The sequence below is a fragment of the Chroicocephalus ridibundus genome, chromosome 8, assembly GCF_963924245.1.
Source record: "Chroicocephalus ridibundus chromosome 8, bChrRid1.1, whole genome shotgun sequence".
NCBI classification, from domain to species: domain Eukaryota; kingdom Metazoa; phylum Chordata; class Aves; order Charadriiformes; family Laridae; genus Chroicocephalus; species Chroicocephalus ridibundus.
Window position 1 is genome coordinate 51,931,834 of NC_086291.1, and position 243,793 is coordinate 52,175,626.

Here is a 243,793-nt window from a genome sequence, read left to right on the forward strand (position 1 = left end):
TTTACCGTGTAAGTTAAGACCGGCCCCGGCTGCCAAGGATGAGGCTGGATTTCCCCAGCCGTCCCGATCGGCTGTCACTACGTGCCTGGTGGGCTTGGATTTGCTCCGGTGTTGGGATGGATCGGTCCCGGTGTCTGCTGTGGCTCTGCCCAGTGTTGGGGGGTCCAACCCAGCATCACTTGCAGTGAACTTGGTGCCACCTCCAACATGCGCCCGTGGGTGCAACAAGGCTCCTCTCCCGCTGCTCCGGGCAGCATTCCCCATCCTGAGGAATGACCGACACAACGTGCAAAATTACTTATGCCAAAGGCTTGAAAGCAAAGGGGGGGAAAAAAAAAAAAAAGAACTTCGTGTTCAATCCATGGCAATCTGGGTTCATTATAGCTCCCTGCCAGCTCTGGTCTCCTTCTACCAGCCGCTTGTTTTATTAATTTGTCCATCTGCTTTGAGGGAAAGTGAGCGAAGTGGTACGGGGGGTTTTCTCTTCCCTTTTTCAGTCCAGGAAACAGAAGGAAAAAAAAATCAGCTGGGAAATCTAGGCCATCCCATTGTGGCTCGATCTGGGTCTTGAAACCATCAAGCTGAGCTTATTCGAAAGTGGTCATTTCTTTCTCGGTCTCACTCTTTTGATTTTATTTTTATTTTATTTTATTCAGTCATCTGGAACAAGCAGGCACAGAGGGGAGGTGAAAGCAGGGAACGCTGATAATAGCTCTTCAGCAGCAAGTTGGGCACAAAATAGCTTTATCTGTGGGTTTTGTCCTTTTTTTGCTCCCATTTGCAGCAGATGAAAGGCTTTCGCAGAGGGGCCAGGGCAGGCGGGCGCGGGCGCCGTAGGAAGGCTGGTTATCCCCGGGCTTTGTAAAGAGGATGTGCTGGCAGGAGCTGTGCCGTGTGAGCCAAGTGACCCACCCCGATAGTTGATGTGTTGCTGGAAATCTCTGTCCTTTCTGCACATGGAGCATCGTGGGGAGGTCACTGGCGATTGCTCCCGTGTGCCTTCCTCCGACCTCGGCTGCGGGGCAGCGGTGCCGGCGTCCACCCCGCTCCTGTGCCCACCGCAGCCCCAGTAGCATGCCTAGTCTTAGCATAAACACATCAGTAAGTTGAAGGCTTGCGTGTTCAGACTGTGGGGTTTTTTTGGCCCACATATCCCAGCTGACAGCCACCCTGCCTTGGCTTTTTACCCCCAGAGGGTTTCCGTTGGGTTTTGCTGCCTGCAAGCCCAGAACTTGCTGCTTTGATGCAAACTCGTTCCCTGCAGTCTCTGAATCCGGCACTCGCAACCTCTGGCTCGTTCATTTTAATCCTGTCATTAACCCAAAACTTCGCAGTTCCCTGCTGTCGCGGCGCGCGGGATGCTCAGAGGTGGGCACCGCAGTCGGCGCGGGACGCCTGCTCATGGTTTCCCACGGGAGAGAGAGACGCGCATCCCCTGTGCTCCGCGTATTGCCTTATGCCCTCTCCTGCCTTAATTCACCTTCTTCTGTCTGAACCTTTCTTTAAACCCGTCGTGTGGATTTTTCCTCCTTCCCCCAGCCTGTCTGTTATCCCTGCAAGGTCTCACAAGGTGGCGGTGTTATTGCTAGTCCGCCAGCCGGTTGCTTGCTGTTTGTTCAGCGCAGTAAATATACGCGTTTAAAGTCAGCTTTGATATCGGTTGCGATGCTGCGGAATGTGTTTTATAATATCGGAGGAAACATTGGGCGCAGGTGGCCGAGAGCAGCCCGGCCCCGTGCCCACCACAGAGGGTTTGTCCCGCAGCATCCGCTGGAGAACATGGGACACGGGACATCGCCAGTGCCTCCGGGGACCGGGAGCCACTTGAAAGAGCAGACATTAAAGCAGCCAGAAATATTTTCATCAACTAGGAAGCAAAAACTCGTCTGCGCCGCCATAGCAAGGTCCCCGACCATTAACGCAGGCAATCTTTGGTGCTGTTGTCTGGTTTCTATGTTCTTTTGTTTCCCTGGTTTTCCGAAGGGGCTGGTGAGCAGCAACCGCAGCAACAGAAGTGCACTTCGGTGAGCGCAGGCGACGTGTTTGCTCAGAGCGCGTTGCCTGGGGCTGCTGCTGGCTCCCCCGCGGGGAGAAACGGGTTTGGGGAAGCAAAATGGAGACGGGTATGGGATGTGCGAGGCCGGGACGGTGCCGCTCTTTGCGTTAGCACCGCAGGTCAGCGCTTGGCAGAGGTGGAGGTCAGCCCGGAGAGGGGGGTGCAGGCAGAGCTGCCCCAGGGTCTGCCCCGCGGCTTCCCGCGCCCACCACAGTAACTCGGTACCAACGTGGAAATCCATTATTAACAGGCGGAACCGGAGACAAATATCAGCTCGGGCTCTGGGAGCTAAGAGAAAGCCCAAACTCTGCCCATGTTTTCCATAAACTGCCCCTGTCCCTCTGCTGCTCCCCGGTGCTTTGAAGCAAAGCCCTGGGCTAGAGGACGGGCACAAGAGCATTTTCCTGGGCAGTATCTCCTGCATTTATCTGCTTTGCCTCCCACATTGCTGTCTCGTCAATGCTTGGATTTCCTACTGCGTGGGCGCAAGGGGCTCTCAGAGCCAAAGCCCCAGGAATACCAGGGGGGTTCGGTGGCAGACGTGGGACATCAGAGTGGGAGGGAGCCGAGATGCGTCGAACGCGGAGGCTGCGTTGCTGCTGGACGCACAAACGCCATCCCAGCGCTGCCACGTGTCTGGGCAAGTCCTTCCGCTCCTCCTGCGCCATTGGAGACCCCTGTAAAATCCCAAGGGGGAGAGCAGTAAATCCCAGCTGGTGCGGAGCTGCGTGCGTCACTGGATGGGGTGTCCTCTCTGCCACCCCAAATCTGGGCGAGAGGGCGCATCACGCAACGGCGAGCTTTGCTCCGGTGTTGCTGCTGGTGAAATCAGAGCCAAAGGTGCTCTGGTGGGTCCCCCTTTTGCTGGTCACCCCAAACCACACATCAGGCAGCACTCGGCGGTGGGGAGCTGGGCCGTGCACCCTCAGCTGCCTGCACGCTGCCGCTCCCCGGCGATAACGAGCTTTATGGCTCGCAAATGTGACTTCCCATCTCGGCGGCTCCGTCTGCATCGCTTATTGATGGAGCAGAGATGAGGTAGCCGGGCACCACCGTTATTTACTTTATTGAAAAGCTTCTGTGTGTCTCTGTTGCGATGGCAGGATTACGGTTTCAGAAAGCGCTTAGCTTATCGTGTGCCCGGCCAGGCAGATTTTAGCCTAAAATGCTTAACGTTGCGCACATGCTTAAGTGCTTGGCTGAACGGGAACCCATAGGATTGTGTAAGCGCTGAAATGTTTTAGGTAGAAATCGTCACAAACGCTGAGCTGATCTCCAAATCCTCACTCTTGCTGAATACCGATGGAAGTAAGTGTCATCTTGAATGGCTGAGCCTGCGCCGCGGTGTGGTTGGGGGTCCATCGGAAGGGCTGGAGAGGGGTTTATTAATTGTACAAGCTCCATCAGGCAGCAGAGGCAGAAGAGATGGGGGCTGTGGGACTCCCCTGCGAACCCGCGTTAAAACAAGCAGGGTCAGAGCTCAGTGGTGGCAGCGATGCTCTGCTCGGCGGCCGCAGGCACGCACACATCTGCCGGCCAGAGCTCTTGGCTCTTCGCTGAGTTTCTCGTCTCTTTGGTGTGAAAGCAGCTTGTGAAACCCAGGGGACTCCTCGCGAGCGAAGGGGTGACCGGGATCTCTGAACAACAAACGCTTTTCTGAAGAGCGAGCTCTAGGCTTTGTAGTTTGCACCCTATCCCCCCCGCTCTTCCCATGGGTGAGGGGGGATGGATTTAGAGCACCGCCCCCCAACATTCCCGCCGGAGCAATGGCCACGCGAGGCGTAGGCAGATGAAGGGCTCGACCCAAAGCATTAGAGTCCCTGTGAGGAGCAGGGAATTGGACTTCTTGATAGGACAAGGGGTAATGGTTTTAAACTAAAAGAGAGTAGATTCAGACTAGATATAAGGAAGACATTTTTTGCAATGAGGGTGGAGAAACACTGGCCCACGTTGCCCAGAGAGGTGGGAGATGCCCCATTCCTGGAAACATTCAAGGTTAGGTTGGTTGGGGCTCTGAACAACTTGAACTAGTTGAAGATGTCCCTGCTCATTGCAGGGGGGTTGGACTAGATGGCCTTTAAAGGTCCCTTCCACCCCAAACCATTCTATGATCCTTTTTGGGCCCCTTCCAACTTGACATATTCTATGATATACAAGAAGGAATTTAATACCTTCTCCTTTTATACTGAAGAATTAAAAAATCCTCTCTCTGCGGGTTCCCATCATTTAGCAGCATCCAGAGGAGCAGGTCTTGTCTTCGGCATTGTGCTGCGATGCTGCGGTCATTGGGGCAAGCCTTCGGGGAAGAGCCCGGTGCCGCTGCCCGGCTGCAGCGAGGACCGGAGCACTTCACTCCTGCCCGTCATGTAAACAACTGGGGACCCCGAGAGCAGGATTAAATTGCGATGGAGTTGGGCATTCTCCAAGCCTCAGCTTTAGGCTTATATCCCAGCCGTATGGCCAAGGACGCCACTAACTTCCCTCCAGCCTCCCTGCAGGAGGCATCCTGCGATGCCTCGCGTGCCTCGCCGTAGGGCTTTCAGCGTCGTTACGCTCGTTGCTGATAAGAGTAATATATAATATTGATGTAGATCATCTGGCAGTCTTAAAGTGCTTTTAAATTGATGATCTGAGCATCAGAACAAGTGTTGGTTGTAAAATGAAACCGCTGCCGTGCTGCGGTATTGCAGGCACAGGCTGAGCCAAGATCTTGAAGTAAAAGGCAATTTTGGGGACTGCAGGACCAGTGAGAGTTTTTTCATCAACCTCTTTTGAATAAAATTGGTTTGTTTGCCCTCAATTAATATATATGCTTTTCCAAAATACGTCAATTAAAAAAAATCGTGAAGGGGACGTAAACACTTTTGCTTCTCTGAATTTGGGGTATTTCAAAGCTTTCCATTAAGAATTTGAAGGTTTTTGTTGGGAATTTTCTGCAGAGGGTTTTTTGCCCGCATTTCTTCGTGCTGTTTCGTAGCATGTTAGAAGTGGCAGAGCACAGAGTCCGACTGTTTTGTTATTGCCCAAAGATAAGGTGTTGCTCCAAACCGTTTCAGTCTGTCCCCTATGGCATCTACCCATAATGATTTTTAAAAAGTAAATAAAAAAAATAATGCTTCAGTTCGTGCATCAGTAGCACATGTCAGTAGTGACTAATTCCATATTGCTATTAGCACTGCACCAACTACGGAAACCTCGTCAAAATAACCTACAAAACTACAAGGGAAAAAAAAGAAATAATTGACATTTCTGGCTTCCTGGCTTTCTTTCACTCTGCTGTGTTTTTTCAGAAATGCTTTTGGCATTGGCCAAAATGCATTGGCCACAGCCCCTCGCTGGGGACCGCAAGGGCTGTGTGATTCGAGGTGTCCTGGGAGCGGGGCGCAGGCTCGAGGAGAAGGTGGTGGTAATTTGGGATGCTGGTGGTATTTCTGTTGGGGCGGGAAGGGCGATTCATCCTGGGCAAATGCTGAGTACGGTGTTTGCCCGAATGCCCCTTTGGAGCAGGGCACAGGAAAGGAGGCCGGCAAGTGAAAATCCAAGCTTGACCAAAATTTTCAATTTTGGCGGAGGAGACAAGAGTTCAGGTTTGCAAACTCAGCCCATAGCAAGAAAATAGGACATTCCTAATTACCGATCTGGAAATGTATCCCTAAAAGATGCGACACCATGTGCCCAGCTTTGTGGCAAGGAAAATCTGTGATTTAAATTCTAATTCCAAAGGCGCTGGATAAAAAACAGGAAATCTGGAAACGGAGGAGGGCACAGGGAGGCCTGAGGAACACGGGGCACAAAGTGTCTTCAGGAAGATTAAACCCAATATTGCTGCTTTAGCTTTCGGAGGATTGCGCAAGAGAATTGTTATCAAAATATGGAGCTAATAATTCTATTATCCTCTAATATTAAATGCAAACAAAAGCCTGTTATGGTTTTGTATCTGACAGAACTTTGGGATCTGGGCTGTAAAGTCCGGCGCACGTGGGTTCCTGCTGCAAATTCATCATCTCTCGAGGTGCCTTTGTCAGGGCTGGAGGAATTTTTCTCCGTCTGGTCTTGCTCACCCAGGGAAGGGACGGGACCAGTGACATGAGGACAGGCTGGGTGTCACCTGTAGTGACCTGGGAACGTCGGGTGCCTGGCTTGACCCAGCGATGCTCCGTGTCTTTGGTGTCGTTACTGGTTGTGGCTGGGGCATCGCAGGCTGCTCCCAGCCCCGCTCATGCAGGAGGGTTTTTTGTAGGGCATTAATTGTCCCCTTGTCCTCGTCAGCCCGGGCCCGGGGGAGATGTCACACGACCTGTACATCTTTGTGCAGACACGGGGAAAATTTTGGCTTGGCACAGGTCTGGCTTTCCAGGGGGTATTTCTGCAACGTAGAGCTCAATGAGTAGGAATATAAGCTCAGGGGCATCAAGCACGAGCAGAGGGAGCCAGCAAATCTGGCTTTGTCCTTTGCTCTGCCTTGAAACAGTGAGAAAACCTCCCCGTGGTTCATCTTTGGCTCCGTCTTGGCATCTCCCTGTAGCATGGACATCCCCTGTCTCATTAACCTGGCCAGGAGCTCAGCAGGGACAGCTTTCCAAAGCTGTAGGAGGTGGATAATGCTTCACCCTGAAGCTTTCTCTGCACATGTGGTCATGTCAGGAAACCTCCCTCCAGTGCCCGAGAGCCCATCAGGGTGGCAGGTCCCAAAGAAAGTTTCCAGAGCAACTCTCGGAGCTTCACAGCGTGGCATGGAGACACCCGGGCCACCCGCCTGTAGCAGAAGAGCCAGCTCCCGGCGCCGTGCACAAAACCATATGGACGAAGCAGCATTTCTCTCCCACGCTTCTCCCCAAGAGGCCCTTCTGAGAGATGACATTTTTTCTTTAATCCCCTGATTTTTTTCCGGGGTCTGAAATTAACGTGTGAAGCCCGCAAATGAGGATGCTTTTTTATTCTCCCTTCCTTTTTATTTTTTTCTTTCACTAAAGGCTCCGGCGTGGGGATGTGATTTAAGGAATGGGCTGCTCGGCGTATTTTAGTCATTTGGGTATCCAGAAAAAGGCAACCTAATGGCTTCTCTGCGCGGGGCGGGCTCACTCAACGCCCCATTAAGTGGATCTCTAGGAAAAGACCAGAGATGAGGGGAAATAATGTCAGCACTGCATCCCAGCCTTGCAGGGGTGGGACCTCCATCCTGTCACCTCCAGCCAAGGCTTGGCATCCTAAATCCCCCAACAGTTTGAAAACGTCACCCTTCGTCTTCATCCTGTCCGTCAAGTTTCCTTTTACCAGGGAATGGCCCCAAAAAGTGACGAAGGGTGCTGGATTACGAGACTTCCCAGGGTGTAGCGTTGTATGGAGGACGAACGTCCCTGGAAGTATATAAACTTCTGCTGCTTCATCCCTTGCCTGCTAAGTCCCAAAGCTTGTTAAATCCAAAGGTTTTTAGCAATGTTTAATGTCTTAAGCGTTGACCCAAATTACCTGCTATCTGTCCTATAAGTGATTAGAAACGCTGCAGCGTAGGGAAAGATCGTCTCTTCCACAAGCCTTCCCATGGCCCGACAGTTCCGCGTTTGCAAGTTTTATTGGTTTAGAGTGCATTTGATAGCAACAATTTGACTTTTACTTATTGTAATGCTTTTTTTGTAAGCAGATTGGTTTGGTTTTTGAGTTTGTTTTTAAAAGCCTTATTCATCCCTAATCCAGAATAATACTATCTCCGTGGCTTTTAACATGATTAAATAAGGACAGCCTATGACGACACTGGGCAATTCGGTTTCCCAAAGTATATTGGATTTAGCACCGAGTGAGGCTGCTGGGCCATAAAAGGAAGAATTTTGGTGGGCTGGTTTGTGCAGTCCTTAGTTCAACCCCCCATGTTCTCCCTGAAGGTCACTGTAGTGCAAGTGCTCCGTAATTAAAGGGTGGAAAAGGAGAGCCTTTTTCAATCGGTTTTAGCCCCATCTCTGGGTCTGTTACGCTAAGCTGCGCCGCGTTCCTCGCCCGTGATGCGGGAGCTCTTAACGTCACAGGATTTCCTTGCTTAAAAGCTCGTTGGTGAGCACTGGTGGGAGAAGGAGTGAGGTGACCTCTGCATTGCCATGGCCGTGGACTTGTCCACCATTCAGTAACGGCTCTGCAAAGCTCTTGGGATCATCGCATCTCCTGTCCTCCCTCCATCACCCTCATGCACGTGCCCTGCTTGGGAAGGGAGATGCTGAAGCATCCAGGCAGGACCCGGGAGCGATTAGTTCCCTGTGTGATCTTGTGCCAGTCACTCAACCTCATTATGTCCCGCTTCCTTTGTGCTTAACCAGCGGATAATCTCTGGCTAAGTAGCTTTCCATAAGGTGCTATAGGATAAACCCGTTGGCGGCTCCGGGGTCCTCGGCGGTGCTGCGCTGCAGGGATGTGCCAGCGGCTGAGCCCACGGCATGGATGGGCAATGAATCTGCTGAGCATGCCAGAAACCTGTAAATACGGCAGAGAAAAGAAGTTACTAGGGAAAATAAAGTGCCTGCTTCTTATTATTGGCACTCCTCGTGATAGCAGAGTGCTGTAAAAGTAAGTTGCGATTCACAGGCAAGGGGAAGCCACAGGCCAAAATCCTCTACTGGTGGAAAGTAATCTAGGGATTGGGCTTCTTATGTCTGCTTGCGTAAACTCACACGTCTCTCTTGATATAATCTTAAAGCTCTTCAAATCCAAATGCCTCAGATATCTGTAAAAATGTGCAATTTTTCAGGTCTTTTTTTTACCCCAGTCCTGCCAATCCCTAAAAAAGATGGTGCTTGCCTTCAGCTGCAAGGCATCAGGTGAGGGTGCGTGTGTCTTCCAGGCTTGGGACCAGGACTCTCAACCTGCGTCCCCAAAGCTCGCCGTTAGTTTGGAACCAGAGACACGACTCCCATCAAACCATGTCTCATTGCCGTGTCTGCCACCAGCTCACAAAACCAAAGGGAAATATTGTGGCACGTCTTCAGCTTCCTATTTTCCTGGCTCCCTGGAAGATGGTTCGTAATTATGGGGCGGTTTCTCCATGCCTGCGGTGTCATTAGTAGCTGTCAGAGATAATGGAAGGTGATGGTGGTGGGATGAAAGCAAAGCCACTTCTTCTTCTCTGAGTGGAGTTGCCCTTTAGGTAAATGATAGTCCCTTCCACAGCAATTAGTGCTTTCTGAAGTGTGTTTGATTAAATTAGATATCCCTCTTCCAAAAGTAGGAATAATTAATCTATCAGTGACTTGAGTGCTGGCAACTTTGTCGCTTTGCTGTCAACTTTCAAAGACATCTCCGAGTAGTTGGGGAAGTGAGAAATTATTTTCAAGTCCTTATTTCTATAAATTCTGATTCTGCCCATTGGGGCCTTTTCTCTTGAACATATGTTTGATTTTTGAAGCCTTGGCTTAGCGTGCGGTCAGGTGGATGGCACATCATTGAGCGCTGAAATGAGGCATATGTCTTGTGTTTTGTTGAACCGAGACCACATCTCGTGGTTGGTAGGTCTGGACACTAGATTCCCTTTTTTAGCAGAAATAGAGGGGTTGCGGGGAAGCATGAAAAGAAAGTCTTCCCGGCGAGCAAAGTGCAGGACGGGTCCCTGCGCCCATTCATCTCCCAGCGTTTCTGAGCCGGGAAACGCCAGCGGCTGCCAACGGTGGGAGGATGCTGGCCCCAGTCCAGCAGCTCGTTTCAGAGCTTTGTCACCGCCGTGGCCGCAGAAGCCGCTCCTGGCACCGAAACGGCGCCATGGGCCGCCAGGACCCTACCGGCAGGGCAGCCTCGGTGGCCTTGGCCAAGGCTACATGGCGGTGACCACCATGCATGCCAACCTCCGCGTGCCCCAGGGATGTGCCAGTTTGCCTCGGCGCTGCTTTGTGTGCCAGGCTCCATCAGCAGCCGGGGCTTTGCTCTCTGCCCTCCCTACAGGGGCGCTGCCGGCGAGGTCCGCTCATGGCACACCGGTCTGCTGACAACGAGGGAAGTAGGCATGAAGTACAATTAAATTGAAAGCATATTTAAACTGTTTTCTGAGCACTACTTATGAAGGAGCATGGATATTCAGAGCATATTAAACTGTCAAATTTAATAAATCTTAAGCAGCATGGCCGTAGGCCAACACCAATGCATATTTTTTTGCAGCACCATTTAATTAAGAGTGAGTATTGTTCTTTAAGCTTATTCATTGTTCATCTGTAGCAGAGTGCACAGTAAGAGCCGTGGAAATGAGTTGGTTCAATAAATTAGACCTGGCTGCCGTTTTTTTTTTTTTTCCGTTCGGTAGCGTTGAATCTTAACCCAGAAAAAGGAAACACCAGGGAAAAGATAAGGGCATTACAGGGAGAACATAGCCGCGGTGACGCGACGGAGGACTGGGCGCTGCTCGCTCCATCCAAACACAGTCTGATCACCAGGGCCGCGTTTAACACATTCGTCGAGATGAGTTAAAACGGCAACAGGTCCGGGCTGGAGCAGGTCTTAAAATCGGTCATTGCTTTTATTCCCGTGACACAGCCAGCTGGTGACATGCTCTGCCGTGAGCCAGGAGGAGTGTGCTGAGCTGGAGCGTAGCTGTTAGAACTTCTCGTGGCCTCCTTTGGACCCGCTCCAACAGGTCCGTGTCCTTGAGAAATGCGTACAGCTAACGATGCCCCGTAGTGCCAGTTGGCTAACAGCGCCGCAGTCCACCCGTCCTCGGCCAAAACGACAATCAGGCAGGTCGCTTGGTCGCTTTGGGTCTTGCCTGGAAGCCACAGGACCTCGGGTCAGCGCCCACTGGGGCAAGACACGGGGCGAAAGTCCCTGGGCAGCCGCAGCCTTGGCCAGGGGCTGGGAATACGGGGTGTGCTGCGGGAGAGCTCTGGCCCTCCTGCCAGTCCAACATGGAAATTTACTCCGGTTTTGCTGGAACTGCTCAAAGATCTTAATGAATTTTGAAGCCCTGCAGTTTGAGGAACCTGGCGCAGCAAATCCATCCGTGTAATTAAACGGCACAATCCGGCCAGGCGCGGGGGCTGATAAGTGCCTGAGGCCAAGGACCGCAGTTGCAGCCCTATTTCCTATGGCTAATGCCAAATCTTGCCCTCTGGCCCCTTGCGGAGCGGACATCCCTGCGTGGTTCGAGAGCTGGGCAGGGAGGAGGCAGCTGCTGCATCAGGGCAGAGTTCCTTAATTTTCCTAAGGCACTTCGAGCTCTGGTGAAGTCCTGCTGAAGCCCAAAACTCCTGTAAATGGCATTTGAACTGTGCTCTACAAGGCTGCTGATAGCAGGTTTGGGGACACAAGGGTGGCTTTTGCTATTTAGGTCTGCCAGCGAGGCTGTTTTTCACCCATTCCCATCCTTCTGAGGTCTCTACAAATTAGAGTGATTGCTGTAACACTCCAGATGTTGCTCTTTGGGGGGGAAAAAAAAAAAAGAGTGAAGTCAGAATAATTTACTAAGGAACTTCAAATGCAAACAAGGGAAGCTTTCCCAAGATCAGGCAAAATAAAACATTAAAATTCACACCCGCCGCTTCTGTCACACTTTCTTAGGCTCTGAGAACGAGGAGGCCAACATTTGGCAATGTCAGCCATTTGGAGCTGTCAGCCTGTAACCTTCAATTTAGATGAAACACCAGAGACATGGAAGTCCCCTTCTCCGTGTCGCCTCCTCCCAACCCTAACAAAACCCAGGGGCTCCTGCCCTTTTGTCCTTCCCAAATTTTAGGACCGATGAGAGCAGGGAGGCTGCAGTGTTGCCATTTCCCCTCCCGTGTGCTGCATTTGAGACCCTCGTCCCACAATTTCGAAGAAACTCCAGACAGTGAGTGCCAGGCTCTAATAATCTCTGCCAATTCCGAGATGAGATGTCCTTCTGTGGCGTTGGGGCACAGCGTGTCCCCTCCTGCCCGTGGGGCTTCAGCTCCCCCGCGCTTCAGGTTGTCATTTGCAAATCTGTTTTCAAAAGCTCGTTGAGCCCTTGTAATTTGCAACTGGATGGGGGGGGGGGACACGGGGGGACAGGGCGCGCGGCAGGAGAGATGCTAAACATGGTGCGAAGCTACAAACCGTGTTTGAAAGGCTTTCTCGGTGGTGAAACGTTCCATTTTCATGAAAATCAGCTGCTTTTAGTGAGGTACAGGGAACAGCAAGAACACAGACAGGGTCGGGCTTTGGGTGCTCACCGCAGCCACGCTCAGCATCTCAGGGTGCAAAGCCCCTTTGCTGCATCCGACTCCGTCTCTATCTACGCGGGCGTTAATTTTTGCGGCTGAGCTTTAATTGAGTTGGTGATGCGCCGTGGAGGGGGAACAAAAAAAAAAACAAAAAACAAAAAAAACCCAAACAAACCAAAAAGGGAAGAAAAAACTGTCACTTAAAGATGACAAGTGATTAGGCAGTGACGGGTAGATTGTCAGAAGCGATTAAGCAGAAGATGGGCAGTGCCAGCGCACGGGGACGTGGGGGCCGCGCGGTGGGACACAGGGCACGGTGCAGGCAGGGGAAGGCGCCGCGTTGATAAAACCAAATGAGGTGACGGGGGAAATCCTCCTCTTGCGGTTAGTCACTTTTAATTGCTAAGACGTTTCCAGAATTACATGTTCTGTTGCCAATAACCTCCCCAGAAGTTTGCAAAAATGCTATTTTAAAGCGTGTTCTCCACCCCCAACCTCCCAGCCCGGCTTTTGGAGAAGACCTTGAAATGGAGCGTAGCATATGCTTCCCTCCTTACGCTGCGGACGGGGTGTATTTCTGGCACCATTCAATGTCAAAACACTCCCAGTATTTTTAGTAAAATTTGCTCAGTAGGCACGAGCTTCTTGCAAACCAAGGAAAAACAGAGCTCCCTTGCAAATATTCTTGGGATTCCTTGAAAGGGTACCAGCCTCTTGCTTTCCTCACGCCGCGATGGAGCAATCCCGCTTTAATTAAGGAAATAACGGGGGTAGAAACGCAGAGAGAGCAGCAGACGGGATTGCTTCAGCCAGGCCCGCGGGTTTGCAGGGTTTATACACGGTTTAATTTACGCCCTATTCATGAGCATCGTAGACAAGTGGCTTTGAGAGGTTTCTTTGGGTTTTCTGCGACCGATCAGATCTTAAACGCAAAGATTTTCCATGTCTGAGGAGGAAGAGGTCTGGAGGCCTTTGCAGTGACTCTGACCTGGAATGCAAATATTTTTCGGTTCAACCTCTGTCTCCAGCTGGAGAGACAGAGCAAACAAACAAGCAAACAGATTAAAGCAATGCGAAGGGCAGATAAGAGCTGCGGAGAGGGAGAGACCAAAGTCATTCCCTTCTGATGCTGCTGCTGATAAAACATCTCAAGTAGGACAACGTGAGGACTCGGTGGGTTCAGCTTCAGCCGCTGTGTGTATTGTTGGTTTTGGAGACGGCTTTTCCCTGTGGTTGGGCCAGTTCCGCTGTCTTTTCGGCGCAGAAGGGATTATCTTGCTGGTTGTTTTTTAAATGCATGGCGTACGCTGGTTTTTTGAACCAGTAGCGTGGTGCCCAAGGAGGTCTGAGCACGTAGCCCGTGTTTTCTGGAGACTAGAAAGAGGGAGACGGACTTTGAAATGCTGATCCGGCCCAGGCACAGCAGACGCCTGACCCACACCGACTGTCTTGCAGTGATTTAGTCCAAGTCTGTTCTTACTGTTTCGAGCTATTTCTTCAAATCAGAGGGAAACAACAAAAAACCCCATTCTTCCCTGACCACCCCCGTGCCCCAAAACAACCACAGCTCCTTTGGCACTTACTTTCTGCGGCTTCAAAATGTTCTTCTCCACCGTGGCCTTCATCTCAGCTATAATATGCTGCGTTCAGTTGGTAGGGAAAAAACTTCAGATTTTTCCCTTACTTTTAATCCTTCAAGGGACTGTTGAGTCACGATTCAAAGTAGACTTGTATTTCTGTGGTTTGTGAAAGATGCAACTTTGTCATTGCAAAACAACTGTGTGGAGAATGTGAAAACAGAATAAATCATGAGGTGGATAAAGGAAGGGGTGGGATGCTTTTATCTATTTACTTAGATGTTGTCCCGAAGTATTAACATTTTATGTCACTCACATTCACTTTCAAATCTGCAAGACAAGGAAGTTGCACTGAAGGGGATGAGAAGAGATAATGCAGTGGAACACAGTTAATTATTAATATTCATATTTCAAAAGATTTTATGGTGGCTGTGGAGGGCTCTGGGCCACGTGTTTATCTCGGCAACGTTTTCTGCTTCGTGCCTGCAAACTGTGGGGTGCAAAAGTCAGGTTTTGCAGAGCAGGGCCCTGCATTTGGTCTTGTGCTAAATCCACGTTGGCAAATTGAACTTGAGGCTTTTAATGAGAGCGACGGAGAGCTTGAGTTGGTCACTGAGGTATCAGGCACGTGTACGCAGGGCAACGGATCCCTGGGCAAAAGCTCCTGAGCCAGGACTCCTCTTCCATGGTGCAGCCACATCTTCTTGGCAGTCCCTCACCAGGGTTTCTGGGTTGATGGAAACCGTCACCATCCTGGTGACGATAAGGGGGGCAACGTGACCTTCAGGGCCAGCTCTTGTGAGATCCAGGATTTGAGCAGTTTGTCCTTCTTCTATCCTCTTCTCTTTGTGGTCTCCAGGGTTTCAAGAAGCATAGGCAGATATTTATGTTTCATTGCCAGTGGGTATCTCCTAAGCTCCCCTCCATGAGCCATCACTGTGTCCTTATAAAAGACGGGAAAGCGAGATAAATTGTTACCGCTTAGCTCCCGGAGCCTTCAGCAAATTTATCTCCGACTGCTCTAGCGAGGCATGGGAGATGAGAAGAGGATACATATGCACATGCCCTTGCTGTCACTGCTACGCCGCAAATGCAATTTCATCAAATCCTAATTTCATTCATATTCTGACACTTTGATTGAGCTGTTCGCCGGTGCTGTCCAGGGCTGCCACATTAGCGGGGGTTAATATAGATTTGGAGGCAGTTCTGCGTTTGCTGCTCCGCAGGATTGATGGGCTCTGCCGTGAAGCGAGGTGAAAGGGATGCTCCTCCATCAGCCTTCCCCAGGCATCGTTTTCCAGCCTCCCTCCATGGGTTGTTTCAGCAAGCCAGGGGATCTGATTCACGCGTACGCCAGCTCGCTGGCATCGCGGCGGGGGGCGGGGGGCAAACACACGGGGTCAGGTTCTGCGCCGGGCTGGAAACCCCCAAACATGACGTTTGTCAAAACCATCCATCCGTGAGTCGACAAAGCTGGGCTGGAAACACGGGGGCCGGGAGGTCCCACTCTGCCAGCGTTTGCTCTTCACTGGGTTTGTGACTTAACCTCAACCAGATAATATAAATACAGAAAATTCAGTGCACAGAGGATTTCTGGGTCTACGTTTTTGTTCGATTTTAATATGAGGGTCTTTCATGCCGCCGGGCATCCCCAGCCCTCAGACTTGACACCACCTTTTAGCAAAGTGCCTGCGGTGCGAGTTGGATGTCATGTGCAAAAGCAGCTTCTTTTGTCCGGTAAATTGGGACTGTTCCTCGCAGCCGCCCCTCAGCCCCGGGCAAGAAACACGGGGACATTTCCAGCACGTGCTGGAAGTCGGGAGGCTCCCACCCGAGGAACCTCAGCACAATTCCTGACTGCGGAAAAGCTCCGGCAAGAAATTTCTTCTACTGTATTCCTCCCGTTTCGGGCCGTACAAATATCACATCAGCCTGCTGGTGCTCCGTACTTCCCTAACCAATTACCAGGGCGCTAATTAGTGAAGGCAGTGCTGCTGCTGAAACTGAAAGCTGTCTGACGCTGGTTGTTACCGGCGGTGCCTCCTGCGCAGATCGGTGCCAGACCAGTGCGCCCTTGGCTGAATCGTGCTCCTTGCTACCGTGTCGTTTGCTGGGACAACTGTCTCCGGGAGACCTGTTTGTGAGGGAATAACACATGACTTTTAGTTCCCAGATGAAGCAGGGCAAGTTTGGTGCTGTAATACCCGATAGAGCGTTTTTTAAGTCCCAGAGAGACCATATGTGACGCTTCGGTGCCGTGCAGGTCCTGTGCTGGGCTATGACTGATTGCTGGTTAATGATTTCACAATTAACATCTGGCTTTTTTATGACCCTTCCTTGTCTGTAAGTCCCGCTCGGCCGCGCTGGGAAACCTCTCGCCGGTGCCGGTGTCTCCATGCACACGGAGAACCGGCTTACTTATTTCTAAACAGCAAATGACAGCCCGGGTCAGGAGCTGCTCTTCTCAGCTGTGAAAGCCGTTTGCATCATTTTAATGCCTTTTCTTTCCCTGGTTTGATTGCCCCGTGTAGAAACCCTTCCTGCAAGGAAAAGCAAACGGCAACAGAAATGGCCGGGGGTCCCCAGAAGCGGCGGGGCTGCCTTCTCCGTCAGGTGGGCTCGGCCGTCAGGGCCAAATTACGGGTGCCGCTTCGGTCCTCTTCGCTCGGGAACGAAACAGCATCAAAATGCCATTTGGCATCCGGGCTCAGACGCGGCCCACCCCTCCCTCCAAAGGCAAAATGCCCTCCTCAGAGAAATGGTGGAGGGAAAGAAGTTTTGCAACGCGGAAGCGGCTCTGATGAGTCTCCTGCCCGGTGTCTCCCTTCGCTTCCCTGAACCCTCTCTCCGTCTCTCCGCGAAAATGGCTTGGAGCCAATTGCTACCGTCTGCAGGTATTTCCCGTTTCTCTTTCGCGCGGAAGGCAGCCGTCAGCGTTTCAGCCAGCTCCCCTGCTCTTACAAATTGTTTGTTTGTTTTCAGAGGAGTTTGCGATAAAGACTCATAAAAACTCGGGTTACAAAATAGCTGGAAATTTGGCTTGCTCCTCTCTCGCCCCGGCCAAAGGAAAACGCTGCAATTCTCCGGATAATTGAATTGAAAATGACCCGAGTGCTGGGACTTTCCTGGGTGATCCTGGCAGGGAGGCGATGCCCGTGCTCCGCCTCACCCTCCCTTCGCTCCGGCCCCGTCCTCTCCAAGGAGCTGCAAAAATTGGTGTTGTCCTCTTGGAACACCCAGCCAACAGTTACGGGGGCGGCCTGGGGATCGGAGAGACCTTGGAGATAAACGCCAGGAGCTTTTTTTGTTTTTAAAAGCTCTTAACTGTTGTCAGTATAATCTTACGGTTCTCCAAAATCTAAAAGGTCAGAAGTTGGCTCCCGAGCGGTGGTTGGGATAAATAGCAACCGGCCCAGCACAGGATGTCGGTGGCCACGGGGTTTGTCCCTTCTGTGCAAGTGGACTTCGTAGACAAATTTTCCAGAGAAGGAAAAAGCGCCACAAATCAGCAGAATGAAACCGGGATTAAACGGTTGGGATCTGACGGAAAATTCCCACCGAAGTATCTCACGATTCCCAGTCACCGACTGATGGGAATCTTTTTACTTTCGTCCTGCTCTTTTTGCAGCCCAGATTTTGTTATTGTTACCGAAACGACCGTCTTCGGTGGAAACTTGTTTTGCCAAATGAGAAACGGGGGAAAGGAGAAAAGTTTGAGCAGGGAAATGTCAGTGGACTCTGCTGCTTGTTCTCGCTGTGTCTGCAGGTCCCTCTTAGCAAACAGGGGCGGAGGGACGCACCAGCCATTAATTTCAAGAACTCAAACCCAGTTTTGATTTCCCAGAAGGAGATGAGAACCTCGAGGTAGGACCAGGTCCAGCGGCACGGGCAGCGCCTGCAGCTGAGCTGCGACGCAGCGGCAGCGTTTGGGATGTCCCTGAGAGAAAGGCACAGCAGGTCTTTGAAGTGAAGTGAAGTGATTTGTTTCCTCAGGCTTGCTAAAAATAATAAATGATAAAAACGATCTAGTAGAATGATGAATTGTCATCAGTAAAGCGAGGAGGAGCTGTGTCTGGCGACTGCCCGGGTGGCTCCTGGGAGCTCGGCTCGGGGGACTCCGCACAGCGGCGAGCAGAGCCCCTGTTTGCACCCTGGTCTTTATAGGCGTATCCCAAATTTGCCTTTGGAAAGGAAGTAAAATCGGTTGCTTGTGCAGGATTCATTCGCGGGCCAGGGGCCTTTTTGGGAGTAAAAAGCTTGAGAGGAGCAGGGCTGTCTGCAACCAGTCCCTGCAGTGGGAATTTTTGGTTTCCAGGTGAGGTGGGAGCCTGTTCTCCCCTGCTTCATCCAGGCCGGGCTGCAGCTCCGTCGGGATGCGGGGTGGTTCCTGATGGATTCCCTCGGCTCCAAACACAACCGTCATTGCCCGCTGCCCGCGCTGCAGGGCTCGGACGTGCCAGGCTCCTCACGCAGAAAAAAAAAAACCCAAAACTTTGGAGTTTCACCTGGTGAAAACCTATCGGGAAGTAACTTTCTTGCGCAACTGGTGGCTCAGCCTTCCCTGCGCAGCCCCTCCTTTCCCAGCTCTTGGGATGCCGCAGGTTTCCCTTCCTGACCGTGTTTTATCGTCCGTGGGGTTTTCCTGCTCCTGCTCGAGCTGGGGTCCCGTGGGGCTGAGCCCCCCTTGCTGCCAGCTCCCCGGGGGGTGCAGCCTTGCCTAAGTGTTTGCAGGCTGAAGGTGTCGAACGGGCTGAAATTAATTCCTTAAAGCTGCACGTGGTTATGCTCAGCAGCGTTACAAGCTCTGATATGTGTTTTTATTGCAGCTTATTAAAGCATCAGTGGCTGAGAGTTTATTTTTGATGTATTTTATTGCATGATGATTTACAATAAGCTCTTAAAGAATGCACAGTCATTGCTTCTAATAATCATTTAATACATATTCATAAAGCGTTTCTAAATGGTACCTTCATTCAGAATGTTTTATTGGAAGCGACACACAGGCTGGAGTCTCCCGAGCTGCGCGAGACCCACACAAGGTGTGATAAAGCGAAATAGTTTTTTTGCTCCTCTCACGGTGCAGTGCTGTAACCCTCCAGGTAACCTTTCACTTCTTCGGAGATGCAGTTCTCCAGGCCGAAAAAAAAAAAGAAAAAAAGGAAAAAATGGGAAGAAAAAGGCTGTGTTTGAGGTGTCTCAGGGGTCAGGCAGCTTCAGCCACGGCTTTGCATTGAGACCTGGGGCAGCTGGTTTGGGGGGGGGGCGAAACCCATTGGCTGGATGCCCTAGAGAGCTAGAATAACTTCAGGCAGAGTTAAAATAACTTGGGTTTGGTTTGGTTATTTAAGTGCTTGCTTGACGGTTGAGTGCGCGAGCGTTAGTGCTGGCAATAGGATCCCCAAGCCTGGCACGGTCGTTTGTCTGGCTGGAAACGGAGTCTCTAATCACAGCGAGAATCCCTGAGACTCTGTAACAGGAGAAACCCCTGGAGAAAGCCCTTACAATACAGACAGGTTGCCTTGCTACCCGGACGTCAGGAGACGGGATCACACTTTGTCTGAAACCCTGGTGTACCCCCAAAATGGGGTTTCTCATTGTGGCAGCAATGGATCACCACTTGGTCCTGGTGGTGATCGTGGTTCGTCGTAATGTTGACTTTATCATATGTTTGGACAAATCCAGGGAGAAGAGTTGGGCTAAATGACTTTGATGGTCTGGTACAAGACTGGTAAAGGTGGGGACAAGGGGGAAGGTCAGAACTTTTAGGGGTAAATTGCTGAAGTTTAAGCAATTATGGTATCTAGGCTTTACTTACTTTTTCTTACCAGTCGAGCTCAAAGCACTTTGAAAAAAGAGGTCGTTTACTTCCTCCTGGTTCTAGAGATGGGGAAACGGAGGCGCAAAATGGCAAAGTGTTTTTCCCAAACCTGTCTCTAAGGCAGAGCCCCGTCGGCTGCGTCCTGAGCTGGTCCTGTGCCCGTCGACTCCAATTCTCCGTACAGAGAAAAGCAGCAGCGCCGGGCAGAGGAAAACGCACTTCGGACAGGGTTACACGGGCAGGTGCTCCGTCTGGGAAAAATTAAGTTGGTTAGACGCGAGGTTTCTTTATGAAATGAATGAATGAGAAGCGGAGGAGAAATTCGCAGCGAAATAATGGTTGTTCGATGCTTTGCTCACCCCGAACGGAGCTCCTGCGTTTTCCTCTTTGAATCTGGGCACGGTGCCGTGCCGGGGTGCTGGATTAACGTGTGCTGGGCGAGTACTTTCGGTAGCTTTGTGGAACGTCGGCGTGTGATCTGAATGTCTGCGGCCACCGCCAGTCTCCAGATAGAGGGGACTTTCTTTGCTTTAGCTATCCTGCTCTGCCCGGTGTGCTAATAGGGAATAATGAAACCTTTAATTGGATGCTGGGGAAAGATTTGTCCTTGGAGCTCTTACCTCTCTTGGTAGAGAGGGTTTTTATCCTTTTTGCCAGTGTTCCTTTGCAGGGGAATGGTGGATTGCTGTCAGTTTGGGTGTTTTGGTCCAGGTGGGAAGGATCTCCCAGGGCTGCTGCGGGACTCAGCATCCGCCCCCAGCCCCGGTTCCTGGTGCCAGCTCAGACCTGGATCCCGGGAGGCTGCCGTTTGCATTTTGTGCCAGCTTTGTCACCCCGCACTGAAACCCTGGGGGCCTGAGCAGCCGAGCTTCTTGCCTTTATCTGCACAGAGCCGTGGGCTCCTTTCCTCGAGCGGGGAGCCCCAAGCGCAGCAATTTGCTCCTTCCCGCAACGCACCGACACCTCCGCTGGCGAGAGCGACGTGCATTCGCACGTACAGAAGCAAGGCTTGTGTGCAAATACCGCTGGCAGTTGTGTAGCGTGGAGCCATTAACATTTAGGAAGCTGTGATTATATAAGAAAACAAGAAAATAAATCAGCAGATACTTTGTCTTCCTGCTTAAATGTCCATCATGGGATCCAGCGGAATGGTTTTGCTTAAAAGGCGCATCGAGTGCTGGTTTGAGCAGGGGCTGCTCTTGGGTGGTTAATCACAAAGGCAGTAATTGACTGTCATACCGCTTTCTTTCGCATTTTTATTCTCATTATTCATCGCCCAAGAGGGGAGGGAAGAGACAACAGCCAGAGAGAATAGAGCCGAGCGCTGCTGTAGGGCTCCCCGGGAGCCGGCGTGGGTGTCACCTCCTCCGCGTGGCTTAGTGCCACCCAGGGGGACGCAGCCACACGGGGAGCCGCGCAGCGGCAGGGCGGCTGCGTGCGGGTGGACGGTGCCGGTGTGCCTCTCCGCGATGGGCAGGGGAGATTTCCTCCATCAATTCTTTGGTTAAATATTTGCCGACAGTTTGTTGGGTGAGGAAGCGCAATTCCCAAATTTAAGTCTGTTGCAATTAATGAATTCTAATCCGCAAGCAAATGCTTTTTTTTCTTCTTGGTTTTTTTTGTTGTTGTTGTTGGTTTTTTTAAGTTAAATACATTTCTCCACGTACCTTAGGGCTAGAGCATCTTCTGAATTTTCAGCCTTGCCCTTTCCAAAGTGGGTTGTAAAGCTCTGCACCCCACGTCTGCTCCGGTCCCGATCACCCACACTATGGCCCAGAGCTTTCCCTTCCTCTGCAAGCTCTTTCTCTCCCATTTTTCCCCAAAATCCTTCTTCCCTCCCGCTGCAGACCCCACTGGATGGGCTGCCCCGTTGTCCCTGTCCTGGCTGCCCTCCCACAGGGACCAGCCCCGGCACGGTGCCCTGCGGTACCAGGGGACTGGCAGGGACTGAGCCGCTTTCTCAGAGATAATTTGAGGGAAGAAAGGCACAATTAGATGCACATTTCAGCCCTTCGTGACGGTCAACTAATTGAGAGGGGAATTGAGAGTTATTTTTACTCAGTGCAGAATCTGGAGACGGCAAAATATTTTTCTTTCTGGAAAAGTTGTTTGGCTGTTCAGAACAGCCCAGCGAATTTCGCTGTCGCCGCAGCCCCGCGACGGCCACCACGAGGCACCCATTATCCAACGCAGTCAGGAGGGGAACAATACTAAAAATTACAGCTCTCAGCACCGAACCGTCCTGACCCGAGGAGAGGGATCGTTTCCAGCAGCCGGGAACCATCAGGTCACGGCGGGGACTGAGGGCTACCGCGAGGCTGTCGTTCCGAGTCTGGTGTTACAGACAGTGCAACATCTTGGGTGGCGGAAAGTGGATTGCAGGATCTAACTCATGGATAGAAGGGGTGGCAAGTTCCCTTGCAAGGCTGAGAAGTTTCTGCTGCTTATAGCCGGATACGAGCAATTTTTTAAAAGAATTCTGGTTTTCTCGCTGGGGATGGCACTATTATTGTATGGTTTGGTTTTTGCTTGCAAACAGACTGAGAGCTTCCTAATGGTTTCATGGTGAAAAGTGGGTTTAACAAGAGCATCTGCTTATTGGCAATGGTGTCCTATGCGCAGTATGAAGCTGTAGGAGAACTGGACACAACTGGGCTGTGGAGTGAAGCCATTGAGAGGCAGAGGTGCACAGGAGATGTTGAGCTCCTGGTCCCCAAACTGGTATTTACAACGAGAAACATGGAACCCTCCGGTCCTGAGGTTAAAATCAAAAGAATATCGCCGTTGTCCCCTTGTTCAGTGTGTGGAGAAGGGGACAGAAGTCTTCTAGGGGACAGGTTTGCTTCAATAGCAGCGGTTGAACTCAAGGAAACACTGTAGGAGGTCAGTGGAGCGAGTCTCCCAGATGATTTTGAGAATCTGTGTCGCACTCAAGATTCTACAGATGCGGGTAACTTCGTAACTGGGGAACTCTGTCTTTGCTGTCAACAGAAATAGCGGATTCTTCCTGGTGCAGGTGCTGAGCCGCTGGCACGATGGGAGGTAGGAGGATGTAGAAATGCATCACCCCTGGGCAGGGTGAGGGATGCAATGCACTGCACCCATCTCATTTACCACCCATGAGGAGGACTGCCATGGACCAGCGGGAGAGCGAGGAGATTGCCTTGTAGCATCACACCCAACTGCAGAGAAGTCTCTTGGGTACAACACGGGGCGAGTCTGGGACATCCTATCCAGAGTCTCTCAATGAGAACAGGTAGAGAAAGCAATCACGTCGAAACCACAGGGGTGCAAGATCTAGGCTCATTAGGGCTGCAATTAACTACACTAAATGAGTTGTGGTACCACCAGTTCTTAAGGGTTTTCATCGGGTTAAGAGCGCTGCAGCTCGGTCTCTTAAGCAGGTTGGATGTGTGCTGATGGCTGGAGCTTCCAGGAAATCCCCAGACGAGGAGACACACAAGGAAAACTTAAGAAGAACCTGAAGTGCCAGTGTTTGCACCTTCAAATGTCCTCTTTTTCGGGAGAAGTGAGGCCAATAAAAGTTCTCTGGGCAGCTCAGAAAGCAGCACGGCCGACTCGGGGCTGGAGGTCAGACGTTGCATTAGCTCCTTAAGGGACAACTCAGGCACCGTCTCTCTCTGCCGGCACTCTCTAAACCTTTGACCCGTTCAGTCACACCAAATGTTAAAAAGGCCCAGAATTAACCTAGAGAAATGGATTTAGGTATTTCCCTGGATTTATTATGCACGTTTAATGACTTGAACATCAAGTACATTGGTATTAAACCCATGAGACAAGTTCTCCCGGAGGCGCATTGCAAAGTCTTTTCATAAGAATTGCCCACGCTGCTTCATGCGAGTGTCTTCTCTCATTTTTCCCAGCCTGTCTGTGCTTGGAAATGAATTGCTACCTGTCTTACGTTTGGTTTTATATCCACGTCACGATGGACAATTCTCTCATGCAAGAAAAGGAGGTTGGCACATACAGCCCAGAACACCTCCAGAAGAGTTCAGCCCAAGGTGGGAATCACTGCATTGGCCTTCTATTAATTGCTTTCCAGCTTCTGTGCTGAGCCTGGAAACATTTCTGCAGCTGTGTGCTTCCTATGATGCCTTTAGCTTTTATTTGAACACCATGTTTTATCTTTGTTCTGTTACTGAATGGGAGAAACACCAGATGTGGGCTGTTCTTCGCTCAGCCCTGCCGTCCTGCCTGCACAAGATGCCAACTTCTCGTTGCCACAGAATTGCCCAATTAAAGCTGAAAGCCCTGGGTTCATTCGCTATTGGAAAATAAACCCAAGGTAGTACTTTTTAGAAGGCGAAAATTGAGACGAAGAAAACTGCACGGGCAGAACTTGAGAAATTCGGGTTAATCATCTGCGTGCCGCCAACTACCGTCATTATATGCTTCCTTGGTCCTGACTTTGCCTCTGAAATATGTGTAAATAATACCACGGGTGATCTCCTGGGAGTTCCCCTCCTGCCCCATCGCTCGCTGCCAGCCCCATCCCTCTCCCTGCCCTCAGGCGCCATCGCATCCTCCCCATCCTCCCCTCCTGGTGCGTCAGGCTCGCCCTCCATTTACTGCCCTGCCCGCTCTTCCAGCCCGGGCGCAATCCGCAGGAGAAAGGCACGTTTAAGTGCTTTGCTGGACTGGGGCCAGAGCTGGTGGAGTTTACAGCCGTGCTTGACCCAAGTACTGCACCCTGAACGCCGTCGATCACTGCTGCAGCTTAACGTCAAAATGTCCGTCACCGCTCTGAGCAAAAAGCCTCTTCCCTGCAGCACCCTCAGGAGGAAAACACAGAAAGGAAACGGTTCGAATCCAGATGATTTCCACCAGAATTTAAAGCCCGGTTCGCAGATGCTCTCGGCAGCCTTCACTCGCTCTGGCTGGCAGCTGTCGCTCTCCATTGCAAACATCCCCTGAATTTTATAACCATTTAGCCCGAGTAAAAAGCAGCTCGCAGCCAAAAAACCCTCTGCAAGCTCATCTCAGCATCCAGGTCAATATTTGTTCTCCTTTGGCTCGCTGCGATCCTGCCCGGGTCGGGAGGGGTCTCTCCACAGACAGCAGCGGGCTGGGGGTCAGACCCCAAACACCCCGGGCAGTCGGTGTTCCCCCGGGGAGCCCCCGCCGGGACCCCGACACCCCCGCGCTGCTTCTGCTTTGAGCCCCGGTCTGACATCCGCGAGCCTCTCCCGGCCCTGCTTTCCCAGCCGGCTCCTCTCCGCTGGCCGTAAGGCTTGGAAAGGGCCCGGCTTGGGCACGTGTGCTCCCAGAAAAACGCGCTTGGGATTTCCCACACGGGGAAGCGGATGGAGTAAGTCGGAGCATCCTCGGTGCTGTGCCCAGCCCGGAGCCTCTCTGCCCACTGCAGGCATCGCGGGTCTTCTTCATGTCTGTGCGCACTGAAAAAAATCCGAGAGGTTGAGTTTTCTGCGTTTTCCCCAAAGCTTTGCTAGCATCCTTTAGCATCCCAGGGCTGTGAGCGTTTTTTCCCGGTGATTTGCCGACGTGCTCTTTTGAAAGCTGTAAGTGGTGCTGGGGAGGGGCCTCGTTAATTCTGAAGTGTGTTTCTTAGACGGGGGAACCAGATGAGTAATTGTCTCTCAAGGAAAGACCACAGTTTGCTGCAATCTTTCCAAAGAGCTTTAACTGATCTTTTTTCTTCTATTAGCAAGACATTGCTGAATAATTGTCCTCTTGGAGACCTGGTGCTTCGGGAGATAAGCTGGTGGGCTGCAGCTCTGTTTCCCCAGCCCAAACTCCGCCGTTCCCTGCGGGCACATCCCTCCCTGGGGGCTTGCGCGGGTCGGCGCTGGGGACACGGCCACTGCCCTACTCGGGTCAGGCCCACGGCTGATGAGCCATTGGATATAATCGCATCCTCTGGTCCTGTAAGTCTTCTTCATGCCAGTGAAATCCAGCGCAGAGAGCGGCATTGTGCCCTTCCCCGTTGCATCGTGGCTACCAGCAGCACCTGAACTTGCCCATGGGCAGCCCTCAGAAACCTCCTGCGTTTGCCAGTGTCGCCAGTTTTCTCCAGATAACTAGAGAGGGAGGTAATGAATTTCAGCTGTTTACCTCTTTAAAAAACTCATTTCTGTTTAGACATAATTATCGAGCCACTTGTGAGAAAGGCACCATTGATTGCGGAGCTGAATTAGCATTTCGTTGCGTTGGCTCTGACAACCGCCTGCACCGATACGAGAGCACTTCATGAACATTAACTCATTTAAAGCGTAAATTGCAATTCCTTTTTCATTTTCCAGCATGGGACCCGGCTGGGCAAAGCTTTCCTTGTGGCTTCTCCGAGCGTCTCCCTTGCCGGTACAACACGGGAGAGCTGGGGCTGCCGGCAGGTGGAAGGGGGGCAGCGAGGCCTCCTTGGTTTTGGGAGGAATTTCGGGTGCTCCCAGCTCCAGGCAGCGATGCTGCGGGGTGAGGATTGCGAGGACAGGTTAGAAACGTGGCTGTGGTGGCGGTGACACCACCTCGGGGCAGTAAAGACCCTGCAAATCAGGGATTTTTCAGGTTTGCTGTTACGGACCTGCCCTGCTGCAGGCAGCCCGGGCAGGGTGGGATCGCTGCCCTCGGCATCAGTGGGTACCAAATTTGGCGAAACGGCTGGTGGAGCATCACTGCCCGGTGCGGGAGCCGGCAGTGGGATGGCGGGGGCAGGTCCCTTCACCCCTCCCTCATTGTGCCCTCACCCAAGCCACTGCACCCGCGTTGTTTTCCACTAGTTACAAAATACGACTGCTAATCTTTCCCTCCTTTGCAAAACTTATTAAAGCCCAAGGATGTAAAGGTTTATACAGCAGCAGAGTAATATTATTAGTTTAATCTCCAATTTTATGAAAAACAAGCCTGGTTTTAATAAAACCCCATCCCTTCCCAGCTGGCCCCCGGTGCCAGCATCAACCCAAGGTAAGCAATTGAGAGACCTTGGGCTGGCCAAGGTTAACGCCGGCCGCGGTTATCTCCTCAAGAGCTGCGCTTCCCAAGATGGGGTGGGCACTGCCGGTCCAGATGTGGGGCACGGCTGGACTGATGTGCTTCCACCCCTGACGCTGCATTGGGATCCGCTGCACCATCAAGGCACAATCCCACAGCTCTTAAATTGCTCCTGGAGCAAAGTCGGTCTTTTTCGAGCGGGTTTAATCCCAAAGGATATATCGTCCGTCTGTCGTTGCAGCCATCGGTGCCCCGGTTTGCAACGGCGGAGAGGGCGCAGAGGGCTCCCCGTGCTCGAGCGCCCTGAGAAATCCATCACCGCTTTACCCCTTCCTTTATTAACAGCGGGGTTGCGGGTAGCTGCAAGCAGGCTCCGGCGTGCACAAAGCAGAGCCCAAGTGAGGCGCTTTATAGAAAGCCTCACGATAAATACTGTGCTCTTTTTTTTTCTAACTCTTTGCAGAAGCTCCTGCCCAGCGCCTTGCCTGCTGTGGCAGATTTTCCCTTTAACCTTGCAGGGACGGGGCGGGGGGGTCGGTGCCTTGGGAAGGACTTTGCAGTGGAAAGCAGCGTTGGCACGCGTTCGTCACGGGGCATCTCTGCTGTTCATTTTAGCGCAGTTCAGGAAAATTAAGAAAAGACAGTAATAATTTGGCCGCCCCGGCACACTTGGCTTGAAGTTTTCCCATTCCCATTCGGAGCGGTTGGGAAGCGAGGCGCTGCGATGCGGAGATCCTCTCAAAACAGAGGGTCCAGGCGCCCCACCTTGCAGCAGACTGGGTTAACTTCCCTGTATTTTTTTCAGGTTTTTTCCCTTCTTTTGTCCCTCAGCGGGTTGTGCGGCTCAGGAACGAGCTGCTCTTACTTTGTCCCTCGCTCAGGCTTGAAACGTGTCGTGGCTTGGGCCGGGCTGGCCACGAACCAGGACAAAACGTGTCAGTTTTACCGGGATGGAGAGCGGAGCGGTGCCTGCGCTGGGCGCTGCTGGCCCCTGGGGCAGTTTTGCTGCGAAACGCTGACTTTCCAGGTGAAATTCAATAGGGGTTCGGTTGGTTTGGGTTTTTTTTTGCAATACCAAGCTGGACTTTTTAGGGCTTGCACCCAAGCAGATATTCAGGTGTTTGCCCATTGCCAAAGCACCCGGGGCTCATGCATGGGTCAGGATTTGGGAATGGCTTTGCTGGTCCATCCTAGGGCAGCCCCAGGCTTCCATCGCCTCCCGGCCCGGAGGAGCCACTGTGCGGAGATGCCACATCCCCATCATCAGCGCCATTTTCCTCTCACCCCCGTCCTCTCCATCCCACATTCCCAAGAGCCGTATCCCGAGTAATGCCGGCCCTAACCCCTCCCAACCCTCCGCTGCGGGAGCGGAGCTGCTCTGCGCAGCCCCTGACAGCGTGAGCCCTGGGCGATCCCAGCGTTTGTGAGGGTTTTGCCCCAATTTGGGCCAACGAGCCCAGCCTGCCAGCATCCCCCCGAGCACCGCCCTGAGGAAAGACCTACCCAGCCCCTCAGCTGGTCCTCTCTGCCAGCTGCAGCCATCAGTACCCCTCACAAAGGGTCAGGGGGCTTAACGGAGCGTGAGGCAGCTGGCTGCTCTCCAACCTGGCCTGCTCAGGAGGGAGAGGGAGAAGCTGCACCGATGTTTCTCATGGTTGCAAGCTCAAATTTCTTTGCTCGTCCCTGCCCTGGGCTCCGCTTCTCCGCTTTGCAGCCAGCGCCGGGACCCCTGCGAGGGACAGGGGGGGTCTCCGCACCCAGACGGGAGCATCCTCCCGGGGAGCCCTGCCGATGCCAGGGGGTCTCCAGACCATGAGAGCACTCGGGTCTGCCGAGCTGAGGTAGGAGAGCTTGGGGACGAGGGTGAAAAGTGGGGGGACAAGGGAGTTACAGCTTTTCATCACCTCTCCCAGAGCTGCCTTCCGAGTGCCTTCTCTGCAGCTCCCACTCCTCCCGGGGCTCGTTTCTCATCTCTCAGAATAAAGCTGTTTTGTTTGGGTGGCAAACGCTGCAGGGGGAATTTTTAAAAAGCTTTTTTTTTTTTTTTTTTTTATTGCTGTGTGAAAAAATAAAAAAAAAAAGGCAGCCCAATAACTTTTCTATTAATATCAAGCTTTGTAAGTCTTTTGTTTGGTTGGTTTGTTTACAAAATCTCTCATTTTGGATCTAAACTACTTGACAGTGTCCCTTTGAATATGTGTTAAAATAGATCTGGGTTTCATTCCGCGCATTTTGGAGGAGGATATGAAGCAATTTCACTTGTCAGCCATGAGCGGGAGATGGATGGGGCCATTCCCCGACGGGTCGCCGTCCGGGGAGGGGGAGCGGGAGGCTCGGGAGGAGCCGTGTCGCCGCTCGGTGGGGGAGGGTCTGACTGGGTGATAGGTTTTAAATGGAAAAATAATGTAGAAAGAAGAGCCTGGTTGGGGACCCAGGTGAGTTACGCACTGACCGCACTCCTTGCCTGCCACGCTGCCTGCGTCTGTCTGAAGGGCTCTCCAGCCTGCACAGATATTCGGGGATTGCGGCCTGGGGCTGGATAAAGCTGGAGTGGAAAGTCCATCTCCAGCAGCATCCTTACCTCGAGGCCGGCTGGAGCGTGCCAAGGGGAGGGAAGGATCAGGCCCTTGGTGGGACGCGTGCCCGCAGGGGAGAAATGTGAGCATCGTTTTTTTGCTCACTGCTGTCAGCCAGGCTTTTGCGGAGCGGCTTCCCAGACACAGACCTGACCCCCCCCCAATACCATGGGCCCCCCGTGATGCCGCCGCAGCCCCCATGCTCAGCGCTTCCTCCCCACCTGTAGCTCTGGGATAGGTGGGAGATGGACTTGGCTCGTCCAGCATCTGCTGTCACCCGACCGGCTGTCCTAGCTGGCCGTGCCAGCTTTTGCAAGCCAGAAAAAGATAACTCTGAGATAACGCAGCAATGCGTCTCCCTTCCTTCAGGATGCCGCTGGAGCCCCAGGCCGACCCGATTCTCCGGATTCCCCTCACCCCATCCTGCACCATACCCTCAGGGTCCGCGTCTCCTTCCCGCTCCCTTTGCCTCTGTCCCTCTTGACCCTGTTGCTCCCTTAGTAGTGTGGGTGTTAATCAGCGTTACGGTAATGAGGAGCCTCAGCAGTGCATCCCAGTGTCGGGATGCAAAGGATTCGCGGTCCCCATTCCGGGCACACCACGGTCCCGCCTGCGGCGCTGAGTGGCACGGAGCAGCATTAGCAGATGCAATATGGGGCTCTGCTCATCAACGCAGGGGTTAAAAGGAAGAAAAAGAGAAGAAAAGAAAAAAAAAAAAAGAAGCCCCAAAAAACTAATCCACAAAACCGAAACTATTTTGCAACAAAACTTTAAAAAAAAAAAAAAAAAGTAGTAATAATTTGAGGCAGCAGAAAAATCTAGCTCTCCGTCAAACTCGGCCGGGCAAAGGGGTGGTGGTGGAGGTCTGGGCTAGAGACTGCACGTCTGAACCTTTGTGTGGCCTGAAAAATCTGCTGAGAATTGGCTCGTGTTCCCTCAGTTTGACAGGGATGGCCAGCGCTCCTTCTTTTTTTCTGTCAGCTGCATCTTAAGATCCACTGTTTGTTTATTTTGATAATATTCCAGTTGGAGGCAGAAGCAAGAGAGAGCAGAGGCGAGCAGGGAGAAAAATTAAGGCTGTTAGGGGCTTTTCCTGGCTTGCGAGAGCCCGGCTGTGCTGGCGTGGCCGGCTGGGACAGCTGTTAGGGTCACGGCTGGTTGCAGACGGCTACAAAAGTCACTTCCAGGGACCTTTGCCCCTTCCCGTTGCAGCATCCTCATCCCAGAGCCACCGGGCGTCCCCTTGCCGTGGCCCTCTGGTCCCCACTGTGGGATTTCAGCCCCTGGCCGGGCGGGAGCAAGCATCCGGAGGACTGTGCACGTGGAGATTGGTTGAAGCTCCCAGGATTTGGCTTGTTGGCCTTTGCACTTGAGCAGAATTACCAGTTTTTTAGCATTTTTCTAGCATGGTCCAGTTGTCAGGCATGGAGCGGTAAGTCCCGCTCTCACCAGGATGCTGGCACAGCTCCCAGCCTTGATCCCTAGCAAAGGTGGGGTTCGGACGCTGCGTTGCTTTTATTGTGTTGGAGACTGGCTTGTCTTCAGGGCAGATAAAGACATTTGCAGACGTGCCTGGAAATCAGCTTCTAACCTAGAGATTCCCTCCCATGGCCGGATACTTTCTGCAAGGAAAAAAAGAGTCGAGATTTCCAACCCAACCACTGCGGCTGGGTAAAACGTGTTTCCTGGCTCCCCGGTTTTTCCATCAGTCGGAGCAATAGGACGGTCCAAGCCAGAGGCAGCACGACCTGGGGCAAGGCAACGCTTGTTTCTGCATCGTCCGGCGTTTTTAGGCACCGCTTATGGGAGCATCGAATAAGTCTGACCCCAGTGAGAGCCAGCGGTGGGTCCCACGTAGAGGGACCTGGGCACCGTTGTGAGGACAATAACCAGGCACTTGCCTGTTGGTTTTGTCATGGGTGATGCAATGCATACATCACCATGGACCGGAATAACTGGACTTCTTCCTGTCCCCCTCTTCCATGCCCTTCGTGGTAGCTGGTCGGGAGAGAGAGGCAGTGGGTATTTCCCATTGAGCCTGGAGATGACCAGCGAGCTTTGCCAAAATGCTGGCAGTGAGACGTTTTCATCAGAGCAGGCTGTAGAGCAGAGAAATGGAGGAATCGATAGACTTTTCATGTTGACATAGTTACTAAATGCATGCGTGATCGATGAGCGCGGCGTAGCTGGAGGTACTGGGACTGGAGGATCCAGACCTGGAGGTGGATGCTTTATATCCCATAACCTCAAGACGTTTGTTATAAAATCATCCCAGTCCTCAGTTTTACTATATTAACACGCCATTCATCCCTTCAAAACCTGCCGAAGCTCCGGGTTCAGCTCCAACAAGCTGTGCTGAAATACAGGGACCTGCGATGGCTAAAGGAGCCGGGACCTGCTGGTCCCAGTGCCATTGCTGCCTGCAATTGTCCCCCTGATTTCTGTAGCCGGTCCCTGTGGGGCAGCCCGCAGGCTCCTGGGAGGACAGGGGGGGCCATTTCCTCGTTTTTTTTTGGGTTAGGCGCATCTGGGACCCGTTGTCGTCTCAGAAGTGCTGCATCCGAAATGTGCCTCGTTTCCTTTGCCATTAAGGGCTGCGTTTGTCATCCCAGCACAGGCTACGGCTCAGCTAAAAGGGAATAAAACTGGAGAGTTGTGCCAAGGAAGAAAAGCACATAGAGAGCATGAAAGAGCATTTTGGGTGAGACGCATGTAAATGCATTACTCACGCAAAGAAGCCATTAAAGATCGTAAGGCTCTCGGATACCACAACAGCGAGGCTGGTAAGTCCCTGGATAGAAAACCCACAAAGAACGTCTTTGTGAAAGGAGGGGGAATGTATTTATATTTGCCTTATAACTGTTAAACCGCAGGGAGAGCAGATGATATGTCACAGCTCTCGGATGAATTCAGCCATCCAGAAATGCGTGTCCCCCTGTGTCAGCCCCAGGGAAGGGCTAAGGACCGATGCAGCCCTGGGAGGCGACAGGAAATGTTTGTCCAGGCATCCAAGCCTGCATCAGGGACAAATGTGGCTTGTTCACCAGGAACAAGCCCTCAAGAGGGATTTCCAGTTGGTTTCGCTCCAGGCTGGCAGCTCCCTAGTAAAGTCCTTTTCTCGGCGGCGCTGCGGGTGTTGCTGGCCGAGGGTGTGCAGGGCACCGCGCAAGGGACCGCGTGACATCCCCGGGACGCAGCGGTTCAGGTTCAGCTCCCATCTGGGGCAAAGGTTCAGGTTTCAACTGCTCTCTTATCACTTCCCTGGGGTTTCTTCAAGCTTGGTCAGGTGCCGGTGGGATGTATCCAGACCCCACCGTTCTCCAGCCAGCCCAGGACAGGAAAGCAGGGAGGAAGCACGGAAGCCTCCAGCCAAACGCAAGTTTGTCAGAGGAAACCTAAACACCCGACGTCAATGCTACTATAGCGATACGAGGGTTTGGGGGACGGTGAGAGGGTTCAGAGAGGAAGGGGAACTCCAAAGTCCCTCAAACCGCACTGTGCCGCTTCCATGACCAGCAGCATCCTGCACTGGGATGCTGCGATGTGTCTCCTCTGGCACCGTAATGTCCCCGGCTGCTCGGGGCCCCCGCGCTGCTGCCTGGCGTCCCCATCACCTGCCTGAACCCAGAGCGCTTCCCGTGACAAAGCAGGTCACTTCAGTCATTAAGGTCCTTTGCCTCCTGAGACTATTGTAATTTGGGGGGTTATTACGTTGCGAACGTGGGACACGGAGTTATTTAAAGCAGTAAGTAGAAAATTACTAGCTGATAACACAGCGCAGTTTAAATTCGAGCTCATTTAAATGTCAGTCTAAACTGGCCCTTGAATCAAAGCTGCTTAAATTATTCTGAAAAATAATTGCCTCTATTCATCAGAAGAATGTGCCACGGATCCAAGTACAACATGAAGGGTTTGATTGGAGATTTGATTTTATTTTATCCCCCCCCCCCCTTTTTTTATTCAGTATTGCGTTAAAAAAAAACAAAACAACCCTCTTTGCTCTCCCAGTAATACTCTGTTTTAACGGTGCGGGTCCATCCATCAAATTGTGGTACTGAGATAGGTAAGTTTTATCTGTCCGTGATGGATGTTGCTGCTTATGCAAATCTATCACGAGACCCTGGCTGCGGCAGCGCTCGGCTCTTTGGGAACAGGACTTCAGTTTCCTGCAGATTAATTAAAATATGCAGCTGTCCTGACTGAGAAGAGGACATGGAGGTTTCCGTGGGGCTGACCTTGGGCTTCCAGTGTCGGCACGGTCATTCCTAAAACTTGGTGGTGTAGCAGATACATCTCTTGGGTACGGAGGATGAGCAGGCAGGGAATGCAGAGTGATGGAAGGTACCAAAATCCCATCGACTTACAATGGTTGCAATTATTATTGTCCTTTATTTTTGCTTCTTGTTGCCTCAGTTAGCTCCGTGCGTGCCTGGGTCCGCGGAGAGCCCGGATCGGGATCCGCGGGGAGCTCAGCAAGCCTCGAGGGACAGGGACAGGGACCCATCTGGCAGAGATGCTGCTGCATCAGGGCTGGTCACACCCCAGGGACAGGGGAGACCCAGGTAGACCTTGGGCTTGGCTGAACCACTGCAAACGCCCGTCCGTGCTCTTTCACTCACTCAAAATTGGACGGAACCTCTTTCATTTTGGATGCGCTGAGGCGTTTGGCAGAGGCTGAAAGCCTTCCCGAGGCCAGTTATGTCTGTCCAGAGCCGGCGCAGAGACCCATCGAGGCGAGATAACTTCGCTGGCGCAGCTCAAGCAGGAGTTGAGAGTTACAGTGAAAACATCTGAGCATCATCAGTTAGGTTAAAAGGGCGTTTCTTGCGCGCACCAGCCACGCTTCTTGGACCTATTTTTCTTCTCCAGCGCAGCACATGGCGGGAGCAGATGTTACAGGCAATAAGTCAGAAACATTTTGCCGTTTTGAAACCACCCTGCAAGCCCTGAGCTGGCGATGCTGCCGTCTGCCAGCTCCTCCGGCGGGTTACCCTTTCCTCAGCCCCCGCGCGCTCGATGCCGAGCCAGACAGTGGCTGCCTTTCCTTCGCACTCAATTGCACTTGCAAAGTGTTTTCTCCCCTCTCCTTCCCGAGTAACTCCGGGAAGGATCATTAGAAATGTAATGGTGTAAATCCATCCAGGAGCCGGCCCTGGAACGGCCCCGCTGGGCTGGCCAGGACGGTGGTGGGTGCCCGTGTCCTGCGCCTTTCCCTTCCCTGAGAGCAGCTGGGGATTGTCCGTGGGGATCGCGGGGGCGGCAGGCGCTGGTCGGGATGGATTTTGTGCCCAGGTGAAGTGCAAACACAGGGAGAGAACACGGGCAGCCCCTGCCCACAGCCACAGGATGGAATCCAGAAGCTCTCAGAGCTCTGGACTGGGGTAAAATGAGTTTCCTCCTCTACACAAACTTCACGCCCCGTGTGCATCCCTGATTTTTACCTTTGTATTGTCATTTCCCAATTACTCAACGCTTTCTGGCTGGACGGCATTTGGAATTACTGTTTATTGACCCTGGGGACCACAGTGTTGACATTATTGCTACCAAGTGACATTTACACGGACACCAACGTCATATTGATATCAATAATGGCAGCCAAGTCCGGGACGCAGCATTAATGATGTAAAGCAAGAAGGGCAGCTTCTGTTATTGATGCTGATACTGTTAAAAAAAAAAAAAAAAAAAAAAAAAAAGGCAAACCAGCCAGTTTTAACTTCGATTGACCAAATTTCTGGCAAATCCATTGCTGGGCTGTGAGAGCTGGTCTTGCTGAGCGGCCGGGGCTCGGGGACCTGCCGGGTGGCGATCCCGGCTGCAAACCCAGGGGAGCCAGCCCAGCCGCGCTCGCTGCCTCCCTTCCTATCGGGTTCTCCTGCCCCGATGTTGACAGAATTGATTTTCGCCCTGTGTGAGCGGAGGAGCAGGTTTGTTCTGGTGTGCCGGAGCCGTTCGCTGCTCGTTCCTGGTGTTTGCTCGGTGATTCATCCCGTTCCGCCCCAGGACTCCGCTGGGGTGTGAGCCCTGGGCTGGGTCATTGTTCCTCGACCACGCTTGGCCTTTGCTCATCCTATCCCGCAGACCATTTGCTTTGCCGTTATTATGGCCGTTACGATTGTTATTATTTCTCTCTCTGTGCAAAGAGTGGTCTGGCTTTATCCAAAAGCCTGTGAGGTTCAGCCGGAAGCAGCTCAGCTGGACCCCACCGGAGGATGCGGATGCAGCCGTGCACCGAAAATGCTGGGTCATCAGGCAGCCGGCATCAGGGCAGGTTTTGAGGGTGTCACTGGTTAAATCACCCACAGGGTGAGAGCCGGGCGAGGACGGGCAGGGCAGGAGTCAGAGCAGCGTCGTTAAAGCACGATGTCCCTCCTCAGCCGTTAAATGCTTCATACCCGGCTGTGGGGAGAGCCCCAGCGCTTGTGTAATTCATGCTCCGAGTTTGTGCCTTGTCATCGGAGCAATCATTACTGTTAACGGCGGCTGGTTCTCTTGCCCGACATGGACACCGGCCACGCGGGGAACCGCCACGAGCGTGGCTGGAAACGGGCAGAGATGGGGCAAATTCAAGCTAAGAAGTCCCCCGCTGGCTCCTCGGGGCTGATCTCGTTTGACTGCAAATATTTAGAAATCCCGGATAAAGGCTATGGGGGCACGCTGAATTTAAAAAGGCAACAAAACTTTAATGCGAGTGACCCAATTTTAACATGAAACACTCGAGTGGAGCGAGATAAGATCAGGCTGATGGAAACGTCCCTCTCTCTGGGTGCAGTTTGGTTCATTACGACAGGGATCCATGCTGATAGAAAATGAAATATTTAAGACTTTTGAAAACACCTCGGGCTACTCTTGACACTGTGATGAGATCGATCCTGGCTGTGGGCTGCCGCGGGGAGGCCACCCCCTCCGCTGCGTGTCACCGCGTCTCGGCCGGGACCCCGATGGCACAACCGGCTGGGGCTGGTTTATGGAGGGGAAATGTCACTGAAATGCAGCAAATCAGTTTTTTTTAAAAAAAAAAAAAAAAAAAAAAAACAAACTTGACCTTTTTTTAAAATGCAGCTGAATTGTCGTAGAAACAAGAAAAAAAACCTCCACGGCTGCTCTCTAAGGCCTTGCGAGCACCAGCCCTGAATGCCATGATGGGATAGTAACCGTGTGTAAAACACCTGAAGCATCTAAGGCAGGGAAGAAAAACACATTTTTTCCTCTTTCCTGAGAATCGGGTTAAAAATTCATCCCGAAATTATTGCAGCGTGGGGCATTTCAGCACAAAGTGTGTATCTAGGAGCCTGTGCCAGGGAAACACACGCCCTTTCCCAGGGTGGGCACGGTGGTGTTGGGCTCGCTGGTCCCTCGAGAGGTTTTTCTGGTCCTTTTATCATCTGAAGACGAGTTCACACTATCCCCAGGGTTCCTGGGGCACGTTGCAGCTGTAATCCCACGCAGCTCTTCAGCTGAAGCGAAGGACAAAGGCGAGAAAAAGTACAGCTCTTTCTCTTCCAGCGTCTTTTATCTTTCGGCCTTTTGTTTGCCCTTGGAAACCTGGAGGAGCGTTTGGGTTTGGATGAGGTTGGGTCGAGGCATCCACCCCCCGCGTGGTGTCTGCCCATGCAGCTGCACGGGGGTTTGCGACCCCCGTTTTGAAGGGTAGGAGAGACCTGTACCCGCTGCGAGGGCGTCACTCGGATCGGTTGATCCAATAATCCCTAGAGTGAGATCCACATCCCCACAAGTGGTATTTCCAAGGGAAATACTAGCTGTCATCCTGCTAACGCAAACACAGCCCGAGGTCCTGCTGTCCCTGCCCGGGTGATGCCGGTTATTCTGGCCTGGGAGGTGGCTCGGGGGGCTCAGGATGGGGTGCAGTTTCTCCCTGACGCCCACCCCAATTTGGGCGACTCGCACGGGGCTGCGTTTCGTCTCCTTTGGCTTGTGCCGCACTGCGTGGGTGCAAATTGGACTTGCGAGCCGGAGCGCTGGCCCTCGCAAAGCATCCCCCCCAACCTCCTTCCCTGCTGATATTTCCCATCTGTAAAAGGGGATTTTTCTTACCCACCGCACGGCGCTTCTGCAAAGTTTAATTTATTTGCTTGTTTTTTCTTGGAGAGCCCTTTTTCCCTGGCTGGATAGATGAGGCAGAGAAGACGAAGTCATCCTCTTCTCTTTATTTGGAGGATTCCAGCTGAGTTGGGCTTCCCAAGGGTTGCGCTGTTGCGGCGGCGAGCTGGTGGAGCAATTTAGCCGAGCGCAGGCTGGGAACGGCGTGCATTTTGCTAGAGGCACGTGTAGGGAAAAGGCAAACGGGATGCAAAGGTGATGTGTTTCCAGGGGAATTGCAGCCCTGGAGCAGCTTCATCTTTGCACTGACCTTCCTCAGAAGGGGCTGCTGCGATGTTTGTCACCTGCGTGGTCCCCTGCGGGTGACAGCTCTTACACCGAGGGCACAGGGGAATGCTGCGTCCCCTCCTCAGCCCAGCTAATTCATCAGGATACTGGTGTAAATGAGAGAAACCGTGCTTGGTCCAGACCTGCCGACGCACCAGCTGCGTGAGGCCAGCAGTATTTGCTCTAAACCCGCCTGCGTGTGTCCCGGTGGGAAAAGCACGTGTGCGTTTACCCACAGACAGAAAACAAAGACCAGAAAAGCGGAATAAACCCCCAAAAGCGCTGCCCCCTCGCTTCATACGCTGCGTGAGCCGAACTCAGCGAGGGCAGGACCGGTGGCAGGCGGATTGTGACCCACGTCTCTTCTCCCCGCAGCCCCCTCCCGCGCTGCCCACCACGGAGCAAAGCTGGCACGGGAGATACTTAGGGCTCAACCTCCCGCCCGGGCTTCACCGCCCCAGCAGCATCGTTTCGGGAAGCCAAGCTGCAGCCCCGAGTTGCCATGACACTGAGCCGCCCCCGAGGATGCGGCTGCGGCTCTCTGCCCTCCCTGACCTGTTTCCCCGAGTATTTGGCGTCTCACCCACGCGCCCGTCTCTCTCAAGCAATTACCTGCTCTGATTGCCCACCCTCGCATGTCACCGCTTCGATAGGTGCTTATATGTATTTTAATCAAGTGAGTCACGCAGGCGGAGGGGACTAGGCAAAACACTGTTTCTGTCCTTGTCTCCTTGCTGGGTAAACGATGGCTGGGAATTTAGTGAGCATGAAGCGCTCTCATTTGGGTGGATTTAGGGGATTTGGTGGCTGAATGGGTTGTGATGTGTTTAGACACCACTTGAGTTTATTTTGGGTGAAGTGGTAGGGACTGGATCTCTGGCCATGGCCCTGAGATCTCCATGCCCCATCGCCAATCAGGAACAGCACCTTTGAATTAAAAATGCTTTGAGTTACTGAGGGTTTTTGTCACGGTGCGTGGAAATGGCAGGAAGAGCGGCTTTCCTGGATGGTCTGAACCCCCCACTCAAGGGCTTCAGAGCAGTTTTCACAGGCAGGAAAACCGTGATAACCCCGACTCCTCTGGCACTGTCCGGCTGCGGGGTTCCAGCTGCAGAACTTAAACCACGTAAGATGGTGTTTTCCATCATATAATAGAAATGAAAATTCAGAGGGCAGCCGCCGAGCCGGCCCGGCGCAGCACGGCTCTGCCAAAGTCCATTTATGTCACTTTAATCAATACAACCTTGTTTCCTCCCGGGGCATCTTGGAGCAGTTAAGGATGCCTTAACGACACGCTAAATCCATTTGCTATCATCACTCCGGGCACTAACAGGCGCTAATTTCACACGGGCAGGGGAGGCGATATTTCCAGGGTGATGCATGCTGGCGGGCTGACGTGGGGAGGTTTTCCCCGTGGGTTTGGGCGTAGCAATGGTTTGCGTTGCCTTGATTTCCCTGCTGAGCTTGTTCGGGAGGGACCAGATCTGCCGGGACGGGTTTGTGCTGGGGGAGGCACGTGGCAGGGAACAGCAACGGTAGCGCTCGGGTTTTACGGATCCTGGTTTTATGCTCGAAAAGCCCCAAGAACAGGGGGGATTAGTGTTGCATCGACTGCGCCGCATCGGGAAGCAGCGCGAGCATGTGCACCCCTCGAGGTGCTTTTGTGCCTGTATCATCCTTTTAGTTTGAAGTTTAATCCCCAATAGCTGCGACTTGCTGCATCCCCCGTCTCGTCACAGCCTCACAAAGCTGTGACAACAGGCAGGGAAAATGAAGCTGTCTGACAAATGACACATGACAAGGAGTTGGAGTTAACTGCTTTTAAATTCATTGTGGCTCCAAAAGATTGAGCAAGGTGAATGATTTAAGGTGCATAATGAGATGGATTTAGCCTCTTTTTTACTGCCGTTGAATGAGCTGTGAACAAGCTTTGATCTCTGCGTTACAGTCCTTACCGGGATTTGTCAGTAAGGGGGCGTTATTTGAGGACCGCTGGCCATTTGCAATGGCTCGGTTGCACACTAGCGACTTTTCCCTGGCACAACAAATGCCACCTTCTCCATGATTTCAGAGCAAATACCTTTGGTGCTGCCCAGAGTGCCAAAACCAAAGAGGAGGTGTTCAAAGGGCACGTGGGCAACCTGGGCACGGAAGGCATCCGTTAGAATCATAGAATCATAGAATGTGTTGGGATGGAAGGGACCTTCAAAGGCCACCTAGTCCAACCCCCCTGCAGTCAGCAGGGACATCTTCAACTAGACCAGGTTGCTCAGAGCCTCATCCAGCCCGGTCTTGAGTGTCTCCAGGGATGGGGCCTCCACCACCTCTCTGGGCAACCTGGGCCAGTGTCTCACCACCCTCATTGCAAAGAACTTCTTCCCAATGTCTGATCTAGACCCACCCTGCTCTAGTTTAAACCATTGCCCCTCGTCCTGTCGCTACATGCCCTTGCCAACAATCCCCAGCTTTCTTGTAGGCCTCTTCAGGTACTGGAAGGGGCTCTAAGGTCTCCCCAGAGCCTTCTCTTCTCCCGGCTGAACAACAATCCATTGTGCAGCAGGTCTCAGGTTTGCGGAGTTCTGGGCTCGTGCAAGGGTCTCGGGAGCCGGGGGAAGGTTTCTGCGTTGCGTGATGATGAACATCACAACAGGGAAGTCTTCCAGGGTTGGGATGCCCCAGCCGTAGCACTTACGGCACATCCGGGAGGCCCAGGGCTGCAACCTGCTGTGCTTCAGCCAAAGATGATCTAGAGGGGCCAGATCCAGGAGCTCTGCCCCAAGATCAGCTCCTCGATCTCTGGCTGTGCGAGGCAAAGGGAAGTATTCACATTTTGGGGGAGAAAGGCACATCCTGCAGCAGCCCGGCAGAGCGGCCTGTTGCTCAAGGTCCATTTAGGGCTGGTACCGGGTTGGAGTCCCGTTATGGTTATTTTATAGCAAACTAGTGGGTTGCAAATATTCCAGTAACTCAGGCTAATCCTTTCTTAAACAAGAATTCTCTGCAGTCAGCCCCATCTCCAAAGACATGTGCCAACTTGGTGTCTTTCGGGCTGAAATATTACTTCTGGTCTGCGTGTTTGTGGTGCTGTTGGGGAGATAGATATTTCTGAAGTGCAGCTGCCTCATTTTGTTTTACAATTCATAAGCAAACGAACCTGAATGATCCAGTGCAGTATGGGCACTAAAAATAGCTTTAATCAATCAACTTTTTAAAAATAAGAATGTTCCTTAAAATTATGCCAGCACCAGCCAGCGCTGCCTCTTGGGAATTTTATTCTGACTCATTTTTCTTCCAGTTCTGTTCTTTCTTTTTCTTTCTTTTTCTTTTTTTTTTTTTTTTCTTCCCCCCCCCTGCTCTTATTTACCAAATATCGTTGAGTTTGGACTGTTTTCTGTTACTTAGAATACAGGATGAGGTGAATATTGCAGACTTTTAAAGCTATTTTTGGCACTGGTGGCATGAGGGGATGGGAAGCGTTGTTGCTGTAATTTGCCGGTATTTGGGCAGCACCTCTAAATACTGGTAAAACAGTCACCTAGGTACTTTTAATTCAGTATTTCTACGCCGGAGCAGCTTCCCAACCATGCCCAAACCTTGCCGGGTGGCCCATATATCAGTCAGAGATGGACACAGAGATGCGGTGGCAGTGGGACAAGGCAGCAGCCGTGGCCACCCCGTCCCCTGCTCTTCCCCCGTCCCCATCACCTTCTCCTGCAAGTGCTTCGATGCTCCGCAGCTTTGCAGGAGCCCTGCTGCCGTCTCGTCCTGGAGGATGACCAAGCTGGTGGGCATCCTGGTGGCCTCGGGGGCCTGCTGGACCACTCGGGCGGAGGATAGAGCCCCTCTCCCGCCTCCACAAGCCTCTCCTCCTGCAGCCGCTTGCACTCTTGCCGCTGCCGGAGGACAGGTGCCGCGTTGGATGGTTTACAAGCCTGTCCTCAGGTTTCCAACCGGCTTCGTTTCTAAAGGCGAATAAGGCAGTGCTTTTGCAAAGGGGCAATTACACGCCCGAGTCCTGCTGCCCTCCGATGAGCGGTACGTACCCAGCTCACCAAGAATGCTCTGAAAATCCCAGTCTCTCGGATGTGTGTGTGTGTGTGTATATGTGTGTGTGTGTATATTTAGTGCATTAGTCACATCTTAGACTATAAAAACTGAAACTTCAGTTGGCTGCTTCTTCTGTAAACATATGTTCTCCTTGTAACTATAACTTGGCTTTTCTTGCTTTGCGTTATTCCTCCGCGTTGTGGGCAGTACGTACAGATCTGATAACGGTAACAATCACAATACCGCCAAATCCAAGCGTTTATAATAATGGGTTAAGTCTCCAAAATCCCCTGACTGGCTTATAAATAATAAGATTATGTGAAAATAGTAAGTGCCATGGTCTTGTCTTGCTGCTTTTCGGTTGCTGGGCGGTTGGGCTTTTGGCTCCTGCCTCTCTCCAACGCGAGCACGGAGAGATGAGGGCTGGGGAGGGGAACTTTTAAATGAAGCTGAGACTGATCCCCCTGAAGGACCCGGGAATTTGAAGCAGCGTGTCCTTCATCACGAGGCACGGGATGAAAGCAAAGGAGTTTGTGATACAGCGGTAATACAGTCCCGGCATTTTTTTGCTGTGTTTATTGCAGAAATATTTTTAGAATTAGAGTGACGGATGGTAGGGATTATCTCCTTGAAAATGGGGAGGCACGGACTGGCCGAATCACCTGACGGAGGAGAGCGGTTGCGTTACGGTACGTCTGAGCCTGACCTGGACCCACGTCACTGGAGGTTTCTGTGCGTTACTGGGAGTGGGGAAATGACCGACGCAAAGTGAACGAGACACGGCACAGGGCTGCAGACAGGGCAGCCTACTCTGTACCTGTGCAATTTTAAATTAGATAATGAAAACCTAGCTTTCTAACAAGACCAGCACTGTCTTTTTTTAGGTCTTTTCATTTTTATATTCAAGAAGACCTTCGGATTTTTAAAGAAAATATTACGGTTTGACCTGCAGGCCAAGAAATCCCCGTACAGCATTGCGCAAATGTATGAGGACCTGAAAGTCTTCTAGAAACAGGAACTATCCACGTTGTTTTGCTGGCCAAAATACATGAAACAGAGATCCATGTTGCATCATTGTAGTTAATTTTACATTTCTTTTTGGGCCAAGAATCGGAGGTTTACGGCGGGAAGGAGCTGGGGGACGCTGGGTTTGGGTTTGGCATTTTTCAGTTCAGCAGAGTCATTCTTTTCTTCTGCCTGCAACCATCCATGTCATGGTGTGCAGACCATCTCCGGAGGAGACGGAGCCGTCAGGCCTGGCTGGGGCTGGTCTTCCAGTTTCATTAGATCCGTGCCTAAACCAGTTGAGCTAAACAAGTCGCAGTGACGACGCAGCTGATTCCTGCTTTTTGCTTAAGTTTGTTCTGTTGCCATAAACTTAAAAGAATTAAGTCTCTTTTTAAGTTAAATGTGAGGGTCTGAAGGACAGAGTGCTAAAGTTCTCCCTCTGGATTTCGTCCGTGTGACCCGTGGGCAGGTCCTCTGCATGCCACCAGATGGAGATGAGGTGGTGACACCGGGGTCGCCCCGTTCCTCTGCTCCTCGGTTTGGGGCCCGAGGTCAGCAATGCAAAATGTCACGGGTGAACTGCTTTAAAAAGGGAGAGAGGAAAAGAAAAAGTTAAATCAGAGGCCAATTGCAAACTTGTCTTCAGGAAGCACTTGCTGCAGTAAGAAAACTTGTTGATGCTACGAAATGCCGCAGCACTGCAGGCATCCTCGGTGAGCTCGGCTCTGCATCCTGAGGTGCAAGGCGACTCTGATGGCCCACTCCGCTCTGGACCCACCAGAGAGCAATTTTAAAGATTTTTTATTTTTTTTTCCCTGTGTGTGCTAGCTGGATTCCTTAATTCATCAGTAATGTCCTTAGTTGATGAGAGTCTTGCTGTGTCACTGCCTCGGTGACAGAGGAGCCCTGCCGAACCGCACTGCCGGTGGCAGAGGACAGGGGCTGCTGACAGAGGCAGGAGGTGCCGGGAGCTCTCCCTCTGGGCAGGACACACGCACAGCTCCTACAGCTCCTATTTTTGGTTGCCTGCTCCTCAGACACATCGCCTGGCCCTGATACCAGTGGCTATAGGTGATGTGGAGCCCATGAGTGGCCACCCAACCTCAGCTCCTGCCATTTGGTTTTACTGCTGGAAACACTCGAGCTTCTCTTGAGCAACAGCTTCAACACGCCCTTGAATTCCCATCTCTCTTTTTAAATCGAGTCAAGGCCTTGCCAGCTAAACCGGCACGGCAGAGGTCGGCGGGAAAAGCAAGTCTTGCCCATGCTGAGGCATCTTCTGGTGACCAGAGCTCTTCATCCTCAAGCCACTGGTCCTTCCCTGGAGGCGATTTCAGTAAAACAGTGTGAAAAGCTGCCCAAGAGCATCAGCACCAGGAGAGCATCAGCACTAACAGCAGGTGGGGACAACAACACTTTGGGGCAGAGCCTGGTTTTTGTGTTGCTATTTCTAAACTCGGGGCTAGATTTTAGTGGAAGAGGCTGTTTTGATCCCGCAGCGCGGGGCTGTGCGGCCGGGAGCAGCCCCCCCGGGCAGGCAGGGCTCTGCCGCTCCCCAGCTCCCACCCGAAGGGCACCGGGGGATTTGAGCTCGGCCCAGATACGCTGGAGATGTCATTACCCGGGAATTTGTGGCAGAGGAAGAAACATTAAGCAAATCTTTTGCAATTATCTGTGCCTCCAGCGGTTAGTCTAGATCTCCCCTTTGCATCTTTTTCTTTTTAAATCTCCTGGTCGCAAAGTTGGCTGCTTTTAAATTGGGTGGTGCTTCGGTGGCCTCCAGAGCAGCAGTTTCCATGGTAACTCAGAAGTACCCGTTTTTGCACAGTCACGGTTTTAGCGGGTCGCAGCCTCCGCTGCTGCCGGAGGACCCCGCGCCAGTCCTGTCCCGAGCCAGTGCCACTGGGGGTGCGAGCAGGAGCCCCGTATGGCGGAGTTTGGTGTTACCATCCCTCACCTTCCTTGACCTCCTGGTTACAAAAAAGCCAGGCAGGGTGCGCGGCAATGCTGCAGGGGCACCCACGAGGCCATTCTGTGCTGTGGGACTTCTGTCTCCAGCCACATCTTTGCTGGCACAAGCCCGGTGTTGGGCTGCTCTTGGACTTTTCTCACCTTTTCCTCTCTCTTTTTCTCTTCTGGGTGTTTTCCCGTCATTATCAGAATGGGGCTTTTCTTTCTTGATGGGCACTTCAGACTGGTCCAGGCTCCGTGGGAAGGATGCTGCGATAAGATGCCCTCTATAACCCCACCCTGCAAAGCAGCATCACCTCCCGCTGCCCAGGGGTTTGGTTTGGGGCATCTCCACGTGGCTGCTGAAGGTCGTATGGCTTTGGGGGGGCTCTGGGAAAGCAGCCGGAGAGGGGTTAAAGCACAGCTTTTGGGGTTTCTCCAGAGCCAGGAGCAAGGAAAGGGGGAGTGAACTGAAATTCGCTTGAATATCTGTGCAGCGGAGGGAGGGAGGATTAGTCCCGTTAGGGCAGAGCACTCGGGGTAATCCCGCTTTCGAATTAGGGATTTCACTGTCATTAATCTGATGTGAAAATAAATAGGGCAGGAGCTTAATGCCTTTGAGGGAGCCGTAGGCACGGGAGGAGAAGGTGGGCTGGAGGGGCTGAGCAGGGACAGGACCGTTCAGCTCAGACCCCTCCAGCCGCATCCCCTCGGGAAGGGTTTGGGGATGAGGGAGGACAGGAGCATCCCTGGGAAAGGCCTGAGCCCTGAGCAGGGGCTTCCTCCCCCCTCCTCCGGTCCGTTCTCTGGCCAAAGCAAAACTGTTCCCTACAGTGGATCTTTCTTCCACTTTTTCCAGCCTTTTTTTTCAAAGATAACACGAGTTTTCCTTTGTCTCTTTTCTTTCTACATGCGGTATCGTTGCCATTTTCCATCTCGCAGCTGTGGCTGACCCTTGCTGACTGAGCTGACAGCCTCTAAATGTCTGTGGCCACAAAGCTAAGGGAGAGCCTTTCTTTTTTCTGTTAGAAAATTAAAACAACTCTTCTGGCGTCCTGAAAGACACTGAATTTGTCTTTGGCATTAAATGGACCGCGGTGGCGCTGCCTGTCTTTAAGGAATCGGGGCATTCATTTTAACTCCTCTGACAATTCTTCTCATGCAGGTGGTTATTTAACCAGAAAAACCACAATTAGATCATTTAGAAGAAAGAAAGAACAAAGTTTTTTTTAGAGATGTGGTGAGCAGAGCGCCTGAACAAAGGTCCAGGGTAACTCAGCAGAATGGGGGCTTTACCCCACGAACATCTTCAGCCTTAGGCCTCGGTCACTCCACTGAAATCATGAATCAGGGGCAGATGCCGGATCCAGAGGGCAGGCAGGTTTTCTGCTTGGAAAATTTTCTTTTTGAAATGTTTGTCATTTTGTATCATGATGAGCAGCAAACAGGCACCAGCCCAGAAGCCAGAAAAGCACAGGGGGTGGGAGGCCCTGGCATCCATCGGGGTTTCCCCATGCTCCCGAGGACTCCCTTCGGCAACGGGCTGTGCCTCTGCCTTTCTGGGGACAGACTCTTCCATGTTTTACGCAAAAAAGTCTGTCTTAATTGAATGTTGCCATCAAAACTGGTCCACGCCAACGCTTCACTTTTGACCAGTCAGTGTTTTCTAATGGAAAGCAAAATCTAATTCTTGATCGGTTCTGCTAGAAACAGATCTCAGGGGTAGAAACAAGGGCTCAGGCAGTGGGGAGCAGGATGGAGAACAGTAACGCAACCAGCAACCCTTGGTGGATGGCGGATTCAAAAGCTTTATCGCTCCTGTGGCAGGGAAAAGCCTAGGTTGTACGATTCCCCGTTGCTGGAGCAGCAGGGGATGAAGCCGGCAGTGGGGCAGGATGGAGGAGCAAGGCTGGAGCAACCAGGTACAGGACCAGTGTGCTCCCCTCCTCCAGGGGGAAGCAGGAGACCTAATTCATCGGCACAGTTATATTTTTATTTCTTTTTAACATTTCCAAATCCACGTGGTTTTATTTTTTTTACTTTAAAGGCAAAAAAAAAAAATAAATCTCCAAATATAATAAGTGAAATGAATGCAACTGCAGGCACCCTGGGAATGGCGCGGGAGCCGTGTTTACAGGGAGTTCCACATGAATCCCATCAAGCAATGCAAATATCGTAAGTAGGATGTGGCCACGGGTTGGGCTTTGTTTGGGTCTGATGCGGGCTGTTTTCTCTGCGGAGCAGGATTACCACTCTGCTTCTAATTAGGCAAAAGGGAAGGGGACCCAGAGAGCCCCTAAAGATGTCAAAAATCAGAAAGAAGGCATTGAAGGGAGGGAGAAATTAAAAAAGAAAAAAATAATGTTGGTATTTCAGCGATGCCCAAGTCCTCTGGGGCTGTAGCCAGGAGCTTTGCCTGCTCCAGCTCCTTCTGCATCGCTGACAGGGTGACCTGGGTTTTTATTTCATTTGTTTATTTGATATCATGCATTTCCATTTCAGACAGGTGGGTTTCCAAGTCTGACGTGTTTGGTCTCCAGCTCCGAGGTGCTCCTAGCTCTGAATTAAAGCCCTCTCTAAAACGAGAAGTGGTTTGGGTTCAGCTTTTAGGGAAGCTGCAGGACCTTACCCACTGATTTCTCTTTTTTGCTTTTAACCTGGATAAATGAGAGCGTGTGTGCAAAAGTAGTTTGAGATTGCAGCCCTGCACTTACCTGATCTTATGCTGAACTGCTAAAATGCCAGATAAAATACTTATAAAAGCAGCAGGGATAAATATGTTAGGTAGTTTTGTTCAGGTTTCCAGAGCAGGGGAATTGTTGTTATCAGAAAATAAGACAATGTCTATGTGCTTCTTTCTCGGTGATCCCTTGCTCACGTACGCTTGTGTGTTTGAAAGCATAAAGGTTTCTTCATGCACAGATGTTTCCAATTATTTTCCTAAGAACAGTTCTCTCATTCATGCTTAATTTGTGAAACTCCTGTTTACTTCCCCCAGATCTTTTTTTAATTATTTTTAATAGTCATACCAGCCGCGGTAATTGTAAGCTCCGAGCCTATTTTGCACCGATGCAAATCACCAATTACTACTTTGAAACTGGTTAATGTTAGTGCAGTTGAGCACTGGTCGGTCCTGGAAGAGAATACGGTCTTTTTTTTTGGTGACCAGAGACATCCAACCTTGAGCTCTTTCCATTCCTTTCGAAGCCTGTGCTGTGCGTCCTGGTTTACATCCCATATCACAACGTGCCACCGTCCTTGTCCCTACCAGCTTGTGCCATCAACTTGGCTTTGCTTTGCCTTCGTCCTTGGAGTGATCTAGAACTATAGCTCCTTGAGACTTAGAAACCAGTAGGAAGGAGATAGCCTGCATTCAGCACCCATTCCCGTGGGTCGAGACGGAAACAAGGAGAGCAGCCTCACTGGTTGGAGCAAGGAACCAGGTACAAGGGGGGTTTCTGGTGGTGTCTGAATTAATTTGTCTTTCTTTGTCTCGTTTTCTCAAGCTTGTTAGTGAAAGAGTTAATGCTAGCGGACGTGTGGGATGATTCACTGGTAAAACCCTTTGAGATCTGGAGATGAAAGTTGCTGTGGGAGGAGGACAGAGGCGGCTGTGCTCTCGGCTGCCCCTGGGCATGCATGAAGTAGAGAAGAGGATGGCAATGTGGAGGACTTGAGATGGAAAGCAAAGCGTAGCCATCAGCCTGGTTGTGCCTCTCTGACTTTGCTGTGTGTAGGAAATGAAAGGCATCCTTTGTCCCTTCATCTCAACAGGAGTACCCTTTCTAAGGCCCTCTCCTCAGTTGCCAAAAACTTTAAACCTTAGTAAATCGGTGATGTTTTTCAGTGTTTTCTTCTGTGCTTTTGGGAGGAGTGGAGGCTTTTTGATGTGTAAATGGTGCGGTGCTTCAGCTTCCCCCCTCCCGATGGATGGCCGCTGAAGCTGTGCTTTCCTTAACGCTCTCCTCTCACCTGGTTCGAGCACGTCAGCATGCTGGTCATCCTCCTGAACTGCGTCACCCTGGGCATGTTCCAGCCCTGTGAGGACGTGGAATGCCAGTCGGAGCGGTGCACCATCCTGGAGGTAAGGATCCCATGCTGCCTGCTTGCCTGGGACATGTTGGGTGCGGTGGGGTGGGGTAGCCATCCTGGGAGCTGGGACCCCCATCTTGTCCCTTTTCCTCAGGATCCAGCCGTGAGAGCCCTTCCCATAGGGATGTTTTTTCCAATGCAAAGTCTGTCCTCCGAGGAGACCTGCTGCCATGGCCCTAGGTGACACCCGAAGGCTGGCTGGACTTACTCCAGCAAGATCCTTTCTCTGCACAACCAGTAAGGGTAGGGGGGCCCCAAACTGGACATCCAGCTCCCACTGGAGGCGTTGAACACTTTTTAATTACAGGATGGCCAATGCCACGGGGAACCTCTTGCTCGCAGTCAGTCGGTTCCACCTGAGCCAGGTCACTGCCAGCATCTCTTGGATTGCTGCAGTCTGGCCTGTGCAGTATGGCACCAGCGACTGCCATTCCCTTCTTCATGAACAAAAAAGCACGGGACGGGCCCGTGCCTGCTCTGCTCCGTAGCAGAGCCTACCAGCTGAAGTGCAGCATTGCCAAGTGCCGGGATAACTGACCTTTGGGAAATGCATACTCGTAACAAAGCTTGCAGACCCTTGTTGGCCACCCCAAGCTTAGTGGGGCATCACGCATGTCACTTCTTCCTTCGCTGTGTCCTGGCAATCCCCTTGCTGCCATATGCCCGCAGGATTCGTTTTGGAAGCACATCCCGGCAGCATCTGGTGTGTGGGCTGCACCTTGGCGCTGGGCTTCCTGCAGCAACTCAGTTCTCGGGCTCGGAATCAGCTTTCCTTGTTTCTAATGCATTACATCAACCTAGGCAGGGACTACTGACATGTGGTAGCGTAACGGGCTTGGTTCGTTCGAGTCCTGCACGGATCTGCTGCTTTACTTCCCTTTGAGCGTTTCAGCCGTATGGGAAGGCCAGTGGGATCCTTCCAACAAGCCTCTCCTGCCTCTTTCAGAGCTTGATCCAGAACTGCCTGCAAATGCCAGGAATCGCAGAGTTTATCATCAAACCCTCTTTCAACCTTAAAAGAGGATCTGTTAAATGCAGAGCCAAGTAAACCAGATGAATCGAGAAGCCGCTAGAGGTTTGTTGTGGAATGAGATCAATTTTGGAGAAACTGTTGCCACCAGAGGCATCCAGCACAGGGATCATCTCAGAGGGTCAGGCTCAGGGTTGGTGTGAAGCGGCATCCAGAGGTGGCTCGTCCATCTCCTTCACCAGAAGATGTCACGCCGCAGGCAGCTGTGGGCTAAGCTGCCCCCAGAGAGTCCATCAGAAAGTGTCCGATCTCTCCTGAAAGGTTACGCTGCCGTTTTTCTGCCTGTATTTGCCCACACGGGCCTTTGTTTGAACGATGTCCATCCCTGCCAAAATGTCCAGGCAGACAAAGGGAATCCTGCCTGGACGAGGAGGTGACATTATTGGATGCTCGTTATTTGCTTCCTTTTATTCATAATTTAATCAGGTTGCAATCGCGTGGTTTGCGTGGTCTGTTCTCCCCAGAACAGACACACATACAGCCTGCGAGGAGCCCAGGCACTGAATTTGGTTTCTAATACCAGCTGAATGATCACAACATATTGAGTATATTTGCAAAAACCAAAAGTATTATCCTGAAGGGTTTGCAGGCAGAAAAGGGCTGCAAATAAAGCCATCGTTATCCCTCACCCTGTCACAGCTTGCAGGAGGGAATGGAAGCCAGAACATGAGGTAGAAAAGCCTGAACTTCTTTGTGGAGGCGTTTGGATGCCAGTTATTAAATGAACTGAAATAATGGAGCAAAACTTCTGTGTAGTTTATCAAGGGAAAGGTTGGTTGATAAAGCCAACAGCCAGAGAAGATGGTGCTCACGCACCGCCGCGCAGGGGTACATGGATGCGCAGTGGGAACTTGGCTTCCATGTGGATGCTTTGTTAATTTTACCGTTAATCCACCCAGGCCTCAATGTGGAAGTGCCAGAGACACAATACCAAACAGTACGGTCATGAAGAGAGTGGTTTGGACAGCAGCAGTCATGTCTGTAGATCGAGAAGTTCCTGTGCTTTATCAATTCTGTCATTCAAAACAACAAAGTCTCTGCGCGTGGTTTAAAAGCAATCTGTATCTCCTGATGTTCTGAGTTTACAGGCGTTTACAACAGAGCCCATTTCATGGTATCTTCACGTACACCCACATTTCATGCGTGTACTTGTAGTCTCCAGGAAGGCTGGAGAAATCACAGCTGTCCAAGTCCCCGCTACTCTACAGAAGTCACTCTTTAAGTAAAGGCCAAGGCATGTTCTATAGGGCAGCAATGGTTTAATTTGTGTACCTTTATTTTCTCTTCTTGTTTTCACAGTAATCTAAACCCCAAAATTTTGACCTTCATCTAGAGGCTCCTGCGCTGGGCACACGGACTTGCCAGCAGGATGCCCTGAGCCTCTGCACCACGAGGAACCGCTCTGGTCATTCCTCACGTGCAGCAGAACTGCCCTTAGAGTTACTGGTTCAGCCTCTGCTTGATGTGCACATTGACGCCCAGCTGTGTCTGGGTCTGTGGGTAGGAACCTGGTCCTTTTGGGAGTCCATGAAGGCATCAGAGGTGAAGCACATCCCCCTGTGTTAGATGGGACAAATTCTTTCTAAGAGGTATGAGCCGCCCAGTCTGGAAACTCGACTTCCACTGCAAGTTGCTGAGACCTCACAAACCTAATCACAAGTTGCTGTTGAATGTATAGGCTTTAAATGCCAAGAAAAATATTATCCAGCCTCTACAACAGTGATGTCTTTGTACCTGTGTCAGTAGATTAATAGACGCTGCTAATGCTTCCCAGGCAGTGGGCTGACCCAGGAGCTGTGCTGAGGGGTTACCATCGCTCCTCAGGTATTGCAGGTTTTATTTCAGAGTTTGGTAGGTGGCACTTTGGTACCAGTGCTTTGCCTTGCGGCGTCTGCCGGGGTCTACAGAGTCCCGCTGCGGTGGGAGCGCTCGTGTCTCTGCCTTCCTTTTCCCTGATAAGAAAGCACGGCAGAACTGACTGTAATAATCTTTTACTGGTCTCCAGGCATTTGACGACTTCATTTTCGCTTTCTTTGCGGTGGAGATGGTCATCAAGATGGTGGCTCTGGGGATCTTTGGGCAGAAGTGTTACCTTGGAGATACGTGGAATCGCCTGGACTTCTTCATCGTGATGGCGGGGTCAGTAACAAAACCTCATAAATTTGCTCTTTGCGGTGAAAGCAAGAAAACCCCAGAGCCGAGTCTGTAGGTTGTCCTGGCTGGTCTTCATTACGTCTTGTGAAAGCTGCCAGGCTCAAGCTAAGGTAGAGTCTCCTAAGTCTCATTGGGTTTCACCTCCGGCAACCACGCTGGATTGTGGGGTGGGGTATGAATGCCAGGGCAAACGCCATTGGGTTTTCAGTAGTAATCCTTGCGCTATGTCATCTCTGTCAAATCAAGTGCACGCTGATCTACTTCTTGGGATGGCCGGTACGTCCCAGTGCTTGTGGTTAAGGTCGCCGTCTCTGGAACGGGTGGAAAAAGCAGACAGCAGCTCAGCCCCACCTCTGCTATGTGGCACCAGGAGAGTGAAGCGGAGAGGCAGAAATTGGCCAAACAGGGAGAATCTAGCCCAAAAATCTGGTTCAGAAGGTTGAAATCGCAGTGGAAGAAGCTGGCCAGAAGTTGACCCAAATTGTGCACCAAGTGTGTGCAAATGCTTCCTGAAAATCCCTCTTGGTTTACATTTTGATACTGTCTCCCACAGCTGCTTATTTATGCGGGTTGTGTTAATAAACAGATATAAGGAAGATCTGGGTGCTTTTGACACCAGTTCCCTCACCCCCATAGAGAAAAACCGAGTCGACTAAAAGCTTGGCAACTCTAAAACTTTTTTCTATAAATAAATGGATTTTAGAACCTCCAGGCTCTCTTACCTGCTTAGTATAGCCTAGAAAGGGATAGACTGTTTAATTACAGAGCTCTGCCTTATTTCTGAATCCCTGGGTTTATAATGCCCAGCCTGGGGTTAATTAGAACATTCCTGTAATATGTTGGGGCATTTTTACCCTTACATTAGCAACGCACAATCTTCACTGCGCTAATGGAGTTTTGTTTTGCTCCGTGTTATTTGTCTGGAATACAATTAGGAAAGGCCTTACTGGTTTGAATAAAACATGAGCTCTCCTGAGCGGAGCTTCCTTTGAACCTGTGTGCAGTTTCAGCCCAGGAAAGAACAGCAGGGACGACAAAAGAAGCAGTTAATTATTTTTTCTTTCCAAAGCTGCTGGAGCGTTTGAGAAGTAGTAGGGGAAGAGCAAGGCTGTGGTTGCAGGGGGAAGTCGGGATCAGAAATCTGCCATCCATAACCAACGTGCCGACAGTGTTTCCCCACGCTGAACCTGCAGGATGAGCTTTCCTGATGGGTGAGCAGAAGTCGCCCGTATCATCAAACAGATCATCCCAGCGAAGCGGCAGAATAAAACAGCACATGCAGGCAGAAAGGCTGAACCCTCCGCTCGTACCTCAGAGTCAGGTTTGGCACCAGGATCTTTGTTCACGTAGCACCTGGGACGAGGGGGAAGGTGGCTGGTGAGTCAACATGGTAATTTTCCAGGGCATTTCCCCACCCTCCGTGGCTGGCATATGTTTGAGAGGAACGAAAACAGCAAAAGCACCGGGATACCCCGACGGGAAGCCCTGCTGCCGGTCTGGCGATACTCAGCCTGAAGATGAGAAGAGCAACAGCCCCTTCTCTGGCTGATCCTGGGCCACCTCCAGATGATTTTGGTGTATTCGAGCCGTACCTGTGACATTATTTTCCGTCTCTCAGAAGAGAGGCTGGTGTGGGAGCTGGTCTGGCCAGTAATGCTGGTAGAGGGCAAGGAGAAGCTGTGTGATGGCTGGGGTTCTTCACCTCTCCCACCTTTTGATCCTAAAACCGGAGGTGTTTTTAGCAGGGAGCACACTAGTGGAATAACAAGAGTCGCTTTTTCCAGCAAGCGGATGGATGCGGTGAAGGTATTAGGAGGCTTTTTCTGATAAGAAGGGAAACAAGTGACAGGCAGCGCTGCCTGTTTTGTTTGTCCCATTCGGTCTCCTCAAATAAGCTGATTCTGCTTCCCAGCAAGCGTACCAAAGAGAGTGGAGGGTGAGCAGGGAAACTACAAAATAAACATATCTTCTGCCTCTAGCAACAGATTGTGTCTGAAGTTTGTTCCAGCACCGAAAGCCCTTTCATGTTTTGCTCGCCTGAGAAATGTACCCTGGAAAATTTCAGACTGAATGGAGCTTACAACCTTTCAATCTGTCCAGAAGCCAAGTTGAAAGCATTTCCCGAGCATCAAAAATGTTGCCCACAAGAGCTGAAACCAGAGAGGTGTCTTGTGCACCCGGTCCCTGGAGACGTTGCAGGCTCTTAGACATCTTTAACTTGACAGCTGAAGGACTGGAAACCGTTCGTGGTAGAAAACATCGCAAAGCCTTGTGCCTCCTTTTTTTTCCAGTACTCAGAAGCTGTAGGGAAACACCTACCAAGTGCCAGTCCACCCAGACCTCCAGTCCTTGCATACCCAAGATGTCCTGCTCCTGCAGGCTTCTGCCGCGCATTTCCAGCGTATTCTTGGCTTACAAGTGTGATACAAGAACAGGACCTCAAGCTTGGCCTTGACAAAGAAACCTTTGACTTTTTCATGAAGGTTTCAAATGTTTGCACTGCTTGTAGGAAATCCAATCTGGAATCCATCAAGTGGTTCGGGTTGGCTTTGGTGGGCGATGTAGAACCCCCTGAGACTTACTTTCAAATCCTAAATGGAGTATCATGGAATCGCAAAGTATCGGGGTCAGAAAGTCTGTTTCCTAGGCCAAATCCTGGATTATTCATCTTTTATCAGCCCCATTGAAACTCCAAGGGCCAAGTAAAAGTGAGACCCCGGGAGCTGGCCCTTGAACACGCGAATAGTTGCATGTGGTCTCTGGAGAACAAAACCAGCTCCCACTGGAGCATTTCATACTCCTTTCACGTGCTATTAGTAGTTCAAAAACTGCATCAGTTACACTAAAATCCACTTACTCAGCCACCCGATAAATTGTGAGTGTGCTGTATTGGGACCACGCCAGCGAGTAGATTCAGGCTTCGGCACTATTCACTTCAGGGACTTTAAACAATGCTTTGTCTATTCCTGCAAGGTCTGTTTAGAGCAGACACCTGGTGCTGGCTCCAGGCCCCTCGACGCAGGTGTGAACGGGCATTTCCGATGGTTTTCCCACTGTGTGGTCCTTCGTGCGGCTCCAGGCTGCTTCCCACTGCTCTGCTCTGGCTGCTTAATGAACACGCGTTAGATTTAAAACCTGGTTTTGTGCCGTGCTGAGTTTTAACGCTATTCATCATGTTCGGCTCAATTTCTACATACAAGCTTTAAGGTGGTTTTAATTTATAGAGACTCGCTAACTACTTCAGGAAAAAAAAAGTGTCCCTGGCAGGTTATCACTAAAAACCAGCTCAAAATCACCAGGGTCTCTGCACGGCAAATGAAGGCTAACGGGCCAAAGTCACTTCAGTGCAACGGCAGTGATATCGCAGGGTTACACCAAACCGCTTCAGGACGAAGACAAAAAAGAGAAGCAAATATCAGAACATCTAGAGATTCCTAATTAAACTTTGTAGAGCACAGCAGGGCACCAAATATGAAGTGCAAGGCTCTGTCAGAGCAGAGCATGGGCACACAGGCAATGACGCCCCTGAGCAAGGCTGGCCTGAAACCAAACCTCCCTCTGCAGTTGCCGTCAGGATTCAACGGATTTCAATCCATTCGGCTGTTGCTTTAGTCCGTTTGGCTGTTGCTTCTTGATGGCACGTAACAATTTTGGTCCATCCTGGCTGCAGGGTGCTTCAATTGAAAAACCCCTCTTTCCACTGAAGCTTCTGAAGCGCCTGGTTGCAGCAGTTCAGCTCGTATTTGCCTTCCTGCTCCCATATCTGTTTGTTTATTTAAAAACAAAACACAACACAAAACAAAAGCTCTTTCTCCGTGGGATCCAGCAGCTTACTCGCAGGGTTGCTTTTGATGCCGTTATGTTATTTGAACAGGCGTGGTGAGAGATTTGTGACATATTTACAAGTGCTTCCCTGTAGTCAAACTCATAAATTGTAATTACAGCCATGCTAACTAGCCATAACCCCATTAAAAAAACAACACTACACACATTTGCCACTCATTGCTATAAAAGAGCAAGAAAACTGACTTACTTAACGTCCTTCCCAGCCTGGGAGAGAAATGTTTATATGAAATGGAGACGAAGCATGAAAAAGAAAATGTTCCCTATTCTTAATAATAAAATGGAAACCAAGCTACTTTAATGTATGTCGTTTGTCGGCTTGGTTATTCACATTTTTGTCATAGGGGGAGAGATAAGCTGGCGTGAAAATACGCTGGGGTGCTCGTAGGGGGTATAATATCAGAAACATCTTATTGACTTTGAGCTGCGTGGAGCTGTGCAGTAATCTCCCCGGGAAGGCTGCGGATGCGCCGCCGGCCGGAGCGCAATAAGCTAATGGAAAGGGAGAGCAGCACGGTTCAGGGAGCTGAGCAGATAGCTGGGGGCTCCCCCTCTCCTCAGAATTCTGTGGCCCCAACTTTGGAGCTCCTTGTTGGGCCAAGTCCTGCTTTCTGAGGTGTTACCTGTCCCTGCAGCCCGGGAGCACGTCTGCCTGCCGGCCCCTGCACCATCGCTGCTCATGTGGGTATTTTCAGTCTCTCAGAGGCTGAAATATCCCTTATATTCCCTACTGACAGCATGATGCACATTATGAGCCGCAAACACAGAGCGGGTGGTTTTGCAAGCCTGGGCTCTGGCTCCCAGAGCGCGCAGGCAGCGGCAGCCCCCCACCCTCACGCCCAGACGCTGAGCATCCCACGTCCTGACACCTTTCTTCTTTTCCCCTGCAGCATGATGGAGTATTCTCTGGACGGACACAACGTGAGCTTGTCTGCGATCCGCACCGTCCGGGTACTTCGGCCGCTACGAGCCATTAACAGGGTCCCAAGTAAGTGACGCTTTCGTCGGCACTGGGCTGCCCGGCTGCAGCTCGGGCTCTGCCTGGCTCTGGGAAAACCAGGGGGATGAACCCACCCCAGCTGGCTCTCTGCGTGCTAAGCCTTGCAGTAGAAGTCTACTCTCCTGCTGCTGAGAGCAAATTCATTTATTTTAATTTATAATGGCAAGTTAGAGATCATTCATTATGGTTATCAGTGTTCGTAAAGGGCAAGGGAGTAGATTTTATACCGGGGGGGGGGGGGGGGGGCCCAAATTTTCGTGGCTGTTTTCCAACGTTTTTTGTGAACCCTCTGAGGCGAGTAACTCTCTGCTCCTAGCGCAAAGTAAATAACCAAGTTCCTATAAAGAAAGGGGAGAGGTCAGTGCTAAGAAGGATCTTCTTGCCCCGGATGGGTTCGTTTTCTCCTCTCAGCTATTTAAGGTCTTTCTGTTTCATTGTGTTCAGGATTAGAAGCGCAGCAGCCTCCATTGCTGGTGAAATGCCGCAGAGGGTTTGCTGTCATGTAGAACAAAATTGGGTTCATCCATGATAGAAAGTTCAAGTGGCCCCTAAATCCATTTTCAAGTGGCTTCAGCTGCTTGTCTTCTAAATCCAATTTGAAAGACGAACCAACAAGTTGAAATAATTTCCTGCCAGAATCGGCCGTCTGCTGAGCAATCCGTTGCAAGGTACTAATTTCATAGCGCTTTCATCATTTTTTAACCAAAATCCACTCAATTCAAAATGGAACGGCATTATATGGAAATCACAGAGGTTCCTTGCCAAAAAAAAAAAAAAAAAATGCATTTCCTGTTCTTTTTAAAAGCACGTTTGAATGACACAGCCCCGCCGCCGGTCCTCGCTGAACATCCTGCCTGGATTATTTGCCCATCGTGTCGGCACATCTAGGGACAGCAAAACAAACTCCCCCAGAAGGGTTTCGGTTCCAGCACCTCAGATGAATACGCAAGGGAACAGATGGGTGTTTACGCACAGGAGTCTTTGAAGTTTCTCTCTGAGCTCAAATTCTTCAGGATTTTTTCTTTTTTTTTTTTTTTTTTTTTAGAAAAAAAAAAAATCGTAAATTTGACAGTGACATCATTAGAAGTTAAGAACAAGACAAAAAGAAATGAGAGGCTAAAAGGGACCACAAAACCCTCCGGAGGGTTGTTTTCCTAAGGAGGTTTTGTTACTAGGGTTTCAGAGCAGCTCGAAAGCACAACACGGTTTTCCTCAGGGATTTTGAGCACTCTGGCCTCGCTGGGATGGGGAGGAGCGGAGGGACACTGGCACGTGCTCGGTGCGGAGCCCTGCTGAGGTTTCAGGCTGGGGCGAGGATAAGGCTCGCTCGGAAGTTATTTAAACCCACGAAGCCCTTCGTAGCTCTCCCTTGAAATGGTGGGAGTCTCAAGCTGGGATTCAGCTGGGTTGAGAAGAGAAGCCGGGGAAATTTGAGGATTTACATGCATATTAAACCAAGGCCCAGAGATCCAAACGCCTCCAAGTCTAGGTGAAATTTTGATCTAGGTCCAGCTTGTGTTTTTCTTCCTTCGGAGTTTGATATTGAAGCTTCGAAGTAAGCCTTTTAGGCTGTCTTCTCTTACATTTGCCACTTGGATTTTTTTTTTTTTTTTTTTTTCCAAAAGATAGGTGATAGAATATACTGAAATTTTTGTTAATGGTATGTGAGATTAAATCCAAAGAGCTCAAGCCACGTTTGGAGATGAGCTGCCCGGCTTGACGAGCCGCTAGGCTGGTCTTACAGCACTACCAGTGTCTTGAACAAGTGCCAGGGCAGGATTAGTATTCTTAGAAATATCTCAGTTCCTGGAGGGCAGCTAATCACAGACTTTATTTGTTTATGAGACACTAACTCCATCCACTTTTAACATCGGTACTTTTACTATTTCCGACTGATACCTGATATAATCCAGGGTCTGCAGAGAATGGATAGTGACAACCCTCTATTTTGTTGTATTTTTGCAGTTTCCTGCAATAACAGAGTTGCATTTCTAGTCTTTCATCCATGAGGATGCTACAGCTTAAAGGGGGGATTACCTCGGCCGTCCACCGCATCCCAGCCAGCAGCGTGGCAGCAGGTCCCGCTCAGCCCCATCCATGCTGTCCCCAGGGCTGGGACAGTGACGCTCCCCCGGCCACCGCACCGCTGGCAGGAGCGGGGTTTTTGGCTTAGTGACAGTCGCAAAGGGACATCAAGCAGATACGAATTACAGCTGGGTCAGAAAAGATGAGCCTGGTGTTCAGTTGCAGGCACGGGGGAAGCAGGGGCCCATGAGAAATAGCCTGGCGATTTATCCCTCTGATGCCTGGGCACTTTCCTGGGTTCCGGCCAGCGCTATTAGCTCTAACGCTTCCAGGCACAATAAATTCACCCGCAAGATTATTTCATTTTTATTTTATTTGTTAAGAAAAGAAAGGAGAACCCCGGCCAATAAAAACATCATCTCTATTAGAAATTATTCCTTGAAAATGGCTGGAAAAATACAATTATATGTTTGGCAGGGGCTGTAGTTAGGAGGTTTTTTTAGTAGTGGTCACTGTTTTTTTCAAATCCATTTCACTGCTTTATTTTTATTTTTCTACTATGTGGTTTAAGCCAGGCATCACGTCGAATGGGAACGAAAAGAAATCCTGATCCTTGTTACAGCCTAACCGATGCTCGTGCTTTTTTTCCCAGGGCACACTTGACATTCTGCTGAGAGCCCAGAGCACCCTTAGCGGATAGCGAACAGATGGATTCAATCTCCAGAATGGTGCCACTAAACAACCCAAAATACCAAAAGTAGCTGAGCAGAAAAAAGTTTTCTGGCACAGGGAGATAAATTTTAACCATTTTTGGAAAAAAAAAGAGCAAGGATATTAGTGAGAGGGGGGCGGTGGGGGGTGGGGGGGAAGAAAAGCTCAGCATCTTCTTTCCAGTGGGAATTAAGTACGTCTTTTCTGCTTTTCCAAAGATAGATTTGCAAGGGAAGTCTGAAGGGCAGTGCTGTGGGATGTGCTCCTGGGGGCTTGCAATGACAGCACATGTTGGGAACAAGCGTTACGAAATCCAGCCCCCATTTGCCTCCAGCTCTGGGTTTCCCCCTGCGCGTGGAGCCGAGGCCAGTGCTGTCCCCGCGGCTGGCACCGGCCTTGCGGTTAGAGGGGATGGCAGGGACGCTGGCCGGCATCCCGCACCACCCGTGGCGCTCGCCGACGCAGCCTGGCTGCCAACGCTGTGTCCCTTCCCTGCAGGGTGGCATTGGCGCCGGGGCGGCACGGGGACAGGGTTTGGAGGGCAGGCGGCGGGGCTGGCACGAGGCTGGGCGCCAGGATCGCGGCTCCTCCGGAGAGGCATCCGCTGCCGGCGCCAGCAGCAGGGAGCCACACCGGAGCCAAGATGCAGCTGGGCATGGAGACCTTGAAAGGCTCTTGCCCTGGGATGCAGAGGTTATTACTCACACCTAATTATTTATTAGCGCAGACTTCTTGGCCGGGGCGGTTTATCCACTCGTGCTGTGCTGACAAGGTATTGTCGGCTCCGGCCCTGCTTGGCTGGGTTGCGTTTCCGCTGGCAGAGTGACACAAGGAAGCGGATAAAGCGGCGTGGCGGGGCTCCGGCTCCTGCTAGCGCTGCCTGCCATGGCCTGGGAGATGCCTGGTCGGACGGGCACTGCTCTCCTGGAGACCCTGCTCCTCCCAGCACCCATCTCTGGGGTCTACAGAGGCCAGGCTGCAGCCCAGCATCGTCACTGAATTAGCGGGAGAGGCATCAGGAATGACTTGGGAGCCAACGTGGAAACTGGTGGGGGAAGAGAGACTGCGTCAGTGTAAATGCCACTCTCTGTTCCAATGGGATGACTAATGGAGAGCAGCATCCTGCTAGGGGAAATGGAGGGAGAAGAAGCTCCACACAGGCAGGCAGGAAAAGGTGTTTGCAGAGCAGCTTTTTAGCGGGATAAAATGCCTCCAGAGGCGGTACTGTCACCTTACCCAGCTGCTGCATTGATTTCCACCATGTCTTAAACTTGAGCCCTCCTCTCTGCTGAGCCCTGGGCTCCCAAGGCTCAGTTTCTGGTTTTCTTCTTTTCTATAATTTAACATTTGCCTTTGTCTCTTCCTCTTTTCATTAGTTCTCCTCTCATCAATTATCAGCTGTTGAGATGATGGCTGGTCGGTGTCTCAGAGGTTCATTTAACCTCTATTGAACTGCTGAGCTGCAAGTCGTTATTCCCTTTTTATTCCTGTTTTATCCTTGAGTTTGAAGGTGCCCTGATGAGCGAGACAGGGCAGTCCCCAGGTGCCAGCCCAGTCCCTGCCTCCTTGCCCAGTTTCCCCTGGGCAGCGATGCTGGGAGCATGCTGGACGGAGATGCAAGGGGTTAGCTGAGGCTCTGCAAGGTTGACTCATTCCTCAAGCTTCTTATTTAAGAAGATGGAAGATCTTGCACAGAAATCAGCATTTCCCTGGCAGCAGAGGTACTGGGGGAGCCCCTGCTCTGCACACAAGTTCATAGGGAGCCTTGCAGAGGTGCGGGACCGGCTGGGGAGGTCTCCCAGCAGCCTGCACGGGAGGAAGGAAAGGGAAGGGAACAAAGCTGAGAGCTTTGCTTAGAGGAAGAAACATTTGCATCCTGCTTTCCCCCCTCAAAAAAGTAAAAATTTCTCCTGCCTCCCCTGCTTGGCAGTCCTGCAAGCTTTGGCGCATGAATGGCTCTCAGCTGCCGGTGGTGGCCAGCAAGGAGAGAAGCCCTCCATGGAAGAGGAGTTCCAGAGAGTCCCAGAGAGCAGCCGCAGCCATCATCCTACACAAGGCTCTGTATTGTTTCGGGGAACAATTTGTGTGATTCATGAGAGATGTTCAATATGTTTATAAATATATATTTTGACAATTTCTCAGGAGGCTGATGGTTTGCAGGGGCGTTTCTCCAGGAAAGACTGTCTTGCAGCTTTGCCCGTGTTTGCTTGTTGTTGAGTCCCGTGTTATGGAAAACATCTGAAAATCCCACTCTTAAGTCCACCCTTTGGAGATACGCTGTTTGTTCCCATGTGCTGCTAAGCCTTTTGCATTCTTTACCTTCCTTTTCAGCCTTAAGGTTTAGGAGAAAACATAAACATCCCAGTTCCTCCGCCCAGGATGCACTGGCTGCATGACCAAGTCTGAGAGCAGCTGGGATCGATGTGGCATTTGCTCTCCCCCTGTCAAAGGGCTCCTCTAACCTGTTTTCTCCTTCTCCCCACAGGTATGCGAATACTCGTCACCCTGCTGTTAGATACTCTGCCTATGTTAGGCAACGTCCTCCTCTTGTGCTTCTTTGTCTTCTTCATCTTTGGGATTGTCGGTGTGCAGCTCTGGGCAGGGCTGCTGAGAAACAGGTGTTTCCTAGACAAGAATTTTGCAATGTAAGTACAGGAAAAAAAAAAACCACTCCATCTTTTCTTCCTTTCTTCCTCTTCCCTGCCGGAGAAATCCCAGTGGTCAGCAAGTTTAGCGTCCAGCCGGGGTGCAGCCAGGGCTGGATCCAGCAGCACGTGGATGAGAGCGTGACGTGACCGTGCCGCACAGCTGCAATGGCAACTCTTAACAGGGCTGTCATCTTGATTCGCAAGGTTGTTGGCTTCAGGACTCCAAGTCTGGCCGTGTACTTTTTTTATGGAAAACCCCCACTTGTCAGCAAGTTGCCGAGGGTTTGGAGTGGCTTTCTCCTGTTTTTCCTCTGCACCTGAAGGACAAGGATGTTAGTGGTTTGGATTATCTCTGTCTGAGGAAGCTGAGATCCCTGACTCTGGGAATTTAAGGCTTTGGAACAAACAAAAGCATTACAGCTCTCTTAAAATTGCCAGTTCCCAAAACTGTACAGGTCTGGGAGGTCATCTAGCACACCACACCACCTGGCAGGGGGTTGATGAGATGTTCCGCATGCTGGTACAGACAGCACCATGGAGATGCTGCTGAAACGCACAAATAAATCTCTGTAGGTGTATTAAGATAAGAAGCTTCACGTGAAAGGCATTAAAGACATTTGTACAGCGCTCTCAGTCTGGCACAGGCATCAGGGATGAGCAGCACATTTGATTGCCTGCTCTTTTCAATGCAAACTTAAGATTTCGTCCTTCTAAGCTAGGCAGTTGCATGGACCAGCATCCCTGCCAGGTGCTGAGTGTGCTAATTGGCCTTAATTGGCCTGATGAACCCCACCTTGGAGCCAGACCCTACCCATGGCCCAGGAGCTCTATTTAAGATCAGCCTGTGGCTCCCAGTCCCGGTTTGGGCTGTGCTCGTCTCCAGCTCTGTCTTTGTTCCTGGTTTCTTTGGCTCCTACTTGAGTTCCCTGGATGGGTTTTGGATCTGGTTGGTTGCTTTGCCGCATCTGGGGCTTTGAATGGACCCTGCTGCCAGCCCTGAGCTCTGCCTGCTGCGTTCAGACTCTCTCCGTGCGTGTGCTGCTGGCACTGGGATGATCCTTGGCTCCTGGCTCATCCCCTGTCATGGGACGTGCCCCTGCTCTTGCTGCTGCCCAGCAATCCCTCAGCGTGATACAGAGCTCGGGCTATTCTGCGCTTGCCCCTTCAAGGGTGCAATGTAAGGACACACCTTAAAACCCATCAGCACAGCAAAAAGATCAAAACCAAGTGTAGCCTGCAAGCTTCCACAGAAAAGGGTGGTATGCCTGGGAAAATCCTTCTGAAGGGCTCCTGTCAAAGACTGCTGGAGATGTCAGTGGCTCAGAGGTGAGGAAATGCCTGAGACCAGCTCATCAGGGCAACCCTAGCTCTGTACGAGAAGATAGAGCCTGTAATTATATCTCTTTGTAATCACCTGCTGTCTCCAGCTTGTACTGTGACTGGAAGACAAGCAGACATTATCCCTCGGCCCTACCCCGGGTCCTGTTCTTGCCTCTCACTGATTAGTCCTGTGGCTTTCAGCTCTCTGAGCCTTTCTCTGTGCTGCGGACCATCTCTGATGGCACTTACTCATCCCATCAGAGATGCTGAAAGGCAGAAAATCGATGACTCTGCTCTGTGTGCGCGCTTCTGCTCCTGCATCCTGATGCTCCAACCTCACAAGCTCTCTCCTGCACCCACAGCAGGTATTTGCTGGTCACCAAGACCCTGCGTCATTCAGAGTTACCCCTGAGCTGCCATTAAAAAGCCCAAGAGCGGTGTTAAAGCTGTTCTCGGGTGGCCCCATTGCATAGGGCAGGCAGCGTGTGCAGGCAGTGCTTTGAGCACAAGGAGTGCAGAGCTGTAATTAGCTTCAGCGAGTCCCTCTCATCTCTTTGACCAGGTTTCTAAAATGCTGTGTGATTTCCTGCAAAGTGGAGCTTTCAAAATTAACCACCGGGGAAACGTTTGCTAAGTAGAGAGATTAAGCAGCCCAGGGAAAGCAGGCTGTTACGCAATGGCCATTAGCAGCATCAAAGGCATCACAGGATTTTCTTATCAGGGTCCTGGTCCGGGTCACTGAAGGCAAAATCAGGCTCCTTTTGCTAAGCCTCAGGACCTCTGTTTGAAGAGGGAGGAGGTTTGGGAGAAATCTGCTCCTTCCCACTTTACCGCAGCTCCGCACTGGTTCCTGGGTGCCTCCCAGCAGCAGGTGGTGGTGAATTTGGGTGTCTGTGGGGGATCCACTGCCTGTGCCTAAGTCCTGTCGCTTGACGCTGTGTGCTCAGGGATGTGGGTTGCTCTGGTTCCATCACCCAGACTGAAGCTGCTGTCTAGGTCTGTGTTTTGCTGGGTTAGCTTTGGACCTGAGAAACCATTCCCTCCCTTTCCAGCTAGAAGCTGTCCCAGGTTGATTGGAGCTTGGTGTGACAGTTGTGGGGAATCCAGATGAAGCTATTTCCGTCTTTTCTGTTATTCCTGAATCCATAGTTCCAGGCATCAGGATGTAGTTCACCCCTGCAGTGGTCTTTAACGCCCCAACAGCAAGTTTTACAGGGAGAAAAGGCATGGAGTGACTTTGGTGTGGCAGTAACAGGGAAAGCACTTCAGGGTTGCAACATTCTGCTATTGGGCTAAAATATACAGCAGAAGGGCTAAAATATACAGCACCGGGCCCAAACTAGCAGGTCCTGCTGACTAGTAGCAAGATGCCACCTGCCTGCAAAAAGTGTGGAGATATAGGCAAAGTCAAGCCCAGGGTTGGACTGGAGAGGGTCCATCACTCTGTGTCCTCATGCTCCATCCCTGTGCCGAGCTGCCGTGCTCGGCACCGGTGCTGGAGAGCCGTGACTATCCGTCCCCTTCCAGGGAGAGCTGCCAGAACAAAACCAACAAAAACACCTTCACGCAGGGGATGCAGGATTAAAGTTAAGCTCTGGTTTTGATGAGAAATAAACAGAATAGAGCTCTGTGGGGAAGGGGGAATGAGATTCTGGTCATTTAGTTTTGTCTGTCAAGTCCCACTAAATCCCACTGCTGTTGTCCTCAACCTAAAATAATGTTTACTGGCTGTTCAGCAGGCTCTGAAGGGTGGACAGATGTTCTGTGCACCTGGGTTGGGGCTGAGCAGATGACGGTCCTGGTTCAGCTTTTCCTTACAGCCCCGCAAAGGGGAAGACCTGAGTTATTGGGAGGACTCACCTTGGCAGTGGTGTCAAACCCTCCCAGACGGAAACAGCTTTAAAGCGAGGGTGAGCGTCTGAACACAATCCAGGGTGCCAGGCAAGGAAAGGTCATAGCCCCAAAGGTTTTCTGGAGTAAAGCAAGTGTAAGCGAGCTCAGAGACGGGTGCTTCAAATATAGTTTCTTACTGCTGCATGCTTCTTTGCGCACTCGCTGCCTGCAGCTTTCCGGGGCATTCAACTTTACAGCAGGCATCAGTTGGAAGAAGTGACTTTGATTTTGCCATCATTCTTCCTGTAGAAACCTGTTCTTTTAAATCCCCCTTGGAAGTTGGCTGCTTCAAGAAACTATTTTTAAACACAGTACATTCTGATAAAAATTTGGGGACTTCTTTGAGGTGCACTGGAAATATCTGCTTTGTCTCTCTCTCTGAAAATTGCACCATTGCGATGCAAAACCATGCTGGAAGGAGGTTGTTTTATTAAGGACTCGCTTTTAGTAGTGACTTTGAAGGAATCACAGGTAGTTGCTGGGCTGTTGCAGTAGCGAGTTGGCAAGGTATAAACTGGAGTGGGTCACTGCTGTTCAGGACATGTGAGAAGCTGTCACTCCCCGGCCAGCCCTGGAGACGGTGCTTCAGAGGTCTCTGTGGCTCAGACACTTGTTCAAGCCCCCGGGGAGCTCGCTGGCCAGACGGCGCTTCCCCTGGCATTGCACGGCAGTGGGGAACAGCAATGCCAGGATGGTCTCCGCTGCTACGTGAGAGACTGCAGGAGATCCCTGACAGTGGGAGCTGGAGGTGGAATTTCACAAGGGCTTTTTGGTTGGTCTGGTTTGAGAGAGGAAGGTTCGACATGCATGCGTGGGAAGGGCAAGGGAAGCCAGCAGTTTATCTGTAACATCTCCAGGATGTGTGTCTCCCCCACGCAGCCCCTTTGGCTCCCTCCTGCCATCATGAGCTGCTGTCGCTGTAAATAAAGGAATTGGGTCACCCCCAGCTCGTCTGGGTTGTTGCTGTGGAGCTGCTCCTTGCTTGTGTGTTGTTATGCAGGGGAGCATTTTCCCCCTCCTGGAGCCTTTCAAGGAACTCGGCAGGTTGGAAGTAGGAGAGGGGAGAGAGCTGTGAAGTGCGCTGTATTTATCTAATGCTGCAGGACAGTTATAATGTGAGCACTTCAGTCTTAATTAACTCCGTACCTGCTTGGCATTGTACCGCCTCTGGCTCCTTGGCTTTTGTAGAGCTGCAAGAAGGCACAGACGGCCAAGGCCGACAGCTCTGAGTTTGTCTGAAAGGTACTTCTGAATTCGCTTAATTGCTCCTCCTGGCATCACTCTGTGCTGCAACACTAGGTTGTCAGCAGGATTTCCTCCAGAGAGCAACCTCCTCTGGAGGGAATGGATCCTGCTTGGTGCTGAGTTTCTTCCATCTTTTCCCTTTCCTCCTTTGCCAAGAAGGTTGGATCAGATGATCCTTGAGGTCCCTTCCAACCTGGTATTCTATGATTCCTCTGCTCCTTGGAAAGCTGTAGCAGGATTGCGCTCAGTGCACACACGCTGTACTCCAGCAGCTGTGGATGATGTCCTGCATGGAATGGTTGGGCTGGGAGGACTGAGCACGGGGGAAGATGGAGCAGAGAATAATTGTTCAGCCTCCTTTGACACGGGAGAGGATGAACTTTCCTGCCCCGCTGTTGTCCTTCCTGCACATGAACATGCCCAGGGACGGAGAAAGGAAAATACAGTGCAAAGCTGCTGCAAGCCCAGAGGAAGATGCGTACTGGGCAGCTGGCCGAGAAAGGGGTGTTAATCCTTTCTAATGTGATAACAAGATCCATTCTGGGGCTTAGTTTCTCATGTCTTTTCCCCAGAGCACATGGGTCTTGTGATTAGTGGATTCATTACCATTAATAAGTTATTTGGACTATGCCTGTTGGCAAGTAACAAGGAAATCAGATTGACCTTTCCTGCATGTGGAGGTAGATGGTCTTGGCAGAGCTAATTCATTTATTTTGTGGATACTGGGGATTCCCTCATTCTGCAACGCTGTTGTTTCTCATCCTTGCTCTCCTTCCTTCTTTCCCCTTTGTGGTTTTGCCAAGAGGGTCATCAAGCAGAGGAACTAGAAAAAGGTCTTAAATTTGCAGTGCTTGCTGTCAGGTGATGCGTCCCTTCCCCGCTGTACTCAGTGGTGGCAGAGCATCATGCAGGTCCCTCCCAGCCAGACGGATGCTCGTGGTGTCTCTGTGCCCAGGGCAGATATGGAAGAGGGAAGGGCTTGAGAAGGGTTGGGCAGAAATTGGCCCCCATGTGACTGTGGCCTGTCATAGGGGGACTTTCTTTCAGTTTGTAACGATTTTGGGGACAGTTGCAAAAATGAGCAAGGCAGAGAAAAGGGAGTATAAACACAGGCGGCAGCAGAACCAAATAAAGCTTCATCCACCCTTCACAGTCAAGCTGCGCTTTGTTTTCCTCGTTTTATTTTCCTCCCACAGCCACCAAAGTGTGTCGTTCTCTTGGTTCTCCAGAGGGTTTGTGCCCAGATCTTTTCTGCGCGGTTTATTAGATGACAGCCCCGGGCGCTGTGTCTGCAGGCAGTATTTCTCCTTCAGCCCAAGGCTTCCTAAACGGTGACTCATGGGAGACACGCAGCCTCTCAAATCTGTATATGTAGCTCATCAAGGGCCTTTCCAGTTGCAGTGTGAATAGTGAAGCATTGCACGGGAGGGGCGTTGGTCCCGTAGGTCCCCATCTTGATTGTGTTCCTTCCCTCCGACGAAACCGGGTACATGGACTCCGGCAGAGTTGGCTGGCACGCTGCTCCCTGGCTAGTTGTATTCCTGTCCAGCCTGCCCAGCTGGGGTGAGCATTATCAGGAGATCAGTGATCAGCTCTGGGGGCCCAAATAAAGATGATTAGTTTGGGACAATGAACATGTATCAGAGTCCTGCAGCTGGGAGGGCAGGCAGCTGCCGAGTCGTGTGTAGCGCTGGACATTGTGTATATCGTGCCGTTGTGGTGGGAGAGGCAGCTCGCAGGGGAGCTCGGCTGTGAGGTCGGAGCGGAGCATCGTGCTGATGCATCAGCCGTTCTGTCTGAGCACTTCTTCCATGGTCAGTGTTGTTGGCATGGGCATGTGTGTGTCTGCGTCTAAACACAAAACTGCTCGCAGGAAAGGAGCTTGTGCAGCCATAGCTGCTAATTACACAATCATCCCTCCAGATGGTCCCTCTCCCTCTGCAAGTCCAGCTTTGCTCTGGGCAGAATCCTAATTACACTGGCCCGGGAGCTGCGGTGCGCTGAGCCTTCCCGTCCTGCCCGCTGCCAAAAGGTGTTTGTGATCAGGAAACTCCTGCTGCTGGTGGTGTGCTGGTGTGTTGCGTCCTGGGTGGTGAAGGAAATAAGTTTTTGCTGAGTTTCACAGCTCCACCTGGCTTTGTTTTTTCCTGGATGATCAGTTGTAGTTTGGAAGAGTGTGTCGCTGGCGTGGCACATCCAGATCAAAGAGCCTCGGTCAGCACTGTTTGATGGGAAACAAGAAAGAACAAGGGATGTTCTCAAAATCATATAGGGTTGTTGCAGGGCTGGAGTTCAATATGTAGTTTTAGGGTTGCAGGTTACTGTCTGAAACTTGCCTCTGTGGCTGTCTCTGCAAGCACCAGGTTTGGGCTTTGACCTGCCCAGACAAACAAAGTTCTGAGATTGCATGACTTGTCACATCAGGGATTTGAGAACTGCAGAGATCTGCTGAACCAGAGATGGAGGTTGGGGTGCATTGATGAGAAGGTGCCAAATGAGACTTCTCCTGCCATCATCTTAGGGACTTAGAGAAGCTCTTTGCCTGTAACCCACAAAATCCTCTTTCAAGAGAGGTGAAGTCAGCCCCAGGGAAGCCAGTCACATCCCAGAGTCCTGTGGCCGTGCTACTTTGCGCTATCAGGCAGTGAAGAGCGTAGTCCAGGCTCGGTCTGGGCTGTGGGGGTATTAGACCCCCGTCACCACCACAGCATGTGGGAAGCCCTGATCCCAGTGTCCCATTTGAAAGACTTCAGAGCTACTGAGTTCCTTGGGAGGAGCCTAATGAGACATGCACCCATGGCCTCTCAAACCTGGAGGTTTTAGAAGAAAATGTCCTTCCTGAGGCTGGTGGGGCTGGGATGGCTCTGCCCTGGGCTGTGTTGTGTCTCATGGAGGTGCAGAGCCCTCCCAGCACCTCCCCGGGCGAGCAGGCTGAGACGGGCACTGTGGCTGCAAGCAGAGATGTCCCAGGTGTGTGGGGTCCCCACCACATTTCTTTGAGGGTGCAGGAGCCCTTTGCGTCTGAACTGAGCCCCTCTCAGCGTACCCACTACGGCCAAAACAGAGCTGCCAGGGCTCTGCCGGCCACTTGTGAGTGAGCAGAAGTCACTTCTTGGGTGTCTCTTCTCCTCCGCACTCTGTTTCTTCTCTCAAGTTCCCCGGCTGTCTTTGGCTACGGTCTGTAGCACTCCCAGACTCATCCCTGCGCCTCGGTGCGTTTTAATCCTTCACAAGCCTCCGCAATATCCCCCTCTGCGCGACAAACTCTGCTGGTTGTAGTATCTGATCTTCTAGCAAACACCGTGCTAGCGTAGCACTCAGCCTTTCCTTCAGCTTGTTTTATATGGAAATTTCCTCCAAGTGAAACCAATTCGCGGGAGGGGAAAGGGAAGGCCTTTAGTCAGTCCTGGAGGAAAAATATTTCAAGTTTCTTCCTTGTCTCTTGAATCTAAGGTATAGAAATGGGGAGGAAGATATTACAGTTTTTGTCTAGAGGTGTGGGAGCACTGCAGTGGGAGGAGAATAACTGGTGAACACATTTAATCACCAGCAAGCAATGCCCAATTCCTCTGACATGCTGCTCTTGCCTGTCCTGAAGCTGGATGAACCCTCAACACCCACCTCAAGTAAATCACTAATGGAGGAGAACCAAATTCCCCAGGAAAGTTGTTCAGGGTTATTTTCCCCTCAGCTCTGCCCTGCAGCGATTGCTCTCTCCTTAAAGTGCAGTTGCTGAGTGACTCCTGCTTGACTCAAGGGTTTTGGGGAGCAATTTCAAGCAATTGGCTGGAATAACACTAGTTTGGCACTCAGTAAAGCCAAATTTATTAAATCGTTAGGTACATTTAGAAACAGATAAAAATACAGCTGTCCTGTCTTGAAGAATTACTTGCTTATCTTCTACCCACATCTCACTTGCTCGTATAATTTGTGTGTTGCCTTTTCCCTTATCTCCTGACTGATTATACAGCGTCTTAGATCCCTGCAGCTCGGAACACGGCAGATAAAGCTGGCTCTAGGATTTTGCACCCTCTCATTTTGAGGAGTGCTTCAGCGTGCAAGTGCTGGTGGGTCTCACTAACAGTAATCAAACAGCATTAAACGTCCTGGGCTCTTGGTTGCTGGCTGATCTGGCCCAGAGCACGGCTCGAGAAAAGGCACGTCCCTGCCATGCTGCAATTAGAGCACTTGCTTATCTTAGCTGTAACAGAGCCATAAACTTTATCCAGGCCAATTAAATCAGATATGCAGTAAGCATACAATTCCTATTAATGTGGGCTTTTTCTTTTCTTATGTAAGTACGGAAGGAATCTGAGATGGCCTGTGGCTGGTCCTCTCCTTGTTAAAGTTCAGTTCACTCATCCCGGAGAGGTGCTGAGGGGCAGATTTATTGGAAAGCTGCTGTCCCACTAGCTTTTCTGAAGCATGTTCTGAGCATCAGAAGAGCTACCTTAAAATCCTTAGACGGAGACAAAAAGTTCCCTAGCTCTTTGGGAAGCACCTGGCCTGCTGGGATTTTTCTCTCTGTTACCCTCTCATTTCAACTTTCAAGTGCCCTGTTGGCTTGGGAAAGCTCAGGCTGATCTTTAACTGGAAGATCACTGGTGCCTTACAGGATGCTGTGAGCAAAAAGCTTTGTAGACAAAGGTAGGGGCCGATATCTCAACCGCGACTTGCTGTCCCCGGTCTGATAGGGCTGAAGGGTGAAGGAGAAATAACACACTCAAACCAAGGATAGGAACCAGCCCCTCCTGTGGCAGATGAAACAAAGGGTGCATCATTTGTTCTCATCCTTCTCTTTCTTCCCTCTCCAGGACATACAACCTTACTTTCCTGCATCCGTACTACCGGACAGACGAAGCAGAGGAGAATCCATTCATCTGCTCATCGCATCGTGAAAACGGCATGCAGAAATGCTCCAACATCCCAAACAGGAAGGAGTACAAGGTGGAGTGCACCTTGAGCATGGACTCCTACACCCCAAGTTTATACAACCCTGACTTCAGCAGCAGGAACGCCTGCATAAACTGGAACCAGTATTACAACGTATGCATGGCAGGGGACGTAAACCCACACAATGGAGCTATCAATTTTGATAATATCGGATATGCCTGGATAGCTATTTTTCAGGTAGGATTCTCCTAAAGATTTTTCTGTTTCTTTTTGTTTGTCATCTTTTGCTTGGAAAGATTTTGATAGGCGCGTCAGAGGAGAAAGGAATTTGCTTGCATCTGGAAATACAGTCACACCAAGTAAATGAATCGGACAATAACCTGCACAACTGTCGCAAGAGAGCGTTTGGAGAGAACAACCACTTTTTCAGTGCATTTTAGAAGAGGGGGAAAATACTTCTTGAGGCAGACAAACGTAAGATTTGCAAGCTCTAGCACTGCAAATCAGACCTGGATAAATCCCAGGGATTTTTGAGAGTTAGGGTCTTTATTGCTGTAGTACCGGGAAATGGAGTGTTGTCCACGTCCTTAAGCAAGACTTAGTATCATTCTAAAATGTAGGAACTAGCCTGATGGCATGGTTTGGGCTTGATCGTAGAATTGCAGGGTTATACTGGTTAGCATGGTACGCTGGAGGGAGGAAGAAATAATCCTAATGGTCCGTTCTGGCTGGAATACTGGTGAAGAGATACTACTCATGTGGAATTTGAGTCTCTCTTGATCCGCACCTGTACAGCTCTTCAGTAGAGACCAAAGAGCTCCTAGCTCAGACTGGGGGAGCCTTTACAGGTGACAAAAACACTCCAGCAACTGAAGCGTTTTCAAAGCATTTGTAGCTCTGGAACACTGGGTAGCTCACCTCCACAGTTCAGAGGCTACAGTCTCTTAGGGCTAGCCTATTTTAAATGATCCGTGCACTGTTTTCCGTTTTTAATTTGCACTTCCTGTTTTTAATACAAATTTCCTTACGCTTTTGGCTAGATGCTGCGTTTTGTTTAGTCCTCCTGAAGTGTAGGTGACATCTGTTCCTAAAAGAGAAAAAAATTATCCTTTTAGTTTTGTTAATGATGAATAGCTACTCATTCAGAGCTCTAAATTTCATTTATGAATTTCCTTCCAGTTTCATATTATAGTATGAACTTAATAACTTCCAGTTTTCATCTGGGAGTTGTAAAGGGGTGATTGCTTGCTCTGAGCATCTAGTTTGCTCTCATGCTGTCACAGTAGCACGCCTTGAATCACACTGCTCCTGGTGTCAGAGGCTCAAAACCAAATCCAGAAGGGTTCAGACAGATCCCAAGTCTCTACTAAGCTGTGTCTTTAGAAATGCTTTGGTTCTCTTCTGGAATTAGTATGTCAAGAGAGGAGCTGCTATAATAATTTTGAATATTCCTGACTGGTAGTGAGTGTTGCATATAAAGGAAAGAGGGAAATCAAAGCGAGAATAGTAGGTAGGTCTCTGGCTGCATTTGCATTCTCCTTTTTCTGTTCTTGCGTAGTTCTTTGACAGGGCTTGATGGATGTTCCCAGGAGGTCCCGTCTGGCTCCCACCATGGGGCAGCAATGTTCTTGCCAGAGAAAGGGCAGAGGGCAGCGCGTTGTGGCGTGCCTGTGCCTAGTGCATTGAAAATGAGCAGGTGCTTCTCGAGGGGTCCTGCTTCCTTTTTACTTCCTGAGCCTTTCTGCAAGGCTGCGAGCTTTCATTTCATGTTGCTATTTAATTTCCTTGGCCTGAAAAGGTACGGTTTTAAGCCAGGAAGAACAAACCAGCCACAGCAGAGGCTTCAACTGATTCCTTTGGGCAGAGCAGAGTGTCTGGCAAAGCTGGATATTGTATCCATAGATCATTTTGGCAGCTGCCAGGAGCTTTATGATTGGTTTTAGTGCTGTTTAGGCCATCCAAATGTTAAAGACTATTTCAGCCAAAAACCCTTCTTACATCTTCATTCCTTTTAGAAGTAAGGACTGGCTTGTAGAAGCTGAAAAGACTATAACTGCAGGTAAAGAAGCAGCTGTTGGGGAGTAAGGTACTTGCTTAACTTTGATATGGAAAGAGTAAATCATTACTGCAAGAGGTTGGATGTTAAATCAAAACAATTGCTGTAAGCAGAGAACATTTAACAAATAAAGCTATTGAGTTGTACTCTCATTACATTTGATAGTTGAAGATGGGTAGCACCAGGACAGCAGTTAGATGAGGCCTCAAAGTAAGTAGTGCAGAAAGTAGAACTGATGGTTTTAGTAGCTCAGGAGCTTCCCTGTGAATTGGTATTGAATTACTGGGCAGAAAGCACTCTGCTGTCTTCTGGATGAGACAGGTCCAATTGTCCTGATCCCTTCTGGGGAATAATGAATACATGGTACTTTGCAAGAATTATAACGGTGGTCTGAACCTCAAGGTCTGGCAAGCCTCCAGTTTGCATAATGGAGAGAGCTGGAGAGAGCATCCCTCATGATTTATCCCAAATGAGTTGGAAATCTAGCATGGTTTAAGAGCTGTCAGAAGGGAGGTTGGTGAAATGAGCCCCACAGGTGAGATTTGGAAGGAAGCTTCCAAGTGCAGTGACTGCAAGTCGTGCCCAGGAGTTTCCAAGGGCACAGTTTGATACTGTGCAGGCTGCGAACAAACCAAACCAAAAGCATACTTTGACAGGAAAATCTGAAGATCTCTACTCCAAAACGTCCTTGCGAACGGTGCACCAAGGCAGGAGACTGGCAGTATGGCCAAGCTCTTTCAGCTGCCAGAATTTGGCTTGAAGCAGCCAAGCTGAAAGACATTTAACTTCATGGTAGCGATCCTGAACTTGCAAGTAACTTGGCACGTGGCAACGGGGCGTACCAAACAATGAAATGCATTGTTGACCTTCTAAGCAGAAGGGTAAGTCAGAGGCATCAAACAGGAGAACCAACCTAGCGTAAATAATAAAATCTTAAAGCAATAAAGACGGTGGCTGCATCCACGGGTGTTTGAAAGGATAATAATTCTTTATGTAATCCTGCAAATGATTCATGTTTTGATTCCCCTCATTTGTTGTGTAATAGGCTAATTCATGTATATATTTGTTACAAAGGCACGTTCAATGGCAAATTATGTGAACTAATTAGCTTATTACAGAATAAATGAAAGGAGATGGAACCTAAATTAACTGTGAGGTTTGGCATGATATTAAGATCCCTTTATTGCACACGAATTTCAGCCACAACAATAAGAGCAGTAATTACAGGTATTGTTGTCACACTGCAAATGATGAATTACCCACCTAACCAAAGTCCAATTTAATTTGAATTACTGACAGTCTCAGTGGAGCAACCAAAATACTGCCACCTTCCTAACCAACAGTCTCGGAGTGGCCAGACCTGAACGCAGAGACCCATTAAAACAAAAGGGGGTTGTGTGTCTGGTAGATACACAGTTAGGGAAGCAGAGATGATTTTAGGCTCTTTTGCAAACCACAGAACCATTGCTTGGATGATTTCATGTCTGACTTCCAGAAAAGTGAGGCCTATAATTGCACTTTACATCAGGAGGCAATGCTTTTGGCAAAACTAGCGTGGCAAAGCTGAAGGAGCGATAACATTCAGCTAGGCAGAACCAAGATGAGATCAAGGGAACAAGCTGTTCCTCCATATCTCCTTCCAGGATGTAGTTGGAAGGACCCAATTTAAGAGAGCAAACGTACAGGAAAAGGAAATAGGCATCCAAGAGGGAAGTGTGGCAGGTCAGAGGGGCTCTGACACCGCTGGTGCTGGCTGAGTTACCTTGTCTATGGCCTCTTCTTCACATGTTGTATTTCAGAAGTACCTGCATTTTTTTAAAGGGCTTCCTTAATGAAAGACACTCTTGAAATTAGGCCTCGGGTGCAGCTCTCAGATTCACGATTCTCATTCTGGCTTATGTTATTCCGAGTGCATATTGTTTCTGTGAGATTTTGCTTAAGAAGACATCTCGGTTAACAAGTTAATCAAGTCATACAAGCAACACATCTCTGGCCCATCATCAGCAGGCCCTAGCGAGGGAATTCTCAGAGGAGACAGTTTTGCATTCAGCAGCCCCCTTGCTGCTGTCAGGAAGGGGCGGGGGGGGAAAAAAAGCCTGGTTGTGTTCATGAGAGCTGAAGACAGCCCAGCAGGCACACGACATGATAAGAATGCCCAAGAAAGGAAGAGCTGAATCACCTTCTGAAGAAAGATGTCTGGAAATAGTGCAGCATTAAAGGAAATGTCAGCAGCAGCAAGAGTTCAAGGTGTTATCTTGATAGCGTGCTTAGATGGAGAACTTCTCTTTGCACGTGGCCTCACCAAAGCTAGGAGTATGTTACAGCCACGAAGGTGTGGGTGACCAGCTCAGAAGAGAGAACAAGTTTGGGGTGGGAAAGTGGGGGAATTGATGCCACCCACTTCTTCCTTCATTTGTCCTTCTGTGGACACTTTACTCCTCACGCGATGGCAGGCTGCCTGAGCAGGTACGACAGCTGGCAGTGACAGCCGTATGCTGCAGGCCACCTGCAGAAACAGCCCTTTTGTTTGGATGTGAAGTTACCTCTTCTGTGCTCTAGCTTGTCAAAAAAGCCCCTGGGAGCTTGTGTAAGCTATCTCAATCCAATCAAGGATTTAGTCATTTTGACCCTGCACTATGTGCTGATGAGGAGCTTGTTTTGCCTCTGTGTTGCTGACTCTGCTTCTGCCAGGATCTGCACCCTTGCGAGCTAAGCCTGTAGATGGGCCAGCTGAGAAGGTTCAGAGCTTGGGGGGAGATTTCAGGTTTGGGAAGAGGAAGGAGGTTCATTTGTCTCATTTCGTCATTGTTTGGTGCTCTGATCTGTTCCACAGCTGTTGCCCACCTCACATGTTTTTCGGCCTCTCTACATCATGGTTGAAATCCTTCCCTGAGGATTTTCTCCTTGCCTGGAAATCTTTCAGCTAAATCTGTAATGGGAGCTATACCTTCCATTCAAAATAAAGGAAAAACGGCATGTACTTCTTCTATGGCCAAATGCAAGAATGAGCTTGGAGTCCCTCCTCGTCCATGTTGTCACTCAGTTAAGAAAAGATCTCGTTTGAGGAGACGAGACCTGAAGCTCTAACATTGCTTTCCCTTAGAGTAATCAAAAACCTCCACCCTGGAACCTCCTGGCAGGGTTATTCCTCTTGGTTCCTACCCGCGCATCTTTTTAGCTGGGCTGTCGCTCAGATGGATATTAACAGCAACCTTTTGGGGGCTGTTTCTCTTGCTTTGTTGCGGGGACCTCAGAGTACCTCAACCAAGTTCTTCACAAAATGACAGCTCAGGAATGGTTACCCCAATGTCTCAAGAGTATTGTACCCGAGATGCTACTACTACACTTGCTTGCCTGTCTGCTGCAACCTCTCTTCTTCCACTTTCAGAGGCCTTAAATATTTTCGAGAACAACAAAAGGCACACTGAAGCAGAAGGAAGTGAAAGAGCCTCAGGCCTCCAACTGCAATCGTATTTGTGTGTGCAACATGTAGTTTTGTGGGCCGTGTTTTTCAGAAGCAGCTGTCACACTGGGTGCCCATGTTTTCAGAGTTTGAGTAGATAGTTTTTTGGCCAAAAGGACTATTTTTTTTTAAACTGGAGATATGTGTCAACAATGCTTATCTGTGCTGAATTTGGCAAGAGGAGAGTTCTAAGCTGTTCATTTCCACTGTTTCAAGGTGATGCTTTGTCACTAGACTTGAATTTGTTTTGGATCACCAAAAATATTTCACTTTAAATGATGGGGTTTGAGTTTTGTTGGTGTTGCCTTTTTTTTTTTTTTTTTAATTTGGTCGGCCAAATAAACATCACTTTCTGCATTTGAAGAGCTTTCATGCTGAATGCCCAATCTAAAAATACCCAGCCCCTTTAAAGCATCTCAGACTGCGCTTCCAAGAGGATTAGATGCTTTTGAAAAATCTCCATCTAGAAGGCTAGAAGGAATCATTCTGTATAGCTCAAGTCAGAGAGGCCATCCTGATTCCAGGTCTGGGCCCGCTAAACTATTTGAGGTATTGGAGGGACCCAACACGGCACAGAAGCCTGCTGAAAACTCTGTAGCTTTGGATGGGTTTCATCCTACCTCGACCACAGATTCTTTTATTCAGCGCAGAAAGAGGGGTGCCTGCAGCAAGCCATGGCCTAATCTGGAATCCAGCTAGGTGATGAAAAAGCCACTGGTCTTGAGGTGCATCAACCATTCTTACAGGGAAATCTTACTTGGGGTTGATTGCCCCAAGCCTTGCTCCATGATCAGTTGCTGCAATTGCACCTTGAACTGTGAGTTCTATGTAGCATAGGGGAGTCTTAGGTTCAGCTCCTTTACCCTGATGTCCCCACACAGACTGCGTTGAGTTGGCAGATCCATCCAGGAGAAGAAGACACCCACCCCACCCCCCCAACTCTGATTAGTGTGAATGGGTAAAGCTTAGGCACCTGAAATATGTTTTGTGTCACAGTCTTGCACAGAGGGCTAGTTGTGCTTGAAGCTGTGCACCCTTTGTCCCTCATAGTCTCAAATATAGTTTGCAACAAGGTGTTAGAATGTGAATAACAGAAATCCTTGCTTTTTGCGTTGGGGCCAGTACCCCAAACTGCTGCTGTGCTCCAGACAGTGGTGTCTGGAGAAGCGCTGTCATTCATATGATTGCTATACGGTACACTCATCTGTAAGCAAGGATCTCAGGCTGGCTTTGGTTGCTTCTCATTGCAGACTCTTCATATTTCAGCTTTGCTCTGCTATGAAACGCTGATTTATGGCGCTCTCTATGATAATGGACTCATTATTGCTGAAGCTAAACAGTTAAATGCATTCCCTGTGCAGAAGATATTTTACACAAACAATGAAGGCAGAGGATAATTATCACAGTAAATCAGACCTCATGAATATGGACTGAGATGTGATTTGTTGTAAGCAGCAGTCATCTGAAATCAGTGATGTTTTTGCTATCGGATGGGGATCTTGCGTTATTTAGTGTGAAACGGAGACGGCAACTAACCTTCCTTTTGCAGCAAAAGTTGTTGAGTTTTTATGCCATTTTTAAGCCCGTAGATTCACTTTCACAAGATTTTGGGTCACTAAAAACAGTACCACTAAAAACACGTCCAACTTTATCGCAGGCTGGCTGCGCTCTGCTTTTTGGGATCCCCGGTGCGGGATCAGCTGGTAACGCTGAGCAGAGCTCGCAAATTTGAGAGGTCACGAATTGAAAACAAATGCAAGATTGCAGTTTCCTTTTATTTTCTGTTTAGCAAGGGCCACTTTTCAGAGCAGATGCATCCTTTGCAAGACTCCCGATTTATAAAGAAATGGCTAAAGTTGCTTTGCAAAGTAAGCAAGCCCTCAAAGTGAAAGGAAAAGCATCTGTTCAAAGGACATTAGTCAGAATATAATAAAACCTGTTTTTCTGACCATGAGGTTACTTAACAACATGTGTCATAAGGAAATAATTAAAATTGTGAAGCTGGCTTCGAAAACAGTGATTTGATTAGCTGCCAAGCACTCTGCATACGGAAAAGGAATACTCCATTATTCACTGGTCAGTGCTTGCTAGCCAAATCAATATGCCCGAGAGGGCAGAATACATAGATAAGAGGCTCTCAGAAATGAATACTGAAGGCCTTATAAAACTTACGGAGGCCATCATAGTAATTAATAGCTCTCACAATTTATATCATTGGATCTTGTCTCGATGAGGTTTATAAAAATAAAAAACCCCTTGAAGTAGGGCCAGGGAAATGATGAGATAAAAAGAAAATAAAACCAAATAATCCTGGCAGTCTTCAGAATTGCTGTTCAGTATAATTGATTTTGATGCAGATAATGCCCATCTTGTCCCCAAAGAACCTGAGTTAGGCCAAAGAAAAAGAGGCTGAATGCAAATTATAGACGTCAGTTAAGATGAACGCCTCAATGGTTTGGAAGTGCTTGGGTTTCTCTATGTCTCTATATTGTCTCTGGCTTTGGCCAGGCACTGAGTTGAACGAGCACCTGCAATTCTGAAATCAACCACCAAGGAAATTTCTGTTTGCCAGAGCTATGCTTTTTAGGGGTTTTGATTAAAGCGTGAGATGCTGATTTTGATTCCCGTGCTTGGGGAGGTTGTCTCTACAAAGGAAGTTTGGTCAAGTAATCCTGGAAGTGACGTCTTGCCATGAGAAAGATGAGGCCTCGGGGCCAGGCTGGAGCTTTGTATGCTGTGCATTCAGTTCTTAAGATCTTTTTGGCTTTGCTTCACGCAGTAATTTTCCAAACTTTCCTCAATTGATTAGTGGCACCTCAAGGTTGATTTCTATCTGCAGCAGTCCCTCTGGCATTAGCCATTGGTGCTTTCTAATACACAGAAACCAATTCAGTATTTGACTTTACTAATTAAAGTAGTTTGGGTGTTGAGGTTTTTTGCCTGGATGATTTTTATTTTTTTTTTTACTTAACTGACGCTAAGGCAAAAAATAACCTACTCTTGGATTATAGCCAAGAACTCGCAAAAATTTTGGCAGAGCTCAAAGGCAAGGATTTTTATGATGAAAACTTTTGACATAATAAAAGAAATTGTTCTGCAGAGACCTTTGAGGTGACCTCAGAAAAAACAATATAAACCTCCTGTCTCCCTGGGGACAACGAGGAGGTCTGAGTTAATTGCCAGCTTCTTTAATCTGCATCTCTCTTGTGATTTTCACTCTGGAGTTTTAGATTGATTCTGATTAGCTTAACTAGAAGACCTGATTCTCTCCCCAGTTATGCTACTATAAATCAAACGAGCATCTTCGTTACAACTGATGAAATTATTGTGGCATGAGCAAACCAGGAGGATCAGAATCACAGAAGAGAAGACAAAAAAAAATAAGTATCTGATTGTCCTCTCTCATCATGCTCATGTTAGTATGGTGATCAGGGAGTGCCTGACCGGGGACTGCATGAATGGTGTCCAAGCCAAAGACCAACGAAGTCAAAATCTATCCTTATATTCCCCTGAGTGTGTTTTCTGTTAAATCCCTGCGCTGATGGGAGAGAGGATCAGACGCGAGGCTCAGGGCTTTAGTACTCAGGCTCATAGGTATTAATGGGAGGCAAATGATTTATCCTATCCCTGCCCATGCTGTGTAAGAGGTAAAAGACTGAATGCTTAGGCAAGGAGAATCAGACCGAGCGTCATACAGGGTCTCCCATGGGTTAGAGGACAGCTCTGTTCTCTGCCCCGAGTCTCAGTCCTTCGAAGGCAAAAATAATTTCCCGATGCTGAGAGGGCAGCATCTCCTTTCCACTGGGTCTGCAGCATGTGATTGCAGTTGGCAGCACCCTCCAGGACAACCTTGCCAATCATCTTAATTGAATCTTTCATCTATTTCCCTGCAGCTGCAAATTCTAGTGTGTCACGTATCTTGCACATCTTTTTTGTCAGAGTAGAATTAGGAAACGTGTTTCTTGCCGTCTTATCTCTGTTGATAAATAATTGTATGTTGCATTTATTGGGAGCTTTGAACTGGTACATTTGGAGACACTGTTTAATATGTCTGTCTGTGAACAACCATGGCTTGAACAGAATTTAATTACTGAGAATGGAGTGCTGAGATTGGAAAGCACAAGAAAGGTGCTCCAGGTCCTTGGAAGACATCTATAAAGGGCATGAAGGGCCAAATGCTGGAGCTGCAGTCAACTGGATTAATCAGATTGGAAAATGAAGAGAGGAGGAAGTCATTTCTGCTTAGCGAAGTAGGTGATATTGCATTCAGGGTGCCCCAAGGGAGGAACAGTAGGCAAAGCAATGCTGAAAAAAATATATCCGTGTTCTTGGGAGAACAGCTAGAGTTGCTGGCTTTCCCTCTGAGTTCATCTGGTCCGAGAGTAAGTGTGTAGGATCAAACTGTGCATTGCAGCAGTGAAGCTTGCACCAGTGCAGATGCCTTTGACTCGGTTCCAAAAATAGTTAAAGAGTTTTGTTCATGGCGTATAGACCAGCTGTTGGCAAATTCAAATGGTCTGGCTCCCATTTGCACCAAGGCCTTGCCGGGGATATGCAATGAGATCTTGGAGTAGGTAAAAATGTACTTGTAAAGTCATTTGGAGCACTTTTAAAGGACAGCAGGAAAGAAGTCCGCAGCATGGCCAGAATCAGTCTGTAAAAATCACAGACGCTGTTTCAGTCCAGACAGGTGGCTATGCATGTGTGTTGTCCTGCATTTCTCCAGAGCTATTTGTTTAAAAAAAGAAGACAGATGTCTGTGAGCACGCTGTCTTACAGGATTGCTAGTACGTTCTAATCCTCGGCAGCTCAGGAATCCTTCCTGTAGGTACTGCTGCATTTATACTGGGTGATGAGTCCAAAAATGAATCCACAAAGATGTCAAACAGAACAAAAGCCTAGTGGTCTATTTATCCCTCCTGTGTCCCTTTGGTTTACAAGCGAGTAGTAAATAATGTAAATTCTAATTACATCTTAAATATTATGAGATCCGGATGAGCGTTTTCAGCCCTCCAGAGGAGAAATGTGGTGTGTCGATTGATTCTTGCTGGAAATGCTGTCTAGCACGCAAGAAAAATACCTCTATAAATGGTGGTTGGCCCTCACTCTTGTCTCAGCAGCTGTTTCCCAGGTGGGGAGCTGGCAGCGCCTGCAGAAGCCCAACAGCAACCCTCAGGTAACTCCTTTTGTAGAGGGGGTTCTGTGTTTATTCATTTTAATACATTCTATTTGAGGATTGTGGACCAAATGCAAATTCGGTGCAGAGGTGTATCCAATACGTTTGGAGTCCCTGGACTCATTTTTCATCCCTGAGTGTAAATGGATGGAGCACCTGCTGTGCCAGCTGTGGCAGCCTGACTCTGAAATGCCCACCCAAACAGAGGGGAAGAAAGGCAGAGAACTTTGAATGGCACAAAGGAGACCATTTCTTAGGTAGTTGGCAGTGATTTGGTTTAGCCTTGTGTCACCTCCCAACTTGATCCCTCCAGTTTCCCCATGAACAGGCATCGAGTGCAGGAGGTGATCGGCGGCTGCGCGCAGCCTGCACAGGCAAGGGATGCAGCCAAGAAGAACTTTGCTCTCTATAAATGTTTCAACCATGTTAAAGGAAAGGCAGCAAAGGGCAGTTTGAGTTTGATTGCTTGTCCATTTCACACCGCTGAACAGACTGATTACTGCCTGTGTCTGCCCAGACAGCTTAACCCCTTCTCAGGCTCCAGGGTGTATAACAGCAGCTGCATCCACGCAAAAAAAAGTGTCTGCTGCTGAACATCACAGGTTGATTTCTGGGGTTCATGTTGACCAAAAGCATTCTTTTTGCTTATGTTAAACCCATGCCACTGGAAGCATAGCGTTGCTGTCTGATACCCACACATCACTAACCAGCAGCGAGGATGCGATATGAAAGAATATCTAAGGCATGTAATGAGGAATAGGAGAGGTGGGTGCAGTTTGTGTAAATGCAGCCAGCATGTCATCAGACACGATTGCTCAAAGTCTTTAGCAATGCTGAAAGAGTAAAACAGCTGCAGAGACAATTTTTACCTGCTCCTTGGCAGATCATGTTTATTGGGTTTAGCATGGAGCTGTACTCGCTGGCTTCTTCTCACCCAGCTGCATGGTGGGTGTTAAGTTACGCGTGCTTCAACGTGGGAAGTGGGTTTGAAAACTTGCCGGTAAGACATCGCCACGTTTGATTTTAGGGTGAGAGGAATCAAGAGTAAGTAGTGTTTCTCTTCCAGCACCCATGAGCTGACACAAGGTGCTCTGACAGTCTCAGGGAGACTGTGAGTACTGATGGTTGTTGTACAGCAATGCTCTCCCCCTTGCAGGTGTGGCGATATACCAAAGATCCATATCTAGGAGCTTCTTCCAGCTCCTTGAGAAAAAAAAAAAACAGGAGAAAAGTGGCAAGGATTCATGTCTGACTTCCCTGCAAGTGTTTTGTCCTGATGCTCCAGGTGTGACAAGAACATTGGGGGTTTTTTTCACTGCCTCAACAGCAAGTGCTTTATGGATCAGCTTTTCTGTACACGCCGTACAGAAGATCCTCCACACCAATGAGGCTTCATCCTTTTCTTGTTCACAGCAAGCTAATTCACAGTTCCTTCAGTGCAAACATGGTTTAAATCAGGAATGATGCCACTGAAATTGGAGGCAGGCAGCAATTCTTGGTTTATTCTGGGACCACCAAGGCTCACATTAGGCGTAGCACATAGGGTACGTCAGTGCAAGTAAATTCAGACAGGAGCTTTGATTTTGTTGGAAATTGGGCTGAAATTTCAGCTCTAGGACTAGTAGCAAGATAGCACTAGAAGTTTGGTATGTTTTATCTAAATAAAATGTGTAAATTACATGGCAGAATTTGCTTTGCTCTGCACACAGCCTGTGTGGTGTTAATTAAATCCTCAGCTTCTTTTTTAGTGGAAGGAAGATAGAGAAAATGAGTATGAAATCAATTCTACATTTAATTAAGGTAACTCTCTTCCATTCAGATGCTTTCCCACTATGATGTTGGTGATGCAGTTGTAATGGTGAGCCAGTAGGAATCACAAAGAAATTGGTTTTACAGAAACTTAGGAATTTTATGGATAGCATTACAAAACCTGGACCCTAAGGTAAAAACCCAGATCTCTGCACAGAGAGGCTTTTGCTTTGTTTGTAATCTCTCCTTGGAATTCCTTTGCATTGGCTCAGAACCAGTGTTTTGGATGTTTCATTGTAATGTTTTATCATTTTAATCGTGCCAGATTCCTGTAAGAACTTCAGGCCGGTCCTTTGGTCACACACTGCTGCTGTCCTAAGCCAACTGGGAAAAGAAGTGCAGCAGGTCTACGTGGATGGATCATGAGAGACGGCTGTGGAGTGATGAATACCAGGCACTATCAGAAGATGGATGTTTACTAACTTTTTGGTTGACTCCTGTTCTTACACTTTCTTTCTCTGTCTTCCTGTAGGTTATAACCCTGGAAGGATGGGTTGACATCATGTATTATGTGATGGATGCACATTCTTTTTACAATTTTATATATTTTATATTGCTTATAATAGTAAGTATGAACTGTGAGATGCTCCCATTCCCTGTCCTTGTGGGGTAAGGTTGTTCCCTGGGCTTTTCACAGGGGAGAGCTTTTCACAGCCAGGGTTCAGGGTGGGAGACTTTCCTCCCGCCATAAAGCATCATTATGCAGGTTGTGATTAGTGCTGTAGATTATTGGCTACAACAGTCCTTTTTAGTGTCACATGTAATGCATAGTCACAGCTTGTCAGGCCATATGGTCTTCCCTCCCTCTTACTCTCCCAGTCTCGGTCTTGTCACCTTGATGCGTCCTAACTGTGGTGCCTTGGCCAAGCGACTGCTAATCAGAGCAAAAAGTGGAGAGGCTGTAGCTTTTCTTCCTTCAGCCTCTTCAAGGTGCCAGAGGACGCCGCATTTCAGTGAAGGGCCCTCAAACTGTTGAACTTCACCTGAGCCCTTTAAATAACAGTAGTAATAGCAGCGCACCTTTCTGAGGTCTTACGGTACCGTCATTCCTAAAAACAAAGTATTACTCGCTGGAGGTTGCCTTCAGAAGCTGCCATCCCCTGTTAGCAATGTTCAGCCTTGGCACAACCTTCTCCAGGGTCTACATCTGTGGAAAAGTTAAGCATTTAAGACAGGAGGATAGCAGAGGGAAAAGTACCATGTAGATGTCAGGCAGGACAGCGGGCGGAGGCACTTCAAAGTGCTTTTGCGGCTGGATATCCTTCATATATAACCCCATCTTCATCCGTGTGGTTTTTAAGGCCTTGGGAAGTCAAACCCCCACAGCTCCCGGTCAAACCACCAGTGGGAAAGGCATGGATCAGAGCAGTGTGGGAGTTTCCCAGTAATGGATAGCATTCTGAAGCCAGTGATTTTTGAGCCTTTAGCATTGAGCCATGCGTATTTGAGATTTAAGCTCCACTCTTTTGAGCCTTTTCTACATATGGATCCTCGCAGAAAAGCCAGAAGGTGACTAATCTCCAAGTCACTTGGAGCTGGGAATGGCACCCTTGCTGCTTCTCAAACAGTATCCAGGCTGATATTACAAACCATCTCCCAACGGCTTCCCCTGAGGATTCACCAGACAATGGCCCAGATTAAATCCATACTTTTCCTACTGAGCACAGCACAGAGGTTTGGCCATGCAGGCAGTGGCACTTTCTTGACGTCAGTCCCTTTCACGCCTAAGGGCACTGATTCTCTGATGGGAATATTTGACATTTTCCTTTGGCTGATTTATGAACTGAAGTGGTGAAAAAGCAGTTTGTGGACTCAACAGCTGCGGGAAGGATGTAGTCTTAGGTCACTTCACATTCTTGTTCTTGGGACTTCGTTCTGAAAACCTGGTATCACCCAAGAACACATCAACTCAACTAGACAATAAATCAGGCCTTTCTAGGAGCACTAAAGCTCCTGGAGACGTGTTTCTCTGTGTCAGAGAGATACAAGAGTACAAAGTCACAGATGCACGGACCCCGACTGTGCTCTTCAAAATGAGGGTACACTGTGATAGGGTGTGAAGTGATAGAGGAAGAGAAGAGGCAGTTTCAGTACAGCACAAATTGGACTTCAGACCATCTTTCCTCGCAGGTTGGCTGGGTGTTTCCTAGTGATCTGTTTGGTGGTGGTAACTGATTGCGTTGTTTTTCATACACCCTGCATTAGTAGCAAATGTCATCACTGTTGAGGGAGAGAAAGTGGTGAAGGCTATTGTTAACAGCTTCCTTTGCCATTGCCAAAATAATTTAACATGGCTTAGGAGCAAACTTAGCAGCTCAGGCACATGTTGACGTGACATTTGGTGAGCAGACCCTGAAATTTGGCACGTTTGGAAATCTCAGGATTTTTAAGAACCACACTTCAAGTCCAGACAGCATGTGAGGGTGAAGAGTGTGTCTTGCTTTGTAAAGTCCCTACTAATTCCTTTCCCTGTGTTTTCTCCAGGTTGGTTCCTTCTTCATGATTAACTTGTGCCTGGTTGTGATAGCAACACAGTTTTCTGAAACAAAGCAGCGGGAGAACCAGCTGATGCAGGAGCAGCGGGCCCGTTATCTCTCCAACGACAGCACAATTGCCAGCTTCTCGGAGCCAGGTAGCTGCTACGAGGAGCTGCTCAAGTACATCTGCCACATCTTCAGGAAGGTGAAACGGCGGACAATACGTCTGTACAATAACTGGCAGAGTAAGCGCCGGAAAAAAGTTAACCCAAACAGCACCACAAATGGGCAAAGCCACCGAGGCAAAAAGCGCATCACCTCCATACACCACCTCATCCACCATCACCATCACCACCACCATCACCACTATCACATCAGCAATGGGAGCCCTCGGGGGCCACGGTCCAACCCTGAGATCTGCGACCTGGAACTCAAGGTCATGAAACCTGGAGGTCAATTGATGCTTCCTTCTCCATCGCCCAACTTGCAGAGCCCTGCTCCTCCTCCAGATTCGGAGTCTGTGCACAGCATTTACCATGCAGACTGTCATGTTGAAGGACCACAAGTGAACTGTAAGTCTTCCAATGCCCCTGCAAGCATTAAGCTGACTGCCGGACTCTCCAACCATGGCAACATGAATTATCCTACCATCCTGCCTTCTCCAACTAGCAAAGCCAGTTCTATTCCGGTTCCCAAAGGAAAGAAGAATGGCAATTCACCTGTGGCCGTGGCTAATAGCCCTGTAAATCTGGGCGCGGATTCTTATGGGAAGCTGCAGCAACTGGTAGGAGAGCATGGTAAGGACAAACAAGCTGGGGTTTTTTTGCTTAGGAAAACTGGGTAAAGGGCAAACTACTCAAGAGTTAAGGTGTTAATGGTAGCCATGTGAGGCGGCTGGAGATGGAGGCTTTTTTGGAATGCTATTTGAACTCAGTGCTGAAACCAGAGGTCGGACAGGTTGAGGGACTGAGAGCTCTGTTCCTTTTACCCTTGTATTTGCAGACATTGGGTAAAGCAAGATGCAGGATGGTCCAGGCCAGTGGGTTCAGGCCACTGCTGGAGGCTTCTTTCCTGTGGTTACAAAGCATGTGTTTTTGAGCTCCTCTCACGTGCTTAGTGATATCCTGGAGGTTCTCCCTCTGTTCCCACACAAGAACAGATCTGTGCAGCCCCTGGAATTACAGCTCTGGTGAATGACAGACCTGCCAGCTGCAGCCCTGCAGCAGAGAAGCTCCAGCTGCTGGGAGATGGTACCTTGACAGGGAAGAGCAGGTAGAAGCTGGTGGAGAAGAATAAGGTATAGGAAACATAAGTTTAAAACAGGGAGGCACTGAAAGAACTCAAAACAGACACTTCTAGAAACCCCTAGTTCTGCTCTGATGGGCCCCTGAGTGTCTGAATTTCTTTTTGGCAAGAAGAAGCAGTAGGTTTGGAGGAAGGCCCATGGCCACTGCAGAGCCTTGCTCTGTGCTAGTTCTCAGAAAATGCAAATGCATGTGAGGGCAGGAGTGTCGCAGAGCTACAGGTCTCCGGCTTTCCCTCTCGTCTTTCCCCATGTGCAGAAGAAATGTAGGACTGAGCGTTACTGCAGATTTGGAGCTCTGTTCAGTCTTAATGAATGAGGAACATCTTGGGGACTCTTTTGGACCCCTATCCCATCCGTGTCTCTGTAGACTCCAGCCACACCAGCACTGCTAGTTAGTGTAGTTTTATCTCCCTTCGTGTATAAATCACCCACTGCTGGAGTAGTAATTGCATGCAACACTTGGGTTTCTATTTTGCAAAATGTTTCCAGACCTCATGGCTGGAGCTAAGGGCTGAAAAATAGTCTTAAGCCTTCAAACAGTAAAAAGTCAAAAAGGTCTAGCTTCTATTTTTCGACCTCTTTAAGCCAAACTCGTCATCTGTTTTTTTCAATGCCTGTGTTTTCCAAAACTGTTTATCTGCGTGTGCATGGACACAAATGTTTATCCTAGTGATGTATGTGCTGAAAAAATACCAAGCCTAGCCTGGGGGGGTGGGGGGGGGCGGGTCACGGTAAAGGTTGCTTGCCAAATAGGTTGGGTGGCTTGTCTTTGTTAGTTTGGGTTTTTTTTCAAGCGACCATACAAAAGGGTAAAGTGGATTGTTTATAGAAATTGCATTCGGCGTACATTTCTGTACGCTTGGGAGCTTAGCAGGAGGGCAGAAGAGGGCAAGGTTAGTTGCAACGTTCTTCCGTTGTTAAGCGAGGGCTTTATATGAATCACGGGTACATCTTTAACTATGCAAGTTAATGAAGGTTATTATGAGAATGTGTATTTACCTTGAGATAAAAGCCTAGGCCGCACAGAAGTCTGGAACTAGGAAAGCAAGGCCGAGCAGAAGAGCTGTTTCTTGAATGGCAGTGCTCAAGTCAGAGGTTTTGTTCTTCATGCTTGCAAGGGGATCTGCTGCTGGGGTCCTCTTCAGGAAAAGAAAGACCCAGATCTCAGTCCCAACTGTGACGTACCAGGGACACTTCAATGACTTAGGAGATTTTCACATAGCCTGTGGAGGTTCTTCGAAAGCTGGAGGTTAGATGGAGTTGCTATTAATAATGCAATTATAGTATCCTCTTTTTACAGAGGCATTTCAGCCCAGAGGATGCCAAAATGCTTTAAACAAATATCCTGAAATTGGTTTGTCTCTTTCAGAAGTGTGGTCATATCTAAGGGAAGGGGGTGGATGCCACAGCTCTTGGCTGGTGAGCAGCAGCAGCTTATCTGGCACCCTGAGGAGCACAGGGGCTGGGAAGGGAAGCAAGTCGGCCGGTCCAGCTGGAGACCCTGTCCCACAATTTGTCAGTGCCCAGCTCTTCCCCTCCACGGCTCCGGCTCTTTCCAGGCTCTCCTTCCCACTCTTGCCGCAGCCCCTCCTGCCGTACCAACAGGGCCGAGTCAGATTCACTTCTGCACCACAACCATCTTCATGCAGATGATGGATGTGTCTTACAGGTTTCAGGAGGATCTTTAAGTGCCAAACAAGCCAGCTCCTGAGGGTGTAGCTCTGCCAGGCACAGCTCCCAGCTCATGTTTCTCCATCCCAGCCTACAATTAGCAAAGGAGCCATGTTAAGTCCCTACCCTGTGCTCGACGGGAAAGGTGAGACCCTCCTGGCCTCAGCCTCTCTGGGCAAACAAAGAGCTATTTCACTTAATTCTCTCCCCGCTCTTACAAGTCAACAAGCAGATTCTGTTCACTGGAAGACTTGTGCAAGGAGAGCACACAAGTGATAATTGAGAGCATTAAGGAGGCATTAGCAGCCAGGGCACTCACAGCCCCAGCTGGAAACAAGGTTGGTGTCTGCTGGGAAAGATGCAATTGTGGGAGAGAGTATTCTCTTCCCTTCTTTTGTTGTGGAATTGAACAGCATAAAGTACAGCCTGTTCCTCCGTGTTCTCGTGCCCTGCAATGCTGTGAGGTTATTTTAGCAGGCAGCCAAGGAGACTCTGGTATTTTGAAGACATCTGCGGCGCCAGTGTTTTTCATATAATTTTTAACACTTTGATAGCATTAAGGATGTCTGGCAAGCCCCCACTACCTCTGCTATCTGCGCTACTGTGGCCACACTGCAGTCTTTCCTCATCAAACCCATCCTGATCAGAAACGCCGTGCTAATGTGCGGTGCTGCACTGGTGCTGCTTGTGGGTGGAGTAAGGGGGTAAATATTTCTGATCTTCCTGGTGTCTTTGACATAATGCCCAGGAGGAGAACAGCCCTCTCCTGCAAGGCTGTTTTGAAGGCCAGTGATATCTGAGTGACATTCAGGCAAGTAAAATATATTTTGACCCTTGTCACAACCCAGTTTTCAAGCTAATGGGGTGTTTTATTTCATTTGGTGCTGCCTTCTCTTTAAAGGCGTCCTCAAGTGTCAACAAGGAGTAGCTGAAATCAGCAGCATTACTGCTGGGTGAGCTCCAAGCTCCTGGGCCCAGAGCCAGGAGCATCCACTGCCTCTTGCTTGGACTCCCCAAAACCTCTCCAAGTGTCCCCATCCAACCTCCAGTCAGGCATGTGTCACAAAGGAAAACTGTCCCCTCACCTTATTTCCCTGAACCTCAAGGAAAGTTGTCGTTGATGCATTTTCGTTGAACGGCATTTTGTAGGAAGGATCCCATGCTCGCAGTATTGCCTTCCTGTTGGGTTTTTTCTGTCATTAATATCTGGTTCCTAAATATGAGGAAACTAAGAATTTAGTTTCTAAATAAGAGGAAATAAAATCTGGTTCCTGTTCCACCTGAATCATCCTTGTTATGCTTGTCCGTATCACCTCCGTACCTGGGCTCTGTGAGGGCAGCCAGCATTTCTCCTCACACCACGAAACATGTGGCAATGTGTTTGATTTTAAAACACCCTGAACACTCTGTGCCTCAAGCAAAGAATTCACCTGAGCTTTATTAAAGGCTGAAGGAGGGATGAAGGAGACCGAAGGGACTACGTGACTCTCCGAGCTGTGATCCATGGTCTGTAGCCACCTTTGGTCCATTTCTCCCTCTCCCTCCTCATTATCAGCTAAATGGAAGCCCTATCTAAATTGGGTGTAGCAGCTTGATAGCGCTCAGATCCCCGCTAATGATGTTAGCCTGGTCAGATATAATCAAAAATAATTGAAAGTGAGAGGTGTGCCGGTCAGTCTTCTCCCAGCAGCAGAGCATAAAATGGCTGCCACGCTGTGTGGAGAGGGGCCCCTTGACCCCGTGTCCATGGAGGGGGCTAGAGGGTGGGTGTCAGGGCTGGGGGAGAGGAGGACAGAGAGGAAGAATGAGGCAAAGTGAGAGCCGCTTGGTAAGATGGATGGCTAGAAGGCTGTACTGGAGTATTACATTTATTTGAGGACGCGGCAGAAGCTGCTCTGCCCTGGACAGGCCCAGCGCCGCCCGAGCGGGGACATGGGGCCGTCCGCCATGTTGAGGGTGTGAGGGGGCTCACGGTGTGCCTCTCCCCTTGCAGGTCTGCGGCGGACGCCCAGCCGGCTGTCGGGGCTGAGCGCAGCCTGCCCGCTGCCCAGCCCGCCGGGCGGCACCCTGACCTGCGAGCTGCAGGACTGTCCCTTCTGTGCCAGCCTCCTGGAGGACCCCGAGTTTGCCTTCAGCGAGTCCGACAGCTGCGACTCCGACAGCAATGGCGTCTACGAGTTCACCCAGGACCTGCAGCACGGCGACCACAGAGACCAGCTCCAGCAGCAGCGGGGCAGGAGGAGGAAGAAGAAGAAGAAACCCAAGGAGAGGAACAAGGTCACCCGCCTGTGGAAGGCTTTCGGCAGCAAGCTGAAGAGGATCGTGGAGAGCAAGTATTTCAACCGGGGGATTATGATAGCCATTCTCATCAACACGCTGAGCATGGGCATCGAGTACCACGAGCAGGTGAGTGCGGGACTGGCCTGAAGAGCCCTGAGGGTTTCTGGTTTCAGGTGCTCACGGCATGGCGGCTTGCATGGTGGCTTGGGGTGACTGTCAAAGCCATGCCAGAGGAGGGAGCAAGTGGGTTTCATGCAAGTTGGAAGCAGCAGATGGGGCCGAGGGCCTGATGCTGCAGACATGTGATGAGCAGGAGCATCCTTCCGTGTGTGAAAAGCCTGGAAGGTGGCTGACAGCACTGCGGAGGTGTGGGGAGTTTAAATGTGTGTTAGGACTCAGCAGCTCAGAGCCTGACAGCTTAAGTTGTTTGCTGTGAATTATTCATACAAGCGTGTATTGTTGTGGTGGAAATACCCCTTTTGTCTGATGGTGGTGGTGCACAGCGGACCTTGTAGTGCAAATAACCCACGCAGAAGCTTCTTCTTTGATCCTGGTCCTTTAAATAGAGACTTAAACTGTCAGGCAATGCTAAAAGCAACAAAGAAGAAAAAAGTTAGTTTCTCCCTGAAGGCTCCAAAACCTTTAATTTGATCTCATAGGGTGCAAGTAGGTCTTTCTTTTAAGTGTTTGGAGGGAGGAAAGAGAAATCATGCTGTTCCCAGTCTGAACATGGTGATGGCAGAAAGCAGTGCTGGCAGCTGAGGACAGCTTGTCCTTGTTGGCTGATGGGAGCTTGAGGGGCCGTGCAATGGGAGAGGGACATGAGTCATCTGAGTATCTCCAGTTGGTCACTCTGGGGAAAGCTATGCTTTTCTGGGCTTTTCTTTCTGGGAAAAACTGGTTACTTTCAACCGTTTTCTCGAGACGTGCTCTGGAATGTCTCGTGCTGCATCTATATCAGGTGCAGAAAACACTTCCCAGCGAGGCCAGGAGGTCCCCACACCGATTTTCTATGAGGTCGGTGGTCCGAGGTTCATCAAGTGCTCCCCCAAAATCTCCACCGCAGGATCAGGACCAGGTCAAGGTTATTTATAAAGCGATATAGTCTGTCTGCTCAGGAGTGAAAAGGCAGGGTATCATAGTACATCCAAAGGCAGGACAAGAGGCTCTGCATTTTCTTCTCTGTCATTCCCCAGGATTAAGTTCTGCTCAGCACCATGGCAAACAACCCTCCGAGTGCTGCTACTTTATTTTTTTCTCCACTTAGGTGCTTTAAACCCCCATATTCCGTGATATCTGAGGCGTATTTTCTTTCAGAAAAGCAACTACTCAGCTAAAACACACAAACCTCAGCCCTGCAACAGTAAATTAGTTCACACTTACAAGCAGAGAGTGTCCAAACTCAACAAGGAAATAGCTGTCGCTGTCAGCTTTCTGTCTGGTTAGTTGTTCCACAACAAGTTTTAAAATTAGGAAATACACCTTGTCAGTTGCCTTTGAATAGACTATTCATTCCTCACAGCGGCTGCGTTTCTGCACGGATACTTTTTTGTCAGGCGGATGCAGCTTTGTCAGTCCTTGGATATTGCCATGACGGGTGCTGGGGGAAAACCGTAGGCAGGCTGCGGTGAGAGAGCCCAGGGATCGCATGGAGTCTGTCCACAATCACTCGTATAAAGGTAAATTGTGATAATTACATCCTTGCTGCTAACAAAGGAGAACTGTAGCCAGCAGGTTTATATTGGATTTTACCTTGTAAAAGATTTGCTCTAAACCATCTCAAAGCCAATGGCAATAAAGATTCTGAAGCTTTTGGCTACGGAGCATCAGACTCCCGCCAGCTTTGCTCGCAAGCACTGCCCAGTGTGAGCCCAATAAAAAGGGAGGAATTTTGTAGTGAAACCTGTAAAAGTTCCTCCACGTGCCTGACTGCAAAGTGTCTCTGGTATGCGGTGGGGATAACGAGCTGTGGAGCTGTCAGAACCCAGCTTCGAAACACCTCACCCAAGCACTCTCCTATCAACAGAGTGACCTCCAGGGCATCGCCAGAGGCTGAGAGGTGATCCGAAAGTAATAGAAAATGGCTCTAGGCTCCCAGCCTGTTTGGCTTGAAAGTCTGGGCCTTCTGTGAGCAAAGCGGGGTGATTTCAGAACCCACAGCCCTCCTTGTGTGAGAATTGGCTGCAAGACTCGGGGTGGGGGGCTGGCTTTGTGCGGAGATAAGGAGGAGATGCCTGAGCGAAGCTGTCACGAACCCACAGCATGGTGTTGGGACAGAAGGAAGGTGAGAATGGCTCGTTTTGGGTATGCCATGATTCTTGCCAGGAAAAACAGTTTAATCACAGCTTTCTAGTTACTGAGTGATTGATGCTGCCAAGTCACTCTGCATCTCTGCTCAGAGCAGGTATTACAAGGTGAGAAGGTGTGAGCCTTCCCTCGGCTGTTAATCAGGCGTGGGTGTTGCCATCGTCTCCTTCTCCATCCTCCCAAGGGCAAACCTGGAGGCCATTCCCTGAGTCATAAGGATTTAGGAGCTGCCTACAAGGATAACTCCTCTGGCTCTCCTCTGCTTTCCTCACTCCCCGCAGGCTGTTGAGTGTTACCCAGAGAGCAGGGTTCAGGGGCTCCTGTTGGGGATGCCTGCTCTGCTCTGTGTCTGCTGACAGCAGCATGGGCAGGGTACGCCATGCAAAACATCACCTGCTATGGAGACGTTTGCTCTGGGTGGAACAGCTTCAGCAGGTTTCCTGGTCTCAACTCTTGACACTTGTTTCCAGCCATTGACCAGTTTTATCGAACTGGGCTGCAATCAGTGCAGCAGCCACAGGGAAGGCCTCCCCAAACCTCACTGTCTGTAAGGGAATGCCCAGTCCATTTTATAAAATATTATTAATGGCTGCTTGCTTTTCTTTTCCAGCTTCTCAGACTTCACAGTCACTGGTGGCTTTGAAAATAGATGGGCGCACCATATACGTTTTTATTTCAGAGTGCTATTCAAAGCCAAGGCATCAATCCTCTGTGTGTGTGGGAGGGGTGGAGGGTACTGAACAACATATGGCATGGCAGATAGAGCAGTACTAGTCCTTGGTGTGTTATCTCGCCTTTTATCCCGGGACATAGCAGCACTCTGCAGAGAAGTCTCGCGGAGCCCTCTTGAGGCAATCGAGCATTATTGTCCATATCTTCTGGATGAGGAAATCGAGGTTGCAAGGTGCCAGGCTGGAGGCAAAACCCAGTGGGCTTTACTGCTGGCCCTTATTGTAGCCACAGGGCAAGGGGGCACGTGTGCTGTAGCAGCACATTGGAAACACCCTTTGACAAGACAGGAAGGTGATCTGTGTCTCTGCTGCCGCAGTCCTGGATGCTACCTCCAGATGAATGAGACTTGTCCATATCCAAATCCCCTCAAGGCTCCAATATGTGTTTTTATGGGAATTTGAAGCTCGCAGCGCTCTGCTCACATGGTTACTCTGGCTGCTTTTGGCTAACATAGCCGGCACCACCTCAGTTAATGCATGTAGCCCACATGATACCCTTTAAGGCAAGGATCCTGTCCTGTGGCTAAGGGCATGACTGCTGTAGCAGCTAGCTGACTCACGGGAAAGATGAGGAGATGCTAGAACTGCTTTGCACAGAGCTGTCCTTTAGCAGTCCCGTTCTTCTCAGAGGCGGACTTAAGATTTCATGGCAGCACAGCCGGCTTGCGGCAAGAGATCCGGGTAGCAGGAGGCAGCTGATGATGGGAAGCGAGTTTCTTTGGGACTTCAGTCATTAGCAGCGATCGGATCCTCCCGCACAACGCATCCGCGGGGTTAACAGCCAGCTCTGTCTCCAACTGCCACGTTGTACATGGCTGGTAATTAGGAGGTTACAGGATGCTGTTAGTTAGCAGCAGCGCAACTTGTATTTCAAAGGTTAATTGGCTGGTTTGGAGTTCCTTTTTTTTTCCCTCTTCTTGTGCTTTATTTATTTATTTGTCTATCTCCAGCACGAGTAAGCACTCCCACAGATAAGGAAAGCCAAGTATAAAGGAGGAAGCAATCCTTGCATTAATCTTCCAGGCAATTTCAATACATTGGATGATTTTGTTATGCATTCATTGCAGCCGACAATTCTCCAGAGCATCTGAGAACATGCCATGGCACTGCAGCAACCAAGCAGGAACAGCACGCTCCAAAAGCATGACCTCTGCCCTGCCTTTGGGGCAGTGGGGAGAGGTGCTTGGCACAAGCAGGTACTGTTCCAGGAGCTGGATTTCCAAGTGCCTCTCTGCCACTGAAAGCTGATACCTTTTTGTCCCAGAGTCAGCTCCTCTGTGTGCTTCACTGACTGGTCCGAAGAAATAAGCGCTACTTCTTTGGTCCGCCTAGATTCCCAGCTCTCCGGTTGTCCAGTAGAAGGGCAGAGTCCTGTTCATTTTTCCACAAGAGATGCTGGCGTTATCCCTGCCTGATATTCATCCTTGAGACCGTCTGGTTTAAGTTGTGAGGAGAGACCCCCACTTGGCTTCCCAGAGGAATTTGCAGAAGTAGCTGTTGGTACTTGTAATGATTCCACATAAACGGCTCGATTTACATCAAATGGCACTAGAAATGCTATTTTATATTCACTTCTCAGAAGAGAAGTACAAATTAGTATTTGTTCCAAGCTATTGCTGTTCAAAGAGCATTTAATTGCTTTTCTGATCCCTCATCCATGGCATGTTTCGTTCAGAGCAGCTGTCTTCAGAGTAGGTTGGAGCTGACCTTGCTGGGTACCCAGTGGTCCATTGCTTACCAGCGTAAGAGAAGTATTGGTTTTGAGTAGCGCTTTTTATTGTTGTGGAGTAAAAGTAATTCTGTGTGATTTAAGGTAGCAACTAGCCTCTCTAGTGACATTCTATTTTAGCATTTGTCAATTTTGGCTTGAAAAATTGGTTTGGCTTGAAAAATCAGTTTGGCCTGGAAAGCTCAGCACTTACTCAGAAAGCAGAGGAGAATCTTTCAGCAGTGTTTGAAGCAAATTGCTTAAATTCCTTTTGAGTTGTGAGTCAACAAAATATTATCCTGATCTGAGATTCTCACTTTCAGCTAGCAAAACTTGTTCACTCTTACAACTTTTTGTGTGATCCAGTCTTAAGAACTCACACGCTGGTTGGACTTGAAGCAAACAGATTCCCCCAGCCCACCTCAGGATGTGAAAATTCAGCCTAGTGTTTTTGTGCTTGTTGCATAAATGGTGTGAGACTCATTCTGCCCTAAGTGGTCCTTTTGTTTGACGTGTTTGGCCTTTGTCAGCTGCACACCAAGCTGTCCCTCCTTGCTCCCCCTCCAAGGTCCCAGCAGTACGCGCGGGGTGGACGGCTGTCCCCACGGGCTGGTTTGGTAGGGGAGCTGTATTGGTTGAGAACACATGCTGGGTCTCCTGAGGAGAGTGACAGAAATTTGACTCATTCAACAAACACCTTGTGATAAGCTGAATCCTGTCCCCACCTCTTGGGAGAGAAGCGAAGGGCTTTGTCTGGAGACATTGGGTAAGAAAGATGTTTCCCATCCTCTTTTGTGCCCTGAGATCATGACACCTTTTTAGTGCTCTCCAGGCCCCCTTTTTGCAGACAGCCACTCTGTCAGGACATTAACAAACCTGGTAACAGTTTGGGGATCCCTTCTGCACAGTTCAGGCTGCAGGGCTTCTGATGAGAGCCAGCAGCAGCTCATACGTGGAGCATTTACACCTGGCAAGGTGTCGTTCCCATGTTAGAGGGAATCAAGGGTCAGAGGCAAGATAGCATAAATGGATGGCAAATGTTCACAGTTAAAAGCCAGGTGGCCCAGCCCAGGGCTAGATCCCTGGCTGCTGGACCTTAGCAGCTTTTACGGCAAAGGGTGTAAATCACATCCTTCCATGGGGAGCCTACCTTAAGTGGTATTCATGGAGCCTTCTCTCTGTCTTACTCTCTTCTGTAATTTAACTGCTCTGTTTTCGTTCTGCTGGATTGTATGTTCTTGGTATATTTTTTTTTACTATATAAGGGAAAGCATACTAGAGATCCGTCCATTCCTCTGCCTCCTACCAGACAGGAACAGCACCTCTCCAGTGCAGAAACTGAGTGTAATAACTCATTCGAGTGCTGACATACAGAGCGGTCAGGGGAGAGTGAGGAGAACAAGAGAGCTAGTCATGGCGAGAGGAGTTTGCAGTCTGATCTGGTTCCTATAGATGTGCTCATTAGTCTAGGGAATAATATTAGGCTATTCCCTGTGGAATTGTAGGCACGTTTTACCACCACCAGTGGTTCAGTTCCTTCCCCTCACTTACGCCATTAGTTGTTCTCTGTGGTGAGGGATTGGCCATATAAATCACATCTGCTCTCTGCGAAGATGACAGACTTCTTAAGCAGGTGATAGTAACATGCTGCCCAGCGTAAGCTGTTACGTGGAGACTGGAGATCCACACAGCACCAGTAAGAGACCCACGCCGTGTAGCCACGGTGTGTGGGACCCACCAGATGCATTTCTTCCATCTGGGTCATGCAGCGAGTCAGCTGAGACAGTCATGGTGCCCTCCAAGGCTTCCGAGACTGAATCCATGAAACCCCTCTGCTTCATAAACATACATGATGGCAATGGGTGGTTATATATAGAATGTAGACAGATTGTTTGCATTTCAACTGACAGGTAAAATAAACCAAGTGTAATATAGCCCCGAGAATGAAAGCAGAGTGCACTTGCCAGCTGCATTTCATCACAAAAATGTGCGTAAATCACGGCCATGGGCGGCCGGCCTCAAATGTTATGCTGACAATGGCTCTAATGTGCTCCAAGGCAGGGAGGCTTGACACAGCTGGACAGTGGGGTGTTCGCTTTCTGCAAAGGGAAACTGCAATGAGAGAGGGCCTAATGAAGAAGGTGGCTTTCACAAACAAAGAGTGTGGCACTGCACTGAGCCTGTGCCTTCCTGCTGGCTGTCAGCTGAATGCTTTTCATCTGGGAGTGGGTTTGGTGAGAGGGAGGTTGGCTTTGATCAGGTAAGCGGGCCTCGGGGTGAGCACGCTCCATGCTCCAAAGCAGACCTACCTGGTAGTCCCTTGCCTGAGCAATGACAAGATACAAGTTGGAGGAAAAGCTCAGTGTCTGGTTCGTGGCAGCTGTGATCAGCAACCCCAGAGAGAGATCGTGGTGCCTGCAGGCAACACGCAGAGCCCCAGTCAGGTCCCTCCGAGCAGCCCACGTGGCTTTGGTACTGCACATGGCAGCAGCTTGCTGTTCTTCATGAAAGGCAGCTGAGCTACAGGGACAAGAGCAGGGGTAGCAGAGGAGCAAATGCAAACAGCTGAGACAGCCAAACCAAGCGATAGGGGCACAAAAACATGCTTAGGCATCATTGGCAAGGCTTGGAGAGGAACGTGCCCTGGAGTGGCAGGAAGCAAGAAGTGGCTTGGATTGTCTGAGGAGCTCTGGGGAGGATTCAACTGCTGGTCAACCAGGAACAACACCTCCTATGTCAGCTGAGGCCGTCATTTTGTTTCCTTACATTTTCCCAGTCTGTCTGCATCCATCTTTTGTCGTCTTGGATTTTTTTGTTGCACAAGACAAGGATTGCATTTTGTGTTCCGTGTACATCACCCCGCCATGTGGGGCTCCTGGGCAGGGCCTGCTGGATGTTATTATAAGTAATAATAATAGTGGGAATGGGAACAGAGCACTGCACCTCTCCCTGCACCAGTTTTTATGCCTGGAGGTTGCAGGTAGAGTCTGTGAAACTGAGTTTACAGCCTAAATTCAAACCAAATGCAACAGGATTGTAACACAAGAGGGTTTGCAGATAAGAGGATGGGGAGGGCGGTACATGATAGTGCTGTGCCACGGAGTAATGGTGCCTATAGATTAGTGGTTCCCAACTGTTAGGAGGCAAAGGAAATAGTCATGTTTAATTTAATACTTTCATGTATTTCCAGCCACTCCCTGTGGCTGATTGCTTTCTATGCAGACCCGGAAAATACAAAAAGGCTTGAAAATAGATTTAACTGAGAAAATGTCAGGAAGGTGTAGAGAAGACAACCGTGCTACACCTAAGAGTGAAGCGGGGTTAGTATTTGGCAGTACATACAAAACGATGGCAACTTGGTGAGCTCTGGGTGGAGATTCAGTGGCATTGCTAAGGCGTCCTCTACACCGCCCTTCTCTGGACCTCAGTGGTGAGAGGCAGAGCCAGCTGTCCCCATCGGCAGGCAAAGGATTAAAGATGCTCAGGATAGCAATCTGGCTCCTTACAGCAGAGGAGAAGAATCACTGCAAGGAAAGAAACAGGTATGTTTACTGCTGCTGTCAACCCAAGTCATGAATTTTCCTCAGGTTTTAACCAGGGTTTTCCAGCTGGGATAGTGAGATTTTCCAGAATTATGAATGAAGCTTTAGCTGTCTCCTTGAAACCTCCTTCTGGATCTTTTGTTACGAGATGAGGATGCTTTTTTTATAAATGCTTTTGAGAGGTGGGGGGACAAAGCTGCATCTGAAAGGAGTGAGACTCTTACTTGAAAATGAGGGAGATTTGGCATGCCTGCATGCATTCTTTTAAAGCTCTATTTTTGTTTGCTCTGTCTGGTTTACAGCCTTAAGGACAGCCTGACTCCCAATTTGGGAAAAACACTCTGTGCACAGGCCTTGTAGCATCACTGGTAAAGCTTGCTAGAGCAGGGAGTCTGCCACCGAGGAGGATGGGGCAGGAAGACCACTTGGCTTCTTTTCCCCAATGAAGGCGTTTCTCGAGAGTTTTCTCTCCTGCCTGATGCCTGTATAAATTAATACCTCCTCTGGCCCTGTCTTGTCCTTGTTACACGCACAGACAAATCCAAAACTTCTTACTGTAGTGCCCCCAGAGAAAGCAGCAGAAAAAGAAGTGCTTTATTTTTTTTATATACTCCAAAGGGAATTGACTTTGCTGCCGACAGACGGATCCTGTAGTTCTTTCACTCTTGGCATGACTATACATGGGCTTGTCTGTGCTTTAAAGTTAGTTTGGATTGAGGTGGTTTATGAAGCCGGAGTGTGCTGGTTGCTTCTAGGAGCTCTACCTGGAGCTTGCTGGTGGGACCACCAGGGGCACAAAGCCCTGGCGCTGTGTTCCCCAGGAACGCCTTGCTCTCAGCTATCCAGAGTCTAGGCAGAAACTTCACAGCTCCAACCTGCCCCAAATCCAATCAGTAAGAGGAAATAAATCGAACCACGGGGAGTTGCTCGATATGGGAAAGAATCAGAGTTTTCCTTTTGTTCGTGAAGGGTTCAGAGGCAAAACATCAACCCTGTCAGGATCGTTTGTCCCCGGTCACCGCTGTCTGGGAGTGCAAACAGTTTAAAGTCATTTGTGTAAATTAGTTTCAGCCAGAGAGTCTGAAAGCAGTGTGGGTTGCCGGGCAATTATCTCCTTGCAAATGGCCTGTGTTATGGGGGCCATATTGCAGAAGATCTCTCACTTGCGCTGAGGTTTCTTGAAGCTGCCAAAACAAGAGTTCAGCATCTTGAATGTCTTTAAAGCAGAACTACTAATACGGTAGGTTGGAGTGCTGGCAGGTATCAGCTGGGATGTGTGCCAAAGTACATGGGACTGAACTGCAGAGCGGCTGAACTGCAGCGCGTGGAAGTGCAGGGGGACGAAATGCCAGAAATGCCAGTTTAGGCTGAGGACTGTTAGGAGCTGCGAATGCCTCTGAGAGCCCCTAGAGTCAGAGGTGAGTGGGGGGACGGCTCCCCCCTTCCTCTGAGGACAACGTAACCCACCAAAACACTTTTCAGTGCTCAAAAGAGCATTCCTGTTCCTCTTGTCCCCACTCTTCTTTCTCTAGCTGTGTCCCCTCTTTAAGGTGCCGCTGGGTTCTCCTAAGATTCAGGCTGAATTATGTTATTTGCATTCCTTCCTTCCCGCTGCCAGAGCAGCAGCATGTACAGATACCCCCAAAGTAGCAGGAATCACTCCCTTGCTCTGGCACGGGGAGTTTGATGGCTGAGCACGTTCCTCTCCTCCTTGCTTTCTCATGCCCAGATTCTCCCTGTTCCTGAGACTAAGTTTAACCTGTGAGCGAGTGATGGATGGGCAGGCTGGGACCAGCAGACAGATGCTGACCCTGCAGCTAACGGTGGAGCGGATGTTTCCCACCTGAGCTTTCAGCAGACCGTTTGTATTTCAGAAATGATTTAATGCTATGGGTTTCCTCCCACACCTTCCCCCCCCTCCCCCCTTGCTAGTCAGTGTGTAATAGCAGAAGGTTTCATACGTATTTGATTTTTTTTAACTATAGCATGAATCTGAATGCTGTATTTATGGCTGCAGCTGTCACTCCTCTGAAAACATGCAGTGAAATGAAGGTTAACAAGTTTGGGCTTTTGGGAAAGCGTGTCAAACAGCATTGCAGAAGGCTTTGTGTCATCACATTGGAGCGAAGAACAGATATTTTCTGAGGTTCTCCAGTCCAGGGTTATTTATCATCATCTGAAGCAAATACTTTTCTAATTGTATATCCTTGTTTGAAATTCTCGAAACCCCAAATCAAATTCTTTTTGCTTGTACGATATACAAAGAAAGTACAGGATACACAGCCTGAGGGGATGGTTTAATAGTTTAAGAATCAGGTTGGCACTAGCCAGACTTGATGCAGCCATATGTTCAAATCCCAGGGGTGACCGCTCACCAGGAGGTAGACGATGCTCCCTACCATTTATTGTGTGTTCACTTAAAAACAGATGTCCCGATTACTGTGGTTGCAGGAAGAGAGATTCTGCCTCTCTTCCAAAGAGCAAGGGCACACTGTGCTGTTTAGCGCCCCCCCCGCCACATTTGCACTGTTTCTGTGTTCTTCCTTACTCCTGCGTGTGCACGGTCAGGTTGATTTTAATGGAGATTTGCTTAAATAAGACAAAATAGCCTTTGGCCTTTCTTTAAACAGCACTTTGGTCTGAGAAGTATCAAATATACTTGGGAATAGCGTACGTGGTATAGAAGGGTTTGTTATAGCCTTGGGGCTTGTGGCTGTGTCCCTCTAGGGTCTCTGCACTCAGTTTGGGCTCTCTGTGGCTCAGGGTAGTTGTGTCAACACAAGATGTGACATTTTAGCCCTGACTATGGGTGTTTCTGTGTCCGATTCAGTGCCTGGGAAAAGCAGAGTGGAGACAAAAAGGGACCTAGCACGGGTGTTGAGGGAGTCAGGCTCCAGTGCAGACCCAGAGCGCTCTGATCCAGAAGGACCATACGGATGGGATGGGATGGGACGTGATGTGAAAGCTCTGTCTTAACGATGCAAATGGTGAAGCCATCAAGATTGATGGGGCTGGGGTGTGGGAGAGTTCAGACATATTTCTAGTAATCGCATCCTTCCTGTTGTGTGTTGTTTTTGTTTCTACAACTTTAAAATAGACTGTGTAGGAAGTTGCAAGCTTTGGACTCCTCTGCCCGGTTTTGCAGATTAAGGAGATAGAGCTGCTCTGAGAGGCAGCCAAACGCAGCTTCAGTGCACTTCTGAGAAACCTCTTAACGCATCAGGATGGCTTCTGCCTTGCACATCCTCACGTCCCTCCCTCTCCCTGTCGCGTTCACACCGTAAGGAAATCGGGCAGGCTGTTCTCTCCTGTATTAATGCCCCATTGCCTGCAGTTAATTAAACTCTGCATGATACCCAATGCAGCGTGTCAGTTTGGTTAATGCCTGTCAGCCAAAGCGGTAACTTACCCCTATTACCTGTGGCTCTGAGTAAGCAGTTGTATTCTGTGTCTCTAATTCACTCCTCATGCTCCTCTCGCCCAGCGTTTGCTGCTCACCCAAGTTTTTGCCGTGCCAAATTCGGCACCCACAAGGTGCCGTTACAATTTTTTAGCATCTCCATAGAAACCACTTTGGAGTTGCAGAGTGCAGGGTTTGTGCAAATTTAAAAAGAAACCGATGTAATGGTTCAGTTGGATCAGGTTTTAGACTGCCAGTCGCTTGGAAGGAGTGTGTGTTTCAACGATAAAGTTGGGAAGAAAAGCAGCAGAAGTTCTCAAAGGTAAAGATGCAACAATTTTCTGCTCTATGAGCCCCAGATAAAGCTTTTATGATAGCACAAAGTTTATCTGAAGGTTGTTTGGAGGGAGAGACAGTCGCATTTTTTTACTCTTCCACAGAAACCTAGGTAAATTTCTTGCCTGGGAGGACACCTGTTTATGTGCAAAGCTGCTTTTTTATGTGCGAGCTCCCTTCTTCACTCGGTTAACACAACTGCCTCTCAGTCTGACCTCTCTTAAAAGGTTTAAATGCATATAGATTAATATACTGTTGATGTCTGGGCTAACGAAGTCCTGTGCCTCCTCTGCTTAATTTTCCAGTTTATAGATAAAGGCTCAGCACTGCTCAGGAGCAGCCGGGTTTGGACCTAAGGTGACAGAAAAGTTAATTCTGGGTTGGGTAGCAGAGAGGCAGGTGTGAACAGAGGATCCTTCTGTGTAGTAATTTGTGCTTCTCCGTCTCTAGCACAACCACCTAAGGCAACTTTTAGACAGGGCTGAACTCAGAAATTTAAAAAAACATCATTAGACAGCAAAGGAGGAAACTCCTTGCTGTGCTCAGATGTCCAAAGGTCGCGGTGGTTTAGCAGCACCCGTCCAGGTCCACGATCACCAAGGCAATAGCTCATTGCCATGGAAACACTCGCCACCTTCTCAAGCAAGAGCATTTGAGCAAGTCCCGATGTTTAGCAAATAATTGCTTGAGATCCCCTGTGTATCCCACCCCTGGACACGTTTGGGGACTAAGAAATAAAATAATTTGACAGCTCTCACTGTGATCTATCTGTTTTGGAAACCCATGAGGAGGATTTCCATCAGGGCAAAAACATCTGCGAGCTCAGTTGCTTTCTCAACGGCTCACTGTTTGCACATGGTTGTTTTAGCTTTACTTACCAGTTTATTGAAGGCACTATGCTGGAGATTGCATCTAAATTCTCTTTCCCTCCCACTCTCTACAAATAAAACCTTGTGTTGCCTGTTTCGTATGAGAACTGACATAGCTGTTTGGAGGATATGGAGCGGTTTGGCTCATTCTTGGGTTTGCCTCTTTAGCAGGGGGCGGTTGGCCCTGCTCCCAGGGCAGGGAGCTGGATCAAAGCCCTTGGGCGGCTGGTGTAGCCGTGAGCTCTGGTTAGAGCAGAGGGTTGGAGCAGCCCTTCCTGTGCGCCCGTTCCTCGTGGCAGGAGAAACATCACTTCTGCTGGTCAGAGCCGTCTCAGGGATGTGAGAAGCTGCCAGAAGGAAAACTGGAATGTGGCATGGAGGATTTTTTGTTTGTTTGAGCTGTGGCTGTCTGACAGATTTTCCCTAGGTGAATGCATGATGTGGGCAGCAGGTTGGCAGAGCCATGCAATTCCATAGGGCTGCGGAGTGGATGGGTGCTGCCCCAGTGCTGCCATGGGGGAGCAGGCAGCACAGTGAGCCAGAACTCACCTCCTCTGCCTGGGGGGTTTCTCCCGACGTGGTTTGGTGTGGGATCAGGATGGGGGCATCGTGGCAAGGCTGCACAGAGGACGGCATGGCCCGCACGGAGCACGAGGGCCAGGCACAGCCTGGTGTCACATGGGAGGAGGAAGGGAATGGGCTTCCCGTCCCTTCACCCGAACCAGGCATCTTCTGTAGAGAAATTGCTGCAAGATGATACATCAGGAGGAGCGTGCTGCTTTTTTTACCTTTGCTTTTCTCTGCCTCGCAGCTCCCCTTGAAATGACAGCAGCGCATAATTGCATCGCTTTGGCGTTCACGGCATCAGTGCTGATGATTTGAGAGGTGTTATTATTGTTGCCATTAGCAGTATAATTAGTGTTAGCATAACAGTCCCCTTTGCCCAACGCACCAAGGCTGAACTAACAACCTCCAAAACCAAATACATCCACTCCACCAGCCTGGGGAGAGAGTCTCTGCTCTCAGGTGTTCAGCAGTTCTACATCTTCTGCAGCTTGTTATTGCAGCCTCGTAGTAGTAGTGAATTAGAATAATTTTAATTAGTACTACTGTTATTAGGGCTAATATCATCGATTTCATTATTTTAGCAGTGATTTTACTTCAGTGTATAAAAATCAGAATGACTAAACTTTTTATTCTGAATCATTTTGTTCCCATAACAATAGAAACATACTGCAAATCCAGGGCAGGCTTGGGAATAAGGCATATTTCATGTAAAAAGGAATGAGAAAAATGCAATGGAAAGTCACCTCCTCATTTTTAAATCCTGTTTTCCAGATTTTTTTGTTCTTCCCCCAATATTAGAAATAAATATTACAAGAGGAACACATTGCAAAGCCAGCACAGTTCTTTTCTATGAATTTTGTTCCTTGATCATCTCTGAATATTGGCGGTGGTTTAATATAATTTAATTTCATTGGGTTTTTTTTGTCAAGAATGTAAAAATGTGGAAGCATTGGGCCATCTGCAAACTCAGTGGTGGTTCCACTGAAATCGAGGAATTCTGCCAGGTCAAAATCCAATAGCCGTCTGTAAGATACAAACGGCTGATGTGAGGAGGAACACGAGTTGCTGAGCTCTCCTCCTGGTTTGTGCTCACATTCAGTAATTCCAAGCCTTCACTTCGTACAACCTCCAAGTGATGCTACCGTGCTGAAGGGCAGCTCTGTCTTGTACTTCGTTTCTGACCTCTTTTGTCCTTTCTTGCCTTAGCAAAGCAAAGTGCTGTTGTCTCAGGGAGCGAGAGGGATGGCGGTGATTGTAGTTGTTACTTTTAAATTTCTGAGTTTGAACGCCTGTGTTGCGCACACTTAAAAGCTAAAATGGGGTAATGAGCTCCCGGGAGCAGCTCATTCCCTTTGTCTCCAGGAGAAATGGTGGAATTGTGTTGCTCACCACTGTCCGCCTGCTCTGATGTAGACCGTCATCGGAGATACACCTGAAAGATCAAGACCCAAAAGCCTTCCTTGCCAGTTGTTATAGCACGTGCTGCAGTCTGCTGGCAAATACAGATTCTGGTTTTGTACCTTTTCATCTTTGCTTTTTCTTTTTGATCGTTGTGGACGGTTTTAATTGCCACATTAGTCTGATGCTCGTGGCTAAGAAGAATGTATCAATAATTCACTTGCAAGAACAGCGTGGCAGCTCTAAAGTTCCCATCTGCCTGCTTTGGCTGCAGGCTAGAGCACCCTGGGCTGTTCGCAGCATTGTGTTCTCAGGGACAAAAATAAGCTTGTAACAATTGCTGGGTTGCTTTAGGTTTGCTACAGGGGAGGAAAGGTGGATTTCCCTTGAACTTATTCTCCTGGCTCCTAGCCTATCTTTGATGCAGAGCAGAGAGGAGTCGCTGCCTGTAGTACAGATGTGGATTTGCAGATAATCACTTCCATGCTGATGAAGCTTTTGAATCTTAAGCTCTTCGTGAGTGTTTCTGGAAGCTGCGTAGAAACTGTATCAAAACTGAGTCTACCAAGTGCTATCCTGTCTTGGAGGACAAAAGGGCTTGAAGTTTCCCCAGCTGTGTTGTCCCCATAGGATATCCCTGAGCTTCATCAGCTTGTGATAAAAGTGGTGAGATGTAGTTACTCACCCTGGCAGTGGCTTGGATCCTAAGAACCCAAGGGATCTTTTCGGTCCAGTGTCACAAAAATCACAGTAGATAGAACTCAACTCACTTAATTCATTCTCTTGCTCTAAGGCAGGATTAACTCTTCCTATATCAGAGTTGTAAGTGGCTTCATATTTTTTAAGACAACCCCAGAAGGTGAATATCCTTGGTTAATGAAAGTCTCTGCACATCCCAAAGGGAATCCCATGACCAAATGCCTAATAAATGTTTAGGACCATGTGAGAGACTAGGCATTAGTCTAGGAGTTAGGAAAAGAGCTTGGGAGTCCTGACATTTGGCATCTCATTGTAGACACTTAACCTTCCCTTGGTGACCCAAGAATGAAAGCTCATGTAGGCAACACCCCGCTGTCCTGTAAGATACACCACCACATTTTCTCATGATGTCCACCCAACGTTTTTGTTTTCTTCTTCTGCCCCAAGATCCTTGAACCTCAGAAAAACTTTCCTAATCTTCTTACGTCTTTCCTTCTTCCACTTAGCGCTCAGAGGTTAATTACAGTAGATTGCTCAAATTTTTCTGAGGAATTAGCCTCTCCTTGAACAAATTTCAGTTCAGCTCAAATTTCCCTGTCAGCCCACTTTTCAGTTCCCTCTCGTTGGGCTTAAAAGATAACTAAGTCGAGGTCTTGGTTAGATACAGACTAAACATATTCCCCATCTTGTTCTTCCCGTCAGCAGTCCTCTATAATGTTTTCTTGATGTGCCTCATCTCCTAATACCAGTACACAGCCCGCAAATCACAAATGCGTGTTTTTCAAAGGGACTCTCCATAAAGATCTATTAGCAAGGGATGAGTAATGGTTTGACAAAATAGATTTAAGTGGCCCCTTCTGAATCATCTTCGCAGTAATAGAGAGAGTGTGTCCATTTTTTGATTAAATATTTCCAGTGCCATTAGCTCGGGTGAAGTAAACAGCTTCTATTGAGTTTGCCTGCTAATGACAACCCAAAGGCCTTTGATCTCTCTGTTATCAGAGAGCAAGCCTGTTGCTCGGGTGTGGATAAAGATCGTATAATCATTGCTAAAGGTGCCTGTTGCAGCAGAATCAAAGAGTTTGGAAACAGTTCTTTATTCTCTCAATGTTCGTGCTTCTGCCACCTTTAATGGACGTTGTCAGAGCTGCCTGTGATGGGCATCCTGTAACCTCTGTGCACAGGTAGAAATATGCAATCATCGTTTGGCTGCAAGACTTTAGCAAAGAAAATCAACAATTAACCTTGATTTCTTGTGCTGACCCCTCGAGGCCGGGCCTCTGCGTTCATTTTTGTCTGAAAGGGCCTGTAGCATATTTCCATGTTCTCTGTGTCTATCCTTTTATAGCACGTCCCGCAATACTGTATGCTTTTTCTTAAATACTCCATCTCTTGAAATCTTGTGACTCAGTTTATATCTAAAAGGAAAAGTTAGACCATAGCTGCTCTTTCTAGTTAATGGTATGGAATACAAGATATTTTCAGCCTAATTATAAAAAAGGAAATTAAAAAAAAAAAAAAAGAAAAAGAAAATAAATCAGTATGTATGATGCATTATTTTTTTACAAATGTGTGCTTTGTGATTAGCCAGCAAAGCTGATTTCAGGCATTAGGCTGATGGTGCTTGACCATTTGTTGTTGACTTCAGCACAGATAGTGGTCAAGAAAAAGAAGGTTTGCAATGGGCAAGAATTGTGCAAATACAATTCCTTGTGTGAGTGTAATTTTTTTATAGCGAGGGATAAGCCAAATACATTGGATGAGAGTCAACATAGGCCTTGCTAAGAGATGTCACGCCTCGCAGATCTGCTGGTTCTTTGAAGGACTCCGCCAGCATATGGATGGGAATGATTCAGTCTGTATAATTTCCTTGGATTTTTGCCAGAGGCTCTTACATGAACTAAGCCAATGTGGGGTGGGATGGCAGTCTGCTTGCGGAGAGAAACCTGCTCATATTTAGCAGCTGCTTAGGGGATGAAGGAAGAGGTACACGTAACAGGTCCATTTCTGAAATGTTGGGAAGTTGCCAGAGGCATCTCCTGATGTGCTGTGGGACACCTGCTCTCCTGCGTACTCCTAAACGATGTACCAGTCATGGCATTGCTGAGAGTGAAGGGGTGATCGTGGCTCCCCTTGGCATCCAACACTGGAGGAATGATTAGGCATTCGCTGTCCTCAGTTCAGGCATATTTCCATTTTTCTTCTTTTTCAGTGAAACTAATCAGTGTATTAGTACTGACAGGGATGACCAGTTCGCAGAGTCTGCACTCGAGCTTCTCTCCCCAGGTGAGCTATTACAGTGCTCTTGGTGTATTGCTGGAGGCATTCATCCTTGGTTGTTATCTGGAGAGTTGTCCTCCTCCTCCTGTGGCTTCTTGTTTAATAACTAAACCTGAGCACTTCTGGCCTTGTTTGGGGGGTTATTTTATAGGGTTTGGTTTTTTTTTCATTTTAAGGCTTATTTTTTCAGCCATCTGTCAGAACAAGTGATCCTCCATCAAGATATAATCCAGATGATTGGCCTACTTTTCAAGAATAGTAGCTTTAGTTTTGTATGCTACTGCTGATAGCATTTCAGAGTGCCCAGGTCCTTTCCTCCTGAGGGTGGAGAAGACGGCAATTGATCTAATCCAGCGTGGCATTTATGCCACTTGAAATGAAATTGCATTTTGCTGAATGAAACTGAGAAAATGGGAAAGTAATACTGCAAATATGTTGTGCCATGTGGGACCTTCTGCCTGGGAAGCTTCTGAAGGAAGCTACAGTGGAGTTGATTATCCCAGAGAACAAACTCTCTGATCCGTAGCTCTTGTTGCAAGAGACAGAAGTGTGGCGGCCAAGGTTTCTTCCTTAGAAAACACTCCCAGCCAGGAGTCAGTACCAAGTGAACTTGAAGGATTCACACAAAAATCCCAGACAGTCCATGACTTTGATATATGATCATTGGTGGATACCATTAACTCCAGTGGCGGGGTATTTTTTAATGCCGGAGTACAACACGCTTGTATGCAGCTTGCTGCATTCCTCCACTGATGCCCTATTTGCAGCTCCAGAAAGGAGCAGAGCATTTTGCATTTGACTGGCCCTCTGCAGTTGGGGAAGTAATTATTAACAGTGACTTTCATGCTACAGCAGAGAGGTAAAAGCAATTCCATAGAGCATTAGGAGATCAAGTAGGTCAATTGAAAGGAGGAAAAATTACCATCGGCTATCTTCAATTAAATTGTTATCGCTCCACATGAAGGATCCCATTTAGAGGAAGGCATAAAACCTGAGAGTAGAGGTGACTGAGAGAATAAATTCTCCATTTTTAATTCCAAAGCCAGAGAGTGAACATTCATCAGTAGGCATGAGGAGGAGATCTCTCTCTCCTGTTTCTAGCCTACTTTTAAGTAGAGCTCATTTAGGAATCTCTCAGCAAAACATTTTTTTCATCAGAAAGCACAAACTCATCAAAGCCACAGCTTTTAGTGGAGACATTAATGACAGTTAAACCCTTCCTGAGAAGGGCTTTTGGTTCTGAGAGGTTGTGGTGTCTGGCTGTCAAACGCAGGGCAGAAGGCACCTCAGAATAGCAAACATCTTGGTGACCAGGGCAGTCTTCTAGGAGCTGGGGCATCCTGGTTCAAGTCCCTGGTCCCTTTCCAAGGCCAGAGAGCATAAATAACTTTCCCATGCACATGAGCTTCATGCTCATGTGCATGGGAAAGCACCATCTGAACCATTTTTCTTAGTAAGAGAAGTTACATCGAGGCAAATTCCATGGTTTGAACCATAGTCTAGACTGACTAAACTGGTTTGAAGTTGATTTTAAGACAGTAGGAGTCCTATGTTGTAGTAAATAAACTACATCAAAATGGTTTACAAAGGAAATATTTTCAAATGTAGAAATTGAACGGCCCACATGCATTATTCTTACATTTTTTTTAAGGGCAGGGAATGCAGAGGAGGAAAGAAGCCAGGTATTAAATTGCTTGGGGTTTTTTTTGGTCGGTTGGTTTGGTGGTTTGTTTACTTACCTTAGAAATATCAGAATTATTCCATGTGGTCTTTGACAAGCAAAAAAAGGGGAGAAAAATAAAGGTCAAAATGTAGCCTTCACATTTGCTAGCAGTCTTCCGAGATGTCACCTACATTCCCTGACAGCTCTCTGCTTTGGCTGCAAGCTTCTGGCTCTTTAAACTCCCTCAAAGAGGACCTTTCCCCAAAGTGCTTCAGAGTCATTAGCATGAAATAGCTGTAAATAAAACCAAGCATATAGCTTGCAGAGTTTAGGGCAGCCTTGCCTCTTCTGCACGGAACTGCTCCAGTATTCGAGTCCCTGACTATGAGATGTTGCAGCTTCTCTCCTTCACCTGTTTCTGGGTCAGGGGATGTTTGTGTTTGTTATTGCAGTTTAGCCACGCTACGCGCTTACATGTCACTACTGGTGTGGGAAGCTTGTTCCGTGTCCCAGCCCAGCCAAGGCTGCCTTTATTGACAGAGCCTGCAGGCGCTCCCAAAGCACTTGAGCCTGGACACTCGTGCTCTTATTCAGGTGTGAAATTCCCCGTCTGCCTGGAGTGCCTGGAGCTGCTCGTTTCCTGGGGTTTCAAGCAGGCGCCGTTATTTTCACTAAGGTGGTTGCCAGTGCTCAGCCTGCGCACCGGCTGGGCAAAAGCTTGGGGAGGGACACACAGGCCCCTCTCTAACTAACTGCATTGTTTCTGCATCCCAGTGTAAATCTGCAGTGATACCCGTGCTGTTCGTGTCCCAGCTGTGTAGAGCAGGGAGTGTTCGGGGGGAGGCAGGACAGAATTCCTCTGCCTGGGACTGAGGGAAGACACCAGCCCCCAGGTGCTCTCACGCTGGATGGCTGATTACATTGTTCTGGACGGGATAAATAATTAATAGCTTCACGGGTGCTTGAGGTGACAGATTCTGCTATACGGTCCATTAAGCATTTAAGAAACTTGAGCTTGGGCCTGTCCCATGCCGTCTGGTTGCTGGGCTGACTTTGGAGGGGTCTGAGCTTGTGTCCTGGAGGGCAAAAGCTGCGGATGTTTTCATGTCCTTTGGCCAAAATTTGCTCTGTAGCAAAATGCCTGTGATGTGACTGTTAGTTATAGCTCCTGGTCCAAGAGCAGAACGTGCCTGAGGAGACTAGGGCTCCTCTTTAGTTGAATTTGCTGTAGGAAAAGGTATGGGCAAGAAATTGGCGTTCGATGTGAGTTTTCCGAGGAGTGAGTGTGCAAGAAATACAGCTCAGGGTTTCAAATACAAAGTTTGAGCTTGTAAGAGTCCAAGGAGTTGGGGATCACTCTAGATGCAGGTGAGCTGTGGCGCGTGGGGAGGAGGGGACCACTGGGAGCCATGAGGACTGGGATAAACCACCTGCCTTCAAGGAGAGGAAAGAAAGGAGACGGGCTGTGGGTTAGAGATCCCTGCGCTTTCTCGATGGGTTAAACCCAGCTTCCAACAGTCCCATGCATTTTTATCCAACCCTTCATCTTATATTCGGAAGGCACGCGGAGCCAGGGTTGCAGACTGATGCTCACTGCCCGGTGCACTGGGAGCCTGCCTGTAATATTAGTATTAGACACACAGGCCACACGTGGTCTGGTTTTTTAGAAAAAGTTAGAGGAATATTTTTTAATTTTGAGCTCTCTTTAGCAATTTCATTGATTTGTTCCCCTCCCGTGGTGCCAGTGCTTGAAACTCATTTAAGCTATTTTCCACCATTTTTGAACAATATTTCTTATTAAAAAAGTCTAATCCCTCCCAAACCATCACTCTAATCTGTCCCAGAAAACTGGCTTTCATCTCACGATTGCTTTCACAGTGGCACGTAAACCCTACAAATGTAATATGGAGCCCAGTAATCCATCAGTTAAACAGATTAGTTATGTAGGAGGCTGTATGGCTCAGTGAGTAAAGCAAGCAGGCTTTAATCTCCCTCCGCAGAGGAAAAGCCAGCTCAAGTATAGCTCCATGCTCTGCATTTGATGTGCACTGGAGATGCAAAGGGCTTCCTTCTGGCTTGCAGACCTTGTGGCAGGGATGGACCTTGGAGGGTGGCTGGTTGCGGTGATTTGGTGACTCTTAGCTGAGTGAGCACAGATGTCCAGCATGAGATGAAAAAGTGAAGTGCAAGGCAGAGCTGCCGAGAGGGACCATCTTCCCCCTCCACCGTGAGAGGAGAGTTGCACTGTGGATGGTATCTCTTTGCATGTTTTATCTGGGACTGTCCCCTTATTGCATCATGACTGAGGCTCCGGGTGTCCTGGTATCACCTGTGTATCTGTGCAGCGTGCAGAGATGCCACTCGGAAAAGCCTTCAGTGGAAAAGTAGAAACTCTTGACTTCCCATCCTGACTCTGCCTGTGGCTTACTGTGTGAAATGGATCTTGAAAATCTCCATAATTAGGTTTCCTTTCAATAGGGTGGAGCAGAGCCTTCACACGCCCTCGCCATAGATCAGGCAGAGCCACAGTTGACATCGCTGCCTGGTCTCTGGATGGCAGGAGCCTGAATTTGGAAGGAGAAGCAGGCTGGGCACAAATGCCGGAGGAAGAATAAGTCCTTGAAGCTAGACCTGTTCATTCTGGGTGTTGTTCTGTGCTTGGCTGTTTCTACGTCTTTGTTAGGAAGTACCAGGCACAGTCCCTCCTTTAGTCCTTGCGCACAGCTCGCAAATGCCTTTGCCACCTATGGGTATGCTAAAAAGTAAAGTTGCTTAATGCTGCGTGAGTTATCCAGAATTGCACTAATTGCCATGGTTTGCATTCATTAATCCAAAAAGTTGTGCGTTTCGGATTTTCCCTCCCTCTTCCACCTCTTTGTAATTAGCCTGAATGCCTTCTCCCCAGCTCCCTGCCTCTGTTATGCATTCCCTTTGGTTTTTAATTCCATGAAATGGGGATGATGCCAGAGACCGCAGACAGGTGAAATCCGTTGCAATGGAATAGCTGGTAATTGAAAAACGACAACCCCTCAAAAATGGGGTGAGGAGAGAAAATACAGAGAGTCCGGAAGCAAAGCGCAAATTGACAATTCATTATGTCTGCTCTTCCTGGTCAGAGTCTCTGCAGACCGAACTTAAAAATATAAAGCAGAAAAGCCAACATAAACAAGTGCTCAAAATCCCATTGACAGCTTTAGGCGCAGGACTAGAGAAAAAACAACACAAGTGCAAAGGATGTTTATGAGACTAAATGTTCTGGATTTGTTTACCACTCCTCTGCGGCTCTGCCAGCCTCAGCTCTCCCTGTTCAGGAGGAGTCGAACGGCTGCTTTGGGCTCGGGGGCGGGGGGATGGAATTTCTGAAGCAAAGCACATCTTTTACACTGGAAACTTCCTTCCCTGTTCGTTCAGCGGGAGGGACCAGGTGCCTAACAGCCCTTTTCTCCAGTGTGATGCAGGTATGATTATTTCTACTCAGTATCAGAGCAAAAAGGTGCCCTAGCCAAGGCATGGTGCCATCCTGCTGGTGATTGAACCTAAGCTCTGTAAAACAGGTGGTTGTGGATGCAGCAATCGAAAAAGACAAGGTAGAAGACAGGCGAGAGGAAAAAGAGAGGCACAAAGAGATAGCGACTTCCTTGAAGAACTGCAGAAATTCAGTTGCACAAAGAGAACCTAAGGCTGCAAAGTCCTACTTCTGTTCTTCATCCTCTGCTTGTAGGAGCCATCAATAATTTGACCGTTATGGGTTGCTCTTTTGTTGAATTTCTCCTGATCCAGGAAGGCTCTGGGGTTGCGCTTCATCTTGCTAAAACCAGAAGTATCAGATTCTCAGAAAGAGACTAGTCTTCCAAGGTTTTCAGACCCAAACTATTTAGAAAAGGATTTTTTGTCTGTTTATCTGAACTCAGAATGAACTGCTGAAACGTTTGAGGTTTGTCCCTCATAAAAACATGGTTTTGAATCACTGAAATATTTCACAGCATAAATATGGCCTTCAAAGTGAGCAGAGGTGGTTGTGCTTTCCTGGGACATGTTTTGCCTGGAGTCAAGGCTAACTGTTACTTTAAACTCATATTCAAGGCTGCTGAAATCTTACCAATTGATCCCGTGCAGTTTCTGCCCTTCTCTCGAATGGTGGGAAACTTATTCCTGCAGCCGAAGTATGAGGATTCATTTCAATCTAAAATCTATAAAATTTGTACTTGGATCTGAAGCTTTCTTCGAACGTTGCCTGGGACCTGCCAGTGGGACTTGTGGGTTAAACCATTCTCTGTGCTCATTTTTGCTGACCGTCTCCAGCGTGGCAGTTCCCATTCCAGCCTCCATGGCTGGCACTGTGGAGCCTTGTACCAGCAGGACAGCATTGACTACCATCTCCCACATTGCATCCGCCACAGGGATTCCTGGGCGTTTTGTGGCCTCGTGCAGTGCCACCTGGTTGCCATTTGGCCGTGCTCCATTTGGCCTGGCCTGCCTCTGAAAACCTGGACCAATGTAAAGGTCAGTCATCGAAGCAGCAAAAGATGTGGAGAAGATCCAAAGCTGATGAGGGGTCATGCTCTCTCACTGTCACTTGAAAAAGGAAGTTTTCACTGCTGCAGTTTGGAGCCCTATGGTGGGCAAGTAGTTTCCCCTGTCAGAGTTGTTAAGCTTCGCAAAGTATTTGTCAAAAAGCAAAAAATACCACTTTAGAACTGCTCTGTTCGAAGTGCATCATTTTGATGACAACTTTTGCTACCCATTCCTTGCTAGAAAGGAAGTTGCATTTCGTGACACAACCACATCTCAAGCAAAAAGCCTGAAATTTCCTTTTCTGGGAAGGTCAAAACAAGACATTGCAGCAATTTTAAAGCTTTGTTGCAACTTCATTTTCTTCCAGCCAGGAAGTTTGACAAAAATAATCCTTGCCATGAAAAGTTTTGTTTTCAGCAAATCAACATTTTGTTTTTCCCAGAGAAAAAGGCTCCTGGAAAAATGCCTGCTGTGGGGTTGGCTTCCATTTGAACAAAACAACAGTGTCTCCTAGTGGCTGACTCCAGGGGAATGGCCAAATCCATCTTGTCTTACAAGTGCCTCTTCCTTGACCCTCCCCTAGATCTTTGCTCATCAGGGAGTGAGAGAAGTGGGAAATGAATTGTGCTCTAAGCAACAAACCATTTCGTAAGCCATAAAAATATCTATGGCAGGCCGTTTTCTAGGCTCCAGTTGGTGTTGAAAGAAGGTAATTACATCTGAAGGCTGTATCACTGGATGCTCGGCTCATCTGCAGTTCGGCTTCCACTCTAATAATACAAAAGCTCACATCAGCAGCTTAGCCAGCATGCAGGGCTATCCATCCTTGTCTTTGCCCAACGGGTCCTGCCTCCGTGTCGCTGCAGGATTGCGCGCCAAACGGCTCACGTTACAGCAGTCCTTGTCATCGAATTAGTTCTGCCTCACCACCAAATGTGATCACTAAAGGATAATGAAGATCTCTTGTCTGAAGCACGATTGGCTTTGCGGTGTCAGCCTGCTGCCCGTCAACCTCGCCGGCGCGTCCCCCCCGTCACCTTGATCTGCTGGATCAGCTCCTCATCACAGCTATCGATGATCTCATCTGGGCCACCTCCTTGTCCTCTCCTTTGCCCCTTCCTTGTGCCCTTCCTCCCTCGCGCTGAGAGATGGCTGCGGCTTTTCTTCTGCACTCTCTGAACTCGTAGATGAAGCAAAAGTTACGGTACTGGCGAGTAAGCAATAAGGACACCCAGTTGTCAAAGGAAATCGGCAGATCGATTCAAGCAATGATATCTGTAGATTAACTGACTGCAATGCTGGATGTCCAACGGGCCGCAGAAATATCTTGGGGTTGGCATGGAAAACATGGGATTTTAGAGAATAGCAACTTAAGAATTATTTTTATTTGCCTGAGGGTGGTTTTAAGTTTGTTCAGCTTAGGCTTTTCAGGCTGGACACTGACTTTTTTGGTAATGACTCCTGAGGTTGCCTTGTCGTACTCGCATAACTCCAGGATTAGGGATTTTAAAATGATCACCAGCTATCCCGGTTTTCATGATAAAATTGTGACTCTTGGCAGCACATCTGGCAGCAGCAAGGTGAACTCAGAGAACTCTGAAGTAAGTTTTACTTCAGCAGATGAGGCTGCTGCCGGATTGCAGACAACAAGGCCCTGTAGGTCGCAGTGGGCAGGTTCTCTAGCAGTTTCCCAGCAGAAAGTGCTACAGAACAACTCTGTCCTTTCAAAGCTGCCCAAGCTGCAGCTTCCTTGCTGATTATTGTTAATTAATTTCACAGCCTCAAAACGTTAACGAGCCACCCTCGGCCTGCCATGAACATCCTGTCCCATGGAGCCCTCGGTGTCCTGCCTGGAGGGATGCAAAAATTTAGCAAGTTATTTTGCTTCTTGTTCAGGATGCCCTTGCGTAACCCTGGCTGAGGGGAGACTGAACATGCCGACCACACGCTGCTCCTGACAAACAGCTCGAGGACGCTGCGAGCGTGGTGTCCTGTCACCACTGGGGTTTGCAGGGGGACAGGCACCTGGGAGCCCCTGGGGCTATTTCAGGCTCAGTCTCTGCTGGGGGAGCTGGTTCGATGCCATCCTAAAGCAGCCCTTTTCTTCAGCTGTGTTTTCATTGCAAAGGGAAGACCCCTGCCCAGGTTGTTTTGGCATCGTCACGGAAGGGAATAGCATGGGGGAGAGCGGACGTTAGGGAGAGAATCGCCGTCCTTGCAGCAAGGAAGGCGTGAGGAGGGCAGCCCGGTGATCGTGGTGTTCAGGTGCGCTGCGCAGCCATCTGGGCCACCCCTTGCTCAAGACTAAAGAAGTGAAAATTGCACAGTCCTTCCCCTGGTGTCCCTTAGTAATTAGTGTATATGGATTATAATCATGAGGACTGAGGCTCTTAGTGCTCATTCTCCTGGATAAATGGTTGAGCGAAAGACAGTCTATTGCATAAAGTAATTTAGCCTATGAATGATGGTTCATTAGCAGCCCACAGACTGTCGCTGCCTATAGTAGGGGGTGTGTGGGCTCTTCCTGCGTTCGAGTTAACTCTTTCACCCTCTTACTCAGTTGCCAAGGATTGAGTTTGCAGAGCATGGAGTTGCTTAATGCCATAGTATTACAATGGTCTTCTCCCTTCAGAGCCTCAAATAATGCAACAACATCCCCAAGAAACTGCCAACTTTTAACACAGCGTCTAATGACGGATGGGGAATAAAGGAAGCTATTATCAGTCAGGAGATGAGTCAGATATGAAAATAACACCTTTTTCTAGACAATATTATTACACTGAGGAAATGAAAAAGACTCATTTTCTTTTGCAAAGGAACAGGCCTTGAGCATTAGAAATGCGCATTGCAGAGCCTGGTGCTGTTTGAGGGAGTACCTCCAGTAAGTGAGCAAACCTCATCCCACCTTGGCATCGGTCCCTGCTGTGGCACGTTTTGGAGCCAGGGTGCTGGGCAGACATCGCTGTGCTTCCCAGGAAAGGAACATCTAAGGCTGTGTCTGAAAAGCGAGATGGTAGCCCAAGGTAATTTGGTGCTGGTGATAGAGGAGGAGCATGGAGAAATCAGTTCTTGGATGTCTGCATGCAGACTTGTACGCTCAGAGAAACCCACGCTGATCCTGGAGGCAGTCCTGACACTCAGGGCCATACTGCTGTCACTTAAACAAAATCTGCTGTACGTTACTAACCAGGACTTCAGAAGGAAAAATCATCATGGGGTTTTTGGGGGACAATATCCAAAGGGAGATAAATATCTCAAGGGAGATAAAACTGTTGATCCTACTGACTTTCACTGGTATTTTTTTTTCCTAATTCTCTTAAGAGATCTCTGCAAGAAAAGGGCTCTGTTTGTATGTGAGTAGGGCTGTATTGTGTTGACGGTGCTCTTGCTTTGGATATAGCAGTATCCATAAAGCTCTGCTGGGGTTAGTGAAATAAAAACAGCCTGACATTGCAAGTTGAAATCGAAGCCCTACAAGCCATGCTAGCTATTTGCCTGGATAATTGTAACTTGCAGCAGTGAAAAAGCCCTCTCCTTTGCATAGCTCTAGGTTTTTGGGCCCCTGTATTGGCTACAATTGTTCTGCAACTGCTCCAGAAATGGTCTGGGATTCTGTGTTTCCAGTAATACTCACAGGGACTGTCCATGAGACTTGTCTGCTGTTCCCCTCAGACACTTATCTGCCTCCATGGCTGTCTGGAAGGAACATGGGAAGATGTAGCATTTGTGCGTCATTAGCACAAATCCCAGAGCGGGAGGAACATACCAGCCTCTAGCCATTTCCTCTGTGCATGTGTTTGACCATGTTGCTTTTTGCCCCGTAGCCAGATGAGTTGACCAACGCCTTGGAGATCAGTAATATCGTCTTCACAAGCATGTTTGCCCTGGAGATGCTCCTGAAACTCCTTGCCTTTGGCCTCTTCGGCTACATCAAGAACCCGTACAACATCTTTGATGGGATCATAGTTGTCATCAGGTCACTGCTAGTTCTTTCTCCACTGTGGCTTTTCTGCCAAGGGCTCAGATGCGTTGGGGAGTGGGATGGGGAACAGGAATGACGTGGCGTGTGTTAATCCAGGGCTCGCTGGTTATGATGGGCTATAATTATGCTGGCCTTTTAGATTCCTGTCATTAGAAGGGCCGTCCAAAGTAAATGGACCTGGCAGATGGAGAACAAAGTCTATTTACGCCACACATCTGGCACCGTGGTCAATTTTCCATTGAAGTGCAGAATGGCTGGTCCTGGGAAAGGAGTACTGTGAGTGTCCATATCCCAGCAGCATGCCATGCATCTCCTGAATTAACACATAACTCAGGCCGGAATAGGGCAAACAGGAGGGTAAGAGAGGGCACTGTTCTGCTGTCCTCTCCCAGGGGAACACTATCCCAAGTCTAAACTGGGGATTTCACAACTTGTGTGTGAGAAGCTTGTACAGCACCTCTCTGTGCTGGGATTCTTTCTAGCAGTGCTCTTCAGCCCTTAATTAGTAATTTGGGGCAGAGAAGTCAAGGCAGATGCAGAAGGTGTAAACCAGGATAGTGCTCTTGGCTTCAGTTGGCCCATCCCTTTGATTCAGAGAAGTGAGGAGCAATAGAGGCTCAGAACAAAGACCAGGTGGTGGCCTGATCAAACCAACCCACCCCATCAAATGTAAATCCCTCTGGATATTAGCTTGTACAAAATTGTGATCCATATTCAGTGGCTAGGCTTGTGATTGATTGTACCGATGCGGACTAGCAGGAGACATGCTGTGTTGTGAAGAGCTGCAGAAAGTAAGGGAATCAAAGAATCAAGAAACCAGCTATAAAGGGTATAGTTTGTGCATGGGCTTGTGCGTCTGTACAACTGGGAAGTGAAGGTGTTTTTCAGAAGTAAGAAAGTAGCAGGCAAATAAACTACACCTTTAGGGCTTAAGTGGTGTGATCCTCTTAGAAACCAGCCTGCTCAGGGCTTTCACAGTGCAGTACTGCTCTTTATAGTTCTCCTTCTGATGTTCCTGCAGTGTCTGGGAGATCATCGGCCAGTCGGACGGCGGCCTCTCTGTGCTACGAACTTTTCGGCTGCTCCGGGTGCTGAAACTGGTGCGTTTCATGCCCGCCCTCCGTCGCCAGCTGGTGGTCCTGATGAAGACAATGGACAACGTAGCCACCTTCTGCATGTTGCTCATGCTTTTCATCTTTATCTTCAGGTACCAGAGGCTGCAGCTCTTCTACGATTAATTGTTACGCTTGCTTAAGTAATATGTAGATTAGAATAATGAGACACTGCATTTGCTGGGCTGCCTACATGATAGAAGTGCTCACAATAGACTGACAAGCAGACGCTCAACAGATTATTTACCTCTTTTCAGTCTCAGTTTTTCATGCAATACTGTAATTCTGTAGGCGAATGAAGTGCGCAAACAGGCAACGATTGCTCTGGAGTTCCTGGGAGGCTCATTTAGCTGTGTCTCAGGAAGCTGTCAGTAACTGGACTCTGCCAGTGTTATATTTGAGATGGAGGTTGTACGGGCTCCAAGACTTCTGTCTGTTTGACCCTAGAATGCTCCTCAGGATCCTATTCTGGGAAACCAGATGGAATAGCGAGCTGGCGATATGGTTTGGTATTTCCTAGACAAAGGACATCCCTGTTTTGACTTCAGTGTAAACAATTGTAATGAAACATGACACGGAAGAACCAAATGGCAGGGTTTGATCAGTGACCGTGGCTGTGGTAGAGCGGAGCTCTTTGTCCTGGGAGATAACAGTGGCACACAAAACACTGGGAGGAAAAAGTGTCCCAAAAATCACTGCAATCCTCCCTGCAACTGTATTTCACACAATAATGTTTCTTCCATCTCCCTTCTTTCCCACTCTAGCATTCTCGGCATGCATCTTTTTGGATGCAAGTTCAGCCTGAAAACCGATACGGGAGACACAGTTCCAGATAGAAAGAATTTTGATTCCTTACTTTGGGCCATTGTGACCGTATTTCAGGTAAGTTCTGGACCCTCTGGGAAGTTGTCATGTAGTCCACCTGGACAAGTTATTTCACTTTTTTTAAAAAAACTATTCCAGTAGGTGTCAAATTTGGACAGAAACAGCACTGTAGAGTTATTAGGGCAAAGTGATTGTGTTTCTGAGTTAGCTGGTTTCTCTAAGCCGTGATAGAGAAGCAATCCACAGTGCGTATATGTTGTCAGTAACAGTAAAGTCTAAGGCGGCCTGGAAATGCACCCTTATTTTCCTTTCATATAGTCAGTAAGATCAAGACCCACAGTCTACTGTCCCATCCTGTTCCTATTCCGTAGATCTCTGTCTCCTTAGATGCCTTCACTGTCCCAAAAACGCACTTTGCAAATAATTTCATTTAACTGGGAGTGACAAATACTGTTGCAAATCAGAGCTGGAGTTGCTGAGAAAGTCTTCATATAAAAATTTGTGTTTCCTTTGCAGACGAGATCTGTTATGTGCTTGAAATTACTGGCATATTGCACAATGGAGCAATAAGCTGCTATTTCCAGGGCATTCTAAGTATAAAGATTAGTCTTTTCTGTTTAAAAGCTCGGTCCTTAGACTCCAAGTGGAGTACAGTGTAAACAATGTTAACCTAAGTTTCTAGTGTAGAGTAGGTGTTCACCACAGTATCATTCAAGGTACAGACCAGTCTAGAGTCTTCACCGTGAAGAACTCCTTTCAAAGCTTGCCTTCTCACAAAGGAACAAGGAGAAATCAGCATTAATCTCACAGGTTAATATTTTTCTGTTACCAACGTAAGTACAGATTTCTGTATTTATTGTGACGATCCCTTGGGAAATAGAGTTGGCACGGAGCACAAGGGCTCAGCCCTGCATCCCATGAAGGTTAATGAGTGGCATGACTCAGTGCAGCTGACTGCATTCCTATGCCCAAAGCTACTTTGTTTTCAAGGGGGTTAGAGGCCATTTTCATTGTAAGCATTAATTAATGGACCGCATGAATCCGTCACTGATTTTTCATAGACCCCTGGATTTTTGAGCTCCAGGAAAGCTAGGAGAGTGGGAGTCCCTGAGGAAGGTCCCGTGGAGCAAGGCCTTGCAAAGATGCGTATTTTTTTGCCCAACTTGTCAGTGCTTTTCCCTGATGGAAACCACTTTGCTTCCCTGAGTTTCTTGAGCCACCCCATGTCATTTATCTCACCAACTATCATGTCCCCTACCCTTTCCTTCAGTTCCAGATGCCTTATAGAGAGCAACCCGGAAGGAGAAAACAGCTCTGGCCTCAGGTCTGTTATCTTCTGATGGTTATCAAAGGAGGCAATACTGCCACCAAATAACAGGACTCCTTTACGTTACCATGTCTAGGATCTGAACTAGTCATCTCTATGGGCAGCGGTGTGCTAGATCCTCCTGCAGACAGGGGAGGTTTGGCCAGGAGAGAGCTCTTGCGTGCAAAGATCTAAATAAAGGAATGTTTTGCTGTCTCATCTCATGAGACCTGCTAATGATTATGCTCAGAAAAGGTCAAAAGGAGAGGAAGAAATGGATGAGTCAGTATTTGAATGCAACTGCTGGGCATGACAGGAGTGGAGTAATAGAGAGTCTTCCCCTTCACGTCTCTGCAGATACTGACTCAAGAAGACTGGAATGTGGTCCTGTACAATGGGATGGCATCTACATCCTCATGGGCAGCACTCTACTTTGTGGCCCTGATGACCTTCGGCAATTATGTGCTCTTCAATCTTCTTGTTGCCATTCTGGTAGAAGGCTTCCAGGCTGAGGTAAGATATCTGAGCAGAGGGAGGGAGAAAACTGAGAAGTACGAGTGGAGGGATGAATCCACATCAGTGCAAACATCTAGCCATGCAAGCAGCCCTAAATTTAAACTTAAGGGGGTGTAGATGAGCTGGGTTGGGCATGAGACACTCTTCTGAATCTATCTTTGTAAATAAGGCCCACTGGACTTGGCATGAGACTTGGGAGACCAACACTTTGGTTGATCTGCTATAGGGTCTCTTGTATGACCTAGAGGAAATAATCAAGGATGGATTTAACTCACTTAATCTCCCATACGTCCCATGTTTTGCATGTCTTTATGGTGGGCCTTAGGCCTTCAATGTATCTAGCCAACAGTAGTGGTGGGGACCAGGTAGGATGTCAGCTGGCTCTCAGTCCAGGCCTTTCCTTGTGACTCTGTCCCTTATGTGTTATTTGAGGCTAGTAGCACAGCTGTTCAAAAGCGGTGTTGCAAGGTTACAAACATTAAATTTTGAGATACTTAGGATGATGTAGGACATGTGAATGCTAAAGAGATTTTTACTTACACCTGAAAATAATGTCTCTATCAGGTCAACAAGCAGAGAATTTATGATGAACTGCAGGCATCTCATCTCACATGGAAAGGATTAGAGAAATTATTTTATTTCTCAGTCAAAAGTGATATGCGATGTCCTGATTGGAACTAGGCAGAAACCTTAGCAGCTGTGCAGGCAGTCCTGTGCCACGTGACTCAGAGCAGCTGGCTACACTGGTGTGAGTGGTGTAAGTGGTATAGTACTGGTGTGAGTCGGGGGCCCCTGCATCCTCCCAAGTCTTCCTCCCCCTTGGCAAGTCTGCTCCAGATCTGCTTTCAGCATCCCGAGAGTGTGAAACCCCCCATCCCCTGCCCTATCCTGCTCTTCTCCATCTTCCTTTCAGATCACGGCAAGGCGATTTGGGGGAGATTTTAAGTGAGGATGATCTGTTTCAGTTATAAATATAACGATGTATGTGCACATATGTATTATCCAGAAAAAAATTACTTTTTTTTGAAGTCCTAGTGCAAATGGAAATGATTTTGAGACTTACCAAAAATCATCCAGTCCCAGTTAAAGCTAAGAATAGTGGCATTGAAAGGTCTTACCTCGCACTTTGGGATTTTTTAATTATTACATTTTTTATTTCTGCAACCATCAAGAAGGAAAACTTTGCTTAGTGCTGGATTGGCTTCAGTTACACACAGACTTCAGAAAGAAAATGAGAGAATGGCTTCAGTTTTCACCGCCCTAGCTCCCAAGGGAAAGAGGAGAAAGAAATTATTTTTATAGTTGGTTTGGTTTTTTTTACTTTTCATTTTTTCTCCAGAAATGGTATCATGCTCTCATTTGCTGTGTTTATGTGTTTAGATCACTCTTAGACAAACCACTGACCATGGAATATCATTGAAATATTCATGGACCAAAAATTCCCTTCTCCCAAGCCAGCACAGCCACATTTAGGTCTTTCAAGCATGTCGGCGTAGATTCATTATTAAAACATCCCTCCTAGCTTCCTCGCAGCACTAGCAGAGGAAAATTAATTGAAACAACAGGAGCCAAGCCCCAATTTGGAAAAAACCAACCCTGATCTACGTTGCTTAGGGCTATTTCATGGATGCTGAGGGTGATGAGTGCCACCTGCACACACAGAGAAGACACAAGTAGTCCAGCTCTTGCTTCCAAAATGAACAGCTCAGCACTGCATTAGTGGGCATCTTGATGTCAGATGCATGCTCTGAAGATCCAGCACAGCTGACCAAGAAGGTCCTTTTCTAAGAACTAGCCTGTCCTCCATGTCTCAGTGACCAGAGCTCATGCTGATACTTTATTTCTAAATTCATGTAGTTTTCTCAGCGTCAGCAATCTGGGCATCTCCTGGCTTTGCTCTGGATACTGTAACACCTTTGCCATATTCCTGTTCTAGTGCAACCTACCTGCTGTTGGACATTTTAGCTGCTAACCTAGTAAGACCAAAGCAAAGGCATTGCCAGTATTTCTACAGGCTTTGCAGTAGCTGCTGTCTTCCAACCCAGAAGGAATTTTCCTTTGGCAGAATTGTAGCTGTACCCAGAGCGGTTGTGCTAGACCTCAATTCTGATAGAAAATGACACAGCCCATAGCAGAAAAGAATCTGTGCTGAAGTAATAGAGTTTCCTGAATTGAGTGCAGGAGCAACCAATACAGTTGGCCATACGGTAGCTCAGAGGATTCAGTGGCCAGATGTGTCAGATATCCTGATTTCACCAACCAGTGCAAAAAGAGGACATGCCAGGGAAACCCAAATGGACGATAACGAGCATGTGTCACCTGACTGACTGGAAACTGCTCCCGCTCAAGCAATCTTGCATTTAGGCACAGAGAGCCCTTGTACAGCAGCGTGCATCCTTTGTTACTGATTGCTTTAAGGCAGAAGAAAGTTTTCTCCACTCGACAACCTGGCATCTTGCAGGTACCTTTGTATGGTACCAATCCCGGTCCTTACCTGCCCTCTTGGAGGTTGAATCACCTGCTCATGTGAAGCCAGAAGTGGGCAGCCTCATGCAATACTCTCTGAGAGCATGATTACAGACCCAGCCGAATGGCTGTCATTTTCTTGCTGACTTAATGGCTCCTTTTGGAGCTGTTACGGACCATGATTTAAATGTGTGTAAGGGGTAGTTTTCAAAGCTTGTATTATTCACTCAGTGCTGCCTCAGAAAAGGCCGGCAACCACAGACATGACATTTGCAGGGCACGTTTTGCTCTCCACTTCCATTTATTATAAATCCTGACATTAAGCCTATGGTCTTGTCAGTTGTCTCATAGTGAGGTATTAGCTGTGTTACTGAAAACTCTTCTCAGGGCTCCATTTCGGCTACCAGGGCTCGATTCAAGCCTTGCACTTATAAATGCATAACTTAGCTCTGGTTGTAAACCAAAGATGTTTAAAGTCCCCTTGGACTACTCTCAGGAAGAACTATCGGTGGAGCTGAGTTTTCTTTTGTCATTCCTGGTTCTGTTGGTGTGTTGGGAATATGGCAGAAATTCTTGTTTTGACCTCTTTGACTTTGTCCTCTCGCAGGGTGATGCTCTTAGCAGTTATAAAAGGCTGAGGTGCACTTCTCCTCCCTTTGCTCAGGTGTTTCTTTTACTTAGATGGAGAGTGACTCCTGGGAGACTTGTGCAGCTAAGAAGGTGCACAGTAGAGCTTCTCTAAGCTCTGAACCATCAGCAACATTTCAGCAAGGACACTAAAAATTGTACTGTGAATCACAATACACAGTCTCTCCTTGATCTCAGGTTCTGACCTGTCTGTGGCGCAAGTTTGGCAGGAGTATCCTTAGAAGAGAATAGGCTTAAATGGCCACAAACCCATTTTTAGTGCGTTTGTGCTTAGGACAAGCAGCCAGACTTCAAACAGGACCATAACTGCATATTTGTGCTCACATTGCTCCCGTGTCATTTTGACATCTACCCAAGAACTGCTCTGGAAGAGTAGACAAACCTTCCAAAATTATGCAAATCTTTCATCTACTCTGCGCTAGTGCTTCTGCTCCAAAACAGAGAAGATGGATAAGGGAGCTTAAGCCTTTCAGTCATTCTGTCTGTGCCAGTTAGCAATACATCACAGATGAAATTAAGTTCACTGCCGCTTCAGCACCATGTCTCTAGAAACCACGGTGATTTGTTCAGGCATCAGTTAAGGAACTGTGCTCCTTTTTCTGGGATCAGCTGCTTTAATCCAACCATTTGCTACCAATTTGCACGGCTTTTCTGCAGTCTTCATGGATCAAGCCCGAGTCACGCCGACAGCCTGCTGGAATCTGTCCTCTGCAGACCTCCCCCAGCAGAGGAGAACCTGACAGTAGCTCTTCTGTCCCAGGCTCGTACATTATTTAGGCTGATCATTTTTGGTAGCAGAGGGAAAAATAACTGGACTTCCAGGAAGAAAGCCAGTCTGAGGGTGGTTGGCTGTTCTCTGTCCGGAGATGATGCTGTGCTGCTAGGCAAGCTGGCCTCATTCCCTTCTGCCTCAGCTTCAATGTTGCCAAGAGATTTCCCCATACAATCTCAATTACCAACCGGCGTGAAGAAAGCAAATCAGGGCTGGGTTTTCAGATCTAAGTCAAATTTACAGTGCTGTCAAATAAAGAAGAAAAACCCTTCAACATCCTTTGACATCAAAACCTAAGTGCTTTCAGCTGGGATCATGGAGAGTGCAAATATGGAACCCCACAATGCCAATTTTTCTCAGTCAGTCCTCTGATTACAGCTGCACTTTCGTATCCTCCCCTGGGATACACTGTTCAGTGAGGCTGGGCACAGTGTAGGCAACACAACGACATTGCAGGAATAGTAGTCACAGTCACAACATCATCCTTTCTGTCCAAGTACAAAAATGAATCAAAACAAGGAAGAGGGAATTAGCTGGGGTCATTCCCCAGGGCAGCATCAGAGGGAATTTGGCGTTCTGCCCTCCAAGTTCTTGGGGCCACACTTAAACTAACCATGGGGAGCTGAAGTATCTCTGAGCTGCTAAGTAATCCAAATGGCCTTTGTGCTAAAGTTTAAATGAATTGGGTCGGTTAATTATCCTTCGCATCTCTGCAGGGTGATGCCAATAGGTCAGACACAGATGAGGACAAAACATCTGCCAACTTCGATGATGATTTTGAGAAGCTTAAAGACCTCCGAGCAACAGGTAGGATTGTGTCTCTATGTTTTGCTAAGAATGAGAGCTACAGCTCTGCTTCCATGGTCATCTTCTCATAGAAACTTATGGGGGAAAGTGGAAGAATCCATTTTATTCGGCAATTAATCTGATACCTACGTTAACAGAGCAGCTATGCAAAAAGTGCTGGGAAAGCCAAATGAGCATTGATATTTCCTTTAAGTAGATGTTTTTCTAATTTAAACTATACTAAAATATTTAGGTATGTCTCATCGTTTCTTCTGTATCATTACCGCAGAATGGTTTGCTGACAGCAATATTCTCGCACTGTTTCTCAGCAGCTTTTCATATCAATCATGTTCTCATCTGTTCTTTTTGGTTTCTCACACAAATGCGTTTCGGTGAGGTTTGATTGATGGAGATGTTACTGTTCATTTGCGTTACAGGAGGGCCTGGCAATTGATTTGAGGTAAGGCCACATTGTACTAGTGTACTATAAACATGGAATAGTAGGTGACAGCCTGCGCTCTGTAGAGTTTGCAACCAGGTAGGAGACAGGAAGGGATCACATATTTTAACAGAGTGAATAGCATGATGGCAAACAGGAGCCAGTTTAGTTCCTCTGTACTTTGATTCTCGGCTTGGGCTCGTGTTTAGGATTCCTTCAGATGCATCTAAACCAGGATTCATTTTAGCTAAGGAAATTATATTGATTGTGGTAAGCAGATGGAATTCAGCTGAGGAAAGGGCAGAAGTAATTTGTTGGGGAAGCTGAGACAGAGCTGGATCACAGCAAGGTGATGGAGCTGCTCAGCCTGCAGAATAAGCAACAAATTCCAAACACCAAGCGATCAAATGAATGTCCATTGCAAATAGTTGGCAAGGAGCCCACAGCACCAACTATGAACCAGCTTTGCACCAACTATTTGCTGAGCAGCTTCAAATAATGAGAGAATTCTAGGAAAAAGAAATATTGTCACCTCTTCTCAGGTAATACAGGAAGAGAAAAGAGGGCTGAACTTGCCATCAGTCAAAGTCTGCGAGTAATTGTGTGCCTCCATAAGCCTCATAGGTGCCAACCGGTGACTAAACAGCATAAGGACATTAACAATTCTATTACAATGCCGTTGGTCTGTAAACAGATACGCTGGCAAGAGTGTATTGCAGATTAGCAAATTTTGAGCTGGATCTTCCACTCCTCAAAGTGAATGGCAGTGTTCCCATGGACTTCAGTGGTGCAGATCAGGTATTTGTGCACAAGCCGGCAACTAAATAGATGATACAAGAGAAGCACACTGCATTACAAAAGCAGCTAGTGGAAGAAAAATAGCAAGGATAATGCACTCGCTTGGATTTCTCACTGCAGCCTTGTGCTTCTTCCCTGCTGGTTGCAGATGCTCCCATCCTTCCACCTCCTTAAGACTGATTCTGCAGTTATTAAACGAGAACCCACTAAGTCCAATAGAACAGGAGCTAGTTCAAGTTTAGTTTTGTGTTTGAAATTAGGCTTTTGGTTTTGAGTGTTACAGCACTCCACAGGGCTGGAGGTGTTAGGCCTGGTTTGTCTTCAATGTCAAGATGGTTTTTGCAGTCTGTACTTCCCATACAGCTAAAATGGATGCTTTCTGCAGTCACCACAGAGATTTGCCATTAGATTTCTCCATTACAGGAGGTTTATTCTTCTAGATGGGTAGATGTGTAAAAGCAATTTCCATTTCCTGTCCCCTGAACAGCTGTCTAAAGACGATGACTAATGTTTGCTTAGTGCCTTCCCCATGAAGGAACTTGGAGCACATCAGAACTGCATAAAAACCTCCGTGCAAGACTGCATGACAGGGAGAAGAGATTAACTTCCTAGGGTAAATTTAGCCAGTTCTCAATGTCCTTTCCCTGGAAACTGTATCCTAGTCCCCCAGCACTGTAACTCTACTCTCTAAATCCCAAGAAACAGCGAGCAAAAGAAGCTTTCTTTGGAGGGCAATGAGTTCCAAGTCCAGGCAGGGCTGAAGGCCTCTTAAAAGGTTGTGACATTTGCCTTGTGCCTTTCAACGTGCTGGGGGTGTTCTTATTGCCCACAACATTTCATCTCCATTTGGCAGCGTTCCTAGAAGACCCAAGGAGCAATGTCCATTTTGGAGAGTGATTTCTGTAGCTGTAGCCGAGCATTCAGCTCATATTTTCTCTCCCCTTCTCTCCAGAGATGAAGATGTACTCACTTGCCGTCACCCCAAATGGACACCTGGAGGGCAGGGGAAGCATGCCACCTCCTATAATCATGCGCACTGCTGCCACACCAATGCCCACTCCAAAGTGTTCCCCGCACATGGATTCAGTGCACACTTTTGTGGACTCAAGGAGAGGGAGTAACGCTTCGCTAGACCCCTTGAGCTACGATCAGAAGTCCTTGGTAGGTTCCTATTGCTAACAGCTCTCTCTCGGGTGCCTGCAAGCAGCACAGGTGATATATATATGTGTGTGTGTGTGTGCACACGCACGTGTTGCTGGGAAGTAAAAAGGAGGGTGACAGAGGTGAGAAGTATGTGGAAAGGCAGAAGGAGAACAGAGTCAAGAGTGAGAAATGAACCGGTTTGCTATGCTGGGGAGGGCAGTGACAACATGACAGTCAAGGACAGTGGGTATATGAAAAGGGGAGACAGTGACATACTGGGATTCAGTGTTTTCCTGCCTAGTATCTGATGGGAAGTCCATGCCAAGACATCTCGCTGGAGTGATGCAACCTGAGACAAGTTGTAGGTTCATTCAGTTATTCCAGCAAACCCCTTTGAGAAGGAGCAGGCATCTTTTGCCAACCACACTGGCCATTTTTTGGTGTCTTCAAGAAGCTGGCAAGTGTTCCTGTGGGGATGAGGGCTGTTTCCCCCCACAGTGTTTTAGAGTTGCATCTTGGATCCACCTTGTGTCAAGGGAAATAAAGCATTTGTCCTTACCAGCACAGCAGCTGAGCTCCAGTTACAGAACAGCAGCCCCATTGGAGGGAAAGGAGAAGAACCAAGGTATGAGCTGACTGATTGCCACCAGGCACAGCTCATGGAGCAGAGGTCTGGCTGGAGCTGACTGCTTTGGCAACTGGTTGCATTTTGCCTGCAACAGGGGAGTGAGAGGGCAGCTCTGCGAAAACAGAGGGAGCAGAGTTAATAGACAAAGTGGATTTCTGCTGCTGCTTATCTATCCCATTCCTCTGCTCTGTAACTGCAATATCGTGTTCAAATCAAGGCAGCGGACCGTGAAGGCACTTCACACAGAGACAGAGCCACTATCCCCTTTGGTAAGCTGCTTAGTCAAGGTAATGCTTTTGAAAAGAAAATAGAGATGACTGTTGTTTGCCTTGGGGTTTCATGGGATTGTGAGTTGCTGGAGAGAGTTGTTCATCGTATGAATCCTTTCTCTGAAAGCACATCAGTGCCACCAGCCAAAGGAAGACGAAGCAGTCCGAGGAGAGCTGGCCGACACTGAGGAGGAGGAGGAAGGCAGTTTGCCTTGTTTTGTGCTGGGAGGAAGCCATGGAGGGAAAAGGAGTTTTCCTTCTAGCTTTTTTGCTCACCTTAAGTGCTCTCATCCTGGCAACTACCTACCAGCCAAAGTGCACTGACACACTGATCACTGCCAGAAATTTGCTGTAAGAGAAACATTTGTTCCACCTCCTTATGCAACAAATTGAAGAGAAAGTAATGCAAATAGGGTCACAATTTCCAAAAGACACGTGGGTGACTCAGGTGCCAGAGCCCCTTTGGAAGCCAGGGAAGTTGCGGGCTGAAACATCTTGAACATGAGGAAAGAAAATGCCGCTTCAGCAATAGTGTCTTTGGGTTCAAGTCTTTATGCACGGTTAATGTTGCCAGGACAGTAGGAAGTCATGCAGCACAGAGGATTGGTAGCTGTGCTACAGGTGTAGTTCAAAGAGTACCTTCATTGTGGGATTAGCTGGGTGTTTGGCTCCCATCTCAAGGCATTGGCATGATGAAATCGGAGCAGAGAGGAAAGCTGGGAAGGGGAAGACATGACTTGCAACAAGAAGGGTCTTCTAGTCTGGGCAAAATGCCATATCCTTTGGCTTCCTCCTGCAAACAAACCCTCAAATGTCTTTCTCCTCTCTCAGTCCAGCCTCCGCAGCTCCCCTTGTGCCAACTGGGGCACCAGCAGCAACTGGGGAAGCCGACGCTCAAGCTGGAATAGCTTGGGCAGAGCCCCGAGCCTCAAGAAGAAAAACCAGTCAGGAGAAAGAGAGTCCTTGCTCTCCGGGGAGGGGAAAGGCAGCACAGACGATGACTCTGACGACGCCAAGTCCAGCACGGTCAGCCGGCCCTCGTTGCACCGCCGGGCAGAGTCCCTGGACTGCCGCAGCTCCCTGGACCTGCCTGAGCTGCTCCAGTTGCCCACCATGCGCCACTCGCTCAGTGTCAGCCCCATGGCAGTTCTGCCTGCTGAATACCAAGACTGCAACGGCAAGATGGTTCACGTCCCCAGCGAGTTCTTCTTGCGTGTCGACGGCCACAAAGAGGATGCCATGGACTATGAGGATGACATGGAGGATGTGAGTTAAGGGGGAAATTGGGTGCTCATGCATTAAGTGGCTTTTCCACCCCAAGAAGGCTGATTAAAAATCAGGCTTTGAAATGTGTTACTGCCTAATGGCTGGTGTAGACAAAATGAATCCAGATCCAAGCGATGGGCATACCGATCCAAAGGATGGGCATCCACTTCCCAGAAGGTGCTTTTTTAGCTAGTGGGTTGGGCTGTTACATTGCAGTGGTCTCTAATGAGGTAGAACTGCAAGGGGTGGTGCATGCATTTGCCTAGTTTTTGGACTGGTTGAGGTTGTCCCCCTGGCCCAAGATGCCTCCAAAACTGAGCTGTAGACACAAAAGCTGTCTAATGTCTTTGCTCACGAGAGCTGTTTGGCATCTCAAAGGCTTGAAAGCCTAGAAAGAGTGTTCTCTATTTAACATTTTGGTCACTTGAGGCCTTTTTGGTTTTGACACAACTTTGGATCTCAAAATGATACCTGCCTAGAAAGTCTTGCTTTGTTATGTTCATATCTCACTGCACAGCAGCCCCTTTCTTCCACCCCTTTCCCTCCCTATTTTGTTCGACAAATGTGACAATGCCTGCCCAAAAGCCGTGACTCCCTGCACTCACTATGAAGTGCCATGTACTGCCCCCTTTCACAAAAGGACTGTGAAAGTTGAAGAGGCAGGAAAATAAAAGAGGAAGAAAAGGTGTTTCTTCTTTCCTATCCAGAGTTACTGCTACCGAATTCGTAAAGTCCTGGAGCCCTACAAACCACAGTGGTGCAAGAGTCATGAAGACTGGTCCCTCTACTTGTTTTCCCCACAGAATCGGTAAGAAATACCAGTGAAATGCCAGCCTACCATGTTTTTGTGGTAATGGAATACTCCATTTCTAGCTAGCCTTCCCTTGAGAAAAATCTCTCTTTGATGCAGAAGCACTGAGAGTTTTAGAAATCCAATTCATGATTTTTAGGTAACTTTTCCTGTTATATGTGGGCAGAATTGTTGCCTGGTTCACTCCATGGGTGGTTTAACCAGCATTAATAATAGGTGTTTTGACATCTTGTGTACTGCATTGATAATAACAGCTGAAGCTTGTGGAGACACGAGCTCAGCACCTGGGCTGATGCTGGTGCCACAGCTGCTGAAGGCTTTTGAGGATGTGTCGGGTGGGTGGTGCTGACCCAAACATCTGAAGGATATTTTTCTCCCTACCATTTCTTCAGGTTCCGAATGATGTGCCAGAAGGTCATTGCCCACAAAATGTTTGATCATGTGGTGCTGGTCTTCATATTTCTCAACTGCATCACTATAGCACTGGAGCGACCAGACATAGACCCACACAGCACAGTGAGTACCTGAGTCATTTTCTTCCTTGATGCAGCATCCAGATTTTGGTCTTATCAGGGCAAGACCCTGGAAGATGAAAGATTTTTTTATTTTCCAACATCTTTAAATGATTTGCCTCTTTTTGTTGTTCTGTGTTTTACAGGAAAGGATATTCCTAAGTGTTTCTAATTACATCTTCACTGCAATCTTCGTGGCTGAAATGATGGTTAAGGTAACTACATCTTCATCCCATGGCTCACAATGAGTCCTGGCAAAGACCAGGACATCACATAGTTGTGATCTGGGTGAAGATTTAAATGTGTCTCTTCTCCTGGCTGCAGGTGGTAGCTCTTGGCTTTTTCTCTGGGGAGAACACCTATCTGCAGAGCAGCTGGAATGTCCTGGATGGAGTCCTGGTCTTTGTATCTATCATTGACATTATTGTCTCCATGGCATCGGCAGGCGGAGCTAAGATCCTGGGTGTCCTTCGCGTTTTGAGGCTTCTGCGGACCTTGAGACCTCTCCGGTACATTCACCAATAGAGTGGCTTAGTTTGCATTGTGTTGATAGATGAGGAGTTTGAAAAAGTGCACATGATCCATCAAGGTCTTGCTTAATAACACAAAAAGCTGAAACACAGTATGAGTAGAATCATCTTTGGGAAGCTCTTATCTAGTGAAACTGTTTGAAAACAGTGAAATTAGTTATAATATAATTCATCCTCACCAGCACGGAAAAGAGCGGATGGAGTTTGGAGTGAGAGGTGTTATCGTGCTTAAGCAGTTAGCGCAGTGAATGCCTCCTCCACGCTGCATTTTTATCACCGTTTTACAAATCAGTCTAGCTCCTTGTTAAACTGCACAACCTCACAGTCATTCCCAAGCAGAGAGGTCGCATTGGCTGGGAGAGAATTTACAATTGAACAGGTGCTGAGAATAATTCGATAAGCTCCAGCATCTATACCTGCTCTCCCGTGCCTGCATATCTAACATTACTGCAAAACAATTTAGCTCTCAGCTAGGCAAAAGACGGGAAGACACTTTCAGTATTTGAGAAAAGGAATAAAGAGAATTTGTATTTTGTTTACGATTATGCAATAACAAAGAGTGTTAATGCTTGGGGGATTTTTATCAGCTCATGCCTCCTGTTCAGTTTCCATTCTGCTTGGCAAGAAACACAAGCCTTTTTTCATGAAATTTCAGGGGAAATAAGATAGGCACCTCCAGAGACCTGTAGGCTTTCTGATGAAAAGCTGCTTGCTTATGAGAGTAATAGGAAGAGGCAATCTTATTTAGGCCCATGACCACAAGAACAACAGCTGTTTGTCTGCTGCTCTGTATTTCCTTAGTGACAAGTAAGTTCGTGTTTCTGTCTTTCTCTCTTTCTCCCACCCTCTGTTCTGCTGGGGGCATCAGGGTCCCCTTGCAGTGCCAGGCGCCACTCTGGGTCACCCTGGACAAGCCTTGGCCTGGCAGCACTTCAGGGCACCTGTCTAACACGCATATCTAGGAACAGAAATCAGGGCATAAGCGATTCATAAGTAAACGTAAGGGGGGAAAAAAGGGAATTGGTCTTGGAGAATAACTAGGCCAGATCCTATTAATAGAGAGGAATTCATCACCTCTCACGACGGCTTCGTTTATCACAGCCTCTTCTAGGATTACTCCGGGGACCATTCCTAACACTTTGTAGGTGCAGTTCAGACTGACACATTATTTGCTGCTGAACAAGACCCTATTGAAATGCTTTGTCCCTGCAGCATACAACTCTCCTCTTTTTTTCTGTGTTTGGCAGGCATAAAAGCATCATTAGCCATGCAAGCTCAAGCTACCTGCAAGGACTCATACCCTCTGCCCTCTGCAGGCCCCTCCTAAAAAAAGCTTTGATGTTCTTCACTCAAAACACCCACCTTCCCAGAAAAGCTTGCTTGGGCTAGTTACACTTACGTACGCAAACACATTTTTCAGGCACCCATGGGAAAACCGTTCTCCAGGCACTCATACAGGAAAGGAAAACACTTGTTCTCCGTAATACCCAAAAGCTGCTTTAGGCCGTGCTTAGAGCATGCCTGGCCTCTCACGGCCTCACAGCAAGCAGGCGAGCTGCTCTTTAATGGGATGACCCTTTGGCTGTGGAGCTGTTGATCGCAAGTTCCTGTTGGCTAAGAGTCAGTTCAGGAGCTAATTAGGAAACAAACTGAAATTACTCTGTTTGAAAAGTTGTCATGGGGCCCAGGCCAGTAGGGCAGGTAAGCACTTAGGCCTGTAGAAGAGAGGACAAGACATGCCCTCTTGTACCGCTGTGAAGCTCTTTACGCCTGTTGTGTTAGGAAGCAGGCTCCTGCCTGGGGTGTGCCCCTCTGCTTGGATCGGAGACACCTCAGAGGGGATCAGCTGTCTGGACGGAGGTACAAGTAGCCCTGTAGTGGGAACCTCCGGTATTCTGCCCGTATTCCCTCCTCACCATTACTTGTAAGCAGTTGCCCGACACCCTGCTGACAAGGTGTCTTACCCTTTTTGAATTCCACCTAATGTGACTCTGAATGTTCAGGTTGTCCAAACAAGTCACTAATTGTCTCTGAATGCTGCCTGCAGATAGAGGAGAGTTGTGTTAGCTTTACTGTAGCCCAAGCAGAGGAGGAAAAGCAACCATATAATAACAGGGCATGCATAAAAATTAAAAGCTTTATTGTTTTGCCATTTTTTCCAGAGTCATCAGCAGAGCCCCAGGTCTGAAGCTGGTGGTAGAAACCTTGATCTCCTCCTTGAGGCCTATTGGGAATATTGTTCTCATCTGCTGTGCTTTCTTCATTATCTTTGGGATTTTAGGGGTCCAGGTAGAGTATTTCCCTCACCACGACCATCTGTAAGTGACTACTGCAAAAGAGAAGCTGTTTTTCTCACAGCCCTGGGGTTCTGGTGGAAGTAATGAGCTTAAGTCTCTCCAAAGGAAGATCTCAGTTAGGTGTTAGGAAAAGAAGAGCCAGGCCCCAGAAGAAATGCTCCAGGGTGGGGTTGGCATCTGCTCCTTGGAATGTTCTCAGGATTAGGAGATCAGACCTCTGTGATGAACAACACAGCACCAGCTAAGCTTGCCGGAGGGCAAGGGAAGGGAAAGACCAGTTCCCAAGATCTCTTGCGGCTCTGTGTGCTCGATGTATATAGTACCTCTTCCTCAGAGGGGAGATAGTCATCCTCCCAACAAGACCGGGCAGGCCTGCAGGATCACCTTCCTTCTGTGTCTGAGGCAATACACCACAATGTCTCGGGGCCTGGGGTTTCACCAGAGCTGTTTTCCTGCCGCGTGTGTTAAGACAGGTATCTGAGCTGGAAGGAAGGCAATTTGAACTTGGCAAACCATTCTTCTAGGGGAAAGAAAGATAAATCGGGACAGACTTTTCAATGCTGCTTCTTTTTTGTTTTTTCTTTTTTTGTTGCTTCCGAAATGCAGCTTTTTAAAGGCAAGTTCTACTACTGTGATGGTCCTGATGTAAAAAACATCACTACGAAGACTGACTGCACTAACGCACGCTACAAATGGGTTCGCCGGAAGTACAATTTTGACAATTTGGGACAGGTAAAGTCCTTATTGCAGGGATTTTTTGTACCAGTTTAATGGATGAGCACTTGAAATGTATTCCTTGAGGAGTGTGCAGAGCCTTCATCGTAGGAAGTTTCCAAGAACAACATAGGCATTCATCTATATGAATCAACCCTAACTGGGTAAAATGGATCAGGTCCCCTCTGGATCTCTTGCAGCTGGACTTCCTAGGGTTATACAATTCCTTATTTATAGGAGAGTGTTGTCTTAAAGCCAGTGTTTTTGCATGCAGTCTCTCATGTATGGACCTCAACTGTCACTTTTAGTCTCGACTTCTAGCTGTTATGTTTGCAAATTAAAGAAATAAGGTGCTTTATACTGGCTGATAAGCAAGACAGCCCATAGTAGGAGCTGAGATATGTTATTGCTCTTTAAAACTTCATGACATTGGGCCAGCCTGACATAGTGATTTTTAATCAGGCTTTGGTGATAGAAAGCCTGGCGTGTCTCAGCAAAGGTCAGCCTGTATGTGAGGGAAAAGGAGCGTTAACGACCATAGTTTGCTCACTTTTAAGTCACATATGGAAATAGGTAAAAGCAAGCCACAATATGTTGCGTTTCTCCACCAACTTCAGGCAGACGATACGTTGGAGCTGTGGATTGGTTTTGCTGAGCATTGTCTGTTGTTAGTTTCTTTTCTGGGAACTAAAATGCAAGACCGATCTCTTCTGTTTGTTTTCTTGTAGGCCCTCATGTCCTTGTTTGTCCTCTCCTCCAAAGATGGCTGGGTGAACATCATGTATGATGGTTTGGATGCCGTGGGTATTGACCAACAGGTAAATGTACTGCAGAGTTCAGATGTGTTGCTCTCAGAAGTCTCACGCCTGGATGACTCTGGTGTTTGTCCCAGGAAAAGAGCAGAGCTGTAAGACCTTCTTGAGGTCCTGACTGCCCATTGTGCTGCCAAGGTTTTCCATCCTCCGCTGAGTAGCTTTTACAGTGGCTGCACCCCATGTAGTACACAAAAAAACACTGACGGGGTTTTTGATTAGATTGGTGGTACATGAGGAGGGCCACATGTGCCATTGCACTGCAACTTCACGGAAGGCATGATGAATAAGAGCAAACTCGCACAAGATGGGAAACAACCTGAAATGTTGTGAAAGAGACATTGTTAAGTTTGTGTGTTATGTGGCATTTGCAAAGGAAAGTCAAGAATCTTAGATGAGTGGTACCCCATTGTACCTACAGTAACACTTTGTACTTAATTTTCCCCTGCTCCTGAAGATCTCATAACAACTGAGAAACGTTAACCGTAAGCCCACTTCTCAAAAAAAAAAAAAAAAAAAACCAAAACCTGGAGCCTGTCTTTAACTAAAGTGATGTCACAGGTGAGATGATGCACATCCACTGTGATTTATTTTAAGCTGTGTGAAATAAACGCCCAAATAATTAAATCCTGTAAGCCAACTTACAGAGGCTAGGGTGGGTTTTACAACAAAAGTAAAATTCTAGTCGGTGAGAAAGTACATGAGAGGAAACTGGTTTGGGAAAAATCTCCTCACTCCTCCTAGCCCTCTCCTCCTCCCCACAAAAGTGTACTGTGCTGTCTTATTGCTACAGAGTGACCAATATCCTGACTTATACACATCTTGTCTATGCCAATTCTCTTCTCGCTTGTTTTTTAATTCCTCACCTCACCAGCCCATCCAGAACCATAACCCTTGGATGCTTCTCTACTTCATCTCCTTCCTGCTCATCGTCAGCTTCTTTGTGCTCAACATGTTTGTGGGAGTGGTGGTGGAGAACTTTCACAAGTGCCGACAACACCAGGAGGCGGAGGAGGCCCGGCGTCGGGAGGAGAAGCGGCTGAGACGCTTGGAGAAAAAGCGCAGGAGTAAGGAGATATACCTGTCTGGTCGGTAGACTGCGTTACAAACCAAAATCTTTCTGAGCCCTGCCTGCTCCCAAAGCAAGACTTTCGTTTTTCTTTGGTTTTGTTTCCATGGGATTCAAGAGGCTGTTTTGCTTCATTACCTCTTTGGCGGTACCTTAAGTCTTGGGTTGCCAACACCCTGGAATTGTCCTCTACAAGCCCGATGTAAAGCATTACCTGTTTACTTGGCTGGGGAGAAAATCCTCCTCCAAGCAGAGTCCTCTCCCACTCTCTGCAAGGCAAAGGGTGTCCCAAGCACCGAGCGGGAGCTTACGGTGTGACTGAGGGATGCAGTGAGTAAACAGCTGCGATGCTTACTGTGTGCGTGAAGGCCAGTCCCGAGGGTAGCCCTGTGGCTTAATGTGCCGCTTGCATCTGATGATGGTGGTGGTTTGATTTATTAATTCTTTTCTTAGATGAAATAATTGCGATGCTTTTTAGAGTCCTAGCGCATGGCCCCGCATGCCACAAACATGCTGCATGAGGGCATGAACAAACCGACAGCCCTGGGGAGAGGAATGGAGCCCCAAGACGGGGCTGTCCAGAATATTCCCTGGAAGATGTCCATTACAAGAGATGCTTGCCCCATCGCAGGCTGGGGGAGCCCTTCGCTGCTGAGCAATATGCTGGGACCCAGTTTGTCCTTGCAAACAGTCCACATGGAAATACTGGCCAGATGGAAGGTCATTAGGGTGCAACAGAAGGCCTTTAGCTGAAATCTGCTTCTTAGTCGATCTAGTAGGGACCATCAAACCAGACCAGAAAAATACCTGAGCTTGTGCTCTTTTCCTGACCCAAACCTTCCCAGGGGTTCTCGTGTATTAATTCTCACCTCCGCTGCTCCTTGGCAGGCTCCGCCAGGGACAAGCTGCCTGTAGCATCTGGTGGGTATTCCCAGGGAAACTGCCAGGAAACCAGCCACACTGACTTCCCAGCCAGTTTTAGTGGACAGGAATAGCCTGTATGAGATGCTGGCAAGCATTCTTTAGAAGTAAGTGAGGGAACATGGCTTGGCCACTGTGATCAAAGATCAGCTTAGTCAGGGATAAGGTTTGAGTACTTCTGGCCCTGCTTGCCTCAGCAATCCTGTGGCTCTTTGCCTAGCACTGTGCTGCCCTGTGTAATCTCCTGTAAGGACCTAATATCTCATTGTGACAAATGGCTAGTTGTCTCCCAAACATCAGGCCATAAGTAGCCGTTTTCAGCTGGGAAAACTGCAGTTAGATGGAATAGCCTTGTGCCTGGCTCCACGGACATAGCAGACAGAGGCTTTGCTAGTAGAAACCCCAGCCACTTTCCTCCGCCCATCCACACTTGAAGGGCAGGCAGCTGTATCCCCCGCAGCTCCTCTCCTGCTCTTGTGGTCCTCTATATTGGAGCCATGGGAGACCTCAGCACTAAATGTCTGTGCCAAGGTCTCCACAGGGCCTTAACGACAGACTGACCTGATACCACAGTGAAGGCCAAGCCCATTTCATTTTAGTTTGTTGTGAGTTAAATAGCTGGGTTAGAATGAAATCTAGATCAAGCTAGCTAGCCGCAAACAGACATTAAATCTCTTCAGAGATTTAGAAGGATTCAAATGCAGCTTCATTTCCCTTTTTGCATTTTGGTTTTTGAGTTTGAGGTTGCAGCTAGGATTAGAAGTGGAAATCCTGAAGGCAGTGTTTCCAGCACAACAAAAAAAAAATCAGTTTCAGGCTCTCAAGAGTCCCCTTGCTGGTGCAGTATTTCTACCCCAATGTGCTGACCCAAGAAGACGTTCAGATATACTTAAAGTTTATACAAAAAAAAAAAGAAAAAGAAGATTATTAAAGAACATTAAGCATCCTTAGAGAAAATAGACTGGGGCACAGGTAAGGAGGGGTAGCTTAACCACAGCCAGTTGCTGTTGCTGATTAGTAAGCAAATCTTATTACAAGCCTGTCTGGGGCTCACTTCTTAGACACTAAAAAGAGCCAGTCCCTGTCAAAGTGGTGGACACTGTTACATATTGCCCCTCTTTATCCAGCTATCTCGAAGGATAGAGTCAGGGAGACATTTCAGACTGCAGACCCAAGCATTGCACAGACGTGGGTTGTAACATTTCACTGAGAGCACACGGGGAGGAGGACAGCTTTCTGGAAGGTGATCAAGTCCAATAGAGCAACTGAGAGGCTAAACGTTTGGCCATGTGCTGGGCTTCCAGGAAGTTACCTCGGATCGTCGGGCTCTGAGGTCTCCTACCTGCCTCTGTTCACATGGACAGCTTGGCATCCAAATTTGAGTTGTTGACAAGGTGGAATCAAACATCTGATACACATTTTGGAAGATTACTATTTACATTTTAATGGATTTTTTTTTTTCTAATTTAAATGGGAGCAGTTTTCACCTCCTTGGTAATTTAGAAGATTGTGGATTTGGTGAAAAAATGTGGCAGACTCAGAAAGATGTGAGATGTGGTTGGTGCCGTGCGTGGCAGAGTCTCTGTGGGGGAGTGTCTGCGTGCACGGGCAGACGTGGGACACTGCACGGTGATGGCCAGCTTTCCACATGCCCCAGTGCCGTGTGTCTCACCCATAGAGAAGAGCGTGTGAGAGGCCAGTCCCCATGGGGCGGGATGGGCACAAGAGACCAGTGATTCTGCAGAAGAGCAAGGAGGCTACATTGGAAAGGCTAGCGGAGAGCCCTGCTTTTACTTCAGTTGTCATTTCTAGCATTTGGCCTAAAGTCACCATAAAGGCAGGAAGAACTAGGGCTGTTAACATGAGTAAAATCCAGTACAGCTAACAGATGTGCTATCTGAGCAACACCCATCCATCTGGACTTGCCCTGTCTGCCTGGCATCTTGTCTTTGCGTCCCGTCTCCTGTCCGTAATGTGCTCTGTGTGTAGCCACCATGAGTGTTTCTGTGTATTGAGGTCTTTGGACATCTGTAGGTACCTACGCACACAGAAAAGACACCATTGAGCCGCAGTAGGCTTGGGCTCAGGCCTGGGAATGGGTTAAGCCTCAGTTTATCAGTGCCTGGACAGTCCCATCCAAGGAGGCCCTGGGTACAAATCCCAGGCTCTGCAGGCTGGGTCCAGGATTTGGACCCTGCGTGCAGAGCTGTGAGCCTGGCAGAGGGATTGCTCCGTGGAGGACGCAGCCCTGCAGGAGAACATAGCTCCTCCATTGGCCCCCATGTGGCTGGGATGGGAAATCATCATGTGTCTGTTTTGGGGGTAATTTTCAGGCCTTTTAGGCACCTGGAGGAAGGTACCTCTCAGCCCACATTGCTGCTGTCAAGCAGCACCTCAGACCTTTCCAAAAAGTTTCTGAGGGCCACTTTCACGAAGGGATTGGGGCAGGGTGATACCCCACACCCCTTGTCATTGTGTCTTGACTCCAACTGCTCCTGTGACAAGTATCACTTGAGGCACTGGCAACGGAGCTCATGGACCCAACATGTCAGCGAGGCACTGCTGTCGTGACAGCAGCAGCAGCCGCAGGGTCCAGCCTTCATGACGGGGCTGCAATAACCTGAGCTGAGGCCAGGGCCAGCACTGAAAGAAGGCGCTGGGTTCACCAGTTAACTCTGCTCACGTGAGAAAAGAGGGCAGGGGATTGAATATACCATAGAAATGCATTTGATATATATTTTAAAGGCAGAACTGCACAGCGTAGTTTTTCGTCTGAAGGTAAAAATTCAAGACAAACTAGAATATTTTTCTGATGCAACCACTACCTCCATCCACTGTATCTACTATGTAAATAAGTGTAGTGTAATTTAATAATCCTGCAGCTCCTAACCTTTTAATGAGGTTTTCAGAAGACACAGACCGAAACCAGCCTCCCCAGATTAAGGTTTTTGATTAAAACCACATGGATCGTCTTGATCTCCTCTGTGTTCAGCATACGGGGCCAAATCCAACCCGCCTGTATCTGCTGTGAAGGCAGCAGCTGCTGGGCCGCTGAGCAGAGCACGATGTCAGGTCAAACACAGGCAGTCCCTGGGCTTCAAAGGCTGCAAGCGGGGTCTGGGTGACACTGTGGGCCGAAAGCAGCGCAGGCAACGCTGGAAAAGCTCAAAATGCCTGATAACAGCCCAGAGAGGTCCTAGCTGGGGAGCAGAGAGTGCCTTTCAGTAGTGTCACCAAGTCACTGGTCCCTGGGAAGACCCTGAAAAGTGATAAAAGGCAAATGCTTTTTTCCTCATTTCCACTCTGTAGGAGAGGAGCGTGGCCACAGCTGTGTTTCTCTGAGGCATTTCCCAGAGCTGAATGTCTGGGTATTGTAGAAGGAAGAGGCCAGTTTTGTTTTAAGACCCAGCAGAGATGCCTTTCAGAGTACTGACTGTAAGCCTTGCTCTCTGGGGGTGAGCGATCGTGGGCAGCACACAGTGGTAGTTAAGTCAGTCCATCCTCTCAATGCCAGAACCATCTCTGTATCCAGCAGAAACATTTGAGCTGTAACTAAAATTTTGGGCACTGCAGATCCGAGTGTTTAGTATTTCCAACTAGGGAATTATCAAACCGTCTTGCTTATTTTTCCAGGCAGCTGCAGGTATAGAGCTACTCTGTGCCAAGCGTGCATATAAACCCATTAGGGCTTTCTAATGTTTCATGCAGAGGAGAATAATGGAGGAGCTGTAGCTAGCAATTGTAATGCCAACCTAAATGCTTTTAAGCTAGGAGACAGTGCTTCATTAATTTTCACGTCAGCAGAATCACAAGCAAAGAAGTTTAAATACTCTTCAGAGAGGTGAGATTCAAGCATTAGCCAACATCCAGAAGTGGGGGCGAGAAAGGACTGTGGTTTTCCTTTTGCTTATATTTGATGGTTGCTCCTTTCCTTCCTGCATTTCCACCAATTCAAACCATGAGCTCAGCTGAAGGGATACTTGTCTGTGTTTGATAGAAGTCTGCTAGTTGTCTGGTTGGACTCTCATCCCAGAAACCGTTTCCCTGGAGAAACCAGGCACAGGTTGCATTTTGCCAACTGTGATTAAAGATGCACTAGATCTCCTCCCTTTGCTGTGCCCACGTCCCCATGGTCCACTGTTCTCCTCATGCAGGTTGTGTTGCAGGCTCCACGTCTGTGGTTGAGCACGCTGTAGCAGTAGGTGTGTGCAGTGAACACTTACACCCAAACTGAGGGGAATAACATAGTATATTCTCACTAAGAGGTAAAAATGCGTGTCTGATCTGAAAGGAGGCCAGAACCCCTTGCTGTGCTGTTGACTGAAGTAAAACTCCTGTTCCTAAAGGGACCGGGAATGAGCAGTGACCCAGCAGAGCTGGGGGCCTCTGAAACACAGCCGCCCTCCTGCTTGGAGCGGGTCAGAGCTGCACTGAAGCTGTGTTGCTGATCTCTCACTGCTTTCACCCTGCTGCAACCCCTCTGCCTTCACAGGATCACCCCAGCCTAACACCAACATCGCTGAGAGCAGAAGCTGGCCTGTCCTTCCTGCACACCCCTGCTCACCACCGTTAGCCTCGCATGAGCGGTATCTCCTCTAATGGACATTGCATGGGTTACTGCACTGAGCATGACAGTGTTGTTGCATGTGTTTCGAAGCGTTGTCAACTTTATCCCAGACTGTCCTTGTATGTGTCCCCCCAGGAGAAGTTTCTTTTTCGTCTGTTAACCTGGCTTTAGGGATGTAGTGCATCCTAAACGAGTATAAGGCGTTTCCTAGAGCTCCCTCATCCCAGTTCAAGTTAAACCTGTCCCAAGTTTTCTGAGGAACCAGTTGACCAGGCATAGCCAGCGCTGAGCAGTGGCAGAGTGTACAGACACAGATCTCTGAGATGCTTTCACGCAACAAAACAGACCCACCTTCATGGCTGGGTGGTTCCTCCTTACTATTTGTATTTCTAGCCCATGTAAAGAGAGAGCTGTGTTGCTGACAGGCAGCCTACAAGGTTTTCTGTTCAGCAGCTTTACAGTGAAAAATGTCGTCTTGTGATTATGCTTTAGAATTAGATAAGTAGTTTATAAAACATAATAAACATCAGATTTTTTTACTGAATAGTTAATGGCTCCATTTGGGCAGGTTAAAGAGTAGTTGCCATCACCTGCAGCCTCTTCTCCTCATGTGCTGCTATCCAGTGTATTCGCACACTGCCCATCACTGCAAACGTTCTGAGATCCATTAATCAACCATTAGTCATTAATAAATAGTCCCTTAATATAACATTTGATTATTTGGGGTATTCTCGGACTTCCCAACAAATTGGTTTTTTGCATTCCCAAGAAGACATTTCAAACAAAAAAAAAAAAGTGTGTCGTAATTCTGAATACACATGAAAGCACATTGTACAGACTTAAGTAAACATTATACTGCAATGCTTTTATTATTATTTTTTAGACACATTGGAAGATTAGCCAAGCTCAGTAGCAAAGACCTCCCTACCAGTCCAAGATGACCAGTAGGACTAAGGCACATGAAAGCAACAGAAAAATGTATTCAAAAACGATTGTGTTTGCTTTCATCTTGTTTTTCCACACCCATTAGCAGAAAAAATAAGCCTAGGTGACCCTGGTCAGAAGGAAATGTTTTTCAAATGCCTCCGCTCCACTTGTAACTACCAGAAATAATATCAGTTGAAAGAGAGCAACAGATTCGGTTTCTCTTTATCCAATTTATTTTAGGATTTTGGACTCTAATCTGGCATCAGCTGCACCACTGGAAAAAAAAACACCCCCCCCATTTCAAGAGTCACTCCATTTGAAAGATATTAGCAGTATGAGAGGAGTGGAAGATGTATTTCAGGGAGGCACTGAGTACTTTTGGACTTCCTTCCCTCCTTATTTTTAAGGTGAAGAAACTCCTTCTTCCCAGCTCCTCATGCATTTAAAGCAGAATTTGCTGAAACATTTGCAAAAAGAGCCTCCCTGTTAAGAACAATCTTGCTCTGACTTAGTATGACCTAACGTGTCTCTTCCACTTGCAAAATCTACAGTAATGCTGACTTTGGCCTTAAGTACACTTTTTGAATATTTACATTTCTTAAGTTTGAAAAGAATTTGACTCCATCTGAGTGCCCACAGCCATCTTGTGGTCACAGTCTAATTTAAGAGAGACACACACAGTAAATACAACTGAGTCACAGGGCAGCGTCCAAACACTCTCCCTGGAACAGCCCCGGGAACTTGCTCATGTGCAGAAATTTCCCCATTTCAAGGAGAAGAAAGGAGGAGTCACAACCAGAGGCAGAGATATAAAATCCATGCCGTCATAGCCTGAATGATTTTTTTAGATGGAACCATGCCCTTGTTTTTATATTTCCAGAGGAGCTTGTGCTGATAGTCTTCATAGAGACAAATGCTGAACTCCCCCCCGCTCCATTGCTGTTGATGCTCTCCTGTGTGCTACTAACCCTCACGCATGTGCCCTACTTTGCCACAGGCATTGCTATGTTTTCTTTAGACCTTTAAAATACACCAAAAGTCTTCTGTCACAGAAGCTGAGCTCAGGTTGTGTTCTTCTCTTACGTGGAATATACCTGACATCAGCGGGATTAGGAGAGGTGCCTGTCAGAGACCTGCCCTAAGCCTTTCCTCTAAACTGGAGTTGAAGCTTTGCTGGGTTTGAAGCTTTTCTCTTGGCTTTGGGTCTCATTTCCATCCTGCTTCTCACCCTTTCTGGTTTGTGACAAGAGTCCCATTAAGTGCAGAGGTTGTCCTGTAGCCTGAGACAGAGCAGGAAAGACAGAGAGCACCTGGGAGAAAAAAGGACCTGGTTGTCAAAGCTGTGGAGGTCCCTTCTGCAGGCACAAGAGGTTTGGCTCAGCGTGGTAACGCTACTGCAGTTCTTGAAGGCCTCGCTGCTAGGTAGAACTTGGCCATTTCACGTGGCTTGCTTGAATCGGTTCTCCCATGGGGTTTGCCCTGCGTCTGGGCGTGTGTAAGATATGACCCACAGGGCACGTTGCAATGGCTGCCAACCGTGCAGCAGGGCCTGCATTCATTGCATTGCCTTTCTTTCTCTTTTTCTACAGAAGCCCAACGTAGGCCTTACTATGCTGACTATTCACCAGCACGGAAGTACATTCACACCCTCTGCACCAGCCACTATCTCGACCTCTTCATCACATTCATCATTGGGGTCAATGTCATCACTATGTCGATGGAGCACTACAACCAGCCAAAGGTAAGAGCCACCCAGCAACATGTTGGCTGTGAAACACAGCAGCATGGGGTAGCAGAGGACCTGAGGACCATTCAGGCTTCCCTTGGGATACCATTGACCAGTCTGCAGCTGGCCCTGCTTCCCTGGAAGCATTCCCTGTTGTTTGAAAGCCTCAGCAGGCTCCAGACTCAGCATTGCAATCCGTCTAACTTCTAGGCCAGATGGGAGTCACTTGCCTCAGCCAAAAGTTTGATTTCCCTGTTCTTGCATAAAAGAAAACAGAATAAGGCTAATGGAGAGTGAACTAAACTTCAACAAGGAAAAAAACAGTCCAAATATTTCCTGATCACAGACATGACTGACCCTCAAACTGTAAACCTTTCTAGAGTTTTAGAATATTCCACTAACAGATAGAAACATGAAGTTAACGCATGCAGAGCAACTTTTCTTTTCCTCAACGAGTTTAGAATAAACCAACTCTTAAATACAACCCTTCTTTTCTTTATGTATCATACAATCGTTCTTTCCCAAGAAAACCTTTGGCATAAATCATATAGCCTGTCTATTTGCCGCATGTGTTAATCTTCCATCGCATTATCATTCATGGAGCTCTGGGCTTGGTGTTTACGTTTCTAGTATCGCATGGTCTGCCGGATAACCTGCAAATGCCTCCTAGAAGCTAAGCCAGAGGGGCACCAAGCCTGTGTGTTTTACGCCAGCTGATTCCGTGCTGTTCTGCCCCCATAATTCCTTTGCATAACAGCCTTTGTTTCCCATGTAAATGTTATTTATCCAAATTAGGTCGTATTTATACTTGGTTTACATTCATGTAAAACATACTGTTGTAAGTCTGAATGCAAGCCATCACAAAAGATAAGAGAATTCAGGCTCAGGCAGCGTGCTTCAGATGAAATAGTAAATTGTCCCACATACTTTTAAGTTGCCATTTTATTTTAGACACTGGAACAAAAATAGGGATAGTGGTGCGTTGAGGAATGCCAACAGATGAAAAAATTTCCGCTCTTATTCCCAAAAAATCAGTGCGTGGTCATGCCACAGAGCTGGGGTCAGCAAAGCACAGTCATCACACAAATGTGAGGAGGAAAGCTTTCCTGCGTCCTGAGGCTTCCTCTGTCAACAAAGCAGGCATTGCTTTGCAGACTCCTCTATTGCATCTTATTTCCAATTGTGTCTGTTTTGATGTTCACTGTTACCATTTTTTTATTGTGAGAGACCTATACTACATTTAACGAAATTCCCTTTCCCTCCCTCCTCTCCCCAAATCCCTACCCAACCGGAGCTGTTTCACTCTGCAGCTATTTTAAGGTCCTAGCAAGATTCTTTTGCTATTATTGGCCTACGGTTCCAATGAAATCCATTGTAAACACTCATCAGTGTAAAGTATAAACACTGCAGATTCCTAACTTCCGAGAGCAGCTCTATAGAGAGCGTGAACATTGCACCAAATATGGACATACTTTGCCCCGCTCTAGAGATGTGACATTTTTCAAGAAGGCAAGATTTAATCCATCTCCAACGTTATTTATTTTTCTGAGGGTTTTAAGCAAAGCCATTGTCCTCAGGATTGCCATGCTGGAACAAAGAAATGATCCATCAAGTCTTTTATTCTACCCAAGACTAGAGAGTTTAGAAGAAGTGAAGTTTATTAGGGGAAGGGGTAAGATTTTCTCTCTGTCCCAGAGTCTGAACAATTTATGCATTGAAGCTGGGGGATTGATAGCTCTTGTCATTTTTAGCACAACTAGTATTAGCGCTTATGAGGTTTTTGCTTGCATCAATGTCTAATCCTTTATTTGAATTTTGGGGTGTGATTTAGTGCAGTTTTGTAACTGAGCTCTGCAAGCCATTATGACTTTACTGCTTACATCTGTGTGCCTATGCCATCTTTGTGCCTGCCAGTCCCTCTGCAGGGGCTCTAGGAGAGGATAGCGTGGGCTGGTCTAACTGGTGTCTCTCTTTTCAGTCCCTGGATGAAGCTCTGAAGTACTGCAACTATGTGTTCACCATAGTTTTTGTGTTCGAGGCAGTTCTGAAGTTGGTGGCATTTGGTTTTCGAAGGTTCTTTAAGGACAGGTGAGAATATTTTAAACTCCTGTGCATTTGGAATAGGGCTGTATTGACCTAGTTTCAAAGCCAGATGCTGGGTAAATGTAGCGTCACTATGATAGTACTACACGCTGTGTGCAAGGAAGAGCAAAGGGCTGTCTCTCCATGGGTGCAAACTTTATAGTCTAGGAACTAAAAATTCTAAGAACTACTGGTACTACTTTGCAGAGGGAATTCAGGAAATATTACAAAATTCTAGATACGTTCTTTCCCCCAGTATCTGCCTCCCTCAGGTCTGACTGGCTCAGCTTAGAGGTCAGAAGCAACCTGTTGGTATCAGTCCAGTCCTCAAAAGAGTAGTTTTGGCAACCTAAGGTCACAAGAGTCCCTAAAAACAAGTCTCCTTTGCAGTCCAAACCACCCCTTTGTAGTCTGCTGGCTTTGTAAAGCCTTTGGCAAAGACAGTGGTAATTGTGCCTTCAGATCCCAGCTGCAGAGAGCTACGGCTCTTATTCTGCCTCACATTTAGCCGGAAGCAAATATACCTGAGAGCGCATTGTGGTCTGGCGACTTGCTGGGGAGCAGGGTAAGATTGGACACTTTTCCACAAAAGCAGCTTGTTTGCCTCATTTATCCTGACTGAGTGGTTGGAGGCTCCTATGAGCAATATTACTTATGAGGGAAATTGCGTAGGAAAGGCCCTCAGCCTCTTCAAATCTTACTGTCTTTCTGGTGCTGGTGTGGAAGGCCCTCTGCAAGTGTTAGGCTGTAAATCAGTGAAGATACTCAAGTGGAGTAATTCAAGAAACAGGTGACATAACATAGCAGCTGTATTGCACTACATTAAAGGTCCCTCTAGCCTAGTATCATGTCCCTCTGAGTGGCTCCAAGTGGATAGCAGGGGGACGATAGGGACTGGGAAGTAGACAGGGACACTTCGCAGTCACAGGCTACAGCAGCCTGTGGCTCAGAGGCCGTCTTGTGCCATCTGCAGTGAGTTGATTTCCTACCACATAGAAGATCGTGAACCCAGATACGAGAGAGGAGAGGCATTTGGGATTTACTTGTGCTTGTTATTAACAGATAATTCTCTACTCTTGGGTGTCTGTCCATGTATGATTAATTCTTCTGTCCTTCCTCTCTTTGTCTCTTAGGTGGAATCAGCTGGATTTGGCCATAGTTCTCTTATCAATTGTGGGAATCACGCTGGAGGAAATTGAGATGAACGCTGCGCTGCCCATCAACCCCACAATAATACGCATCATGCGGGTGCTGAGAATAGCAAGAGGTACGGCCTGCTCCATAGGTGTCCAACCCTCACTCCAGACATGTCAGGAAATGGTTTGGCCGTTTATTCTTCTAGTCTGCTGTTTTTCAGTTTGACTTGGAACAGTTAGGTGATGAGGCTGCAAAACATCATTTCAGAGACAAACAAGGTGGGGTTTCATGAGTGTTTCCAGTGGCATCTTAGATTGGTCTCTAATTCAAACCTGGGATCGCAGACCTTTTATATTGATGCCAGGTAACAGCGGGAAGCTGTGGAAAAGGGAAGATCGGAGATGGAGATGATGCTCTTCACTGATGAAGTGTCTCCCCATCACTTTCCCATTTCCCTGCTAGGGCACGCTGGGGTTCTGGCTTTTGATCTGTTTTACTGATGTCCTTAACATTAATTGGTGTGGGAAGCAGTCAGGACATTCGGATGTTCTGTGGGCTGTGCCAGGATGCAGTGAGCTTGGCATCTGTATGAATAGATGCAAGAGAGATGTAAACCCTCCCTACAAGATCTGAAGCTACATTTCCTTTATGGCTTTTGCTTGAAATATTTCCCAGCCCTGCTGACCAGGATTTGATTCTCATTGTAGTGCTGAAACTGCTTAAAATGGCCACCGGGATGCGAGCTCTCCTGGACACAGTGGTACAAGCACTTCCCCAGGTAAGCCCCCAGACTTCATCCACGCCCAGCTTGTTCCCCTTGGTGGACTATGCCTTTTGGGCCTGGAGACAGCTCTCCATCATGTTTGGTGGGCACTAGAAGCCACCTGAGAAGGATATCAGCTTTGTCTGCTGCCACCAGTGCCTTGGTAGCAGAGTTTTGCATGGCACATCCTGCTCACATAGTGTGTGTTAGATGGGAGAACCAGAATGATGGAAAAAGAGTTAACAGAGAGCCAATTGCTATAGGCAGAGCTTTTATAAAGCGTAGATTTCACTGGCAAGTTCAGGAAACAGAAGGATAGGCAGAGAAAGCTGTTGGTGAAAGCACTGCAAGTAGGCAGCCTCCAGCTCGGTAGTTTTCTTTGTGAGACAGGAGCAACCATGTTTATTGGCAGCTCGCAGACTTTAAAAGGCAAATAGGGAGGATGTTTCTGAGTGTTAAAAGCTTAAAGCGGGATTTCAAATCACCATATTCTCATGAGCTTCAAGAGGAACAATGATCCTGCCAGTCTTAATGACATTTGATAGGATCCTTCAAATGTTCGGTTGCTGGGACCCCTTTTTTATGGATCCATTTATTTGAAAAGCAGACACTGTGTAGACATCTCTTCCAGAACATGAGTGGCCATATGAGAATCAGGAGAACTAGTACATGTAATAACCCAAATATACCCCTCCGAGTTAGTTGCTAAGTACAAAGAAGCCCATGATCTATTCAAAATGAACTGAAAAACAAGGGGAATTTCTTTTTCTTGGAAAGACCCATTTACTTTTCATCACTGCCATAAAGATGTTTCTAAGCTGAGACATTTGCCCCTTGGTATTCATATTTCCTTTTCAGTGATGGATTTTGGCTGAGACTAAAGCATGGAATTTATCAACCTGACCCCTGTTTTGGCATTTCAAGAAAGCATTTGATTTGTGTCTTTTTTTTTTTTTTTTTTTCGAAAGCATTGTGATTACAGAGCATATTTTCTCTTTCCCCGTGTTTTCTCTCCCCCCCCCCAAACAATAGGATGGCTGCAGGCCAGGTTTTTTATTTCCTTGGGGTTTTTTTGCAGTTTACATTCAAAAGAAAGTCTCTTTTAAAGGGAAATGCCCAGGGATATTCCAAGCAGATCTTGCGCAGATAAAAATGCCATTTTGTCATCCAGTGAAATCCAGAAAATGAGAAGGGAAGGTTGGGAAGACCTCTCCAACACTAATCATTCTTCATAAAGCTACAGCTTTCATTTCAAAGGCAGGGGAACGGTTCCTACCCCAATTAATGTAGCAGCCTAAAACCACAGCTGGAAAATCGTCATTGAATATGTCTGCTAAGTGACAAGAAAAATGAATTTGATGTTTATTCATTAAGGTTTTGGGGAAATTCTTTGCCTTGTGTATGTAGAATGTCCATTTATGGGCTTACCATGACAAGGTATTGTCATTGCATTGCAATACACTTTCTTTCTCTCTCTTTTGATGATTTTCATCAGCTTCTTATTTGTTTTTATTCAGCAGCAGATATAGCTTGAGTAACATTCACAGAACCAACTATCCTCAGACTTGGGGAAATCTTAGCATTTTGATTCAAGTTTGAAGCAGTCACAGTACAGGCTTAGTCTCCTCTTCTGGAACTTCAGACTGATGTTGAGCTGCTGTTTTCGATGCAGGAAGGCTTCCTACCCTGCTGCATCCTCCTTGTCTGGTAATCTCATGTCTACCAGTTCAGAGATCATCTTCTCCACCATGTCTCTGAAAAAAATGAGATGGAGTAGAAGAGAACAAATAAGGAGAGGCAAAAGAGGCAGAAAGAATGGTCAGGGAAAGATCTCAAAATGGCACCTTCTTTGCCCACCACCTCTATGCCCTCGTAGTCCCAGGAAATGTTTGGGATGGTGTGAATCGATCATCACGTTCCTGCCATAGGCCATCTGTGCTTGTGCAGCGCTGGCTCTTTTACCCACTGCTGTGCAGTCTCGAGGCAGTATCTGCTTTTTGAACAGGAATCCAAGTTTTCCTGTTTCACAGCTGGTTGACCAAGAGGTTGAACTAGTAGTGGGGTCGTGGTCACCTGGAAAGGCACTGCCAGCCTCAGCTCTGAAGGTGCACCCTCATGGCATACCCTTTTGGAGGACGAACAAAATCTGTCATGGACTTCAAAACATGAAGTGCTAAAATCAGCTACACTGGTGTAAATTTGAAACAGATCGATCCACTGTTTTAAACGGAGCGGCTAAAAAGAGTCAGGCTAGCGTGACCAGCATTGACTTCATCACTTAGACACTGCCAGTCCTAATTAAGCCAATTCAGTGCTGCCATTCACAGACCAGAAACTCCCCTGTGATCGCAGAGGCCTGCTTCTCGCATGACACAAACCACACAGTTCTGCACTGAACCTCAACAAGTCTTTTAAAAGCCACCTGGTCTTGCTTTAAGGATGCAAAGTGTTAGGGAATCAGCCATCCCCTATTGATGAAATACATTCTTCCAGTATATGTTTACTCTTTCTGCTAAAAAAATCTGCTGTTTTAAGTCTGAATTAGCCAAGTTTGTTTTTTCATTGCATGTAATTTTGCTTTTTTTCTTCTAGAACTTCTCCTTTTTGGAGCAATAAGAGATAAAATAATCTCTTGTAGTCTGGCAAACAGAAGAACATTGAAATCCTTTAATGGCTCAGTATGAAGCAGGTTTTCAAGACCTGTTTCAAATGTTTTCCTCTTCTTTATGAGCTCTGGACCCATTAAGGCTATGTAATGAATTATAGCACTTTTATGCTTCCGCTGAATATTCCCTTGCTTATACATCTGGTGGCTGCATCGGTTTTGTAAGCAATGTCTGCTCCATAAGACTCCTATTTGATGATAATCCTTTAGTCCTTTTCACATCCCCTGCTTCCCAAAGTACAATTCTCCCTTTCTGTCGCATGCCCTGCACTTCGCTTTTGGATTTCTAACTTTACATTTGGCTGAGTTGAAATGCTCATTGTGTAAGTGAATCCATCATACTGAGCAGCCCAGCTCAGCCTGCACAGCACTTCTAATACCACTTGCCAGTAAGAAAACCTGCAGTCAGTGCTAAGCTGCCAGTGCTCTTCCTGATAGAGAGGACAAAGTGGAATCCAGTCCAGTTGTCATCCTGGCTCTGCAGAGTCAACAATAGTAAAGTGTGGAACTTTCCTATCAGAAGATCTGAGTTCTTTTTCCTTCTTCTTTCTCACGTGGTCTGTAGATGGCACATTAATTAAATGCAGAACTGTACAGTATACCTCCTCTTTGTCTTCAAAGCTTGGAACTCCCCCCAGATGGACTCTGTGCCAAGAAATAAGTGAAGAACTCCTCGTTCTGTCAGTGCCCTGAAGGACAGAGTCTGTAGTTTGCTCCTCTCCAGGAGTTTAACTCTTCATGGAGCTATAATTCCTGTGCTTATCCCACCTTCAGCTCTTGAAGAGGTTATCTAGCGTTCTGTAACAACAGTTACGAGACGTAAACAATAGCCTACTTTTGCCGGACGCTGAAAACCCACAGTGATTGTGAATCTCACAGAGCAAGAATAGAAACGTCTTACCAGCAAACGTTGCAGATGCAGATTCTGGAAGATAAGGGGGTGCTACGCTGCACACTGGAAAGAAGTGCAGAGATGCCTGAGAGATTTGAGTTGTGAAGCAGAAATCGTTAGGTAAAGAAACCACCATTCTGCTGGCTGTTAGCACTGGTCTCCGTGGGGCTGAGTGGATACACTGAAAGGGAAACTCATTGAGTTCAGCTGGTGGCCTTGTGGTTGCACCAATGAGATGACTTTAGCCTCCAAGGTTGTCTGTCTGTCCCTTTCCACTAGTCCTGGAATTCACACAGATGGCCTACGTTTTCCAAGCAGACAAATGTGTTCATTTTCTCTTGGGTCTAGTGCATAAATTAGACTGTGTTTTCCTGCTGCCAGGCTTATTGCTTTGGCTGGAGAGTGCTGGAAGGAAGATGAGTAGGACTCGTGTCCTTGGGAAGGATTGGCAGGGACTTAGTTTTATGCAAAATTGCTCTTGACAGGCATCCCAGGGAGCTGTGTGCGTTGCCTGCATGGACAACTGAAATGCCAAGGTGTGGGCCAGTGATGCAGAAATAATTGATGTCAGAGCAGGAAGAGGCACAAGAGGAACTGTAGTGTGCTTCAGCCAGCCATTGCAGGAGTGGGGCAGCAGAAGACATGTATTTCACAAGTGCGTCTCCCAGAGCAGGGAGAGTAGAGGCCGGCAGGATCTAGAGGGAATTGGGTAGAATCACACAGCTGACAGTGCAAGAGGAGTGATGGTGCCCAAGGGGCCGGTCTCCTGTGGTACATGATCAATGCAACACATTCGCATATGAAGCTAACACAACCTGGCATGGTCGCTTTGCATCCCAGTTGCCTGCAGATATGGGCTTCTTACTTAGCGGCATAGGTCAGAGGTTGAACTCTGATGGGGCGTGCAGTGGTGCTTAACAGTCTCACATAAATTGAGGCAAATAAACTAATGGCGATGTCCACAAGAGCTAAAGTAGAGACAGCCTCCCCAGGTCATGCAGGGGCAGTGGGAGAAGGGGTTTGCTGGGTGTGTGGAGAGGACAGTCACTTTCCTTGCCGCTGAGTAGGGTTATTCCTGGGCTTTCGCAATGGTAGATCACAGATCCAGCTGGGATGTGTTGTGGTGAAGGCACTGTGTGCCTCTGTCGCAGGCACACAGACAGTTTTGCCAGCAGTATAAGACAGCCAGGATGCCAGAAAGTGAAGGTCTAGGAGGAATCGCAGATACTCACCAGTGTCTGCCTTCTCTTATACCTTCTCTGAGGTACTTTAGGGCACCAAGAACATCTTGGAGATGTTCTTCATCTCTGCTTCATTCCCTACAGGCCACAGGCTCCCCTCAACACTGGAGCCACAGCAAATGATGGATAGCCCCTGGCTGCCAGACAGGCCTTATCTGTAGTTTTCTCTGCCCAGCCAAAGGCCTCAGCCCAAGTCAGGGGGAGTCTGACAGATAAAGAGAGCATGGGCTGACCTGTTCAGTGCTGCTAGAGCAGAACCACTTCTCAGAGCCTGCCTGGGTGACCGGCTGCCAAAGATGAGGTTACTGACCAGAGCTGGATCTCTGTCCCTGATGCAGAGCCCGGCACAGGCATCCCAGCCTTTGGCTGCTGGAGAAAAGTGCCTGGATGTGCTCCTGCCCCCTCCCGTTCCTCCCAGCAGCATGATTCATGCACGATCTTTTTCTTATCTGGTCTCAGTAGATCTCAAAGTGCTTTAGAGACATTAATTACCTATCCGCAAGGGTATTACAAATGGGAACGTTGAGTTACAGGAGAGGAATGACTCACTCGAGGTCACAGACACACAACCAGTCTGCCTTCTCCGCTACTCAGCAGCCGCTGGCTGACCTCGCCGTCGTCACCTCAGCCCATCTCTGAGAACGTGCCTTGGGTCCTTCTCTGTGCTCAGGGTTAGTGAAGGACATGGGCTGAAGAGGACCTTCCTTTCCTTTCCTGAGGGACACATGCCTGAGAGTCATGGGCTAGCACTGACAAAATACTAAATCTGGCACTGCTCAGCCACATTCTCTTGAGCATCAAGCGTTTGTGGGCTGCAGAGAAAATCATGCGCTCTCCAACCTCACAAGCCACCAACTGCCTGCACATATCCATGTGGATGCTACATCTGCAGGGGGTGGTCACAGCAGCAGGTTGTTCTTGTGCACATTAGGAGCAACCTGTTTCTTAGCTGACACTCCAGAGCAGCTCTGGCTGTCTAGATACAAGTTGGGACGGAGTTTAACGGTAAAGGTCATACCGTCATCCATCCCAGAATCTTTGACTTGCTGCCGTCTCCTACATCTCTCTTTTATGTAGTCATGTTCCCACATCTGTCAGACATTCAGTCACTTCCCAAGAGATCCTGTGCATCGGCTGAGCTTTGGAACTGCCCCTGTGTCTGCTCTCAGCCAAGGGCACGTGCAACCTTAGCCACCAGCAAACAGCGCATTAGCAAGCATGCTTCTGTTAGCATTTTTCGAGCATGCCTATGGCTGGGATGCCTTGAGCCTATACAGCAAACGCATGAGTGTAAACTGGTCTTTGAAGGACTAGTTGTGAGACGTGTTGGTTCAGTAATGTAATTAGTCACGATCTTAAATATGGGATCCCTTACAAATGCACATTAGATCGTAGGCAAATTGTTTATGAGCAAATGTCAGCTCATAACACGCTTTGCATGTTGAGAGATAGATTAGTTTTGACTGATAACCTGGTAATAACTTTGATGTTAGCCTAAATGCTTTGGAATTTCATCAATGCCAGAAGTTTGCAGGCTGATTTATTAGGCATTAAAATAGCAGTAAAATGTTCAAGCTTATAGGCTGCTTTGAAAAAATTCCAAGACCCTCTTCTGCAGTGCTGCAACATCAGGCTTTAATTTACACTCGACCTAGAAAACTTGTTTATCACTTTTATTTTTCTTCTCTTTAATTATTTGCTCATTTGCCTCCCTGGCAGCATGTGTGTGCATTTGCTTGTGGGCCTGTTATCCTGTGTTTTCTAATTTGCAGTCATTTTGCAGACTGCCTTCTAATGTCTTACAAACCACCAGTGGTCCAGCAGACATAAGTTAGGAAACATTATTCCAGGAGACAGTACATGCAGATGAAATAATCCAGAGCAGCCATCCACATCACCGTATTATCTCTATTATTCCCTGGAGTATGGTAATAACGTTAGTGGAATTGTAAAGATCCATGCGTAGTAGCCAGTTTAGGCTTCATAGCAATTACAGTCTCCACTGGGTGATTTGACTATTCCCACTTCTTTACTACAAAAAAAACTCTACTTCATAAGCGATAGCTGTGTTAATTTTATGATAACACGCATCATACCGATACCTTTTCTAATGAAATTAAGCAGCGTGGTCAAAATACCCAGCAACACTGTGGCTGTGCTGCCTCAGAGAAGAAAGCTCTCTCAAACTGTAGAGTTCACTAGAAGATACCTTGGAGATCATGAATCCCTCAGCCTGACTACCTGAATCACCACCTAGTTCATTTTTATTTAGAGATAAAATGATGCTTGTGACACTGTGTCTAATTGGAGAACTCAATCATGCTCCCTCTGTTACCAGACGATACACACAGGCATTCAAAAGTGGCAGGAAAGATAAATGTGACCGGAGTTAGTTGCGGGTAAAATGCAGGTGGTTAGCTGGTCAGGTTACTCTGCCTTCGTGTTCTCTGCCTGAATCACAAAAAAATCTGCTCTTTGAGATGTTTTAAAGGCTTTGACCCAATATAGCGATTGACTCAAGTGCAGATAAGTCTGTGATGCCACTGTCATCGAGAGCCTCTGTGTTCCCTTTAGCATCATTGCACTTCTATTAGCATCCCCTTCCGCCACCTTGCAGTGCGTGTTCATACCTAATAGTAGCACACCACGCAGAGTTTGAACTGCAAGGCGCCTGCATTTAAATGTTGGTATGTGGAATAAGGCTTTTTCTTTTGAGACATTGAAAGCTAAAATTCAGGCAGTCATTGTTGAGAAATATCTGTAAAGTGGCAAGGCTAGGAGAGCTTTACGTCTTACTGGAGCATATGTTCCTTTTCTGAAAGCCCTCCAGGCCAGCGAAACCTTTGAAAACAAGGCAATTCCTCTTGTGGCTTGAGACGTGTCTTGTCACTGTCTTGAAACCCTCAGCCTTCCTGCTCTGTCTCAAACCTGGCAAACAGAAGGGAAAGGCTCTTAAAACTCACACCAGAGCACCAGGTCACTTAAACTACCAATGCACTGAAGTGCAGTGCTAAGTGTCGCTGGGGCTACAGCTACGGGTTGGCCGAGTTACAGATGAAGGCAGCATCCCGGGTAAGTGGAAGGGTGATGGAGAGGCACCAGCCAGAGAGACTGCTTTGCACCTGGGAGCATCTCCTCCTTCCCCCACACGGGAGACTTCTCTGGGTCTATTAAAGCAGAATGTTGAAAGGAGACCAGATTGTTGGAAGCCAGAGGAGATGATAATTAGCCGCTGGTCACCAGTCCCTCTTTTTCTTGTGTTTAAAATGTGATGGAGCAATTTTATTCATGACCTCAACTTGCCTGACCCTTGTTCTGCTTTCTCCTTGTGTAGGTAGGGAACCTTGGCCTACTTTTTATGCTCCTGTTTTTTATCTATGCTGCCCTGGGAGTGGAATTGTTTGGCAAGCTAGGTGAGTAATGTGCCTGACACGATTTATTTCATCCGGTTGATGTTTATTTGGTATCTAGCTGTTTCCTTTCTTCTCTCGCTCGTTCTTGGGCCTTCCTTAGCTTCACAGCTCATGGTCTGAAGATTAAAGTTTTCTCTTGATCTCAGGGTCACAGATGACACATGAGGATGTAATACAGAACCTGTCTAACGTGCACACACACACACACACACACACACACATTTAGAGATTTGTCCAACGCCCTCCTTGGCTGTACAGGAACTGTTTAAATATAATTGTCCAGCATGGATATGTTCACAAAGATGGAAGCTTGCTACTTAAGACAGAACATGAGTCTGCAAAGCTGGATGGTAGTCAGATTCGTGCTGGAGAGATGCCACCATAAACATGTCCCTCCTCGGAGCTTCCACCACACTCCATTAGTTTTCTGCGCTTGGCTGACATTGCTCTTCCAGCTGCCCAAATCTTGTCTGTCCATTGTTCTTCTCAGCGTCACCTTCCCCTTTCTACATAAATCAGAAAGCATCTACTGGTTCCTGATTGTCCAGCATCATCTATTTCTCCAGCTTGAGAATACTGCGTTAGCTGATCATGAATGTGTCCACCACTAAAAAGAAAATCAGGTGGAGTCCGAGAGAAAACGCTGTAGCCCTACCCTGCCCAGCTTAGCCAGGCCAAGGCAGTCACTGCCTTTAAACACACTGTTGAAAGGAGATGTGTCTGCCTTCTCAATGTTTGCATCCCAATTAGGGCTTCAAGAGCATCAGAAGGGCCCTTACTCCACGGTGATTTTATGGCTGCCATTAATCCCCTTTATGAGTCCAGCCCTCTGCTCGGATTACAAATGCCTGAAAGCAGAATATTTCTTTCAACTAAAGACAAATTATTTTTCAGTCTTCAACAAATTCTGGAAAAAAAAATAGTTCTGCATCTACCCCAAATTAAATACTGCGGGGGTTTTATTACATACCTAGATATATAGTTATGTATTGCTTCAGCCACAAAGGTGAAAAATGCCCTATTCACAGAGGCACCTTCTGCTGCTCTGAATCCTTTTTGTGTTTCCACGCACACACCTTGCCAATGCCAGCCCCAGGTAACCACAGCGTGTGGTCAGTGACTGGGAAAGCCCCGGTCTCGTCTGGGGCAAACTGCAGGCAGTCAGCACACCACTTCCCATCCTGATTTAACAGGGAAATACTTTCACTTCTTTCACGCGATCGCTGCTGGTCCATCTCAGCCCCGAGAACCACCAGCGCGTGCTCCCCCAAGACTAGTCATTTGTAGGGTTTTTTCGCTTTCTTGGTTTTCCTTCCTATTTGCCGCTGAAATAAATAACCAATAGTGAAATGCCCTAGCAAGAGACATTGCTGTCTGTCCTAATGAATATTTAATGAGCCTGTGTTTTATGGAAAGAGCGAGGTTTCATATGTTCAATTTACCTTCATTAGTATATTAATTCTCAGGGGAAAAATGTCAAATTGCTTCACTTTATCTCAGTGAAATATCTCTCATGGCATATATACCCTGTGAAAAATAATCAAGACAAGGACATAATCAAGAGGATAACAGACAAAGGATACTGTAGAGCAGCATTTGTTGAGACAGCCCAGCAAGTCTGCTTATTTCCACCTCCTTTTATATCTCTTTGTGTTGGCTCTGCCTGTTGGGGTAAAGTCAAGAGAATCACAGAAATGTTGGTGGCAGAGGCCTCTGGAGGCCCCCACCCAGCCTCACACTTGAAGCCCCATTACTAGCTCAGAGTTCCTGTGGCTTTGCCTAGCGAAATCTTGAAATCTTCCAACAAAAACCTCTGCGGTGACCTCTCCCAGGGCTTTTGTTGGGCCCTCCAGATGAAAACAACTTTCCTAATGTCCAGCCTGGACCTCCTAAGCCACAGTGTGTTGCTCTCCATTATAGCCTCCACTGAGAAGAGCTTGGCCACATGATCTCTGCAGCTGCCCTTCCGTAGTTGCAGGCCACCGTGAGATCACCGCTTAGCAGTCCTCCCTGATGCCGTGTATCAGTGTGGCCTATCTCGGGGTCTCACCACCAGGTTTGGGGGGCTGCTCTGAATAAGCACTGGCAAACATGACTTCACTGACGTCCTTCTGCTTCTCTCTCCTGCAGACTGCAGTGAAGAAAATCCTTGTGAAGGTCTGAGCCGGCACGCAACTTTCACCAACTTCGGCATGGCCTTTCTCACCCTCTTCAGGGTGTCAACAGGAGACAACTGGAATGGTATCATGAAGGTGTGTGCGACCTCTGGGTACTTTCTTCTGTCCGTAGATATATAGATTTCAGAGAAATTTAGGCACCTCTTGTGCGAAAACAAAGAAGGTTTCCTTTTAAAACATGAAAATTAAACTTTCCCATTTAAAAGTCAAGTGCATTTTCAAGGGATAATTTGTCCTAAGTCTCGTCCAACCTGAAACTTCATTCTTTTTAACATATTTATAATACTTTGTGAAAATTGTGCCGGTTCTTATGTCTGAGAGGAATAACCATGTATTCTGCGCTCTCTGCCTTTGGGATGTAACACCATCCTCCTCTTTGTAGTTGGTGTAATTCATGCTGTCCATATTTTCTTCTATCCATTTTGTTGTACCTATTGTGTCTAGGATGTGTAATTACATGCTTTTCAGTCCTCAGCAGGTTATATTTCATGTTTCTGTATTTTGAGCCCAAGCAGAGCCCCAGCCCTTATTAATCCCTCACCTCTGCCCCTCTGTTGCAGGACACTCTCCGGGAATGCACTCGGGAAGACAAGCACTGCCTCAGTTACCTGCCTGTTATCTCTCCTGTCTACTTCGTCACCTTTGTCCTCATCGCACAGTTCGTCCTAGTCAATGTAGTGGTGGCAGTGCTGATGAAGCATCTGGAGGAGAGCAACAAGGAGGCCAAGGAGGATGCTGAGATGGATGCTGAGATCGAGTTGGAGATGTCCAGAGGAGCAACCACCTCGGCCACCAGCGGGAGCAGGGGAGGCGCGGTGGCCCCGGAGAGCAGAGCACCCTACAGAAGTCAGGAGACCATGAAGTCCGAGTCAGCGGTGCAGGTGAAACACCAAGCCCTGGTAATAGTTCACACAGTGCGTCTTCTGCTCTTCTTGGGCTCAGGGTAGGGAGGGGACTGTTCTTACCAGTCACTGCTGTCTGATCATCAGGCAGTCAGATCCCGAGGGACACAGAGCCAAAGAGGCAGGAGACAAGGCAGCGTGGGAGGAAAGCAGCTTTCCCAGGTCCCCCTACAGCAGAGATGTCACAGCCGCCTCCACATCTCCAGTCATCTCAGGAGGGCTCCCTGAGGTGGAAGGCTGCTTGAAACGCGTTCTCCAGGGCTAACGCTGTCCTGACCGTTGTTCTGGGGGAGGGATGAAAGTCCATCTCTTGCCATTTCCAGTTCATTCAGAGGTCCCTGTCCTGCCACAGGTCCTTGTCTTGCTCTCCCAGCCAACGCGTTGGTCCTTGTCGTTTTAGCATGGCAGCAGCACCAGGGAGCAGTCTCATAAAGCCGTGGGAATGCTGGCACTGTCAGCCCTGACACATACAGCGAGGGACAGCATAAACTCCCTTCACACAGACACAGAAATACCGCTCAGATTCTTTTTAATCCCACTTAGGGATTTCCAGAGGAGCCTCAAGCAAATCGTAGTGTGCGGCTCAGGAGGGCTTGTCTGGCACCGGTGTGAGCATGCAGCTTCCCGCTGTCTCGTGCTCTGCTTAGGGCATGGCTGACTTGGACCCTGGGAATTGTCGGACCCCCTCAGCAAGAAGCTGGAGGTTTCATGTTGATTTTCCAGACGCTGCCTGCTTTCTGATTTCTATTAGTGCTCCAGAAAAATAGGGCAATCAGAAGTCAGGGGGGAAGGAGGGGCAGGAGATAATTGTCTCATCTCATGTCAGCAGCATATGATGAAGAGTGAATACGAAATTGCTTTGTCACCGTGATCACAAATAAATCTACTGCAAAATCAGTGGGGGATTTGAGATTAAATTACATTAAATTAGATTTTTGTAAAATGCATCAGGCTCTATTAAGTCAAGTAAAAGGAAATTTAGTTACACAGCAATGGGGAATTCACTATTTGAATGTAGTTCCTAATAGACATTTCTGCAGGAAAACGCACCATAAACGCCCAGGTTGCTTTTCTCATTGGGGGAAGAGAGGGAACATCCTTTCAGGTAGGCTGCGATTGCAAACTGAGTTCATTTTCCTTGGGCTTTCCTCATCTTTCAATACCTCGCGAGCACATCAGGAGCCATGCAAAGCCTCCTCTTAGCCCTAGGAAAGCCATAGCGAGAAGTGACATTCCCCAGAGGGAGAACAGCGAGAGTGGGGAGCTGGCTGCAGTTTTCCGCCCCCCCCACCCCGCAGAGGAGATTGCTCGAAGGCAGGTGAGGATTTGCAAGCCCAGGCTCCCCTCCCCTGCACAGTAGGGAGGCAGAGGCACCGCGGTGGGGCTGGGTTGTGATGATGCCCACACTCACATCTCGGAGGCGCAGGCTCCTCTGGGCAGGCGTGGATGGCTGGCAGCTCGGTACCGCGCTCCCTGATAGCTGCACTGAAAATATTAACTACATAGAGCTCTGTATGACTAATCCTGCCACTGATGGCGGCATGGGCACCCTGGAAAGTGTTGCAAGATGCTCTGTATTTTTACTTGCCATTTGTGCCAGTTTTTTCAGCCCACATTTCCTTTTCTATTCCTTCCTGCTCTGGATGAACGGGGCAACAAGGAAATGCCACAGGGCAAATGTCTTCGAGCGTTAAGACCCGGCCTTGCTCTGCTACTGATGTTTTCTATCTCCCCAATTTGAAGGAGGCGCTGAGCTGTGAGAGTGTGTCTTTAGCCATCCCAGACTCAGACACGCTGGAGGGGGCAGAGGCTCCCATGATGGAAATCCCGTCCTTCTGCTCTGTATCCCACCATGTCCTGACACCTTCCCACAAAACCCCAGGCCACGAGGCTGAGGTGAATGACGTCGTGCCGTTGCTTCTGCGTTGTGGCATTGTGCTTTGGTGCTGTGCAGCTAGCGGTGGTGTCTGAATTGTCCTAAACCTGTCGCTTCACAGCCACAAGAGTCGTTTCCATCCTCTGTCCTTTGTACTGCCTTTGCGTGTGCAGGGGCTGGGCAAAGAACGTGCCAGCAGCCTTGTGTGGGACACGAATGAAATAATACTCTTCTTCGCTGAAAAAGTCTCACATTTGATGTGCGATGTGATGTGTGAGCAGTCTGTCTTCAAGTGATATGTCGAGAGCTGGAGGCAGGCAGAGTCCTTTGCCGAGAAAACACAGCCCATTTTGGTTTCCTTACTGTTACTGTAAGAACCTGTTTATGATACGGTATTGAGGAAACAAAGACATAAGTAGATCAACACCTTAGGCTTTCAGCAGGCAGCAGAGCTGTGGATTCAGGAGATGCTCTGGGCACATCACCCAGCAGACCAGAAGGGCTGTAGTCCCCTCTGCTCAGTCCCTCGCCATTGCACCATGAACCAGTGCCCAGGTCACGCCACATAAAGACCCTGCACGGTTTGCCCTGCTGCAGCACGGGGCCCGCCTCAGGGGGAATGAGCTCCAGATGTCCTCTGGTGGGCATGAGAACATGCGAACCACTGTCAGTGATGAAGATGCACACGCTGCAGCGGGGAGCAGCACACTTGCTGTCGTCACAGAACTTCCAGTGGCCACCCAGAATTAATCCGCTTTAGATTTGGGCCATTTCCCACTTTATCACCTGACCTCTATCATGACTGTCAAGGCACCTTCTAGTGGCAAGTATCTCGCAGCACCTCCAAGCAAATTCTGGGCTCAGATTAAGCTCTTGATGACCAAGTGGTTTCCCCTGTGCAAGATGAGTGATATGAAGGTATAATCCTCAATCTTCTCCGCAGGGTATCCATTAGCTCAGCACCTGGAAGCTGCAGAGCCTGAAAGGGAGATCACGGGGAAGCATCTTTCAGTGACAGGCAAAATTTGGGACTTTGTAAATGCAACCGCAAGGGGTCCTGAGTTTCTGCTGGCAGAGCTGAGAGTTTGTTACCTCCACGGGGAAGGACAGCACAACCCCGGATGCCACCGGAGCTGGCCTGTGCAGGGATGCCAGCGTTGGCAGGCACGGACAGGGAGTTACCTCTTGCCCTTGTTGTGCCTCTGCCTTCCCCACCGCACAGGCTGCGGGAAATGGCTAAACTCCCTCGCAGCGGTGGAGACACGCGCCTTCGGAGAGGGATCAGGAGGAGCCCCTCCTCTGGGAATTTTGCCCACGACTTATTTGTAGGCTCTTGGCTCCAGGCCTCTGAGAAGTTACAGTGTTCCCTCTTCCAGAGTATCCTGCCGGTCACCTTTGCTTACAAGAGTATCTGCTGGCCATTTAATCACCCAGGAAGGGTCATGTCCTGTGGAGGTATTTGCAGGATTATTTCTTCTTGGGCTGCCTCCGCAGCAGAGCAAAATCAGAGCTCCAACAGACTATTGATTCCCAGACACAAGAGGCAGGAGTTGTGCTCACTGATTAAAGATGCTTAACTGAGCCTCTGAGCTCCATTATCGTGAGCCTCTACGGTCAATTTAATGCCTTTCTACTTGGCTAGAGAGGGGTCCCACAGCAAGTAGGCTGCCACCTTGCACGTCTCTGTCACGGAATCACAGAATCACAGAATGGTTCGGGTTGGAAGGGACCTTTAAGATCATCCAGTTCCAACCCCCTGCCCTGGGCAGGGACACCTCCCACCACACCAGGTTGCTCAAAGCCCCGTCCAGCCTGGCCTTGAACCCCTCCAGGGGTGGGGCAGCCACAGCTTCTCTGGGCAACCTGGGCCAGGGGCTCACCACCCTCACAGCAAAGAATTTCCTCCTGATATCCGATCTAAATCTATGCTCCTTTAGTTTGAAGCCGTTACCCCGTGTCCTATCATTACACTCCCTGATAACGAGTCCCTCCCCATCTCTCCTATAGGCCCCCTTTAGGGAGTGGAAGGGGCTCTAAGGTCTCCCCGGAGCCTTCTCTTCTCCAGGCTGAACAACCCCAACTCTCTCAGGCTGTCCTCATAGCAGAGGTGCTCCAGCCCTCTGATCTGGGATCCTCCCAAGCTCTCAGGGTTCCTGCAGGCAGGGTTCATCATACACAGTCTCAGCAGCGCTGGTCCAGTTTGGGCTTTCATGGGTTTTGAAGGAGCCACATTGATTTCCAGGGCATGGGATCAGGTTCCTGAGAGCATCAGGCGTTCCCCACCAGAGGAGGACAGCAGTGCCTGTGGTGGTGTGTCTCCAAACCTTCTGAGCTGTCGAGAGCAGCTCACCAGGTGCGAGCCAACAAGCTTCCTGTCCATGTTTCATATTTCAGGAACTTACTTATTAGAGTGGCTTTGAAGCCATTTGAAATGTGCCCACATCCCTAAGTCAATAGGGTCACAATAGCTGAAACTTTAAAAATTGCCGTTGTTTATGTCAAGAGGGGATTTCTGTTCATTTGTCCCAGCCAGAGAAGACAAATACAAAATCCCGTAAAGACAAACTGAGATTTAATAGCCAGATACAGTGATCCTTCTGTTAGACTACTGAGAAAGTGGAGCAAGACCTTTTGTTCTCTGTGTGGCACCGGGGCGTTAACAATCGCCCGCCTGCGTTCAGCTCAGGTGTTGTGATGCTGATAGCTTATTAGCCGTGCTGGCCAGAGGCCAGCTGGCACAGCCACGCTGCTGGTGCATTAATATATCAGCTGTGAGCCCTGGGTTGCACGCGGAGGGCTGCTGGGCAAGGCGGCAGTCAGCGCTGGGTGCCAACTACCTGTAAATAACTGCTGCTCATCCCCCCCCCATCTTCTCAGCCGAGCTCAACAGGGTAAAAGCACCGAGTAATTTGTCTTGGGATGTGTCTCTTTAGGGATCTGAGGAAATAAATTTGTAAGCCAGAAATGTATGGGAAGAAACGGATTTAACCAGATCCTTGGTGACCGCCAAACTATCCAGTGAGGGATCTCAGGCCCAGATTTTGCTAACAGAGAGGGAAAACAGCCCGGCAGAGCAAAGCAAAATACATTTAATTTAAGACATGCAGCTGGGAAAATGTTTTCAATCAGTCACTGGGAGGCTGACGCTAAAGGAAAACCAGAGCGATTAGTCGTACTTTAGATAACGTGGTAAATTGCGAGGGGAATGTGTCTAGGACCAAATCCTCGGGGCCAGGAGCCAGGTTGCAGGTCCTGTTCCAAGGGTTCCCGCTCCCCCAACACTTGGCCAAGTCGTGGCACCACCTCTCACAGCTGCTCCGTGGACATGGCACAGACATCATCTGAGTCCCTAAAGCTTCCTAAGACCCCAGGATAAATTTGCCGTAAGGTACTGCAGTGAAGAGGGCCTCAGAGAAGTGGCGAGGGGTCAGCTTTAAGGTTTGTGACATGCTCTGTCTGGGCACTTCCAACCAGAACCATTTGCAGGCAGAGGCAAACACAGAGAAATCCCTTTTCTACCCTAGAACAGGCTCCACACCCACATACGTGCTGCCATGATGTCTTCTCCTTCCCTCTGCCTCCCGCCATGTGGCTGTCTTCTTCTGGGGTCAGTGGTGCCCGAAATGCTCCATGTTGTAGGAGAGATGCCGCAGGGTTTGCAGTGGCGTTAATGTGTACGTTTAAATGTCTGCCTGTATGTGTGTTTTGGGGAGGTGATATATGAATTTCCAGAAACGCTTGGTGCCCTCGGTCAGCATGTCCGAGGACTGGCCAGTTTGGCCCATCTGTCCTAGAACAGCTTTGAGAAGAAGGGCATCACCACCCACGCTGAGCTGAAAGCATCCCTGGATAAATCGAAGCAGAACAGTGTGAGACATGCTGGCTTTCTCATGTCTTTAGAGGGTGGGCCCCATTTTCCTGGACCTTACTTTTTCTCCGCGGTGTCCAAGAGTCAGCTTAGTGGTGGGTCATTGATGCCTGATTTTACTCCAGCCGCAACTTGAGCTCTTTACACAGCTAGCACGGCGTAGCTTTGGTGTCCCGTTGCAGTCACCAGGGCTGCAGGCTCTGTGAGAAGCCAAGAGGAACATTTGCATAAGGTTTTAAAACAAAAAGCAGACGAGGAGATTGCTGTAAATTCACCACCAAGATGCTGAATGACCCCGTCTCCCTGTCTCCTTGCTTTGCAGGGCGGCACAGCCTCTCTGAGGCCACAGGACTCTCAAAACCTGCTGACGGTCCGCAAGATCTCCGTTTCCCGTATGCACTCCTTGCCCAACGACAGCTACATGTTCCGGCCAGTGATGCCAGCGAAAGCCCCTTTCCCCCTCCACGAGGTGGAGATGGAAACGTATCCCTGCAAATCCCAAAGAGGTACGGCTCGCGGAGTTTTCCCTTCCTCCTCCTAGTGAAAACCATGGGGCAGGAGGTACACGTGGTGTTTAGATGGGGAGTAAGCAACCCATGCCAAACGTGGGCTGAGCCTGGGCTTGCCTGCTTCGGTTTGATACCGTCGATAGTTTCCCAAACGTTGCACAATTTCACATTTTCATCACATCACTGCATTTTCTCAGGAGAAAGCTGGTGGCTCGGGTGTTCGCCTGGGGAGAAGTAAGTGGGGCTCCCAAGCAGTGTCGGAGGTGTAGAGGACAGGCTGTTAGCTGAGGAAAAGGGAAGGAGCGGCACATTTCTTCTGAAGCGATCAGCCCTGACACGACTACGAATCAATAAAATCAACATGAATAAAAGCCGGAGTCGGTATTACTTCCTGACAGAGCTCCTTTACAGCTATTGTTTCAGTCTCGGAGCAGTATCTTTTTAGCACGGTACATTGAGTTCAGAGATGCAGAAGTTTCTTTGGGAGCATAAAGATTAGAAACCACTCTCCAGTGCCTCCCTAGCCTGGCCTTGTAATGAATCGTGTGGAGAGACCCCGCCGTCAGGGAATCACGAGCTACACAGAGCCTTTGAGTCTCCGTTTACCCAACTGCAGCCAAATACATTTCCCCTAAAAAGCCTTTCTCTCTTTTTTGTTGTGCGTGTTGGTTTGAAGGGGAAATCAATAAGAAAGAAAAGATCTGCCTCCCTAAAAGCACATGTGCTTCTTGAGTGGCTCCAAAGAACTTACCAGCCTGGTTTCCTTTGATCCAACGTTGTTGGAAATGCAAGAACTGCTTGGACAGATGAGTAGTGGGTTTGCAAACCCTGGTGTGGGGCTGGCGAGACCTGCTCTGATTTGCTTGAGTGAAGTAACTCTGTATTTGTTCAAACTCTCCGGATACCAGTTAATGTTCTCTGCTCAGTATTTATTATTATTTCACCTGCAAATTCTTTGCTAAGCAAAGAAAACAGAGGTTGAGTTTCACGGCTGGACTACTGGGGATGGTTTTCATCTCTGTAGTGAGTGTAAATCAGGATTTATACCAGTATAAAACTGCTGTGATGTTGGCAGGGGTGGGTAGAACTGAGCAAGAATTTTCTCCTGGGTCCCAAATATCTCTCCAAGAGCACTTGAGCGATGGATGCGACAGGGGCTTACTTTTTACCTGCTCTGGTAGATGCATCCAGCCAGCGTCACCCAGAGCTCTGCTGCTTCAGAGCTGACCAAACCCTGATTTAAGTCACAGTCCCGTCAGTTACGTGTGAGTAAAACTGAGCAGACAGATAGAGAATCGCGTCAGCATTTGTGATTTCATGGACTTCTCAATGTCAGTTCAGGACGTCTGGTCTTCTCCCAGTGCTTCGGTGACTACACAGTGAAAATACTGTGAGGTGACCAGATCTTGCGTTACTTTGCTCGTAATGCAGTTTCCTGATTTACTAGAAAAACAAGAGGAAAAAAAATGTAGAAATCCAGAGATATTCGGTGTTCCTGCATACGCAGTTTAGAGGGATTTTTGGTTTCCTATACAAGAGCTAGATGGAAAGTTTCCAACAGAAGGAAATTCCAAGTAAGGACAGGGAGGAGAGCGTAGGGTTTTCATTTTATGACCATGTTTGTGACAGATTTTATGACGAAGTTTTTCTGCATCATAAAAAACATTTCTTAAAGCCTGGATTAGCACGTGAACGGCGCAGACTCAATCTGAAACTCTGGCTGTAGGAGACCCCAATAAAGAACTGGGGAGAAGTGGGGTGGGGTGGGGGGTGGGAAGCTCGCTGCTCTGCTGCTTCTGTGGTGTTCTGGAGAAAAGCTCCAAAAGAAAAATGATTAAACACTAACTTTTCTTTCCTCCCAACAACAAATCTCCTTCTGAAATGCAACTGCAATCTGTCTGGATGGCTTTTGTCATGGGTTCAAGTTCCCTGACCTCTGGGTGAGATCTCTTGAAGTGATGGATAGCTGTGTTTTTAACATGGAGCGGCAATGTAGAAACAGACATTGGGTTTCAGGCTAATGAGGACAATAAATCCTGCGGCCAAAAAAATACAAAAGCAAAAGATCTTTCAAATGACGCAGAACTGCAGTAAAGCAGCACCACGAAGGGGCTGGGGAGGAGGGTTTGCCTTTAGACTCAGCCAGGGGACTGGGAGCCTTCAGGAAGAGAGTGATTCCGGCCTGATACATGAGCTCTGGGACTCTCGCAGCACTTGAAGCTGTCTCCATGCTGCTGATCGGACCGTGGTCAGCCAAGGTCTGCCTCGTGGACCTGGTGGCGGTAGTGTTTGGGCTGTAGGGAATGGGAAAACTGCCCTGTGCACGCCAGCCGTGTCTCCTCCCGGAGAAGTGGGTGGCAGGGTGCCCACTGGCTGTACAGGGCTGTAGGTCGGACCTGTAAGTGGAGCTCTGGAGGCTCGGAGGGAGCGGAGCAGAGCCGCTCTTGCCTCCGTGTGGCAGAGCAGCGTACGGTTGCAAGCCTGTCCCTGGCAGCACTGCAAAGACAACCCAGGCCTCCCGACTCAGGGGATCCAGCACAGCCACCAGGCTGCCCTGATCCATGTTCTCCAAACAGGCAACATCCTTTTACAAATCCACCCGAAGCGATGCTACCAGGAAAGCGGCAATGGCAGGATTTCAGATGCAACCCCACCTCCTGCCCTGTGGCATGCAGAGCCACATGCGATGCTGCTGAATTGCAGAGGCTTCACCTGCAACCTCCCTGCCACCCCTGAGGAGATACGGCCTAGTATTCAAAGCAGGAGTCAGGACAAGGGACACCTGGTTTTTAATCCTGCCCAAGGCTTATGCTGAGGCTTAGGATTTCAGCCAGACTAGATGGGCTTTTCCTTTCCCCTCCTGCGTTTACTCCCCTCCTGGAGTCTGTGGGCACCAGTTCTGCTCAGACCTTCACAGCCCCCACGCCGGCGGCGGTGGTGACAGCTCTCTCTCTGTTTCCTAGGGTCCATCACTTCCATCCGCTCCCAGCCCGTGGGAACGTGTTCCTCTCTGAGAGTCCCAACGGAGTCCCTCCAGCTGGCAGTCCGTTCTCCCAACCATGAAGGCCGCCACCGCTGGAAGATCCTTCCCCCTCATGTCACACCTCGATCTCCTACTCTCAACAAGCTGCTGTGCAGACAGGTGAGAGGCCAAGAGCCTGCAGAGGTAAACTGCAGTCATCGTAGTCATCTGGGTCCTTCCCTTCTTTTCCAGTCCTCTCTTGAGTTTCTTTTCTTGGAGCTGAGAGAATTCCCTTTTAGAACAAAATGGTTTTAGTGGCATAAATTTTAATATACTCCACTCTCAGCAAGTGACATACAAGGGAAGGTTCTTTTTACCTACTTTCACCTTCGTGGCTGTACTATTCTATGAAGGAATAGCTAAAGCATAGAGAGAAGATGCCCGGTTCAGTTTTACCAGTGCTGTGAGACGCGTGCAGTCAGCTCTACACGACGTCACTTTAGACAGGTTCCACTGACTCAGGATTTGGTGTTAGAGCAAGAGCAAGACCATGTGGAAAGACCCAGCAGATACAAGCCCTGCACCCGTAGGCTCTGGGTCTCTGCTAGCAAAGCTGCAGCCTCTTGTACAGGGAGGGTCTGACGGGGCTGGCACGACGGGGCAGGGATGGGGGGTGCAGGGTGTGTTAGACCCACCAACCGTTCTGCCACGTGCCGTGTTTCGTCGCGGGAAGTGCTGCTGGGCCAGCAGACCCGCAAGGCTCTTGCCACATCTTTCTCTCCTTCCAGGAGGCCATTCAAACAGAGTCTGTGGACGGTCAGACTCCGGACCGCAAGGACAGCCTGCAAGCAGAGCCTGGAGAGACGCTACCGTCAGCAAAGCAGCCCCAGAGCACCTTCACCCCCAGCCCGCTCCATTCCATGGCCGCCTCCCTCCCGGGCACTCCCCCGTGCTCCCCCCCGTCCTCCCCGCATCGGCACCCCAGCACACTCACACGGAAGCACACTTGCGGCCAGCACGGCGTCCCCAGCCGGCCGCCCAGCCCTGGCGGCAGCCCTCCCAACCCTGAGGGCAGCCTCTTCGAGTCCTCCGACCTGGCTGACGAGGAGGTCCGTCACATCAACAGCTCGGCCAAAGACTGGGGAGGGGAGCACTCGGACGCTGGGAGCCGCTCGACTTCGCCGTTCATCTCCCCGGCCCCGTCTCCGGTGCCCCTCAAGAACTGCAGCACAACCAGCCTCTCCAGGAGCAGCAGCAAGGAGAAGGACTTGAAGAAGTTTTACAGCATCGATACGAAGGGCTTCCTCAACAAGCCCAGCTGGGCAGACGACCAAAGGCGACACTCCATTGAGATCTGCCCCTCCATCAGCGATGGGGACTGTAGCTTTGAGGACCCTGCTGAGGAAAAGCAGCGGTCCCCTGCCCACATCCAGATGGAGTCCGAGTACATCCATGGAGCCCGGAGGAAGAAGAAGATGAGCCCGCCCTGCATTTCTATAGATCCTCCCATGGAGGACGACGGCGGGGCGGCCTCGCGCACCAAACCCTCCGAGAACAGCATGCTGCGGCGAAGGACCCCATCCTGCGAGTTCCCGGCTTACAGAGAGTCCCTGGAGCTCGCGGAGAACCAGCCCGGGGAGCCGGCCTCCAAAGCGGAGCGCCGGGGCCAGCCCCCGTGCCGCGGGGAGCACCTGACCATCCCCAACTTCTCCTTTGAGCAGTTGGACGGCAGCTCCTTGAGCAGCCTCTCGGATCTCCTGGACAGCGGTCAGTCCATGCCGGGCTCCGTGGACTCCCGGCCGGACCCCGCCGCCTCCGAACTGAAAAAGCCGGATCACTTAAAAACTCAATGGAGCAACGCGGAGAAAAGCAAAGAGCTCCTGGGCATTGCTAAGAGCCCCCTCCAGAAGCAGGACTTGGTCCCAGTGACTGTTGCAACAGAAGAAGACATCGATGACCCAGTATAGCTTTCTGGGAGGGGGGAGCGGGGGGGTCTCAAGGGCTTGACACCAATGTGGGTTTCCAAACCGAAGGGACTGAGTGGCCACAGGGACGGGGGTGGCTGCTCGCTGGGGTTTTTTTCCTTTCTCGCAGTCACTTGTTCTTAAGCGCTGTGGAGGTTTGCAGAAAAAAAAAAAAAACAAAAAAACCAAAAAAACAAAAAAAGAAAAACACACGAAAAAAAAGAATTAAAAGAAAAAGAAACCAAACAAACGGCTGGACGAAACGGTGATGGGGTTTCGGGGCGGGGGGAACAGATTTGCGAAGCGGTTTGGGGGTTTCTTTTCTAAAGGGAAGGTGGAGCGGATGCAGGGGGTTGCTTCGTTCCTCCCACCCGCCTCCGTGGCCTCAATCACATTGATTCGGGTGCGAGGTGGTGGCGGTTGGGATTTGGGGGATTCTCTTTGGGTTTCGTTGTTTTGTTGGGTTTGTTTGTTGTTTTTTTTTTTAAAGATGCTCAACTTTTAACAAGGCACCTTTTAGAGATGTCACGTTACGCGGGAGTGCCCAGGAGATGGGAGCTGTACATTGTCTGTATATCAGCAGTTATATAAATAGAAATAATGTATTTGTGAGATACAAAACAAGGAAAAAAGACAAAAAAAAATATATATACCCACAAAAACTCTCTCTTCATAATGCACATATTTTTATAGAGAAACGATACTGTTTTTTGCATTACATGTGACTCCGCAACTGGGTGGTGTTTCCTCGGGTTTTATGTGGAACTAATTATTACGGCCATTCGTTTTCCAAATGTTTCTCTTCTTTCCTCGCTTTTATTTCTTTCTCCCTCCCTCCACCATCATCCCACCAGCTTCTTTTCACAGCCGACGCTTTAGACGCCTCTCTCATTTTCCTTTTGTACTTTAGAGGTTGTCCTAACTGCAGAAAAAAAACCAAAATCACTACTGAATTGTAGCCAGTGCAATAATAAGTTATTCATTCTTCTTGTCTGTACAACTGTCCTGTTGCTTTTTTTTTTTCGGTTTTTTTTTCCTTTTTTGAACTGAAATTCAGGTTAAATGTCGCAATAATCTGAACTGACGTGCACAAACACGGTTTCTTGTGTTACAGAGGAAAAAAAAAAAAAGATGAAAAAAAGGAAAAAGTTAAATTTACAGAGAGATTAAAAAAAAAAACAAAACAAATAAATAGTAAATTATTTAAGAAATGTATTTTGTTTACTGCAGTTCGAAGTAAATTATTGATACAGTATGTAAAGGTATAAAGAGCTGTCTTAGGTGATGTTCTTTGTGAGCATTGAAGCTAATGGTTTGTCCTCCTCATAGCAGAGCGCTCTCGAAGCCTCGGTGGCAGCCGTATCCCTCCCGTTTGCACTCTTGCCGTCGGTCTTCCCTCCGCACCCCCCGCACCCGCACGTGGACGCGCTCACCAGCTCCGACTGAGAAGCCTCTAGAGGAATTCAGGTCACCTGTTAACACCACGTTTTCTTTTTTTTTTTTTTTTTTTGCAGTTTTTGGGGTTGATTTTTCGTTTTTAGCCTCCGGTCCTTGCCCCCCCCGCCCCTCTCCCAGCCCCTCATCCAGGCCCTCTCACCGCGGGACAGCTTCGCCATGGAAAGCTGATAAATAAGAGCAGCAACGAGTCCGTCGCGAGGCTGCGCCGTCAGCCCGGGCAGCGGCAGCGAAAAGACGTACAGGGGGGGAAAAAAAAAAAATAATTAAATTAAAACAATCGTTTTCGTTTGGTTCGTTCCATGCCGCCTCATATTTATGCATTCACATATATCTTCTGTTATTTATGCATTCATTACTCAAAAGGAAATGTATCTTGTTTCACATGTATTAAACTGTATAAACTGGAAGCGTGGCCTGACTTTGTGCCGCGGGGCAGGGTGGCGCCGGGATGCCGAGCTCTGCTCCGCTGCCCCCAGCCCATCCCGAAGGTCTCCATCCCACTCCCGGAGCTCGGCATCCCCTAAAAAAACCTCTTTCCTCTGGGCTGAAGGCTCTGGGTCTGAACCGGCCCCTTCCCCGCCGGCGTTTGGAGCTGGTCCCAGCTCCCGCTCGGCTACAACGGCGCCGCTCGGCGAATTCCTCACCTCGCGCAGGAGCCTCCATATGTCGAGCGGCTTCGTGCCGGCTGCCGCCGAGCACCTGCGCCGCTGTAATTAAGAGTCATTTAGGATTATTGTAAATAATTATTCCGTCTCGGTGGGATAGCAAGGAATTCCAGAAAAGCACCATAGATGTAATTATTAATAGTGCTTTGGGGATGATGGCAAACTCCTTTTGTTGCGGTTTAAGCAGCAGACTGGGGAGGAGGGAGGTGAATTCCCCTGCGCTTCGCTGAATCCTGCCTGGAGGCGCATGGGACACCCCGGGATGTCCCTCGGCGGCGGGGCAGGGGCGGGGCTGCCCCACCAGCTGCTCGTGGTGTTACTGCTGTGATTATTTCGCTTTGCTGGGAAAGGCAGCGTCCCCCATTCCCAAACCCCCTTCCCAGTGTCCCAGAGCTGGAGGAAGAGCCCCTCGCTGCAGGATGGGGCGGCTGGCGGCCAATGCTGGTAACTCCCTGCGTGGTGACGGAGAGGTGGCTCACGGAACAAGTCCGAAGGGCTTGAGGCCACGGCAGCGTGTTGGGGGTGAGAGCGGAGATTTGCTCCGGGTCCTGGCTCTGCCCAGGCTCCCAAGCCACGGGCCGGCACCTGCGTGAGCTGCCGAATACTGGGGGCATCGAGATCCAGGTACCAAAGCCTCGATTTTGCAGCAGGATCCACAGCTTGGAGCGCGTTAAATGAGGCCCCAGCAGGCTAAAAAGCAGCCAAGGGGCTGTTTTATTTTACGCCAGCAGAACTGTAAAGGGAGGAAAAGAAGAGGCGCTCCCGCCGCTTGTCACCCAGCCAGGATCAGGATCAGGATCAGGATGGAGCGGGAGGGGACAGCGAGTGCCGGGGGTGGGTTTTATGGTATGAAAGAGGTAACGTAAAGAGGTAATTCGTTACAACCAACACGTTTCATGGAGAAGGAGCTTTGAGCAACCTGTGGGCAACTGTAGGAAAGTCGGGGGGGGGGGGGGGGGCAGGGCGTAGAGGAGGGAAAGTCTCCCATTTTTTAAATTTCAATTATAAAACCTTTTTTTTTCTTTCTTTCTTCTTTTTTTTTTTTTCCAAAGGAATAAATTTAGAAGGTGTTTGTTCCTGCCTGCTCTGGAGTGGGGACAAAAAGAAAAGAGCCTTTTCCCACCGCCTTTCCAAAGCATCTTTCCAAATTCCCAGGGGTCTGAGGCTCTGCAGAGGGGCGTGAGCTGCATCCATGACCCATCTTCGGCAGACGGATGAGCCGTGGGAATGACGGTGCTGCCCCACGCTGCCGGAGCAGAGGTGTCTCTCCAAACCGAGCCTCTCTGCCACTTGTCACCTTCCAGACCAGGGGTTTCCAGCCAAGGAAAGAAAAATCCAATTTGAGGCAGGAACCTCTGCTGTTAAAAGCTTTTTTGGCAAACTTGTGCTTTATTACACTAAAAATAAGCCTAAACCAGAGCATTTAATTCCAAGCAGGGGTGTGAAGCACAGAGGGTTGCAAAAAGGCTTTCCCCGCCCACGGTTACAGCTTGTGGTGGCTTCAGAAATGCTGGGGTTGGGCTGCTCTGGGAATTGTCCCTTTCCCGGGACCCTTTTTCCTGCTGAGAACAGGGGATCCCACAGGCAAAAATCTGGGAACTAAACACGTCAGAGCCATGAAGAGATCGGCTTAGGCAGCACGGAGAGGACACACCGTGGTCTTCACTGTCCCGATCCACACCACGACAGCTCTGCTCTCAGGTACAAAACGCCTCGGCTCAGGGCCATCAGCAGAGCAAAATAACCTTTTCTTTCTTATTTCTGAGCTCAGTCGAAGCACAGGCAGCTTGCCAAGACTGGGATACGGTCGCCCTCCCACAACATCCCTCCTGCAAGATGTGGGACACCGAGACATTCCCCCATACGCCAGGCAGGAGCTCCAGCTGGGAAGTGCAGGTTCAGAGCTGCTTTGGCCAAAAGGAGAAGGGATTTAATGGGCTTTTGCTGCCTCTGAACAGCTGGGGAGGCTCACGGCCTCCCAGGGACCCGACCTCCCCGGCGCAGCCTCCCCGCCGCCACGGCCTCCCAGTTGCAGCTGCCTGTGGGACGCAGCCGTCCCCCAGGATGGCCCGGGCACTCGCCGAGGGCATCCCTGGGGACATGGGCCAGGTTCTTGCAAAAGTGGGAGGGAAAGACAAGGCTGGAGCCTGTTACTGAGAGCAATCAGTGAAGACAAGGTGTCCTTTATAGTCATTTACAGCCCACATCGTCTCCGAGGCTATGAGACTTTGCACGCGGTGGCCGCGGGGCAGGGGACTTGCCTGTCCCCTCTGACAAAGCCACACATTCCCAAACCCCACGAAGCTCAGCAGGTCCCGGAACGACTCCTTCCATCAGCCTGCAGGAACATGGGGAGCACCAAGCTCCCATTGAATTTTCTAAGAGCAGACAGTGACCATGACTTGCTCCCTGATGTCTCTTTTGAGGACCATCACCTGGACATACAGGTACAAAGTCCTGAGCGCCCGGAGCTGGGTCCTCAGCCCAAGCCTGGCCATGACCATCCGCACAGAAAAACAGTTTAACATCGCCCGGTGCTAATTTTCCTGCTGATTGAATCTCTGCAATGTTAAGTAATTTCCACCAGGCTGTCTGCGAGGGCTGCATTGCTTAAGATCGGAAGTGAAAAGCAGCAGGTAAATGCAAGTCATTATTATTTAACTGGATCGATTTCTACTTTGCATTTTTAATGACAATTCAGTCGTGTCCATTTGTCAGCCGGACTCTGCCCCACCGCTCCCCGTTTCAGCAAAACCACAACCCGCAGGGACGGCAGCGCTGCGTCGGGCCGGGCTCGCACGGAGCCGCTTCGGCAGCCTTTGAGAAGCGGGGATCAAACGAGGATTAAAACCCACCTCGTTGAGGAAGGGGCAGAGGAAACCAGCACAAAGCGACTGTAAGAGCCGTCAGACGGTCTCTGTTTCAAGGTTAAATCTCGGGTGGCATCGATCTGAAATTCCCTTTGTCAGGCCGGGAAGAAAAAAAAGCATTAAGAAAAACCCACCACCAATTCTGAATCCATCCCCAGTGCTATTAGCTACAACCTTTAATCTGTCAGTGTTGCGAGATCATACAGGTTGCATGAATACTAATAAGCGTTTGATATTTGTACAAGCTTTCTTAGGAGGAATAATTAAATTGACTTTATCCATTAAACCTTCCCTATTAAGCTTTAAATACAGGCCTGTGTTTTAATGGCTGGGACCATCTCGTCTTCCATACGAGGGGGCTTAATTAGACAATTTAGTGCAGCCGGCCAGAGCCGCAGCACCACCAGCACAGTCTGAGGGGCTGAAACCTACAGATGCCCATCCGCTGCAATCCTGCTGGGGCCCTGGAATGACTCAAGCTCACACCAGGTGGGGGCTCGATCCTCTGCCAGCAAAATGGTGTTACGCAGGCGGCCCCGCTTCCCCCACGAGGGGTTTTAGCCCCTTCAGTGGGGCCAGCCCCAGCGCGAGCTCTCTCTGCCAGGAGGGTGCAGAGGGGTTGCTCGGGGCTGTGGGACCTTCAGCGGCACAGAGGGGTCCCTGCTTCGACCCCGATGCACGCAGCAATGTCACCAGGAGGGTTTCACACCCAGGCCGGGGCTGTGAGCAGGCTGGGCTGCTCCTCGTGCCAGGCCCCTTCACGTGTGTTCCCTCTCTTGTAGGTCAGGGTTGGGGTTTTTTTCCCAGCTGTGACCATCGGACTATTGAGCGAAAAAAAAAAAAAAAATCCGTTCATGGTGAAAGAGAGAAAGACACCAGCAACCCTCATTATGTCACACCACGGGAAAGAAACCAGGTTAATTATTTGAATATTTGATTGAAATCCCTCGGAACAGCTTGTTTTTGATTCCCCTTCGCCCCACACGGAGGAACGAGTGGGTCTCCCACCCGAGTCATCCCCCCGAGAACGCAGCCACCGCCGGGGCGGACGACGAGCAGGAGGCTTCGCGAAGGAAGGAGCTCACTTCCCTTCCCCTCGTCTCCCCAGAGCCCGATTATTGCTCTTATTCCTTACGCCCTTATCGAATCCGATGGCCCCGCTGGGAACCAGCTGCTCCGGTCCTCATCGCCCTCTCCCCCTTCCTGCCTGCACGTTAATTTATTCTGACTGGCTCAGACCGAGGCATTAATTAATTTTCCTCATTAACCAAAAAAAAAAAAAAAAAAAAAAAAAATCTCACAAATGGTAACAAGTTCCAATACAAATTAATTCTTCATAGAAGACCAGGCATTTCACAGCTTGCTGGCAGCGACACCTCCCGTTCCCAGCGGAGCTCTGCCTGGCGCAGGGCTGGTGCCCACACGGGCAGGGGGGGTGTCAGAGCCGGCCCCCAACCTGCTAAATTACCCAGCGTAACGAGGGGGAGCAGAATATTAGATATTGAAATGTCGTCTTTGGCTTTTTGCCCTGCGGGGATATTGGTAAAACATGCTTGAGCTGAGGATGGAGCGAGTCTCCTCGGGTTCACACCTGGCCGGGGTTACAAAGCGTGGTGCGTCCCCCTCTGTCCCAGCAAAGCCACCTCCCCGCTGTGCCCAGGGTGACGGGGACCCTCCTGGTGCAGCCACAACCCCCTCGGGCCTTGTTTCCCGGCTGGCTCGCAGTGTTCAGACACGTAACACAAAAGTTCGCCCCAGCTGTCTTCGCCCAATCACTTTCCCACCAAAATAAATCTCCAGGTAAACATATTCAGCGAGAATTACAGCAAGAATATGCTCCTCTGATACGTCGTTTGATGTTAGGAGAATATCCTTCTCCCGTGCCGTTTGATTTGAGCAGCAGGTGGGAAGAGCGCTGAGAACAGAAGTAAAAGGCTGTTAAGACAAAGGGCAGGGAAGCTCTCCGCAGCCTCCTCGCAGAGATAAAACGCAGGCAGGGATGAGTCAGGCTGGCAACGTTGTGCAAACAGTCTAAAAATAAAAACGGTTTATTGCAGATTAATGACACCATAAAATGTATTTCACTGGCCATTTAGCAGGTGTTGATCGTAAATATTTGGGATTAAAAATAAACTTTTCTGTTGTGCCACTGTATTGTCGTTTCTGTCTCACCCACCTTCCCCGAGCGCCTGTTGGAAGCAATGAATCAGCCGCGGGGTTGGTTTAATCATACTTGAAAATGTAATGGTGACAAAGTACCTGCTTTCTGGGTATCTCCCTGCAGCACAGGGCTTTTAAGCGCTCTCTCTCCTCAGCAGCAGCGAGCAGCTTTGCTACTGCTATTGCAATTACGCCAAAGGAGCCCAGAGACCAGGTGATGGGCAACAGGGATGGTAGGAGATACACACCACCGGCTCTACCGCCCTCCATCACAGGGCTACTGCCTGCCTCCCAGGAGGAGGAGAGCCTCCACCGGCTCCCCCAGTCCCAAGGGCTAGAGCAGCCATCGCCCACACAAGTGCGGAGTCAATCCCTATGGAAACAGCGACAGCACAAAACGCCTCCAAGAGCACCACGGTGCTCCGGCCTCCCCAGAAGCCCATCACCCCAGGAGCAAGGCAGCTGCTCGGCTCTGGGAGTCAGATCAAGGTACATCGGCTTCATTCGGAAGCTCTTAGTGACAGAGTTCCAAGCAATTTGGATATTTCCAACCCCTGGCTCTTTCTGGGAATGAAGAAAACATAATTCTCTTAGCTGTTTCACATGCCTTGTGCACGGAGGTTGGTACAGTGCGCTCGCCAGACCAGGAATTGTTGTTTTGGAGCTGGGAACCCAACATGGGCACAGCATCTGCAACAGAAGACAAGTCAGCCAGCAGCAGGCCAGTGCCCTTCCTCCCTGCGAGGATGGCTGCGGCCCCAAGCCCCCCAGGGAGGCTTCCCATTAGTCCCTTCACATCCCACAGGAGCAGGGCAAGTCTGAGAGAAGAGGTGAATGTTTTACGTGGCCAAGAGAAATAGCAACATCGTTAAGTAACACCCATGGATTCACCACCATGCACAGGCTTTCATTACGCTTGGAAATCAAACTCTCAGATGGATCATTAATTAAGTTTTCCAGCAGGGTAAAACTGCTTCCTTGCTTGGGATTTCATTCTACTCGCAAAGATTAAAAATACAGCTAATTAGAACAAGACTGGCATGCAAGGGAGGAAAGAAAAAAAGGTCTCGTTACGACTGGGAGGGGACAGAGTCCTTCCACAAGCAAGTACGGATGAGTCATAGCTGCTGAATAACCCTGCTGCCTTCTCTCTGTCATGGGGAAGGTCTCCCAGTGCTGATATTAACTCCTCCAGCAGCTGTGTATTATTTGCCAGGCAAGAAAAAAAAAAATTCTTAAATTGGCTCTTAGTTAGCTCTGAGGTAGCGGGTAGCCAAGTAAAGTGTTAATTAAACAGCCTTGCTAGCTGCATCGGACAGCTGGTAAAGAACTGTTTTATTTTCTCCCCTGATAATTTTCCGTTCAAATGAATTATTTTCTCTGAAGCATTTCTGAGGGGCATCCAATCTCTCCCATCCCTTCTGCTTTTCTCCCACTCTTCTCTTGGCCAAATTTGTTTGCTGAATATTAAAAAAAAAAAACAAAACAAAACCAAACAAAAACCAACCAAAACCAATCAAACAAATAAAACCTGAAAAATCAAGTTGAAATAGATATTGACAGAGAATACGTCTACTAGAATATGGAAGGTATCTTTCAGCACAAAGTGTAATGGTAGTTTACTTTCAGTCTAACATAAACCACACCACCCCTTTGGACAGAGGAGGTGGGATCCTGGGGTGTCCCTTTGCATTAAGGAAAGACACCTGCAAAGAACAGCCCACTGTGTGGCACTGTAGCGAGCCAAAGCAGCAAAGCCATCTCCACCAGGTCTGCCAGAAGGGAGATAAAATAGAGCTAGCGGACGCAGACAAGGACTGAGGTGTTTTCCCAGCCATCCTAGTCTGTAACTCTGCTCAGCCCATGTGAGAAAGGGCTCTCACTTGTTGCAGCCACATCACAGGAAACCCAAATGGGCACTGAGACGGGGCTTCCTTCATTCCTCCCATCCTTCCCCAGAGGGCCTGGCAGCAATCAAATGCCCTCCGGATCGCTCTCAATGAGGGGAGCATCGTCCAGGCTGCAGGAAGGAGGTGAAGGGATGACCTGCAGCAGGTGGTAGACGGGCCACAAGCCTCCGTGGCACCGACGAGCGCATGGGTGGCGAAGATTCCACAGCCCAGCTGGGCCAGCACCATCCTGTCGCTGCCTCTGTGGGGAAACAGCAAGACCTGGTCAGCAGATTTCAATGGTTCCAGCTCTGCAGAGCCTCAGCACATTCGTCTGCCTTGATTACGTGCAAAATTCACCCCTACTTTTAATTAGAGCAGGATAATTAAACCAGAACAATCCCATTTCCTCCCTTTCCCACTGGATGTGCCAGACAACGGCGTTATGGCGGCATGGCTTGCTCCCGTAAGGCCGGAGCAATAATCGCCTTGCTGTGGGACACTAATGACCCCAACGGCCTCTCCCTCTGCTCACACCAGCCTGGCTCGCGAGGGCAACCCTCTGGAGACTCCAAAAGGCACCATTTCTCACTGATCCCAAACGCCTTTTTTCCCTGGAAAACATCTCATGGCTCTGGCCCTCGCCCGGCAGCGGAGGCAGACGCTTCGGCCCGGCCAGCAGCAACATCTAGTGGCCACGTCCTCGGCGCCTGCTGCTGCCAGTCCCTGCCCGCGCTTTAAAAAGAGCTTAATGGGGCTGATAACGTTACAAAGCAATAAATCCAGAAAGTTCAAAATATGAGGCGTTATGAAGAATAAACGGGGAGAGCGGCCGGCAGGCCTCGGCCCCGGCCCCTCAGGCCTGGTGGGGGTGAGGGGGCGGCAGGGCCAGGCCGCGGTGAGGGAGGCAGCGCTGCCGGCCCGCCCCGGCGGGGTACGGCTGGCCCCGGCGGGGGCTGCCCGCGTTTTGGGGGTGTCTGCCCGCGTTTTGGGGACGATCCGCCCGCCTTTGGGAAGCGACCGGAGGCCGCCGGCAGCGGGCGCTCCACGAAGCGCCGTCCGCCGAGGAAGGCTGTCCCCGCCGCCGCGCCGTCCGTAGCCATGGCAACGGCCGGAGCGCGGCCCCTGGCAACGGGGCGGGCCGCGCCCGACGCCATGGCGGCCGCCGGCAGCCCCAGCGTCTTCCTGCTGGCGGTCAACGGGCAGATCGAGAGCGGGCAGGTGAGCAGGCCGCCACGGGCAGTGTGGGGGGGGTCCCGCCGGCCCCCAGAGGAGCGGGAAGCCCCGTCCCCCCGCGACACAGCCCGGCTTGGGCCTCGGCAGCGCAGCCCTGTCTCCGCCCGGGTGCCGGTCCGGCGGGCTGGGCCTCAGGCCCCCGAACCCAGCCCGGCCTCAGCCCCCGCCGCGGGCTGGCTCCTAGTCGTGGTCGTGCAGGCTGCCTTCAGCCCGGTGACTTGGGCTGGCCCCCAGTGCCGGTAATTCTCCATCAACGCAGCCTTTCTCCCCCGCAGTTCCCCGGATTTGACGACCTGTACTGCAAGTTCTGCTTCGTCTACGGCCAAGACTGGGTTCCCACAGCGGTAAGACCCCATTTGGCACCTCTGAAACCCAGCCTGCCTGCCAGGCCCGCCGGCAGCATGTCTGTAACAGGCTTAGCGCAGGCCCCTGTCCCATGACCCATTCTCCCCACAGGGCCTGGAGGAGGGCATCTCCCAGATCACCTCCAAGAGCGACGTCACGCCCACCACACTCGTCTGGAACTTCCCCATCGACATTACCTTCAAGAGCACCAACCCGTCTGGCTGTGAGTGCTGGGAGTGGTGGGATCCAGCTCGCAGTCCAGGCCCCCCTCTCACACCCGCTTCATTTGCAGGGCCGCAGATTGTAGTGAGCGTCTACGGACCTGACTTCTTTGGAAACGATGTGGTCAGAGGTTATGGAGCTGTTCACGTTCCCTTCACACCTGGAAGGTGAGGTGACAACCTGTTGTTCAGGACTGAAACGGAGATTTTTTTTCCAGTTACTATGTTGTTTCAGAAACAAAAATGTTCCCATATGTCCTTATCGTGTCCTCTCTGTTCGTTACAAAGAGCATGGATTTTCTAGCAGCAGCCCCTGGTTATCAAATAATTTCTGGTAGTCCTGTAGACAATTCTGTAAAGTCAAAACTGGTATGTAGAAAGTGCAGCACGTTTGTTCTTCCCATCACTCTCAGCACATGTTAAGCTTTTGTTCCAGCTCCTGGAAATGGAGGAAGATATGCTCTTCCTATGCAAACAAAGCCTTTCTTTGTAGAAGGGAAAGTATTTTTACTTTGAGATGTTTGGTGGCCTGATATGGCTTTATAAATATAAAAAGTCTTGCCAGTGCTGTTTGGTTCATTCCTTAAGTAAGTTCTGTGCCTCTCGTGTTTGTTTTAGGCATACAAGAACCATCGCTATGTTTGTTCCAGAGTCTACATCTACGCTGCAGAAGTTTACAAGGTAATAATTAAATACTTTTTTAAAAAAAAAAAAAAAAAAAAAAAAAAAGTCCTTCTTGCTGTTAATCACAAAGGTATATCCAGCTACTGACTGGTGCATATGTGTGAATACTTTGTATCATAACTAGATAGTTTTGAGTTTTACAGGTAAAATCACATTTTTAGGTGTCTAGGTTTTCTGAAGAGTTTTCTTAAAACTCCCTGCTTGCAGTAATGCTAACTCATCTGTTTTTCATCTTCACATTTGAACGCTGTCAGTTTGGAACAGAACTAATTTCAGCAGAGCAGACTGATACACAAGTTCTTGTACTGAGTGGCAGCTCCATGTTCCACAGGCTGATTCATGTCAGTGATGTGACTTGCAGAGGTGCTAATTTCGACTAATTTTACAGAGCGTTTTAGTTGTCACTGGACTCTAAGGAGCCGTGCTGCAGTCCATCCCTAAATCTTACTGTAGCTAGGGGCTTTGCTTGAAGGATAGCCACGTTAAAAGCAACCTGGAAAGTAAAGGCAGAACGTGGAAAAACAATTCCTAGTTCTATCTTTTCTTCCATCTAGAATGCCTTTGCTGTAACCTTTGTCTTGTTTACCCACACACCCCCCCTTCTGAAGTAGCAGTCTTTACCCAGAAACTGAAGGTATTAAGGTTTTTTCTTTCCTTTGTATTAAGTACAGTCTGAACGATCTGTGAGCTGATAGTTCAGTTGTGGATTGCCCGTACCAAGGGAGCCAGCCTTGTGGTACTTGAGCACTTTGAGTCATAGTCAGCGTGGGAACCTCTGTACCCAACAGCCAGGATTCAACTGCTTGACTTTTCTTCTGTTTGTGATACCCCTTTTTGTAGAATCTACGCTCTAATTTATATACTTTTGTATTACGTGCCCCTCTGATGTATTCAAAGTGTCCAAGCCTCTCTGTTACGCTGTGTAATCAAGAGTTTTAAAAACATCTTTGCCATAGAAAAATTCTGTCTGGACCAGAAATAACTCGGATTTAACATAACGTGTATGAAATTGGTTTCCTTTTTCTCCTCAGAGAGACAAAACTTGTCTTTGATCAAAGTAGATCAGCAATAAAATGAATCAGTCTTCAAAACTCTCTACTACAAACAGAAGCTGGGAGTCTCATTAACACCCCCCCCCCTTTGATTTTTTAACGTGCATATAATGAACTATATCAAATCTAAACACTAGTGAATGTATCCAATTAATTCTTTTCTGTTTTCTTCTCCAAGCTGGTTCACAGGGAGACGTCCAGAATTTACTGACCCCAGAGTGGTAGCCCAGGGAGAAGGAAGAGAAGGTAAGTCCCAGGGAGCTCTGCCTGTAGCCCTCGTGCGACAGCAGGCCACAGCTCGGCCATCCACCTTCTGTTAAAAAAAGGACTATTTGTTCCTGCTGAGGACAGTCCTACCTGGATATGTGGGGAGTTCAACAGCTATTCAAACACCTCTTTTAACCAGTTTTATTCACGTCTTATTTCTTCTAGTAACGAGGGTGCGATCTCAAGGCTTTGTGACCATTTCCTTCAACGTAGTGACCAAAGATATGAAGAAGTTGGGCTACGACGTGAGCCCGAGTGACATGCAGAGCCCTTCTCTGGTGCCTGTTACAGAAGGGATTCCCAAGTATTGAACTCAGGCGGGGGATGTTCAAAAGCTCACAGAGAAGTTAAGCACTTTGGGGCTTTTTGTGGCAAAGGGAAATGAGTATCTGCCTAAACTGGGAACATTTCACTTGAGACCATTATCCCAAAAGAAACACAAGCCCATGAGGCTTTGGAATAATTACCCAAGTATAATTCTTGCAGTAAGCATACCGGTTGAAGTATTATGTAAATTAATGTAATCAGATGAAAGTTCGCATTTTTATGAGTAATATCAGACTATCTTAAAATAAGATCTGTAACAAAATATTTTTATAACAGCCTTTTGTATACTCTTTATATACTTAAAGAATAGGAGAGTTTATAGTTGTAGCAGTTTTCCTGTGTTTAGAAGATCATTGCAAACCCAGTTCTTCTTACTAATGTTTTTTTTTGGTAGAAATGGGAAATTGAAATTATTGCACCTTCCAAAAAGGAGGGAACATGGAAAAACTCCAGCGAAATGCACACACACTTCCCTGTGCCAGGTGCTTCCCTCTGCAAAAGCAACAGCAGTTTTCTTTATAATCCCACATCATCCTTTAGAGTTTGTGCCACTAATTAAAATAGCTCACGCACAGTAGAAACAAACCTTCCCACATTTTTCTGTGAAGGAACCTGGGCTTTTGCATTTAGAACAAGATGATGACTCTTCCATTTCCAGGTTTTATTTCTGCATCAATCTTCTGGAAGAAAAAGAAAAGGGCAGCCAGTTTATTTTAGAGGCGTTAGAGAGACCACGGTGTTAAAACATATCCTTGCTGCATGGTTTTAACTTCCGGTAGAACAAATTGCATGGTAAGTGCAGATATTGAGTAAAAAAAAAAAAAAAAACTTTAGAGAAAGGCTCGGCAAAGAAAGTAGAGTCTCAGTAAGCCAGCTGCTACGTGTGCAGTCCTCAGCAGCGTTTAGCTCCGCGTCGGGTGCCAGAGACACAGGACAGCGGGGACGTTCTCCTCCCTTCAGCAGGTCCCTCCAGCCAGTACATAACACAGCGAATGTACCTCGGCTTTCCTTAGCTGGTTTTCTTATCAAAAGAAAGGCAGTAGGAAAGCAGCATAGCGATGTTCATGCCTGCCGTACTCAGGTTTTCTTTCCCACTGTGTAACCTCAGAGAAGGACCAAGAAGATGTTGGTTGTTATTAGTGTGTGACGGGAGCTCCAAAGCCAATGATGTGCTGTCCTTCGATGGCCGCAGCGTAAGGGCACAGAGCTGGCCTGGGCCTGAAGAGCTTCTCTGATGTCGTACCATGGCCTTTTGCTGAATCCCCCTCTAAGCTAATGTTAGCGCTCTTCTTTAGGCTGAATAAACACAGTTTTCTAAATACATTGATTTGTCTTTCTACTGCTAGGGGGTTTATTTGTTTGTGCCAGAATGGATGTTTCTAAGCCCTAAATCATCCAGGATCTGGTATTCTTACAGGTACAAAAGAGAAAGTAGCGTATGCTCCAATGATATGACTAATTGCTTAGTCATTTTCATATTTAAATTTGGGCATGTAATCTCTTGTGTTTGACTGCAAATACCAAGCGATGACTGTGAGAACGACTTAACATGATGCCACCCTGTAAGTGAACTACCAAGACCTTGAAACTGTAGAAATACAAGTAATAACAGACAGTGTTGAACTGCGGAGCCTCCAGGACATATCAAACAAAGCGCCCAGTTAGCGAGAGTTACTATTTCCTGCTGAGCGGTGTGACTGAATAAATATAATTTCTGAAAAGATAATGTGATCACTGTAATTTTGTTGTGAGCGTTAGCTTCTTCTATACTATTTATAAATACTTTCCCAAACATGGTTACAGGCCATTTTTCATCTTTTACTTTTTTCCTGTCTTATTTTTGTTGGTTTTACACTTCCAGTAAGCTCCTCCACCAGTTGTTTTGGCAACTGTTTTAATCTCTGAACTGAGTCATGTTGGAATCCAAATTAATAAGTATTTCCTGTTGGCTCAGAGGAGATGCAAGGAATTTTGTTTCCTTTTCGAAAGTATTTGGGAAGCAGTTAGCTACAGTAGCAGGATAAATATCTGTGTTTGAAGCGCTTGAAAGGCAAACATTAAACCTACTGCTGCTTAAATACCATTTTTCCCTTGAGCACAGTTACCTGCCCCCATTCCAATTAGAGCAAAACTGCGCAACAGAGATTCTACTCATGACAAACCTGTTAAACCCAGATAAAGCCCAAACTTGGTGCCCACGGGGGTGCAGTGAATTTATTGGCACTACCAATGTGCCGTGAATTTATGTGGCGCTACCACCCATCGCCTGAACTGCTCCGCTTTCAAAGGAGTCCTTGGATGCTTACCACGCTGCGAGCCATCAAAACCCACACCTGCGTGCGCACAGCTTCACCCTTCCCAGCCAAGCTGCAAAGAAGAAGAAAACCGTGAAAAAGCAAGGGTTTAAAAAAAAAAAAAAACAAACACCCTCAAACTCCATAAATCCGTATTTAAGACACGTGACTAAGCAGATCCCACACGACCTGCATTATTAGAGCTTTTTGCCTATTGTCTCGGGGTTTGGCTGAGGGTTTTTGGGGTCTTTTTTTGACTCCTCAGTGTCCTGAGCACGTTAAGAACCTCACGTACCTTCTTCGAGGCCTTAAGAACATGCTTAGTTTGTGAGCGCTTCACTGCGGGAGCTTTTCGGTCTGACACACTTTCTTCCTTACACAAGGGGACGTGGGGGGTGATGTTTTCAGCGTGTGCTTCCCGAGTTCGATGCCGTTCCTTTGTTCCAAGAAGCAACTGTCGATCTCTCTCAGAAACATACTCTTCTCCCAGAGACAGGCTTGCTGCTGCCCTTGGAATTTTTCTGGAAAACCGTCTGTGGTTTAAGTCTTTGGCGCTCCGGCGTGGCGGAGAGTTGGCAGCTGTTTCACCCTGGAGAGAATCTCTGCTCTCATGACAGAGGAGTAAAGATAGACACCACGCTGTGCTGCAAGACCAGGTGACATTAACACGGACGGGATTTATGACCCGTAAGTGTTCCTTGCAGTTCATGTTAAAGGCTAAAAGAGCCCATGCTTTAAGAACAGACAAAACCCCGAAAAACCCAGCCTTGCTGTAGCGGAGGCTCAATGTAATTTCCTTTCGCCCACTCTCCAGACGGCTGCAGCCACCCTGCTCGTTTACCAGTTAATCATTCTCCCTCTTACTCAAAGCCGGACCGGAGTTCCCAGCCCCCTGCAGCACAGATGGCAGCGTGGGGCTGTCAGCTGGCGCTGCGGCTCCCGTTCTGTCACGCTTAAGTCTCTCCCAGACAGTGAAATTGGCCATTAACCTCCTAATTCAAAATGGTCAGGAAAAAAAAAAGTTAAAAAAAAAAAAAATAAAAATCTTTATTCAGAACATGTGTCTCGACACAGGATGAGGCTACAAGGCCGTCAAAACAGAGCGAGACCCGCTAGAGGCCAATGAAGCCTGTGAGAGAGTTGAGGACTTTGCAGAAGCCCTTCTCCGCTCCAGAGGAGCTTTGGAGAGCGCTGCCCAGCAGGACCAGGCTCACTTCATGGGAGGGTTTTCCTGCCACCACCCTGGAAGCCACCCGGGAGGGAGACAGCCAAGGGCGTAGACTGAACAGCAGCTTGGGAATCAAACCCTCCAGAAAACCAAAAATCATTTGGATAGTCTTTAGGAACTGGTATTTGCAGCCCTTTCTACCAAAACTAGAAACAGCAGCATCAGCTCCTGCCCTCTTGTGGCAGTTTTCAGCCTTTAGGAAGAAGTTGGAGGTTGCTAATAACAATTAGCTAACAAGATTGCATGAAGGACACCCAAGGTTTTCCTGGTCCTAGGTGGAAAAATTGCTCAATGCAATAGTGCCGGCTGCCCTGCCGCTGCCCCTTGTCCTGAGAGCACGGGGCAAACGCTGCCCAGGGCCACGAGCCACCCTCAGCTGGCTCGTGAGGAGTGGGCCCGAGCCAGAAATCTGTGCTTCAGTGAGCGCTCAAGAAACCGTCTTTGTCCCGAGGCGAGCGAGGCTGTTTTACACAGCAGCATTGCAGCAGCTAGAAGTTATCTCCAGCTGAAAATGAGAGTCTTGCAGATGGATTAATGCTGACAGCAACTGCTGCCCAGCAGCCGTGACGGTTTAAGAGCAGGAGCCTCCTTTGAAATAGTCCAAAGGAAGAAGAAAAAAAAAAAAAAAAGCCAACAAAACCACAGAAGAGGCAGATCTGAAGAAAATTTGAGCTTCAGGTCCAACTCTACCTGGGGCTCATCAGTGTCAGCATTTCAGCCCATCGCAAACCAGCCCCGGGATGACTCGTCTGTGCCCAGGCCACTGGAGCATCACACCAGGACCCGCTGCCTGCAGAGATGGTGGGGGCTAAACACCCTGGATCCGCGCTCCCGGACATGGGAACCCCAAGCAGGAACACAGCAAAGGCGGCCTGTCCCGCATCCCCGCAAGGGATGTCCAGCCCCTTTCCTCCTCTGGCCATTCACCCACGGCGGGTGCAATGCAGAGGGGATCCCCACAGTTTTTTCCATCAGCTTGGGAGTCCTCTGGGAAGCACAGGTGGGTGAGCTCAAACCCCAGGAGCTGAGGCACTCGTGGGCGTTTACAAAACCAGAGAAACCTCCACACTTGGAGCACAGGGAAAAAAAAAAACACAACAACACAAAACCACAGCTCCCAGCAGCCTGCAGAGAGCACCCAGCACCCTCCACTGCAGCGTAACAGAGGCTGCGGAGCACAGGGACAGCGGGTTATGAGGGCCAAGCTTGAGACAACGAATTTCCAGTGCCTGGCCATCTTCAGGGCGGCACAAATCCTGTTAGGAACCATTGCTGGGCCACCAAAACCAGGCCTGAGCCCCCAGGAGGGAGGCTGCAGAGAAGCAAGGGTGCCCGTTCTCACAACGGAGTGCAAGCAATTCGGTCCCTTGTCCTTCAGAGGGAAGATCGGCAGAAGCATCTAACTGCTGTAGGCTTCTATTTTTATACCCCTATTCAGGCCAAGATATTTAAGTCCTCAAATTCACCTCGGAGAATATCACTACATTTAGTGCCAGAATTGCTAATGAAGACATTAAAAAAAGCAAAAAAAAAACCCACCCCACCGCCGTCACCCAACACAACCCCAGCCAGCCCACGGTTTCCTAGGCCGTACGTGCTGCTACACCAAGGCAGAACCGGCTCCCTTCAGCTTGGTTAAACCACCAAATTTCATTCCCTGGGCAAAAAGCCCTTCAAGAAGAACACAGACCTCATGGCCTGATTTTCACAGGTTCCACGTTCCCACCCTGGTGGGGCACAAGGAAGCCGCCTGATGATTTTTCCGTCTTAGAAATTATGAGGAGTGGTTCAGCCACAGCGCTCTGGGGAATCGCACGTGGGTTAGTGAGAACCTGGCTGGTGGGACAAGTCCACACTGAGTCAGCATCCCATGGAAGCCGTTCAGCCCTGGCCTCCCTCCACTCTAGCAGCCGGGCATGGAGTTCTTCTGCAGCCCCCGCCTCCCTCAGCTGTGCAGCGTGACCCCACAGGCCGTCACGGAGGCCGGGAGAGGACGTGGTTTCACAAAGGGGCTGTTGGGCAGATGTATCGGTGACCATAAACGCAACGTCTTTGCTCCAGGAAGGTCTCTGCTGCCAGGAACAGGACCTGGGCTGGAGGGAGCTCTGATATGATCTACAGCAGCTCCGGCGGCCAGTGTTCGTTAAACAGAGTTTAAAACCACGATGCTGTACCTGCTTGTGGGGATCTCCCAGAGCATCTTTAAGCTTTCAAACTGCAGAGCTGGCACCACTGACATCCCACAAGAGTTCACATCAGGCAGCGGCAGGCAGGGAGCTGGAAGACAAACTCCACCTTCACTCCTGCTTTATTGCGGCTATTTGAAATGTCATCGATTTTCTTTCACCTGAGAATGGGAACACAGTTGCTCAACTAGCAGCACAAGCGTTGAGAACAGATCGGGTAATGTGTCCAGGCTGCTTTTTTTAAGCATTTGCTGAACAGCCACAGATGATTTTTTAATACCTGCTCCCTCCACCCCCAGCATTTCATCCGCCTCCAGCAGCACAGGCCGCCGTCGTCCCTCCGCACACAGATGTGTCATGGCTATCTGTGCTCTGCACACAGCAGCTCTCCGCCGGCCAGGATGTTCAGGTGCTTTAAAAACACTTTGTACTTCAACAGCATCCTTGACCGGAGTTCCAGTGCGTCTCACAGCTAACAATTCTGCTGGTCACCAGTTTACTTATGAATCAAGTTTGCACCAGCAGCCTCAGGAGAGGTTTTACCCTCATCTCCTCAAAGAGATATTTACTAAATCCCCAGGGCCCCACCGCTCACTCCGGGCTCGGTACAGCTCCGGGCTCCCCCCAGCAAAGCCGGAGGACACACTATCTCCCCCCATGGTATCACCACACTCCCCCATTCATAATTTACGATTTCAACCTCTGCAAACCACTGGGTTGTGTTATACTGGTAGGACGCCAATCCCCTATTAATCACCAGACTGCAGCCAATTAACCGCCCTAACGGGTCATCGGCAGGGACATCCGAAGCACCAAAGGGAACTCATTGAAACCCCGAGTCTTCAACAATTACAGGGTACCATCGACTGACAGCAAAACACGAAGAGCCAGGATCGCTACCACCATGTACAACACGGGCTCTTCGCCATTTATAATCCTGAGCTCCCAAACAAACTTCTGCCTTCATGAAATCCGTGTTCCGGTGTGTCCCAGCTCCCAAGAGAAGGGAGGAGATTACCTGGAAGGTGGATGGCAGCTAACTTTGAGAAAGCTGGTTTTTAACGTGAGGGGCTGTACAAATCACACTGGTTCTCCGAAACGCAGGTTGCAGGCCGTCGCAGAAGTCTTGCCAGAGCCAGCGCACGAGCCGGCCCAAACTATTTTCTCACAGTTCGATGAAAACGAGCGGAAGAGCAGAGTTGCGCCAGGACAAACACGACGTAACGGGCAATGTACGTATTCAGCAAAAATACTTTGGCAACACCGGTGCGGATGAGGGCAAGCCTCTAGATAATACTTTATCCAGACAGCTCTTTTCCTCCGCAAAAGCAGGCAAATACCACCTCACTTCAGCGAAGAGGAAGAGGAAACGCGGGCCGGGGGAGAGCAGCCTGCCCAAGGCCAGAGGAAGGCTCAGCCGCAGCCAGGTCTCTCTCACAACGGGCTTTATCAGCTCAGACCCCCGCACAACTGCCTGCAGTTTTCAGCTCCTTTTTACGAGTATTACAGAGTCATCACAAAATTCTCCACTTTGAGCCCTTCCTCAGTCTTTCCTGTAGCGAGCAGCTTTATTTTAAAACATGCAATTTCAAGAGGCCAGAGTAAAAACAGCGGAGAACTGGTCACATAGAAAAAGAGAGAGCGGGCAGGGGAGCAATGCACACGCGCGCGCAGAAGAGCCCTGCTGCACGGGAGCAGAGAGCATCCTTCTGTGAAAAGGAGAGGTACAAAAAGCAACCTTGGCTGCCCCCCTTGGCAAAAAGAGGTTTTTCTCGGTTCCTTACCAAACACAGAAGCAAAATGAACTGAAGACCTGACCGGAGGCGGCCTCGCTCTGCAGGGAACCCGGGGTGTTACTGAGGCGGTGGGTTTCTACACCACCACAGAGCTTTGTACCACAGATGTGAAACCAAAACAGATGCTTTTTTTCCCCCCCAAGGCCACCTTTCCGACAGCCAGGTCTCCAGCACCACTGCACTTTCAGCATTAAGAAATTAGGTATTTGATTAGCGATCAGTCTGATTGGCAGCGAACCGTAACTACAGGAAACCTGGAGGGGCTCTGGAGAGGTAGCTCTTGAAATAGCCTGCTAATGAAGTACCCTTCAATTTAAACCATCCAGAATTAGAAGCTGAAATCACTTCCCAGCTGGAGGCAGGCTGGCTGCTACCCCATCTGCAAGGCCACTTGATCGATGGGACAGAGCCAAGGCCGCGGGAAGGGCGAGACTGAACTCCGGCGAAAATGGGAAGCGAGGACTCCCAAAGTCAGTTTTGTCACGGTTCCCCAACCCTTATTCCATGAGCAACGGCTTTAAAAGTCACGCCTTCCCCAGACTTCTGTCTTGACATAAACAGGGAAGCCTCCACCGAGACAGGACTTGATCATCCCTCCAAAAGCGCTGTTTAAAGGGTAACGTGGTTTAAAGAAGCAATTCAGTCACCTGCAACACAACAAGTCTTCATTTTTATTGAGTTAGTAAGGTCTCAACTGACTCTGATTTAAGTGATCTATAAGAAACCCTCCTTTCTCATAGCCAGAGCAGGCCTGCCCCAGGAAAGCGATGAATGCATCGAAGAAATCACATTGACAATGTACAAGAAGCATTACTCTCAATAACGGTTAGATTTCTCCTAGCACCTAGGACTTTTAGCACAAACCTTAAATCATCTCAACCAATCCATCAACTTTCTGGAAAAACTAAATCAAGCATGGCAGCGACAGGTTTTTTTTTTTGAATGGGGTTATAAACGCTATGCAGAGTCTCGAAAAAGCAACACGGCTGGAATATAAGCAATACAATTTTAATTCTGACCAGTCACCTACAAACCCCTTGTCTTTCCACTGTTCTGATGGCATTATTAAATATCACATTTGTGACATCGCTCGGGAAAAATGACACAACGATACAGACATTATGATACAATAGTACAAATGATAAATTATTTATACAGTAAATAATGTCAATAGTCAGCACAAATTCATAAAAAGCAGCCGGCTCCCAGTATTATGAAAACAGTTTGGTAAATATTTAAATTGTAACACTTGTAAAGGAAGCGAGTCTTGTGAGATTCTGCTGTGAAAAATAAACCATATATTTCTCCACCATTTGTGCAATATTAATACATACAGTACACATTAGAAACTGTAACAGCAAAAGGGAAGATGGATAACAATAGTTGTCTTAGCTACGGGACTTCAAAAAGACTGTAAACACCACAACCCACCACGGTTTTCCTTCCCTGTCCCCTCAATGTAGTTTAGTTTCTATATAGTATAAAACTGAATAAATAACTGAGCTTATTTTGGGTTTAAAATTACGCCAAGATTTTTTTTTTATTTTTTTTTTTACAAAATATTTAACACTTTATCTTTGGTCAATTTGACCAGTAAGGCTATTTTGGGATACTAACATTTTAAAAATCAAAAAGCACTTTTAGTATTTGCAAGTGAGAGAAGAAGGGGAAGAGGGAAATGCGTTTGGAAGCCAGAGCAGATGAGATCGGATATGCACACGTCCTCCGTGCAAAAAGAAGCGGGAGGGCAAGGAGGGAGGAAGAATTATTCTGGAGAGCAGTTAAATTATCGCAAAAAAGGAGATTTACTACCATTCTGGGCAAAACTGAAGCTTCACCTGGCTAGGACGGCAACCACTGGTGAGCGTCACTAGCTACAGCACCCCACACCCGCAGGGCACCGGCGGGACGGACACGTCCCCAGCCCAGGAACCGAGCAGATTAACCGAACCAGCTGCTTTTCCTCTTGAATTTGGCTCCTGCCACAACCCCCAGGTCAGCCTGGGAATCTCAGCATGGTTCATCCTTAGCCTAATGCTTTACAGCACCCCAGTCTGGGCTGAGCGCTCTTCAGCATGCCTTGTCCTGGTTTATTGTGCGATATATGTCTATATATATATATATATATATATAATGTAAAAGTAATACAGCTCTTACAGAAGTGGCTTGGTAAAAGCAATAATTTGCCATTCAGCAGTTTCATTAAGCTAGGGCTCCCTACCAGACCAACAGCACATTTTTATCAATTCATGGTGACAGATCACGACTCTGAACTGTAGATGACTTCATCATTTTAAATACTTACTATCAACCCCATCTTGTCTCCAAAAACAGTTACCTAGTGTTTAACGAGAGGATGCGGTGAGAACTTTTTGGCTGAATAGACAGTGCCCCATCTAACTGTTGTAAATGCATTCAGGTGACAGACTAAGGGAAAAACATCAAGTGACCGCAATTCCACTGTTTGTAAAATTAAATTGGAAAAAGAATGACGGATAAATCTTGCCACAGATCAATTGGAAAGCACTTCCCTCCCCCACCCACCCCCCATCTGCAAGAATCACACCCTTCCTGGTCTACACTTTTCAATAACTTCAACAACAACAAAAAGTAAAGTATTTTTCCTTACTCTGAAAGGCAACATGAATGGTTTTTTGTTTTCTTTTCTTTTAAAGACATACTGGGTGCGGACAGTAATTCTCTTTCCTCCCATATAAAAACAAGAGCAGATGAATATTCCGAATCCTACTTGCAAATTCAACAGTATTCAAGAGGATAGAACAATCTGCATAGAAACATCCACACATTTAGCATTCCGTATACTAATAGAGCTACACTGACCTACACAGCTAAAATCCGTGATTGTACCCTAGATTTGATAGTCTTTCAGCCTCCCCTACTCACCAAAAGATATAACCCGGTCCCTTCCAAGTTAGCCAGCCCCTCTCTCTCCTGCGGCACACGACCCTAGACTGGCACAAGTCCCACACAGCATCGTTACACCACAACACACAACTCTGGCAATTTCTTTCAGCTTCTTTGTTTTGTGTTTTGTTGTTTTGTGTTTTTTTTTTTTTTTCCCCTCCTAATTAGGGAAAAGGCCACCAAGATGCATCAGTTCATTCACGGAGATGCCCTCAAGGCAGTAGCAAGCACTGGGACATCCCTTTCCACGTGCTCCGCCGACGTTCGCGTTGCTCATGAAAGCGGAGCTCGGAAACGTCGCCGTCTTTGAGAAGGCGCCAGGTTTCCACCAGAAACACCGGCTGAAACCTGAGCGTGGTTTAGTGCCGTGGAGTCCAGACATGCAGGTTAAAATGTATAGTTCAGCTTACAATTAATAGTTGTAAATGGAACCAGTTATTAATATGGAGTGCACCTTTCATTAAGAAAAATTAGTCGATAAAACTAATGAGTCATGTTTGTACATAACAATTTTTAACATCTCAAGTAGTATTACAAGAAAAAACGGCCTCTCTTCCGATCTTCATAAAGGCTAAACGTCTGTCCATTTTGGTAATCGGAAAACGGGAACAAATCAAGGGAAAGGCGACTTTAGTGTTTTTTCTTTTTAATGTAGTCTTAAATCATGTTATGCTCAAATTCAATTCATCTAAAAATAATTAGTCACGAGAATTTGTTCTGATTTGCATTATGAATACTTCATTTAAAAGTAAATATTTTAGTGTTAATCTTCCCTTTTAAACTCTCTTTACAGAAACAAAGAGCTAAAACCATAAATAAGAGGGCATTAAAACCATAGAAATGACATTTGCCAATATCTTAATTTTTCAGCCAGACTTGATAAATCTATCAAAACCAGACAGTTAAATAAGAACCACATTATAAAAATTAGCAAAAAAAGGACTATTAGGTAACTCTGCAAACTCAAATATGAAACTGTACTAAACAAAATATGTGCAAAAGTATACAAGAGTAACTGCATATAGCAAGGTTAAGCCTGAATTAGTTTTAAAGCTTGCCCCGGTGAAATTGAATTCAAAGTTGTCCCGCTGTATTTCTCTTTTTTTTTTTTTTCTTTTTCTTTCAACTCACATTGTAAGTCAAATAAAAACAAAATACACATGATAACTTCCAAACGAAGCTGGTACTGGACAAGCACAGAGCAGGACACTCACTCAGCACGAGTGCAGCATGCCACTCACAGAGAGTTCCTCAGGAGTCCTTAGAGTAGTGTACAAATTCAACACTGCATACGACAGCACACGTTATACTCGACAACTTGAGAATGTTCTTGGGGTTTTTTTTGTCTGTGGTTTTTGTGTTTTGTTGTTGTTTTTTTTTTTTTCTTTTGAGACAAGCTTGCTTTCTCAGTCAAACCTCTGATAGGAAAGCAGTGCGATTTTGCGTTGCAATGTTTAATGCATAAAAACCAGCCACCTGGGCCCTCCGAATCGTTCTCTTCTAAGAGTAAGGACTATGGGTGAACCAACAGTCTAGAACTGTGTATAGTTATGTGCAAAACATTCACTAGCACTCTGAATCTCAGGTCTATCATATGGGCATAGGAAGTGACAGATGCAGGTAAATAGTAATTTCAGGATCCAGCACATCATCTGACATCTACAAAATAGCCAACGGGGTTTAAAATGGCAGGTTCTCCCTAGAAAGTGTATTGAAATGATTAACAAAGTAACAAAATGGGCAGAATCTAACTTTGGTGAAAAGTCTGAACATTTCACATAATGCTCAACAAGCCAAAGTAAGGTACCATCTGTAGCAAAGACTAGATTTAGATTAACTGGTAAGTAGAGACAACTCTTCAAAGATCATAACTGTAAACTGCAAATCTACTTCCAAGTCTCTTACACACCGTTCAGTCCACACAGGCCACGTTCATTTCGCTGTAAAGACTTCAGCCTGGAAACACTATGAAAAGAAAGTTCCTTTAATTGGGTCTTTATAGGAGAAAAGGGTTAGTTGTATTTGTAGACTGGGATGCTGACGGCGGGATTCCTGTACTGTGAAGAGGTTGGGTCATTGATCCTGCAATGCTCACGTTCAGCCCCTGGCCCATCCTTGTTATAGACGCCACAGTGCCCATAGCTGGTATCGGTGCCATTCCCACAGGCACTGGGGCCATGGAAGACAGAGGTATTGGCTCCATGCTTATCGGTGGCACAGCACTGAAAGAAGGGCTGGTTCCCATCACAGGACTCGCTCTCATCTGATTTAGAGTGAGGGGCTGAGGCTGATTCACTTGGAAGGGGTTGATTGGAGTCGGTGCTGTAGCGGCACCTAGTTTTGAGAGAAGAAGGGCGAAGAGAGAAAGAGATCGCACCTCCATAAACACGAGGTTTTGGAGATCGTCTTTTCTGGCAAAGAACACGCCTTCTTGTACATCCCCATCTGCTCCCAACCCCAAAACACCCTGTGGAGAAACCTGTGTGGATGCCATTCAGCAAACTGGGGTTGCACTGGTGCACAAGTATAGTCCATTTCCTTGAACCTATCAATGCCACAAAACATCCCTTTGCTGATCAACAGTTTCCATTTCTGACAGGCATCACTGGAGAGACACGTTCTAAATTTGGTTACCCAGAACATGCCTAACCATGACATCCAGATCGCTAATTATTTTTTAAAATGCTGCTTAAAATTTGCATTACGCAAGAGAACTGCAGGCTCTCTGTACTCCTTTACTGCAATCTGGCTTGCACAGATTTGTGCGTTTGCTTCAAGCTCTCACCCAGTCAGCTCCATTTAGAAGCTGTACATGCTTCTGGCACTGAGTTTTGACAAGAATTCATAAAGTAAACAAGTTGTTTCCGAATTACAGCGGTGCTAGAAAAAGCAGAGAATAACTTTCCCAGCGTTTGAGGTTCTTTGGACTGCTGCCAACACTACAAATTCCTTTTACCGTATATGTATAGCGTTATTTGGATGGCCCAGTGACCCCTTATAAACTTTCTGTAGTAACCGGTAATGGCAGATACACAGACTTCCTCTTGCTAAACACTGCCAAGGCTGTTCAGAATTACCAGCTTTTTCCTACCCAAGGAGTTTAATAAACTGTCTTTTTTTATTGCTTTTTTTCATTGGAAGAGTGAAGAAAATAAATACTGAAATAGTATTTTAAAGCATTTCACCATCCTAGCGTCACAGAAAAGTTTCAGTGCATACAAACGGCTTTTATAAAATTCATACATCTCCCATGTGCTTATTGTCACCATTTAAGTCTGCTATAAGTAACGGCTCACTTCTATCAGGGGCCAATTTACAAGAGAACTGCAACAGTCTATTTTTTTCAGAACACACTTAGATTGTGTTTTGATCAAACGTAGTTTACCATGCCAGCCTAACGACAGGCTTAACCCAGTAAACTATACTGCAGAGTTTGCCATCTGGAACCCCTGGTTGCAGTCTGAGATGCTACCGTGCCTGCTGTACCACAAGCAAAAGGGCCATTCGTACCAGCTTCCACAAAACCTACTGGCTACTACCCTCCCAAGGGACTGTCTGGTGGCACACGTTCACATCTTACCTGTTTTGACAGTCAATCAGCTTTAGCTCAGCCCTTTTTAATAACCCAAAGCCTTCTTCTAACACAGATCATTTTGAGAGAGCAAGTGCAAAAGTGGAAGAAAAACTGCTCGAACAAAGCTCGGGAGCAGATCAGCTGCAAGAGTAGAAACTGTGCTTTCAGGGTCCAGCAGTTCGCCTTGTAACCATGATGCCTCACCCTCCTTCTCTCAGTCATGATCTGTTGGCCAAAGTAATCAATAAAAACAAGCCCAAACCACCCTACGTTAAATCAAATAGGACTGAGTTATGCAGTCTTCCTATAAGAAGGTAAAAGCTAAAATAGAAAACTGAAGGAACGTGCAGAAACAGACCTGGTGCCAAGAATGGATTCAGTGAAGTAACAGGTTGTGGCGGCTTAGACACCAGTGAATCCAGGTTCACCAAAGCAGCATTGGGGCCCAAAAAAGACTCGGGGGTTTTCCGAGCTGCACTTTGTTTGCCTGATGTCCCGCTTGAGTGCTGGGAATCAAAGAGATCAGGACTTGTGGTACCGCTATGCTGAGACGGCAAAGTGGAACCTGATTCAGCTGAAACACAAAGAGAAAAATAAAACTTAGCTTATTAATCTACACAGTCAAGCAAAGAAAACCCTGAAGTCTCTGACAACAGAAATGTTTTAAAATCTAATGTTTGTATTAGTCAGATTTAAATGTTTCAGTACATGTTACACCCTTGTAGCATGCAAGCAGATAAATGTTCTTTAGGAGAGTATGAAGAAGCTACAGTTAGAGTTGCAGTGCTCCACTGAAGGCGCTACCTGATTTGCCCTGATGAATATTCTCACAGCTCTACTGCAACAGATGGGACTCAGAGCCTCCAAGGAAAACATACTCAAGAGCCTTGGCTTCTGCCCTTACACTACGCCACTGCTGCACCCTTCCTACCTAGATTCCACCCAGGTTTTCTCTTTTGTGCTAAAGAAGCCTAGCCCAACTTTGAATTAGTCACCATTCTTTCAGGCAGAACCATCCAGAAAGTACACAATATCAAAGCACTTAAGCGGTAAGGTCTGGCAGTTTTTATTTTAGTGACTAATGACCAAGTAAAAAATAAATTTAAGCATTCAGAGAAGTGTATTTTCTCATCTTCCTACTACTGTTACACACTAGAATTTACACATTTGAGAAATTCAGTCAACATTGTTCTGTTTAACTCTCTGAGCATGATCCATACTCCAAACACGCTGGATACTGAAAATTTAGAAGTCAAATTTCTGGGTCAATGCAACAAAAGATTACAGAGTGAAATTCTATGGCTTATAATGCAGAAGGCTCATTCCCCATAAGTTCATGCACAGGCAAAAATGTTAACAACAAGCTTTTACTGCTGCATTATCACCAGCTTTCATTTTTTCCTTTGTGAAAGTCAATTTTATTTATTTTTTTGAAATAAAATTTAAGAATCAAGACATTTGTTGCTGAGACTATCACCCAAATTGCCACATGCTAAGAATCTGATTCATACCTGGCTTTTTGGAAGTTCGAAGTGTGTCAAATTCAGAAAAATCATCTTTAACTGTACCATTCAAATTACTGAAGAGGTCAAAAGATGTACTTCCTGTTCAAAACAACAAGACAGCCCTGTCATTAACAGATCTTCGGTTGCTTCACACACCTGATCCTACTGAACGCAACTTCCAAGCCATTCATGTTACCAAGAAGCCGCTCTGTCAGGTTCCAGGACAGCAGTTCAGATCAGCCTGAGTGCTCCTACTCTTGCCTAGGATCAAGGATAATGGCAGAAAACTGTCCTTTCTTACAGTATTCACCAACTAATTCAGAATAATGTGTGTTTAAATCACAATGTAAGGCACACCTTAGCATGCTGGGTTTTTATTGAGTGTCTGCACTAGATAGATGTGTAGGCAGGCATATATTGCTGCGGAAGAAGAGAACAGCAAGAGATTTACAGCCTATACTATAAAGCATGTTAATCACCCCTCAAGTAAAACACACTTCTGAAGACAGTTCCAAAGACAAAGGCATCATTGCTATAACTTAAGTGATGATTTGACTTACGCTTCTCAAGTTAAAAGGAGCAGGAATGCAACAGAAAAGGTTATCTACGCCATGTAGAGATGGAAAGGCCCTGTTAGCTGAAGCACCAGAACTTGCCCAGAGTTTGCAACAAATGAAAACACAACATTTTCAAATTGTGGACACACCCTTACCTCAAAAGGGAGAAAGAAAAACGTAACTAAACGAACAGCAACCACAGTCCTGAAAAGCTTTAAAGTTTGCCTTTTTTTTTTTTTTTTTTAAATTAGTTGAAATGTTTTTCAAATTTAGTTTTAACCTTCAACACCTTACGGACTTAGCTCCATAAAGCGAACAAAAAGACAAAACCCCAAGAATGAAGATTGCGCATAACAACAATACTTCTTATCAAGAACAAAGACTCGCCATGGCTAAAGAATCATTCTCATAATGATCCAGTTATTGCCCTTTGCCCAGTGAAAAGCTGATTAGACAACTTTTCGCAGTACTCAGACTCCTTTGTTTATTATGTACTGAGATGAATGACTAGCAGAAAATGCATTTAGGATGCATTTAGCCACAGTGCCAACATGAAAATACCAGGTATTAAGATTCATCAAGGTTGCATTAGTTACAGAGCATGAATAGACAATTACATCAGCACCTCCTGTATCTTGCTACACAAGGGCTTAGGGATAGCTTTCACACCCTCAGTCTGAAGTAACAAACCTTCATTTGCACCTCTAAAAGTCTCCTCAGAGCATGGAGCTGCTCGGCCTGTCAATCTACATCTGCAGAGACATCCATCTGCATAGCTATTTATCATGATGAAAGGTAAAATTATAGTATCATTCATTTCCAGAAATTAAGTCCTTGACTAATTAAAGATAAAACACATTTAAAAACTCAACAGCAGCAGAAGTTCTAAGTGCTCAGCATGCATGCACACATACCAATAAAAGAATGTCGAAGGGACAGAGCAGGGAGAAGCAAAAAGAATTCAGAGCTCTAAGTCACAATAATTACATTTGAAGATTGTTTTGCTGCTAGCTATTACAACTCCCATTTATTTTACAGACCTGTACTGCAAACTGTTCAGCACACAGCTTCTTTGAATCAAGTTAATGCAAGAAAATAATTTGGATTTCACCTTCATTACTCAAATAATAGGGGTATGGGATGAGACCGTTTCTCACCAGAAGTAGAGAGAGGTTTGTTTGCAGGTGCTGGTCCCCAAGGATCCACAGAAGATTTTGCTGCAGTAGAGGATGGCTGAGCAGGAGCCCAAGGGTCAACATTTTTGGGCAGAGACTGAGCTGTGGATCCTGCTGGTGCTGCCCAAGGGTCAACAGAAGCAGCTGGTTTGGCACCTGCAAAAAGAACCATCAGGAACACAAGTCAGTACAGTTCCCCCTTGGAAAGCTTTCCCTGCAGATTACTCTCTCTTATGAGCCATTACTGCCAACTAATAATAAACATAAATAGGTGAAGCAGTTCATCATTAGGAATACTGATAAGTCTCAGTGTCTGTGTCATACATACCGAACAAGCAGCACAAGTCAATTCTGTGCAACACAGATGAATAAAACAAATCTCCCACTTCAAACTGAATTAAAAAAATCGGTAGTTCCAACAAGAAAATAAACTTGCCTGTGTTACAGACACTGCCACCGCAACAGACAATCCCTGACTGAAAGTGACCTAAATCACAGGGTATATTTACAAACTCATGATGGGAAAGAAGGTTTCCAAAAAGCCTATATATAAAAGATATGAAATATAGAACATTAAGACTTGAACAAAGAAAAGTCAGTCTGTAAGATTCAAAGGGAACAGTTTTCCAACTCTTTTTACCATATTGTTTTCATAAAAATATAATCAGCTTCCCTGAGCTAGCTGTGCTTTTTTTATTCCTGTTTGTAAGCATTCCTCCTGACACAGATCTAAGCTGTCCACTGATAGCTCTTCCTATATATTTTTTTTTCAGCCCAATGCCTCTATGTTCAGGATTCCCATTTTTATTGGAAGACACTGACAACTCTTCACTCCTAGAAATTAAGATTACCAAACTGCTTGTACATCAACAGGTTGTGCACAAGGTTAGGGCTTCCTCGTGGAAAATGACAAATTAAGGCTGTAAAGGGAGAAGGAAAGAGAGAGAAACTTGCCTCACTACAGACAATTTCCTGCCAGGCTTTTCTTCTTCCTCACCAACCTACTAATTTATGGCTTTTCAGATTAGGTGACCTCTTCTTCCTTCTACCATTAAATGGAACTATTTTGGCTTATCAAACCCCAGGACCACTGGAGCAAATCACATTTTGGATTTGCAGGGGACCAGGTCTGTGTTGGAAGCTATCGCTCTTGCTTTGTTCTTCTGACGTCCATCCCTGCTGCTCCTCCCCAGCCATCAGAGTGCAGGAATGGGAACCCCGTACTTTAAATGCACATCCTGTACAACTCTACGGTGATCAATTACCTTTGTGTCAGATAGTACATGCAAATACATTTCCTCTTCCCAATGAAACCTCTCAACCAGTCACTGTTTAATCACTAAACAACTGTATAATCCAAGAGTAGGACAGAATTATCCATGCGGTACATGGCTATTATCTTTAACCGCCATGTGGGTTTCAAGTTACAACTGAATTATTGTTTTATTTTTCAAAACTATGTACAGACCCCCTTGGCATCACAATGTTCTTGAAAGCCAATCCAATGCTACACACAGTGGCACAAATTCCAATTTGCAACGTTGGTCTTTGTTTCATCAACAGGCAGCACGGTCTTGCTGCAGCTTCAGACCAGGAAATGCTAAAGTTCTCCAAATAAGTCCAACTATTCCCACACCGGTACTTAGATTTCCTTTATCTACCCTTAGTGCTGAATTACGAGCAATGCCACACAAGAAATGCTAACGACAGCACTTCCCGTCAACGGAAGCTTTCAAAAAAATGTCTTTTCTTTCATAAAGAGAGCACACAAAATTAGAGCACTTGGGAAGATACCTTCCCGTAGCTTCCATTATCGCTACCAAAATGCCAAAGCACATGCAAGCTTTGAGAAATACAATTTAATGAGCTGCTCTTATTAGCAGTAAAAGTCATAAATCTTACATCTTCAATAATATCCTTGGGAGCCAAGTAACCAGCAAGCTGGAACAAGGGGGTGTTCTATGGCATTAATAAAGTTTAGAGACACTGAGAGGAAACGCTACAGCTGCAACTGATGCAAGGAAAATCTTGTCAGAAGATGATATATCGAGCACAAGATTTGAAGAAGGTGGATTTTGTTTGTTTTTTAACCACAGAAAAATACACTGAACAGCCTTAGGGCCCAAAACTTGGACTTTTTCTGATTTCATGCTTGTAGTTTTATCACCAAAAAAGAAACACTTAGAACAATGAACTGTAATTGTCCCAGCAGCTATGTAGGTGCCTTTAATGCCACTATGAGGAAGAAAAAAAAAATGCATTTAGTTATTAAGCTTCAAAATTTTCATCAGGAATCTTGATGGTGATGGGCTGAATGCCGATGCAAATTACTTTGAAGCACTTTATAGCAGAGGTCGTTGATTCACCAGCCTGAAACAAAATTGACAGAACTAAGCCGTTAGTCTTCAGGAAAAAGCTTCCATTTGCACAGAACCCCTGTCCCTCAAAAAAGAAAAAAAAAATCCAAAGACAACAAAAAGCAGATCCAGCTCCAATTCCACAGACGTAGCAAGTTTAACACGTACTGTGAGGAATCATCAACTTTCTTATGAGAAGGAGAAACTCCTTGGACAGACTTTGGCTAACCTAGAAAACACTACACAGGCAGCAAAACACACACACAAAAGCAAACAAGAAAAAAAGTGGACTTAATTGCTCTTTAAGATGTGAAGCACTGGATCTTTCACTTCAGAAACAGATTCCATGGATTTAGCATCGAAAGCTTAAGAAACATGGTGAATATTTTAACCTCATATTTTTTTGTTAGGTATAAAAAAATCTCCATTTAAACAATTTAATCCATTTGGTTCTGATGGTATACACACCACATTTCACTAGGAGCAATTAAAGACATGGTAATTCAGATCTATGGCCTTCCCAACCATAGCACCCTGCCCAGCACTATATTAAATACTAGCAAGAGTCTAAATCCATGACACTGGACACAACCAGCAGTCAAAGCATGAGCATCCCCCCAGTCTGAGACAAGTCGGTTTTGCTGTACAAAGACGACAGAAGCTTCACTCTTCTCCTCCATCTTAAGATTCAAAATGCACACACAAAAACCCAGCTGCTTAAAAAGCAGGAACAAAGTGCAACATGTATTTGTTTCTGCTTGGAAATGAGTTAGGGCAATGCTAGTTCTAGAGTACAGGAAACAATCAAAATGGACTAACAGACCATCGTTATCAAGCACGACGTTGTACACTGAGAAACTCTGAAAAGCTCAACGTTAAAACCCAAAAACGTTTAAATAAGCATTCCTCTAGCAGATTATTCTTACCAAATGATTGCCACGGGTCAGAGGCAGTAGCTGCAACTGTGGATCCTCCCCAGGGATCAGTTTGGTTTGCAACAGCAGGAGGTCCCCAAGGCTCCGTTTTCTGTGGGGCCGGTGCCGAGGAGGGCAGGGCATCCATTAGGTCCAACAAAGTGGTATGCTGAGGGCAGGAATAATCTGAGCTTTAATCAAGAGCATTACCAATCTGAAGTACAAACCCATGAGAGTGAAGCAGCAATTTTTTTTTTTTTTTCCTTTTACACACCTGCATTGACTAGTAGTTTGAAATTTAACCCACATGGAAGAAGTTTTAAGCTATACAACAAAGCAATCCCAAAAGCATAAAAGAGCTCAGTATTAAGCTATTTTGTGTTACTGTATTTCAGCTTTTGGCAGCATAACCGGGAATTTCTTAGTCGAAGGCACTACCTCCTTCTTTTTGGGAATTTTAATTGTGTCTCTGCGACTCTCCTCCAGAGCCATCTGTAATCTCAGATCATCTCCGCGTCTGAGGCGCTCCTCCTGCAAAGGAAATCAACACTGTTGATATAGACCATTAGCCTAGACTCTGCTGCTTGCTCCCTCCAGGTGTCTACCCCCTTGGCAGGACACTGCCAGGGAAGGCCTGGGCAGTCCTCCCTGCCACCCTAGGAGCAATGCGCACCACAGGCACGCGCAGTGGGATTGCCAGGATTATTTGCTGTCACTTGTCCGTAACACAAGTGGAGTAAAAAAAATTTCTTGCCTCAAACAGAGGTCAGGAGCACCCTGACCCTTTTAACACCAGTGTAACAGTGTGATCATAACAACATCCATTTTGCTGACTGAAATTTACCCTCGCATTGTTTTACTCCTAATGGGAAAGGTATAAATGAAACATTCTTTCCAAAAATTCAGTTACAATGCTAGAAACATCACAGAACTTACAAGTAAGTATCCCATCTCTAAATTACTGTAATGTTCTTGAGCATTCAAAACATCACAGAAGGATGCAGTGATTTAAATTTCTATTTTCCTGGCTTTTGTCAGCTTCCCTCCACACCTGAAGCAACTGTTATAAAGAACGCTAAGTGAATTAATCCAGCCAACTCCATGCATACATCTGTTAACTACCATGTTAGTGGTACATTCAACTACTTTAAATATCTTTGCTTGCATCATGTCTTTCAGAAGTTGACTAATTCCCCAGCTGGTATTTCCCTTGTGATTTTTTAGGCTATTTCAACGGATAGATTCTGATTTTTATTTTCTTTATTGCTCAATAATGACAAAGTTTACCAGTTGGTAGTTTCCCTTTCCAAGCACAAGGATACCAATGCCTAACCTACAGCAGTAAGGTAAAATCACAGGAAGCCTCTAAAACATGAGACACTCATCAGGCTGATTTGAATTTTCACTCATAGCTGAGATTCAACAACTTTGTTATATATTAATATGCAGTAAAATCTATCGACAATTACAGCGTTTACTCCAAATTCAGAATGACCCTCCTAAGAATTATCACAGTAACGTAACCTGTGTGACAGATCAGGAGCCAAGTTATTGTAAACCACGTTCTTTATAAATTCTACTACTTTGTGTCAGGTCACCTTTCTGTTCCAGACAATCTCACCGAATGAGCAGATCATTCAAGATTTCATTGTAATCAGAATTCACTAACATTTCTTATGCTGGCCCAAATAATGAAGGTTTTCAGGACTAGTCATATTTTCAGTTCTTCCTAACTGAAAACATCTTCAGTAATGTGATGATTAACATCCTCCCACACAAAGTCTTCTTGCAAAGTGACTGTTGTCTTCCACTAGTCTCAACAGCTCGGAGGCTGCAGTTACTTTAAAAAGATTTTAATAAAAAAAAAAAAAAAAAAAAAGCAACATCTTCCAAAATGGCCTTTCTCTCCCCCTATTCCACCTGGAGCAAAGCCAAGCTGCCATTGAAAAAAACCAAAAAACAGGATTGTAGTCTCAACTATCAAAGCATAGACACTGTGGAAAACCTACACGGGAACTGACCTGCTCCGCCACTTCCCGGCTCATCGCCAGCGCCAGCTGCAGTTGGAGCTCCTCTTCACCACTTGTCTGAGGCCGGGCCTGCTCGAGCTCCGAGGAAACTCGAGGGGATGTAGCTGTTGGAGACAAAAAAACAGCAAATTTAACAATCAAAAAGATATAACAGGTTTGATTATTGTTCTCACCAGACCACCCCACTTTCACACAGCCATTCTCAAAGGTCCCCAGCGCAGCAACAGGTCCCTCACTGACCACCATCAGCTCCCTCAACCCTCAGAGATAAAGTTCGTACCAAGGCTGAGGTTAACAACCAGAACAATTAAGCAGGGAGAACTCTGCAACACAGTTCAATTCTTTTAAAGGAAAAACTTCCCTGGAAAACAAAGGCTTTTTGTGTTAGTGCGGCTGTCATATCAAAAAGTATCACCAACAAATGCTAGAGACCCTGTCTCAGTGTATCAGAGCTTCCGCAGGCAGGCCACTGACTTAAAAAAACTACAGAATTAATCGTTCAAGAAAACATTTGTTGATGTTTCTTACATCGTCCAATGTCAGTAAGAATTTGCTGGGAGTTGGCCAATACCAGGGTAAAACTGGATACCACCCACTTTTCTGTAAAATAATACAGTCTTAATGGGACAAATAAAGAACTATTCTTAACTGCCAGGCAGGCTCAGAGAACAACAAGCCAGCTATTCATACTCAAAATTTACAAAAATACTGTACCATTCTCTGTTAAAAAAAAAAAAGTTTGGTATATATGTTGGAGGGCAGTTTGTTTTTTGTTGTTGGTTGGTCTTTCTTTGGATGAAGACCTCTATTAGCTAAATAGCAGCTGGTAATCTCCCTCACTCCTCCTCAAATAACGGTCAAGCTTGACAGCTAAAACACACAATTTCTCAACACACAAGCATTCTTTAACTGATGTTTTCACTACAGTAGCAGGCAGATATTCCCATCCAAATGGGACAATACTAATAGGTTTATCACCATACAGTAATTAAACAATTTTTGTCATCCCCCCCCTCTCAGAATTCTCTAGCATCCAAATCATTTACACAGAAATTTTATCTTACCTTGTCAAGGAAGTTAGCATTTAATGGTTGGAATGATAATTAGTCTGGCAAAATATACATTGACGTTTAATAAAGAGGATCTATATTTTTAAGCTCTGATGTCAAACTCAAAGAAACCACGTTTCCTCTTAATAGGCCAGCTAGGCATATAAAAATCAGATTGCCAAACTGTAATTTAAAAAAATAACAAAACAAAACACTTTTTCAGTCACTACTTCAATCCTCCAAGTACTGCAGTCTTGTCTCCCCTTAACTTTTAGGCCAAATTGACTTTTTAAAACCAAAAGCATAACCTTGTCTCTCTCATCCAGCAGGCCAGAAGGAAGGTGACTCTCTCTAAATGAGGAATGATCTTTCCTTTCCACCATAACCCAACGTGCCATCCCATCCCACGCCATTTCTAAAGGGACAAATTCATTTACCACCCAGAATGATTCCTTCCACGTTGAGCTGATCCTAAAGCTTTCAAGCCAAACAAATAAGCTGCGAACTTCACACTTACAAAGATGTTACTCATACCTTAATTCTATTGCTTTTTCAAACCCTTTCTCATATAAAGTCTCTAAATTTAGCCTGCTCCACAAGTCCTTTTTGCTCCAACAGTCACAGGCAGGCTCTCCAATATATTATATGGATTATTACAGACTTTAAAGTAGGAATAAACGAGACATCAGATAAAAGGATGCCTGACGGCATGGAAAATACAGCCTTAAAGCGTTTGTGAAGTTTGTAAAGAATATTCTTAAATACGAAAATAAAGAGAACTAAAAAGAAAACAGGCTAAAACTCCACATGAGGTTACCAAAAGGTATCTCGTAACAGAAAAAAATGAGATCCTTCTCTGATTTGTCAGTCAAAAAGAAAAGCAGCAAAGTTAATCTATATGGAGTCAGCAAAGTATTTTATGATGGTAAATAGGACGTTACTGTTAAACAGAGGGTAGTTTAAGAACTGAAACAGGAAAAGAACAACCTGAAGAAGAGATTACATCATACTGCCTACCACCAAGGAAGTTTACTAACAGTTTCTCAAGAACTGGCTTTAAGATCCATCTTAAGAAAAATGATGTAGAAAACAAATGCGGGAGGTTATGGGAATACGCAAAGATAATGCTAAGAAAAATTGTCAAACTAGAGGGAGAAACAGGAATATTAAAAAATACAGATGACCAAGAAGGGAAAAATAGAAATGGTATGACACGGAGAAAGAAAATAATTTCTTTGATAACCATCTTATACAAATTGAGGGCATCAACTGCAAGTGACAGAGATGTAGAGAACTTTCTTTAGTACCAAAATATGTAACTCACAGCCCCTAACCTAATACAGTTATTATTAACAGTAGCACTACTGCATGAAAGCATTAGTCAGAATTCATCTAACAAATTAAATGCAATTGTAGTCATTCAAATCCGAGGCAGATGATTTCAAAACAGAATGGATGTGGAAACGCTTCCCTTTTGAGCATAGAGAATATTTTATGTGTTTATCTTTGCAAAAAGATCAAGCAGTTTATGGTTGCTAAATACATCAGGCTTGCAAATACTGTGGAGTGAGAAAAGCTATTTAAGATAAAGGGGCAAGAACTAATGGTGTAAATTGACCATGAATAAATTTGAGATACAAATAGAAAGACGTGTCTGGAAGCAGGAATTGTAGAAAGAAAGAGTCATAACTGGTTTCAAAAGAGCTGGATAAGCATACAAATGGGACAGCAACATAGCTGCCTGAGAACAGAGGGCAACTGGAATTATGATCAGGAAGGTACTTTCTGGTCTTCTGTTTCTTTAGCTGCAATTGTGGGGAAGAACGCGATTTCCTGCACTTTTTGCACAGGAGTTTTTCCATCTCTGTTGGCATACCTACATTCTGTAACAACTCAGAAGCTGATAGTAGAATGACTTGAAAATGATGTGAAATGGGTTACTTTAACTCTGTTGGCTTTCCTCCCATTTCCACACGTAGGACTACTTACCAAAAGCGCTCACCAGTTTCAGCTTTTAACAGCATGCAGCGGTTTTACACTAAAGCGCTGCAAGAAGCAGGGATCACATCCTACTCCAAGCGTCTCGCTCACCCTCCCATGGTGGGTCCTGGCCTTCCAGCCGCGCACGGGAACGGCAGGCTGGCTTTGGCAGAGAGCTACATTACCTCACAGCTCCCAACAGAGACCAGCATTCAGCAGCTCCAGGATCTGAACACAGATAATAAGGGGTCTCACAGATATAGCTTATTTCTTTCCACTTTTAGGCCTCTCAGCAATTCATTCTACTTGGTTTTATTAACTCTAAATGGCACTTTAGAGCTCCTTTTACAAAAAAAGGAAAAATTTGTCCATTTGAAATTCTACCTTGGGCCTCACATTAAAAAACATTGATAAAAATGCTGCTATTTTACATTTAAACTTCTGCATTGGTTATAAAACCATCTATATGTGTCATTTGTGTCCAGTTCTGGGCTCCCCGGTTCAAGAGGGACAGGGAACTGCTGGAAAGGGTGCAGCAGAGGGCTACAAAGATGATTAGGGGACTGGAACACCTCTCTTATGAGGAAAGGCTGAGGGATTTGGGTCTCTTCAGTCTGGAAAAAAGACGTCTGAGGGGTGACCTATCAACACTTATAAATACTTAAAGGGTGGGTGTCAGGAGGATGGGGTCAGGCTCTTTTCAGTGGTGCCCGGGGACAGGACAAGAGGCAATGGGCACAAACTTGACCATAGGAAGTTCCACCTAAACATGAGGAGGAACTTCTTTACCCTGAGGGTGGCAGAGCACTGGAACAGGCTGCCCAGAGAGGTGGTGGAGTCTCCGTCTCTGGAGACATTCAAAACCCACCTGGACATGTTCCTGTGTAACCTGCTCTAGGTGACACTGCTCTGGCAGGGGGGTTGGACTAGATGATCTCCAGAGGTCCCTTCCAACCCTATGATTCTATGATTCTATATTAAATAGTTGCCAGCATATTTTCTGAAACAGCGTTAAGGGAAAGTCAATCCACTGTTCTTGGTAGTTATCTGACATGTTTTACCTAGCAACTTCACTCCTAAATTTCTGCAGTATTATAACTTCCCTTCTATATTGGCCTCATCCTGCATTAACGTTTTAGTTGCAAGGATCTAGCATAAAGGTTATTGCCTCAGTAACAGTATCGCTGCCACACAAAGAATCTCTTATCCCACAGCACATGACAGTTAACTCAGATGTTTATGTAAGATGGGACTCAATAGATCAATTCTGACCTGCTAAACCCTGCTTTTGTTGCTGCTTTGAGAATTTGGAGATCCCAACCTCTCTAGGCTGCCCAGAAGCAACCGCGAGGGAATCTGCTGCAGTGGGGAGACGTGCCATCGGGCTGTCTTCTCAACAAGGCTCTAGCTGCAGCGCAAGGAAGTAATTTCCAACCTCAGTTAATCACTAAAGCAGGATTCCACTCCACCATCTGTCTCTAGAACAGGCTATGACGTCTTTCATACATACTCATTGGTAATTTACGATATTTTGTCTATATTAAAAGCCCTCTGTAGACATCTATAGGTTTGGTTAAGTTAGTGAGTTAAAGCTCCTATACAGTACACAGCTAAAACGCAGTCATTCCCTGCATTGATAATAAAAATCAGACTGGGTATTTGCATTCAGAAGCATACGCTTGTTTTTTTTGTTTTGGTTTGGGAGTTTTTTTGGTTGTGGGTTTTTTGGTTTTTTATGTCGGTCTAGACCAAGTGATGGCACAGAGCACCATGGAAAATAAGCCTCAGTTTTTTAATTTGCAGGTGGCATTCTTAAGAACAGAATTCGGTTCTTAGTAACATTTGTTCAGAAAGAAAAGCTGCTTCCTCACTCAATCAGTACATCTACAAAATCAAGTCTGACTTGAAGAATTAGACTAATATCAAGGTAAGAACTTAGAATCTGATAGCAATTCACTTGGGAACCAAGCAGAGAACCCATCTGTTAGTCTTCAAATGAAAGACTATTCAAATAAAGGTGGGATACTTTCAAAAAGCCAATCTAACCTCTCAAATTATGAAAGGGTACGTGCAAACTGCTTAATCTAGAAGGAATTGTGTAATGCACCTTTCCATTGGGAATTAAAGAGATCTTTCATATACAACACAAAAATTAAATAGCACCTATTAATGCAACAAGGTGGAGCTGATCACCCTACTGCATGATTCCTACTTGCACTGAAGCAGACAGAGCACTCATGAAATTCATTTAATACTGAACAAATCCTTAAGGCTTGTTGCAGTTAAAGAGCATTTTTTTTTCTCTCAGGTGATCCCTGCACTCATCTTAATAGACATCTTAATAGACATAGCTAGATAATTTATTGCAACTACAGAAGCCTGACTATACCAACAGCATCTCCCACCTTTACTTAGAGCAACAGAAAAACGAAAGTATGACAAGAGGATTAAATCAAGTCGTCAAGTGACATCTATCAGATAACACAGGAGTCTACCAAATTCCTTCCCCGCCTCAAACCACAGAAATTATTCAGGCAGCTCATCCAAATTCGGTGCTGGATGATATGCCATGTATTCCCTGACTAAGATGGAAGGCCAGAGACGTATTCCAACCTGCAAAGATGTAGAACACATTATAAGACAACTTTTAAAAGCAGCATTCTGGACTTTCTATAATGTCAAACCCAAATTAGTAATTGCTCTGAATTATTATCTACTCCAAGCAAAAGGGGAGACAAAGCTGAAATAGATGAGTGAACACAAATTTGCTGATGCTTCACAAAACTGTTTTTAAATAAATGAGTCAACTTACTGTGAATTATCACTGGAAATATTACAACTCATCATTTCACCTAAAGAAAACTGCTCCCAAAATCTTTACGGGTGAAGTTAACAGACGTGGCGTTTCACAAGATCCATAAAAGCCTTTTTTGGTCCATCTTTCACCAATCTTTTATCAAATAGGCTGTATGTATAATGAATAGGATTTCTCAGCCAAGCAGCCTACCTCCGGGCAAAGTGCTCCTCTAAAATCAGGTCACACTGTGCACGTTGCGTTGTTCTCTACTCTGCCGCGTTTGTGTAAATGAAATCAGGACATTAGAACACACACCAGTCTTGCTCTGCCAACATTTCTAAGTGCAACCCAAACCCAAGGCAGCAGATGGCCAAAGGAAAGGACATGTGTACAACCTGAAATAACATAGGTAGGTCCTGGTTTAGGCATAATAGGATTGGACCTCTTTAAAAGGCGGAGCTTCGGTAAACTTTGTTTTAAAACATGAAGGTAGCACAGGGAGTGGGCCTATATTTTCCTGGGATCCTTCAAACTTGAAATTCATTCAAACGCAGTATCTGCTGGAGGTAGGGGTGCCAAGGAACTGGCTGTGTCAGTCACTTCCCTCCAGGCAGAGGATTTTTCCATCATTTTTCCGATTCCCGTAACCACCCTAGCCATAAGGAGCTGCAGCAAATACCCTGCTTGCTTTCCGAGCAACCACAGCTTAACTTTGACAATCCTGGATAGGTCTGCTAGAGACAACACAACTGCCCTGCCCTCAAGATGGTTGAGAAAGAACAGGGAAAGCACAGTTCCTACACGCCAGCCCTGTCTCCTAAAAGCTTCTGCAGGCCTGAGGTGCTTGAGTACAACGTTTCACAGGTACACTGAATTGTCTGCCACACAGCAGTGACTGTGGGTTACGCTTCTGCCATGCTGCTGCCGCCATGCTGATGGCTCCAGTGTGACAGAGTAATATTCCTGTGTAAGCCTGCGCTGAAAGAATACTTTTAAAAGATGGTTATTAGATGAAGGACTTTACCGAGACCAGTAACTCTAACTAATGCACTCCCAAGCTGGAAACAGCACCACAGTTCAGACTTAAGAGGTCTATATTAAGAACACCCTACTTTTCCCCATGCAGCCATAAATCCAGAATCCTATTTAAGTGGTCATTGGCACCTGTACATGAAACAAGGCGAGGAACAAGAGGCCTAGTTTTCAAAACAGTGTGACTGGAGTCTAGCAAAAAGACAGTGTTTAGACACAAAGCCATATGAGGAGTGGGGAAATACTGCTCCAAAAGATTTCAATGATTGACCTTACATTCCTTCCTCTTCCCAGTAGGTTTAGTTTCAGCACCACCACAAGAACATTTCCTTAACGTGAAATAAAACCTGCTATCGGATTTCACGCAATTTACATACAATTTACACATTTCTCCAAAATAAATACTTATACGTATTTTGTCATGCAATATGTATTAGCTCCTAACCTGAACTTTAATTACCCCTGGGTTAAAGCTGGAAGATAGCCAAGTGTCCCCAGTACGCCAGAAATTGCTACAAGATGGTGGCTGGGAGGAGCTTTATTTTTGCTTTTAGCTTTACACTATCTCACTTAGCTTCCATTTACAGACTACGAGACTAGATAGTAAAAACATACTAATGCTTTTACAAATGTTGGCATCAACAGTCAGTAATATTCACATGCCATAACGTACTCTCAAGAATTATACAAGCTTTACAGCACAGAGATCTTCAGGGCCAACAGAGTCATTAAGGCAAAGCTTTGGGGGAAAGGATTTTATTAAAAACTATCATGCTTTACCATTTCAATTTCCACACTGAAATGACTGTGGAAAGGACTGTTAAGAGATTAGATGAAAATATCTGCAAGGAAACAGGGAAAACGTCCTTGTTTACCAGTATGTCTTGCCCGTAGCAGTGAGAGACGGTGGCACATCAGTCAAGATCCTTTTCCATCTTGAATTGTCTCACACTATACAGGCTATCAATACTGCTTTTATTTTTTCGTAAGGGATAAATGTGGGATGCAAAGGCCAGCAACTCTACAAGAAAAGCCTTTCTGGCTCAACATCAAATACAAAACCCAATTCTTACATGCACTCTCAGATACAAGCATACACTATGCTTAAGAAGCTAGAGAAGAGCAGTAGTTTGAGCATTGCAGTGTTTACAGTCAATGCTGTACAGTGAAGTTAATTCAACATTCTGAAGAAACTCAATGAAAACACGGTTCACTGACTTCCCCAGTAGTGCACTTTCAGTAACTGACAGAAGGGGGAAGAGATCCCTCACGCACAATCCTGACACATTATCCACTGGAAGTTACTTGTTCCCCTAGTGATCTGTACTGGAGAAATTATTAAGCTCTTTCAGCCAGCTCAGGCTTCTTTCGCTCTGAAAAAGAAGTATTAGAAAGGAAAGATTTTATAGCCAAACAATCTTTTCAAGTAAAGGGAATGCATTCAGCTACAAATTCTCAAAATCTGCAATCCCCACCCATTGCATCGAGCAAGGAGAAGTAAAATTGTTAATACCAAAACGCTGAGATAAAACATTTTATTTATCTATGTTGGTAAAAAGGCTGTTACACTCCCCAAACTTTATTTATATTTGAATGTTACTAAGACATGCTAAATATTTAGCAAAGAAGATGGATGTATATATTTTAAATAGGCAAATCTCATGCTATAGATTGCAAATCTAAATAGCTCTGATCTCCTCTTCAAAGGCTCAAAGGAATGAAAGAGAATTCTACCAGAATATATACTACAGCAACCGCATCTTAAAACTGTTATAAGGAGAGTATTTCCCAGGAGCTAAGCATAACTTAATTCCTTTTACATATTTTACTGAATCCATATTTTCAGAACAAAAGAAGGGTATCGTTACAGAATAAAAGAAAACATGATGGATACAATCTCTTTCACTTTAAATAATGAAAAGCATCTTTTCCATTAAATTCAGAAGGCACAAAAATAACCCTACATTTATGTAACAGATTAAATGTCTGGATTTTGATGAAACTCCTTCCTCAATTCCTAGGATAAAGGACAAAGCTCTCTACAGAAATTTTTCCATTATCAGAAGCACTTAGCACAGCTGTTTTGGAAGGTGCTGGTTTGCTTTGCTATACTCAATTAAACCATACAAGAAACATATTAAAGCTTCAAAAGATACAGATCATAAAAACTAACAACCATCTGTATTTTTGCTGATAGATAATTAAGTCCGGTAGAGTCTACAACAGAGGAAGACCCTAAAGAAAAAAAGAAGCCTGAGATTTCTAAAGCTTCTTAGGTACATGCGTATGGGGGAGGAGAAAAAAAGATTAAGAAATCATTACCTCAAAACCAATCCTGCAAATAGAGACATGCAGCAAAGTCATACACAGGCAAATGGGAGTATGCAGCAAATCAACACTTTGTACCAAAAGAATAACCAAACTTGCTTCTTGACATCTAGTCCTCCATCAAAATTCTTAAAACGTCCAAGGAACAACAATTCAGAAACACACCCTGCGTTGCGCAATCCTGCTGTAAGGAATTGTTTCAAGCCTCTGGTAGCATTTAACATGACAAACAATAGTTACCTGCACTAATTAAAGTTAAGAGCTGGTGAAGAAATAACCCTGTGGAACAAACCAAAGGTGTGCTCAGCATACCTTAGTGACTACTATTGCAGTCCATCAGCGTAAGTTAAAAACACCAGTATTTCAAGCTATCTCTTAATTTAAGAGTTTTTGTTGTAGTCAACAGAGGTCTGTAGACTACTGTAGTAGACTACTGACTACTCAAAACCAAAATGTTACTGTTGTGATAACAATATACATGGTGTCTTTAAAAAGTCACACTGAATCAATGCTCAAGTATGGTTATTACAGAAAAACTCAGATGTCTGTTATTCCACTGATAATTCAGAGACAAGATAAAAATTCTCATACCTGGAAACCTTCATGCACTTTTTTTGAACTCTGCATCCTAAAAATATTTCCTTTTAAAAAAAATATTTTTTCCTGCTCTTCTCTATAGCTTTAAATGGGCAGAGATTTTCTTCATCCTGGCTTGATTCTTCCTGCTACCTCCTACTGCCTTCCACAGAAAACGCCTGTATATGTCAGGGGCACTGACACCATTTGCGTATTTATAATCAGAGAAGCACTTTGGGACACAGGACACGACAAACTTAAGATTCTTAGAACTGGTGCTCAATCGATTCACCACACTGGCTGAGTTACAGTCCTCCACACACTATAAGCATTCATTTAAAGAAAAGATTTTCCTTCAGAATTAGACCACAACCACTGACATTCCAGCCAAAGCAGCTTTCATCAGATCATTACTTATATTAAGGAGGACTCAGTGCCAAACCAGGCCTCTTCCAAACATGACAGGGAGTCCCCCCAAGCAGTGGTATAAAGAATCCATTCTTCCCACATCATTGTATTTTTTTAAAGAATGAAATATAGTATTTTGTACCGATACTTGCATACCAAATGCTGATAGTAGAAATATTTAAACACCGACATATTCAGAGTTACTCGACCAAGAACTGCTGAGCAAGCAATAAAGGAAATCAAATACCAATATTCTTCCTAAAATAAAATAGCAGCAACATAAAGTATCTAACAAAGTGATCCAGGAAATACTCTGTATTTCTAATTTTTTCTTGAATTATACTTAACAAAAAAAACCCTCAACACAACAAATTTTCTAGCACTCCTTTTAAAACTAGAAACAAACCAAAAATTCCATTAAAAATCTCCCTACTGAGACCGGGCGCCTACCACACCAAACACTGGAACACATTCGCAAACGCAGCTTGACGATGCTACCTTTGGGAATTGACAGTAAACAACTGCTTTTTAAATTGATTTACGTCAGCACACACATCCTCTACAAAACAAATATTTAACCAGTCATTTGAAGACATTATTGCCACGGAGCAGACCTACAAAGACTCAACCATTGCAAAAAGCCCCTTGCAGTCAGCGTATTAATCATCCTAATAGGCACCACTTACTCTCATGCCTAACGGCAAATCAGAAAACAACAATTTCTCAAAAGAAAAAGGAAAAAAAACAAACTTCTTTTATGTGTGTTTGCTAATACTTACAGCCATGGTAAGATGCTGGGGATCCTCCAGACTTTCCATATTCTTGCTCTGAGTAGCTGGTGGATAGGTTTGGCTGACTGGAGCCTCGGCCGAAGGTGATCTGATTGCTACCCACTCCAGTGGCCACCTGAGCCATGCGTTCTTTGGTCTTCAGGGCTTGGGCCCTCTCTGTCTTGAGTCGCTCATCATCCTTCAGAAGAGATACTAGCTGCTTGGACTTCTCCCTCACATTGATGCCCTGGTCCTTACCATCTCGATCAATATACTGAAAATCTTTCAACGTCTGGATAGCAAAAATATTCTCTTTACACTGCTGCGCCACTCTCTCAGAACCAGTTTTAATCAGGTAATCTAACAGAGTAAGGGCCTTGTATACATGTCGCCAGTTCTTGCCGTGGTCATTCAGTCGTTTCCAGATCATGCTCATAATTTCAGAAAAGGCCACAACATTGTAAGTCAGATCTGCTATTTCAGTCATTAATGAACTGGAGGGACCCCAGGGGTCATTAGAGGTCGCTTCCCGAACTTTTATTTCGGCCTCTGAATAATTGTTCACAATGTTCTTCATCTGCCGTCTAATAGACGAAGTCGTCATTTTTATTTCCCTTTTTAACAAGACAGATTCCAGAACACAAACAAAAAAGGGCTATATTTGCTCTTCTATGAACGTTTCTGAATTGCAAAGGCTCCGTATCAGTGGCTTATTTGTAACACGTTCCACTACAATCATTTCCTCTCTTCAAGAGAATGACATGAGAAAACGAAAAGCATAACCTGGGTAAGGAAAGAAAACAAAGCATGTTAGTTGCGTCTCTAATTAATCCTACATGGAAAGCAATCTTATAGACACCTTTGAGAAATTTTGCTAGAGTTAACTGATTAATTTTCTCCCTCAATTTCTTCAGGACATCTGATTTTGAAAACAACTTGCTCTTGTTGTATAAACAACAAGTAATATTAAACACCAAAGATTAAAAACCTGAACTGCTGAACAAGACAAAAGCAAGGAAACAACCATGCTGATGCAAATGCAAAATTTGAAAACCAAAACAGAAACAAAGTCCAAGAAAGGACTTATGGATTTAGTTTCCAACAAGGTAAAACCTACCTAGAATTTTTAATTACAGAAATTACAATGCTAGCTTGCAGAGCTGAGACAAAACTGCATTGGAAATTTCCTCCTTAGAAGCCATTAGCTTCCCTTAGCAGTTTGCTACCATTGCTGTAGGAATCTACATACTGAGAGAATAAGCAAACTTCCTAAAAATTAACCAAGAGATTTCTGAAACCTCAGGTAAGTTTAAAGCAGGCTCAGTTTCAGGGCAGAGATCTTGAACAGTGCTCTGCCTTCAGGTGAGGCCTAGGGAAGAGAACCGAGCACCAGAACGACGCATTCCAACTGAAGGTGACCTTTAATGCTAAGCAGATTAGAGGGGAACTTTTTTTTCCAAATGTATTTACTTTGCACATTTGACGACTCTCATCAGATCTCCAGTTTCTGCTCTGTGTGTCTTTCACACATCACAGAAGAATTTTTAATTATATGAAAATGGAATTGTAAAACCAAAATGACTGGCAAGAAAACCCAAGGACAAGCTCTGAAGCGGGAAAGCTGTTTCAGTTATTTATTTAAGGTCAGTGTTTCAAGTAAACAGAGGCCTATTAAGCTTTAGAATACATTACTCGAGTAAACTGGCAGATTTTGCTCTTACATTAACACAGAATAGCCTTTGATATTCACCAGTTGCGTGAACACTAAGCACTAATTCTGTAACAGAACTTGCCACATTAATAGAGCTCGTGCATTCAAGATGTCCTCTAACAAGGTTTCTCCAAACACTCCCAAGAAGCAACAGTATCACTTACAAAAGATGGGGAGAGAAGGAAAGCACGGATTTCAAGACTAATGTCGTTATCATTCAAGTTACTACCGTGCCATTAAGAACAAAAACAGAATTGTCAACTTGGACAACATGCAGCTCTATAATGACTTTCTCAGCATAAAAGGCATATACCCTTCCTAGAAAACCATTCAGGACAAGTTAAACTACCACAGAACAGGCCTATTAAGTTACTGTATTTTATTTTGTTTCACTAAAGTTAATTTTTGACAGAATAAAACACCATTATGGCATCATGCAAAATCAACTTTAAATGAGATGAACACTAAACTTCAGGTAAACTGCATCACCCTGCTGTTTTCCCCAATATTTAAAACCAGCTGTAGAAGAGTGTTGATCTATTGTCAGATGGCTACTAGCAACGGAAATAAAAAGGGGCATCTTCTCCTGGGGCATTCACAGGTTTGTGCATGATAAACCCAGAATTTGAAAAGGATGATCCTATATAAACATTCACGGGTGCTCATGACTGCTGCTTCACTCCAGAAGTTAACATTGTTCAAACGTGCTGGCTCACCTGCCCTCGTGATCGGTCACTCTCTAGTGCATTACGCTCAAAAAGCTGAGACACCAGTTAAAAGAAATTAACCTCCCGCCAAACAGACACACATCCCGCTTATTTAACCCAAACCATTTTTTTTGTCAATAATGGATTAAGGCACGTTCACAGACAAACTGTAACAAGTTATCCAAAGGAGGTGGCAGCAGCTGGTAGAAAGATGGTCACAAAGAACTGAGAGCAGGCTGCAGGCAATAACCTTTAGCTGGTAAAACCGGAGCCAGCAGAGGATACACATGCCAACCTAAACATGAACACAGCTATACTGACGATATGGACCCCAGATCAGAAAAATGCAACACCCCGGTAAGGACTGAGCATGAAAATCAAAACATGAAAAATCAAAAATATGAGAACTACGAAACCTCCGAAACCAGTTAGATAAGATGTCCACCAAGCCCAACATCCTCAGACACAAATCCTCATGTAAAGAGTAAAGAACATACATATTCCCTTGCTTTATATTATCCGCAGCTTCGGTATCTTAAATTCAACCTGTGGTGGAGGCTCTCCAGCCAGCGACGGGCATGGTTTTTCTACCAACTGCTTTTTTGAAGCCACTTGTATTTCCCGTTTCACCCTCAGAAGTACGCAACAGCCGTGGAGTGATCACACTGCACAAACAAGTGCTTCAACTTATTTTAAACTTGGACACGTATTCCCTGAGCTGTAGGCAGAGGGCATGCTTCTAAACAAAGAGCAAGCCACCTTCAGCTTCTTTATGTCACTCATGATTTTATCGAAACCAGCCATCTTCTGAACTGAGGATCATCTCCTGAAATTCAGTCCCTGTATTTAGCAGCTGCTCTGTATCTCCCCCCCCATCATCCCTGATGTCTTTCCATCTATTACACTTCTATTTCTTGATATACACACAGTTCCAAGCACTCTACATTTCAGACTTGGCAGTAATACGCAACATAGTCATTTACTGCTTAGGATTTCCCATTCTTTATCAAATACTTTCTAAAAGTCTGTTTGCCTTCTGGTAGCTGTGCCTTGTGTGCATGAAACCAGGGTCATTTCCTCTCCTTGCACAAATGCATCGAGGCTACTTCATCTGCCATTTTATCACTCAGCTGATACCAGTCTTTCTCCCTCCCTTTCAAGTCAAGATTCATTTCAAATTTGACTGCTTTGGTTCAATTTGGCCATCTTATTATTTAGAAGAGATTTGAAAAAGGGAATATTTGCAAGAGCACTTATCTCTGGCAGGACACTTCACTGGGAATAACCCTTCACTGTGAGAAAAACATTCTTGTCTTATGACAGTTTAGTTTCTTTAAAGGCCAGGGATGAGAGACCTTACAAAAATATCTTTAAAAGTCAAGTAATACAAGCAATTGCCTCACCTATGGGTACCTCCCCAACCAAAAAAAAAAAAAAAAAAAAAAAAGAGATGTTTGCTTTATTACTTGTTACAATTTCACAAGCTTTTGGGAAAAAAAAAATCATTGTAATACCACACATGATATACGGAGAAGTAAATTTTACAGTACATGGGAACACCTCCTAGTCCTAAACACCACCAACTTTGGCCAATGAAATAAATACCTGAAGAATTAAATCACAATCACAACATAAGCAGGCACATGGACAATCAGGGTGCAATTTCGCATGCCACCCCAAGCTAATGGTAAGCCAGTACCAAACCCAGTGGCCTCCCAACCCTCCGGCCACTTCCCCTTTCTCTCTCTTGCCTCAAATCTAGCAATTACACAACAGCACAGTAAAACCAATCAACTTAAAATCTTGTAGAAAATCAGCTTTTTAGCACTAGTTTGTTTTCTGTCAAACCAGAGAGCTGATCAGGCTGCGCAGCGACACAGTGACAAGCTTTGCTGCAAGGCAGACCGTGAGAAGAGCAAGACCCATCCAACTCTGGCCTCACTTTTGGAGGAGCCAATTAAACATAACATAAAGCTGTCAAGCTCCAAAAAACAGCACCAGAGAGTGAAGAGCCTTCATTACGACCAACTACACTACACACACCAGGAACCTGCACACCTGGTTTCAGAGAAGAAACCAAACGATGCCAGGACACAAGGCCCCGCTGTGCTCTCCATATGGGCTGTAGCAAAATGAAGGAAAAACATTCGTGGTTTTGCTGCAAGCCATGGGCAAGAAGCAGAATAAAAATGACAGCCTCACCGAGAGCAGAAATGGTTTGGAGAGCCCTATATTTGGGAAACACTTAGGTTTATGTTTGGGATTTATTAGTTAAATTACCAACAAAGCTAGACCCCTAAAGCACATGAGCTCGAAGCACATACGTGTGCAGGAGGCCCCATTTCTGGCAGCCCCATTCCCCAGCCTGGAAGCTTTGCGAGGGTGAAGCTCCCGAAGAAGGCTACTAGCAGAGAGTAAGTCTGGAGTAGTGTTTTGGAAAAACAAACGCAGAGCAAACATTTCAAGAAGATAATACATTGGATTAAGTGAAATGAACATTTTTCACTCTTCAGAAAATTAAAGATTTTGCTGGCGTGATTCTTTACCTTCACATCTTTGATTCATGGAAACAAAGGCATTTAACAAGAATCACAATAATGTCTATTTTTTCCTTTTCGTGATGGAAAGACATGTTTTCTAATCCTTTTCTACTTTTAACCCACTTAAGACAATTTACTCTAAACTTCATTTCACTCTATTAAAAACACAAAGGATGACTGGGGTGGAAAGATGATGGATTTTTTTTATTCCCCCTCCCAATCTAGTTGTTGAGATAACTATTTTAGCAGCAGCAGTAACCCTCACCGAGAACTCTGTATGCCCTTCAATATTTGCTTTACAAACTCTCTGCTTCTACACCACATTTTACTTAATTATTACAGGTTGTGGAACACCATAACAGCCTACCTTATGGTTAAAGAGATCAAAAAGCCAAATATGCCTACTGCATAAAAGTAAGAAACCATTTCTAACGCATGATCAAATACTCACATAGAAAGTTTAGACTTTTTTTTTTTTCCAGAGACCTCAGTGAATTAACTTCTCACAACAAACCACAAGGAAGTACAATGCACTTGCAACTTCAGCAAAAATCTGAGTTTGCATTTTTAACAGTACAGTTGCAAAGAAAGCAGAAAGTAAGACTAGTTGATTAAAGCTGCTATTCCTTTCTAACAACCGGAAAAAGGCGATCAGCTTGAAAAGAATTTCTTCACACGGTTAAGCAGGGGGAGAGGGAGCTGTTAGTCTTATTCACTTTGGGTGAGCCTTCATCATTTTCTCTCCCTCGTCCCTACAAGCCGTTTTCTCTGTTTTATAAGCAGCTTGTCATCTTTAAATAGATAGAAAAGCAAACGTAGAATGCTGTAGACAAGAGGGTGAAGCTTACCTGTGCTATCAAGGGCAACCCCATGGGAATACCCCATTTCTTTTTTTCTATTCCAATAATTTTATTACACAAATAGCCCCGATGGATTCTCATGGTGCTTTTTTAGATAGACTGTGCAGACAGAAAGGAATTCTTGTCTGAACTTCAACAGCTCTCTCTCACAAGAGATTAAATTCAGTAAATGAAATCTACATGAGGAAACCATCTTTAATTTGCTAAGACTAACACAGAAATGAGGCCAAGCCACAAAGTCCTTAATAAACTTAGTTCAAAGAAACAGCCATACAAATCCACCTATATACAGGCTTTCAGCAGAATCCATTCAGATCTTTGGAACGTAAAACTCAAACCAGGGTTTGTCTGTACTGATAAAACGCCCTTCATAGCAAGCCTGAAGGTAAATATATACATAGTCCAGCTAAGTATGCATCAGAAATACATGAAAAGCCTTCAATATCAAGTGGGCAACAAAAAGTGTGAAAATTAACATTAACAGAATCAGCTCACCAGAAATTTGCATACAATTTTAATTAACAGTATTACAGACAATATATATGTTAAATTAGACATTTACTGTCAGTAATATGCATAAAAAGTGAAGTTTTGATAAGAGTTATTAATTCATTCATTCTGTGATTTTGAGACAGTCTCTACAGACATTTTAATTACGTAAAAATATCCCCCCTTTCACGAAATACATGGAAAGATAACTACAAATTTATATCCAAAGACTCATACAGCAATTACACAGAGATTTTTGTGGTCATCACCAGAAAATACACTCAAACAGCTCGAGCAGGTTCCCTTATTCAGTTCACAGGAGAGTCCTCAAAGCTATGCTGGCAACTAAGAGACCAAAACACCGCAACACTGGGGGCACAGGCGGGCTACCTCAAGCCAGCCGTGCTACTGAACAGCTCTGTGTTATGAAAGCCCACCCTCAGTATCAAGGGATCCAGACAGTACCATGTGGGATACTTCCACCCCACTATAATTTCAAAGGAACATGAGTAAAATATAAAGCCTTAAGGAGCCACCAAAATCCTCTCCTACCCAAGACGTTCTGAAGCAGCTGCTATGAGAAGTTCCAATGTGTCTAAAGCCAAAGCACATGCCTTACCTCTAGGGTTTGAACACACACAAATAGCTAGAGATCTGTCCTCCTTGCTATGAGGATGGAGTGATAGAGGCAGGGGATCCTCGGGGACCTGTATTCCAGGATAAATCGGAGAACCCAGGGCCTGGAGAGAGCTTCTTGCCAGTCTGCAAAGAACCAGGCTAAGAGGAAAGCGGTGCCAGATGCTGACTAAGGAAGAAGTTCCCCCAGACAGACAGACAGACACTGACACCGCACCTGCACAGAGCAAAAAGCGCAGACTCAAACACAACCCCAATCGTTACAATAAGTCAGCTTCTATTTTTGGCAAAGAAGAAGGATTCCCATTGCCTGCCACTGTAAATTCACATCCTAGTTTTCTTGTGATAGTTCGTTATGTGTACAAATGTAAACCCACTGTACACTCAGAAAGTTTTGTTTTCTACAAACAGGAACCAGAAATCTTTGACAAAAATTTAGCACAAGCCTTATTTAAAATTCAGGAATATAATAATCCAGAAAAAAATCATAGTAAAGACATTTTTCTTACACTAGATCCCACGCTGCTAGAGAAATTTTCAAACTTAGTTAATTCTCTTTTGCTTTTTTTCCCCCCTATTCATAAATAATTCTTACAGAATAACTGGATGACCAGAGGCCATCATTACACTGTCTATGATATAATATCCTACTGTAATACAAATATTATTCCCAAAACCAAACAGGAAGAGGGGCAAGTATACATTGTGGCCATTTGGAGAAGAGCACTAAGAGAAGCGAAGAAGCTTGGCACTATACATAAAAGCCAACAAGTACCACACTTATTAGCTCTCTCTCGCTATTGTACAGCGGAGAAAACAGCAATTCATGTGAATAAAACAGTAAAATGAAGACACTGAAATTACCATCAATGCCCTTCCTCAACCTTCAAAGTTATTTAGGAAATGAGTTACAAATACAGATTGGCAAGTGGTTTAAAGAACAGGGTTAACTCCAGAAGAAAGGTTTAATTTCCATTTTTCACGGCTTAAATGCTTGTCTTCTTCAGTGTAATTTCTGAGAAGAGGAAATGGTTCAAAATTAAAAGTTTTGGAAGCTTTCCACTCCCTTTTACAAATGAGAGAACAAGGTCAGCTTTCAGAGACAGCAGGTGGCCAAATTATTTCTTTATTTAAAGAGTTAATGCTGAAAGATAATTCTCCTTCAAATTTATGCATATTCATGAATCCCAAGGTTAGATTCTACACTGATTTTACAGTCATGCCTCAGACTCACAGAGAAAAACTAACTCCAGCTTGTGTGGCCATTTAGCTGTAAAAGAGATTTACAGACACAAATTTGTTTAAATTCTCTCTAGAACACCTTTTCTTACTACATGTCTACTTAAATTACCAGGGCAGTATTTGAGATCAATGGAGAGCTTATCTCATTACTCACAGAGTCTAAGAAAGCAGGGGAAGGAGCAGAAATGTAACTTCTGTCTCGCAGCCAAGAACACGGCAGTGCTACCTGGCCACTTTACTGGGGGACCCACCAAGCCAGAGTTGCTGCTGCTTTGACATTCGCAATTACATTTGACTTCGCAGCCCATAACGCAGCTGGAATTATTGACACTGTGGGAAGCAACTGCAAATATGCTCTGAAGAGCTGCGGAAGGGGACAGCCTCTCTAAGAGCCATGCAGATCACCACAAACAATCCAAATCCGACCTAGACTGGAGGTCTAATTTTAGGATTACAAGCTTTGACAACATCTCTTTAAAAGTAACACATTCCTCCCCCTATGGCTGGGTCAAGTGTCATCAGCAGTACTACCCGCATTTTACGCAGCAGATCTCAGGTTTTTTTTTTCACTAGTAATACAGCAAGTACCGGATGTGTAATGAATAACTCGATATTGCAGAATTACAAAACTGCGTAAGGTCAAGCCATTACGCACTGAACCAGAAATTCTAAATGCAAATTAATCCAACACGGCAGTGAAAATACCTACCCAAACTCTCACAAGGAATTTGTTCTCTGGGGATTACCTACTTGAATGAAAGCACTTAGTCTTTTATTCTCACAAATAGAATAGGAAAAAAAAAATGAAAAATAAAAAAGGTATACAGTGTGTGCCTTAAGAAGGTAACACTCTGAAATAAATACAGTTTCCTGGGAATATTTGAGAAGCATTTTCAACTGAATTAATGACAGCAGGAGACTCTTCTCTCCTTCTGTATTTTCATCTTGGAAGGGAGGAAGATATCTGATATTCTTGCCAGACGATGTGTCTAAGAATCTATTACTAATTAGAAAAGCCCAGCCTTGTCACTTAGGCTGCTTACTGGGTGACAGGCACCTGCCAAAGGGAAGCCATTATATCTTCTTTCCCAAGAGCTCAGAGCCCTGAGAGATCAGCTTGAACACAGGAGGAACTGCAAATAACACAACCTAAATCTTTCAAGACCACAAAGTGTTAGCTACATTCCTTAAGCCACAGTGTTTTCTTACACAATTACAATTTTTAAAATTCAAAGCTGACAAGAACTACTATATTCATATATATCTGCGCTCATGCATCACTGATACATGTACCATTGATATTTTGGGAAGGTACCTGCTACTTACAATTACTCAATGATTTCATTAACTAAATTCAGTTTGCACTTTATTATTATGAAGCAGACGTCACCGTGTGCAGTTTCTCCTATCCACCTACACACCACAGACATGAAACCACATTAATACATTCAGTAGGCCAAAGGCAAATGTTCATCATGACAAAGATCAGAGGGAAGAAAAAAAAAAAAAAAGGTTAACTCTCCATGTTACTACTGGTAAAAGCTGAGAGACTAATTAATGCTTTTACTTTATGACGTGAATTTCTAATAAAAAGGATTGTTCAAGGAACAGTGCAAGATCTGCAAAGCCATATCCGTCTATACATGCAAAACACTACTAGTTTCTTCAATTTAAATTGTTAAGTGTATCTGGCTGCTAGCACAAACTACAAGCCTGCAAAAAAAAAAAAAAAAAAAGGAGACTGATTTAATATCCTACCTGCATTTATTGATGGCCATTCACAGCATAAAACGTTAAGTGCTATCCCTCACAGCCACCATACTTGCACACTCATCACACATGATCTTAAAATAACTATTATAACTGGTAACAATTAATATAAGGTTGCTTTAACCCTCAGAAATTAAGCTACATGCAGTTGTATGCTCATGACTAATTAGGTCGCTATAAAATTGTAAAGCATGAAACATATATCCTAAAATCCTCTATGCACCCCACTGGAGGAATGTTTTGGCCAAACCCCAGGTTTTACACTAGCCTTTACTGTCAGCAATCGGGCTCAGAGAGGAACTGAGGATGCGGCTTCACGTTACACTCGATTCTCAGCTGGCTGAGGGCTGCTGAAGGCAGGTCCGGCTCCTACCCACTCTGCCTCACACGCCACCTCCCTGCCCCTCACGCCAGATCTCGAGATAGAATCAGTTCAGTGAGCTGGTACAACAAACCGGGGGAGGCAAGGGGGAGATGGATAGCTGGGTTTTCTGACACATCAGGTCACGGAACCAATTACTCCCAAGGTCACTCTAATTACTTTGAAGTACACCACAAATACAGGAAGTAACATTCATTTCAACAGCAATCTACAGTTACATTTCAGAAGGCAAAACGTAAGGCTGCACCTTGAACGCTCAAATTGGTGGTAAAGTCAGAGACGATGGTTTAGATTTGGGGTTTGCTTTCAGCAGGTAACAGCGCAAGAACTGCAACTGGGTTTTCTGGGAAATCTCCTTTTATTACATAGCTGCTAGTAACAGTAACACATTCATTTTGTTTCATGTTGAAGACAGCCCCAGAAAAGAAGAAAATTTGGTCCTCTACTCTTTCAAAATTGGATAACATCTTAAGATAGCTGTCTGCGCACTCGCTGTTCAGCTTTCCCTCTTATTCCTCCATATCTTTTACCTTTTCATACTGTGCACACCACACAGTTTCCAAAATGTTTTCCAAAACAACCCTACCTCTCTTCTCTCTTCCTAACAGAGCTGTCTAACATCACCACCTCAGCAGGAAAAGCAATTCCATCCAAAGGAGCACTGCTGAGCAGAAAGTACGTGCAACCAGAGGAGAGGACGAAACAACCCTGCCATCAGCAGCCTGGATTTAGACTGGGTTTTGCTTACCATGAAACAGCACTCAAAAATACTGCTAGTCACTTTGGTCTACTTCTGTGCTGCCCCAGTTCCTGATTTTGAGCTATATTTTCAAGTTCATCAACCACTCCACAAAAAAAAAAGCCCAAACACAACACATATGATGTAAGGATTTTCCCTCATTATCCGACTTAAAACTTTCCAATTCCTTGATTCAGGTACTAGCAAGAATCATCCCTATACACAAATGCAAAGATTTGTTACTATTTTGGTTTATTTTATTTTGACGATTTTTTTTTTGGAATTAAGAAAAAAAAAAAAGTCTGGCTTGAAGATGCCAGTGAATCCCACATTCTCCCATGCAGATACACAGAAATTTTCAGCTGTCATCATAACAATTCCTCTATCCTTCTGAACCTATCCTTCAGCAGTAATATTCTACCTACTCTCTTATCTATTCTGGATATTTAGACGGAAAATTATTTGAGTGGGAGATAGCTTGCTCTTCTCAAAGAGGATGACAAAGACTTGTTACTAAAAAGCATCTGTGCCTGTTCCATTATTAAAGGTCATTTTCTTCCAGTGGGCTCTTACAGAGAACACGTTATACCCTCTTAGCTTTGATGCTCTGCAGTCAGCAACTCTGTGTATGTCCTCAAGACTCCATATACACTGTAAGGAGTCCAACTGTAGAAGACAATACCTACCACGTGTAATCCAAAATTCAAGCCTCTGATATTTCTGAAGCAGCAGATTATAGCTTGAGACATTAGGAAAAAAAAAAAAAAAGGGCAAGTAAATCCCGTGTAGTACTACTACTATTTGTACCTCCCATAGCTGCCCGATATCCCTGCACTGTTGATTATTCTTTTAACCACTGTTTTAAAGCAAGTCATTAAAAACATTCTCTCTCTTTAGATTTATAAACAGAACAAGAAAGCGACTTAAAAATTCGCCCACTCCATTTTCTCATAATTTTTCAAGAGCATTCCATCTAGTCCAAATGCACAGAAGAAATTCTAGCCCATTAACATCCATCAGCTAACAGAAGGGTAATGAATTCATCAATATTGCTAAAATGCGTGGGTACGGTATCATGCTGAATCATTTAGTAACTACATTTGCAGCAAGATGAGCTCAAACAACCTGCCTTACAGTGTCAGCAACCATCTTCCTGAAGGAGGAAAAATGAATGTATTAAGATCACCCTCAATTTTGTTATCCCTCTTGACGAGGTTGGTAGTGTCTCTACACACCAGTATTTCCATCCCAATCAAACCCCATCTGATGTTGCTCCCCTCTGGACATCAGCTTTCTTAGCCAAGCCACCTGCACATTTGCAAGAAGCTTTCATTGCCCATTGTTCTGCTAACGACGTAAGGACCTGGCTTTTTCCTGCTCATTAACGTCCAGGTCAAATATGGTAAGTCTTGAATTAAGTTTTCAATTTGCAAAAAAAAAAAGAAAAACCCAGAAATCCCCACACATTGTTCCCTCAACACCAGGCTACTGCAATTACTACAGTCCCAGAGACTTGACTCTGATTTTTTCTATTACCTATTTACAAAGCTATGGAGGGACCACTTTCTTCCTCCAGCAAGAAGTCTTCCTAACAGTGAAATGTTCTAAACATAAGAAAAGCTAAAAATGACGAAAATCAGTCAGTCATAAGAGAAAACACATTATGAACTAACGTGAAAGCATAGCTACCAAAAAAAGCCCACACTTGTGGCTGGGACTACAGGCAGAGTGTCATGGGGTAAAAGAGGAGGGCTGAAACCGTATTATGGAGTACAACGGTATTAAGTTATTGTTCTCATAACAGTGAAAGGAAAAGGTATTTGTTATTTTAAAAACAATTAAAAAAATCAGACTTAATAATATAAAGAAACAAAATTATCCTTAAAGTGTAGATTAGAAAGTACTCTGCTTGTTTTGCCTTGTTCAGGTATGCTAAGTCTGGTCTTCTCTGCTTCACTGCAGTTTTTAAAATGATAGTAAGTACACTGCACTTTTGTTTACGCTTTCAGTTATAATGGTATCTAGTCTAATTAAGACCAAGAATGAAAAGGTTTTTGTTAAGGTAGCCTTTATAAACCGAGTACAATTAATTCAACTCTCAATACCTTAGCTTCCTTAACACAGATAATGTCTTAGAATACATACACTTACACATGTGTCTACATATCCTTAACTCCCACAGCTTAATTCAATTAATACTATTAAATCTTTAATGCTTAGCTTCAAAGGCTTTTTTAAATTTTTAATAGCTCTCATAGGTTAGCACGAATGTTTTAAGTCTTTCTACTATATTTTAAATAAACTCCACTCTTCTTTTTCCACTTTGATGTTTGCCTGACAACCCTATACCCTGTGAAGCTGCTGGAACTTTGTTTTCTGTGAAATGATGGCATTACAAACTCAAAAAGATATGTTAATCACTGAACTGTAATCAGGGATTTTTTTTTCCTCTCACCTGCCCTCTGGGCTGGGAGTTGGCAATAGAACCGCTTTAATCAAAACAATGTAGAAACCCATGAGGAGAGAGGATGCAACTGTGAGGGAGGGGGCTCTTATTTGCATCTGTTTAGCATGTAAGCAGCAGGCGGGGCTTAATTCTCTTTTACTCTGGTTTCCCATGAAAGGAGAAAATGCAAGAGTCACCACATTTTATTAAAACAGTTAAAATAGGAGTTTTGACAAAAGACTATTCTGGTTACAGGGAAGCACCAGCCTTACGGCATTTAAAGACGCATCCGTTTCACACATCTGATAGGCAATGGATGTGTTTTTAACTGTAAAGCTTCGAGCTTTGCCTGTACCAACAGCATTACATTATAGATTTGATCAGCTAAAGCTCTGGTTTATATATACACGCATCTACACAGACACACACACACACGTAACTTACCGGTTCTGCTACCTGGAAGAAGTTCTACTGTGAGCACGTTGTGCCAATACCAAGGCAACTTACACCAGTGTGTTTCTCCCCTTCTCTTACCCTCACTACCTCAAGATCCCTACCCACCTTCCACATCTCAATTTCTCAACTTAGAATTTGTGAGACAAAAGAGAGAAAGTTTTGATGGCATATTTCAGGCCATAAACTGAGAAAAAAACAAGGGTGAAAAAAAAACAACCAACAAGCACGGACTTTCTTCTTCCTTTAACGTTTATTTTTCTTCTGAGTAAGAAAATAAAATGCTTTCTTAAAATAAAACTAAAAATCAGCATTTCCAGGGACAGGAAAAGACACTATAGTATTATATTCACTATCCAAATTGACCAAAAAAAATAAAATATTTAAAAATCTGGCTCTGTCCCAAGGCATCCGGAATCCAGACACAATTTTGTGCCAGTACATACATAACAAAAATATTTCTGCATTCAGGATGTTCCAGCATGTTTCCTGCATTTACACCTGGAAAGCTAACAGTACTAAAAAATGACGTGTCGTGTTCAGCATCGACTGTAAGCCAATGACCAGTCCCAGATCAACAGATCCCTCACATGTTCAAAGTGAAATACGTGCTTACATACTTTGCTTCATCTCGACCATAAACTGCAGAACCGAAAAGCCCTCATAAAGCATATTAAAACCAGTATAATGAAGACAGCCTGCAAAAGTATCCTGCTGTTCTTCACCTCTTCAACATTTCAGCAGCCTGCAACATCAGCAGAGAGTTCCCACCACGCAGAACACTCCCCAGCATCATACATCTTCAGTTCTAGAACACGTTCTGTCTTTTAAAGCCAATGTAAATACTCTCTTGGAGGCATCATATGTTCTTATTATTGCAAAATTATATATATGCAGACACTATTAGTTGGCAGATAGACACCAAAATGTCAATTATACTATTCAGCATGCTTAAACCAGCAGCCTAGGAAAAAGGAGATTATTCACTAGGTAGTCAAACGTAAAAAGAAGCCAGACATTTCAGTCTGTCTCAGTGTTTCACAAAGGGGTCAGCGATTTGTAAATTTTAAATGTAACACTTAAGCAGTTTTGCAGACTAAAACACCCTCACATCCTTTGATGATATACCCCAGTGCTTCTCTGCAATAAAACAGTTTAAAAGTGATTTTGCTGTCACACAAGCTTTTATACTTCAGCTTCTCTAAAATTTAAGAATTCTGAAAGCCAAGTAAAACCAATTATAAACATTTCTGTATTTTACTTCCTTATTAAATCTGCTCAAGTGAACCAGTAAACTATATAAACACAAATATCTTTCAGAGGAGCCACCCAGGTACCAATCTTTTAAAATCTTCAGAAGACAGTTGCTTTGCTGAAAAAGTATAAAAAAGCATGGGCTACACAATTACAGTCCAGTGCAATGACAGTCTTCCTGTTCTTCTGAGTAGCATGTAGAAATTTCTGCTTTAAAAATATACATAAGTTGTAGAAATTCTCAAAAACTACAATTACAATATTAAATATTGATTTCTGATCTGCATTTGCATACTTCTAAGAAAAGTACTTGCTGCCACCTATGCTATTTATCAAAAAACATTCCAACAGAGGCATTACCTTCACTTTCTGAGAAATACTCTCCTAAATTGGTAGACAAAGTTTAACTTAATGAACTCTGCTCAACAACAGCAGCAAAAAAATAGTAACATTTCTCATCAGCAATAAGCATTCCAAGCCCTTAAATAAATAAACAAACAAATAAAATCACTGCAAGAAGCAATCATAAAACCATGCAATAAGCCAGTATGGGCTCAGAAGGCAAATATTTCATTAGAAAACAGAACAGATGTGAGTCTTACGCTTCCAAATGGTCATATAGAAAGAGGTTTTTATCAAATGATGAAATACCTGGGCAGGGGCGTTTCAAAGGTTCACCGGACCTTCCCTATATCTGAATATTGCTGGTAATGCATGATTCAGATCTCCCTCCAAACAGACATTACTAGTCACATTCCAGCAATGTCACAAAATGGTAGGATGTTTCACTGATTAATTAACTAACTGAATAATTAAAAACATTAAAGTTCTGTTTTTCAAATAATAATTGAAGTGCTTTCCTTTACATATACCACATGACAAACTACACTCTGCTTGACCATCCATCAGAGAACAGGCAGGCGTGTTGAAATATTTCAATGTAGAACTGAAGGATAAGGATTAATTAATGATCTTAGATTTTGGCTGATTTCACAGGTTTGGATCAAACATCTATGCCTTATTGCTGTTGTCACAAGCCTCATCCCTGTCCAAACAGAGATGAAAGTTAGTAGAAAGGCAGCTGCAGCGGCAATTGGGTCAACAGATTTGGCCGAAGAAATCCTCACTACTAAAAGAAAAAAATAAATAAAAATCAGGAGAATGACAAAACTAAAATGCTGCTTGGGGCTTGTTCACCCAGTTAGCGACACACGACTAGCCGCTTGAGAACAGATTTCCTACCTACAAGGAAACATGTTTGAGGGAGTCTTCATGCCTGCATCTCAGGGGAGGAAGTTACCTTTAAAAATACTTTGTTTTGCTGTTCCCTAAGGAATATTAGAACTGTAAATATCAGTTATTTTAGTGGGTTTTGTCCATGAGGTCCTACAAACAAAGGTTTTATTTGTGAACTGTACAACCCTTACACCAGTGAGCAATTACTCATGCGATTAGCCCCAATGAAGTCAGAAGAACTGTTTGGGAAAGAAATTGCTTGCCAACCTAAGGGTTGCACAATCAGGGGAAAAAAAAAAAAAACAAAAACAAAAACACAGAGGGGGATAAATTGCATCTGACAAAAACTACAATCAAGAAATAGCTGGTGACAGATTGTTATTTAAGTACAAGGAAGTGATTTAAACAGTCAGGAGCAGTTGTAATAAGATTATACGATTCTCTATTAAGATTCTTAAAATGTCTTTGTTCTAGCAAAGCTATGAAGAGACCATTGCCCTTGTAAAGGTTCAGAAACTACTAAATTGATCTTAAATCTAGAAATTAATAAGATTTCAAAGCACACAAAGAAAAAAATATAAAAGAACATCCCTAACATCATTAGCACCATTGTCGCCCATGCTGACATTTTTAACTAGCAGGACTACAACGTATATTGTATCATTTCTCGGTGGCAAAACTCAACCAAAAAGAACAGACCCAACAGACAGACATACAAAGCTTGCTCTGCTTGGGTTTCTGCTTTTAAATAATGAAAACTAGCCGTTTGATTTTAGAAGACATTACATTATGTAAGTGACATCCTCAGAACTGCAGGAAAGTCTCTATAAGGTTATCCTGCAGGGAGATTAAATCAATGTCTGGCTGTTGAATTTCTCTAGAGGAACAGATGTGGCGTTTCAGCCATGACCCCCAGACTCCACCATCTATCTTTAAGTAGTCAATTCTAGAATGACAGGCCCAAAAATGGGCCATAACTACTGCAACACTGAAAAACAAACAAGGCAAGCGAGTCTTCTGATTTCAATCTTGAAGAACGGACATAAAACATCTCTAGGTAAGGTGCCTGGCATGTCTTTAAACTAATAACCAGCTCTGAGCTTTAAAAAAAAAAATTATTAGCTGATCTGTAAAAGTATAGTTCATCTAGTTCTGCACTATAAGCATAAAGGAGCAAATGATTCACAGATTAATATTTTACTGTAAGTGATAAGATCAGAAATTTCCATCAAAAAAGAACATCCACCAGAAGATTGGATCTAAAGGTGATCAAATCCATGCCATATGAAACCTGTATGTGACCAGTCTGGAGAGAGGAACCAGAACTGCTATTCAAATAAGCATGAGAACAGACATCTACATGTGCAAAGTAAAAGGTAATGATGAGGGCAAGAAAGAAGGAGATAGAAGTCTAAAACACAAAAGACAGGTTTGTACCACGTCTACAGAAGCAGACTGCATGTAAGTGTTCTCCTGCCTGGGTCACCCTTTAAAACTATTCTACTTCTCATGCCTTGTACATTTAGTATTCGTTATATGGTTACATGACAGAAGACTCAGCAACTGTAGACAACATTAATAAAACAGCACTCAGAGGAAAGACAGCAGCAGTCAACAGTGTAGAAGAAAACTGCAGAGGTCTCATGCAAAAATTTCAATTACTTTAGGCAGCTCGGAGAGATCCACTCCTAACCGTGGAAAGAGACTTATTACTTGAAAATAAACTGTATGCATCAGGACAATGAAACATGCTGAGTTTGAGACTCTTGAGAACTTTACCCAGCCACCTCCACCATAAAACAGATAAGGGGAGCCTCCAACGCAGAGACTTATGCAGTTCTGGGCTGGGACTGGTTTCACCCAGTCCTACTGCTAAAGCCGTCTGCACTCACGCTGCCAGAGGGGACCTGTTGGTGCCTGAGCTCTCCTCTGCTCCGTAGTCATGTTTCCCCACCTGGAAAGAGCTGGCTTCGGCGAGTCGGGGTGCAAGCCAAGGCACAGGCAGCACGAACAGACTGAGTCTGACCTTGAACGCAAGCTCAAGGCACTAGTCAGAGGCATTTATGTTAACAGCCCTGGGTGACATGAAAACAGATATACACGCTATTAACAATTAATACGGCACAGGGCATTGTTTCTGAGATTGATTTTTAAGTTCAATTTTTGTAACAATACCAAAAAAAGAGGTAAAAAATATCTATACAGAAGAAAAGCCTTTCACTAAGCATAGTGATTCAAAGTAGTATTTCCATATAAAAATGCACATTAGTGAATTACAAAACAAATTCTGGTAAATACCTCCACTTGCTGGTGACATTACAAGTAGAAAACAAAAAATACTTTAATACTAATTTTCTAACTAGTATAATCATTCCTACAAACTCCACTATTAGATATTTACACACATTTAACAACTTCTGGTAACTCTGAACATATATTCAACAGTTTGAAGGAACTCAGTCTCAGTAATTTAAGCTACTCACTCATTAAGAACAGCCTACAACCACCCATTACCCACAAAACACATCTTAGAACTGTTCGATCCAAGTATTTTGCCTTTTATCAATAGTTTGGAGCACTGTCATAAAATCAACAAAATCCCAAATTTGAGGAAAACCAGAGACAAAACTGTTATTTGCAAAATGATAAATAAGCAATACCAGCTTTTCCGTAGCTTTCTACCTCCTGCACCACTCACCGAGAGGCTCAGTTGTGGCAGCCACCTAGTTCTAAATTCTGAAGCTTACAGTCTCTGAATTCACTTATTCTGACACACAGGCATTCTACATTCCCCTCACCCGCCCAGAACAGGAAGGCAACCACGTAACAGCCACCTAAACTGATTAATTCTGGGACTTTTTATGGTCTACTATTCAGCGCATACCAGTATGTAACCAAACTGAAGTATACTAATGCTAGCGGACCTACAATCAGACTAGCAGGTTTTATTCTAGAAGACAGCATACATGTTGTTCTCCTCCATGGTGTCTCATGCCTTCTTAATGAGCAGCCAGGCTACTGAAATACACAAAAAAAACCCGCTGTTCTTTGAAGCACTTAAGACAGCAGGATACTAGTACCTTTCGATACTTTCCCTGCACAGATCAGAGCAAGGCAAAGTGGAAAAAGAACATTACAGACGTTCACACAAACCAGGCACCTTTCATTTTCTATTAGCCAGATCCCAAGAGACAATTTAGCGCTTTGCAAATACAGCACTGGAAGACTGGGAAGTTGCTTCCTGAGTACCAGTCATTAAATAAAGATTTTAGAATAACTTATAGTCTTCTAGACCAGGTAAAACCAATAGTCATTTCCCCATCCTACATATGAGACCTAAGAAAAGCAAGATCATGAATATCATAACTACTCTGGAATGCATTTCTACTAAAACAGATTATCATTTAATGATTTCTCTCTCAAAAAAAAAAAAAAAAAACACAAAAAAAACCCAGAAAACCCAAAACACCAATTTCTGCATCAAGGAAGACTATCAGCATTTTTATGAAGTAACAAACTAGGCCTTTGGCATTTCACAGCAGTGATCCAAGATTTGAGGCTTCTTAAAAGCTCCAAGTTTTAAAGCAATCAAATGGCTGACAGCTGGAACAAAATTAGCATGATTAACCAGTTATGTAAATAATGATGCGGTCAGTACAAGCTGAATTCATTTATGCTCATTGCATTATACAGCACTGCTTGCACTGGACATCAGATGTTTGTCAACTATTCATTAAAAATGACTGTAAGAATAAAAGACGTGAAAAACAACATGAACATTACCATCCAGGCTACGCAACAGCCAGGTCTCAGATATCTCTTCTCCTATTAGGACAGGACCACCAGGCAACTCGCAGATAGGACTTTTCTTGCCCAAGTATTATCCAACGATACTTAGCTCCTACCTAGGCAACAGGTCAATTATTTTTTTATAAAGCGAGAGGTCCGTCCTGTTAGTATCTCACTATATTTCATTTCTTCAAGGCAGATATTAGCTTTCATTTGTCAGCAAATATAAAAGTCAAGCTACCATGTAGGAGAACCGTTGTCACAGCAGGATGACATCACATAGTTACTTTATGGCATCAAGGAAGTTACAGTCAGCACCCATAAATCAAACTTCCTGAAGTTTAACTTGCAGTAAATTCGGCCTTATCAGAATTCTTGAGGAATGCATACTCATGGTTCATTTGTACTTGATAATTTTTGATAACATAGTTAAATATTTAATATATGGAAGATTATCTTTGAAACTCTAGCTAGCTAGTTTACCATTACCTCAAGTTCATAAAAGAAAATTTATCAAAAGTTTTGATTCTTCACAATAAAACTCTATATATGAGTTTGTTGGAAAATAATGTATCCAAGAATCAGCCAAGGCAAACATATTTAGAGGTACTTCCTAAATAGGCTGTATTTTGCTAAAGATATCATCACTATATAATCATATTTTTTTAATCAAAAATCATTCTAACATCCCTTATTTTACATCCTAACAATCTACTTTTCTATGACCTTGTCTCGCACAAAACACAGCAACACACTGGAATTATGCAAGAGTTCCATATTACCATAAACCATGTCTTTCAGTGGAGAGAATAATAAAACTTAATCTTGTGGCCTGATTTGCATTTTGAACTCCTACAGTCAGCCTCTACAGTCTGTAACACCCGCAACACACCTTAACCTGAACAAGTATTTTAGGCCTCCTGTTGAAAATGTATGTATATGTAGATCATTCAGGATATTTTCTTAGTAGATTAAGAAAAAGAAATGTCTCCAATCGATGTAAATGTTAAATATAACTTAGCTGTACAGATCATTGATGATGCCATACTTAAGAAGGGGGAGGGGGGAAGCATTACATCCCCCTTGGACAAATAAAACTGAGACGAAATGTTATCGATAAGCCTTATGGCTTTAAAATAGGAAACCTCCATTGTGGGTAACCTGTGATAATTCTTGTTTCAATATACTTCACAACAATAATGCTTAACATAACGCAGCACCCTGACTACCCAAGACCAATCTGTAGCATGTACTGCAGGTAAAGACTGAAAAAAAATGTATATATTAAAAAAAAAAATCCTTTACAAAATAATTAAAAGCACTACTACCTATCTTCCAAACTGACAATGTTACTGGAAGAATAAAACAAATCCCACACCACCACGATGAACGTTAATAACGCAGAGACGAGGTGACGGACACCGCGGAGCCCCCCGCCGGGCCAGGCCGCCGCCACCCCCCTCCACCAGCCCCATCGACTTCCAGGGAGGCGGCCGGCCCCATCGCCCAGCACGGGAAGAAGCCAGGCCCGAACTTTCGACCGGAGGCGAAAACCCTTCCGGCGGCTGCCGGCCCCGAGCGGGACGGACCCCGCACCCCGAGAGGCGAAGGGCCGGGGCGATGGTGTGTCCCCTCCCCGCCCCGGCCCGGCGGGTCCCGACAGCTCCGCTCCCTGCTCCCGCCGCCGGGCTGCCATGATGGGCAGTAACTGTTGCTGCCCACCCCACGGAGACAACAAAGGCCACCCCGGCCCCCCAGCCGGGGCTGCCCCGGCCCCGCGGCCCTCAGCCACCGCCCCAGCCCCGCAGCCAGCCGCCGGGCCCGCTCCCTCCCCAGGGGGAGCCCCGGGGGGGGCCCCTTCCCGCGCCCACCCCGCACCCCGCTGCTGAGGGGAAAGGCGGAGGGAGGGGGGGGAGGCTCTTCCGCCGCCGTCCATCCGTCCGTCCCCCTTCCCGCACCCAAGCGCCCCACGGCTCCCGGACTGACCTGGCGCTGCGTGCGGGAGGAGCGGGGAAGGGGCCGCGGGAGGCGCGGAGGGGGTGTCCCGGTGCCCGGCCGCCGCCGCCGCCGCCTCTCGCTGGGTTTGACACCCACACGCACCATCCAACATGGCGGCGGCCGGGGGGAGGTGGCGGAGGAGGCGGAACCGGCGGCCGCGCGCGCCCCCGAGGCGCGGCCCCGGCCCGGGCGCGGCGAAGGGCGAGGGAGGGGAGTCAGGAGCGGTGGCCTCCGCCCGGGTAACGCGGTCCGTCCCCGTCCGCGCCGCGCCGCGGGGGCAGCTCCCTCCCCTCACGCCTCACAGCCGGGCCGGGGCTCCTCGCAACCGAGGCCCGGTCTCCTCACAGCCGGCTCAGTCTCCTCACAGCCGGGCCCGCGGCCCTCCCGGCCGAGGAGGGTTCGGGGCAGGCACCAGTGGGGATTGAGGCAGGACCAGCCGCTGGGCAGTGCCCCAGCTCCTGCTCGGGCCCGTTGCCACATCTGGTGGAAGGAAAACACTCGGGAATCCGAAGGGAGCCCCCTCCTCGCTCTTGTCTCCAAGGGGAAACCATTGTGCGGGGGGGGAAGCCCTGCTTTGCAGGGATCCCCCCCAAAAAGCAGGGCGCTGGGCGGGCTGCCAGGCCCCGAAGCAGCTGCCATCACCTCATGCTGTGCGGTTACTGCACCATTCCCCCTCCTGACAAAGACACCCATACAAAATAATGACGTTTACGGATTGGGGGACACTTTTGGGTGGCAGGAGGGAGCTTTCTGGTGGCCACGCTGGGTGATCTTCTAGAAGGGCAGCTCGGTGAAGCCACACGGGCGTGAACTCGGCAGGTGGAGCCGGGCAGTCTGGGTGGGTGGGAGCGCACGTCCTTCCCCTCTGGGGATAATGACTAAACCGGTGTCCGGGATCACAGGTTGGAGGAGGTTCGTGGTCTCATGGCAGTTCTCCCTGGATATATTTGTTCCAATC

The 243,793-nt window shown here is 47.1% G+C and overlaps 3 protein-coding genes across 5 annotated transcripts; 2 read left to right on the forward strand and 1 right to left on the reverse strand.

Annotated features, from left to right (window-relative positions):
* Positions 1 to 48,505: 48,505 nt before the first annotated feature.
* Positions 48,506 to 174,095, forward strand: CACNA1H (calcium voltage-gated channel subunit alpha1 H). 2 transcript variants are annotated; one of them, XM_063342723.1, is made up of 34 exons: positions 48,506 to 48,612; positions 51,656 to 51,789; positions 56,538 to 56,635; positions 61,869 to 62,028; positions 71,304 to 71,619; positions 84,359 to 84,451; positions 86,371 to 87,160; positions 91,334 to 91,746; positions 119,460 to 119,611; positions 120,639 to 120,824; positions 121,494 to 121,611; positions 123,218 to 123,373; positions 127,979 to 128,069; positions 130,238 to 130,446; positions 132,157 to 132,591; positions 133,299 to 133,399; positions 133,795 to 133,918; positions 134,061 to 134,129; positions 134,239 to 134,423; positions 136,607 to 136,733; positions 137,348 to 137,473; positions 138,184 to 138,273; positions 139,142 to 139,334; positions 147,341 to 147,492; positions 149,456 to 149,565; positions 150,693 to 150,826; positions 151,404 to 151,474; positions 159,592 to 159,670; positions 161,801 to 161,922; positions 162,408 to 162,746; positions 164,493 to 164,645; positions 168,816 to 168,999; positions 171,966 to 172,144; positions 172,753 to 174,095. In XM_063342723.1, the coding sequence occupies exons 1-34, from the start codon at positions 48,520 to 48,522 to the stop codon at positions 173,929 to 173,931; spliced, it is 7,161 nt and encodes a 2,386-aa protein (XP_063198793.1). In that variant the 5' UTR covers positions 48,506 to 48,519; the 3' UTR covers positions 173,932 to 174,095. The 2 variants fall into 2 exon arrangements, with proteins under 2 accessions (XP_063198793.1, XP_063198794.1); XM_063342724.1 differs by lacking the exons at positions 48,506 to 48,612; positions 51,656 to 51,789; positions 56,538 to 56,635; positions 61,869 to 62,028; positions 71,304 to 71,619 and having other exon boundaries at positions 84,349 to 84,451; positions 139,142 to 139,355.
* A 9,993-nt stretch (positions 174,096 to 184,088) lies between these two features.
* B9D1 (B9 domain containing 1) lies at positions 184,089 to 188,836 on the forward strand. Its single transcript, XM_063344903.1, has 7 exons — positions 184,089 to 184,191; positions 184,482 to 184,550; positions 184,663 to 184,774; positions 184,844 to 184,940; positions 185,391 to 185,453; positions 186,687 to 186,754; positions 186,941 to 188,836. The coding sequence occupies exons 1-7, from the start codon at positions 184,126 to 184,128 to the stop codon at positions 187,084 to 187,086; spliced, it is 621 nt and encodes a 206-aa protein (XP_063200973.1). The 5' UTR covers positions 184,089 to 184,125; the 3' UTR covers positions 187,087 to 188,836.
* A 6,413-nt stretch (positions 188,837 to 195,249) lies between these two features.
* Positions 195,250 to 243,017, reverse strand: EPN2 (epsin 2). 2 transcript variants are annotated; one of them, XM_063343191.1, is made up of 9 exons: positions 242,824 to 243,013; positions 220,593 to 221,366; positions 209,635 to 209,747; positions 208,052 to 208,144; positions 207,626 to 207,782; positions 204,325 to 204,498; positions 202,617 to 202,709; positions 201,464 to 201,679; positions 195,250 to 199,865 (listed from the first exon to the last, which is right to left on the reverse strand). In XM_063343191.1, the coding sequence occupies exons 2-9, from the start codon at positions 221,185 to 221,187 to the stop codon at positions 199,528 to 199,530; spliced, it is 1,779 nt and encodes a 592-aa protein (XP_063199261.1). In that variant the 5' UTR covers positions 221,188 to 221,366; positions 242,824 to 243,013; the 3' UTR covers positions 195,250 to 199,527. The 2 variants fall into 2 exon arrangements, with proteins under 2 accessions (XP_063199261.1, XP_063199262.1); XM_063343192.1 differs by lacking the exon at positions 202,617 to 202,709 and having other exon boundaries at positions 242,824 to 243,017.
* Between the last annotated feature and the right edge of the window lie 776 nt (positions 243,018 to 243,793).

Bases quoted from the DNA above. Each gene is read 5' to 3' on its own strand.
- B9D1 (XM_063344903.1), top strand. From the start codon at position 184,126: ATGGCGGCCGCCGGCAGCCCCAGCGTCTTCCTGCTGGCGGTCAACGGG. The intron at 184,551-184,662 runs GTAAGACCCCAT...TTCTCCCCACAG, and splicing joins AAGACTGGGTTCCCACAGCG to GGCCTGGAGGAGGGCATCTC. The intron at 184,775-184,843 runs GTGAGTGCTGGG...CTTCATTTGCAG, and splicing joins GAGCACCAACCCGTCTGGCT to GGCCGCAGATTGTAGTGAGC.
- EPN2 (XM_063343191.1), bottom strand. From the start codon at position 221,187: ATGACGACTTCGTCTATTAGACGGCAGATGAAGAACATTGTGAACAAT. The intron at 209,748-220,592 runs GTAAGTATTAGC...TGTCTCCAACAG, and splicing joins CCCAGCATCTTACCATGGCT to CTACATCCCCTCGAGTTTCC. The intron at 207,783-208,051 runs GTAGTGCCTTCG...TCCTGCCCTCAG, and splicing joins AAATTCCCAAAAAGAAGGAG to CATACCACTTTGTTGGACCT.
- CACNA1H (XM_063342723.1), top strand. From the start codon at position 48,520: ATGCTGGTCATCCTCCTGAACTGCGTCACCCTGGGCATGTTCCAGCCC. The intron at 91,747-119,459 runs GTGAGTGCGGGA...TTTGCCCCGTAG, and splicing joins GCATCGAGTACCACGAGCAG to CCAGATGAGTTGACCAACGC. The intron at 136,734-137,347 runs GTAGAGTATTTC...TCCGAAATGCAG, and splicing joins TTGGGATTTTAGGGGTCCAG to CTTTTTAAAGGCAAGTTCTA.